The sequence below is a fragment of the Rhinolophus sinicus genome, chromosome 15 (assembly GCF_057876585.1).
Source record: "Rhinolophus sinicus isolate RSI-liver-muscle chromosome 15, RSI-T2T, whole genome shotgun sequence".
NCBI classification, from domain to species: Eukaryota; Metazoa; Chordata; class Mammalia; order Chiroptera; family Rhinolophidae; genus Rhinolophus; species Rhinolophus sinicus.
The window spans coordinates 98,587,341-98,875,698 of record NC_142515.1 but is presented as its reverse complement, the minus strand read 5'-3'; the positions used below and the strand labels follow the sequence as shown (position 1 = coordinate 98,875,698).

General features: G+C 35.7%; 3 protein-coding genes across 14 annotated transcripts; 2 read left to right on the top strand and 1 right to left on the bottom strand.

Moving 5' to 3' along the window:
- The first annotated feature begins 40,138 nt into the window (after window positions 1-40,138).
- HPF1 (histone PARylation factor 1) lies at window positions 40,139-63,246 on the top strand. Its single transcript, XM_019715181.3, has 8 exons — window positions 40,139-40,287; window positions 43,788-43,947; window positions 45,885-46,074; window positions 47,276-47,374; window positions 53,387-53,537; window positions 58,012-58,099; window positions 60,990-61,162; window positions 63,001-63,246. The coding sequence occupies exons 1-8, from the start codon at window positions 40,240-40,242 to the stop codon at window positions 63,130-63,132; spliced, it is 1,041 nt and encodes a 346-aa protein (XP_019570740.1). The 5' UTR covers window positions 40,139-40,239; the 3' UTR covers window positions 63,133-63,246.
- Window positions 63,247-66,460: 3,214 nt separating this feature from the next.
- CLCN3 (Cl-/H+ antiporter 3) lies at window positions 66,461-141,955 on the bottom strand. 6 transcript variants are annotated; one of them, XM_074338309.2, is made up of 14 exons: window positions 141,778-141,916; window positions 131,214-131,389; window positions 105,210-105,367; window positions 100,004-100,103; window positions 97,908-98,095; window positions 96,900-97,022; window positions 95,533-95,739; window positions 92,589-92,669; window positions 90,749-91,294; window positions 87,931-88,117; window positions 84,741-85,139; window positions 75,867-76,083; window positions 71,121-71,196; window positions 69,122-69,425 (listed from the first exon to the last, which is right to left on the bottom strand). In XM_074338309.2, the coding sequence occupies exons 2-14, from the start codon at window positions 131,371-131,373 to the stop codon at window positions 69,267-69,269; spliced, it is 2,601 nt and encodes an 866-aa protein (XP_074194410.1). In that variant the 5' UTR covers window positions 131,374-131,389; window positions 141,778-141,916; the 3' UTR covers window positions 69,122-69,266. The 6 variants fall into 6 exon arrangements, with proteins under 6 accessions (XP_074194412.1, XP_074194413.1, XP_074194414.1 ...); XM_074338308.2 differs by having other exon boundaries at window positions 141,403-141,895; XM_074338311.2 differs by lacking the exon at window positions 71,121-71,196 and having other exon boundaries at window positions 66,461-69,425; window positions 141,403-141,955.
- Window positions 141,956-150,380: 8,425 nt separating this feature from the next.
- On the top strand, window positions 150,381-279,849 carry NEK1 (NIMA related kinase 1). 7 transcript variants are annotated; one of them, XM_074338302.2, is made up of 35 exons: window positions 150,381-150,535; window positions 150,843-150,967; window positions 158,723-158,869; window positions 159,233-159,329; window positions 163,816-163,913; window positions 167,987-168,070; window positions 170,856-170,923; window positions 171,044-171,130; window positions 174,008-174,062; window positions 176,149-176,349; window positions 180,730-180,790; window positions 183,631-183,782; window positions 191,559-191,618; window positions 191,850-191,909; window positions 192,002-192,049; window positions 192,218-192,292; window positions 197,491-197,651; window positions 203,484-203,586; window positions 225,563-225,646; window positions 226,067-226,150; window positions 226,616-226,693; window positions 227,307-227,402; window positions 237,536-237,664; window positions 239,459-239,515; window positions 239,598-239,826; window positions 245,290-245,442; window positions 257,025-257,201; window positions 260,721-260,841; window positions 263,568-263,659; window positions 264,489-264,736; window positions 268,543-268,694; window positions 271,801-272,009; window positions 273,024-273,154; window positions 273,332-273,464; window positions 278,620-279,849. In XM_074338302.2, the coding sequence occupies exons 3-35, from the start codon at window positions 158,753-158,755 to the stop codon at window positions 278,631-278,633; spliced, it is 3,714 nt and encodes a 1,237-aa protein (XP_074194403.2). In that variant the 5' UTR covers window positions 150,381-150,535; window positions 150,843-150,967; window positions 158,723-158,752; the 3' UTR covers window positions 278,634-279,849. The 7 variants fall into 7 exon arrangements, with proteins under 7 accessions (XP_074194403.2, XP_019587011.3, XP_074194406.2 ...); XM_019731452.3 differs by having other exon boundaries at window positions 150,383-150,539; XM_019731454.3 differs by having other exon boundaries at window positions 150,392-150,619.
- Window positions 279,850-288,358: the final 8,509 nt, after the last annotated feature.

The window sequence follows — 288,358 nt, the reverse complement described above, 5'->3', positions numbered from 1 at the left end:
TCAGAAGCACTGAGGGGAAGGAAATGCATATTTGCATCCTGTGATAGGACAGTATTTAACAATGACTAATCTTATTTCTTGGTCTGAAAACTCTCCGTAGCCTGTTATTGGCTTCAAAAAGATGGGATGATTGATAGGCCTTTCATGTCACTTAGTGTGGTTATAGTCACATGGTCATCTTAATAAACAAGGTGAGAAGACCAGTACAGTGTGATCTAAAAGGCTCTTCTGAATTATTTCCTTCATCTGTGTACCATTTGGCTCCACTAAAAACTGAGTTAGAATGTTACCTTCTTTAGGTGTCCTCTTTTAAAATTTAGATCCCTGGAATAACTGCCACATGAAGCCTTAATCAGCAAGTGGTTTCAAGTCACACAGCTAGCTTGCAAAACACCAGAATCTAAACCTTGATTTCTGATTTGTTATTCATCCATTCACTCCCTATTGTCTGATTATAATCTCATAATGAAGCCTGAATAGGAAGATGTTTCAAGATTTGAAGTTATACAAAAATTCTCAAATGAGAAAATATGTATTGAGCACCTTGTTGAATGCTAAGCACTACTAGACACGGCCCCTACTCTCACAGACCTTAAAACACAACAATAAAATGTCAATGGCATGAATGTAAATCCTCATCTGAGCTCCACTGGAAATTATTCACCACTTCATGGATAACCTGGGAAACTCATGCACCTTACCAAACCTCAGTCTCCTTGTAAAACCAAACCAAACCAAAACAAAACAAAAAAAAGGAAAAAGAGAAAAGTGGAATATAAGCATTTTCATGTCAACTTTTCAGGATGATTGCACAGTTCAGACCAGGGGTTTGCCCACCTGACCTGGCCCCCAGGTCAAATCTGGCCCACCATCTGAATTTGTAAGTAAAAGTTCTATTGGAACACAGCCACACTCATTTGTTTATATATTGTCTATGGCTGCATTCAAGAAGAAGTAAGATCATATGGCCAGCAAAGCAGAAAATAATGACTATCTGGTCCTCTACCGAAAGTTTGCAAACATTTGGTTGGGATAATTGTTGTATACGGGCAGAAATTTGCAATATTGCACATATAGTTTATAGCTGGTACAGGAATAGACTTCAGGCTGGATAGAGGACCTGCCATACTAGAAGATGGGGCATAATCTTGGATTGATCTATTTGTGTGGTAAACACTAGGGAACGTGTTAGGGTCATCACCCTCCACTGGTGAGTCTCCAGAACAGCTGAGAAGGACCAAGAAGGCATCATAAATAAATAAATAAATAAATAAATAAATAAATAGTAAACTTGGAAACAGTAGATGTCATGCAGGGTCTCAGCTCCCCCTCCCCGCATAAGAACATAGGATATGATGAGGCCACAAAGGAACACCCACGGAGTCATGGATAGGGGAGTCATACCACTATATTCTCGCTGGCAGCTGGGTTGGAGACACAGGAAGCAGGAGCCACACGATCTGCATTCTGGTTCTCTGCCAACCAATCAACAATCCCCTTGCCAGCATAGCCATAGCAGTTATATTAGTGGCTAATGGCCAACGAGTTACAGCTGATGGCCATCTACTACCCAAGCCAGAAACTTCCCACATGAGGTCGAGAGCCTGGAAACTGCTTTCGGGGACTCCATCCCCACAGTAGGGTATTACAGAGTCTAACAAGACCTTTCCCCCAGTAAGCTGTGTATCCTTTGGTAATTAAGGGATCAAATGGGGTAAATACTTCAGACTGGGAACATGCTGCTAAGTTGCTTGCACTGAGAAGCCCTATGCATGCATCTGTGTCCACATAAATGCTTTCTTTTAAAATTAAGATATAATACACAACTTTTAAGTATGCACCACACTGCATTTTTATCTATGTATATAACTGAGCAATCAATACCTGGATCAAGGGGTAGAACATTTACAATACCCCAGAAACCTTCTCAGAAACCCATTCAGTGATAACCTCCAAAAGAAACCAAGTATTCTGATATGTATCATCATAAATTAGTTATGCCTGGTTTTTGAGCATCATATAAATGGAATCGGACAGTATATACTCTTTTTTGCCTGGCTTCTTTTGCTGTGGACAAGCCACATGAATTCAAGATGGGTCCTTCCCTGTCTTGCCTGGGAAAGCGGATAAAACAACCGAAGTACAAACCAGAAAGTGAGGCGGCCATCAGCTCCTACCTAGATCTGGTGTGTTGGTAAAAGGTGGGATATCACCAGGGCTCTTTAGCCCATGCAAAGACCAACTTGTCGCAGCTTTCAGAGGGTCAATATTGTTCTGCTCCCTAATAGCTAAAGGCCACAGGGGAAGACTCTCCCCTATAATCCCATGCTCGCTACACCCTCTAAGCAATCTGCCCTCTAGATCCCCACAGATTTGTCAAAGGTCCAGACCTCAGCTCAGACCCTGGCGCCTGCACCTCTTCCAGTAGAAAACCAGTATCACCTGTTTAAAAGCAGCCCCTTGACTGGGGAAAAATTGCTAAACCCTGCAGCGACTCACCATGGTGAAAACTGAGCATGTCTAGCATTTAGTACAGAATCGCCTGCATTACAGGCACCAGCCAAGGTGAGGAACCTCACTCCTCACTGTTACAAGCTGCACTTCTTGTGAACCACCTAAGCCTCAGCCCATTGGCGCAAAGATGTTTGAGTCTGTGAGGTCATCTGATAACGGGAACCTCTTCTCCACACTGAGTTCTGAGCCAACTGGGAAACACTAAGACACGAGAGCCAGCTGAAGGACAGCCAAAGTATCGCATGTTTTACTGATAAAGCCTAGGTTGATGGACATAGATCATATCTGCAGGCCGTTAGACTTCCTAATACCAAACCCTAGAATGAGACACTCACCAGTCCATTCAGGAACAAAACCACATCACCTGAACCCTGTCTGACAGCATGGAAAAGCTGAGGAGAATGCTGGCTCCCTGTGGGCAGCTTTCTCCCTTGAAGCAAGGGGAAGAGGAAGGAGTCGGGTTACAGGTACCCAACTTCTCCTTATAAACTCCCAAACCTATTTACTCATTCTTCCTCCCTGGGGATAAGGGAATAAGAGGGTGGAAAGAAGCTTGTTTTACAAGTGGACTTTCCTCCACGTAGAAGGAAACATCAGAAAAGAGAAATAAGCGTTCTTCAACAGAAATGTAAACTATCAAAAAACTATTAGCCAATACACTATTAGTGAGTGTTAGCAGTTAAAAATATTAAACCATACTTAAAACATGGAGTAAATATTAACCAGAATATTTTATTAACTAAGTGAAAACCCCTTTCACTGACCATAAGAGGTACGTTTTTAATTCTTGCAAATGGCTGTAGGTGTCAAAACAACATAGCTCACAAATAGGGCGTCTGTATTTTAAAGAGGATATACCCATCTTCCTGATCCACTTTAAAAACAAGAACTTTTTTTTTTAATATAACAAACTGCTATGGAATAGGAGGTAGAGGCCTCATAACAGGGACAATTCAAAGAGCCAGACTTTACTATTTTAATCTTTTCATCACCAACTATTATATTCTCTTTAGGTATTTTCTTCACCAAGTATTACAGGCCAGAAACAAAACAGCTGTATCTAATGAAAACGTCCTTTGAAGCAGAGTGCTATTTCCGCATGTCCCACACTCTTTATCACAGTCTAACCTAAGTGGATTTAAGACACCTGTGATTAATACAGTCCCTAGGATAAGACTTCGTATCTAGGATACTGGTCATTCAAATGACATCTGTAAGACATGGATCATCTTCTTTCAAGAGCAATCTCGAAAAGTGGGTTTTAAGAACAGAGCACGGGGGGAAAACGATAAAATACCTACAATGATGGACAAATATATATATATATTTTTTTTTTTTCAAAACTGAAAACTAGAAAATTGCTTTCTACATGCACGATACAACACAAAAATGATGGAATGATCACATTTTACATTTCACAGCTAAGTTACCAAAGTCAATTAAACCTGGCATGTTATAAACTGCATTTTCTAAACTAAGTACAAACACATAAATAGTAGTTTTGGTGACGTTTTGTTCCCCCACCACGCTCACAGAATCTTAAAACATATTATAACGCATTACCAATAAAGAAATTGGAAGTGGCCCTTCACCTCTCCACCAATAAACGGTTATAGACATCTTCAAGGCTCTTGTCTGTCTCGCCTGCCGTCAGTTTTGTGAACATGGAGCCTCTCTAGCTGGCTCCAAAATTTACAGCTGGATCCTAGGACGGTAATGCAATCATCACCGCACCTTTCTAGTGTGCTACCCACAGTTGTCTTGCAAATGCCCTTTGGTTTACTTCATCGAAGATTTCCTGGGAGGTGCATAGCCCAGTGTTTCAGAATCTAAAAACTAAAGCCAGTCTATCCTAGTTCAAACTTGGCTTTACTCACAGTAGGTCTCAGGAAAGTTTTCTGTTTTTTTTAAACTTATCGTTGCCTCAGTCTTTTTTTTTTTTTTAATCTATAATAGGCAGGTAATGCCAACTGCAGCAGTCCCCCACACACACCTTACCTGTGGTTTCGCTGTCTGCAGTTTTAGTGAACCACCATCAACTACAGCCCGGAAATAGTAAATGGAAATTACAGAAACAAACAGCTCAGGAATTTTAAATCGCGCGCCATCCTGAGTGGCAGTGATGAAATCTCGCGAGTCCTGCTCCTTCCCACTCCCAACGTTACTCTTCAATCGTCTCCACGCACTTATGCTCTTCCCCACCCCCTGCCCGTTAGTCACATACTAGTAGCCACCTTGGTTATCAGATCGAGTGTCATGGTACCTCAGTGCTCGTGTTCCAGTCACCCTTCTAGTACCTTAATGCTATGCCACGATGCCGACTTCACTCACCTCGTTTCATCTCATCAAGCGTTACATCATCTCACATCCTCACAAGAAGGGTGAGTACAGCACAATAAGATATTTTGAGAGATAGAAACCATATTCACGTAATTTTTATTACAGTACGTATATTGTTATAATTGTTCTATTTTATTATTAGTTATTGTTATATCTTACTCTACTTAATTTATAAATTGAACTTTATCATAGGTAACTATATACCAGGGGTGCCAAAAAAAACGTGTACAAGTGGACACTTGGGGCAACGTTGCTCAAGCAGTAGTTCACCGTCATCATAAGTGTCTGGATGCTGATGGTAACCACTCTGAGCACCTTTTGTAATTTCAGAAGTTATCGGTATATATTGAGTATTAGAATTTTAATACAGTTTTTTCCTTTCTTAAAATGTGTATACGTTTTTTGGGCACCCTCTATATATAGGAAAAAATATAGTATAAAGTTCCGTACCATGGCAGTTTCAGGCATCCACTGGGGGTCCTGGAACATATCCCCTGCAGACAACTGGGAACTATTATACGAAAAACATCTCATTAGTCCATCCCTTTTACCTTTGCCCTATGTCACCATCTCAGGACATCCCCTTACCATTTCTCACCTATTCACACCTGTCAAATTCATCCTTTACACCAGTGAGATTCCTAAAATGCAAATCTGCCTGCAACCCCTTTGTGGCTAATCCTTCAGTAAGTAAAGTGTGGAGTGCTTTCCCCACATCGTTTCTGGGCTCTGCACTCCCATTTCCTTAGTTCTGGACCCACTGAATTTTGTGAGGTAGTAATGTTCCATGGTCAGGAGAATGCTAACTCTGTCTCCAACACCAGGTATATGTGACTGAGAGCTCTGTCACAGTCTCCCTGGCCCCAGGGTCCTTCCTCATCAGTCACATCTTCAAATTCCTTTCAGCTCTTTGACTTGGCAGAACCAGTGAAGAATATTGGAGAGAGATTCAGGTCTGAGTCCTGGCTCTACTGATGAATAACTGTGTGGCTTTGTGCAAGTGATTAAACCTCTCTCTGTACCATTAGTTTCATCACAAATAATATGGTGGCATAGAAGCATATCATACAAAAAAATAGGGATATATAATGGAGTTCTGCAGGTATAGAATATGGAGATGTAACAATACTGAGTTCTTCCAAACTGAGTTCTTTAGAAGATGATATTAGTTGTGTGGCAATAATTATTTACACTCTGATTTCTCTTTTCAGTCAAACCTTGTGTGTTGTAAAATTGATTTTCTGCCTTGCAGATTGATTATCTGAGGAAATTCAGGGTTCTACATTCCTACCACACAATTAAGCATGAGTTACCAACAGAAATAATAAGTTAGTAACATAACGTGGGGAACATGAAGTGCTGTGAAAAAGTATATCCTTATTTTGATTCCCAAACCTGATAAAAATCATGTTTAATTTCCTCTTATTTTAGATTATGCATACCTTTATCTTTTTCTGTTGTTGTAAATAATTAAATGTTGTCCAGCTTGTCTAATCACCAAAGTTTCTATATTAGGAATCATTCATTGTTCAAGCATTTATTGTAGATGTCATGCCAGATTCTGGGCATATAAAATAAATAAGACACGCCCTGTCCTCAGAGAGCTCGCAGCAGGGGTGGCCAGTTAGTTCAGTTCGTTAGTGTGTGGTGCTAATAACACCAAAGTTGCCAGTTCGATCCCCACATGGGCCAGCGTGAGCTGCTCCCTCCTTAAAAAAAAAAAAAGTCAACAGAGAGCTCACAGCCAAGAATGTTAGTGGTGATGGCATGTAATTATGAAAAGCATATTTCTTTTCAAAGGCTTGAAAATAGTATTAAAAATTAACAGTCAATTTTCATATCTGAGAAAGATGCACAGGGCAGTTTAAACTACATGATATCAAGATCCCTTCGAACTTTAAATTCTCATTTTGTGATTCACCTAGCCTATCAAATACCAAAAAATAACCTCAAAATCTAGAGCAGAATAAACTGATCTTAAATGTCATTAACTGGCTGTGCTAAAAGCTGCTGCTGAAGAAATGCATTCGATTATCTCTTCTGAGAGAAAAATATATATGTACAACAAGCTTCTAAGCAGAAATGGCCTTCATTTGGAGTAATTCCATTGATTGACTGACATTTGAATGATTTAAGAGTATTTTGAAGGGTCCTTCAATACCTTTCTACTTGACCTCTTTTGTTAATCAGAAAATTCAGGGACTCCTTGAATGGCAAGCTGAATTATTCTTATCCCACAAGATTAAAACTCTAGAATGAGGCAGAGGTTTTTTTTTTTGGGGGGGGGAGGGGGAGGGGAGTCTGTAAATTTATCTTATTAATACCAATTAACAAAAACTAAATAAAGCTCATAAAGACTTATTCGTTTCATTATAGAATGTTATCCCTTAAGGAATTGAGGAATTAATTAGTCATTCTTCTAAGCAACAATATGCATGCACATGTATACATTCCTTGCTGTGATGATATGCTGTGATGATATCATAAGTTACTGATAAAAATTCTAATTTTATACATTCTGACTTGAATTTTATAAATGTTACTGAAAAATTCTAGCATCACTTGTAATTATCACCACTTTATAGATCGGAAAACTGAGGTCAGAAAGGGTAGAAAACTTGTCCAAAGTCACCATCATTTTTTTAAATATTTGTTTAAATTTTTCAATTACAGTTGACATACAATATTATATTAGTTTTAGGTGTACAATGTAGTGATTAGACATTTATACAACTTAGGAGGTAGTCACCCTGATAAACCTGATCCATACATAATTATTACAATATTATTGACTATATTTCTTATGCTGTACTTTACATCCCCATGACTATTCTGTAATTACAAATTTGTACTTCTTAATTCCTTCCCCCTTTTCACCCATACCTCCAAACTGCTCCCATCTGGCAATCCTCAAAATGTTCTCTGTATCTATGAGTTTGTTCTGTTTTGTTTGTTTGTTTATTTTGTTCTTCAGATTCCACATATAAGGGAAATCATATGACATTTGTTTTCTCTGATGGACTTACTCCCCTCAGCATAATACCCTCTACATTCACCCATGTTGTTGCAGATGGCAAGATTTCATTTCTTTTTGTGGCTGAGTCATATTCCATTGTATATATGTATCACCTTTTCTTTATTCATTCATGAACACCAGGATGCGTCCATATCGTCGCTGTTGTAAACGATGCTGCAATGAACCTATGGATGGATGCATATGTCACTTTGAAGTAATGTTTTGGGTTTCTTCAGGTAAATACCCAGAAGCGGTATTATTACTGGGTCCTCTTTGTCTCTTGTTATAGCCTTTGTTTTAAAGTCTATTTTTTTTGGTATAAGTATCCCTACCCCAGCCTTTTTTTTTTCTTCCATTTCCATTTTCATGAAATATTTTTTCCATCCTTTTACTTTCAATCTGTGTGTGTCTTTTGATCTGCAGTGGGTCTCTTGTAGGCAGCATATGTAAGGGTCTTGTTTTCTTATCTGTTCTGCCACCCTTTATCATTTGATTGGAGCATTTAATCCGTTTATATTTAAAGTAATTGTTCATAGATATATAGTTATTGCCCTTTTATTATTTATTTCTTTGATTTTTTTCTTTTTCTTTTTAAAGAAGTCCCTTTAACATTTCTTATAATACTGGTTTGATGGCTTTTTCTTGTCTGGGAAGCTCTTTATCTGTTCTTCGACTGTAAATAATAGCCTTGCTGGGTAATCTTCACTGTAGGTCCTTGCTTTTCATCATTTTGAATATATCCTGCCAATCCCTTCTGGCCTGCAAAGTTTGTGTTGAGAAATCAGCTGACAGTCACATAGGCGCTCCCTTGTAGGTAACTAACTGCTTTTCTCTTGCTGCGTTTAAGACTCTCTCTTTGTTATCCTGAACAGATTTGTAGTAGTCATTTTGCCTGTGATTTCCTCCTGTATTAGATAGGGTGGGCTAAACACTGTTTAAAAAAAGTTCTCATAGGCTTCACACAACAGAAGTTTATTTTTTAATTATACCAACTGTCTAAGGAGCTGGCTCTACTTGTGGCCTCCCACATGGGGTGTCAGGGACCAAGGGTCCCTTTGTTTTGTAGCTCTGCCTATTGTAGATGTACTGTCTCCAGAGTTGCTGCAGAAAGGGAGGGAGGGAGGGAGGGAGGGAGGGAGGGAGGGAGGGAGGGAGGGAGGGAGGGAGGGAGGGAGAGAGAGAGAGAGAAATATGGTGGTGTTTGTGGGCCTGGAAGTAAGTCATATTTTTGCATTTGCGTTCCTTTGGTCTGAATTCTGCCACATGGCTGCACCTAACTTCACAGGAGGCAGGGAAACGAAGTTCATCTGTGTGCTCAGGAATGAAAGGAGAACAGATGTTGGTGACCACTACCAATTTCTGCCTTCCCTCTTTTCTGATCTGTCCTGAACCCCACAGGCAGACAAATCTTCCCAAACCATGACTTTCATGTACAAGTGCTGTCTGACTTCCTCTTCCTTGAACACACTGGCACATTTTTGCCTCAAGGCCTTTGCTTTTTCTGTTCTCTCAGCCTGGAAAGTCCTTCCCCCAGAATCTACACAAGTTGCCCCCTCAACCTGCAAAGGAAGCTTCAGGTCTTTATTCAAACAATATCTTCTCAGCTGAGAATTTCCTGATTGCTGTATTTCACACTGTAAACCCTCCACCGTGAATCCTATCACCCTTCACTCCTTTGTCCTTTATCATAGCACCTTGCAACATACTACGTGTTCATTTTTATTATCGCTTCCCCTCTCTCCACTAGAATGCAAGCTCCACGAAGCAGGTGTTCTTGTCACTTTGTTTGCTGCTATTTTCCCAGAGCCTACAACAGATTGCGGCATATAATAGCCATGCTGTAAATATCTGTTGACTGAAGGAAGGAATTTCAATACACCAAGAGGTAGTTTTGCAATGGGTGATGTCACTGAAAAGCAGAAGTAGGGCTACGGAAAGAAGATGGACAAGAACCACTTGAGAAGGTCAGGATGTGAGGGAAGCCCAGTGAACTACTCCATGAATAAGGGAAGACTTCTGCAGAACCCTGGATAGAAGGAGAGCCAAGAGCTGGAACCAAGTCAAGCTTATATAGGGGCAGAACCTAGCTTTAACCAGAGGCTTACATCAAAACAACTGAACCTCACTAATAACCAAAGACAATTGAAATAATAATGTGATTTTTCACGGTAAAAACTGCTAGAAATTTATACTGACACTCTTCAGTGTAGTCAAGGTTATGGTGAAATTTTCATGCAACTTCATAAAATTTTGATAAAAGTAGGTACTATCTAGAGCCATGTTGACATTCATGTTCATTGTTCCAGTTAGTACACTGCTAGAAAGTTATGCCAAGCAAATCATCAGAGACATAGATAACAATTTATGACCATGGTCATTTATAATGTCGAAGTTTTGTAATATGCATAAACAACAACAAAAACAACTGTTTGGCAGAGCAATGCCGATTAAGTAAATTATGGGGTGGTATATCCATTCGGTAGGATAGCAAGCAGACATTAGTCACATTGTAATAGAAATATTTTCAGACATGGGAAAATGCTCACAACATAATAGTAAGTGAAAAAACAGGTTCATGATTCAGAATCTGGACTTTGGAACCAAACCGACATAGGTTTAAATCTCTATTCTACCACTCACACAGTCTCTAAGCCTCAGTTTCCCTCATCTGTAAACCTGGGATAATAATACTTGTTCTCAGGATTGTTTTAAACATAAAAATGATTATGATTGTAAAGCACTAAACACAGTGCTTGACACAAAGAAAGCACTTACTGAAGAGCACATATTATTATAAGAAAATATGACATTTTTCTGTACTACTTTGTACTTAATACTTTTAAGTGTTTCCCCAATTTTTTACATCTATGATCGTGTATTTTTTCATAATTATAAAAAACATTGTTTCAGAAGATAATAAATAGTTCAGAGCTATTATCAAGTTTATGGATGTAATAGAGACTTTGCTAAGACTCTGGGAGTGTCTTGCCAACTTTATTTTGCATGTTGTCTACCATCCTGGTCAAGTGGATTTCAGCTGTTTAACAGTCCTCGTCAAATCATAACCTAGAAAGAGTGACACTCCTCGGTTTGCTCCTATATGAAGCAAATTTTATATTATCAACAATCAATAAATAAGTGAGGCGAAATCACTGTCTTTAATATACCCAAGAAAGATTTACAAGAAATACTTGGATAACAAAAAAGACAAAAGTGAAGTTCAAAGCCCCTCACTTCATCTCATTCTTTTATAATCTCATGAGTCTTGAACAGAAGAAAAATGATGTAAATAGAAAATAATCACTTAATAGAAAATAACCCCTTAAACATATATCCTAAGAGGGGTGGAGGGCGGCGTCATAGCTGGATAATGATAAAATATTTTGTGATGATGACATCTGTGGTTGAGATAGAAAGAAAATTTCTCCCAGAGTTATCCCAGATTCTGTTATTCAGTCTTTCCAAGTTATGTGTGTAAGTATATTTAGAGCGAAAACTTTAACTCAGGTCAGAACAACTTTCTGCAGAGAATGGTAATAGATAGGCAATCCTCTCTTCCTTAACAGAAGCAGGTGTCCAGACATCCATAGGTATGTGCCAAGCAGTTGGAGGACCCAGCCGAGGTTGGAAACGAGGAAAGGCAAGTAGGACTCACAGCTCTGGAATCAGATGTGCCCAGTTAGAATGGACCTGAGGTAAAGAGCAATTGGACTTGACCAGCTTTAGCAAGGAGGTACACAGCTCTGAAAAATTCCAGCGGTAACTAGGAAATTGGATGTACCTTCACTGATGTGACAGCCGGTGACCGCCAGTCATGCTCCACCTGAGTTTAGAATGTGTATATTCCTTCAAGTTAGCTCCTTTACAACTATCATTCTTTGTTTGTACTTGAACAGAGGCCGGACACTGTCACAAGTACTTTGCATAGATGGTCAGAGAGCTTGATTTTCTCTTCACTTTAGAGATGGGTTGTTTCGGGTGATAGCACCAGGAGTTGTTTATCTAATACCTGTGAGGTGTTCCCGAACCATTCCAAAAGTTCATATGAGTTTTAAGGTAGGCTTAGTGGGGAAGGGGATCAAATTTAGTCAAGAATATGTGGACTTCCCTAGCCATTCCAAAGGGAAAGTTAGATCAGTTTCTTGAGCAGTTCTTGCTAAAATAGTTTATCATGTTACATTGACTTACAGGTTAAACACTCGTGGTTGGTAGTGAGCTTTACCCAGTGAGCTTTAGTTTCTGTTGCTAAAAGCTCTTTCAAAGCTCTTTTAATTCTAGCACTTAGGCTTGAATTAAATTTGTTTAAATAAAACCAAATAATATCAATGGATTTAAACCAATTTAATTTAAAGTGTGACCCAGAGAAATGAGTGCTCTCGTATTCCCTAAGTTCTGATACAAGATATGAATAGAAACCATTTCTAGAACATCCTTTCCTGTAAAGCAGCCACACTCAAAAACAGACACTACTAGCAGAAGTATTAAATATAATTCTTGTGGCATTCCTACAATATCTAAGGTAACTAGAGCCTAGTAAATATGTGGATCTACTTATCAATCAATTTATTCATTTGTACCTTGAACTGAATTGCCCCAAAATATAATGTCTCTTTTTAATTTTTTTTTATTGTGGAAAAAACATATAATGTAAAAATTACTATCTTAACCATTTTAAGTGTTCAGGAGTGTTCAATATATTCACATTGCTGTGCAATAGCTCTCTAGAACTTTTTCGTCTTGTATAACTAAAACTCTATTCACATTAAACAACTCCCCATTTCCCACCCCCTGGTAACCACCACTCTGCTTTGTGTTTCTTTGAGTTTGACTACATTAGATACCTCATATAATAAGTGGAATCATATAGTATTTGTCTTTTTGTAACTGGTTTATTTCAGTTAGCATAGCATCGTTAAGTTTCATCCATGGTGTAGCATGTCAGAATTTCCTTCTTTTTTAAGGCTGAGTAATAGTCAATTGTATGTATATACCACATTTTCTTTATCCATTCATTCTTTGATGGACATTTAGGTTGTTCTCCTATCTTGACTTGTGAATAGTGCTGCAATGAACAGGGGAAGTGCTTTCAATTCTTTTGGATAAATACTGACAGGTGGGATTGCTGGATTTTATGGTAGTTCTATTTTTAATCTTTTGAGAAAACTGTATATTGTCTTCCATAGGTTATAGGTTTTTTAATACACTTTTCTCCAATCATCCCTCTGAAAAACTTAGATCTATGATTTACTTTCCATTGCGTGAAAAAGAAAAACAACAGGAATTGGACCCAATGCTGAAAGGAAACATGGTAAGAGAACCAAAAAATTAGTATAAGACAGTGAACCTCAGATTCCTAGACCCACTTGCAGAGATTCTGATCATGATATTCATGACTTTGACTCAGACCCAGGTTTGGGAACCATATATCTAGGATATTACTAGGGCAGTTGCCACAGCAGACAATGTCACAACAGACATTGTCACAGCTACAACAGACACAGGTCACGTGAGGCAGTTTAGTCAAGGCCAGGTCAGGCATAGGTCAGACCAGCGGGACAGAATTTGGTTCTCACAGTAGGCATTGACTCCTTTTTGACACAATGGCAAGTGTTAGGGCAAACAGAGAAGCAAAACAATTACCTACCAGGGGTCAGATCTACATGGTCAAGCAAGTGCTGATAGAAGAGTCCAGCACCGTGGATAGCTCCCTGTTGGCAAAATTGATTCAAGCAAGCCTGACATCTTTTATTCTCAGAATAAAAGAGTTTATGAAATAGCCTCTACCTGGTAGAAGTGCCACACATATGCCAGATATAGTTCCTGTAGCATAAGAGAACTATGCGTATCCCAACACCATGTCTACTGCCCAAGCTTTTGATCTCTCACATAGGAAGGACTCGTAGGATTCCAGTGGGGAATCCTATGCCTCTGGGGATTTAATCCCCATGCCTCTGGGGATTAAACAGGTTGGATTGGGTGGCAGAGGACATGGGGAATTTATCGTCCCAGGGTTATATCTTTACTGGTTGGACTCTGGGTCCTGCCAGATTGTCACTCCAGTGACTTTTAACACTGTCAGTAATATTGAAAACAGCTGCTAACTGAAGAATCAATATAGATAAATTGATACCTGGACACTTTAACTGAGGATAATGACTGATCATGTCCAATAACACCTTCACTTCTAAGGCAGGCCTCCAACTAAATAAAAGAGACCATGGGATTGAAAAGACTCAATGAAATATAAAGACTATTTTCACTATCCTCTCACACACACACACACACACACACACACACACAGTTATTTTTAAAGGGGAATTGATACAGAAGTTCAAGAAGAAGTAATGGTTTTCTAAACAAATGTGTTACTTCAGAATACAAAGCTGTAAGTACAAGTGTATTAAAGAGCAGAGATATTCACAGTGACAATTCAAACATGACCTGGTATGTCATTTTTGTTCTTCTGATAGATTTTAACTCAACCTGCAACCAGCAGGCTGTGTGATACTAATTGGATGCTGAGTCTTGGAATAGGATTGTTAGTTCTAAGCACTGACAAACCTGGGAGCTTGGACGAAATCTCTCAAGCAATGATTGCTACATGGAGTATAGGTTAGAGACAGTGAATTGATCTCTTTAAGGGTGCTTAACTTAAATACTGTAGAGTGGTAGTTTTCCAGATAGTTACAAGGGGTAAAAAGACACAATAAAATGCATTTATGGCACCTCTAACAAAAAATGTAATGAAGAAACAGAGCAGTCAAAACCAGCTCATTCTCTTAAGTCGTACTCTTCATATTCTTCCCCTTCCACTGTCCCATGAAAACAAAAGCCCAAAAGATCCAATCTGCCTTGAGTTTTGCCCCAAGTTGAATACATTTAAATAAAGGGAGAAAAACATAATCTTTTGCCTCTGGATTTTTTCGTTTATATTGACTCAGAATAACCGTCACCCGGTGTGAAATTGAGTGATCATCCTGGAAGATGTATAAAACCATCCCCACCGTGTCTAAAACACACACTGACGTATCTGCCAAAAGTGACAGTTGAGACACTGAACTGATAGTTTTCAAGCAGAACTATGTATATGTCTACTGCCCATGCTGTTGAGAGGCAGGGGTGGAAAGGACTTGGGTTTTCTGTAAAGCAATAATTGGGGGAAATTAGTCTTTTGTCATCATAAGTGATTTATATATTCTATCATATAATATATATCAACACTCATTCCTTTACTAATTTGAAGAGCATCAGGCCCTTTAGTTTATTTACTGTTTTAGGTACAGCATTCAAACCCAATTTTATAAAATAACTTTTTCATTTATTTCCACATCTGAATTACTACTCAGTTATAAGAGGTCTATTTTTAAATTTTCTTTAGCGTTGCAAACCTGTTTCCAAGGTAGCTATGTTGAATTTGATCACCTTATCCAAACCGCTTCCATGGCTGCAGTTGTTAATATAGCGTTGGGCTGGTTCTATATAAAAACCATCATCTCACCAAAATGCTTCTCAAAGCATGGTCCTTGGACATCTGCATCAAAACAATCACTCAGGATGCTCGTTACACATGCAGATCTGGCCACCACTCCAAATATGAATTCAGTGTTTCTGAGAAAGGAACCTGGGAAGCTACATGTTTAGAAAGCTCCCCGGGTGATGGTATGTACAGTAATGTTTGAGAGATACAGACTGGAATCAACTGTGCCCCTGTTCATTTCACCACTTGACTCATTCAAAAGCGCTAACTAAAAAAAAGTCTTAGTTATGCTTGAAGTTATGGTTGCCTTGGCTCTTCCTTTATTTATTCAATAAATATTTCGTTGCAGAAACACTATGAACCAAGCACTTGTCTGGGCTTTGAAGAAACATCAGTGCATAAGACAGAAATATTCCCTAGAAATATGGAGCTAAGTCTAGCAGGGAAAACAACAAATAATTTCATAAGCAATTGCTCAATTACAATTTTGACAGGTGCTGTTAAGGAGAAATAAAAGATATTAATACAAAGGGGAGCTGACTCAATCTGAGGTCTCAGAGAGGTCGGCACTGGGAAGGGGTGCTCAAACAGAGATCTGAAACGGAGTGGGGAAGAGCATTCTAGAAAAAGCATTTCAAATGGAGGGAACCTGTGTCAAAGCTCCAAGGAAGAAAGTACTAAAGAAAAGAACTAAACCAGTAAGAAAGCAGCTGCAAGAGTAGGCAAGGGCCAGATCATTCCAGCCTTTTGAGTCCTGCTGAGGATTTTGGATTTTAATTTAAGAACAATGAGACTCCATTAGAGAATTGTAAATACTCCTACTTTCTCAGTGAGTTTCTGCAGCTGTGTAAATGAAGGAAGGAGAACAGGGGCAGGCAGAATATAGAGAAGGCTCAGGCAGGGTTTTGTCCAATGACCGCGAGGCAGAAATAGGAACTATGCCATAGAAATAAAGCTTACAAATGAAGATGTTCAAATTATGTCTGATGAGGGCAGGGCCCTGGAACATTTTAAGGACCTTAAAATCTTGACAACTTAACTTTACTAACTTTAAAATAGCTCTGGCAACATAAAATTGCTCTTTATAATCAGTGATAAGTCACTCATGAGAAAAAGGAACTAAAAACACCAATGAACAATCAAAATTGTTCATTCTGTCCCATGCCACCCAACTTACGCGGTTCATGGCTGCTGCCCTTTGCCTCTCAAAGAGAAGTTAGATTTGGTTGGGGCCCTCTCTCGGGCTGGGAGCGCAACCCCCGTTAACATGCAAACTGTAATCACAGGGAGTTGAGGAACACAGCGATCAAATCCTGGAGCCTATCATTCTACGAAGTTAAACACAGACTTAAGTTAAAAGGAATTGTGTTGTTTTAAAAGAATCATCAACCACCATTTTAGGAAAAACCCACGGTGAGATAGAGTAACTAGAAAGGAGCTTCAAAGGAAACACAGAAGGCAATCATTTTGGAACTTCTAATCTGTAATAAGTCAGTCTCTCTTTTTATCCTAGACTACAATAAACAACAAAGCCCTTTACTTCCTTTCTTCAGCACATTGATGTGATTTGAAACTTTGATATGGGTTATATGCTATAGGAGTTATATTTTGAAACCACAGCCAGCTATCATTGAGATTCTCTGCTGATAGAAACATATTCATAGCAACCAGACTTCAAAAACAAACTTCATTTATTTGAACACCACTAAGTCAAAATCTGTGCGATCCAAACCGATCTGAGGTTTACCTTTAATATGATTATAATCAAAAAGTGTACTAAGCAAATTTCTAACATGAACGAGATTGGAAGAAGAATGTATTAAAAATTCTAAAAATATAAAAGAGTTCAAGAGAAGTCACTGTAAAAACAATTACTATATTATTCATGAGTGTCATCTATTTAAGCACAACAGAGCCAGTGAGACCTGTAATAAAGTTCCTGAACACTTGAGAAAATATAGCAAATTTTTTCTTATACCCATAGTTAGATAACTATTCTGATTAATTAAATACATATTAGTTATATATTAAAATAGTAACATTACTATAAATGAATTAATTATATAAAATATGTTACTATATATTAATTATATATGACTATATAGGTTAATTATATATTACTATATAATTAATTTTATATTAATTAAACACGTCTATATAGACTTGCCATATAAACTACAAAAAAATTACCAGTTCTTAAAAAACTGGGCTAACCAAAAATATTATTTCCAGAAAACTATCTAAACACACTTGAACCTTCTTTGGTTTGTTTATTGACGTTTTAAATTTATACACAGTACAATTTTTTTCATACAGTACAATTTTTGATGTTCATTTTTATGAGCTATAACATATACAGATGTTTGTCACCATCACTACACACAGGATACAGAGCCACTCCAACACCCCAAAAAATTCCCTCATGTTGGCCCTTCATAGTCAGACACTCTCCCCACCCCTTAATTCTGGTGACCACCGATCTGTTCTATGCCTGTCGAATCTTGCTTTTTTTTCAGAATGTCATATAAATGTATTCATGCAGTATATAATCTTGTGAATCTGGCTTCTTTCACTTAGCACAATTCCTTCGTGATGCATCCGTGTTGGTGCATATGTCTTCTTTTGATGATTTCCTAAATAGTACTTTACAGCCCTCATGCCATTGACACAAACACCATTTATATACAAAGAAATAAACATATAGACAGTGTAGGAGATACGATATAGTTATGAGATACAACTTTAGTTGTTCTTTATGTGAATAAAGTTTCTATATCAGCTAGATTGTTTACCATTTGTTTATTTCTAAGAAAAGTGTCACATAGAATAACAATGACTGCATATCACTCCTCTGCTCAGTGATTTTCAAGGCTTCACCATTGCCTATCAACTTAAGTGCAAACTCCTCCACAACCAATGTTATCTCAGAGCATGTTTCAGCCTTATCTCCACCAACTCCCTCAAGTCATCTACTTTCCAGCCAATCTGGGCTATTCATTCATTCATCCCTAATACACTTCTCAGCTTTGCAACATTGGGCCTATTCATTCTTCAAGAACCAGTTCAAATGCCACCTTCTATATGCAGTCTTTCCTAATTCCTCCCTTTCTTTTCTCAAGGCTGCCTCAAAGAGGATTTAAACTCCAGTTCACATGGCATGTTTGAATACATCTCTATTTGCATCCTGCCTTGAGGTAAAGGCAGGATGTACCTGTTTTATCCCCTCCTGCTTCCTTCCCCTTCTCCTGCCCTCCCCACCCCCCACTGGATTGCAAGCTGCATGAGAGAAAGGTATGTCTTTCTCATCTTTGTAAAACAGAGCACCCAGCGTAATATCTTCGACTATTATTGAAGTGACACTAAAAGGTGATACTATAACAAATAAATGTCTGGCGCTGGAAGACATAAGAGAGAAAAGAGCAGACATCTGAAAATTGACTGAAAAAGAAAAATGCCTATAATGCCACTGGAAAAATACTTTAGAGTGTATTCCTGATATAATCATATGATGGCAATTTCTGGACAAAAAATTTAAACAGGTGAAAATTTGTCTGTAGACCACTGGTATTTTATCTTCTATTAAATAGGAGCCCTATATATTTAAGACTCCTAAATCTTCTTATAAGCCACATAAGCCATCTTAATGAGACAAAACAGTTTTCCTCATTGCAGTGACTCCTAGAAGCTGGTTCACCCGAGGATCAGAAAAAATGGGCTACACTTTAGTTTCAAAAGTATCACTTAAGAGTCGGTTACATCAAAAACTCATAGACACAGACAATAGTTTAGTGGTTACCAGAGGGTAAGGGGGGTGGGGGGTGGGAGATGAGGGTAAGAGGGATTAAATATATGGTGATGGAAGGAGAACTGACTCTGGGTGGTGAACACACAATGGGATTTATAGATGATGTGATACAGAATTGTACACCTGAAATCTATGTAATTTTAATAACAATTGTCACCCCAATAATTTTTTTAAAAAAATGTAAAATCACCTTTAAAAAAAAAAAAAAGAGTCGGTTACGTATAAGACAATGAGTCATCGCCCTCTCATGGTTACTCATGCTTGGTCTGCCTCCCTCAAGTGACTTATAAACACTGTATGTATAAGCAGGAATCAAATCTTGGGATATATATGTGTATTATTATACATATTGTATATATATATTATATAATATAACACATACTAGGGATGCCAATAAAATGTATACAAGTAGACACTTTGATCAACATTGCTCAAGCAGTAGTTCACTGTAATCAAAAGTGTCTGGACGCTGATGGTAACCACTTTGAACACCTCTTGTAATTGCAGAAGTCAGACGTGACTTGTATTCATCTTTTGTTATTGGTATATATTGAATATTACAATTTTAATAGTATTTTTTCCTTTCTTAAAATGTGTAGACATTTTTTTGGTTCTCTCTCTCTCTCTCTCTCTCCCACATATATAAAATGGCGTTCATTGAAACCTTCCCTGTCCCAACTTCCTCCTACCATGCCCATCATCCACACATACACATTTTCTAGGAGGGATAAACTGCATTTAAAAAGCACCCTGACTATTAAGACATCTGGGCATTTGAAGTACAACCCCAACCATTTCCCCATATCCTAAAGTTACATGCAGTCCTGCAAGGGTGCAGCATCCTTCCTTCAGCTTCTCTAACAGGTTTAAGTTCTTAGTGAATATCAAGTTGTCATCTGTGAAGGATGGCAACAGTCATCTCACAAAATCAACAATACCCAGAGAGACAAGGGAACAAGGTTCTGATTCCAGTTCTATCTCTACCTGTATATATGGCCTTATGGAATTCTCCAGACTGTCCTGGGCTTTGGTGATCTTGTCTGTAAACCAACAGGCGGTATTAAATGTATTAGATCTATGCTTCATTTTAGTTCTAATACCTTCTGGTCCTAACCTTGGGGCACTCTTATATGTCTAAGAGGCAGAGAGACGTCCATATTTGGCCTTGCTCTTCACCCCATCTAGTTTCCTCTCTAGACAAAGCTAAGTCCAAAGACTAGGCTCTGAACTCTCTTTTCCCTTCTCTGGCCTTTGCTTGAAATAGAATAGGAGCACTCTATTCTGATGGCCCCACAGAGCAATCTTTAAAGAATAAGATGAAAAAGTTATATTTCTTCTTCTACTATTTTTAATGATTTTCAAGTTGAAAATGATGATAGCATGAAATCTTCATCAATATTGCAAACACATAGCTTTTGGTAGCTTCAGATTTCAGCATTCACAGACCTTCAATATCTCAGCTGTTGATAGATAATAAAAATCACTAGATCTTGAATTTATTTTCAACAGTCCCTCTGATATATCTGGGCTCTACATAAATGATTATTCTCCCTGGTACTCAAGTCTTTCCCTGGAGGTGAATGAGCCTGTTGGAAAAGTTCATTAACTCCAGAAGGTGTCTCTGGGGAGCTGTTTAGCCAGTTGCTGTGCTCATGTCCCAGTGAGGAAGTCCAACATCCCTTTACTACCATCACTTTTGAGCAGGTAAGAGCTTCCAGCATCCTAGAAAGTGGTAGGGTCACAGGTATGTGACCCAGTCAAATGGCCATATATGACAAGATGCTTTTTACCTCACAAGTTCTCAAGCCCCACCCACCCAAAGAGTAGGCCTTACTTTTTTTCTTTTTTTGCATTTAATTTTTTTAATTAAAGTTTATTGGGGTGACAATTGTTAGTAAAATTGCATAGATTTCAGGTGTACAATTCTGTATTACATCATCTATAAATCCCACTGTGTGTTTACCACCCAGAGTCAGTTCTCCTTCCATCACCATATATTTGATCCCCCTTACCCTCATCTCCCACCCTCCACCCCCCTTCCTGAGCCCTTCTATTTCCCAAAGAACCCTCTCATATCTGCCGCCATATTTGAATACACATTTCTAAGTCGAAATCATGTCCCTTCCCAGTCCTAGTGCTGGACCTTGATCAACCACTGAAGTTGAAAGGCAAGCAAACTTGACCCTACATTAGTAACAGAAAGCATAGGGATCCGAAGGCACTATGATTTCCAGGCCTTAAAAACTCATATTCTGCACCTGGTTCATAAAAACTTGTGTAGGGACATGAGGAGACATTAGTAAAAATTAAGGGATGAGAAATGGGTCATTTATTTTTATACTCAGGAATGCCATTTCCTCATAAGTACTCTAATAAGAAAAATCAGCAGTATTTTCCAAGTACTTAAGGATCCCAGTTAGGAATAGGGTTGAGGATAGAGGTAAGGAGAAAATGCAGGTACAGAATAGACGATCATTAGCAAGAAGATTTTGACCTTCCTGTTTCCCCTGTAACTTATGGGCTACAGCCCCACCCTGAGCCAGAGAGATGATATTTAGATTTCTGCTTATAGGACAGGTTTGAATATGTACTCAAAACACACTCAGGCTTACTATAGTTATAGTAAGATGCAGGAATTTTTAAAAAATCATCAGCTTAGAACATTTTTGATGACTTCTTGTGGGGACAGACCAGGAGTGCAGTTTCCAGGCTCTCGGCCTCACGTGAAAAGGTGCTCACTAGGGTAGTAAATGGCTATCAACTGTGATTGGATGGCCATCAGCTGTGGTTAGCTGGCCGTCAGCTGTAACCAGTGAGCCATTGACCACTAATATAACTGCTGTGGCTACGCTAGCAGAAAATCAGGACTAGCAAGAAGATGGTGGACAGGGTAAGGGGTGGGGGGCAGGAGATGAGGGTAAGGGGGATCAAATATATGGTGATGGAAGGAGAACTGACTCTGGGTGGTAAACACACAGTGGGATTTATAGATGATGTATTACAGAATTGTACACCTGAAATCTATGTAATTTTACTAACAATTGTCACCCCAATAAATTAAAAAAAAAAAAAAAAAGAAGATGGTGGCTGAGCTAGCAAGAGTGGACTGCAGAGAGGTAGATGCCGCCAGCGAGAATATAGTGGCATGACTCCCCTATCTATGGCTCCGTGGGTGTTCCTTTTTGGCCTCACCATATCCTGCATTCTTATGTAGGGAGCGGGAGCAGAGACCCCCCGCAGGCCGCCCCGCATGACACTTCTCTTTAACATTCAATGATGCATGTTCTTTGTGATTCAGATAAATTTGTCTGTGTTCCCACATGGATTGACATCACATGGGTGAGTCAGCAGAAAACCAGCATCTTTACCACATTTCCTATTTACTGACAATCATCCATATTATAACTGCTCTTTTATAACCATAAAAGCTTTCCTCTCCCTTCTTAGGACAATACATTTCAGGGGAAGAAGAGAATCTTGGCACAATTCTGGTGCTCACAATACGGATAAGAATGTACAAGTGTGGCTCATTATAGGGAAAGAGGCATTTGCCCAGAGGCGCAATCACTTTACCCACAATCAGATTTGCCGATTGAGTAGGATTCCATTTAGACAGACTTACCCTAGAGAGGGATTCAAATCATGCTTCCCCTACTTAACAGCATACAAGTCACTCAACCTTTCTAAGCTTCAGTTTTCTCACGTCTATAATGAAAACAATAATAATTGCTACCTCGCAAGGTTGTGAGGAATTAATGAGCTAGTCTATGTGACATGTTTTGTACAGTGCCTGACCTATATTAGTACTCAATGAATGCCACTAGTGTTGTTATTGCTACTGGTCATTTGACTCCAAACAATGCACCTATGCGCCCTCTCACCAGCTTCTCAGTAGAAAAACATACATCTGCACTTGGATCAGGTCCCTTTCCACAATTCAACTGCCTTCTCAGGGTGACCAGGAGGATTAGCGGGGATAGCCACTGCATAACTGAATTCTTGGTATGTAAATAAGTCTATAATTAGATTTCAATATTCTTAAGAAACAAGTTCTCAAAAAAAGCCACAATTTGTACACTGCCTTAAAAAAAAATCTGATGATTTCCACAGATTTTTAAGTATTTAAAGTCTTATAATCATTGAAAGAAACAGTAAGTCTTAAAAGAAAAGCTATTTCCTTCCTGATGCTATTTATTAGGTGTCTAGAAAATAGATTGGTTTTGAAAGGGATTCTCATCTCTTGGTCACTTAGTTGCATACTTACAGTTTTTCACACTAGTTAAGTTAGATTTAAAGTTAGACTGTAAGGCAAAAACAATTCTCTGCCTTTAATAACACTGTTTAAAATGCAAATTACATTGTGGATAAAAAGAATCGGAATTTTTGTAGCTTAAAAATAAATGGAATTCCGGAGTCAATATCATATAAATAGGTGTCCATCTGGCCAACCTTAAGATTGCCAAATTTCTTCTCTTTCAATTGTTTCTTTATTATTTAACAGGAACTTAAACAGCTCCCTCTTGTGGCCCAAAGAGTCCTTGGCAATCCCGAGCTTGGTCAACTTCTTATCTGTCATTTTATTCACTGCACATTTACTTAATAAATTGTATATTGTGTATTTGCTGTGGTGGTAGAGAAGAAGGGCAGAAACAGGGGGCTGGGATGAATGCTGTTGCCTATAAATGTAGTTCGTATGGATGTAGTCAATTTTATCAAACGGGAACTTGGTGTAGTGTTTATGCTGCTTATAACTCAGGGGCTGTATTTCTCTAAAACGCAAGATCGAGCTCTGACCAGAGCAGCTTATTGACTGAATGGTTTCCTACATTGATTGCTTGAACTGCAAGGTGCTCAGAAATCCTGATATCCAATTCACCTATTTTCAGCTGAACAGCTTCAGATCCAAAACTTATATAAATCAAAAGTCCCTCAAATATATTTTCTGTGAAACTTCTCTAGAATCCCTGAAACTGCACTTTAACCAGTTGTTCATACCATAAATATTTTCGGGGCTGCCTTTATGTACCAGGCACTGGACTAGACACTGCAGATACAGCAGTGAATAACACAGACATGGCCCCTGAGTGCCCACAGCTTAGTGGGAAGACAAGCATTCAACAATCAAACTGTAACATGTTGGTTGTGGCACTCACTGTAAATGAAAATGACAGGGAGATTTAATGTAGATGGATATCTCAGAGAAGGCGGCCTCTCTGAGAAAGGACTGAGCAGAAATTTGCCAGATTAAGGGAGGGTGGGAAGCTAGTTCAAGCAGGAAAAATAACATATACCAAAGTTTAGAACAGGGTAGAACTTGGCTCTTCAGAGGAACTGGAAGCACTAACGGGCTGGAGGAGGTAGTAGGAGAGGTAGGGGAAGGTGTTAGGGAGAAGCCAGGTCATTCAAGGCCATTCCAACCACGTGTGGGCTTTGGGCATTATCCTGAATGCACTGGGAATCCAGGAAATGTTTCAAGTATGTGACTAACACAATAATGTGCTTTTGTTTAAAAGTCATGTTGGCTGCATGTGGAGACGGGATTGGAGGGAAGCAGGAATGGAAATGAGGACAGCCATCAAAAAACAATTGCACTCTGGGAAACAGAAGCCTAGTCTATGCTTTAACATTAAGGTGGACACAACTGACAGCCTGGAAATTTTGTGGAAGGTAAGGATTTGGAGGGTAGTTTTGAGTAGGGACAAAACAATAACTGGATAACACATATGGTTAGATTGGAAACCATGAACTTGTATTGACATCAACTACGTAACTTTTCTCAGTACCCTTATGCCTTATGAGAATAATGAATAATGTAGGTTGTTCAACTAAAGGAATAAAGTCTATTAAACGAAAAAAAAAAACTATTGCAGTATATAAATGTCTAATCACTATGTTATACACCTGAAATTACTATCATATTGTATATCAACTACGCTTTTAAAATAAATTTAAAAAACAAAAAGACTATTGCAGCATTCAAGCAAGAAGTACTGCTGGCTGGAACCTGGGTGGTGTTTGAGGAGATGGCAGGAAGGAGCAAGATTTTAGACAGATTTTAAGATTATATGGACAGGATTTGATGATGGATTAAAAGTAAGGTGTGAGGGAAAAGAGGGTTTAAAGATGACCCTCAACACAGCAAAGACACTGAATAATCTACAAATGTATGCAAAAACATATCTCTCACAAATACGAGCCTAACAAAAAAGCCAAGCACAGAATAGCTCCCTGCAGCTTCCACCACCTCCCCTCTCTGAAGCTGCTGGGTACCCATCAGGTCCTGTTCATGTCATCTACCTTCCAAAGTCATGCCAAAGAGAGCGGATATAGAAAAATCAAAGCTTAAAGTTGGAAATGTAGAAGACAACAAACCAATGAAGAAATTTACGTTAAACAACTTGGATGGTCAAGGAACTGCTTAAGCTCTGAGCAAGACCCAAATAGGACATGCCTTCTTAAGCTTTATGTTCAGTAATGGAACATAATCTGAACACTCTGGTCAACAAATTAAGGGAAGTAAAAAGCAAAGCATTCACATGCTATTCTGTAAAAATAAAAATGCTTAGTGTGACTACATGATGAAAGAACCCCTAGCCCACACCAAACTATATGCAATATCACTTTGAATTTTCTGCTTATTTTTATGCTAATTGTATCAAAAGTTGTCAACCACTGGTATGAAATCAAAAATAGATTTTTCTGGCCTCAAAGCAGAAAGCTGCTCCTAGTCAGGAAAAGAAACGCCAGCCTTTTCAATTGTCTGAGAGCTAGAATTAGTTTGAATAAGGAGCCCAATTCTTTCAGCTGAAGAATTTGAATTTGGGAGATTATCTGAGGACAGTATTTGAGAATTTCCAATAAAAGTATCAGACAAGAAGTGGAGAGAAAATAAAAATTTCCATTTTAAGCAGGAAACAAAGCATGATGACGAGAACAAGGAGTTGAATGTGTATTTTAGTGGCTTAATTCAGTGATGCCATTCAAAGGTGGATGAGAGGAAAGCATTTAAGCAAAATTGTTTTATTTGTGCTGACAGTTCCCACACTGTCAGAAATTTTCCCACCTCAGTCCCATGAAGGAGTAAAATTATCTTTATTAGGGCAGGAAAGAAACATTCTTTCATCTGCTTCAGATGGAATATCGAATTGAGTATTTTCAGACTTTGATACATTGGTCTCATTCTTCATATTGGTTTTCAGAAAAAAAATAAAATAAAAAGAAGGGCAGGACTATAAATCCTCGAAGAGAAGATAGGAAGATTTGACAAGTCAGAGAGGGAGTACCCATATCAGGACCCCGTTTTAGTTATCACGTTGAACATCACAAGCTTGGATCTGCAGTGCACTTGCTGGCTTTAGGCAGGAGGCCCGAAAAGCAGATTTGACACAGTGGACAGACACCACCATGAGCCACCAAAATCCCCCTTCAGACTCTGGCCCCCACTCCCCTGACTGCTGGGAGTGCTGGCCCCTTACAGCTCTCCTTTGAGCCCCTCTTGTAGAATCATTCTCAGCTGATAAAAGCCAGCTTACTCAAGGTCATGTTCTTTCTGGGATCAGCCTGCCTCCGTGACGGGTGAATGTGGGGTATAAATATCCAACCATCACCCCTGAAACTTGGGAAATTTCAAAAAGGCTTCAGTTTCAGTGTTCCCCCTGGGGTCAGCTGAGGCCTTTATCAAGATTTCGTTACAGCCCGATTTGTTCCTTTGCACACTTGCTTCCTTTCCTTTTCGTCCACAGAGGGAAATCCTGAGGCTACCCCGATGAACTCAGAGTCATCTTCCCAGGGAACATGACTGCGACACTGACATTACCAAACTGTTACTTTTCTTTCCTTGTTTTCCTGGATATAATGGTGAGGAATGGGGGGTTCTTAGGTCTGACTCCTAGTCATCTTTCATCTTTCTTTTCTTTGGGGAATTTGAAGGGATGGGATTACAAAAGATTCCATTTAGAAAAACATTCAGAATCAACTTCGTGTGATTACAAAGCAAGACAATACTCAGTCTATAATTAATCTCTATAAAAACAAGGAATCAAGGCATATAATACTGCCCTTCTTCCTGACATTCTCTCTTCCTCTGGTCACTTGGACATAAATATTCTGGTGCTCCTCCTATGTCTGTGACCAGTCGATCATGTGTGCCTTTTATTCTCATTTATTCATGAATAGCAAATTACTCAAAGATATGCAGAAATTGTGATGCAGAGCTATTAAAATGTCTCCTTCTTCAGCATTTCCACAGTGATAAAAAAAAGTAAAGCATTTCTCAGAATTAACAACTATACATTGAACACCTTCTATGTACCATCCTGTCCTTAAGAAGTTTAATATCTAGTGCAGATAGTTTCACCCTATCAAACCCAGCACCTCCTTTTAAAACAAATATTTTGTAATATCACCATTATGATCATGATATAAAATTCATAGGTAATTAATCTGTGAATTCAAAAAACCAATATAATGCCTAATTATAATGTAAATTGTAAAATATAATAAAATCGTGATATATTTTATAATTGTAAAGTCTAAACAAAAAGCAACCAAGTCGTAATTTTTAAAATGTTGTTTAATATGTAGCTGCTACAGAAATAATCATATGCTATGCCTTGCATAGTAGCACACTTCAGTCATTGTGACAACCAAAACCTTCCAGAAAATTTCTGAAATGCTACCAGGAGCTATTCTGCTTTCACTGAAAACCACTAATTTAATCATTTAAGACAAGAAAACTATTTGTGATATATTTGAAAGGTGGCATCTACTTCCAATATTTCACAATTATGCTTGGCACTTAATGTATCTTTCTTCTAATTAGAACAAGACAAGACAGAAACAACATTTTCAAATAACACCCTGTTGTGGGCTACATGTATCCCTTCAAAATGCATATGTTGAAGCTCTAACCCCTGTACTTCAGGATGGGACTGGATTTGGAGATAGTACCTTTAAAAAAGGAACTAAGTTAAAGTGAGGTCACAAAAGTGGGCCATAATCCAATATGGCTGGCGTCCTTATGCAAACAGATTAGGACACAGAAAACACAGGTAGAAGGGTGACCTTCTGAAGACACAGTGAGAAGGTGGCCATCTACAAGCCAAGGAGAGAAGCCACAGAAGAAAACAAACCTGTCGACAGCTTGATCTCAGACTTCTGTCCTCCAGAATTGAAAAAAGTGGAATTCTGTTGTTTAAGCGACTCAGCCTGTGATATTTTGTTATGGCAGCTTTGGAAAACTAATATACACTCCTAGATGGGAGTTTGGAGGTACCAACAGCCATAGATCTCCTGCCTAGGACTGATAAAAGCAAGAAAGAAAGAAAAAAAAAAAAGGACTAAGAAGAAGCCCTTGAGAGGAAGTAGCTGAGTAGGAGGGCTGAATGAATAGTTTTTGTGTTTAAGGAATTGCATTGCCTGCTCTTTAAATTTAACACTGTGTTCAATATTTTGGAAAAAGAAAGGCACAATCCTCATAGAGAAGTCTGTTAACAATTTCTGTGTCAAAGCAGTCAAAGAGAGCAACTGTGAGCAAAAATCCAATTCTCAATTGCATTTTCAAAATGCAATGTGTGTAAAAACACACAAGGGAAATTATGCAAGTAAATGTCTAATAATTGCATGGCTAGCAGAATTTTGCTCCAACAAAATGGGGACAAAATGAAATGCATTTATTGTATAAATTAATAAGGATTCATCTGTAGAGACTTGTTTTTCATTTCTGCATTCTGTTGTACCACACGTTCATTTCAATGCATTAGTCAAATGTTACACAGACCCACTCGATTGCCACTGCAGTTTGTGTATTTTCACCATCACTGCTGATTCACAATAGATCTGAGTTTAACAAATAAAAGATTAGCTTTCCTGTAAGTCCTCATTCCTTGTTTCAGTATTATTGACATGGAATCAGTATCTTCCCTAGTATGTCCATTCCAGCCACATTCCAAGGGAAGGTGTGGAGAAATAGGGCAGTAGATAGAACTAATCCCTTCTTACAGTTGAAATAGCATATGAGCAAGAAGAATGTAAATGCTACATGAACTGAAAGAAGAAAGTGTTTGCTCCATTGCACTAATTTTTTATAAGAGCAATTAAATATTCATTAAGCCTCTATTATGTTCTGGACTTTGATAAACACTGCAGAAATACCCATGAAGTGTAAAAGGACTCTCGACCCCAAGAAATGATCATCTATCTAGAAAGACAACACTAGCATGTATGAAGCAATTGTTTAGAGAGCAATTAAGTGCTAAACTGTAAAACACTGATCACAGGTCTACCCTGACGAGGCAGCAGAGGCGAAATCCATTCTCAAGTGCCAAGAGCCACCTCTTTCATTCGACAAGGAACACGTGACAGCAGCACACCAGGTCTCTTCGTGCTTACCTAGCATTGAGATTATACCTGCTAAATTACAGCAAGCACAGAGGCGTCAATCACTGTTCCATTTTTATCTTGGCTTTGCTAATGTTATCTGTATCAGCATTTCCAATAACTTTATCTTATTAATGAATAATATTGAATACGGAGGGCAAGGATGGAAGATTTGAGGCAACATCCACAAGAAAGAACCCCAAACCTTGCGGAAAGTCAATAAGGAAATATCTTCCCAGCCTGGTTTCTGGCTCCCATGGATGAGACCAATACTATGTTTAAAACTCAGACATTCAGGAAACAACCATGTGGTCTACGAAGGAGGTAAAGACAAGATAGCAAGAAGAGAAGTAAAAGAGTCTCCAAGAGACTCTTCCTGAGAGTCAGTTGATTTCACGACATCTTTGATTGGTGTAATGGGAGTTTCCCAAGGCCTTGCCAGCTTTTGCACACCTGGGTCATATCACATTATAGCTAGGGTTAAACTGATTCGTATCCCAGCACTTAGAATGCAGGTCTTTGGCTCTCTGAAAGGTCCCTTTTAAGTATTTCTAAGAGTTCTAGGGGATGGCTTCTATATGCACAAACAGGCCTCTCAAGTTCTTCCATTTCAGATGCTCTCGCCATCACTAGTTGCCAACAGCATTGGTGCTGGTCCCTCCAAGCAATCTGTACTGTTTTCTGATGTTCCCAAAAAGAGAAATCCTGGAGGTCTTGAAGCCAGGGGTTGTTGCTTCACCGAAGTCACGTCATGTTCCTCAAAATCGTAGGCAGATACTTCCTTTAACACTCTGTGGCTCACACTTTTCTCTTGGGAATAAACACAGTGCTGTCTGTGTTCCTGGGTCTCACAGAGTGTCTCCTGCATCCCCTCTCCTCACCTGGCTCAGAATGCAGTCTATCAAAAAGGGCTGGAAAGCAAAATAGTATTAATAGCTAGCACTTACAAAGCATCTACTACATGCCATGCACTGCTTGAAGTACTTTATACAAATTAACACAAAACACCCCTGCAAGGCATATTCCTACTAATATCCCTATTTTCAAATGGGATTAAACGCCTTGTCCAAGATTGTCACCAGCCATTAAGTAGTTGAACTGGGACCTGTCCCCAGGCCCTCTGGCTATAGAATCTGTACTCTGAAAGCCTACTGCTAGACAAACATTAAGCTGTCCTTGGCTTTTTTTTCCCTTCATGTTATAACATTTATTTTTTTTATTATTTTTTTATTTTTTTATTTTTAATTCATTTCAGGTGTACCAAAAAAACACAATAATTTGACATTTATACCCCTCACAAAGTGATAACCCCCCCAATCTACTACCCCTCTGACAGGGTATATAGCTGTTACAATACCATTGACTATATTCCCTATGCTGTACTTTACATCCCATGACTATTTAATTATAGTTGAAAATCAGTATTATTCTACTTCAGCTTCAGGTGTATAGCACAGTGGTCAGGCATCTACACAGTCTATGAGGTGATCCCCCTGATAAGTCCAGTGCTCATCTGGCACCTTACATAATCTTTACAACATTATTGATTATATTCCCCAGACTGTATTTCATGTCCCCATGACTATTTTGTGGCATTTTTATCTTCCCCCTCCAGGCACCACAGAAACCACTCTCCTGCAGCCAAATCCCCAACAAGAATAAATTCCTTAGTGTATTGGCTCAGGCTGGGACACATACACTAGCATCTTCCCAAATTCCTTTTTCCCATCACAATTTAAAAACAGTTCTCTCAAGCCCCAAATGCCCTACGTTCAGCAACTGACACTGATTGATAGCATGAGTTTGATTTGTATGTCATACTTTCTAGCTGTTTTCTTGGCATTGGTAAGCGATCTTAGAAGGACAGAAAAGGCTAGAATAGGGGCCACTACCCAGAAATTATAAACTCTGGCAGGGCTTTAAAGTGGGGCATAATGGGAAACGGGGGACTAGAGAGGCAATAATAAGGCACAGATGAAAAGAAGTTGGAGAGATGATAAAATAAACCCCTCAACTTAATTTCTACCTTTGGCCACGGAATCAGTGGTTGTATGATGCTATAGCCAAACCTGGCTTCATTATTACTCAAATCCCTGTGCATTAAAAGAAAAACAAATCTACCTAGTTCCTATTTTTGCCAGCTCTCAAAATGCATCTTTTCCTCAACAAGCTAATCCCAATGATTACTTAAGTAAGAGTTCACAATTTTGCACATAATAATTTGTGAGCGTTGGTCTCATATAGATCTCAGGTGCAGCTACTATAAATGATAATATCTCAAGGGCTTAACAGCTAGAGGTGCAACCTGTAAACAAACTGGTTATAATAGCAATTCATTCTGTGACAGACACTGCATGATAACAACTCTGAAAGCATCCCATAGAATAAAAGAGCTTCTGTTTGCACAGAATACCATGGCAACTGAGAATTACATCCCAATAGAAACATTAAAAAAAAAATCTAATAGAGATTTGGAAGGATCAGAACTTTCCTGAGATTTTAGTAAATTCAAATGCTTACTCCTGGCTCATACTGTGGGGCCCAAGAAGCAAAAGCTAGGCAGTAACTCAGAGTGGTAACTGCAGGAGAAGATGAGAGGGATCTCTTGACTTTAACCAAACAGACAGATGGATATTTCTCCAGTAAAATGGGTTTATTCAGGAACAAAAAAGAATTGTCGTTTGGGACATGTGACCTAATGGTCAACCCACATTAAGTCCAGAGAAACAAAGGCAAAGAATGCTCTTTTATAGACTTGGGAGGAGCTACTGTAAGTGAAGAGTCCATTGGCAGAAACTGAAACTTCCAAGTAAAGTGACTTTTCATTGGCTGAGCTGTTACTGGGCAAGAGGGTACCTCTTGAGGTAGTAAAGTAGTATCATTTCCTGTCTGAGATGCAAGGTTTATCATTTTCTGTTGGAGTCAGTAGTGTGAGAGTTTTCTCTTCTAGCCTCTTAACTCCATTTGAATGAGGCTTCTTGTATTAATTTTCACAAATCTAGCACTTGGTGGATAAAGGGGGGAGGGGCAGGAAGAAGTAAAAGATGAGGATTGATGTAACCCTCCCACAGCAACATTTCTTTCACTTTCTGAAAGGAGCAGGTCATCTTTTCTTGACCTCTGCTTCCCTTTGATGGCTTTTATTCGCCTCCCTGCAAACACTTCTTCCTTCAGTTGCTGTTCAACAGGCCAAGGTCAACAAGTCTCATGAAACCATTACATTAGCAGTGGGACTCCTGGGGTAAAATCAAAACACAACTTTGTTTTCCCACTTGTCCATTCAAATCCACTGTTTTGGGCAGGCTTACCTTGCATTTTGTTAAAAACTCTTCTAGTCATACTCAAATAACGAAAAGTCCTCCGGCAATGTCAAGTCATTAAAAATTAGTCTTGATTAAGTGATGTATATGTTCAGTCTGCAGCAATAAGTTAAAATTTCAATCTTCATTAAAAGTTAAAGTCTTTCCTCTCAGCTAAGGCCTGCCATTGGAAAGTAGAGCTGCTGCTTCTCTCTCCTTTCTGGCCTCCCATTCCCACACCTGGGTACCCACTCACTCAGGTGCCTCTGAGTTCCCAGGAGCTGAATGTTCCATAAATCCTCTTTACTCCTTCAGACACTTTTATGATTTCATGTGAGTAATAGATTAAGAGTTGCAGACTGGTTTTTGACCATTTAAATCATTGATTCACCCAACCTAATCATTAAACTATCCATTTGACTTTTTGATTTAATAATAATTTATGGGATGTCTGTTATATACAGAACACTGTGCTAGATACTGCATAAGACATACTCCCTGCCATCTATAAAATTTCACTCTAGTTCAGGTGAGAAAAGATGTACAGAAATAACTAGAACACAAGGCCGTGAATACTACGCCCTATGGTCATGAGAAGTAAGTACTACAAGAAATTAGCAAAGGAAATTATCCTTTTCAACACAGATTATCTGAGAAGACTTCATGAGGACGTGGGATGTGAGTTTGAAATTTGAAGGCTATGTAATGCTAATAGCTCAATATGGTATTTTATATGCATATTATTACTTAATCCCTTCAACAACCTTGTGAAGTGGGTACTATTATAATCTGCAATTACAGTCATTTGTCCAATTATATAGCTGGGAAGTGAAGGATCGGTATTTCAAATCAACATTATATATTCAGAACCTTGGGGATAAGTTTCCAAAATGGGAGGTGGAGGTGGAACATAACATGAAAAGGGGGAAAAGGGAAGGTAAAGGATCGTCAAAGTACAGGTTAAAAAGACATCCCATTTTGACTGAGGGAATAATCTCAGTAGGAGATACTGGAAGATTACATAAGACACATGGCAGTGAATTCCATTATCTCCATATCTGAATAGCCTTTAAGAAGAACCTCTAACAGAAGAGCATGTCTGGCAGTTACTTGTCCCACTGTGTTCTCCCACATCCCCTACTGCTAACCACACGGTTTTTCTCGTGCACAAGCCTGTGTTTATTTCACCTCTTTATTTCTTTATCATGGCAGCAGGATTTGATCTGACACCTCCTGCATGAGGAGGGTCTCTATCTGCACAGTCCTGTGCAGCCCTATCTGCACAGTCAAGTACTGTGGCTGCTCATCCTCACTACTCTTCTTTTCCACAACCCAGATAAATATACAAATGCCAATCAAAAGTCTCCAGTAGGGCAGACGGCTTTGGTTTAATCTTTTGGTGTGTTTAAAGGGTGTGAGGGGGTGAAGGGGGAGACATGTGAGAGAGGGAAAAGAATAGTCAATAGAATCATTCTAGGGATTAAAATGGTATGACCTGGAAGGGTCGATCTGTCAAAACTAAGAAAAAATGATTTATCTGCTCAGAGAAAGACAATCACTTATGATTTTCAGCGAGTTCTTAGGTAGTGTGATATAAACTGTCATTTAACCACAAAGATGCCATTTTTTTAAGTACCTACCATGTTTCCCCCAAAATAAGACTAGGTTTTATATTAATTTTTGCTCCAAAAGATGCATTAGGACTTGTGTTCAGGGGACATCATCCTGAAAAAAATCATGCTAGGACCTATTTTCCAGATAGGTCTTATTTTCGGGGAAACACAGCATTACCAATTGTTATGTTTGATAGTTTATAGAGCGATATCCTTGTAAAATGATGAGGACTTGGGAGTTTTCTTCAAAAATCAGCAGTTCAGGGCTGGCACGGTGGCTCAGGTGGTTAGAGCTCCATGCTCCTAACTCCGAAGGCTGCCGGTTCGATTCCCACATGGGCCAGTGGGCTCTCAACCACAAGGTTGCCAGTTCAATTTCTCGACTCCCACAAGGGATGGTGGGCTGTGCCCCCTGCAGCTAGCAATGGCAACTGGACCTGGAGCTGAGCTGCACCCTCCACAACTAAGATTGAAAGGACAACAACTTGACTTGGAAAAAAAAAAAAGTCCTGGAAGTACACACTGTTCCCCAATAAAGTCCTGTTCCCCTTCCCCCCGCCAAAAAAAAAAAAAAAAAATCAGCAGTTCAAAGTCCTGCTCCTTCATCTCTCCTACATGGCCATTGCTTGCCATTGAGCCAATGTCTAACCTCAGGGGTTTTTAAATCATTAAACATAGTCATATCCATCACGGAGATTTTGTATTTACTAGACTCCTGGCTATTACTTCCCCACTGCAACCCCAATTAAAAAGAAACAAATAAAATAGTAAGTGCAGTCATTGGCAGCTGCAGGAGAATGAGTTAGAACTTCAAACGTCTGGTGTCCAGATTGTTGCTGGGCCCGGCCCCATGTTGTAATTCCTATAGGAGTTACTGTGATTGTTCCTGTGAGTGAGGTACAAGAGGGCATTCCAAAAGCATCAGGCATAAAATAATTTCTAGTTTCCATGTGTTTTCCACCATTTCTCAGGATAGGTATGGCTTCAGATTTTAGATTCTCTTTTCAGGCACTTTTTTTTTTTTATAGTAACTTTTGCAAACTTGCTTTTCATCCCTTAAGAAGAGCCGCAAATGTGCATAAAATGACTCTCTAAGAGATTCGGAGAGAGGTGCTGACAGTAACTTCTGCAGTAAGGAATTGTGTTCAGTTTTGTTTCACTTGGAAGTCCTATACTTTTCTTCTTGTAATAGCTATTATCATCCTGTAGACACATGTTCAGAAGCACTGTTATACATGAAAATAAAGGCATGCAGCATCTGGCTCCTCAGACTGGATTATAATAAAAGTCTTTTTGCTTGACAGAGAGAAAAATAATGGATAATGCATAACTGCAAGTGTATTATTTCATGCGTTAGACACCCATAAATTGTATATCTTGAATATAAACTGTTGCTGTGAATTTTAAAATGCTTACAATAAAAATAAATCAGAGATTATCATTTCAAATCTCATTTTTATGCTATTTCCCACAGAAATATACTCTCGGTTTCTAGAAAATTCTGTGGAACTTTTTAATGAACATTCTAAATGTACCTGAGCTACATGCACTGGCTTGTGATGAGCCATTGAAAACTGCAGACATATAATTGCGTGCAAGGACAGAACTGCAGAATTTTTTTTTTCCAGAAACTGCAGTGGAGCCCTCCTGTGGCTAATTTAATCCAGCAAAATTTCCCTGATCTCAGCAGAAAAGCTTATAAAGAAACAGTTTTACTGCATCTGTAGCCATGACAATATGCTTTGAGTCTAAACAGCCCTATGAAAAAAACATGTTTCCTTAGAGAAAATAAAGCCTAAGGAGAGACAAAACAGAGTTTACCTCTTTGTTTTGCAGTCAGCATCTTAAAGCCATTCACATCAATACACGGTGGTGGTTTAGCAAAAAGAAAGGCCTGGAATTTAGAAGCTCTGTCAGTAATGAGAAAATATATATACCTAAAAAGAGGAAAACCACCTGTTTCCATGACTCAAATTTCCCAGATGTTAAATGAAAAAAGATTTCTCCATTTATCCAGAAATAATTTATCTGGCGGGCTCTATAGATTGGATATTTGTGCTTCCTTCTCCCCCCAACCAAGTCATACCTTGAAAACCTAATGCCCAGTAACATGGTATTAGTAGATGAAGTCTTTGGGAAGTAATTAGGAATTAATGTCCCTATAAAAGAGGCCCAAGAAAGTTCCCTGGCCTCTTGTGCCATGTGAGATTACAGTGAGAAGACACCACAATGACAAAGCAGAGCTGGAGCGACATGTCTAGAAGTTTGAAGCGTGATAATGACTTACATAATTTTTATACCTTTTTTGTGTGAATAACCGGAATACTGACTAGACTATATCTATGTGACTCTTCTGTAGACTGTGAGCCTCTGGAACATGGCAACTGCATCACCTTGGTCTCTCCAGTGCCTAACATAGTTCTCTTACAGAGCTGGCACTTGCTCATCAATCCATTTTTGACGAAAATTGCAAGGCAAACAAAAGCTTTCTTTGGGGGTCTTGTTAGGAATTACAAATCCAGGAGACACAGGTTGGTGTCCGTGTTCTGACGGAGAAAGAGACAGAGTTTATAAAGACAGAAAAAGGGGTTTTTCTAAAGGAGTTACACAAGGTGCTTTCAAAGAGCTGTGATTGGTGCTGGCAAGCAGACTTGCACTCTTGCTATACGTGAGTAATTGCTTATGTCTATTGCTAGGTGAAAATTTTATTTAATAGTGTTCAGTGATGCAGAACCAATCCAGGAACTGTATCAAGATGTAGCCGTTTGGTTTAGCCCAATTCAAAAGTTCAGTTTTGCATGGAAGCCATATATTAGTTCTGCTTCCTCCGGCTCCATTTTAGTGTGGCTCTCTTGACAATACCAACTCCATTTTGCTGTTTTTCTTTCACATAAAAATGTTTCTAATTATTAAATGACTGAGTGATGGAAGGAAGGGTGAGTATTTAATGATGGTGATTGCTATTCACTAATGAAGATCAGCCAATCAATTAATATTTATTATTTATTGCACACATTATGTGCCAGTTTGTATTTGGAGCTGGATTCCAAGAAATTGTAGTAGGAAAAAAGTGAATTAGTGAATCAACTGGAGTTTTCATCTGTGTAAATGTGAAGATGTGGGACCCTTCGAAGACTGTTTAAGATGTTTGTGAATCAGCCGTCTAGTGCTAACTGGAGGCTACATGGTCCCAGGGCTACTGATATGGATTAAGCATAGCTTGGTCACTGCTTAGTAGAGTAGTTTGCAAGGATCAAGTGGTCACAGACAGGATCGGCATGTGGGGTCAAAGGTTAATGCAATAGCTCATCTGCATCCCATCAGTATAACAAGCCCTGAGATCAGCTCTGCCTGAAGCTTCTGCTAACTTTTAATCTGACAATTTAGACAAAAATTGACCCTTCCTACCTTTCCATTTTCTCCAGATTTAACATAACCTCCTCATTAAATCCCTCATGAACAATAGTTCCTAAAAGGATAGACTGGGAATCTGAATGACCTAGTGGCTCTGGGTCTTTTCAATGCTGATGTCTTCTTCCAGGGGTGGGCAATGGTCTTAGCCAAGGAGACTCCTCTCATTCCTGATTGCTAGGATGAATAGTTTCCACCATTCAGATGCCCTTATGAACTGCCTTAGCTAAGGCTATAACTCCTTACTCATGTGCCACTTTATGTGGTTATCATGCCCTGAATACTGCTTCAATGCTAAGTCCGGCTGTACCCCAAGACCTGGAATCCTAAGTGGCATCCTGTTCTGTCTTTAATTTGCCACAACCCTCATAACAAATGCAGAAAGAAGTGTTTATTGAAGAAGTTAGATGTGACATCTCTGGTCTTGAAAGCATGCAAAAGATTAGAAATAAATACTCCTTTTAAAAATTTGTCTCTTTGATCAGTAGCTTCAAATTAGCTGACTACTGGAATCAGTCACTCTTTTAAAGAATACATAAGAATGCTTGCTTCCATTTTCTATGTCTTTTATTAATCTATTTTTCACTAACAGCCTACCACTTAATAGTAAAGCCAATAACCTTTAGCTCTAAAACATATCTACACACACACACACATATCTTTCAAAGATACAAATTTCAAGAGGATCATCTTATGTAAGACCAATTCATTAGATGAAAACAAAGGATTGGAAGGATAAGAAATTTGTAATTTCAAACCATTCCCTCTGAATTTTAAGAACTTCTTGGAAATCATGCGGTCGTGGGAAAAGCATCAACCAGCCCTAGCAGGCAAGAAGGTATTTTCCCAAAGTAATAACAAAGAAATCCCCAACCAACTTAAGGCAGCAGAAAATAATTAATTGTTGCATGTCATTTCCTCTTTTACTGATCTTTTGGAAAACAAGAAACCCAAAGCTCTGCCCACCGTCCTGATTAAAGGGAGCTTCAGAGGGTAAAATAAAAAAAAGATGCATCCTTTAGATTTGAATTTCCTAAGTTAATTCAAATAGTATTTAAAAAATGCAAGTGGCTCTCTGAACTATATACCTTATTCAGTGCAATTACATAGCTCTGTAAACTCCACTGATTGCTAGAAAGACAGTATCACATAGTGTTGAGAGTACTCTGGACTGTCAGACTATTTGGGGTTGAATCCCACCTCCTGTGCTTGCTGTGTGACCTTGAACAATTCAGTTAACTTCTCTGAGTCTTAGCCATCTTATCTGTAAAATGGGGATAAAAATAGTAATTCAACGATTGTTACAAGGATTAAACGTGTCAATACGTGTAAAGCACTAAGAACAGTACTGTTGCATAGTAAATACTATATTATTATATACAATACTGATATGCTAAATTTCACTAAATTGTCAAAAATTGCTATACCTGTGCCTATAACTAAAACACTTAATGATAAATGAAAACATTTATCAAGAATTGCTTTGTTTCAAGATGGTGGACCCTGATACCCTGAAGAAGTATAACAAATTTGGTGAAATTTATCAGTTTTTCCAAAATCACTGTGGAATATATAAACAGAATGTGACATTAAATGCCAAATGTTGAATTAAAATAGAAATTTCATTCACATTATCAAAAATGGTTAAAGTAAAGAAAAAAGAAGACACAGATTCATGAAATAGAGAATCCACTTCAGGAATGAGGGATAGGACAGTTCCAGGATGACAGTGAGGGAGATCCCAGGAAATCAGTTAAATGCAGTGTCTCTCAAACTTTGTTGTGAATAGGAATCCCTGGAGGATCTTGTTAAAATGCAGATTCTGATTCAGTAAGTCTGGTTAGGACCTAAGACTCAGGATTTTTAACAAACTTTCCACGGAATGCTGATGCTGCAGGTTCAGGGAATACACTTTATACAGCGGAAAAATTAGTATTAGGCAATAAAAGAGGAGGGAGAGGGGTGGAAGAGAGGGAAATATTCATCTTTTAAATAAATACAAATCAAGGAAACACACGGGCTGTGGTGAGGGCAGTGCCCCTAGTAAACACCTGGGGAGGAAGGCAGGACCACCTCAACAGAAACAAATTCTGGGGCCTGGGGTCTCAGGAGCATGCCTGGGAGATGCTTGGGTTGGGGGCATGGTTTGCCAGTGCAGACTAGGTAGAGAGAAGACGCCTGCTCCTCCCAGGCGGGAGTGGGCGGAGCCTCGGTCGCCCCTCCCCGCTCTGGGCCTAAAGGGGCGGGGCATGGGCGGAGCCTTTTTCCTAAATTGGCGCTCCGGCCTCGGCGCAAGGATTCGGATTGGTGGCTCTTGAACTCGGAAGCAGTCGGTGGCGCTCGGAAGCATCGGAGACGCGGGATTCTGCTGGCGCCGCAGCTGCAGAATGGTCGGCGGCGGTGGGAAACGCAGGCCCGGCGGGGAGGGGCAGCAGGTACTGCCGCAGATTGGGTCATAGCCAGGGTACCAAGGGGCAGCACGTCGCATTTATGCAGTAATCATAGAGGCTGCTGCGTGCCCGTGGGCGCGGGTTGCTCCGGGGACCCTGCCCAGGGCCGCTGTTTCCCAGAGCTCTGCTTTGGTTTGGACCCGAGAAGTTGCGCCTTTGCATCTAATGCCCTTCTCCCGGCGCGCTTCCTGGGGAAGCTGGTTTAGACAACCTACGGTTCATTCGTTCAACCAGCCAAATTGACTGGACACGAGTGCCAGCCAGGCGCTGTGCGGGACGCCGCGGATTCGGGATGAATCCTGCCGCCCCTGCCCCACTTAGGGCCCCCGTCCTAGGGAGGCGGCGCACAAGTGAACAAACGTTGCTGTAACTCTTTTGTTTGGCAGTGTAGCCAAACAGTGTAGTAAGTGCTTTGGAAACATTGGAGGATTGAACAAGTCCGTGGGGGCTGTTAAGTCTTTTAGGGCAACTCACGCTTGAAAGCGTTCTTGAAGGCAGAGAAGAGAAATAAGGGGGTAAGAAATGAGAGGTTAGTGTAGAGGACGTTTGGACACAGCGGAAAGTTGGGCCTGGCTGGAGTCTGGAAGATGGGAAAGTAAGGGGTACCTGATCTTAAAGGCAGTAATGACGGAGGGGGGCATGAAGTAGGTGCGTTTTCTCATACTTTTAAACGACCTCAGAAGTTCGGTAACTGCAGTAGCAGTAAGGAGCCAGGCAGGAAAGAAGTGTCCTTGTGATAAGTCAAGTTTTAGAAAACTCACTCTGGCTGCCTTACAACTGGATAGGGTGAGACAGTGTTAGAAGGTCTGATTAACTGTTAGAGGGCCATGGCTCTGGGCTTTCGTTGTATTGGGTCCTGCTTTCTAGGAACACAAGGATAAATGTAAGTGCAGCCTCTGAAGGGTACAGCTGCCCTAAATTCTAGTTATTGGGGATTTGGAGATGCTTAACCCCTGTGTGAGGTAAGGCAGAGCTGAAAACCTTTGGTGCAGTGAACTGCTTTGACAGAGGGATAGTCCTTAGAAACAAAAGATCAAAAATGAGATGAGTCTATAGAGACTATAGCTAACAATAGCCAGCATTTATATGTTATGTGCTAGGACTGTTCTGTGTATTTTTATAAATAATTTATTCCTTATAACTACACTATGATATGGAGTACTACATATGCCCTTTGTGTAGATGAGAAAACAAGGCACAGAGAGGTTAAATAACTTGCCCAAGGTAACACAGCTATGCAAAACTGGCTTTCAGCAAAGGTACATTAAGGCTTTTCTTTCTAACATCTTAAGTCTGAGCCAGTCTTTGAAAGCTTAGCCAAAGGCGGTTAGAAAAACAGAAGGGAGGACAGGTCAGAACTTAATATGGTCTAACTCAGGGGTGTCCAAACTGCGGCCCGCAATCCATTTTTAATTGGCCCGCAGCAAATTCCAAAAATATATTTAGTTTACTTAAATAAACCAGGTGAGGCAATACGTACTTCACCTTGAGTGAGTGGCCCGGCTGTTTGTGTATTTTACCGCATATGGCCCTTGGTGAAAAACGTTAAAAAAAGTTTGGACACCCCTGCTCTCACTGTTCCATACTTGTAGTTGGAGAAGCAGTGTAAAGTGGTTGAATCTGCTCAGGAGCCAGCCCACCTGGGTTTAAGTAAATCCCTGTTTTTTTCACTTTCTAAGTAGGACCCTAGGGGAAGTTCCTTTAGTTTCTCATCTAAAATGTGGATAATAGTATCCAGCTCATAAGATAGTTGTGAGGATAATCCATAGTTAAGGAGTTATTCCACAGAATGCTTAGAACAGTGACCTGGCACATAGTAAGTGCCTAATAAGTACTTTTTATTACATAGTGTTTTTACTATTATCTTTATTACTGTTATTGTATGCTATTATCAGAATCCATTTTTGGCTCCATATTTCAACAGCCTTTTTGTTAAATTTTTTATGATCTCAGACACATTATAATCCTTGGCATAATAAACTTACCATTGGCCAATGTGTGGTCCTCTTTTACCTTATTTATTAGTATAACAAACACCTGTGAACCTACTGCCCACCAGAGGACTGAAACACGATAACTCTACACATTCCTCACCTATCTATCTGCCTAACTTCCTGTCGCTTACATTCAATGTAGCTATCATCCTGAATTTTGTTTTCCCTTGCCTTCTTTCTGTAGCTTTGTCACCTATGAGTGTATGCCTAAACAAGAATTATTTGTTGTCTTAAACTTCATAAAAAGGCTATCAGGCTTCAAGTAATCTTCAAGGACTTTTTTCTTCATTCAACATTCTAGTATGAAGACTGGTCCATATTGTTGTGTATAACTGTATTTCCTTTTCGTTAAGTGTAATATTCCATTGTTTGAAAGTCCTGTAACTATCCGTTCTCTGTCACTCGGTATTTGTTTTCATTTATTCTGTTTTCTGCCCTTAGCAACAGTGCTATCAAGAACATTCTTGTATGTCATCTGATTAATAAATACATTTTATAGGCTTTGAGTACTACTTAAAATGACATCAATAAATTTGAGCCTAATGGGAAAAGGAACATGATGACTGAGAAACATCTAGGTTCGAATTTTTTAATCTCAGCACTGTGGACTTTTGGGGCCAGATTAGTGTGTCCTAAGGGGTCCTATCCTCTGCATTATAGGATATTTAGCAGCCTCTTCCCCACTAAATGCCCGTAGCACCCTCCCTCCCCAAACTCACGACAACCAAAAAGCTCTCCAGACATTACTAAATGTGTTCCCTGGGGGGCAGAATTGATCCTGGTTGAGAAGCACTAATTTAGGTGGAGAGGAAGAATAAGAAGGAACTCAATCCAAAGAAAAGAATCTAGGTTTCTAGAAAGAAAAGCAGATTGCTACTTAAAATAAAGGTAAGTAACCTCCAACCAAGCATTTTGTCTTTATAGACACTTATCAAATATCTAATATGCATGATAAAACCTGGCATACTTACATAATGAACCTATATTGCAGAGATGTTGGATAAGTGTTATAACTTAGTCCTGGCATTAAAGGGCCTTTTGTGAAATAATTGTTTTAACTGGTTAAGTCTCCTTGTAACCAGTTACTTCTGACAATTTGCATCTGGTGTATTCACTGAAACTAAACAAAAGGCATAATGACATCCTATTTACCAAAAAGCAAAACTGCCTTTTCCTTATTCCTCTCTTCCTGCTCTTCACCTTTTCTTTTTACTTTGTGTTTTTGTGTTTTTTGTGTTTCCATTATCGTAGAGAAAAATAAAGACTTGCTGTGTGGGTCCCTTTTGACCACTATATATTATAAACTGTCCTTTTTTTCTTTGCCCAAGAGAATCCACAGATTTTACTCAGAAATACTATCAAGTTTAAAAAAACAAAAACAAAACAACACATGTATCTCAGAGTTGGGTGAACAAAACGGAGCAATTTTGTTATGTAAGGAGAGTTACTGAAATTCCTTTTTGGAGAAATACTTTGTCTGCCAATTGTCAGGGTGAAAGAACAGTTGATGTGAAGAAGAGTAAATCCTGTGAAGCTGATGTCTCCAGTGACCTTCGGAAAGAAGTAGAAAATCATTACAAGCTTTCTCTGCCTGAAGACTTCTATCACTTCTGGAAGTTCTGTGAAGAACTTGATCCTGAAAAGCCAGCAGGTAAGTTGCTCCAGAATCACTCTCCTGCTTCTATGAGTGGAAAAGACGATAGGACACTGGACCAAAGATCTACACAGTTCATAGAAAGGGAACCTTTTCAGACATGTTTCTAATAAGAGAAATATAAAATAACTATAATAATGTCACTGTCACCTATTATCCTGGCAAAGGTAAATAATTTCACCATGTGCTTTGGTGAGGGTTTGAAGGAAAACGAGTCCTTTATGTTACAGGAGTGTTAGGTTGACTGATTAGTTCTACTTCTAGGAACTTGTCTTATGGATTCGGAGAACTGAAAATTATGTTCAACGATATTAACTGAAACTAAAAAGGAGAAATCGCTAACATGCCCGTCAGTAACACATCTATTCAGCGATTATTCATAGTTTTAAAAGCAGGAGTCAGATTTTTAGGCAATGATAAAGTATCATGCCTGAAAAGATTTTAACTAAAATAGAAAAGAGTATATAGGGTAAGCTCCCATTAGTATTAAAAAAAAAAAAAAAAAAATGTAAAGGATACACACACATCCCTATATACTTACTATGTGCTTATACTGTCTCTGAGAGAATACACAAAAAACTGATAATGGTTGTTACAGAGTTACTTTTCACTGTTAACCATTTTGTATGGTTTAAATGTTATAGCATGGGGGTGGGGGAGAGAAGCAATCTCTTATGCTATTTGATGGAAATGTACTTGTATATTTGTAGGTAACAAGTTTGGCAGTACATCAAAATACTTAAACTGTAGCAACTTCTCTAACAAATCTATGACTGTGTACCAACATTAAGGGTTAGCAAAGATGTTCACTAAAACATTGTTTAGAAGAGTAAAAAAAAAAAGCAGTAAATGTTTATCTATAGTAGAATATGTATCTATAATGGAATATTATGCAGGTATTAAAAATTATGTAAAAGAACACTTAATAGCATGGGAAAATATTGTGAAAATTTAAGTGAGAACAGTATGGAGAGCAAAAAAAATATTACAAAGCAGCATGGTCTCCCTTTAAAATATCTATGTTTGTATCTGTGCATAGAAGGGGAAAATGCTACTGTATACCTGACTATGAACCTTCTTTTCAGTGGCTAGTGAGATGGGAGGTTTTAGTTTTTATATTTAACAATTAGTGTGTGCTATCCTAAGCTCCAGCTAAGCTGAACAGTTTTCCCCCTCCAGAGAAACTGCTTTTATTCGTGTTGTTACTTCTTCCAAGAATTTGCTTCCTCTCTCGGTCCCCACCTCCTACATATCCAGATCCTGCCTGGAGCGCTAACCTCCCTCTCAGCGAAGCAGTGAGGACCCTCAGATGTAAACGTGTACATCTGAACAGACTTCATGACTGGTTTTATTTACTACTCTCCCTCTGTGATCTGTGAATGGAGAAAGAAGAAGGCATCATCCAGCATTAGGGTTGGCCAAATAGATTGTCAAGGAGGCAAAGGAACCCCACAGTGATAATTAGCAGAAGTAGAGGGAAGAGGAAAGAAATGTTTACATTAAATATATTTTTTAATTAAGTAATTTACTTTCCTTAGTGCATACTCATTTGTTATATATCTTTTCTCTCCCTTAATCCGGGTGTGCTACAAGTATTTTAGGCTCACAAAAACATAGTGATGAGACAAGGTAAGTGTAGCTCTAATGTGCCCATAGGAATACAAAACAGTCTTGCTTTGGCCAAAATAAGAAACAGCAGGAGAGTCTGAAATGTAATCAGTGGTCAATTTAATCCTAAATGTAAGTGCCCCATTTTCATTGCTCTGATTTCTTTTCCATTGAGTGTTTATAACATCTTATAACATGTAACTAAAGACTTTATTTTACTTTACAAAGTTTTTAACGACAAATCGCTTAGAAATAGTTTACTGATGGAAGGCATTATGTCCTGTCTCCAGAAAGTTATTGTCTAAATAAACTTATTTAATTTATAGATTCACTTTCCGCAAGCCTTGGACTTCGATTAGTGGGTCCTTATGATATCCTTGCCGGAAAACATAAAACGAAAAAAAAATCAGCAAGCCTGAATTTTAACCTTCACTGGAGATTTTACTATGATCCTCCTGAGTTCCAGACAATTATTATTGGAGATAATAAAACTCAATTCCACATGGGGTATTTCAGGTAAAAGATTTTTTTTCCTCTCCTCTAAAATACAGCTACCATGCTTCTAATGAGTATAAACAGACGTTCACTGGTCTCACCCAAGGTGAAGGGCGTATTTCCCCCATACTGCTCATACGTGGGCCATCTGTCGTTCTGTCGTTGACATTTTAACCTACTCTAGGATGGGTGAACTCTAGGTTTAATGAACCTCACTGGTTTTTCCTGTGTGGCTATAAACTTTTTTTTTTTTCTCTTTTGGGTTCAGGGGAGCTCTTTTAGCCCAAGGAAGATAATTTAGAATAGCTGCTGTGACTTAAAATAGCCATCTGCTTCCAGGGTCAATAGAGTCAGCCGGTAGCTAAGAATGTGCTCTGGATTCAGATAGACCAGCCCTACTGTTTATTACGCAGGTGATGCTGTGCCAGTCATTCGTGGCTGTGAATTTCTGTGACTCAAATTCACTCTCTTGTGAATAATTGTACATACTAATGGGAATATTAAGGGGATTGCATGGATTTGTGCAAAATGCGGAGAATGTTAAAGAAGTAGAAGTAGATTGAGGGGGGAAATACCTTGTGCGCTTGTACTGGCAGAAATGCTGTCATTTAAAGTCAAGATTAACTGAAAGATAACAGAATAGAGGAAGCAGAGGGAACGGGCCCAGGGAGAAGAGTTGTGATACAGTAGTGTGCACACAGAGCTGGGAATTGGGTGACATGGATTCCGCTTCTGGCTTTGCCATTAAACTACGGGGACCTTGGATGAGTCACACTTCATCTCTCTGTCAGTTCCTTCAATTGTAAAATAAAAGAATTGTAAAATTACAAAAAAGACATACTTTTTTACTTTAGATCCTTTAACCTCCAGTGTTTCATAATCCTATCTGTCCTGGTTCTTTGTCTTTTCCACCTTTTTAATTTTTTTCAGACTAAAACTGGGATTGAGAAGATGGTGTATAATCATCCCTATTTCTTTTGATAGGCCTAGTCCCCCTTTCTTTGTATTTAGGTATAAAAGGAACTAGGTCCTAAGAATCTTAATTTTAGGTTTTGTTATGTAAATAAGATTTGTAGATATTCCTAAGAAACTTAGAGCTTAAACCCAGCAGATTCCAATTAAAAAAAAAAAAGTAGACACAAATTATTCATAGACCTAAAATTCTGCTTGCCTAATAACAAATTATGAGTGGCTAAATTCTTAATGCCTTTTGGTTAAACAGGGATTCTCCTGATGAGCTTCCTGTATACGTTGGTACCAATGAAGCAAAGAAAAATTGTATCATTGTTCAAAATGGAGATAATGTGTTTGCTGCAGTCAGGTAAGAAAATATCTTATTTCAATCCCTCTCCTATTTATAATATTTGTTTATTAATTTTTATGCTTTAAGGGGAATTGAGGTAACCTAAAAATTCTGATTTCTAGAAATCATTTCTGACTTTTGCAAGTAGTCTTATCCATATTTCTATTCTTCTACTTTTAACCAAATATATATATGTATATAAAATTCTTATTTAACTATTTTATTGAATGAAAATATTACTTAATCTTAACCTCACTTGTCCCATGGCAAAATCATAAGATTTTTTTAGATATTTTAAACATTATTAAGAATTCATTGTAAGAATCCACTATAGGTCAAACAGAAAGCTTTTATACAGTACAGGAGGTGCTCATAGAATCCTTGGAAGGGCCATGGAGCGTCCCAAGCCTCTGAGAGCGACATTTGCGGCAGAACTGGCTCACCAGTGGAGTTACATCTGCCACCACCAGGCGACTGGAAAATCAAGAACTGCTGTTACAGCGAGTGGCTTCTGGACCACACTGTCTTTGACATAACCCATGCCAGTAAAATGGTGCCCTGCCCTTTTCCTCTCCACCTCCATGAAGCTAAGGACCAGATGCTGAGATCGCAGCTGCGGCGGCCACGGAACAGTCGGATGCCTCTACAGCTCACTGGGGGACACAGTAGAAGCTCAGCCTCTACTTGGTACCTCTCCGACCTTTCAGATTTCAAAGTTGCATCTGCCTGAGAGAAGGTATTCCCCATGTGAGTCTGAGCTGAAGAATAGTATGTAAAATAATTCCATTTTCATATTGCCTAAAGCGCATAGAAAAAAAATCTAGATATACTCAGTTTTAATTTATCTTTAGACAACAAAATTAGGAGTGAATTCCCCCCCCTTTTTTTCCCTCTCATAATTTTAGTAATACTTTTGACCTCACTGACCTAAAAAGATCTCAGGACACCCCAAGAGTCCACAGACTATTCTTAGATGACTGCTATTTAGTTACTGGTGTAAAACATGACTTCATGTTAGAACTTCCTGGGTTATTGGTTAAAAGTACTTAACCTTGAGTTCCACAATTCCTACTCCTGGAGATCCCACTTCAGTACATCTAGAACAGGACTCAGGAATATTTTTTTAAAATACACATTCCAGGTATGCCTAAATGTAGCAAAATTATACTTCTCTAATTTTGATACTTAAGTTTCAAAAATTCATTCACATTTAATGAATGCTTACTTTGTGCAGGGCCCAAGAACTATTTAAGCAGATCTGGTACTCCTTAAAAGAACTAATGTATTTTGTCCTATCTAACATAGCAGATCTTAGATGAACCCGTTAAGTAATCTTTTTCCTCTTGTCTGCTGCCCCAACTTTCTCTGCCACCCTAACTTGCTGTACTGGGAAATGTGCAATTATTGCCATAGGCAGTGATTTTTCAATCACTAGCCCAAGGTAACCTGGGAGTTTCTGATATGCAGTCAGATTTGAAACCACTAGCTAAGCACCACTTATAAGAATGGTGTGTGGACCCTTAGGGATCCCTGACACCTTTTAAGGTGGCCTGTGAGGTCAAAACTATTCCTTATAATGATGTCATTTTTGCACCAATGGCACAAAGGTAATGCATGGTGGGTAATACTGTTGGTACCTTGACAGGAATCAGGCATTGGCACCAAATGAGCATCCAGTGTATAATTCATGGCAGTAATACAATGCCAGCATCATTTAAGACTGGCAGCGATGAAGCAGTAAAAATGTATTAGAGCTCTACCACTGAGTACACTTCTTTTTAACATTCTATGTGATGAAATGGGACATACGTAGACAGTACTTCTGCATACTCAGGTGTCGGTTTGTCTCAAGGAAAAAGCTCCTGTGTGATAAGAGTTGTCAGCTAAATTTTTTCCCACTTTTACTTGAGTGATTAACAAACTAGTTATTCAGACATGGGTGGTATTTGGCAAACATTTTCTCAAATGAACCAAAAAAAAAATCAAACAAACTCCCCCCCCAAAAAAAACCCAAAAAAAAACACCTGACTGTATTTGTTGCCAGTGATTAAAATTCAAGGTTTCAGAAATAAAATTAGAATTGGGAAAACTTATAACCACCATTGTGAGCTTGACAGCTTCTCACTACCTGAAGACTTTTCTATTGAGACTTGTGGTAATATTAAGGTGATTTTTTTTCATATTGTGATATATTAGAGTGAATACGATGAAAAGTTTCAATATTTGGAAGATCTGCATAACTTAGAGAAGCAGTATTTTCCAAGTGACCATCACAGGAGTCATTCAAAGTTCAAGGTATTCCAATGGATTTTACTGTAAGAGTACAAAACGTTTATAGTATTATTTCAGTTTGTACTTGCCAATTTTAAGCATCAGAAAGCAAATTAGTAAGTTTGAGGCTGAGATACAAAAGCTTAGTACACTGGTATCAAGGTAGTCATAATGTGATAAGTGGAAGTCAGCTATTAAGTGCCTGAAATAGCCTTCATAGACATTTTATCTAGGCCTTGTGTCATGCGGGGTGTCTGGTCCTGCTCCCTGCACAAGAACGCAGGACATGGTGAGGCCAAACGGGAACACCCACGGAGCCATGGATGGGGGTTCATACCACTATATTCTCACTGGCCGCTGGTGGAGACACAGGAAGCAGGCTCCACACGATGCACAACCTGCCATCCGCTTCTCTGCTGACCAACCAACCCCGCTTGCAAACTGCAGTCCGCTCTTGCTAGCTCAGCCACAGCAGTTACATCAGTGGCCAATGGCTAACCGGTAACAGCTGATGGCCATCTCATAACCGAGCCAGCACCTTTCCACGTGAGGCCGAGAGCCTGGAAACTGCTCTCTGGGACTCTGTCCCCCACTCTCCACCCCTACAGGGTCTCGCCTCACAGGCCCTCCCTTCTGTGGTCTCTCATTCAGGATTCTCAAGATGTCCCACAGATGCGAGGCCCAGTCACGCATCGTGGGAGGGTGTTAAAGTCCGTTGTCACGTTCAGTGATGCCAGCTGCTTGTGGATTGTACAGTGTATGAAACAACCATTGCACGTCCATCCTGGCAGCCCAGCGCTGCACTTCTTGCCCCATAAAATTGGTACTCATCATTCAATGACTTGGGGGCACCCACAGAGGGCGCACAGTGTGTAAGGGCGACCACTGTATGCCGCTGATCCGCAGCCGGACAGGGCCAAGCAAACATGAACCCCGTAGCAGTGTCCACTGCTATGAACGCATACATAGCATTGCGGGCCTTAGGCAGGGGTCCAATGTAATCCACTTGCCAGCGAGTGAGGGGCACCCTCCCTCGCGTAATCTGCTGTGTCTCCCAGGGGAGCCTCCGCCTTTGGGGGCTGTCCTAGGCACAGATGGCACAGTCATAGTAGGCATTTGCTATCTTCTGCCATTTCAAAGGCAGACACCAGCGTCTGCTCACCTGCCACATGGTTCAGCTTCCAGCGTGCTGCAATTTCCTATGTAGCCAATGGGCCACATCAGTGGCAGGAGCCCGTTCTAGCCATCGTACCTGTGCTAGGGCATCTGTTTGCTTCATCATTACCTGGGGACACTAAGGGGGAGTGATCTGTGACATGCATTAGGGTCACCTCCTTTCTCTGCCCTAGGTCCCAGAGGTCCTGCCACATGGCTTGATCCCACAGTGGACGGTGTCCTACCAACCAGTTTTGGTTTTTCTAGGTAGGGAGCCACAACATTAGGCCCTGGAACGCCGCCCAGCTGTCAGTACAAATAACTAGGGGCCCGGGCTTGTGGCTCATTATCATCCACACAGCCCGTAGCTCAGCCCACTGGCTACTCTGTCCCGTCCCAGTATTAAACCAAATGGTATCTGTTTTGGGCTGCACACCAATGCCGTCCAAACGGCTGTAGCTCCCTGGCTAGAAACCTCAGTATACCAGGCATCTACAGGTCGTGGGAACCATGAAAGAATGGGAAGCTGGAGGCCCTCTCCGCGCTGGCCGGAGAGCCATCCATGTCCTCCCACCCCTCCTCGGGGGTCCAACTCCTGAGAACAGTGGCCACCAGGTACCACACACTGGGGGGGCCACATGTCCTCCTGCCCAGGGTCAGACACCATTCCTACCTGGCCGGAATCCTGCTCTCCATGCCAGGTGTCCAATTAGGTAGAGGCCTCTGTAAAATGTCCACAACTCAGGGAGCCCACGGCAGCAGCAGACCACCAAAAGGAAGATGACGCTTGCTTCGGCCAATAGGGTGGCATGGCATCCGGAGGCTTGAGAGGACCACCAATTCACCGAGGGGTCATGTTTCTCCCAGGAAGGTAGCGTTTCCTGCTCCCAGCGCCACTACCCACGGGCTTTCCAAGACTGAGTGTTCATATGCACAAACTGCTCCACCATCCTTCAGAGAGCTTTGGCCGACACTGTACCCTGTTCGCGAAACTGAGCTTTCATACGTATAAACTGCTCCATTACCCCTTTGGAGATTCTGTCCAGCACCACACTGCTCACTGCACCATGTGTCATGCGGGGTCTCAGCTCCTGCTCCCCACACAAGAACGCAGGATAAGGTGAGGCCAAAAAGGAACACCCACGGAGCCATGGATGGGGGGTTCATACCACTATAATCTCACTGGCGGCTGGGTTGGAGACACAGGAAGCAGGAGCCACACGATTCGCAATCCGCCGTCTGCTTCTCTGCCTCCCCACTTCCTAGCTGCAGCCCGCACTTGCTAGCTCAGCCACAGCAGTTATATCAGTAGCCAATGGCTAACCAGTAACAGCTGATGGCCATCTAATAACCGAGCCAGCACCTTTCCACATGAGGCCGAGAGCCTGGAAACTACTCTCTGGGACTCTGTCCCCACACCTTGATAAATGCATAAGAACTTCTAGAAGGAATGGGAAGGAGGGAGTTCTAGGCAATGGAACGGTATATGAAAACAAGTGGCACAGGGCACTTGGAGGCCTATATGCCATGTCTGAGAGGTTGAGGACTATCAAGATTGATTCACCTACACCTGACCTTAATTTGCTTTTTATGGTTCATGTAAATATATTCTTGATACACAGCTGGATCTGACTAAATGTAACATTTAGTGTAAGTATGTGTGCTGTAATCAGAAAACAATGATTTGCTGGTCTTGGTTTCTGTGGCACTTGAATCCACCCTTCCTTGCTCTATGATCTTGGGTAAATTGATTCTTCTCTGTTTCCTGATATGTAAAATGGGGATAAGACTGGCACCCACTGGAAATGTTCTAAGCTCTTTACAGTGCCCAGCTATAGCAAACTGTCAAACGTTAGCAGTGAGTGAAGTGCTTTTCCTCCTGGGAATCTGGTAGTGGCTCCAGAGGAGGGGGGCGTAGGGGGTTTACTGGTGTTCCCAACTGAGTGCGGTTTCCAGCTCTTCACTGTACTCTGGACCTTCTGCTCTGCTGGTGAAAATCTTAACCTGCTTATGATAAAATGATTATTTCTGTACCTGGCATTAGTATACTGTACTATTCATATGCCTTCAAAAATTGTTTTGGATTATGCTTTTGTATAAGTTTATAACGTAGCTTTGCTTTATTTTTCATTTTCTAAATTAAAACACATTTCAAGGTAACATTTTTAAAGATCTGCTGATCTAGGTATTATAACAGTGTCCCCTGTCTCTTTAAAAATAAAAAATCCTTTTTGGTGTCTACATACTGGTTTTTTTCTGTTATGCCAGGCTTCTCCAAAGCAGTATATCAAGTGATGCAATTTAAAACTCGGCTTAATCTCAGCTTTTTAAATATCCCTTCATATGTTTATTGTTGACATTAGAAATAATATAAATTCGAATCATGTTTGCTGTTTCTGTGGCTGAAAGCTTTTTTATTAATATTTCCTTTCCCTCTTTTGAAAAAACCTATTAGAGATTATGAGGAAACCGTTGGTAATTATTCTGCAGTCTTTCTCTTGTATGAAATTTGATGTTTCATAACTTAGCTCCCTTAACTTCCCAAGGCCTGTGTACTTAGTACAGTGGCCTGTAATGTAATGAGGGTTTTTACTTCTTTTTCAGATTATTTTTGCTGAAAAAACTCAAAGAAGTAACAGATAAAAAGAAAACTAGTCTCTTGAAAAGCATAGATGAAAAACTCACAGAAGCAGCCAGAGAACTGGGATACTCAGTGGAACAAAGAACCATGAAGATGAAACAGAGAGATAAGAAAGTATGATTTAAGTCTGGTAGTCACTATTTTCATATGTTTTTTTTCCCCTCTTGACTCTGTCCCATCTGCCCCATCCTAAGAAGAGTGGATGTCACCCCTCAAGCTCCCTTTAGGGCTGTCTGGTACCCGGGGTGCCAGAAGAATGGAACTGGCGCTGGGCTTGGGTGGCCTTGTAGGTTGTTAGACAGGCTGAGTCCTGTATCACCACTATGGTTGCATAACCCATGCCAATATTCCCCACTCTTTCATTAATCTTGTTTTCCTAGTTACTCTTTTCATAGAACTGAGGGAAAGCAGCTTTATACGTAATATTTACTTAAATTTCTTTTTTTAATGGATAAGGTCTGTTGATTTATCAAGGGGTTTTTCTGGGGGGTGGTTTTGTAAAGCTACACCTTACAATACTTTAGTTAATGGTCTCAATGGGGATTCCTTTTGAGAGACAATATGTATTATGGGTTAATTTCCTCCAGTAAATGTAGGTCTAAGCAGTCCTCTCTTCTTTTCCAACATTTCCTTTTGCATCTCTCCTAATGCCTGCAGTGTAGGGAGTGTTTTATAAATGTCAAATACTTTTGGGTTTTGGATCCTTTTGGTTTTTCACATATAAATTTCAGAGTAAGTTCACAGACTAGCTAGAACAATGCTTTGGGGTAAATGAGAATGCTGTAAGAGTTTGTTCTTATAACCTCTGGGGAGGAAGGACTATTTGTCACTGTGGGATGAGGGCACCCCAGTCTCCTCCAGCGTCTCACCATTGTCTGCTGTGGCTGATTCATCTCAACATTCTAGGCCAAATGAAGTACTAGTTATTCCTGGATAAACTAGTACTGGTAACTGAGTGCTTTAGGGCACTTATTGAAAATCCTACTTCAGTTCTTTTTCTGATCTTGACTCAACTGCAGGTAGATGTTCTGATAAATTACAGTCACGGAATTAGTGTTAGCAGTTAGTTTTCTTCAGTCCTAAAATCCAGAAAGTTTCGGTAAGTGCACATTTGAATGAACTCATTGCGATATGGCATTTTTAAATTACTTTAAGATTTTATGTTGCCATTTTACCTTCTGGTTTTCATAGGGAGCCTCTCCCACTGCATGAGTAGAAGGGAGGGTAGTATTTTTCACTTACTATGTATTCCCAATGTGTCTTGACTTAAGACTGAGCTTCTGTATACAAATGTTAGCAAATTCTTTCATCAGAGCCTTGTTTTATTTTTCTGCTGTCAACTATCATTTCAGATGAGAGTTCCTTAATTATCCCCCAAAACTATAAATAAGCCATGATTTGGGTTTAAACTTCATAGGTATGTTTGTCCTGGCCCCATCCCCTGTGAGTTTTGGGGAGGAGTTTTTTTGTTTTTTTTTTACTATTTTTTACAAAAACAGCTGGTAAAAACAAATACAAAGAAAAAACAGCTTATAAGACAACCATGATTTTATTCTCCATGCTGATTGTTATGCTTTTAGATCCTTTTATATGTATAAGTTTATCCTTTATTGTTATTGTGAGATCTTCATTTAATTCACGTTTCTAGTCCTGAAAAACTCAGTTCTACTAGTATAGGTGAGTCAGTGACTTGGTCCTTCTGTATGAGAGGAATATCCATTGTAGTATAATACAGCATTATATACTAGAAATCAACGTTTTTATACTGGCAGTATCTTGTAGTGCTTTGAAATGCAGAGTCCTTATATGTTACCTCATTTGACCCTTACAAAAAAACCTGCAAAGTAGGAAGTATCATCTTATTTTATAGATAAGTCAGTTGAGGTTTACAGAGGTGTTTGTTCCTTGTCCAAAATTGTGAGACAGATCTGAAACCTAAATTCACATCTTTAATATTGAGCATTCTTTCACCCCATCTTTTTACTAATTGGCTGTATGCCACTTTACTTTTTATATACCTAGATTTAATGATTAAAAATGAACTTTGATTTAATAGTATTGTAAAATGAGGGTATATCATTCCATCAACCCGATTCTAATGCCTTAGAATATCTCTACCCTTGTACAGAGTTTTCCTGAATTTGTAATCCTATTCTTCATAATAAAATTAGGATTCTGATGCTTTGCTAATAATTGTTACCTCTTTATAAACAACTAGTACAGTTAATCATCTGAAAATACATACCATGGTTTTTGTTGTGTGTCAGCCTAAGTGAAGCAAAATAAGTATATATATCACTGTTTTCTTTTTCTTTCATTATCAGTACTGATTTATCACCTGTTTTTTATACTTAATGCATTACGGTTATCACTTCACAGTGCTAAGTTTAACATCTACCTCATAATTTTGAGTGGCTGCAGAGTTTTGTGCTTATGCTCAAAGTTTAGGTTGCTTAACATTTTTCACTGACAACCCTGAGGTAAATATCCTTTTATACCTTTATTTGCATATTGATCTGCTTATTTCCTTAGAAGAAATTCCTAGACATAGTATTGCCAGGTCTGAAGTGGTTTAAGGTGATTGTGTGAGTGTATTTGTGTTTTGTTTTGCTTGTTTTTAATTTTGTGGGGGTTTTGTTTGCAAAACTACCCTTTACAAGAATTATATAGTCCTACCAGCAATGTGTGAGTGCCTGTTTTCCTCATATCTTTGCCAGTACTGGGTATTCTCAGTCCTTTTAATTAGCTTTAATTAGCTTAATTCTTTTATTATAAAGGGCATTAAATATTTTTCACTGATCTGTTGGTCACTTATATTTCTTTTGTGAACTGGCTGAACTTTGCCCATTTTTCTATCAGAGTTAGAATTAGTCTTTTTTTTTTTTTTTGGAAGGAGAGCAGGACTTTATTGGGGAACAGTGTGTACTTCCAGGACTTTTTTCCAAGTCAAGTTGTTGTCCTTTCAATCTTAGTTATGGAGGGTACTATTCAGCTTCAAGTTGTTGTCCTTTCAATCTTAGTTGTGGAGGGTGCAGCTCAGCTCCAGGTCCAGTTGCCATTGCTAGTTGCAGGGGGCGCAGCCCACCATCCCTTGCGGGAGTCGAACCGGCAACCTTGTGGTTGAGAGGATGCGCTTCAACCAACTGAGCCATCTGGGAGCTCAGTGGCAGCTCAGCTCAAGGTGCCATGTTCAATCTTTAGTTGCAGGGGGCGCTGCCCACCATCCCTTGCGGGATTCGAGGAATTGAACTGGCAGGCAACCTTGTGGTCGAGAGCCCACTGGGGAATCGAACCAGCAGCCTTCGGAGTTAGGAGCACGGAGCTCCAACCGCTTGAGCCACCGGGCCGGCCCAGAATTAGTCTTTTTTTTAACCTGTTTTAATTTGAGAGTTATTCTTTTCCTTTATTTTTAAGACTTCCTTATAGTTTGAAGACGTTAGTTTTATTAAGTTTATTGTGTATATATATATTTAGCATATATTTTTTATCAATTAATTTTTCTTTGTTCTTGATTTATTCTTGATAGATTTCTTGTGTAGTTGAACCCATAAGCCTTTTCTTTGTCTAATCCAAAATTATTTTTTAAATTTGCCTTTCTATTCTTGTAGTAATTTTAAGGTTTTATTTTTACATTTAATCCTGAAATCCAACAGCAAGTTTTTTTGGCATAGAGAGTAGGATATAACTATGACTTCATTTGTTTTTTTCCCAAATGATGAGTGAGCAATTGTCTGCAAACTTATTTTGAATAATGTCTCTTCTGGTGGCTTAATAAAAAATAATGAAAGCAAACAGTGGGGACATTATAGTACAATAAGATACAGAAACTTGGGTGGAGAGGACTTGAATCAAGTTGATTTTGGGGGTTGTGTCCTCTCTCAGGAATTTTCACTGGACCACACAAAGAAGGGGAATATTTGAAGCAGATGTTTTGTTAAGACCTAAGAATAAATGTCACTAGTGTGAATACAAAGAATACAGCCTGGAAAAAGGTTATGATGGTGGTTGTGGTTGGGTCTGTTTTGTCTTTGAAGATTACTACTTGAAAGCTCACTGGTTATGTTCTTTAACCCACAAAGGGCACCACAAAACTAGAAACTGCCCTGCTTTGGGGAAGTTTACACAGAAGCTTGCATTTTCCAGGTAAAAATAGTGGGCCTGACTTTGGCAAGATGGATGAAAGGAATTGTCCTACCACATCTCTCTGCTAACAAAAACTATTCCATCTAGGCCCAGTTCATTACGCTTTCTACCTAAAAGATATTTTGACCTTAGAGGAAACTGATATTCTGGCCTTCCTCCTGTAATAGGGTGCATTGGCATTCTGTTCTCAGTCACGATGCGGACTTGTAAATGACTGACACAATAAAAGCCAATTATTTCATTGTTTTATAGTTACTTGAAGAGCTTAACTTTTAGCTATTAAACTTTGCCCTGGCATCCCGATTTACTGAAATAAAATGTCATTGAATATTATATTTTGACAAATGTTGAGGGTTTGTATGTTTTCTTGTTTTGGTTTGGCTGTGTTGTGTGTGTGTGTGTGTCTATTTACCATGATTAAATTTTATAATTTTCTTTAACTTAGGTTGTGACAAAGACCTTTAATGGTGCAGGCTTGGTTGTCCCAGTAGATAAAAATGATGTTGGGTACAGAGAGCTCCCTGAAACAGATGGTAATGTATTTCTTATATAAACACGTACATATGTGAATGTCTATGTTAATACATGGTGTGGAGGAAGGTTTTCCATATATTGAAAAGTAGGTAAATGCATATGCTTTTCATGGGACAGTCACTAGACCTTCATGATGAAGAGCAAGCTCAGGTTTTTGTGTCAGCCGGGTCTGAATTAAAATTGGGTTTGTAGCTTTGTAACCTTAAGCAAATGATTTAACCTCACTAAACCATATCTGTTTTTATCTGTAGAACGGTTAATGATGGTGGATACCATTTATAGGGATATTTGGAGTATAAAAGAGTATGTCAGGTGCTTAGCACAGTGCTTGCCTTACAGTGCTTAAAATACGGTATTTATAAGAGTTTAAGGAATTTTAACCTATTGCCTAGGTACCTTTTCCGAACTATTTCAGAACCTTTGACATTAGGCAACAATATAAAATAGTAATTATTAAAATAGTATGTTTCTGTATCATCTGTATGTAAAACAACTTAGTCTTCAGAGGCCCAAGATCCTGAACTACTTCATCTGTAAGTATAAAAACACTTTGAAAATGGGCTATTCATACACAAAATCTAATTACCGTGATTCCCCAAAAAGAACACCTAACTGGAAAATAAGCCCTAGCATGATTTTTCAGGATGACACCCCCTGGACATAAGCCCTAATGCGACATTTGGAGCAAAAATTAATAGAAGACCCGGTCTTATTTTCGGGGGAACATAGTATTTCTATGTTTATGTTGCGAGAAGAAAATCACAACTCTTTCCCCTCCTGTTTCCCCCCTTCCTTTGAACATCCCTGTTGGCATTCCCTTATTTATCGTCCTGTTCAGGGAAGATAAAACTTAGAGGGAAATCAAATTTAGCACTTCCTTAAGGAAGAACCCAGTATCCCTGCGTATGTTCAAGCATGTGTAATATTTTGGCCATCCATTTTTTAGAACAGAACCAAACAACCTTGGGTATTAGCCTCTGGGATTGGAACCTGGAAATCTGCATTTTTAACCACTTCTCTAAAGCAACTGTTCTCAAACTTTTGTGCAGTCTCTAACCAGTACATTGAGATGTCTTATATCACATTTACTCATTTTTGCTGGATTCATGTTAGAGGAATTCCATGGGGAAAACGAATATAGCTGAGGTATATTATGGCTATTGAGCACTTCAAATGCAGCTAGTATAATTGAGATAAATTTGTAATTTTCATTTAAATTCAAAACGTGAAAGTATGTAAATTTTTTTTATATTACATGTTGAAATGATACTATTTCGGAAAGCTGGATTAAATATGTTAAAATTAGTTTTACATATCTTGTACTATGGCTATGAGAAAAAGTTGTTACCTGTAATGTGTTGCCTGAATATGTATAATATAATGTTGGCCTAATGTTGTCCCACATCTCCTCCCCGAAGCCAGAGGTAACCAGTCTGTGATGGGGGAGGCAGCAGGGAGGCCCGAGTAACTTACTGTTCCGTCTTCTGCTTCCACTCTTCTATCTCCCTCTGTGCACTAGTCTACTGGAAGCTTTAACACGCAGAATTACTGTCTTGTTTGGGGAAGGTTGAGAACACTGGTTGCAGAAACAGCCATCTCTAAAACTTCAGGGATGGGGGGGTTTTCAATTGTAGCGCCCTGGAATAGACCGTTACGCCATGCTGGTTGTGGTTCTGGGGTTTTATGTCCAAGATAATTTTTATTTATCTTTCCTTTTTTCTAATATCCTACATAGTAGATCCCTCTGCAGTTTAGTTATTTTTGAATGAGAAGTGCTAGCCACACAAAGGGCCTAACATCACCTTGCCCCTGCCTAGAGCTGTTTGCCAGGAGGCATAATTGGTGGTTTGTTTGGCAAATCACAACTAATATGATACTCGTATTCCGAAGTAAAAAGCCCTAGTATATCTTTACCACCCTTGATAATCCTCATACCTTATATTTGAAGTCACTATCAAGAGTATTGTACCTCATACATGTAAGTTAAAATCACGTATCATTCTTAGGTGTGATTATTAAGGTTAAACCAGTCCTTGTCCCCCCAGTATTGTAGCTACTTTGTTTAAAGATGTGTTTTGTTGGTTTGAGTAATATCCATTCTTTTCACTACTGGCATAGCCTCAAGGAGGGATGATTGTCAAAAAGGAAGCCTAGTTAGATACCTTCATTCTCATACACATCCTGAGATCTGACACACATGGGCATCTAGAAAGTAGTGAAATGTCTAAAGCCAATATAGAAACGTGAGACCACTGTTCTTTTCATTTAGATAAACGTTAGAATGTTTCTTTGTGTTCTTACTTCAAATTCATGGCCACACTTCCCCCACTTTGGTAAAGGTTTAATTTTGCAATGATTTCTTATGTTACATTGTTGTTGGTTTTTTTCAATAAGGTAGGACAGGACGAAAAAGTAAACTTTGTCTATTTGGATTGAAAAAAAAAATCTAACTCCTAATATGGACTTGGTTAGGGGTGGGCTACATATGATCTGTTGCCGTATTGTTTTGTTTTTTTCCAACTATTTACAATTGGAAAAATATTCTTAGCTTGAGAGCAGTTCAAAACAGGAGGTGGGCCAGGTTTGACCACTGTTTGCCAATCCCTGGACTAGCCCACAGGACATGGTTGAAAACTTAGTAAAATCATGACTGCAGCTAGAGCCATTTTGAAACAGTCACACTTCGCTAATACAAGAAATCACTTTGGTAAGCCATTTTTATGCTTGAATCTTAAGTAGAAAAATTGTAAAATTGCTAAATTACAGAGCCACCCAAGGTTACATCAGTTGTATTGAAAAGTCCTATGAGGAAACACCCCAGCTTTTAGTGTCTTTCAATCTTTGAAGACAGTTATAGATCATCTTTTAATGATCATTGATTTCTTTCAGCCAACCTCAAGAGAATTTGCAAGACAATTGTTGAGGCACCGAGTGACGAGGAGAGACTGAAAGCTTTTGCTCCCATCCAGGAAATGATGACTTTTGTGCAGTTCGCCAATGATGAATGTGATTATGGCATGGGGCTCGAGCTGGGAATGGACCTCTTCTGTTACGGCTCACATGTGAGTAACAAACCCACCAGACCTCACTCCTCTCCCCCATACTCACGCAGGCACGTGAGAGCCCCAGGTTCTAGCACGGGTGGGACATGGATTTCCAAAGGAACTTTTGAAGTGACTTTTAAGCAGATGTTCTAAAAATATTTATTTCAAATTTATCTTGTATTCTGGCAAAGGGGATTCAACCAAGCTATTTGCCTTCAGGTGTAAAGCGAATTTACTTACTAGTATTCCCGGGTTGTGCGTGCGTATGGGTACGCACACACCTTTCCTGAGGCTCCATTTCATTTTCTGTTGTGGTGCTAGGGGGTGGGTATTTGTTTGAATTCCTAGATGAAGAACAACTTCTATTTTAAAACAGGCTTTACACTATATTATTTAAAATATGAGATGCTATTATTTGCTATTTGCTCATTAAATAGGAAAACCTACCTTACAGTTAAATCAGTGCTTATTCAACTGTAGTTCCTGCAAAGTCAAAGAGGCAGTAAGGTGTAGTGGGTACAATGTGTTTTTAGGGCTAAACTGTTTGGTTTTACATCACGTTTTCCCCACAAAAAACATTGGGCACTTTTCCAACACCAGTGTAGTCTCCTTACCTACTAAGTGTCTGCATACTTGGCACACAGACCATTTAATTCTCCTTTAACCTACGGTGTCACCTGCGAAGCACAGAGAGGTAAAGCATCTTGCTCAGGTTCACACAGGCAGCCTGGTTCTACAGTCAGCGTCTAACTCAGTAACTCCCAAACTGTAAAGTGCATAGGACTCACTCGGAGATATTGTTAAAATGAACACTGTTTCAGAGGACCTGGAGTGAGGCCTGAGATGCTGCATTTCTATACAGGCTCCCAGGGGATGGTAGTGCTGCTCGCAAGACTAACCCAGCAGCTCTCTAACTTTAGCACACGTCAGAGGCACACAGAGAGCATTCAAACACAGATGGGTTCACCCATCCCAAGTCTGCCTGACTTCTCGGGTGCGTCCTAAGAATTTGCATTTCTGAAGAAACCCAGTCAGGCTGATAGCGCGGGTCAGGGGAGTCTAATTTGAGAACTGGGCTCTAAACCACATGACTGCCTTTCTCATGTGGTTATCAGTAAACATAAAAAATGTTTACCAGCCAGAATGATAGTCCTTGACCAACCAGAATAGTGCTTGGCTTGCCAGAAAATATGAACCAGCTTAATAGAAAACAGGATTGTTGTGAGAATTAAATGAGAGTATATGAAAAGGTTTATTAGCACAGTATTTAGCATATAGTAAGTGCTTATAAATGTTTATCATCATCAAAAGCATTGCGAGTTTTTCTTCTACTGTATGTGCAATAGCAGTAGTGTAAGTCACTGATAAACCTAAGGCAGTGACTTAAGGGATGGAAGGATGCAGGGTGGGGGGTGGGGAGAAGGAATTTTAAGATAAAGAGGAGTAAGTGTTTTGAAAACTCATTCAGAACCTATTACAGTATCGACTAAGGAAAATAACGATTAAAATCTTAACTGGTGGGGTATACACTGAAAAGAAAAAAGCATTTGGGTATTAGTTTGGAGCAAAAAAATGGTGGATAGACCTAATCTAAGGGAATGGGGAAGCCTACATTTTTAACTTGGTTTTCTTCTGAATTTTCTTCGAGACATGCTATCAGCCGTAGAGCTACCAGATTGCCTGCCCTTGGACAGAATGCCAGGTGTCTGTCTCAAAATTCACTGTCCTCATCAATTGAGAAAGTAGCTGAAATGATTTGGAGTACGCTTTGTTAAACAAGTCCTTTTTTTCATGTGTTCTGTTACTTACTAGTGCATCTGCTATATTCTCTGCTTAACATTATTTTTATTTTTCAGTATTTTCATAAAGTTGCTGGCCAGCTTTTACCTCTTGCATATAATCTGTTGAAGAGGAATCTCTTTGCAGAAATTATTGAAGATCATTTGGCAAACAGAAGTAAAGAGAACATAGACCAACTTGCAGCCTGAGGGAGAGTTGGCTTTCTTTGGTGTACAGTATTTTAAAGCATTAGTATTAAGCTTGTGATTTCTTTTCTTTTTTAATGAATACATAAAATAAATGGATGGAAACACTTACTAAAACTTTCCTCTCTTCTGGCCTGGTTTTTTCCTGTGCAAATAAGTGGCAGTCCAGTTATCTACATGGTGCAGCCCTGGTCACATCTGAAAGAAAGTCATCCTCTAATGTGTCGCAGGAAGTCTCTGCCTGATGCCTGGGGTAACTAGACTCGCCTCTCCTCCCCGGGAGTCCTCTTTCAGTATTTAACATGGGCAACTAAGAATTTATTTCTGAGATGTGAGTTAATAACAGCTGCAGCTCTAAGGATGAGATTTATGGGGGTGGGGAAGGCAACTCATGGCACTGTAACCTGCACTCTCCCAGAATGCCTCATCCCGGACCTAACAACTGCATTGTAACAATATCTCCAGCTGACTCATAGGTATTCTTCCCACAAGTAGTCCAGTTGTCCCATTAGGAATATTCTTTAACCAAACAGTTCTTTGACTCAGTATTTACTAATTAATATTGCATAGTATATTGATATATAGTATAACATAGGAATCAATATACCATTCATTTAAAGTTTCCATTGCAAATTACTTCATGGGATTTCCACTGTATCTGTGGATACGTGTGTTGTACCAGATTCAGATCCTCCTTACACATGACCAAATGTCCTTTACCTTAAAAACAGAGCAAGCCACGAAACGCAAAATAATAAACTTTGTAGATTATGCTAAAGAGCCTATAAGCTTTCCCCCTTTCATATGAAGTGCAAGGTAGCAAAACCCTCTGGTCATCGAGTTTAGCCCCCACATTTTGTAGAAGACTGACTTGACGTACCCAAGAACTTTTGTTGAATAGTCAGTCTCCAACGTTACTGTCAGCTGTGCCTTCAAGCAGATTTGAGATACTTAATCTTTTTGATAAAAGGTTCCTTTTAATAGATTATTAAAAGGAAACACTTCCGGTGAGAACTTGTGAGTGGCATGCCTCATCTCCACAGTTGCACTGTAAGCTTTTAAGAACCTATGTTTTATGAGTATATGTTGCCCTCAGTAACACAAACCATTGAATATATATAGGTGGTTGGAGAAAAATACAACCAAGGAAGACTGGTCTCATTTTAACCTCAAGTTGGTCGTGCTGCTGCCCATCAACCCTACTTTTACATTTTTCCTCAAACATGGCAATACTTCCCCCTGCATCCTCAGTTAATTTCAGTGAGAAGAGCAATCAAAATAACTTCCACAAGATCTCACCGCTCTACTACGTGCGCATTCCTGTTCCTACGAATGTTGCTTACTGTCCCACTCAGTGCCCGAGATGTGCCATCCTGATAGCTAGTCAAGGACCTCTCTGTCTCTCTCGGATCATCAGTCTTCCCTCTCAAACATTCCCATCAACAAAAGCTATCATATCCTGCACCGTAAAACAAAATACCCTTTATCACACATCCCTTTTCTGAAAAACAGGAAGAACTATAATAGCTGCCTCCATCTGAAACTCCCCAAGTTACCAGTTATCTCCACACTGGACCATTTTCAGTCCTTCGTCTGTCTATCAGCGACACCTGACAGTTGCTCCTTCAAACTATTCCTCACTTGGCTGAGGGCAATACTCCTCTCTTAATGGCACACCGCTCCCCACCCTGCCTCACTGGCTGCTCCCTCTTTTGCGTGCTCATCTCAAATCTAAGCATACTGAGCATCAATTTTCAGTCCTTTTCCGTCCACTTAATCTCTCGGTGCTCTCATCCTGTCCCAGCGTGATACCTCCCCCAGTTTTCACATCTCTCAGGCTGGGCTCTGCGAGTTTCTCCTGAATGCGAGTCTCATGTACAGCTGCCTCCTTGCCATCCCTCCTGACTGGGAAGTCTAAAAAGCATTTACAACGTCCTGTTTAAAAGCAAAATTCCTCTGTACACATCCCCAAATCTATTCTTCCTGAAGTCTTTTCCAATTCAATCTGTGGCCATTCCTTTGTTCTGTAGTCAGGCCAAAAACCTTGGAGGCATCCTTTTTCCTCTCTTATTCAATCCATGAGGAAATCCTGTCTGCTCCACCTTCAAAACGTCTCGAGTCCAACCACTTCAACCACCTCCACCAGTTACGTCAGATGCAAACTTCTATCATATCTTACCTTGATTGTTCCAAGAGCCTTCTAACTGGTCTTCCCGTTTCCACCCCTGCCCCCTTGTAGTCTATTCCCGACAAAGCTGCCCGAGAGATCATGCTAAGTCAGGTCGTCACTTTCTGCCTCACTGGCTTCCTCTTTTATTCGGAATACAAGCCAAATTCTTACATCCCCAACCTCTTTCCTCATTTTATGCCCTTTCCCCTGCAGCCACAGTGACCTAATTGGTGTTCCTGTACCTGTCAGGTGTATCCTACACCTGTATTATTATGTTTGCCTATATTATTTCCTCTTCCTGGAACATTCTGCTCTCAGGGAACTGCATGATTCCCTCACTTTCCTTAGGTTTCTGCTCCAATGTCACCTCGTCTCTGAAGCTTTCCTTGATCACCGTCTATAAAAATAGCATCCTCCCCAATACTTTTCTCGCTAAGAATTTTTGTATGATTTATGTATACCTCTAACAATGTGCGGCACATAGGAATCACTTTTTAAAATTTGCTGAACTAATTAATTTGTGATATTTATCACCATCTGACATATTATGTATCTGTCTCTTTCCCTACTGGCATGTAAGCTTCAAGAATATAGAATAATGCCCAGCATACAGTAAGTGCTCAATAAATACTTAGTAAATGATCAAATGAAATGAATGAGAAAAGATCTATCCTGGTATTTCTAGTAAAGTGTTTTCACTAAAAATTTAATATTAGAAGATTACTGAAAAATCTTTCAGCAATTCAAATGTTACCACCCACCTCCTTTTAGGCAGTTCTGTTAGCAAATTTCCAAGGTAAAATTAAAAAAAACAAAAAACAAAAAACGTGATTGTTCACGTGTTTTCTCTTCATGCAAATAACATGTTTCTTTAAAAAAAAAAAAAAGTTTTTGGAAGCAAACCTGCATTCTTCACTGACAAGTGGAGACTCTATACTATGGCTAGTTGTATGTATATCCTGCTGTTTAATCCAACATCAAGTCTTCTGTTGTTCCTTGCTTGCAAAGTACAGAAATGGCTTTGTCACCTGAGAGAAGCTTTATATATATATATATATTATCACCCTGAGGCTGCATGTACCGGGGGTATTGGCCTACCCTGCACAGAGCAGCAGTAAAAGTGGGAAGACTGTTACAGATATAATTAAAGGCCAAACCATGCATTGTCATATAGATTTTAATAGATATTCTGATTAACTCATCACAGTAATCATTTTTACTGTAATGATATGCAGCTTTACTACACTAGTATAAATAAAAACAGATAAATACAGCTCTAGGCAACATCACAGATTAACAAACTAAGCATTCTTCATGAATCAAAACTGAAAAAAACAATTATTGATAAGAGATGCTGACACCCTTGCCCATTCCCATCATGCCTTCTCAAAAAGAGTACTCAAGTAAGGTGCTCCACTTATTATATTGGTAAATTAATTTTCCAGTTCGCCAGGCACATATGTTTCATGGTCTCCACTATTTCACAGTTTGGTTAGGAAGCAGACACACCTCAACGTATCAAAAAGAAAAGTGGAACAGATAATAATACCAAAGAAAACCACTGAGTGCATAAAAATACGGCACTTTTCCTGTTATTTCAGCAGTAAGACACATCAGGGATAGAAATACACCAAGAAGAAAATTAATATCCACCTTGAATATCCACCCTGAAATGTCTGTCTCTGGGGCAGGATGGGCAATGAAAGGAGGACCTGAAATCGAAAAGGAAACATGAAAAATGAGATCAATGTGAAGTTTAATATTATGAATCTATCTGCAAAGAAACCCGTTTCTCTTTGAAGGCTTGTAACTGAGGACAAGCGATTTATTCATTAGCCAGTGCTGAGGAATTCATACTCTAGCAGTGTATTTGTACAACTGAAATATACTTAACACAAGCTGGAGATAAGATATACAGAACCATTATTTAGAAATGATTTCACTGAGTGGCCAAATAAACTTTGAAGGGGCCATTAAGAAAATGTGAAATCTGCAAAAGGGGGAAAGTAACTAGGACAAAATACTAATTTTAGGCAGATAGCAAAACTTAGGATGTTTCATCGTGAAATTCCTAAAATTTTGCTCAACTATCAATTGTCATTCTAATATGGCTTCATGATCTTATAAATCTTTAAGATCCTACAGATCTGTGTGATCTTACAGATCTTACAGACATATTAATAACTATGAAGTGAAGAAACACTTCCAAAACGTAAAAACGGCTCATTGCCAGCTGTGTTTCAGAAAATGTCTGCAAAAATTCATTTTTCTACCAAAAATACATAATCATTGAACACTGAGGCCAGTCCTTCAAGGTAACTGCCTTTGCTAGAATGAAGACCATGATTAAGACAGACATTTCCAAAAACAAAAATCCCAAACCAACCCCAGTACATTTTAAACTTATCCTAAAAAAATGTGTACTATGAAGAGTCAAAATATCATTGAGCACTTAAGGATATGACACACCCAAAGATTTCAAAGGTTAGGTTCAGATTAAAATTTTACCTGCTACCTTTGCAATTTTACTGTTTTCATTTGATTTTTAAAAAAAGGTTAACACTGTTTAACTTTTGTTTTTAATCTGCAAAGTGATTTGTAGTGTTTCAACTTTCCGGTTAATGAGTCAAAATGGACAGGTCAGAAGACATAATCCAGGGGATGGCAGTGAAAGATCAGAAACAGGTTTATGGACACATTGGATTAGAGAAATAACCACGACCTCCTTGTTCCTACTGTAAACTTTGTTCGTATCTCCATTATTTTTAAGTCTGAATTAGTCTATAAAAATCACATTAAAAAGGTAAAATTATTTAAGTGAGATATTAACTGATCTGTATTTTATAAACTTTAATCCATAAAAATATAAATAAGAATGGTAGATTTTTAAGAAAAGAAGTATACATTTAGTGCAAGTTATGAATTACATTTCTTCTTCAGTGTCAGCAGTAAAATATACTGGGGAAAAAAACAAAATGACTGATATAATTTCAGGGGAAAGAATTCCAGTGTTTAAACATGCAATTAATACCAGGTACAGCTAAACAGAATACTTCCTTCTCTTGACTGTCAAAGCATCAGCATTGTGTTTCCTTATGCTGAACAGTACTTGTATATCATAGTAGTTTTAGAAATAGAAAATATGCATAAGACAAGGTAACATTATCCATAAAGTCTGAGAGGAAAAAAAGAAACAAAAAGAAAACTCTGTTTATCCTTATGAGTCAAGTTTCATTGTTGAGTCTGATGCACAGAGCACACACACTTCATTCGAGACTTTACCTGTTTGCTCAGCCTGTGTGCTGCTCACAGCGTTTAGTGATGGTACAAACTACATGGTTAATGGCACAAGAAACACTCCCTTCTTGTAATGAAACCTCAGTAAAATCACAGTACATCTCAATATGAGAAAGGACTGCTTCAACAGGGTACACCAATTTAAAGAGGCTTTGTTACAGAGAGAGAGAGGGAGAGAGAAAAAAAAGCTCTTCTGGAATGTAGAAAGGTAATGTTTAACTATACAATTCATGAATTAAACAGAACAGTTTTGATTTAAAAAAGGGCAAGACTTGCAGTCTTAGAGATGGCTCAATTCAAAGTAATCCCTCCAGAAACAGGGACCGATAACGCGTCTTGGCGATGCTGGAGCCGCAGGCCAGGTGCTCCGGGCCCTCTCCTCTGAGGCTCAGGCCTGCACTATCACGCGCGTCCATCCATCCGTCTGTCCATCTGCATCTGTCTGTCGGCGGCTGAACACATCCAGTGCAGAACAGCAGGAGCTGACTGGCTGCTCTCAGTCAGAGGAGGAAAGAGCGCCCTCATCTTCTTCTCTCTCCGTTCCCCCCTCCAACAACTCCGTTCCACCAGCATTATTTGCAAACCATGTTGCAAAAACCTGGCTTTTGTATTTTTTTCTTTTTCTTTTTTTTTTTTTAAAGGAGAAAAATAAGTAGACGACTCCCTCGGGTTACAGAGTTGTGCTATTCAACAAACGAACTTCCTCTTCTGCCTCCTCTCTCTCCTCATCTACGGGACTCAGTTGAACATTACGGAAGCGGGGTCTTGGTTTGCCGTCTGGGCCATATGACGGAGGATATCTTTTTTTGTTATAATGCCAAGGAGGCGCCTAAAAGGCATAAACAGAAGACTGCTATTAAAATAAAAGGGAAAAGAAAAAGCAAAGCTAAATTTATAGCTAAATCCTTTTTGTTGACAGGAATAGAGCAAAGCAAGCTGCCTGATTTTGAATTTTCAAAAAATACTTTATTGGTAAAGATAATTAAATTATCCAGCAACCATCTTTTGATATAAAAAGTATTGTGGTCACTAATAGTACGATGCCCTTTCCACTGAGACTCTCACTGAAGTAGAGCTATTTTAATTAATGTATGCCAACAAAAAAGTAACACAAAAGTGGGAGCATGTATGAACAAGAAATGATACAGATCCCATTTGAGAACGAAAATTCATTCCCATCACATCAAGAAAGCAGTAAAAGGTCTGATGACGAAATCCCATAAATATTCCACTTTTTTTAAAACCAAAATTAAATTAAAAAAAAATAATTTAGGGATTGCCCAGTTGTATGCAGAATCTTCATGAAAGCACATACAATTGAGATAAAACGGTCAACACAGAGCTTCAATCCCCAACTACAGAACCCCAAGAATAAACTGTAAGACAGCCCAAGTTTCTAATATACTCATCAATGTTTTCCTTTTTTGATTTTAGCCAAAAAAGTTAAGATACAGTGCTTTTATGAAAGTCTTAGTTGTTAATGCTTACATTAAAAGACAGATGGAAAATCAAGCAGCAGTCCTAAAAGGACTATTACAGGTGAAGCACAAAGCAGAATGGATGAGTAGCTCCTTAGTATTCTGGTTAGTAGTTTGTTTGTTTTTTTTAAAAAGGATGCATGAAACACTTGTGAAATATTAGCATACAACAGGAATACATAATCAGTTGTGTACCAAACAAACGGGACATATTTTATATAGGTATGACAACTGCAGGGCAAAATGATTTCAGGCATTAATTGCTAGAGCCAGACGATTTTTAGGTTATAAGGTAAGATCATTCAAAATGTATCTTTAGTCATGAAACCGCTAGGACATAAAGCCAGTTAAAACAAATGCATCTGATCCTAAAAGCTGCTTACAGCATTCTACAAGCATCATACAAAAGGGGCAGACACATATTCTAGGTACAATTCACTAATGAAATGGCAGGACACACATTTATGGACTTTGAAAGTATGCAGGGTATAGCAGAAAAAGAACTAATGCTATGATCACATATATATGTACACATTATGCTCTAGTGTGCCCACAAAAAAAATCCATTGAACTGTTAGCAAGTCTAACATTGGTAAGCTCAGTTAAAATCATTGATGAGCTTAGATTTACCACATGATTAGGAAACATTAAAAAAAAGGGCGAGTTTGGGGTGACAGGGTAGACATTTTTTAACCAGCCAGATGTCTTCTGAGACCGGTGTAATCACTAAAGTAGACAGATTCATTGCGTTTACTTCAAAAATGTCCAATATTTACTCATTCAACTACCAAACCCTTCACAGTTCTTACACTGCAACTAATGATTCTGATGAGAAATGTTAACTTCTGCTTGCTTCCTATGAATGCTGATTTACACGCGTCTAAATTTCTCTTACAGGCATATTATGAGATATAAACGTTATTGGCAGCATGTAGGATTTTGTTGTTTAGCAGGTTATCTGGGAAAGTGAGAACTGAACAGTTCACAAGTTTCATGCTTCCTGACTGCTAAGATATCTAAGGAGGAGATCTGATATATCTAATCACCAAGGGTTCGACGTGCTGCTTTAGTTGCTCGAGATGCTCTAATATGTTCTTCTTTGTGATGATCCCCAAGACAATCCTGAAACAGATCATGTTATGCTAATAACTGTGAGAACTTAAATTAAAAGAGGTTCCAATAATAACAAAGAATGAGAGAAAAAAAATAAAGTAAAAACATGAACTGTAAGAATGCTTTCAACAAACTTCTGAAAAATCAAAACAAAAAAGATTCGAAATCCCAGGTCCCATTTGGATAAATTCTATTGACTTTCAAAAGTAATACTATTTTAAAACATTGGTGGGTTGTTTTCCTTTTTAAATTAAAAGTCAAAATTAAAAAAAGTTCGCAATGAAGATGACTACAAAAGAACCAAAAAAAATGTTAATACACAACTATACAATTCTGAAATTCAGTTTCATTTTCACTGTTCCTTCCTTTGAGAAAAATATTTTTCTACTATCTGAAGTGTCACAAACGCAGCAGCGATTATTTGGATCTGCCTCAGCAGTGAAAAGGTCGGAGAATGCTTAGCCTGCATTGCCTATGAAAAGATTTAAGAAATCCCTTGGATTTTACTATTATTTGGAATTAAAATTAAAGGCAACGTGCACTAAATAAAAATGCCAACCAACACAATCACCCCCTAATTTTCAGGACCTGCCGAATGCTACTTCTTCAAATAATCTAATGAGATGTAGTTATGATTAGGGATCGACATGACTTTCACTTTATGCATGTGTTTCTAAATAATGATTGCTTCTCAGTTAACATATTATTATAACATCAAGCAAAATAATGGACATAAATTCTCAGAAGGGTAACTGAAAATAATTAAACTTTTAATTATTAAAAGAAAATTATGGTTACTGGTTTTATAATGGAAGCCAATGAATTTAACTACAATATATGGCAACACAGACAGTGAATGTCAAAAACCTTAAAAAACTTGCATCTTTAGAAATGATGGAAGCCCATCCAGAATGCCCTTCTGGGTCAGAACATTTCCCTGGTGATCAAGTAAAGTCAGCTTTCCTGTTAAACTGCCTTTGAACATTTTGACTTCTTTGAAGAAGAATGTCACCGGGGACTTCACTTAGTCATAGTCTGGTCCTACAGATACCAGTATGTCAGTTATAAAACAGTTCCTTAGGGTGATGCCTGGGTGAGAGGTGGGTAAGCAGGGAGGGTAGGGAATGGGAAACACATAAACAAGTTCCCTGCTAATGTTTCTCATTCTTTTTTGAAAGTAATGTACTGATCATTAAGAACAAAGATAAACTGAAAAGTTCTCAGAGCATGGGAGCAAGTGCCCCCTCCAAAAGTCTCCAACACAGCACTATATACTGTTGTTTCCCCAAAAATAAGACCTAACCGGAAAATAAGCTCTAGCATGATTTTTCAGGATGACATCCCCTGAACATAAGCCCTAATAAGTCTTTTGGAGAAAACCTTAATATAAGACCTGGTCTTATTTTGGGGGAAACACGGTAAAATAAGCACTCGATCACTCAATAAGTGTTCTCTGACTAAATGTTTGAGGTCAGATCAACAGCAACAACAAACTCATCAATTCACACTTGAATTTATAGTTGGAGTCAGGAAATGTCAAAATCTTGGCAATTAAAATAATTCCAGTCTAATTCTTACTCATTCTCTTCTATCCAATTATACACAATGATTAATTTCAGTTAATATATTACTAAGCTCTGCCAAATCACAAGGTACACAATGAGAAGTTATAATTTTTTTAAGGACCAAAGGGCAAATATAGTGATTTGCAAGCTAATGTTTATATGTACAAAGTGATAGCCCTAAAAAAGAGGAAATAAATATATTTCCTCTCTTTAGTTAACAGAGAAGAATGATTTGAGAATAGTAAGGCCAGGTTCAGTGCTGCTTTGTTAATTTCAGGAAGTGCAAGGAAAATCAATACGAAATGTGACTGATGTAAATAATAATTTACTGTTTCCTTGTGGGCTAACAAACAATGATGTAAGAGTTAACAGAGCATAACCCAACATTTCCCCAAATCTATGTTCCAAGAAACACCAGTCCTAAGAATACTGACTGACCCTTTCTTCCATCAAAAAAAAAAGGCTCCTGAGAATCAAATAATATCAACATTTTATAAGTTCTGAGAAGTTCCACAGTAAAGAAACCTCAACTGCATTTAATCCCATACTTTCCTAATTTATATGATCACAAAACTCTTTTTGAGCAATGCCTATTAACATCCTGCTAGTCCCATCAAGACTAAAACATTCTGATAAATTCTGCTAATTAAAATAATGTGGGACATCTATAACTGACATCTTTAAAACTTCATCTAATAATTGTCACCCCAATAAACTTTAATTAAAAATAAAAACTTATAGACACACTTCCCCCTCATCTTTCTGTTCTCATTTTCTCCTTGCATCCAAGGTAATACTAAATTTGTTATATCTCTTCCCCCAAATAGTTATTTTCCACCTCCAAGGACCCAGCATAAACTAAAATATTAGCAATTGTCCAGAACTTCATACTCTACACTAAAAACTTGAAGATATGATTTCTTTTCTGGGCTTAAATCATTTAACTGTAAGTGACAATAAAACACTCTACTTCCTTACACAGTTCAAAGAAAATGTTGTAATAGCCACCACCCCAATTGATCTGTTCTCTTTCTATATCTACCTATTTTCCTTATAGGACAGAAATAAGGAAAATATAATCAAGGCAATCAAACATGTTGCTATAGAAAACACCACCCCCTACTCCAAGTTTTCTTATAAATAGGCAGCATCAGGTAAGATTTTAATTAACTATCCTCCCTCTCCTGCCCCACACTTCATTATTTTTAATTTCTCTTAAATGTTTTTCTTTCCACTATCTGTGCTGCAGAAAACCTGGGAATTAATCAGCAAAGTGAAATATGGTCATTAACCCATATAGCTTTGTGATCATAGTTAATTATGACTAGAATGACATTTATATTTGGTAGTACATGAAAGGATAAACCATGCCAGGCACAGAGAACAACTCAAAGCAAGTAAAAGTTTATAACAACTCAGCTGCTTAGCTTCCAGCTGGGCCATTTATAATTAAAAGGGCCCAAGAACCAGTATAAAGCTTTATGATAAGTTACTCCATTTAACATGGACTTACTAAGTTTTTAAATAGTGAAGTGTGGTACACCATTATTTTTTCAATTAAACAGTAAACTAAAGAAAATCGTTATTTCACTACATAATCTCCAATCAATATCTGTGATATTTAATAACTCCAAACTTTCTGACCTTAATTGAGAGCTTTATCACTTAAATTATTTATTTCATATTACCTAGAGTTATGTAACTGGTTAGCACAGTGAAAGCAGTAAACGTAGGTCTAATTCTCTAGCTTTATATGTCTATTCCTAACCCAATACAGTCTAAATATGTTGTCTAAGAAAACAGTAGTAGTTTAGGAAATCACAAAGAAAGACATACTTGTATTCTATTAGTCAATTACAGGTAAAACAGTAGCAAGATGTTGGGTTTTAAAGTTGGAAATGTATTTGATTCCCTGATCTGTGACTTGCTAACCTCGTTAACTAGGCAAATTACTAAACCTCTTTGAGCTCAATTACTACATCTGTAAAGTCTGGATACTGCCACCTACCCTGCAGGGCTGAGAAACTGAATGAGAAATGTGAAGGTGTTCAACAAACACATTTCCTGCCTTTTTGTTCTTTCTTCCTCCTTTCTCACGAGGGGGTCATGTGTTTTGTACAAAATGTTGTTTTTAAAAAACCTGCTGATGCTCTTAAGTATTTAGTGTTTCAACCAGCTTCACACTGTGCTTGCAGTTTATTCATAATCCAAGAACACCCTCTGTTTCTCATTTCTAGCCTTTCTGTGATCAGCCTTTAGGTAAAACAACATTCTTTAGTATTTCAACTAGGAACAGTAACATAATGGAAAAAAGGAGACGAGAGAGAGAAAACGGGTGAGGAGACAGATCCCAGGTCCAGGAACAGAGCGGAGCAGACAATGGAGGAGGATGTTTGCCAAAGCATACTGTGTATCGTGTCCCCACAGAACCTGTGACAGCCAAACAAAACTTCCCTATATTCCTATCCTGGGGAAACACTGGCGGTTTATGTGTAAAGGGCAGACTAATCAATTAATCAATTTATACATGTTAAATACAAGGGTATTCATTTGTCATTAGCAGTTTATGTAAAAGACTTGTGGCTGGAGAAAATAGAAAAGAGGAAACAAAGCATTTGCTAAAGGAGGTTTTTAGCTAATTTACCAATTTAATTATATGTTATTGCCCTCGTTACATGATAAATCGATTAATGGCTGAAATAGTAATAGCAAAATATCTGGATGTACGAGAAAGACATATTCTAAAAATGAATGACTTACAAAAAGAAAAGTTTTTGCAGTATCCGCACAGCTTACGTCTACTGCTCTTCTAAGAGAGGACGTACTCCAAGTGCTGAGTGGATGTGGGAGATGATGCAGCACTTCTTGCCAACTCTGAAGTGTTCCTGACAAATGTGTCTGAATTTTGGCAAAGATCTGGGAGGTGACACCTTTGTCCCTCTTTGGTAAGTGTGACGCCGAGGGCCGGAATGTGTATTTATTATAACCATATGAAAGGCTGACTTTCCCTCCTGAGAGCGGATTATTACACTCTCCCCTAATAACTGCCTACGAGTTCCACTAAATAGGATAAAACGTTCTGGTAAGTGAACTGTGTTCTTTGAGCAGACTTACCCATTGTGAGTGACGAGGCACTGCCTCAGGCCCAGCTTCCGGAAAATATCCACCACGATCTCCATCGGGGTGTGATCGGTCACTGTGAAAGGGCTCATGTCAAGAATACTCCGCAGCTTCAAGGGCCGAGGGCTTTCTGCGGGAAGAGACGGGGTGTGCTGTGCAAAACACACACGGGAACTGCCCACGATCCCTTCTTGCTTTTTTCTGGCACTTTCTGCAAAGAGAGAGAGGAGACCAAAAATTAAAAACGGATAGCTTTTGTTTTCAAGGCAACCTTCCTATTCGGAGACTAAAAAAATAAATAAATGTAGCCCATGACTTGCAGTCCATTCATTCCCCCCGCCTCATCTTCTTAATCAAGAAAGGAATCGACTGGAAAGTCATTTAATAAGTTCTTCTATTTGGCAGCATTAGAATCCACTGGCAACAAATGATTTCATGTAAATACATTATTTTTGGTCTAATTACATCACAGAACAATTTACTGAGGCTGACGTTGTTTTCTAACTTTGAGCGATAAGGAAGCATGTCTGGAAATGGGATTTTCAAACCTGCACACATGGAATCCATCATCGTATAACTCCTGCCTGTCCTGTGACTTATCCTGCTTTAGAGGAGGGACTAAGAAGAGTTTTACCCTCCGACTATGCTCTACGTTGTATACTCCACCCCTGTGAATCAGCTACCTCTTGCTCTGTTCTAATATTAAAGTTTAATTTTCTAGTTGAGTCATAAGCACTAATAGGTGGGTTGCAAGTACAATTACACCCAAAATGGACACAGACTGACTTTTGAGGTTTTCTTTGTAAATGCTGTGTGTGCTTTCCACTGAGCTCTGCCGCCCATGCTCTGCCCTGCCTCCTATCTCCACTCCCACAGTTGAAAGTGCTAGGTAAGAAGTGACAAAGATGCAGAAAACGGCAGGGGAAGAATAGAGACCACAGAAACAAGAAGGAAACCCATTAGATGGAGAAAATACAAAAACAAAATAAAATAGTCAGCTTTGTTTCTATTTTTAGTATGTATTCAAAACTGTGTGTACAAATATGGAATTTGTTATATTGAGCATATTTTGAACATGAATTTTGCTATCAAAATATTTAGGCCAAAATAATAAGCTTCAGTCCTAAGCTAAGAAGCAGATAAACATACAGCTCATAAACACATATTGCAATGCTTTTTAACTCCTGACCACTAAAGCCTTATTTAACTGTGTTGTAACACATTCAAGTAGGAAGGCACGAAGTGAAGTTCTAATGTTAGAACTTACTAAAACACCTTAAAAGCATGACAAAAGCACAGGAAAAAAGGAAGTCCACTAGCAAATAACATATATGATATTTGAAAAATGCTTGCTAGGTTGCTTTTAGCCCATAGAAGCATCTAGCTAATGAATGGTGGCGTGTAAGTACTGTTAGCATGTATAACAGATGTTCTGAGTTAAAACTAACTCCGATCATCAATCTTAAACACCTTAAAATACACGTCATAGCATCAATGAAAACATGCTGAGACTTTAAGCACTTACTAATAAAACAACTTCAGAAAAGTTCAGAAAAATGTTAATAAACCTAATTTATTATTTATTAGAACGTTCACTTGTTATACACCCAGCTTCTCTGACTTAAATTTGTCATTTTAAGACGATCACCTTTATATGAATACATAACTATTTTAACAAGCATCATTTATTAAGTGCAAGAAGGACATCTGGTAGGTTTTGTGTTTGTTTTTTTGTGAAAAAAATTTTTGAATGTCATTCAAAGGCCTTTGAAGCAGAAAACATCATCATAGTTTTCATTTTCTGATTAAGATTTTTTTTTTTTAAAGTGAACATGCAGACACAAGAGTTACACTTTCAGAGAATGGTTCTTTTCTAACATAAAATTTCCTAAAGTAAATATGAATTTTACCTCAGATCCTTAATATGATATCATCTGTCTTTTTTTCCCTCCTAAATTTTTATGTTTTATCTTTCCTGTTTGCGTTAATATACTCTCAAGGGCTTAACTTCTCAAAACTCATCACAAAAGGTACAAAAGGTGTCCTCTTCATTTTTGACTGTGTGGAAGAAACCTGGTGGTGACAGATTCCAAAAACATTCCCCAGGGATCTAGAACACTTTCACTTGTATTAATTTTACATTATTTTGTACACCTGAAACTAAAAAAAAATCCTAGTCTTCATGTACTTCTGATGATAGGTTAGTAAAACGGTACTTTACTCATATAATTAGACAAAATGGGTTTCATGAAATTCATACCTCTGTAAATATAAGTACATTTAATTTTTTGATCTTAAGCATGCTTCCAAAGACTTGTATAAATAAAATTTACATAAATTTAAAAGTCTCCCTGTAAAACTCACAGCTTCTATTACATAAATAGAAATGAACAGGTGTACTTTTACACCTTAAGGTGGAAAATAAAAAAGAAGATTCAATTCACACTATAAATATAATAGGAAATACGCCTGATTTTAAGCAAATCTATAAAACACTCAGCCTCACTTTTTTACATCCTGACACAAAAAATGCAGGATGAAATGTCTTTCCATTTAGACTACACCTTAACATAGTAAACTGTGATTCACTGCTGGTGGGAATATAAGGCACAACCACCACTTAGTGCAATTTGACGATATCTTACAAAATTATAAGTGTGCCTACTTTCCGATCCAACGATTCTACTTCTTGTAATTTTCGTACATTTTTCCATTAGCAAAACATCAAATATACAAGGTTATCAAATAAATGAGGCAACAGTTTTTATAATAGCAAAAGATTGGAAACATCTTAAATGTCCATTAATGGAAATTGATTTAAAAAAAATCATTATGTATCCCATAGTATATCTACTTGATGGGATACTATGTAGCTGTGAAAATATAGAATGAGGAAACTACACACTGATTTGGGAAGATACCCAAGTAGAAAACAAAAAAAGTGGAGAGCATGACACTATTTGTTTAAAAAGAGGCAACCACACACATACATACTATCAGCATAGAGTATCTATAAAATACATAAGAAACCAAGAAGACGGCTACCTACAGAGAGTTAAACTGCTGTCTATGGGGTTGGTCATAGGTGAGAGAGATTTTTCATTGTATACTTCTTAATCTTCTTGAATTTGAATTACGTGAATGCACTGCAGAATTTATAAATTAACTGGGGGGAAGCTGTTCGTTTAAAATCTTGAGTTTTTCCCATCCCTGGATACAGCATATAGCTCATCACTTATGCAAGCATTCTTTTGTCCTTTAATATTGTATATATTATACATATACAGAAAACCTAGTACACAGGTCTATTTTTCCCATTTAAAAACTTACACTTAACAAAAACACGTAGGTAAATATTTCAGGTATGTTCAAAAAGCCATCATGTGACTAACATTACTGATGACATAACTTGCTATCTCACACATCTAAAGTATCCCTGTTCCCTTATATCTGTATTGACATTATCTGCTGACCCAATATTTAATTCTTAACTTTACCATTTCCTTCATCTTTTAAAAACCTGGTCTTCTTCCTTTAAATTTCTCTGTAAATTCTAAAATTCTGATCGTTTTCTTTTCTTCACCTGGCTACCATTAAAACCTAAAGAATGGTATGGAAACAACAGCCTTAAATGACACATTGGACCACTTGGATTTAATCGGTATTTTCAGAGCATTTCACCCCAAAGCTGCAGAATACATGTTCTTCTCAAGCGCACATGGAACATTTTCCAAGATAGAGCATATGTTAGGCCACAAAACAAGTCTTCATAAATTTAAGAAAACTGAAATCATACCAATTGTCTTCTCTGACGACAGTGCTATGAAATTAGAAATGAACTACAGGAAAAAAACTGGAAGACACACCAATTCATGGAGGCTGAATAACATGTTACTAAATAATGAATGGGTCAACCAGGAGATCAAGGAAGAAATCAAAAGATATCTCAAGACAAACGAAAATGAAAACACGATGACCCAAAATCTATGGGATGCCGCGAAAGCATTCCTAAGAGGGAAATTCATAACATTGCAAGCCTGCCTAAAGAAACTAGAAACATCACTAATCAACAGTTTATCTTCACACTTAAGGGATGTGGAAAAAGAACAGCAAAATAAGCCCAAAGGGAGTACAGGGAAGGAGATAATAAAGATCAGAGCAGAAATAAATGAAATAGAAACCAGAAAAACAATACAAAAGATCAATGAATCCAAGAGTTAGTTCTTAGAGAAGACAAACAAAATTGACAAACCTTTAGCCAGACTCATTAAAAAAAAGAGAGGACCCAAATTAATAAAATCAGAAATGAAAGAGAAGTGACAACAGACACCGCAGAAATATAAAAAATTTTAAGACATTACTATGAGCATATGCCAACAAATTTGACAATCTGGAAGAAATGGACAATTTTCTAGAGGCGTGCAACCTTCCAACGCTAACTCAAGAAGAAACAGAAAACCTGAATAGACTGATCACCACCAGGGAAATTGAATCAGTAATCAACAATCTCCCAACAAACAAAAGCCCTGGACCAGATGGCTTTACAGGTGAATTTTACAAAACGTTCAAAAAAGAATTATCACCTATTATCCTCAAGCTCTTCCAAAAAAATCCAGAAAGATGAAGGCTCCCAAACACTCTTTACGAAGTCACTATCACCCTGATCCCAAAATCAGACAAAGACACCACAAAAAAAGAAAACTACAGGCCGATATCTCTAATGAATATAGATGCAAAAATCCTCAACAAAATATTAGCGAACAGAATTCAGCAATACATTAAAAAGATCATACACCATGATCAAGTGGGATTCATCACTGGTATGCAAGGTGGTTCAACATCCGCAAATCAATTAATGTGACACACCACATTAACAAAATGAAAAATAAAAATCACACAATCATATCAATAGATGCAGAAAAAGCATTTGATAAAATCCAGCAGCCATTTATGATAAAAACCCTTAAGAAAGTGGGAATAGAGGGATCATATCTCAACATAATAAAGGCCATATATGATAAACCCACAGCTAACATCATACTCAATGGGGAAAAGGTAAAACCATTCCCCTTAAGATCAGGAACAAGGCAAGGTTGCCCACTTTCTCCACTTCTATTCAACATAGTGCTGGAAGTTCTAGCCACAGCAATCAGACAAGAAAAAGAAATAAAAGGCATCCAGTAAGGAGGAAGTAAAACTGTCATTATATGCAGACGACATGATACTATATATGGAGAACCCTAAAGACTCCACCAAGAAACTATTAGAGCTGATAGATGAATTTAGTAAAGTAGCAGGATACAAAATTAATATTCAGAAATCAGTTGCATTTGTATATACCAATAATAAAACATCAGAAGGAGAAATTAAAAAACAATCCCATTTACAATTGCTCCAAAAACTATAAAATACCTGGGAATAAACTTAACCAAAGAAGTAAAAGATCTGTACTCAGAAAATTATAAGACACTGAAGAAGGAAATGAAAGAAGATACAAATAGATGGAAACACATACCATGTTCATGGATAGGGAGAATTAATATAGTTAAAATGTCCATACTGCCTAAGGCAATATAACATATTCAACGCAATTCCTATCAAACTACCAACGACGTTTTTCACAGAAATTGAACATATAATCATAAAATTTATATGGGACCATAAAAGACCCCGGATAGCCTCAGCAATCTTGAGAAATAAGAACAAAGTGGGAGGTATAACAATACCTGACATCAAATTATACTACAAGGCTACAGTAATCAAAACAGCATGGTACTGGCATAAAAACAGACACATCGATCAATGGAACAGAATAGAGAGTCCAGAAATAAATCCATGCCTATATGGCCATTTAATCTACGACAATGGAAGCAAGAATGTACGGTGGGGTAAAGACAGTCTACTCAATAAATGGGGCTGGAAAACCTGTACAGACACAGGAAAAAAAATGAAGCTGGACCACCGCCTTACACTATACAAAAATAAATTCAAAATGGCTTAAAGACTTAAATGTAAGATCTGAAACCATAAAATTCCTAGAAGAAAATATAGGAAGAAACTTCACAGACATTATGCAGAGTGAGATTTTTACTGATATATCCCCTCGCGCGAGGGAAGAGAAAAAATAAACGTGGGATTACATCAAACTACAAAGTGTTTTCACAGCAAAGGAAACCATCAATAAAACAAAAAGGGATCCTACTGAATGGAAAAAGATATTTGCCAATGATATATCTGATAAGGGGTTAATATCACAAATTTATAAAAAACTCACTCAACTCAACTCCAAAAAAAGAAACAACCCAATTAAAAAATGGGCAGAGGACATTAAGAGACATTTTTCTAAAAAGGACATACAGATGGCAAACAGACATATGAAGAAATGCTCAACTTCACCAACCATCAGAGAAATGCAAATAAAAACCACAATGAGATACCACCTCACCCCAGTCAAAATGGCTATCAATAAATCAACAAACAACAAGTGCTGGCGCGGATGTGGAGCAAAGGGAACACTTGTGCACTGTTGGTGGAATTGCAGATTGGTGCAGCCACTACGGAAAACAGTATGGAGGTATCTCAAAAATCTGAAAATGGAACTACCTTATGATCCAGCAATCCACTCCTAGGTATCTATCTGGAGAAATCCAAAACTCTAATTCAAAAATCTTTATGCACTCCTATGTTTATTGCAGCACTATACACAATAGCCAAGACATGGAAACAACCAAAATGTCCATTGGTAGATGACTAGATTAAGAAACTGTGGTACATTTATACAATGGAGTATTACGCAGCCATAAAGAAGAAAGAAATCTTACCATTTGCACAACTTGGATGGACCTAGAGAACATTATGTTAAGTGAAATAAGTCATATAGAGAAAGAAAAATACCGTATGATCCCACTTATATGTGGAATCTAAAGAAAAGAATAAGTGAATGAACTAATCAGAAACAGTTTTGGAGACATAGAGGAAAAACAGGGTTGTTAGATGGGCGGGGGGGTGGGGATAAGGGGGAAGGTGAAGGGATTAGAAAACAGTCAGTAACCACAAGATGGCCAAGGGGTTTTGAAAATTAATTTGGGGAATGTAATCAATAATGTTGTAAAGGTTTTGTAGGGTATCCGATGGACACGTGTCCCATTTGGGAGACCACCTCAGGGATGACGTAGATGCCTGATCACTGCACTGTACACCTGAAGCTGAACAACAATAAATGCCAACTATAATTTTATATGTATACGTATATATGTATGTATATACTTACAAGAAGCGGAGTACAGCATTAGGAATAGAGACAGTGGAAATGTAATGGCTCTGTGCGATGTCAGAGGGATAGTGGATGGGGGGGGGTTCATACAGTGTGAGGGATATAAATGATAAACGTCTAAGTATTACTTTGTCTTGTGTACCTGAAACTAATAAAAAAACAAAACAAAAAAACCCCTAAAGGATGGGAATCCAAACAATGAAATTCTTCTCTGACTATAGGTGCAGCTATGGTAATTTAGGCTTTGAAGCTACAACACCTGAACAGACCACATACTCTGCCCACTCTGGCAACTACTGTTCTGTTACCTAAAGCAAAACTTGGAATGGTGGGATTGCTAGTCTCTGAAAAAGTCTTCCAGAGCTGTGGCCTTTTCCTAAACGGAACAGGATATTCTCTGTAGGCACTTTTCTTCTTCTCTCTCTCACTGTCATTCTGTTGTTTTTTTGTTTTGTTTTTTCTGCTTTAATAGGTTTTGTAAACTGCGAGTTTCCGGTTTGATTTGGGAAATGCTCCCCATCTCTACTGTCTAATCTTCCCTCTTTAAATGGCACAAGAATTGAAATATTTTACAATCCTTTTGCAATGGCCACAGAGATAAGCAGAAAGGGAGATGACAGGTCACAGGAGTGACCTTTGGAGACAGGCCAAATGCTTGACGTTTTTCAGCTCAAAGAAATGGCTTGATAACAATATCCTCTATCACCTCTGGGGCTGGGGGGAGAGGAATCAGACTGAGCAGAAAAGGATTAGATGCCTCACTGGCATCTTCATCAATACTGGAGGACTATAACATAACGGGAAACATTAATTTTGTAGGAACATAATTGCTTCCTCCTCAGAAAAAGTTTATCTCCAAGAAATAACACAGTATGGCCAATGTCTTTAAACAGTATTTTCAGGAATGTCAGCACAAAATACAACAGGACTTACACACTTTTTCAACCTGACATTTGATCAAAATAAAATCTCAATGATTTTTTCACTTTAAACTAGACACTGCAAGTTAATATTGTAAACCTAAATCCAAAAACTAAAAAAGCAAAATCTTATGAATTTGATATGAAACAGACCGATAAAGATGGGATTTTTCAATCATTTACATTCAAATAAGCCAACTTTATTAAATACAAGAGTATATTTAGCTGGATGCCCCGGCAGTTGCTAAGGCCTTATGTTATATGTTATTAGGAATAGTACCAACTTAACAAGGCTGATCTGAGTGGGAAAAGAAGAATCTGACCCCAATCTCTGATAACAATGCCAAATGAAAAGATACAACTATATTTAGCAGAACAATCCACAGAAGCATAAACTCCTTTCCTAGAAAACATAAGACTTTAAGGGACATAAAATACATGCCTTGACCGCACGAACACAACCAATTAGATGTTATTGCTTTCCTTTCTTCCAGAAATCTATTATACGAAAAGTCGGACAATTAAGTTCGCAAACTTTCCATCGTACACTTACATGGTGCAAAGTCCACAAACTTAATCGTCCAACTGGTATATACCTGTGTCTGTCTCCCTAGATATATAGACACTGATAGATATAGAGATGTTTGCTTGTGTGTGTATTTTTTAAAAAGGTACCTATTGCAATTGTCAGGTCTCTTCTGAGAGCAAATCCCACCAATCTCTGAGATTCTTTTGACATTATAACAGGAAAGCCATTGTAGCTGGTTTCATTAATCATGTTTTCTATATCATCCACCGTCATATTGTCCTGTGTCAGGACAGCTAAGGGAGGATCATTCCTTCGAGGTCTCATGACATCAGCAGCCAGGGTGGTATGAGTGAATTCTTCTTTTGCATCCAAGAAAGGGTATCCATTTAACCGGATGTGCGCCTCATAAATGCCTTCCCTTCCAAAGGCATCTCCCACCCATTTACTGGTCATCACTGCAGCCATAAGGGGAACGATATATTCCAGGCCTCCAGTAAGCTCAAAAACAATAACCACCAGGGAGACAGTCATCCTTGTCACGCCACCTGAAAAAAGGAAGCATCACCAGTCAGGATCCTCAGCAATACATGCTAGTTGAATTTTTGCACTGGGCAGTTGAAAACAACTTGTAAATAGAACTTAGTGAAAACGATTGTCATCAAAAACTAATCTTTGGACAATTATCACTATTTTAATAAGATCTAGAAAAATACCAATCGCCTTTGTTTATGACATACCGTGTTTCCCTGAAAATAAGACCAACTCCTATATTAAGGTTTGCTCCAAAAGACGCATCAGGGCTTATGTTCAGGGGATGTCATCCTGAAAAATCACGCCAGGGCTTATTTTCCGGTTAGGTCTTATTTTCGGGGAAACATGGTGGAAGACCTGTTGCTTCATATAAAAAAAAAAAAAAATCACAGCTGACCAACTAAAACAAGTTTGCCATTTTGATTTACTGCAATAGCAGACATAATTTCACCCTTCTAAACGCTTACGATTAATTATTAGGGAATTTTGGTAAAGCACATCATAGCTATCTTGTTTACTACCAATTTACATATTAAATTCATATGTGGGTAGACTATTAATTTAATACACTTCTCTCTTCTAAATCTTCTCAAGATAAGTAAAATATTTTGCTGTCTTATGACTTAGGTTAGCGGTGTAATATTCCCCAACTTAGAAAACTCATCTACGCATTGACCCGAACCATCATTCTGAACTATCGTCTCTAGGCTGATGCCTCCCCCACATCGTTCCATCTATGGTTGCATTTGTCCCATGACTCCAACCATGCAAGCCTTATCTCATCGTTGTGCTTGTCTCACTGTCCTGTAGAAAGACGTCAGATGATCACTGTCACAGAAAACGCCACACACCTACAACCAAACTGCTCTTCTTCCCCAAAGAGCTCCCCATTCCAGCTTCCCTGACCCCAACACTGGGCACCTCATTCTTCCTGACAACCCAGTTTGTCATCATTCTCAGTTCACCCCTTTACTTTATTCTAACATCTAGACTCTCACCCCGTCCTACTTGATTTGCTCTACAAAATATCTATCCATGGGTCCCGTCCCATGGGGTCCCATGGGAATAGTGAGAGTAAGTGAACTTATTCTCACTATTATCAACTTAGTCCAGACCCTCAAGACTTTGTTCCTTAATTTTAATACCATTTTATCTCACCTCCTTGACTCCAGGCCCCATGACCTTTAATACGTTTTCTAAGCCTCACCACCAGGTTAATCTTTCCTAAGTTAATACTTTCACCATGTTGCTCCTTTGCTCAAAAACCTACCAGGACTCGCCAGTTCATACTATATTAAGCTTAAAACCAACCTCTTTGTTTTTTAACTTAAAAAAACCTACTATGTGTTCCTTGTATACACTATGCCAGACATGTTCTCGTCAGCTTACAAAGGCCTTTTTAAAATTACTTTTTAACTAAGCACTTCTTATTTTATCAGGCATGATGCTAACAGCTTATATACATGTTATTTTATATGATCCCAAAATAAGTGTAGGAGATAAGTAGTTATTATTTCCATTTCAAAGATCAAAAGAAAAAATAAATAAAAGTCAAGGAACTCTTCCAGTCATTTAGCTAAAAATTGTGAAGCCACAACTGTCACAGATCTGACCAATTCCAAATACAAATTCACCCTAACATCCTTCTCCTAATCTGGCTCTCTCACCAATCCAACTTTGTTTCTTAAATTATCCAAAATCCACTCTCTACTTCAACATGGTCAGTTTCTTCAACATCCCATGAATGCTAAACCTATTCATATCCTGATTTCTTTGTCTTGACTTCAGCGAAGTCCTCTCCTTTAAATTCTCTTAATCTTGTAAAGTAAAGCTCATGTTCTACCCTACCTGAACTGTTTCAGATTTTTTTCCCCTCTAGATTCCCACAATTTTCAGACTCTGTCAGTACTGTAGATAATCATTAGCTGTTGCTCACTACTGTTTTCTCAGCATAGCTCTTGTCTCCCCAATTTGATTGTCGGTCCACATTTTATACTTACTTTTATAATTATTTTTGTATCATTGACTGCACCTCGCACAGCGCTGAACGTAATATAAATACTTGCGACCTAAGTGAAAATGATCCTGTACTTCACTTTCATTGATATGACACTTGTACACAAGTGTACTGTACACAATTTTGCTGTACTGAACAAAAATGAGTCCAAATACCAAGTATTATTAAATATTATAAGCAAATTTTAGCTGACATTTTCAATATAAAAAGAAATAACTATTTTTTCATGCCCAAGAGGACAATAGAGTTGTAAGTATTTAATGCAGATACTTTGCTTTTCTTTACATTAAAACAGTAGTTACCTTTCTCATTTTGCTATAATTGCACCTTAGATGGAAGGACGGAGGCTGGTAAAGAATTCTTCTACTGAAGCTAAAAATAAATCACTGCAGAACCCCAAGTAAAGCTATTCTGCAGCTTTGCTAGAATACTAATCTTTGGGATCATGCTATAGTGGTATAGTTAAATCAAGTCCTTCACAATGAAAAAAACAAAACTCTCCTTGGGCAGGAATCAAATTAAGCCCATATTGTACTGAGATGTTTTCTGTCATAAAGTATTACATGATATTAAAAAGATGCTAACAATAAATTTTTGCATTAACAAATGTTCAGAGACAGGTACAATGAAAACCAGTACCATATAATAGTGGTTTTGTTTCATTTCTGTTCAAATGATCTCTTTCTGTGTCCTGTACCCTCCTCCTCCCCCTACCAATGAAGCATGAGCACTCTCTCACCCACTCTTTTTCTCCCAGGTTCTCCAGCATGCAGACACAGCGGCATTACCTAAGCATGCAGCAGCACCGACCATGGCATAGAGGCCGGGGGTAATGCAGTCAGCCCCAACCTCACACCACTCCTTAAAGATAAACCAGTCGTGGTGGTAATACGCAAGCTGCTCCACCGCAATCCCCACAATCCTTCCTGCAATCGCTCCAATGGCCATGCTGGGGATGAACAAGCCCGAGGGAACCTGTAACAAAAACAGAATGTCTAATGAGGCAGAGACCCTCGACTTACATGCTTTAAACCTACCTTCTATGGATTTCTTTCTAACGTTTTTCTTTTCACATTTACAAAGCAAAATCCTAGTACAAATAAAACGAGCAAAATCTTGTTATAACAGCATCCTAACAATTTCATTAATCCACTTACAAAGTAACAAACCACATTCTCTAGGCCAAAGAGAAAACAACCCAAGGGTTATTTATCCTTTAGCTCAGGGGTGCCTTAATGACAGTCCTTAACAAAATTTTCCTCAGTCCATGTGGAAATGTGGGGAGTAAAAGGACAGTGCAAAGCATTTCTCATAACTTTGAATCAATTCAGCTTGAAGTACTGTCTGGTATTCTAAGATTATCTCCTTCCTACATATTTGTTGTTTATCAAATGATAGAAATAGCACATACCATTCCTCTTCAAAGAGGAATGTAAAGTGGGCAATCTCAAAAGGTTCCCCCCGATGTTTTTTAGGTGGTTTTATTTATATATATATTAATTCATATGAATTAAATTTATATATATACATATTTAGTTTATATATATATTTATATATGTATTTATATATACATAATATAAATATGTGTATTATATAAATATGTGTATTTATATATATAAAACACTAAATATATATATATAAATTTAATTTATATGAATTAAAAGGAAAAAAATATTTATCAATCAAATTTAATGAGGGTGACAGGAATAGTAAGCACCTTATAGAAGATCATTTACAAACTATTAAAAGACCAACAGCTCTAAACTGTTCTGGAAATGAAACAAGCCAAGCACAGTGATGGCATACTGAAGAGTGTATCAGGATCATTAAATGGATATCCAAATAGAAGTGATCAAAGTATGTTTCATGCTCTCCTGCCTGTCAGGATCCTTCAGCCCGAGTGCAGGGTGATGGGGACTTAAAAAAGGCCTGCTAATTCTCTCCCGCTTCCTGTATCAACTGAGGGTGAGACAGTTGGGATTTATAGACAATCAGCTTACTCTAGAAATGGGAGCTTTAACAACTCCTTTAACTTCATTCTCTAAGGAAAAAAAAAAAAAGTAAAATTTCAAGGTTTTTCTATTATTTAACTCTGATACTCAGTGGACTAAACATGGAGGACAACAGAAGAGACCATATTTCAAAACCACTCCAATTTTGTTGAAATTGTTATTCCACATAATATATACATTCATGAATGCACACTATCACTAGGGAACGTTAAATATTATATGAACTATATGTGCAATATTTTAAAGAACAATGATTAGCTGACATCTGATTGCCCAGATACATCGCTGACAGTCATATAACAGAACTATATTTACTGGCAAATCGCCAATTAATGAATGTTATTGTTACTTTTGTAAGTTCAAAGGAAGCAACACAGCCTTAAATCCCTGATGGAAAAAGGCATCGTGTTCATGGGCCGAGCAATTTAATTCTTGAGTCTGCAGTGCTCTTTCAAGCTAACACCCTGTAGGGATACGGTAAGGCAGAATAATGGCTCCCCAAAGATATGGATATCCTATTCCTGTGAATTCGTAATGTTACATGGCAAGGGGGAATTAAGATTGTTAACCAACTGACCTTCAAACAGGAAATTATCCTGGGTTACATCTGGTTGGGCTGAAAGTAATTAATAATAAAAGTGTTTTAAATGTGGAAGAAGGATTTGGAAGAGTTACTGTCGGAATGATGAGATAAAAGAAAGACTTGACAAGCCATTGCTGGCTTTAAAGATGGAAGAAGGGTGCCCGTGAGCCAAGGCATGTGGGCAGCCTCTAGCAGGCTGGAAAAGGCCCAAAAGAAAGGACTTACCCTTAGAACCTCCATAGATCCTTGTGAAAACCTTCATGTCAGCTCAGTGAGACCCATTTTGGACTTCTGATGTCCACAATTATAATAAATTTGAGTGATTTTAAACCACTATGTTTGTGGCAATTTATTCTAGCCGCAATAGGAAACTAATATAAATGGTTTTGAAGCATGCACCCCACTAAGAGGTGAGTGTATGTCCCTCCCCCAGGCCTTAGTGACTGCGTAGCCAAAGAGAATGCGACAGAAGGCATACTGGCTGACTTCTGTGGCTAGATTACGAACAGGCCTCTTGGGACACTTGCAGTTGGAATCCTGAGCTACCATGGAAGAAATCTAACTATCCTGAGGCCATCATGCTGGGAAAAAAAAACATCTAGAGAGAGGCAGATGTTCCAAGAGCCCAGATATTCCAGCTCCAGTTGTCTGGATCTTCTCAGCCCAGGTGCCAGACAAATGTCATCATGTCTGATGACAACTGTGTGAAAGACCACAAACTAAACAAGCCCAGCTAAGTACTTCCCCAACCACTGACCAATATCAAGAGCAAAATCAGTTATGTTAAGATGTGACGTTTTGGAGTAATTTGCTACACAGTAACAGATACCACACTCAACAATATGCCCTAAGGAATTGTTTTTTTCATTACTGAAAATTAAACCCAAAACATAAAAACTTTTCAGCCTACGTTTACGAAACCACCTTTAGATAAAAACTTCACGTCTCATTCTACATACAAGTTTGAAACATGCCAAGATTACATAAATGTCATCCCACATTAGCACTTACCTTGATACCAAAAGTGAATACTGTCATTATGATTTTAAATATGAGTGCTAAGCATAACTGCCAGATAGCTGAATACACTCCAAGGCCTGCTGGACGATCAGGAATATCATCGACAATCTTACTGGCATTCATGTCATTTCTGTAGTCACAGAGAGAAGAGGATTCCAGGGGCCCACAGTCTGTAAAAAGCTCTTTAATCAGTTCACTGGTGTTGAGCCTAGTATAGGGATTAGGGAAGGCGATCACAGCGGTAATGGCTGCAACAATGATGACTTCCAGAACGGGATACTTTCCAAATTTGGTGGATTTGCGTCGACGACACCAGGCAATATTTGCCCTAATGAAAAAGGCTCCCCAAAGCCCTCCAAATACCCCGAGGAGAATAAAAGGGAATAGTTCGAAAAGGTACCATGGTGTATGATACTCCACGTAAAAAAGGACCAGACGGCTATTACCAAATGGATTAATGGATCTCAAAACAAACGCAGCCACTAACGCAGCAAAAAATGATCTCCATAAAGTTTTAAGAGGAAAATAATAGCTAACCTAAGAAAAAAAAGGAAAAGAAAGAAAATTAATGCTACAATTTTACAAGATGTTTCTGATATGTTATAATAGTTATAAGTTGAATGGTAAATAACATAGCTCTAAATTTTGCTGCAGCTAGAATTTACATATAACGGATTTTACTGTGGTAAGAAAAATAATTGATGCTTTATTAACTTTGATTATCACATCATTTTACATTCACAATATCAACTGGTCATAAATGTCTAATAATTATTTAAAATACCTAGCATTGTTTTATTTTCAAAATGATTTCCCCCTCCAATTCAATCATAGAATAAATGTACTGCCATCATCTCATGTTAGCTCATATTTAATTTACTTCTTCTATATTAGAAAATAGAAAAAACAAGCATAGAACACAAACAACAGGAAAAGAAAAGTTAATTTTAAAATATTCCTAGTCATATTTTTGTGTAAATGTATAAAAATTCTTAAGGACCAAAATGAAGACAAAAACAACATATTTCACTGAAGCAACTAAAATTATCTCCTTAAACATTAAGTGGAACAGAAATAATCAAATAAGAAAAACTTACAAAGACCATCTAGGAATGAAAAATTTTTAAATATTACATATATCAGTTCTGGATTTTTTTGAATGGTTACCATTAAGTTTATGATTTCACTGATATGTGGTATATAAAACTGAAAACAAATGAACAAGACAAACAAATGAAGAAACAAAAACTCATAGACACAGACAATAGTTTAGTGGTTACCAGCAGGTAAGGAGGGAGGGGGGTGGTAGATGAGGGTAAAGGGGATCAAATATATGGTGATGGAAGGAGAACTGACTCTGGGTGATGAACACACTGTGTGATATCTAGATCATGATTTACAGAATTGTTAACCTGAAACCTATGTAACTTTACTATCAATTGTCACCCCAATAAACTGTAATTAAAAAAAAAGCATAGGCTATATTTCAGTTAATAGGGATACATTGTTTTAAACATTTTCTATTAAGTCAAATTCCTATCTGCTTACTTTTAAATAACTCAAAGTTAAATTTTAAATAATCACTAATGTTTATACATGAATAATATTTTTAAAAATATTTTCTCAAGGTTAAGAACATATATAGTATACTATAGTATAGTACACTCTTATAGTATAAGAGTAAAAAATAACTATGAAAGTAAATTTGAAAATTTAAAGACAAAATCTACATATATTAATATTACAATAGCTATAAAACTGGAAAGTATGCCAAAATAGATTTGCAATTACACATTTTAATTACTGTACTTTTTTCCTTTTTTTAACCTACCTCTTCCAGGCTAAAAAGAACTCCTCCGATCGGTGCACCAAAAGCTACAGAAACACCTGCAGCCGAGGCAGCTGATAGTACCTAAAAAGAGGATATAGCTTATTTCGTATGTTCTTATAAATTCACAAATATACTAAATAAAAATTGCACACTACTCTAAATTTTCAAAATGCCTCTTCTGAATTTAACTCACATGTCCTTCTCCTCCCCAAGGGCAAATATTTATTTCTTCAAAAATTTTATTTTTCTCTTTTGCTTCAATTGAAAGGTCATTCATATATTCAGTATTTAGTCAAAAACATCCGTGCGAGATATACTAATGTAAATGGGATGTAAAGAAGGCGAGGAAATGAATACTGCCAATTTTCAAGCTGTTTATTTGTGAAGACCATTGGAGAGAGCACTGACTGGGATGTGAGGGGAGAGTTGTTTGCTTATTTTTAAATTAGATATTATTTCTTCAGATTTTAGAGCTAACTGCATCATCATTAATAACTACTCTATTCCAAATCCTAGTAAAATATCCAGGAAACTTAAAACCTATTGAGTTTCCCTGTATGTTCACCCTAAGTCCTCCAAAAATACTGGCACTGCCAATATGGGGAGCCTCAAGTGCCAAAAGGCTCCCCCTTATGATGCAGTCTCTCCAACCAGAATCCTGAACAATCAAGTTCAAGGAAGAGAACAATCCACCAACACATATAGTAACGGATCCTCTTTCCAACTCCCTAGTCTGTCACTGGGATATTGCCCACTTCCCGCCAGTGTGAAGCCAACTACACATATAAGTTCACTGGGCATTTATTTGTACTTTTCTAAGAGTCTTTATTCCTTTCACAATTTTACTCCAATAAATGTCTGAGGCTATGAAAACATTTCCTCAAATGTTCAATTTTTACATTTCTGAAAGAGAAATTAGAAATCAAAATTAAATTATAAGTGGTTAAGAGCACAAACTACATAGTAAGACTGCCATTTGGTAAACTAAAAATAAACAAATATTTATTTTAATTAAATAGTATCTGGCTTTCAGAATGCAGACTGCCTATTTGGGGGCAGTCTAACTTATTATTTTGTTTTGTTTTCCACTACTAGGATTGTAGACAACACGTTTAACAGAATTATCTGATTCTACATTTAACAGAATTTTACAATCAAGCTAACACCCATGTACCTATAACTCACACACATTTTAATCTGTTTTCTAAGTATCTAAGAATCAATTTTTAAAATGTCAAGGAAGTGGGCATAGGAAGAAAGCCAAACTATGACGCATTAATGCTTTCGACTAACAAGTAAAGTCTAGACATTTATATACTAAGGTGACAGAATAAAATTAATGTCATAAACCTTACTAATCATCATAGTGTGTTCATTAAAATTTAGGTAAATTTAATTTCAATAACATATTCTAATAATTTATATTTTTTCACTTACAATGAATAAATAAGAATCTTATCCCCAAAATGTCAAGGTACAATAGCAAGTAAAGAAATTGAACTAAGGAGACAATTGCTATTTTTCCATCTTAGCCACTAACTTGCCATTTTAGGTTTTGTTTTAACACACAAAAAGACAATCCACACAATCACAGTCATAATAGTATAGTAGTTCAGAGTATCGACCTTCGAGTTAAAGAAAAATTTTAATCCACACTCTGACAGTCTGCTATGCAATCTTAAGCAAGTCTGCCACTTTAAGCTCTACTTTCCTCTTTAAATGAGGATTATATTGCAAACTTAAAATAAGATTTTTGTGGAATTAAATTTTAAAATGCAAGTAAAGTTCTTGCCACAGAACCAGATACATATTAAGTTATCAATAAGGTTAGTTATTTTTGTTATATATAGGGTTGTACTGGCATCACAATTATCATTCAGAGATAAAACAATGATACTCTGGAGTGTTCCACTTTTGAAATGACAGTGCTTTGGTGCTAACATTAAGAAAAATTAGAATTATTTCAATCAAGGAATTAAATAGTTTGATAAAAAAAAAAATTCTACTTTTTCATTGTATTGTAAAAAAACAACAGGATGAAAGGTCCCATCTTAGGACCAGGGACCCCTGAATTCTCAATAGTTAATGTGATATAAAAATATACCTTAAAAATTCAAAGAGCTGTGTACCATCTAAGGCTGAAGATTAGATTGGGAAAACAGGAGGGGATTATTGGGCCTCCAAAGTCTAGAGCTAACACAGAAGATCTCAAGAGCTTACTTGCCTTCTAAAAAAAATATCCCAAGCAATCTAGAAACATCCGGGAAACTATAATATATAAAGTTAAAAGATCTCCTAGACGATCTTAGGCTGGACTGAAATAAATGGTAAAAGAAACTGCCCTAAAGAGCTGAATAAAGAGGAATTCCTAGATCCCCTTTAATGTGAATCTCTGATTTAAACCTCAGGCGGTCTTGGAGACCCTCAGAACTTCTCTGGGGTGCCCGATCCCTCTCTGCAGATGACACACCACTCCCACTGGCATTAGACATGGTGATGGAAGGAGAACTGACTCTGCATGGTTCCTTCCTCCAGAGGAAAACACAGCTGTTAAGATTTCCCAACCCTGGTGAAATATTGATGGTGAGAATAAAAGTAAAAATAATGTTGTATTTGGGAAACACTTTAGAGGAGGGGAGGTGTAAGGCAAAAACAAACGGAAAGACCTCTGTGGAATTCAACTGAAACCAATGATCACCAGGTAGTCTACCTAAAACTTCTCTGACATATACAAGTAACTGAGCAGCACTGAGGATGGATTCTAGAAAGGCATTAGTAATTATTCAGAAAAAGGAAAAGCAGCACAATTTTCACATTAAATTTTTCATCTGAATAAAGAATTTATCCAAAAAGTAGAGTAAAATGTTATCTTTACACTAGGAAATTCTTCACTGATACGTCTATGTAACAGATACGTATATGTCAAATTACAAAAGACACTTACCTCTCTTTTTTTAGCTTCGTTTGTGCTATACTTTGGAAAGAGGTAGGAAAAGATATTTCCACAGCAACAGGCAACATGTACCAGGGGACCTTCCTTTCCTAAACTCAAACCTGATGCCACAGCCAGTACTAATGTGATGGTTTTAATCATTAAAGTCCATTTTCCCAAGTAGCCTCTGATGATGAATCCACTCAAAATAGTTTTAATCTATAAAGGAAAGATTAAGGAAGTTTAAAATTTCCTTTAACAAATATGAGAACTTAACTAACTGAAATTATCCTCTTGTTTTACACAACAAAACTTGTAAATTTCGGTGGACTATGGAACAATTCACAATTAATTTTTCAAAAGCTTTAACTCATATGCTACGTATAACAAACCTATTAGCATATTCTAATTCTTGTCCCAAGCAAAGGATAGAAAGCAACCCTATCTCACAAACAAAACTAAAATATCTGGCCACGTTAAAGGGAATATAAACTTAATACAAGGGTTATAATTATACAATCACATAAAGGTGAATTTAAATATTTCTGTTGTAGAAATATAATATCGTTAGATACATTTCAGACATGCTGTATCAGAAACAGAGATATGCCTTCTCAGAATACTGCAATTATATGTAATATTTTCCTATGTATCAAGAAGGATGAGTGGCAACTGCTAAATACTGCATGATATTGCTCCTTATTAAAGTAGTCTTAATTAATACAGCTATAAAAATCACTACAATTTAGATTTGAAAAGAAATGCACTAGGAAAAGCTGGTAACTTACTTAAAACAAAAAGAAAAAGGGTCAAGCAACGAGTTAACATCACATTCAATTCTAAGTATATTCTCCTTTATTATTTGTAAACATTAAAACCCAAAAGTGCACACTATTGACCCACTCTGAATCAAATGTTTATCTTAAAGTATAAAACAGTTATACGTATTATCTTCCAAAGTCAAGATTTATTAACTTATCTAATTAAAAGATAGGTACAGAACGAGAATGAACGTATTCAAATCAGTCTCACAACTGTAAAACATCAACTAATCCATCAAAGAACTTTAGGTCTCAAGATATTTTGCCAGGTTCTTGAGGTTTAACTAACTCTTCTAATACTTGTTTAGTAATGTGCTAAATTAGTGGTGAGGAAAAAAAAACAAAAAAATCAATCTCCACAGCAGATAATGAAATGACTACAGGGAAGAATTTCTTTCAAGGATGTTTACAATAAGTTTACATATTTTAACTTTTCCTTTGCATCTTACAAATAAACCATTTCTCCAAAAAAACAACCACTTTCTTCCCCCAAGGCAAAACGATAAGCACCATAACAATTACTGAATGTTTAATGATACTAAATGTTGTAAGGCTTACCTCCGGAATTCCAGAGCCACAGGCGTATGGAGCAAACACCTTTACCAGGGAAACGGCAAGAAAGGCAAAACTCAACGCCCAGAAGATGTACAATATATAATTCATGATGTAAGAACCAGGACCCTAAAAGCAAATTGTTCAATAGTATGAATTTAACTTACCTCTAATGCAAGTGTTTGCCTCATAAGAAACTTTGGTAAAACTTGTTAAAGCTCTTGGTTTACTGCAATAATAAAAGCTTTACATGAACAAACTAAGTAGAATCCAAAGACACATTTGTATACATACCAAGGAGCCTTAATCTATTTAATGTTTTTTCTAATTTTTTCCTGATCCCTAAAGTCTTGTTTTCCAGAATCTCAGTTACATATACTTCAATCTCTAAAATTCAGCTATTACAAAATTTTGAACATGTATCCACAAATGATCAGGTAATTTATATAATATTCTGATATTGTATTATACATATTCTATATATTATATAATGTTCCATATATTATATAATAATTCTAATTTCTAAAATGTTCATTATAGATCAAGAATAGTAAAATAAACATTTCAATACCGTAATTCCATGAAGAAAAAAAAAATCTCTGGATAACTCCAGTAAGAAGGCTTATTTTACTCAATTTTTTGATTAATTCATACTTCCTGTTTATTCGCAATGTAGTACGTTAAACAGTTTTAATAACTTGACTTCATAATAACCTTCTGTGGTTTCACAGATCCTATTGTACTTCTTTTCTACAATAAGAATTACATTTTATGTCACCATCCATGAGACTTGGATGTGACTATCTAATTAATACAAAAGCATCTTGAAACAATACGTATATTTTACTTGCTGCAAGGGATTCTCACATTATCCATTCTATCCTATTACATTTATTTTTTCCTTTAATTAAGGTTGCAATTATCTAATATGCCATTAATTCTATCATTAAATAATCTGGAGACTCATTTCACCATATCAATCATTAATTCCTCTTGAGACAAAGCAAGACTTACCTCTGCTTGACCTATGATTAATTCTGCCCATGTTTTCCACTGTGGACATTTATCCCTCTCTTCAAATGTAGTTTCATCAGACCCCCAGCAGCACTGCTCATGGTTGTACCACAGAGCACTAAGGCAAATGCCTTCCTTCAGGTCAGTCATCCAATCGGCAGCGATGTCTATTAACCCAGCTAACGCCCCTATAAAAACATGGTGGAGGTGGTAAAAAATTAAGTCCATTTTGGGGAAGAACTATCAAGTTAAAAGAGCCAAGAAAAGCAGGGGACTTCCTATAAATAAAGGGTCACATAGGGAATACATAAGAATTTAAGATTTTCAAATCTTAGTTATCAATGAATTTATATTACTTTTTAAAAACTGTAAATAGAATTTTCTTTAAAATGAAACTGTCATTCTTTGTTTGAAATTAAAACTAGTTACATCGTTCAAATTAATTGTGAATTTAAAAAAAGGTGTCTAAAAGATACTAAAACATCTTCAAAAGACAGCTACTTGGCAGGAGGTTCACAAATCTGGTTATTGAAGTCAGAGTTTTTACTAGTGCACTTCAACCCAAGACTTAATTATCAAATTTACAAAGGATCTCCATCTCATTAAAATTTAATGCCATTAGAAATAATTAGTAAAACTCATAGCGTTAATGAATTACTGTGATAGATTTTCATTTTTTTCCTTAAGTAACAAAAAATCAAATATATCAAGATCATTTTACTGACAGAATACAAAAAATAACGAACTTTATGGTCAAAACCTAGGTCCTTCTCATCATATAAAAAGATCAATGAGTCACAAACACAGTGGCCACTAAGTTCTCGTACATGCCCATTAGAGTATTTCCCTCTATTCTCCATAAAAAATTTTAATTTTCCTCATGTTCTTCTGGACATAATATCCCATGGTGGAAGCTGAAAGTCATTAAAATAGTCCTTAATGTCTGTTTTCAGATCTTCAGTGTTATTTCTTAAAATCTCACACATAGGGACTTTGTGGGCACTCTCCATCACAGTGGTTAAAAGTGTAGGCTCTTGAGCTAAACTGCCTGAACTGACATGTTTGCTTGGCCACTTCCTAGCTGTGTGACATTAGCCAAGTGGCTTAACCTCTCTGTGCTCCAGTCCCCTCATCTGTAAAATGGTGATAACAGCACATATACTACAGGACCGCCATGTGGTTTATATACACGTAAAACTTTTAGAACAGTCCATGACACACAGGGAGCGCTCAATATATATTAGCTATTTATTATGATGTTAACATTAAAAGATACTTATTGATCATCTGGTCCAAACCATGTACTTTACAGATATAGAAACTGAGCCCAGAAAGTTTGTAGATGACTGGATTAAGAAACTGTGGTACATTTATACAATGGAGTATTACGCAGCCATAAAGAAGAAAGAAATCTTACCATTTGCAACAACATGGATGGACCTAGAGAACAATATGTTAAGTGAAATAAGTCAGAAAGAGAAAGACAAATACCATATGATCTCACTTATATGCGGAATCTAAAGAAAAGAATAAGTGAATGAACTAATCAGAGACAGTTTTGGAGACATAGAGGAAAAACTGAGGGTTGCTAGAGGGGCGGGGGGGTGGGGATAAGGGGAAGGTGAGAGGTTTTTGAAAAATAGTCGGTAACCACAAGATGGTCATGGGGGTTTGAAAATTAATTTGGGGAATGTACAGAGGGATAGTGGATTGGGGGAGGGGGGTTCACACAGTGTGAGGGATGTAAATGATAAACGTCTAAGTTTTGCTTTGTCTTGTGCACCTGAAACTAATTAAAAATAAATAAATTTATTTAAAAAATTTAAAAACAAGTAAGATGGAAATAATAAATCAAATACATCACTAATTACAGTAAAAAAAAAAAAAAATGGATAGACACTTAAAGTGACAGAGCCAAGACTACATTCGGAGGTCTCCTGCCTTCTAGTCTTATATTTAAAAAGTTTTTGAAGAAACAAGAAAAATGCTTTCAAAAATCAAACAGTACCTAAAAAGAAAACTGTGGGAAGGAGGGGAGAACTAGTTATTGTTCTATTAACCAGAAAATGATTGATTGCAGTAACATTTTTCTTTACCTGATGCCAATCCTGTCAGTGTTACTACTAGCCATCCTGACCACGCATCATACAAACTTTTGGTCATTTCCCATGCTGATTCTTTCTTTTTGCTGTTGATCTGAAATTAGAAATGTTTATGCTTCATTTTTCAAACTATAAATAGAAGCCACAATTCTAGAATCTAACAATTTTTCTCAGTTACTATACACCGGACAGTACTTTCTAAACTAAATAATGGGAAAGGTGAGTTTGGGGCAAAACCACTATCAGTTGCTATACCTGTAAACCAGAGGACAAACATTTACCCAGAGATCTGTATTATTAACAAAAATCTCAGAATTTGAAAGCAAGGGGTCCACAAACCATATAAAGTCTGACCTAGACTGGCCTAAATTGTATCAAATTTAGCTGGTATACATCTTTTATATTAACAGAAATAAGACATTATAGCTTGAAATGTCTATTGTTCCCCAGTTATTCTCTGGTCCGAGCAGTTAAATGGTTTATCTATTCTTTAAAAGGTAAGGTCAGTGAATAACAGCACCGTGCCCATAAATGCAGTATATAGAATAGTCATGTGAATAGAGGGACTATAAAATAAATTGACAAATAAATTTGTCGGCCTGTAAATATGCAGTCATAGAGAACTCCAATCCAAATGGTAGGGTCCAGAGGCTCTTTTCTAATTACTGTGCAAGTCAGAAATGTCCTCAACTGAATACAGTGGATGAGGGGGGATTAGCAGAACCTTAACAGAGTTGATTTCCAGATCTCACTCTCCTAAGACAGAAGCAGCCATTCCTCCCTCTCAGTAGGAATGCACTTCTAAACCTAAAACCCTAACCTTTCCTGTTTACTAGGATCGCTGCTTTTAAAAAGCCATATCCTAGGAACTACATTACTACCAGCACGTAAATAAAAGTTGAGGAAGAAAAAGAAGAAGAAAAAAAGTAATATTCTCAGCCTAGGATATCAATTGTCCCATAAGAGGGCTACAGTTGGAAGTCAGTGATCTGGTCTATTGCAAACATCTGGCCTATTTCAAGCCACAGGGTCCCATTAAAGAGACTCAGTAAGTTCCAAGTTGAATGAGGTAATTTTACTCTTTCCATATTATACGCAACCAATCACAGATATTAACCATTCTTTAGGATTGAAGGTAGGTCATTTCTTTCCAAAAACAATCACTAAACCTCATGTTGTCTTTTCTCAATAAAAATAACTGTAATGTTTAATAAAATATAATTAAAAACTGGAACTCATCTATATGTTCATCAATATGGCATTGGTCAAATAAACTGCAGTACATCTATGTAATAAAAAATTGCAGCCATTCAAAAGAAGAATAAGGTAGATACAGTGTGATGCAGGTGGGAAAAAGCAAGGTGGATAAAAATATGCACAGTATGCTCCTGTTTGTAAAAAAAAAAAAGATAAGTATATAAATATACCTGCTTATATTCTTAGAAATAAAGTGATAAACCATAAAATTTTTAATGCAAATCGCTACTTAGAAGAGGAAGAAAGCAATAGATTGGAAGGGACAGGGACTTGGAAACCAAATAATTAGTATGCATAACCCTAGTGGATAAACACTAAGGACAAAGAGTATTATAAAAAAAGAAAACAAACACTTTTCAGTAAGCATTCTATTTGGCGACAGTGTTGGTAATATTATTCTGAAATTGCTGTTTGGGTATTATGTCGTAAATCAAATGGTTATATATGTGACATTGAGATTTGGGGCATGGTTGGAATAAGATACAGATTTAAGACCTAGAGGTTAAATAAAAACCTTAAGTGTTGAATTTAAGTTGGAAGGTTGCTATAAACTTAAGAGGCTAGCCATGGCCAATGCAGAAGCCATTAGTATCTCTCGTGCCCAGACTGCCTACATGCCATTTTTCTCCAAAGGAACCAGAGCTCCTTGGAGGAATAGCCGACTCCCAGTTTGGTGCAGGAAACGTAACATGAGCTAAGTAAGGATCATCTTGTTTTTCCAGAATACATCGAAGTCTACTAAGGAAGTGTCTAAGGACACATGAACCAACCAAAATAAGCTGCCACTCGTCAAAATGGAATAACATGGACATCAGTCAGTATAAAAATCATGATGATGAAAACACATCGAATAAGTTTAAATCCATGAGTGCATGAATATATGAAACAAAAACCAAACAAGCAAACCAAAACCTCATCAGTGAACTCTGGGGATGTGAGAGAACCATATGATTTCAAATTTTCTCCCTTTTCTCTATAATCCGAACTTAAGGAAATTCGTAGAATTAATATGAGGTTCTCTTTATAAAAATATTCAAGCTATGACAATTAGATCACAACCATTTTGTAAAATACTGAAATAGTAGTATCTAAAATTATATAATAATGTTGATTTGCTTCAAAGGAATCTGGGGTAGGAGGGCTACAAGTATAATAAAAAATTAGGGGAAAAAGCATTAGGTAGGTACATGCACTGACATACTTTTTTTCTTTTTTAATTTAATATTTTAAGACCAGCAAGAACATCTATGTGTAGAATGTCCCAGCTTTAAAAAATTTTGTTATATATGAGCACAGATGACAGTATTGAAAATATTTGACTTATCTAGAAAGAGGTGATTGATATGATTAGCTAGGACACTTACTGACTACTTCATACATTATTTCATTATTTGAAATGTTTTCAAGGACTGTGGAATTTGTAAATTAGAGAAAAAAAGGAGTGTGCTGTGGTTTTAGTTTCAATTTTCTCTAAAATTTTATAAACATGGTGTCTATGGTATTTCACAATGCCTCACTTTAAACCACATTTAAACCCCAACCTGAATATGTTAATGACTCCGTAAATGTATACACTTCAAGTACAATTGTATCTACCTAACAATCAAACAAGATACAAGATTTACAACGTGTCCGGTTTAGGTGCATTGGATTCAAGTTGTGGTTATCATGGTGGGGACCCCAAACACCCTGAGACCTTCTCAAGCAAATCAAAACCTCATCAACTTTGGGGATGTGAAGGAACCATATGACTTCATATTTTCTCCCTTTTCTCTACAATCTGAACTTAAGGAAATCCATGTAACTGGATTTCAAGAGGTCGTCAAAGTCAAAACTATTTTCATAATAACACTAAACCATGACGTGCCTTTTTCACTGTGTTGACATTTTCACAGATAACACAAAAACAATAGCAAAACTGCTGTCTACTGGGCACAAATCAAGGCAGCGGCATTTAAATCTACTGGCAGTCATCACATTCTTCATGGCCACATAGCCCAGTAAAAAAATAAGTGCCAGTTTCACTTAAGAATGTCTTTGATGAAAAAAAAAAAAGAATGTCTTTGATGAAGCAGTAAAATTATTATGGCTCGACCATTGAGTCTTTTTAATATTATGCATGATGACGTGAGTGTATACAAAGCATTTATAATGCATAGTGAAGTATGAAGTTATGTATGAAGGAACAGCATATGTGGGATTTATTTGAGCTGCAAATAAACTAGACACTTACATGGAACACCATTTTTACTTGAAAGAAAGACAACAAACTATGGGTTTTCAGACTTGGGAATTTGACAGGTATTTTCTCAAAAAACAGACCAAGCCAGCCTGTTGTTTCAAGTAAAATAAATGTTTGTTTCCAATGATAGAATACGAGCTTTCAAGAAAAATTAGAATTTTGGAAAACTTGTATTCATCACTGTAAGGATGACAGATTCCCAACACTTAAAGACTTTTCTGAAGAGATGAATGTTGAAACTAACAAATGTGATTTTTTAAAAAAAGTATCATATAATGAAAAGTGTTAACACTTGAAAGAACTGTATAAATCAGCGAATCAGTATTTCCCAAGTGACTATTGTATGATGTTAAAAATCATCCAAAGTTCAAGGTGAACCAATGGATTTTAATGTAACAGGACACAAAAAGTGCACTGATATAGTTTCAGATTATTCATTGCAACTAACCTTTAAGAAACTACCACTTGTCACTTTGGTGCAGTATCAAAGAAGAATATCAGCAATGATCTAAGAGGTTATTAAAATACGCCTAGCTTTTCCAACTGTGAGGCTGGATTTTCTTCAATTTACTTCAATTAAAACAACATATCATAACAGACTGAACACAGAAGAAGATATTAGAACCCAGCAGTCTCTTATTAAACCATACAATAATGAGATTTATGAAAAAATAACACAATGTCACTCCCTCACCAAATATTTTTTATTTTGGAAAATAGTTATTTTTCATATAAATACGTTTTTATGTTAATATGAAATGGGTTTGTTGTTACTTTTAAATGAATTAATATTTTTTAAATTTCTCAGTTTTCATATATAATATGGTAAACATCAAATACTATAACTACATAAACTAAAGTTCCATAGTCATCCTCAAAAACTGTTTACAGTTTAAAAGGAATCAGAGACCAAAAAGTTTGAGAATCACTGGATTAGAATACTGATTTCATGAACTGGGTCTGATTTTCAGTTAAACTCTATTTATAATGTTTCCAGAAAAGCTAACTATTGACTGGTGAATCTCAGAGGCTGTGCTTTTCATAACAGATATAATCTGATTCCAATTTCAGACTTAAAATCCATGTGTACATTGAAAGATTATAACTAATTTGTACAAGTAGTTGTTTTAATTTATAAGTAAATTTCAGACCGCAAAGGTATAAAGGGGCTTTGGAATTTGGAATTTTATTGTCAAAGATACATTTTTTTTCTCTTTGTTAAATTTATTTTCGGATTACATTATACCAGTAAGTCACAATCAACAACAAAAAGATCCATAAGTTGTACTTTTTAGTAAAAGCCACTGTTTTTGATTAGTGATTCATTAAGACACTCAATATGTCCTACACAGGACTTATTTAGAAATATCTCAGAATTTAAAACCAAGTAAAACAAAACAGAAAAACCAAATAAAACTATCTCCCTGATAAGTTTCTTCTTTCTGAATAATAAGAATTATGCAAGAAGTTTCCTCTTTGCCATAGCTGCGGTGCTGACGAAGGCCGAAAATCATGCTGACTTCCAAATCCTGAAGGTGGCTTACTCTTCCCCCAAACGCGTGCCATTTTCTCTTGCCTTCCTATTTTATTTTATTATACACCTCTTTTTTTTTAAAAGCTATCTCAAATCCTTTCTGGAAACATATACTACTAAATGATCTAACTATGCACTATAATAAAATAATTACTGAAAACACTTACCCGTCTATGCCTTTCTCTGTCTTTACATTTCTCTCGCACCCAATCGATAGTATGGAAATCATCATATGTACCAACACCTGGAATTGGTTCATCCAAAAGATCCAGTAAGTGTGTAGAACTGTTAATGCTGCCTCCATTTGTCATTGTATAATGAGTTCCTACAAAGCAAAAGACACATGACTCATTAGTAATAGTATCACTTGAAATAATCATTACAGAGGAAATGAAGAAAATTATTCAAATGAAGAAAAATTATCCAAAATTTGGAAATAAGGCACAATGATTATGGCATGTCCTTTCAAACTCATACTAGAGCATCAAAAATAAGCCTGCTCACAGAGTCTAGTCCTAGACATCTAAGTAACTTTGGACAAGTAATCTTTGAATATTAAATATCTACATGACATACCCTGTACCTTATTATAAAGACATATTAGTAAAGAAGCATTTGAAATTTTTCTAAAGCCCTAAAATCTTAGAAAGGCTGATACACAATTTCAGATAGGTGATTTTAGCATTAGTGATTACACCTTACAACTTCAAATTATGTAATAGTAATATAGATACGTATTCCTAAAATAATCCAGCAGTGTGTCATTTTAATGGAAATGTAACTAGAATATAAAGAGTGGTGCTATACTAATGTTTATACAAACACTGTAAAAATAAAACACAAGAAGACTCTTGCAGTCTGATGGTTTAAAATGACTCATTCCCTTTTATTTACAGATAAAGAAACTATCATAAATGTTAAGTCAGTTCACAACGCTATCATCTGGCAAAGCCAGAATCTGCACTTTCCCCAATCACTATAAACACTGCCTAGATTAGAGCAAGAGATTATCATAAATCATTTGGGAGGTGAAAGGGAAGAGAGAGTTGCACGAAGGGCCACCATGTTGATACCAAGGACTAATTTTATTACTGTTAAGATATAAGCCAAATAAACTACATTGTAGGTTGCAAGCTCTGTTTCTTGATAATTTAAAGAGGCAGTAGGAAGTAGCATTAATATAGAAAGGGTTAAAATTTTAAATAATATAATAAATACTGAATATGGCACGAATAAACTTAATGTCTGTCTACTTCTACCAGATAAAACAGGGTCCTCTCTTTTTTTCCTATTCAATACATCTGAATGTTTGCCTTGGAAAAAAGGTGTAAAACTTCTAAAAGGAGAGTACTATATTGATTTCGGTGTTCTGGCAGAAGTACTCCAGGAATAAATAATTTATCATTCTTGGCTGAGGGTTCAAAGGCCCAACCCCTGCAGCGACCCATGTTCATTCACATAAAACATATGCTCTAAACCTTATACGTAAAAGCTTCAAGTACACTAGCTCTTTCTTCCTCCGTCTATCCTGAATTTATTCAGTAATTTCCACTTTGTAAAAGCTAACTGAAAGGCCACACATTTTCTTAAGAGAAAGCAACTGGAGAATAAATATCGTAAGATCATTTCTAATACCTTGACAAATTTGAGAATCTCTGACTCTGCTTTCCACATAATACTAGATTGGTGCAAAAGTAACTGCAGTTTAAAAGGTTGAAAATAATTGCAAAAGCTGCAATTACTTGTGCACTAACCTAACATAGAGTAAATGCTTGCATTCTTTAAAAGTGTTGAAGTCATGAAAGACAGAGATTGCTTGAGGGACTTTTCTAGATTAAAGGAGACGAAAGAGACATGACAACTAAATGTAACACGTGCTCCTAGATTATTAGATCCTGGACCAGGAAAACATTATAGAACACAGGGGGACAACTGGTAAATTTGAAAACGGTCTGTAGATCAGATAATAGCAATGATCAATATTAATTTTCTGATTTTGAAAATTGTACTGTGGCTATATATAAGCGACTGTCGTTTCATAAGGAAATACACACTGAAGTATTTAGGAGTAAAAGCTTATTCATTTATGTCTACATCTTACTTTTACATGCTTTAGGAAAAAAATAATGTGGCATATACATGTGTATATATTAGTACATACAGTGTTTCCCCGAAAATAAGACCTAGCCAGACCATCAGCTCTAATGCGTCTTTTGGAGCAAAAATTAATATAAGATCCAGTCTTATTTTAACATAAGACCAGGTATAATACAATATAACATAATATAATATAAAAGACTGGGTCTTATATAAGAGCAGGTCTTATATTAAGTAAAGCTAAACTTAGTATACTTACTATTTGGCATATACTCTGATATTTTACCTTTTTTTTTTTTAATGCTGGTCACAACCCAACTGATTTCATAACCAACATGTGACAACCTGGCATCTGACAAACACTCAAACTGGAGGATACAAACATTAATGAAATTATCTCCTTTCTCATAAATAAAAACCTTTATATTCCCACCCACTAGCCCTCAATATATAGTTGAACTGAGCTTTAAAAAAAGTGCTTAACCGTTACACCTTAAGCTGAGTTTATTAGTAAATTTCAAAGTCACACATCTTCAGCACTCCAAGTCTCTTCTCAAAGGGGAGTATCTAAATAATAGTCTTACATGAAAAAAAGTAGGTATATATTTATTTACTATTACTTATTACCTCTGGGGTCGATCTCAAAAGATGTGACAGCAGTGATTCTTGCCATAATGCAGATTACTGTCCTATCACACACATAAAACATATAATTTTTTTTTAATGATGGAAGAAGGCACAGAAATCCAAAACTCTATTCTCTGACTTCCCAGTTTCTTCTCTATATTAAGAGCAGGAAGTCTAATCCCCAATGTTATATTTTTTCTCTCCCTCTGTGACCTGATAAGAAATGGTCATCCTGGCGAGGCAGGGAAAAATTAATGTAAGTTGATAGTGGAAGCTCTAGAATGTTAGCAGACTCCCAAATGAAAGATTGAAAGGGTAAAGGCAAGCACAGTGCCTCGTTCTTAGTAGGTGGTCAATTAAATGTCTGCTGGAGAAATGAAGTACATGCTCTTTAAATTTGTTCCACCATCCACAGTTGTTTTTAACTGCCATCTATTTAAACTGCAAAGACTTGGAAATTAAAACCAAATCCCAAAGAAGTTGACCAAAAGCACAAAACTAGTCAGCAGCAATGTGAGCCCATTCCACAATTCACTGTTTTCGTCTCTATTGTATTGCCACCTAAAAAAGCAGATCCTTAGGTAGAGATGTGGATATTAAGACATCTTTATAACTGGAAACAAGCTCATGTTCATTTACTATCTCTGCATACAATATATATTACATAAATAAAAAAATGTTCATGAAATCTGTTCTCTTAAATAGCATGAGGAATAATTAACAGGTACTAAAGTAAACCCATTTTTCATCTAATTATGGTTGTAAAGGACTACAAAAAATTACAAATTAAACATGTTAACTAAAAAAATAAAAACAAAATTTTAAAATACAATTTAAGCCACCAGTCTCCTGTGGTTTTGTATATGCACAAAGAAGAGACTTCAATGCTGGAAAAATAGCCAAATATATAAACCTAATTTATGTGGCAGACCTGCTCACATTATGAAATCTTGCTACGCAAAGCATTTCTGACTAATGAGAAGCCATGAGATGATATTAAATGAATCATAGTAAAGTGTAGGTTATTTTTAGAAAACAGAGCTAGAGATAGTAATATGAACCAGATTTTATTGAAGATTTTAAATTCAGATACCGTAGGGAAATAAATTTAAAGACAGGCTTTGTTTTATACTATTGGTTTAGAATACAAAGAGTTTCTGATATCAAATGAAGAATCTTTATTTGGTCTTTTAATTTACAGACAATTAGATGAATTAATTTGCAAGAAGAGATTTAATTTTCTAGTTGGTTAAAAGATTAAAGGTAATAGAAGAACAGTAACAACCCGAATCCTAAAATCATTTTACAAAGAGCCTACAGAATGTCCCTATAGCAATAAGAATATCATCTAATGCCTGGAATTTCCAAATAATGTGCCAAAAATTTTAACTACTGTACCTTAGGAGGGAATAAAAATGAACAAATTCATCTATTATAATGGGAACGAAGAAAGCTTTACTTGAGTACATCTCTGAGCTAATGAATGTCAAGAAATGATTTCGGGTAGAAACATAAAAGAATAAGACCTCAAACTCTTATTTCAATAGGAAGGCCACACTTTTTGTGGTGTAAGACTGTTACTCATCTGGCATTCAAGTTTCCTTTTGGATCTGGCACTATTCTACCTTCTACGTTTCTATATTACTGACGCATTCATACAACAAAAGTAACCAGGAAACAACATGTGAGGCATTTACTCCTACCAGAGCATGTACTCATTCTATCTTCCCTCCTCCATCCCCCCCCCATTGGCCCCCAGGAACACGATATCAAATTCCCTTGTGTACTTCAAAACTTGGCCTACTTTGATGCCACTTGTCAAAAGGAGACTGATCTGTCCTCCTCTTAAAGTCCCAGAGAACATGTAGTCTATACCATTCACTAGAAATGTATTAACTTCCCTGGGGCTTTGTTTCTTTGTTTTTAAACTCGGGAAGCCTTCTTATATGCCCTCCAGACTCAAAATGCCAAGTTATGACAGAGATACATAGTAAGAAGCAGTCTGTCCCTAAGAATAGAGTATGAGCCCAATCATCTAGATCAAATCCTTACTTTTAACATTTCTTTACCTCCATTTCATTAACAGGAAAATGGGGATCACAACAGTACCTACTTCACAAGTCTAAGATGAAGATTAAAACGATTTGCCACTCATAAATGGACTGAGACACCTAAAGGACTTAAAACAGCACTTGGCAAAAAGTAAATTCTACACTAAGTATTAGCTATTATTAATATTATTATTACTACCACCATCTTTTTCCACAGCACCTAATAGTGCCATATATATATATATATATATATATATATATATATGCACAAAGCTCAATAAATTCATTGAATGAAACAATTCATATTCAAATAATTTTTAAAGGTCCCTCAGGGAATAATAAATGGAGGCTTAAAGCCCAAAAGATCACATCCATGATAGGGTCTGGTAGAAGAAAGACTTCAGACCCCAAGCTACATAAACTTCATAACAAATTAAGAAGAAAGTCAAAGTATAAAACTGACAACCCAACTAAAGCAAGATTTTTTTCACTGATAAGTATGTTAAAGATATTTTATGAAAGAACTTGATAGTTCCTGGATAGGAAATTTACCCCAAGAAATGGCTATTTCTAGAATGTCATCTTAATTTCTAATCTATCAACAATATATTAACTAATTATGTTTTTAATCTACCAACATTTCCAGTCTCAATATTATTCACGTAAGTAGGAAGCTACATCAGTTACCATCTCACCTAGAAAAGTAGTATTACATTTAATTTACTCCATAAAGGTAATCTCTAACTCTAGCACTCTGGGTTTCAGTAAACAGATTCATGTTTACTTTATTGATATCCTTTATAATTTCATATTTCAATTATAGGCCTCTTCACCTTTTATCGGCCTAAAGAGATACTTCTAGCCATTGCAATTTTGTTCTCACAGGGAAGCTGATACAGTTTTCTTGATTTATGTTAGCTGCTTATCTCCACATCTCTAGTTCCTTTGTGTTGATTCATGGCTACAATAGGTCACAAACGATGGAAAAGAATCTCTTATCCACAGATACTAGGAAACTACAGTACAGTCAAGTAAGCCTAATAACTGACTGATCAGTACTACAAAGACACAATTTACTTTCAAATGACATTGGCTTATATTAATTAATCTCATCAAGGGACAAGGAACCTATTTGGACTACTAAGAATAAGACTGATTTAGACCTTAAACAAGATTCCTAAAGGATTATTTATGAAAATATAGAAACAAAAAACTTGTATCTGAGTAATAACCTTATCAGTAACCATGCCTACTCTCACATAAGCACTGACTTATTTCTTACTATTTGCATATCTTATAAAGAGGAGTCCATAAGTAACTTCTTTCAAACACTGTCAAGCTTAACACTGAGAATTTAAATTTCCCAAGCCTAGGTCTTCTGGTTTATTATCGTCAACAAACAGATGTTGTAAATAGCTCAGGGAAAAAAAAAAAAGAATAAAACTGTTTGTCTTGTTTTACAGTTTAATTACTGATTAGCAAATACTGTGACATTTGAACAGTCACCATTGATCGCATTGCTTCCTGTTTAAAGAAATCGTTACTAGCAAAGGGATGATGGGAACACAGTAAAACGTAGAGTATAAAAACACATTAAGAACTAGGGGACAAAAAATACCAACTCTGGGTGGTAAGATTATGAGAAATTTTTATTTCCTTCTTCATGCTTTTAGGTATTTCCTCAAACATTCTAAAATTTTATATGTATTATACGTGTATAATATATATAATATATATAAAATTATGTATATAAATTTTATTAAGAGGGCAACTGTAAGAGAAGCACAATCCTGTATATGTAACATGATCTTCATGCAGTTTTCCTCAAAATCTGAAAAGCAGGCTTTTAGTAACAACAGAATATTACTGATATATAATGTAATTGTTCAGAGCCTAAAATACTGTCTAGTAGACACAATGCAACCAATAAATATTCGCTGACTATATTAGCTTTTTAATTGTAATGGAATTTAAAACTAAAAAAAAGTTATCAGAATACAAACTATACTTTAAATAAAACAGGCTAAATATGCTCAGGAAAATTATAACTTCCTTATTCACTTCATATAAAAGTTTGGGTAAACCATAAAAATGAGTTTGCAATGCCATGCAGTAATTCAAACTAATGTACCTCATAAATGAAGTCATCTAGCTAAGAGATTTTTCTTCAGGTTCAATTTTTTTTCTAGAACACTTACCAGCCTATTTTTGGAATAATGAGTTTAAGAAAAATGAAAAAACAAAACAAAACAAGAAAACAGTTTAATTAACATGTAATCAATTTTAAGGAGACCCTGACAGTATCTGCCAAAAGATTTATATGAATGCTGGATACTTTTCCAGTTTTTACAAACAATTGACTATTATATTTTCTGATGTGCAAAAATTACCCTAAATGTTTTTATCATATCAATTTTTACAAGATATCTGTGTAAGACAATGTAGCTAATCTTAATAAGTTGAAATGCATATTAAATGGAAAACATTAATATAAAAATGTGTTCATCTTTATTGCCATTTCAGAGCTCTAAAATGTAGGTAGAGCTTTTACTATAAATTTACTTTGTGGTGTGAAAGCTACATGGTAATTGGCAGCAGCTGAAATATAATGGTACGGCCACGCACTTGATTTCTCTGTGTAAATTAAAAGGTAAGTTTTCCGAACAAAAAACAGCATTACTTTTTAGATGCCAACAAACAAGACTTTAATTAGCTGTAAAGGCGGATTAATCCATTTTCGCAGTTAAATAGAAAGGGTATTTCACACAGAAGATGGAGTCGGAGTGCGATGTGATCTGAAGCAGTACTAATCTGCCAGGGAAAACAATCAGAGGTGACTACAGAACATTCAGAAGGTCGCATTTGCCCCTTACTAACAATCCAGGCAAACTAAACAACATACTGCAGTGTTTAAAGAACCTGTTTAAATTACAGAACCGCCCAGCCGCATGCAAAACATACCAAACAAGGATTCACAGCAAGGGGATGGCATTACCTCTTTTATGTAATTCCCTCAGGGGAATATAGTCTCCTCCCCCGTCATAAGGCAAATAGGGATCAGAAGCAGCATCCATGATTAGAATTTTTAAAAAGGAAAAGAAAAAGAAAAAGAAATGCCTGCTAGCTTAAAAAGACAGTGGCATTTCTCCCACCCCTGCTGCAGGAAGCAAGGGAGATGCCATATTTGAGGAGGGTTAGAACTGTAAGGAGTTCGACTCGCTGAAGCAACTGTGTTCTTCCACAGTGGATGATGTCATCAAAGGGAAATTATTGCAGCCCGGTTGCTAGTGGCTACAATCGAGCAAGGCAGGCTTAGAGGCGGAACAGCCTTCTTAATGAGGTCCTGCTACGTATGATGATGACTAAGCTCCAAGTGTAACAAACAAAACTGGTTTGAGAAGCTTAAAGCACCCACAGTATAGCGTCTACATTATCAGTGGCAACGACAGTGAGACAATGCAAACATTACTTCTTTTTTATTTTATGATAAATACACAGGGAACAAAGTGTTTATAGAGACATGAAAAGGAAATTCTGGATGTAGACAATGCCCCTTTTCATTTCTAATGTAGGAAAATGGGAGCAACACTCTAAGAAGGTCGTATGATTTTTATAAGATAAATGTACTAATTTTTATATAGTAATGTCATGTGAATCATAAAGAACTAGAACACATCAAAGGCTTCAAGAGACTTGGTTTCAAGTCTATTCTTAATTATCTAAAATGTATGTCAGACTTCTACAGTGGGTTCAAAAAATTCAGTAATTGAACAGTTGAGTAGTATTTTATCTCACTAATCCCCATCAGTAGCCTCTTGTTTCCTTCTTTCAAGTTACCAGCTAGTAAGACATTCTAGCTTTTGAGAAGAAAACTTATCAACATACTAAGTAACTTAGCAATTGTTTGTGAAACAATGAAAAAAGAGATTAACTAGGTAGGAGATTTTCCTATCTCTCCTATCTATCTTCCTACTCTTCCTACCTCACAAATATTTTGTGTTCTAAAAAAAAAAAAAAGGCTTTTAGTAAAACGTCTCAAAAGGTACTCCAATTGTCATTGTTAAAATTTTTATGAAATTCAGGAAAAAAGCAACTTTTTATTTCACACTGTCATTCAAAAAAAAAGCTGATGCTCATAATTTTTACAGCTACCCCTGAAGTTCTTCCTGTACACTAGGAGATTCTCCTTCTGAAATAGCAACAGTCTTGCAGTGCCACTAAATAAAAATGTGCTATCCATTAGAAGCAATTCCGTAAGACCCAGACGTTCTATAAAATTTGTTTTCCAAAGTATTGAATGAGCCAACATCTAAGACCTACTCCAATGTGAGGCATTTATTAGGAATTGGGGGTAATGAAAAATGAGAGAAATCAGATGGCAGTAAAAAGAAATGCTATTCAATTTATCCAGTATATTTTAGTTATTTTGGACTTTTTTTTAATTGGGTGTGGAATAAAATTTTTATATTTCGAAAAGTTTGAACCTCAGAAAGACAGGCCTTATAAAATCCCATGTGCGATTTGGGAAAAAAAGGTTTTAGGAAAGGAATATAGACTAGAATTACTGCCATAGGAATAGTCTAATTCTGATTCTGGCTATTAAAATTTATGAAAAGACTGAGGTTTTTTTTTTCTGTTTTCTGTATTTTTCAAATTTTCTTAGAAATAATTTTTTTAAACAAGGAAAGTTTGACCAAGAGCTAACTTTAACAAATTAAGTGTAAATTTGGTCCTTTGTGATCCTTTGGTATGTAAATTTTACTATTATAAGACTTTTTAAGAACATATGCTATATGGTATTCATAATTTCGCTTTTATGATACTATTTGTTAAGCCATATTTAGGCCAGGACGGCTTATCTTAGAAGCCATCTTGTCTTGATCCTGTCTTGCCTGCTTTATCTCCTAAGGGCCTGTCATCAGCACCTGGGCAGTCAGGACAGTGACCTGGGGCCAGGGTGTGGAGCTGGGGGGCTTGGTCAGGCCCTGAAACTTTCTGTCAAGGAAAAACCCCTGAAGCATTGAAGGGGAAAGAGACTCGTTTACCCTCGCCTATAAAACTCCATACTCCTCTTTGCTCGGGGTGGTTATGGTCGTTTCCTCGGCTCTGGCCTGACCTCCCACAGCGACTCATTCCTCCGGCCATGCCTAACACTATTTACACTCTTTCACGCCTTTGTATAAAATGCAAATCTATGTGAAAGTTTTCCTGGTATTTGCAGACACCCTCTTAACTTGTTTTTCCTGATTTATAACTTGGTCATAAAGGAAAAATGAAAAGGATAGCTAGCCAGCACTAACTGAGGGAGAAGAGTACCTTCCCTACGAAATATATTGAAAATGTTGCATAAGTACAAGTTTTGTATCATTAGTAAAAAGTTTTGAATTATTTTTAGTTAAAAATTTTGTATATATGTGCATGTATATACAATATATATAAGTTGTATATGTTTTTACAGTTTAGAATGAGACACACCAAACTCTCAACAATTGTTATCACTGAGAAAGGAATGAGGTAAAGTGGGGAGGACAATGATACACATTTAGTTTTTACTTTATATATTATAGTTCTACAATGTTTTTAATGTTTTAACGCACATATTACATATTTCATTTTTAAATAAATTATTACTTTTGTAATCATAAATCTGAAAACTTTTTAAATTTCTAAGATAAACAAATTTCTCATGCTTATGCCGTCTATGGCTGCCAGTTTCTCTTAAAAGAATTACTATTCTGGCTTTTCCAATTGCACGTGGAAGGTGGGGCAAAGAGGACTTTGACACAGATTAGGTATTACCCCATTAACAAACTGAACTGCGATCAGAGTGGGGCTGAAGTAAAAGGAGAACAGAAGACAAATTCAAGAAGTTTTAGGCACAGCTGATGGCGGGGAAGAGGGCTGCTCAGGACGGAACCTCTGAAGAACAAAAACACTACAGTGGCAGCACAAAAAAAGGATTTAAGATTCAGAAGGGAAAGATATTTCTGCTTTCAAATGCACCCTAAGAGATTCTAACCTCAACTCCATATGGGATTCTGGATAAATCACAACCTCTCTGAGGCATATTGCAGGAAGGCACAACAGATGACTATAGATGACTACAGTATTATAACTATATAACTATACATATATATAACTATAATATATATTATGACTGTAGTATTATAGTGTTCAAACTTTGAGCCCTTGCTAACACATACGATCCAAGAAATTTACATTAGAAGTACTTAAAAAATGTTTTTTGCTTTTAGCTGTAACTGTAACCACACATCCCCCAAGCCTTCGAGACCTAACTCTTGGCCATCCCAGAAACCAAATAGGTTTTAACATTCCTCCAGGCCAGTGTACTTGTTGATGTGCTTTCCAGCCCATCCAGGGCCCAGCTCCGGGGACAACTGATGCCACCTAAATGACTGGTTGAATGGCCACAGGTTCTGTAGAGCTAACAGATATATTAACTAAAATCTGTTTTCCTCATTTAGGGGCTTTGGGGATACAGAGGATACCAGAGCAAGGTTACCAGTCCCAACCAAAGAAGCCAATGCGGTCTTCCAGGCGGATCTCGGGACCCCTTCCTCTCATCTGAGATCAGACAGGGCGAGAGTTCCGCGAATCCCCCAATAGGTAGGGACAGCTCTATACTCTTGCCCAGCAGGAAGCAGATACAGAATAGACCTCCTGTCCCTCAACTTCCCATAGAGATTTTATGGGGCTCATGTCTCTCAAGGGGAAAACAAGGCAGGCAGTTAGAGACAGGCATCGGGTCTCTGCATTCCTGCACAACCCACAGTATCTAACCACCCAAAAGACCTCCCATCTTTGTCCAAAACTTCCCCTTTTCATTGTAATTATCAACCCCTCTGAGGAACAAATGGGTACAAGATACCCAACTAGATCAAACCAGCCATCATGCACAGTCTAAAAAGATGAAGTCATAGCTTCTTGTCAACCACAGATGTCCATCAAGTGGCCCCACGCCTGCAAAGGAACAGCCCATTATAGAGAAAAAGGGATAAAAACTCCAAGTCCTCCCCGGTCAGAGCCTTTTGAGCCTCTCCTGCTCAGCCCGCTCCACACTCTTTGGAGTGTACTTTTCTCCTCCTAATGCCACCTTCGGCCCTTGAGCCATTCTCTGCTGCTCGGGTCCTCTTCTATTTCTTTGAAGTGTACTATTTCTTCTAATAAACGACTCTTTCACCACTTTATTTCTGTATCTCGTTCAATTCTTTGCTCGAGACACCGAGAACCTGGACACCGCGCAGAAAAGGCCTCACTGTCTGGTAACCAAACTAGAATAAGGTTTTAGTCAAACAAAGATAACACCTTGGCCTCAGTTATGTTTTGGCTTCAGATTCATGAAAGCAGAATGGCCCCAGGGACCGCATCCCCTGAAACGAGACAGAAGGATGGCATGACTGCCATGAACAATGCTCCCTGCCTTTGCCCTGACCAGGCAGTAGGGCCCCCAGCCCCAGCTCCCTTAGTCACCACGGTTAATGATTTTTCCCTGATATAACCTGGTGATCGAAGCCACTAGGGAGCCAGGTTTTTGAGAGCACTGGCTCACCTGTATCTCCGGACTTAATGCCAACTCCTTAAATAAACCTTTCCTTTCTTTGCTGCAGACTCCTGTTTGAGTCTTTTTTAGCTTGGGCGCATGCAGGCAAGCGGACCTGTCCAGTCTACCATAACGTAACTACCAATTTACAGGAAATACAGAAAACAAAGACACATGTTAAATGACCGCTCAGGAACACAACCAGGAAAACCCAAACTCAGAAGCCAATGACCTGATGATTTATTCAACAAATAAATAGTAAGGGGGAAAAAAGGGAAGGTGGGGCTATAGAATTAAAACCAAAACAAAAAAGATTTAAGAGATATATCAATTTCAATGTACAATTTTTTTATGAAACAATTGGGTAAATGTGAAATAAACAAGATATTTGATTTTAAGAAATTATTCGTACTTTAGATGTGATAATGGCTTTAAAAGAATTCTTATCTTTCAGAGATCCAAAATGAGATCTATATATATAGTCCAAGAAAAACCAGAGGTGGATAGCAGTTAAAACAGTACAAACAGATTTTATTCAGGACTATTGCAATAGGGAAAAGAGAACTCAGTCTAGAACTGGGCTCAATTCCCAATACAACAAGGAAGTGGGAATTTATATAAGGAGGGGATTGGGGGGTGTTGTTCAATGAAAAATTACTAAGAGGTAAGGGGAGATTCTCGCTAAACAGCCCTAACAGGATTCTTGCTAAAGATACAAGGTGATGAGACATCACCTGCAGGATGGTAGAGGATGAGGAGGGGGAGGGGAGTTCAAGATAAACCAATTTGACAAGATTCTTGCCAAAATTGAGCAACATAAAAACAAACAAGTCCAAAGTTGAGACACCTACGGTTGGGAAGAGAATTCAGAGGAGCCCGGTTAAAGTCTCATTAAGTAGAGACTATCAGTATATCTATAATTAAAATGATACAGTATTTTAGATTTATTTCAAAATAATTGGGAGAAGGAAGTAGAGATGAAACAAAATTGACCATGAGTTGACAATTATTTCAGCTAAGTGATGACAGCAAAAAGGTACATAACTCTCTTCTCTACACTTTTGCATATGTTTCAAATTTTCTATAATAAGAATATTCTTTTTAAAGAAATGCTTATAAATAAAATCATTTGTACAAGATAAACATTAACAAAAATTACATCCTCCTTTACTCCTTAAACTAAATATACTACTAAAAGTGTAAGATCAACTGTAACTTACCCATTAAGTACAGCTACTTTAGATTTACATTTGGATACACTATAAGACATTAAACTTTACCTGGAGTTGTCAGTTCTCTTCCCTAAACAAAAGCATCAAAGCAAAAAAAGGGAAGAGAAATAGCAAAGCGTTCAAGGAGGGCAATCAATTCATGCTACAGTCATTGCCGCACAAGGTTAAAAAGGACCTGGGAATGCTCAGAAATGACAAACCATAAAATCAATTTAAAAAACAGAACGGTTTTGCAATATTCATACTTCACAACTGTAAGAAGTTTTAGCTCTCAGCACAGCTCTCTGGTTACCCAAGTAATACATCATTGGATTAAAATGAAAAAGTTTCTTTTATAAACATCACACAATGATCTCTTTTTAAAGATCAGAACCAAAAATCGCCAATACTTTTAATGCCTAAGCAATTCCTTGTGAAGGAATTTGTCAAATATATTCATGCATGAACAAAAGCTGGTACAAGCCGGCAGTTTGTTATCATGCAGTTTTTGAGGAGTCTCTTTGTACTAGGAAAGTTTGATGTATATGATTTTTGTAATTTGGGTATATTATGCTGTGGTATCATCATCTCCTGAAATTGTGTTAATGTTGGTTATTTTATTTTGGGAACATTGATATTTACCAGAAAATATTGGTACTTGATACTTGAAAAATCTTGGTATCTACTTGTCACTAATCATTTATAAAATGTTCTATATTGACACACTGGTAATAAATATGATATGAAAAGCTTTATAAAAAAACAACTAAGCTCACTTATTTTTAATAACCTTTTCGATGATATCCATCTAGTATTTTATAGGCTTTCCATTGGTATTTTAGGCTAATTTTATCAAGACACCACTTTATAATACCAAGTTCTTTTTCCTAGTTCTTCAGTAACATTGAATTACAATACTGCATAAACTTAGTATCTGTTAGATTTCCCCAAATGCATTACCTTATCTTATACAAATGCACAAATTTGGGAAGAACTCTACCCTACAAATATTAAGTAGGTTAAGCAGGTTGCTCAGACTGAAGTGATCTGAAGATTCAGAGACAGAAAATATTTACAAAGTAGTTGGCAACAAAATGTGCAGGGTGTCAAATTTATTAAAAATGTGACACTGCTTAGAGTAAGTATCAGATAAACAACAATATTATTTATTTCTAAAAATAATTCAGAGTAGACCTTTTGAAAGTTTTTAGTTCTCCCCAACAGACAGCCATTAAATGGTAGTGATAGTGTTTTATTTAACTTAATTTTAAGAATTTCGAAAAATCCCTTTACTGAAGATTCACAATGTAACCACTTCATGCTTTTGTAAAAGTTGAAGAGTTTATGTTTCCAAATTCAACTTTAGAGCCAAATGCCTCACTCATTAGAATAATGCCACCAATGTTATCAGTAGATGCCAGATAAAACAGTAACACTAAAATCAACTTGTCATCTACTAAAGACAACATACATAATCTATGAAATACTGTAGCAAAGTCAGATTATTCCAACTCAGCATACATTTCTTGGATTTCTGAGTTATACCACAACCTCACACTATCAGTAATTTTTTTTTGTTTATAAATCCACCTACAAGTTTACAAAAAAACTGTTCTTAGATCATTTCTACCTGCAGTTGACATCAAAGAACTTCACTATTCTTATTCACAGAAAGCAAACAACTCCAATTGTTTTAACTGCATTTAGACTGTTTATCCTTAGCAACAATTCTACCATCAATTTTCCAAGCATTGCATTCACTACACATTAACAGATATTACTAAAGACCTTCCTCCCGTAATATTTTTCTAGGAATTTAGAATACATTCATTTATTCAAATATGATACAACCATAAAAATCATTCAAAGAAGGTCCAAGATGGTGGCGTGGGAAGACTCTGAGCTCACCTCCTGCCACTGAACACATTGAATCTACACCTACAGACTGAAAAATTTGCCCCAGAGAAGAACTGAGGCCTGCCTGACTGTACAGCCTCTGCACAACAAAATGAAAAGAGAGACCACACAGAAACCTGTAGGAGAAAGGAAGACAGTCTCAGGGGAACTCCACGCCAGCCTGCACAGGCCTGCAGTTAGGGCGGGATCACTGAAAGGCCTTTCAGACTTGCCTGCCCTGGGGCACAGTGAGAAAAAACAACACAAAAAAAGTTTTTCAAAGGCCATTGAGACTACAGGGAAAGGAAATCCACACTAACCCTAGCGGAGGGAAGTGTGGGAACTCTCTCTGGTGTCGGAGATACCACAGAGTGCCCTCCCCACCACCCTGACCGCAGGGGCAGGAGCAAGACCCAGGAGCTCTAGCCAGTTGGCTGAGGTCACCCTCGTGCCCCTCAGTCCCCATACCCACGCCAGACTCCCCGGTGGCCTGTGCCCTCTCTGGCAACAGCTCCAGGCCCCAAAGCAGCTTGTCCCTGGGGCTCCCTTCAGCCGGCTCCAGCTGCAACTCCAGATTCTAGCACGTCCACCAAGATGACCCAGATGCAGCTTTCCCCTGGGACTCACCACAGCTTAAACTCACTCTAGCTGCCACTCCCACCCTGGTGCAACTTGTCCCTGGGACTCCGCACGGCCTAAGCCCATTCCAGCTACAATTCCAACCAGCCTGCCAAGGTGGTCTCCGGCAAGGCTGGCCCCTAGAACTCCCCACGGCTCACTGCTGCTCCAACTACACCTTCAGCCCGGCTCAGCTTGTCCCCAGAACTTCCGCAGCCTAAGCCGTCTCCACCTACAGCTCCAGCCAGCCTGCCAAGGCAGCCCTAGCACGGCCTGCCCTGAGTGTTCTCTCAGTCTCTGTCTGCTTCAGCTATAGTTCAGCGCAGTTTGCTCCTGGGACACCCCATGGCCCAAGCCTGCTCCCACTACAGCTCCAGCCAGCCTGCCAAGGCCATCCTGGGTAGGCTTCCCCCAGGGACTCCCCAGACCTGTGTCCACCTGAACTCCAGCACCAACTGGCCTGCCAAGGTGGCCCCAGTGCAGCTTGCCCTGGCTCTGCCTGTAGCTCATGCCAACTCTACCTCCAGCTCTATCTGGCCTGCCCAAGACACCTAGCACACGTAGTCTACCAGGGGGAAGCTCCTATATGTATATTGCTGTTTTGCCTAATTCATGGAAACAAACACAAAGAGACAGCCAAAATGAGGAGACAAATACGTTCCAAATTAAAGGACAGCACAAAACCCCAGAAAAAGAATTAAATGAAATGAAGACAAGCAATCTGGCGGATAAAGAGATCAAAACAATAGTTATAAAGATGCTCAACAAACTCAGGAGAAATATACGAGATGAACTTAGTGAGAATGTCATTAAGAACAACATCAACAAGTTTACGTCTATGTTTTCACCACTGTGAGCATGAAAGCTTCCCAAAAGTTAAATACTTCTTATGGGACTGTAGATTGGTGGCAACATAAAAAAAAAAAATGTGGCTTGATTTTGTGCAATGAAACGTGTGAACATGAGCAAGATCTGTATAAATCTGTTAGGTGCTGAAGTGCCCCACCAAAATTCCTATGATAAAAGCCTTAACCCCAAGTACCTCAGAATGTGAGTGTATTTGGAAATGGGGCCTTTAAAAAGGTTAAACGACGTCACAGTGTGGGCCGAGTCCAATAGAACTAACACCCTTATAAGAAGACATTAGGACACAGGTAGACACAGACCATGTGAGGACACAGGGAGAAGACAGCCATCTCCAGGCTGAAGCCTCAGAAGAAATCAACCCTGCCAAAACCTTGATATTGGACTTTCAGTCTCCAGAACTGTAAGAAAATAAACCTCTGTTGTTTAAGCCACCCAGTCAATAGGTGGTACTTTGTTATCGCAGACCTAGAAAACGAATACATCAGTGAATCAATTTCCAAATGACTAATGCATATTATAAAATCATGCATGGAGAAGAGATCCACTCAAAGCACAAGACAGGCCGTTGGATTTTAATTTCACACAAGATGAAATGTTCATTAATATGGTTTCATTGCAATTAATCTTTAAGAAATTATGTGTCAAGTTTTGATGCAGTATCAAGGAAGAATACCCACAATGATACGTGAAAGGCCATTTAAATTATTCTTCTGTTTTAAACTATATATTTGTATAAGGCCAAATTTTCTTAGATATAAAAATATATACTGTTATACAGTTGACTCTTGAACAACACGGAGGGTTAGGGGTAGGGGCACCAACAACTCCCCACCCCAGCAGTTGAAAATCGGTGTATAACTTCTAACTTCCCCAAAATTTAACTACTAATAGCCTACTGTTAACCAGAAGCCTTATGGATAACAGTCAATTAACACATATTTTGTATTTCGTATGTATTATATATTGTATTCTCACAATAAAGCTAAAGAAAATATTAAGAAAATCATAAGGAAAAGAAAATATGTCCATATTTTTATGCATTCATGACATACCTAACCTTTTCTTTTTCTTTTTTTTTTTATATTTATAGGCTACACAGTTTATCTGTGAGTTTTTTCAAATCTCCAAAAAATTTTCCAATATGTTTATTGAAAAAAAATCTATGTATAGTCAAAGGAACCACACAGTTCAAACTCATGTTGTTCAAGAGTCAACCGTGTATATATAAACATATATTTCTTATGTTACCACCAAACAACACATCACAATAGATTGACTGGAGAAGGAGCAGAGACTCTAGCTGTTTTAAATTAAGCCAGATGTTAGAGATATTTACAAAAATGTAGAACAATGCCATTCTTCCTATTAAATTTATTTTGTTTTGGATAATACAGTTATTCATTAAAAAGTTATTAATGACACAATGTACGAGTTATTGTTATCTTTAAATAAATTAAGAACTGAAAATTTTGTTTTAATTTTTAATATAGCAAATATGAACAGCTATAACCTACATTAAAAAAAAAAAGCTTGTTAGAGCGTTAATAATCTTACAAGAATAGAAAGGGATCTTATGAACAAAAGGTCTGAGAATCACTTCCTTAAAAGATATACCTAAATATTACTCAAAGCCAGGTATCTTATGGACATGAGGGAGAATGCTTTGGTTTTTTTTTACTGTTTTAAATGTCTGTGGTAGCCACTCCCTTTTAAAATTCATCATAGGTGAAATTATCATGACTTTGTCACATGGAATATAAATTTTAGACCTTCTGTTAATCATTTATGTCTTTAGCAGTTACAAAATTATTCTCAAAAAGTCTTTGGACTGTGTCCATAGGTTCAGCCACCACTTTTCAGTAAGAAGCCTTACTGGTCAGTCTTAGTTTTTGTTAGGCTCTTCATTTTCTTAAGGAAAACCAGCTGAATGTACATAAATAGTTCTGTTACAGTTCCAAAATATAACCCTAAAATCACTATAATCTAATACATGTTAAACCTTCAGCAAAAAAAACCAACATAATATACATTGGTGACTTTGGAAACTCTCTACATAGTCCATCTACTCTAAAATATATCTATGGATCCTGCCAGGACATCAGAAATAATCAATGCCTATACCATATAATAAGGGTGTCCTTGTCAAATTAGGTCTTGTGATTCAATTAGGCAATACTGATGGATGTTATAATAAAAGCCCTGTGAAAATCACTGCTGTTTACTTCAAGCATGGTCTTGAAAAATGGTTTAGTACATTAGATAGTACCCATTTTATAGTGTCACTCGGAAACTCAATATAAGTAATAGGGTGTTCACTGACAAACTGGTTGGGTTTATCTCTTAAAAACACTGTGACTCATTTAACTAAACAGGCTCTATCATGTCACTTGCTGCTACAAAGCTTCGAGCCAAATCTGTAGTCTCCCCTTAGAAAGTATATTGCTAGTATTTTTTTATTGGCCTCACTCATCTCTACATTCTATGTCACTTTAAGGTGTTTTCTCTTTGCTTCACCCTTCTCAAATAATTGAATTTTGTGTGTCTTTACAAGCTCCTTTATATTCTTTAAGTGAAGCAGAACATGAGCATATTTCTCACTGTAAATATATCTGTATGTTTTTACCTAACAACATCTAAAATCCCGGTTAATACCCAGTATGAACCCACTTACAAGAGACAGCTGAGTTTCACAATGACGCCACACTTCTGTGTCTGCAAAACTAAGGACCCTGGACTGTGAGGTTTGGCCTCATCCTAAGACGCACTCTGAGTGCCTGTAGTGGTGCGGTCGTGGCTGCCTCGATGTCCTGAATTGATTCAAAACTTTTTTCCTTTCATGGTCATTTTGACTTTGGGGAAGAGCCAGAAGTTAGTTGCATGGTGCTGGATTCAGTGAGTAAGGTGGATGAGGACACATCATAATGTTTTTATTTGACAGAAGTTGCCGTATAGCAGAAGCGATGTGTGACACGGAGCATTGTCATGATGGACGATGAAGTAAAAGACACTCACGAAAGAGGACTTCCAGAACTGCTTCACAAAGTGGCAAGAATGATGTTCGAAGCGAGGGGGAGTATTTTGAGGGGGATTAATGGCAATGTGTCTTTTACTGTAATAATTTTTTTTTTATTTAAACATTCACCGTATCTTTTGATCACAGTCGTATATCCTTTTCTAATACTACTGGAAACGTTCCTGACATCTCACTTGAATACTAAAAGAAAATTGCTAAGTTGAAGGGGCAGAGTGTAATATATCCAAGGGGGAAGGAACGTAGAAGAAAACAGAAACAGCTACTATACAAATAGTCCTTACCATGAGCCAATTACTGTGGTAAGGATTCTATCTACATTATTTATGTGTTAAGGTCTCTCCATGCACTTAATTCTCAAAGCAACAATTTAAAGAGTATTACTACTCTTCTTTAAATAGGAGAAAACTAAGGCATAGAGAAGCTAAGTGACTTGCAGAGATTACAGAGCTAGTAATTGGCAGGGCCAGGCTGTAAATTGGGGTCTACAACTTGAAAGCTACTGAACACAACAGTCTTTCATTCAACACATGCCAGAAACACTATCAGTACTTTCCAGTGATTAATTCCTTTTTTTTTAAATTTTTTTATACTAAAACGATATTCAGTTATGAAAGAATATCTAATACCCGGCTGCCTGTCCTACTGTCCACCTCCACAGAAGACACAGAAATGAGCTCTCCTGTCTGACATCTGTCCTAGCCCATGAGGGTAGATCTAATCTGAGGTCCCCACTTCTTCTAGGACATTCCTCTGCCAGCTCATGTTAACAGGACAACATAGGCTTTGCTGAAAGTAACGATATCACTATCTTACAAAAGGACGTTCATTGTCTCACAACATAATATCTTTTCCTACTGCTGGGCCTTCATGCACTATCTCCCTTTCTAGAACACGCTCAGCAATTCTAACAGGATATCAAATTAATATACTTTTTTTCAAGATGTAACGTTTAGAATATGCACCACCCTATTTAACTGTTAACATAGTTATTGCCAACTGCTGTTTCACATCTTATACCTTCAAGTAGACTAACTTTGAGGAGACAATCTATACGGAAAACACCAATGGTTGCTTTACCCTAGAGTTATCCCAACTTCTCCTTTGCTAATAGAACCTTAATTTTGTTTGGTGTGGTAATGTGCCTACTTCCAGGGAATGAATCGTGATGGTTATAATCAGTCAGTAATCCCATTGCTCTTTGTCAGTGATCGGTCTAGGTGTGGGCATGTAACCAGTTCTCGCCAGTGGAAGTCTAGGGATAGGAGGAAGCCTAGGGATAGGGTTCTAGGAAAATTATCCTCCCTGATAAGAGAAAGAGCAACAAAAGCAGATCCTTTCTTGTACCCTCGCTCCCTCCTTCCCACTTGGCACTCTATCCTACTAAAAGGCTATGAATGATGACAACACCAATACTTCATGGCAGTACGGAAAGAGTGAGTTCCTCCTATGTCTTTCTACTGCTCTGAGTTATTTCTCTGCCTCACATAAAGGGCCAAGGAGTTACCTGAATACTTGGTATACTATTAAATATGGGTATACTAAAATTTCACCTGATTTTTCAAATTATGAACACATGTGTTTATCTGGTTTATAATTCTATGATTAAAATCATGGGGGAAAACCTATCAGTAATGAAGAGAACAAATTACTAATAACAGCAAAATACTATATTTCTTTTTTTTAAATCAAAGAACATTCAAAAGAGCCAGAGAACATACAAGGCAGAAGAACCTGAAATGTCAAGATTCCAAAAAGAAGTGAAACAGAGGTAAACAGTCTCAACCACTTTTTGCCCTTGAGCCATTTCCTAATCCATTAAGTATAGTGACTGAAAGGCAAAAAAGAGAGTGAAGGTTGAGAGCTTTTGGCAGTCTCATGGGACGAAGGAGACAAAATTTGAAGCTCAAGACCACCGAGGCAATGAAGACTTGAATGGGCCAATATCCTGGAGAAAAGAGACAAAACAGTTCATTCTATGGTACTTTTCCCCTAAAAATATTATGATCCCTAAACTTCATAAGAGGCTGAGAAACTAAGGGAGAAACAGTGGTTAAGAGACTAAAATGATAAGCAGAGCTGTCAGCAGTCTCAAAACACCAAGGAGACAAACACTGGATTTCAGTGCCCACCGAAGAAAAGGAGTCTTGGTAAACACAGGAGGCTTTCTACTAAAATTCTCAAGGGCCATGCCCCAAAAATAAAGTGAGCCAAAAATAGACTAACTCTCAGAACGTCTGAAACCATGCCGCAAATTCTCTCAATCTTTGATGACACTGATGTCATTTGCTTGTACACAACCTGTCTGCCAAGGAAAAGAAAAATAAATACACCATAGTAAAGATAACATCATCCAGAACATCTATAACTTTTTGTATACAATAACCACCAATCAAAAATTACAAAGCCTACCTGGAGTCAGGACCGAAACACTCTAAACCAAAAGAAAAACAGGCAATATACAACGATCCCAGATGGTCCTGATATTAGAATACTCAGACATGAACTTTAAACAAGTAATTAATATGCTCAAAAAAAAAAAAAAAAAAAAAAAGGCAGATAGAGAATTTCTTCCAGAGTACAGAAATCTATAAAAAAATAAAATAAAATGGAAATTCTTTAGCTGGAAAATAACTGATCAAAACTTGAGAGCAAACAGTGAGATCCCACTATACAGCTATTGCAAGAGCTAAAATCCAAGATACTGACAACACCAAGTGCTGACATATATATGTCAACAGGATCAACAGGAAGTCTCATTCACTGCTGGATGCATGCAAAATGGCACAGCCACGTTGAAAGACAGTTTGGTAGTTTCTTACAAAACTAAATGTACTCTTAACACATGATCCAGCTATTGTGGTTCATGTTATTGATACAAATGATTTGAAATATCCAAATGAAAAAAGATTTTAAAAATACAGAAAACAGCACAGGAAACACATGTAACTGGAGTCCTAAAATTGGAAGGGGGAGAGAGTGGCAGGAAAAATATTTGAGGATACACTGTTAACATTATCCAAAGATGAAAAAAAAAAAAAAATCAAGTCACAATTCAGGAAGCTCTAATAACCTCAGCCAGGATAAATACAAGGAAAATCACACTTAGGCAAACGCTGGTAAAGTTTATGAAAACCAAAGACAAAGAAAAGATTCTTTATCAGAGGGGAAAAAAGCAGTCAGAGGGGGAAAAAATTAAGATAGATAGCTGACTTTTCAACAGAAATAACAGAAGTCAAAGGACACCAAAATTACATCTTTAAAGTGTTCAAAGAAGATAATTAAAAATCTGGAATATAACTGCAAAAATATTCAAACATAAAGGTGAAACAGAGCTTTACAAAAGCTGAGTGAACTTATTGCTAGCAGACGGTAATTTAAAAATATACGAATGAGAGTTCTTCAGGCAAAAAGATAACAATCCCAGACAGAAACAGGAAAATGCCGTATAAAAAGAAGAGCGACAGAAAAAGTAGAGGTGTAGCTAAATCTAAATGGATAGTGATATAAAACGACAATAATGTCTTGCGAAGTTTAACATACAAAGAATTAAAATAGAGGAAAAGAATGGCACAAAAAGCAGAAGGATTAAAAAATGGCAGTCTCATGGGACTGCCATTTTCTTACATATTCCATGACGTGGTAAAAGTACTAATTTATAATATAATTAATAAGACAAGAGTGCATGTAATAATCTCTAGAGTAACCCATCAAACAAAATATAAAAGAATGCATAACTAACAAGGTATTGGGGAAACAGAAAAAAAGGGAGAAAAAAGAACAGCAGTGACAAATATAATAGAAAGACAGTAGATTTGAACACAAATATATCAGTGATTACATTAAATGTAAATGGACTATATGTCAATAAAAGACCAATGTGAAAAACAAAACGCATATATATGCTGGCATAAGACAAATAAGACAAATATTTCAAGGTAGTATAGTAGAAAGTCCAGAAATGGACATACAGAATTACATGCACTTGGCAGATGACAAAGATGAACACTGGAGAAGGGAAAGTTTCTTCCATAAATGCTGCTGGGTAAACTAGTTATCCATAGAGAAAAAATGAATCTGAAGGCTTAACTGAGATCACATATAAAAATTAATTGCAAGTAGATTATAAATCTAACTGTGAAAAACACTAAAAAAGAAAACTTCTAAAAGAAAACGAGAAAATATCTTCATGACCCTGCATTATGGGAAAATATCTTTACCAAAACCAACCAACCAAAATAACCCAAAGAATAAAGGAAAAGATTAACAAGATTTCGTTAAAATTGATGACATTTTCATCAAAAGATGCCAGGAAGAGAGAGAAAACAGTTATCGCAGAGAGAAGAAATTTGTAATACATATATCTGACAAAGGACTCATAATCAGAATGCATAAGGAACTCTTACAAAATAGGCAAAAAGACTCAACAAGCACTTCAAAAGAGGTAATCTAAAAAGCCAATAAGCATACAAAAAGGCATTTAAACTTATAAGCCATCAGGCAACTGTAAATTAAAACCAAAATTCAAGACCACTGCATGCATCCACATTAGAATAGCCAAAATTCTAAAAACTGATAATATCAAGTATTGGTGCAGACGTGGGGCAATTAGAACTCCCAGACATGGTAGAATGTATATGCTACAACCACTTTGGAACCATCTTTGACAATGTCTGGTAGCATTGGGATCCATATATCTTGTCTAAAAATTCCATTTCAAGATGTAAAAGCCACCAAATTGTGTACATAATGTGCACTAAAACACATGCCCATGACAATTCACAGCAGCACTGTTAATAGCCAAAATATAAATGAAAAAATACAACACCTAAATATTAACAATATATCATGGATAGAATAGATAAATTACAGCATATTTACACAACTGGATACTACATGGCAATGAAAATAAGTTAACTACTGCTATATTCAACAACATAGATGAATCTCAAAACATAAGTAAATGACACCAGACACAAAAGATATACATCGTGTAATTCCATTTATATAAGGTTTAAATACCTGCAAAACTAATCTATAGCAATAGAAATCAAAACAATAGTTATCTTTGAAACTGGACGGGGGAACAAGGAAGGATTCTGGGTGAAAATGATGATAATGTTTTATTTTTTGATTGAGGGGTAGTTCATGAGTGTGTTCACTTTGTAGAAATTCACCAGCTTCCACACTTATGATTTGATGATTGTTGTGATGGTTAATTTTATGTGTCAACCTGACTGGGCTAAGGGATGCCCAGATAGCTGGTGAAACATTTCTGTGTCTGTGTTTGGGAGGATCTTTCAGGAAGAGGTTACATTTGAATCGGTCGACTGAAAAACGATGCCCTCACCAATGAAAATGGTCATCATCCAACTACCTGAGGATCTGACTAGAACAAAAAGGCAGAGAGGAAAGTAAATCTGCTCTCTGCTTGAGCTGGCGGGGGCATCTGTCTTCTCCTGCCCTCGGATACAGGTGCTCCTGGATCTGGGGCCTTCAGACTCAGACTGGGACTTATGCCATTGGTTCCCCCGATTCTCAGACCTTTGGGTTTGGACTAGAACTACACCACCAACAGTCCTGGCCCTCCAGTTTGCAAATGCTACGCTGTGGGACTTCTCAGCCTCCACAATCATGAACGCCAATCCTTCATTAAAAAAACTCTTCCTATGTTTCAATATATCTCCTATTAGTTCTGTTTCTCTGAGAACTTCAATTACTGTTGTACAACTCTGTATTATGTCATATTTAAATTTTAAAAGTTTATCTAGATACTCTGTATAAGGTTTTCTTTAGGGGCAATGAAAATGTTTGGAATTAGATACTGTGTTTCCCCGAAAATAAGACCTAACCAAACAATCAGCTCTAATGCGTCTTTTGGAGCAAAAATTAACATAAGACCCGGTATTATTTTAATATAAGACCCGGTCTTATGTTATAATAAGTTTTGCTCCAAAAGATGCATTAATGTTGAGTGTCTGGCTAGGTCTTATTTTCGGGAAACACGGCAGAAGCAGTACTTGCACAACATTGTGAGTGTGCTAAATGCCACTGACTTGTGTACACTCTAAATATGGTTACGTTAATGTCCGTGAATCACCTCAATTAAGAAAGTTACCCAAAAATGCAACCTCAATAAAACAAAGTATATACTGATTATTAGTAGATATCCATGATTACCAATATTAAAAGAGTTGCAATGCCAAACTTACCAACTACTGTGTCACCGTCTAACAAATTGTCGTCTTCAGAAGTTTGAAAGTCCATAATAACGCCTGCTCCATCTAAAAGTTCCTCATCACTACTCGCACTTGTTATACTGTTGTAGCTGTTTCTATAGTAACCTCTATGGAACAGCTGCTCAGACTCCATTGAGCTGTCTGGTTATCTGGAATAAAGGGGGGAAAATGGTGTTAAAAATTTCCACACATAATAAAAATCATCTACTTTAACAGGACAAAAGGAAACTTCTGATCTCAGTATTTACAAAAAAAAAAAAACTGAATTCATTCACTGTAACAATAGCTAAACATTTATTATGTTAAATCTTGGGGATGATTTAATAATTCTAATCTCACTACGTAGCTATAAAAAAAGGAAGAATTTCTTCAAGATCAATTATTAAGTTAAAAAACTTAATAATTGTACTTAAAACACTTAATAATAAAGTACAGAGACGTGTTTAGAGTATACTATAATATATGTGGGTTTTCTTCCCAAAAAGAGCGGGGGATACAGTGTATAATTCCTCGCACATGTATAGACTATCTCTGGAGGGATTTCTAAGAAAATTGTCCACAGGAGAATGTAACAAGATGGCTGAAGTACCAGGTTTGAAAGTGAGACCATTTGTCCCTCCCGAATATTTTAGCAGATGCAAGTACTAATTTTAAATACTGTAATTTAAATTTCAATATTAATTTTATTCTATCATCATTTTAAAATTAAAATTTTCAGAGCCCATGGTCAAATATCAGCCATAGAAAATAATATTATAAGCAACAGTTTTTGTTTTTTTTCAAAGCTGATAATACCAAATAAGCATAGGTTGTCAATGCTCTTTTTCTCTAACTTTAAAAACTGTATTACTCCAAAATAGTTTGATTTTTTAAAATATATCTACCTACTTGCTCAAATTCAAAATGAGGATTCAACATAAATGTGGCAGACATTAGCAAAAGACTCGAAAGATTTGTGTGTGGTATTTGAAAGATAGCCATAAAAGTAGTGAAACCTGTGAGCCTTGTACAACAAGACAATCGCTTCAATAAATTTTCCTCTACACATGGAAAAATAACCTCAAAGAGCTATAATAATTTAAAATTTGTAAAGTTCTTACACTTTTTAGAAAAATAAAATATTACAGATTTATTACATAAATTTCCTAACTCAAAGACCACTTTAGAGAAGTTTTGAGAGCTCCTTGAGGACATGTCTCTATTCTCAGCATCTGGCATGGTGACTGGTATGTAAGATACAGGTAATAAATGTCAAATCGTTTTTCCAATGAGGTGAAAAATAAAAATGTATTCAGTTTTCAATAACAAATACTGTCTATAACAGTATTAATCTTGTCTTAGGAGAATAACCAAAAACAAGCACATAAATTACAAAGAAAAATTTAAATTCGTACTGCATTGCAACTTAATGTTTTATGGTTACTCCTACAAAGATGCTCAACTATAACATACTGAGATTTGTTAGAAGGTACTAAGGTAAGAGTTTTATATAATATTTAAGGTGAATTTTAAAGTAGAATAGTCTGAAAATAACTAAGTTCATGCTAAAAACTTGGCAGTGTCCATGGAGGCATTCAAGTTAAATATTGTGGCTCTTAAGTAAATACCCAAAAGCTTTTTTAAAAAAATAAGCATTAATAGTTCAAGAATCATTATAATTTTGATATATCAAAGCATGTATGCTAAGATTTTTGCAAAGAACACACACATTCTTTTCTTGACTTCTTTACACGATAATCAGACTAGAAGGGCTCAGTACATATGATAACAGACATCATTGAACAGCTACACATCACTGAGAAATCTCTCAAATAATTAAAACTTTCTGTTTACTAGGACCTCAGTCAGCAAGTTTCAACATATCTCCTCTATCCCCAAAAGTCCCTCAAAAACCATAAGTGTTACATAACTAGTAACTTAGCTCTTTTAAATATGTAAAAAAACTTAATTTCACTAACACCTCTGAGACATCTAGACTTTACATCATTCGTTATAACACAAGCAACCAATCCTGTTCCAAAGGTTTATTAAACTCAGGTGTGCATGGGTTACTACTTCTATAAATTCTATAACTTAAAAAAAACACTATTTTTTTTCTTATTAACCCAGAAACCTTAATAACCACTGACCTTGAAACATGACTAGTCCAAATTGAGATGTGCTCTAAGGTAAAACACCTACTGGATTTCTAAGACTTATAAGAAAAAAATACCAAACATTAATAATTTTATATTGACTCTATGTTGAAATAATACTGTAGATATATTATATTAAATAAAATATAGTATTAAAATGAATCTTACCATTTTCTTTTTATGTTTTTAATATGGCTACTAAGAAATTTAAAATTACCTATGTGGCTTGTATTTTTCAACACAAAGTTTTTATTGAGCATAAAGGTAGCACAAAGAAATCTGGATACCAGTGTTAAATCTTTTTAGGTTCTAAATTCTATTCCCAGGCTTGCCCACAAAAGGCTAATTAAACCATAACACAACACCTGAAATTTTGCATATTAAAAAAAAATGAAAACAATATCGTAAAGTCACCTTTTCCTTTTTTATTGCCAAAAAATATATTTAAAGCCATCTCAAAATACTGTAACAGACACACAGTAGCTTCTGAAAATCTTCCCGCAGAGTTATGAAGATTAGTGATAACCTATAAAATCTCCAGGGATAAAGCCTGGTTTATTGTGGTAAGTTCCTAAATGAGCTATATAGAATCACCTTGACGCCCTGTAATCTGATCTCCACACCGCAGCCAGCATGGTCTTTTCTACAAGCAAGTCTGATCAGACATCTCCTCCCCACTTCATGGATTAAAGTCTTAGTCATTTCTCACCACTCTTAGAAGACTAACATAGCAGACAAAGCCCCGTGCAGCCTGGGCCTCTGCCTTGTTCTCCAGCTTCATTCTGTAGTGTGTACTTCTTGCAGGAGTACTCCTGACTCACTTATCTTCCTCTCAGCACTTCCAGGCTCTTTCCTGTCTCCAGCCCCAGTACCTTTATTGCTCCCTCAGCCCAGAAAATACCCTCTCCTCTTCAACTAATCCTCTCTCTTACTCATGCTTCAGATCTCACATCAAGTATATATGCACGCGTGTATGCATATATGTATTTATTTAACAAATTCTTAAACAGAGTTTACGATATGTTAGGCACTATCCTAAGCATGTCACAAATTAACTCATTTAATATTTGTATTAAATACAAACACAATCCTAAAGCTTAGGTGCTATTATCCCCATTTAACAGATGAGAAACTGAGACACAGAGAGTTTAAATTACTTGTCCCAAGTCATGCAGCTACCAGTAGGAAGGAAAGCCTCCCTTGACCTACTTACTACCTGGGCAAATCTTTCCTGACTAGGTCAAATTTTCATTGTTAATTCTTATATCTCTGCTTTTCTCCTTTTTAGCACTTACCACAGTTGTAATAGTATACTTATTTATGTGATTATTAATGTCCACCTTCCCTTCTAGAATGTACCATGAGGTTTGGTACTTGGTAAACTTTTGCTCAACATTACATATTCAATGGTTAGCACAGTACCTGGCACATAATACTCATATGTATTCACGTATTTTCTCATTGAACTTTTTGAGACAATTTTGATTTCGAACGCAGTTGTACTAAATAATACAGAGAACCTGTACCCTTTACTCAGAAACCAATGGTAACTTGTAAACTCTATAGTACAATAGCACAATCAGGATACTAACACTAATACAGTCAAGACACAGGACATTCCCATTACCACGAGGATCCCTCCTGCTGCCCTTTCATAGCCACAACCACCTTCTTCCTGCCCCCTCCAGCCCCATTTCCTTAACAACCCCCCCCAACGCATAATCTGTTTTCTATTTCTATAAATATGCCAGTTGAAGAATGTCACATAAATGGAATCATAAAGCATATGACTTTATGGGATTAGCTCTTTGCACTCAGCATAATTCTCTAGAGATATTTATCCAGGTTTTTTGTGTGTATCAATAGTTGTTTCTATTCTGATACTGCTGAGTAGTATTCCATGATATGGATGTAGCAGAGTTCATTTAACCATTCACCCAGTGAAGAATATCTACCTCTTTTCTAGGCTTTGGCTATCATGAAAAAAACTGCTATAAATATCCATTTACAGGTCTTTGGGGTTTTTTGTGAACTTAAGTCTACATTTCTCTAAGATAAAAGTCAAGGAGTGCAATACATGGGTCCTCTGGTAATTGCATTTAGGTTTTTAAGAAACTGCCAGTTTCACATTCCCATTTACATTCCAACCAACAATGTAAGGGTGATCCAGTCTCTCCATATCCTTACCAGCACTCAGTATTGTCATTAGTTTTTATTGTAGCCATTCTGATAGGTGTGTAGTGATGTCTCATTGTTCTAATTTGCATTTCCCTAACAGTTAATGATGTTGAACATCTTTTCATTTGCTTATTGGCTATCTTTGTACTCTCTTCAGTGAAATGACTGTATCTCTTCTGCCCATTTTCTAACTGGACTGCTTTTTTACTTCTATTTCATATTTTAGGACATATAGTCTAGATACTAGTCCTTTATCAGATATGTGGTTTGTAAATATTTTCTCCCATTCTGTAGCTTCCTTTTAACAGGGTCTACCACAAAGCAAAAGTATTTAATTTTGATGAAGTTCAATTGATCAATTATTCTTTTATGGACTATACTTTTGGGGTCAAATCTAACAAACCCACCTCCCAAAGATTTTTCTCTAAATTTTTTTCCAAAAGTTTTATAGTTTTACATTTTACATTTAAGTCTGTGATCCATTTTGAGTGAATTTTTGTATAAGGTGTAAAACATAGGCTGAGGTTCTTTTCTAGGGGAGAGAACTCTGTCAAAAATTAGTTGGGCATATTTGCCTGGGTCTATTTCAGAATTCTATTCTGTTCTGTTTATCCATGTGTCTGTAGCTACTATACCTACAGCAATACCACACTCTTGATTACTGTAGCTCTATACTAAGTTTTGAAATGGAATAGATTGATTTCTCACACTTTATTCCTATTTTTTCAAAACTGTTTTAGCTATTCTAGTTCCTTTGCTTTTCTGGGTCCTTTAATATTTATAATAAGAATGAATAAGAAATGCATGGTTCATCTCTACTTGGATGTTGTACGGGAATTCAAATTCTAAACTGAATAAACATTTGCCCCAAACTCACTTGTGCTCCTGTTCTCGTTATGTGAATTTCCAGGATCACCATCTACCAAGTAGCCCAAGTTAGTTTTCAGAATCACTTATTAATTTATTCAACAAGCATTTATGGAGCACCTAGCATATACCAGGCACAAAGCCAGGTGCTGAGGTGGTGAATAACATGGTCCCTATTCCCAAGGCAGGGAAGGTGAAAGACACATATATAACTACAGTATGGTGTATGTAAGTCCCACAAGAGAGGTATACACACAGACAAGGTATTTGATGACACTGAAAAAAAAATAAGCATACTGCCTTACTGCCTGGGAGTCTGTGAACATTTAGTAACAGAGGAAGGTTTTTGCTGAGTAACAAATAATTAGAATGAGTTAATCAGGCAAACTGAGGTGAAAAGTCAATAAAGGGAAAAAAAATGTGCAAAAACACAGCAGCATAGTAACAGGACCTGCTTTGGTAGCTTATGGAAGAGGTAGGGGACTAGAGATTAGTGGAGAGGTGAACAAAGGCAAGATCAAGAAAGGAGGGGCTCGTATGTCATGCTAAGAAACTTATTTATACGCATGGGAAGCCATTAAGAGTTTTATTAGAGAAACCACAAGATCAGATACGAATTTTCGCAGGCCCATGCAGCAGTGTGGAATACAGATTAGAAAGGCAAAAGACTGAAAGACTTACAGACAGGGAGAGGAGTTAGGTGACCCTTATCCTAATAGACCCTTGAACAGTCATAAATATCAGATAGTGAAGGCATCCTGAGCTAAGACATAGCAATACGGAAGAGTAGTAGGAGTTTTGAGAAATATTTAAGAGGATGTAGTAACTCAGAAAATGTGGGGAAGAGTGAAGAAGAAATCTAAAATAATCTGCTAAATTTCTGACTTGACTAATTAGATCAGAACAGTTGGAGGAAACACATTTTAGTCTCCTACAGCATATAGCACTCAAGACCAGAGTGGCTTTCCAACTGTACAATTATACATCCAGGCTTTCGTCCTACTCAAGGCCAGACTACAACGAAAGGAATGTACCTCCCTTCGGCACACCAATGTAGCCACCAAACGGCATGGAGACTGAACAGCAGAAACAGGAAAACCCTGGAAATGGCCTGAGGTAGTGCACTAATTTTTCACAGCTCCCAACAAAGTTTTGCCTCTCTCATAAAGAAGACTGTTTAGAGCTGAGGACCATGGCTAAGTGTCAAAGATGAGTCTGTCAGCTATCTGGTTGGCCAATAAGCTGACAGAAAAGTAGGAACAATCTAAGTAAAAGAAGCAGAAAATCCCAAATGTTAGCAACTCCAGAAATGCACAAAAGTCTCAAAGGCAATGATCGCAGGGAAGTGAAACTGACTCATCTAGCCCTTTGACTGTAAGGAGAATTTTCATATAAATATATTAAGAACTGTATGAGTATGTGCTAAGCACTGGTCCAAGATTAAAATGTGACAATAAATTTCAACATGATCATTTATTCATTTACTAATATTTATAGAGTAGTTACTAATGTGCAAAAAATTGGAAAAAATATAAATATGATTTTTATTGATTAATGGCATCGTACTGGTATAGGACTAACAGCTTTCAGTACACTTCAGTATAAATCACTTTATATACACTGTCGTTAAGAGATGTAATATTTTTCTATAAATTACTAAATATTCATATAATAAAAGGCAATACATGACAGATGTCACAGAAGATACAAGAACTGTTATAAGAGCTCTGAGAAAAGACCACATCCCACTCTAATTGATTATGAGAAACCTTCTTTGGAGAAAGACACACTTGAGCTGAATCTTCAAAATTAAATGGGATTTTCTGGGGCAGAGATGAGAAAAGAGGTTAACTGAAGCAAAAGTATTGTCATAAATCAAGCTATGGAGCCAAGAAGGCAACAAATACATCTGGAGATGAATGAATATGTGCACAGAACCCAAGTCCAGAGGAAAGGTCCATGGTCAAACTAGCATGAGTAATAAAGCATACCTCTGTCTAGAACTATAATGGAAAATAAATAGCATAAGAAAGGTTCTTGAAAAATCCTGTAGTAAACATTAACTAAACAAAATTTATGAAAAGCTTCTCAAATTTGTTTCACCAGGGAATGACCCATCCTATATAACACCGTGAAACATAGACTGGCACATGACAGCAGTAAAAAAGAATTTATTCTGATACAAATTGTCAACTCATATAAGATATGACAATAATGAAACTGATTTCTCCCAAAAGTAATATCACTTGATATTTTATCCATTCTGTTCATTAAGTTAGCTGCCATGTCCAAGTTACTACGCCTTACATATTTTTCTTCAAGAAAGTATGAAATGGATAACCTGATAAAGGAAATAGCTGTCTACTCTGAAGAAAATTTCCAGATTCATAAAAACTTTTAGAGCTATTCAAGGGTTAAATGGTAGATGATTGTAACACACACACACACACACACAGGCTCAGATTGCAACAATGGAGAAAGGTAAACAAAATCCATCAAAAAGATGCTGTGGAAAACTTAAACTTTGAAAATCAAATAATTTTCATGATTTTACAAAACAAACTGTTCAACTACTTCCCATAAGGACACGAAATATATTTATTTAACTTGGTTCCAGTCAAAGTTGCAGATCAAATCTCTTTATATTTCAGTAATGCAAATGGACAGTTTCCCCACATGGGTTCATCTTCCATTTTATATTTAACTAAGGAATATTCATCTTCAAGAACCAAAATAAATCATAACTATAATGCTTATATACATATGTGAATATGACTATGAAAAAAACACCCCCAAAAAAGCTTATTAGAGTAGTAAGATAAAAGTTTTAAAGAAAAAAAAGACATTCCCGGGTTTCTGTAATTTTATGTTACTTTTAAAATCTAAAAATATATGAATCTATAGTGCCATCTCTCTCATCTTATCTTTTCTTTTAGCATTCTGACTATTTCTACTTGCAATATAGTGCAGCCGCTAAGAGCAAGAGCTCAGAAATCATACTGCCAGGTTTTAGTCCCAGTTCTAACACTTACTGAGACCTCCAGCAAGTTAATTAAATCTTCTATGCTTCAGTTTCCACATGTATAATGGGAAAACTGGAAAGTACCGAATTCATGAAGTTGGTGTGAGAATTGAGATAATCCACAAAGTCCCACAGAAAAGATTATGAATCATAGCATTCACTTAATAAATATTAACACTTATTATGTCATATATACTGGGGATGCCAATGTATACAAGTGGACACTTTGGTCAACGTTGCTCAAGCAGTAGTTCGCCGTAATCTGGACGCTGATGGTAACCACTTTGAGCACCTCTTGTAATTGCAGAAGTCCAATGTGACTTGTATTCATCTTTTGTTATCAGTATATATTAAGTATTATAATTTTAATACTGTTTTCCTTTCTTAAAATGTGCATACATTTTTTTTGGCACCCTCTGTATTTTAGATCCCTGCTGACAAGTTTGACTAGAAACTTAGCTGAAAGTTCTACAAAGCAGTGATAGTGGCTAAACCCCACAGGATATTGCTTTGATATCTGACCTACCACAGAGATCAAACCTGGCGTACTGAGCGGTCCAAAGATTATTACCAATATGTCACAACAGGAAATGGAAAGCTTATCACCAACATGACGTGGAAAATAGCCAATTTACTAACATAAAATCATAACCTCAGCAAATCTGTTTCTCTGAACTGTATAAATGCAAAACCTGGTTAAATATTTACTTTCCTAATGAGCTACGTATGATTGAAAACACATGCTGACTCACAATTTCCAAGTAAAGATGAGGGTACCAAACATTCATATTCACCTCTTAAACAAAATAAGTTGACCCATTTTTCAAGTAAAGAACCAAAAAGTCTTTAAGTTACTAGACATGTGCTGCTCACATCATAAGGTAGATAAATGTAATCACTATCCTGTACACCTGAAACTAATATAACATTGTACATCACCTATAAAAAATAAAAGTCTTTGAAGAGTATGGGAGGTAGAGTGTGGAATGAGATGAAATTTGTCATGTATTCTGCCAAAAGTGGCAGTTCTTATTAACCAGAGGTCATAAAAGCATATTCAATTTGAGAAATTATCTGTAGGTCACAAATCTGGTTTTTCAGCCATTCTATGCAATCAGCAGCAGCACCTTTTAAGATGAAAATCAACAGTATATAGATTAGCATTTTAACTCCTATATGTACTCAAGCCACACGTGTAGGTAGTATTTTGTAGTTACTCACAAAGGCACTCAAAATTGACATCAGTTAAATTATTTCCATACCGAAATAAGAAAAAAACAATCTTCTAAATTAACTATTTCGGGATGAAGACAAAAGCACTTCTGGAAAGAGTCAACAATCAACGCCACAAGCCACAATGATGCTGCAGTAACGGAATTGCAAAGTTCCAAAAAGTTTATAGTTTGCAGAACTGAACTTTTGAATCACGAAAAAAAAATTGGTATGGTCACTATTATCATAATTATGCATAATGTATATGTAATTATCTTCTATGTGCTCCAGCTTTAAAATGCTATACAAATAAAGGATATTATAGATCAAGTTAATTTCCGAGGTTCTAAGGAAGTTTCTGGTCCAAGTTTAAGGTCAAAACACACACGTAATGCATACATATAAATTGTCCTGATATACACATAAGTCTAAATTAAAGAGAGACTCAACATTTACTTTAAAGTTGAGCAAATTTAGCGAAAGTAAAACCCACTCTCTAGGTTGAATTTTAATCATTTTCTGAAACCTACTTCCATTCTACTCAAAGGTCCTTCGACGGTTCCTGAAGCAAATAGGTGAAAACTTAAAGAATGTTCGAGGGTATATACCTCATCGGGGTGAATCTGACATCATGTAGGTAAATCTGTAGTAAGATAAATGAAGGTGACTGCCCTGGCCTGGCGTCACTGCTGACCCGAAACCGTGACCATGACAGCTAACGAATCTTCGCTCATAGAAGGCAACTCACCTTGCAGCTCAGAGGCATAGCAAAATCGGTGGCTGTTTTCTGCGCTGCCTTTGGATTCTGCATCTGTTTCAAACCTAAAACCTAGCTACCCCGGGAGCTCTACCAGCAGAAGCTTGACACACAACGGAAACGATCGCAATTTAAAAGACACCTGGGGTTTTCTACTGAAGAGGTTACGGAATTTTGCCAGGTGGCACTTTTTTGGTCCTCCTTCAAACACAGGAGCAGCATTAAATCCGCTTGTGTTGGGCCCTAGAGTCAATCTGCTTCTACTCAAAACTGAAAATAAAAATCTCCAACCTCACTTCCTTCTTAAAAGACTAAAATTGATCCATGCTCTAACTAGGGAATGAAGTAGAATGGCTTTCAACCCACCACACCCTTCTTCCTCATCACGCAGCCCAATTCCGGCAGCGGGCGAACTTGGACTACGAAAAAGAAGCTGTAGGTTCCGGACCAGACCCACCCGGACCCACGGAAGGGGAAGAAAAGCAGCTGGAAACCGGAGTCCGACAGGTGCACCGACGCGTGACGTCACCGCGTAGACGTGAACGGCCGTTCAGCGTCCGGGCGCCCCGACCCCGCCTCCCCGGGCCGCGTCGGCTCCTATTGGGCAATGTGCAAGCAGTGGGCGGGCCGGGACTGAAGCACCGGGAGGAGGGGCCGGGCGTGCTGGCCAGCCCGAGGCGCCGCGCTGGGTGTGAAACCCTTCCTACGGATGGGCTAGCGTCACTCTCTGCCGCTTGCCGTTCTGCTGACCTCGCGAAAGGACAGGAGGCGGCCGCTTCGGGGTCAGCCGTCTCAGAAGGCCGCAGGTGCGCGCCGCCCCTGGCGTCATCGCGAAGCTCCACTTCCACGTTGGCAAAACAAGACAGCGTCGGGGAGCAGCGCGTGAAACGCCGGCGACCATCAGTTCCGAATATGAAAAGCAAAAGCAACCGTCGAGGAGCGCTAGTAACTAAAACTTAGATCCAGAAAATTTGTGGGCCTTTGAATTTAGCCCAGCACCCAGTTCTACCTGTGCTCATAGGTCACCGGCAGAGAACGCAATGGGGTCACTGCGCCTTTTATGTGCTTAACACACATAAAGAAAACCGATGACCCTATTTTAGCCATTACTCATTTTAAAAAATTAATGCTTGGAAACTATTTTGGAGAAGATATATAATATAAAAATTTATGTTTTTAAAATCTAAATTCAATTTACTCATAACAGCTGAAGGGTTTTAATCGTGGGCATGACAGGATCAGTCACCTACATTCAAAATTCTGCTACATTTGCTGCATCTATATTTGGGTGTATGATTTTTTTTCCCTGCAGCATGTGAAAGTAGGATGCAGACACACTTTACCCCTAGATACTTTAACATGTTTCCCTGAAAATAAGACCTAGCCAGACAATCAGCTCTAGTGCATCTTTTGGAGCAAAAATATAAGACATTAATTTTTGCTCCAAAAGACGTATTAGAGCTGATTGGCTAGGTCTTATTTTCCGGGAAACATGGTATCTACAAAGAATAACAACCTCTCCAACACAATCAGAATACCATTATCACCTGTGAGATTAAAGAACCAAGCTACCTGCTCACAACACTACCAAAATACAGTGATTGGACAGGCATAAGGTAACAACGGTAGGTATTCCAGTTCAAAAAGTGGAAGAAAGGGAGATAGTCACTTTTCAAATGCCCAGCCACCTACCACAGGTGACGAGAGTGCCCCTTACTTCCCCATTGCAGGTTTTTTTATTTCTTTGTTTTTAGAAAAGGAAATCCCCTTTGTAATACCCTCACCCAGGAGTGTTTTATGCCTTAAGAGGCTTGAGCACCAGCTTTTTCAGCTCATTTATCTCCAACAGCTGACAACCTCTCAGACTCAAGTCACCCATTCACTTGTACTTCCTGATTCAGTGCCAGCATGAGCAGATGAATCAGGAGGTTTCTCTCAGTGTTAACTATTTCAGAACCCCCTTTACCCTTCCCTGTCACTAGGCCTTGCATCAAGTTACAGGTTTCCGCAGTAGATTTCCTTAATTCTGAATCTCAGGTTAGGCCACTTAAACAAGCAGGCAAAAAAAATCAAAAGTTCTAGCTATTTAATCCTGAAGCAATGAACTCTAATCACCCAACATGTGCAATAATCAGAGGGGCCATTCAAATGACCTTTGCAGGATTAAGAAATTCAGCTTCTTGCAATAAAATAAACTATGCCCCACTATAATGAGTGTTCTAGAAATTGTTAATCTGGTTTATTTGGAAAGCCTAAAGATTAAAAAGTCTAAGGACATATTTTAGAACCTGCCAAAATTAGAGATTCTCAGTGTCAGGAAAGTTTACACTCAAGGAGAGACATTCTTTTGAGTGCAAAGAGTTGGAAAGTATAGGATATCAGGCAAAAGAGTTTCACTGTTAATTCTTTATAACATGCAGTGCCACATAATACCCAGATACCACCTGCTTTGTGTTGTGGGAGAAATTACCTCGATGCAATGATACCCTCCAAATATACTACCAGGCGAACTATCCCAGAGATCATAGGAAAAAGGGCTAACACACCTTGAGAAGCAAGAGGGGATGAAAATTAACACACTTATGATAGGGTACAAATGAGATGGGAAAGACCCATGAATGGAAACCTGTGGTTATGAAATGTTCATATGCTCTATCACTCTTTTTGGCATATTAGCCTTCCTGTTGATGGTATGGTAATTAGACCACAATTGAGGTTTGAACAAGGGTCCAAAGATGGAAGGTGCCTAAGCCAGTGACACACTATGGCTCTCTTGGAGAGGTGCAGGGGCAAGAATGTCTGTCCACATCAGTAGCTTGCCAGTTAACCTGATGAACAGATACAGGTTTTGTACTTCTTGTGTAGGACATGTTAAATACAATATGAGTGTCACCACTGGGTGGCAGAATTAAGACCTGAGACCATTGACTCATATATATATATAGTGTTTAATGAATATTAGGGCCTGTGTGTTTACTGCCTCATGAATATTAGGTATCTCTTGGTCTTTCCACCCTTTTCTATGTTCACAAATACGTGCCCTGCTAACTTTATCTGTCCACCATGTCTCACAGGCTAATAACTTACTTATCTGTGCTTAAAAAATGAGTTTTGCCCATTCTTTTTCTTTATTTTCTTCCAGGGCAGAATATTCTCAAATGATACAGTGCTGGGCTTCAGAGCTAGTATCGTGTGATAGTGATGATGCAGTCAAACTTCTTATGACTCCTTCATTACTTTGATCAAGGTATATTTTGTGGAGCCATGGTAATACCCAAGCTACCCAAAATATTCTTTTATTTTACTTGGGAAACTGTTGGACAAGATTGGGTCTTATCTAACATAATATAAGACCAGGTCTTATATTAATTTTTGCTCCAAAAGACGCATTAGAACTGATTGTCCAACTAGGTCTTATTTTCAGGGAAACACGGTAGTGAGTCGAGGTGATGTAACCCATTTCCTTCTGCCAGCAATTCCACCACTCTGGGAGTGGCAGGTTATAATATGCTATTTTACAGAATTGGCAAAATAAGTTAAAACAAAACAAAGAAGCACTGGGAATCACATTCAGTTTCTGCTAGATTCTTACTCCCTGGCTCCAGTCAAGTAGTTATGTTTCCTTTGAAGTGAAATCCCTGGAGATAGGACTATTACCCGTAACAACTTAAAAATATATTAAAAAAACAGTTCTAGGGGGCCGGCCCAGTAGCTCAGGCCATTGGAGCTCCATGCTCCTAACTCTGAAGGCTGCCGGTTCGATTCCCATATGGGCCAGTGGGCTCTCAACCACAAGGTTGCTGGTTCAATTCCTTGAGTCCCGCAAGGGATGGTGGGCTGCGCCCCCTGCAACTAGCAACGGCAACTGGACCTGGAGCTGAGCTGCGCCCCCCACAACTAAGACTGAAAGGACAACAACTTGACTTGGAAAAAAGTCCTGGAAGTAGTACACACTGTTCTACAATAAAGTCCTGTTCCCTTTCCCCAATAAAATAATAATAATAATAATAAATCTTTAAAAAAAGTAATTAAAAAAAACACCAATTCTACAGAAAGGGAAATGAACAAGGCTATATAGGTCTGTTTCATGTTTTGGTGAGTTGTTTCAGATAAAGAACTTTGATTTTATTGTTGCGTTTCCTACACAGTGTCAAGAGAGAGTGAAAGGGATTAAGATGTTATATTAGGAAAATAGTGATATGGTTCTAGTCTGGAATTTCCTCCTGATTCTGCAAGCATCAGAGAAGTAGTTGAAAATGAACTTTTCTTGTCCTTTACCTTTTTCTTTTTTTTTCCCCTTTCTTCTGCCGCCACCCCTCATTCCGGTTCAAGCCGTTGTTTCTCAGTCTAGTTGTATAGGACACAGTTCCCTGGCCCATGCTGGTATTATGAGCCTTACGCTTCCCCAGGGTCATCGGTGCAGCACACAGCAGCCCGCTGCAGCACACAGCGGCACACAGCAGCTCACGCCAACCTCTGGCTGCTCACAGCAGTCCAACACCAGGGACAGCTGTTCACAATCTTAGCTATAGAGGGTGCAGCTCACTGGCCCATGTGGGAATCAAACCAGCGACCTCGGTGTTAGGAGCATGGTGCTACAACCACCTGGACCACCAGGCTGGCCCTACCTTTTTCTCTAAGAAAGAATATGAAATTATTGTAAGTAGATTTGCACCCCTGATTACGTCTGAAGCCTTTGACATTGCAAACAATCTTCCAGTTTCATGTGATTCTGTACAACTAAACTTTTATCTAAGTAAGTCTCCTTGGAACTTGATACATTCTGAGCTATTTCAAAAGTACATCCTCAGTTCAATCTCATGATGTGATTCCTTTCTCAGGCTCTGCACAGCTAAGGGCTCAATGTTTGTTTTATTCTTCCTACAAGTAGATTACGATCTTCAGATAGCTGATAATTCTGTGAGCTCTTGCAGGTGACCCAACCCAGAAAGCTGGAAACTCAAGAACTGATTAGATAACTTTTGTCTTTGCATATTGAGCTAGGCCTACCTGATTAAGATCCAGAAATTCAGCAGGCTGCTACTGAAAGTCCAAGCTATATATAGCTAGCTAATGGTTAGCTCAAACTATGTGAGGCTTCATAGAATAGGCTTTCAGGAAATGGCTTAAAAAGAAAAATTCCTCTTTTAGAATATAGAAAGAGCCCTAAATTCAAAGACACTTTTTTTTTTCTCTCTTGGATATGAATATTACATGTCTGTGAGAGATCTAGATTTTAAAGAATACATTTCCTCATACTTAAGGATTTGAGGCCTTCTTTTCTTCAATCACAAAAGATTGCTTATATGTCAAGATAATTTGATCAAAAGCATACACTGACACAAACATGTAGTCTTTTAATAACTTCACAAAGGAAAAATGTTCAGTGTAAGTCTACTACCGTTTGCTCTAATTTGTTGTCTTCTAATTTGTTTTAGCTTGTTGCCTGCTTTCTGGAAAGAATGAATAACAATACCCATACCTTAAATATGTCTGTCTCCATCATCTAGCATAGTGCTCAATCCATTGTGAATAAATGACAATATTCCTGAAACATCTCTAGTAGAAGACCACTTTAGTAACATAGCTAGTCCCTTTTCACTTGCCTTATTATCACTATTAATAAAGATTTAAGTAATCTTTATTTTTTCTACCATAAAATAAGCCCACAAGTACAACTTTATAACCATCTTTAGTATACAAGTATACAAATTGTTATAATTTTAAAAATTAATTTAGCATTGGTGTTTCTTTTTCAAAATGGAATATTGTTATGGTGTTTCTTGATTATTAAAACAAACTTTATTTTTAATTGTCAAATGAGCAAAAGACCAATAGGTAAATGGAAGAGAAATCCATAAATAGATACAAATATAAGTAGTAAACTTAGTACGTAATAAAGTTTACATTTAAAATCAATGGAAAAGGAAATCACATTTAATAAACGATTCTGGTGTAACTAGCTTTCCTCCAAAATAATACAAAGCTTGTCTCTCTGTGTTAATCATATACAAAAATAAATATAAAATAAGAAATTTGTAAAAAATATAAAAATAAATTTCAAATGCATTAAACTTACTAAATTAAAACACAAGACCATTGAGATTATTTGGGTAACTTTGGGGGTGAAGGAATATTTGCTTGGCAAAATGAGAAGTCTAAATGACAAAGAAAAAGACTGCCAGATTTGACCACATACAAATTTACAAATTTCCACATGGCCAAAGATACCATAAAAAGTATCAAACTACTAGTGTGTGACAGCCAGAAAACATTTGTTCCACAATATGACAAAGGGTTCATTTCCATATGTTACAAACAGCACCTACAAATTGATAAAAAGACAGTCAAATAGAAAAGGTGCAAGGGATATAAAAGGACACCGAGGAGGAAATTAAAACATTTTGCAAAATTAAAAAAGAAACATCTAGTGGTGGTGGAAAGAGACACTTTTTGTAAAAGCTATTGGGAGTGTGTATTTCTTAAACTTCTGAAAAGTAATCCAGGGTGTAGTAGATCATCTACAAATATGGCCACTATTGATTCCTCACCTCCTGGTGAATCTTGCCTGGCCTTGAGCCTTATTTTCACCAAGAATGTGGCAGAAGTGACACCATACCTATTCCTGGACTAACCTTTAAAAAGACTGGCACCTTACTTGAAGCCAGCTTTTATGAAAGGTGTCTGAAAAATCTGAGCCCATAATGTTGTGAGCAAACTAAGCTACCCAAGTGGAGGAGTACTGAGGCATCAGACATGTGAGTGAAGCTTCTTGGACCATCCAGTCTAGCACAGTTGCCAGCTGAATGAAGCTAAGTGAGGGAGCCCAGCCAAAGCCATGTAGGACAGAAGAACCACCCAGCAGAACCCTTCCTGGTTTCCTGGGCACAACATTGTGAGAAATAATAAATCATTGTTTTAAGCCACTAAGTTTTAGGGTGGTTTGTCACACAGTAATGTATAACCAAAGCACAGGCGTATCTATTAAAGTAAAACAAACAAAACTGTACGTTTTGACCCGGCATACCCACTTAAGAGATTTTGTTACATCCATATCATGGAATATTGATATCATTAAAACAATTATTTGATCTCTAGAGAGAGGTTCATGATATACCATTAAATAAGATGCAAATTGCTTAATAATATGTATACTATAATCTCATTTTAAAAGATTAAAGCAAATATATATGAATAAATGCTCACTTATGTTTTTATGAGCTTAGAGAAAAATGTACATGATATTTGTGAAACTGTTAATATTGGCCTCCTGGAGGAGAAAGCATGGGGTGAGTTCTGGAGACAGAGACTGTGGGCCTTATTTTTGCATACTTGCGTTATTGGGTTGTTGCAAGGAGCAGAGATTCCTTGTTGTTTGAAAGAAAAGTCCAATAGAATATTTAAAAAGAATCAAAGAACCAAAAACACATTCATTGTAAAAAGAAAAAAAATACTAAACTATACAGAGGTTTATAAACAAGAAAGGGAAATCATCAAGTAATCCTCTTAACCCATGTTAAAGTCACTTGCTTTATTTACTCAACAATATATCAAGGGTATCTTTCTATGTCAGTAAAAATAGATTTAGATGACCCTTTTAAATGGCTTCAGAATATTCTATTGTTTGGATATATTATAATTTACTCCATTCCTTATTATTAGAATACATTGTTTCTATTTTTTCTGGTTATAAAAATAATGGTTATCTTTGTATATACAACTTCACCTGCTTGTCTTAGAAGTGAAATTGTTGATAGGCATATTGCTAGTATGCTTTCTACAAAGACTGTAGCAGTTTATATTCCCACTAACAGTTTATGACAGGAACCTAAAGAATTGTCTAAGGAGGTATCTGACTAATCATTCTTCATAAAAGCTGCAAAAAATAATTTGCTAGATTAGCAATTGGCAAGGTTTTCATATTGCTTTGCTATACAAAGGGACGTGGGTAGAACTAGAGTTATTGTGCATTTTGACACCAAAATTCCTCCTGACAACTGGAGTGGAAGAAGGGTCACCGGAGGTTAGCCTACAAGTGAGAAAATGAGGAAAACAAATCCTAGAGATTGAAGAGTGAAAAAACGGAAGCAGATTTTCTCCAGTTTTCCAGGTTGGATGACTTGCAGTGCCATCTTCTGGCAAAGAAAGCAGAACTTTTAATTTCCATAGTAGAAATAAAGTTTGTCTTATAAGTAGGACTAAACCAAAGACTGGCAGGAGAACCCAGTGAAGGTCTTGGTGTTGGTATGCTGGAGGGGGGTTGAGGGAGAAGGAAGCAGGTTTCTCTGAAGCAAAAATCTGAATCATTTGACCTCTGAGGACTCTGGCAAAATCTAGCACCTCTCCACCAAGCTACATACAACATACATACTACAGGTACAATTTGGAGTTATATCATCCTTCTCCAGCTTCAAGTTTGGATTCTCCGGTATCTCGGGGTAAGGCAATTTAGTCCTAGGGCTATCCAGGACGACACCAGATGTGATTCCTTATTACAGGAAAATCTGTTTCTATCTTTGAAAGTCTGCAATGAAGAAAGGTACTTATACTACTAAACTTTGAAATATGCCAGCAAGTAATTCATACACAAGTTAGATGTAAAGGTGTAGAAAACCACATTATACCTTACAATTTCTTTTTCAAGACTTAAAAATACTTTTTTGCTTTAATTCTTTAAAATATACTAGAAAAAGTCTTGCTTTATAAAGCAAAATTACTTTTAAAAAGGTGGCATCCCTAAGTAAAAGCCCTCATGTAAAAAAAAGTGCTTTTCTCTGTGTAGTATGTGTGGGACAAAGTTATAATATGCTTTATTCCAAATCAACTTACAGTACTCCTTTCATCTTTCCTCCTGTCAACCGCTTTCTCCCGCAGTGCTCTGGCCCCGCCCACGCCCCGCCCACGCCCCGCCCCCCCGCTCCTTCCGTCCCACCTCCAGTGCACACCGCCTTCCACGCGCTGACATCATACGCCAGCGCCAGTGACGCGCTGTTCGCTCCCTTTCGTCTGCGGTTCCTCCAGGGTTTAGAGCGCAAAAGTGCCGCGTCCTCTGCCTTGATCTCAAGCACTTCTTGGCATATCCCGGAATCTAGAACGGGCGTTGCGAGGCAGAAGGACGTGGCAGGCAGGTAGCATCCCAGTGCCAAATGCCGCCCGTTCCCCGACCCTGCTGAAACCACTAGCAACCACCTCTGAAGTTAGATAGGCGGTAATCGAGGCACTCCCCCTGCTGTCGCCCGCGGTTTCCAAGACACTCAGAAACCAGTTTGTTTCCTCCTGTTAGTTGTGTACCTGTTTTGCGGGGCGTTGCCCAAGGCGGGACCGAGGCTAGCCTGAGCGATCAGCCGCAGGCTGTTGTCAGATGTGTCTCACTGCCCCCTTTCATATTGGGCTGTGAGCTGCGGGTGAGGCAGACTTGGTTTCTCTTTCAGGATGTCATTTTCGAAATGCGGAATGATGCCTCTGCCTCATTCAGTTCCTTAGGACGACTGCCACACCTAGACTGTTGCTTATCGATGTTCACCGTTATTCCCTACTACCGTCCTGTGTCATAGAGGTGAGTTGCAGTTGGGGAAAGCAATGATACGCAAAATAGTGAAATCTTTGGAAATGAGACCTTGCTTAGACTTGTTTATGCAGAGATTGCATGGGTACTCACCCTAAGTGCACGGAAAAAGAATATCCTTATCTTATTAGAATATTCTCTAAGGAACAGTATGTATTACAAAGTAATCCTTGGACATTATTTTTAAAAAACTATAGTGATAAGGGAGTTAAAATAATAATAATAGAAATCTCGGTATGGGTAAGCAATCATTTACACACTTATATGTTGTCTCTGTTCTTAAATTACCCATACATTTTAATTACAAAATGAATAGCAACTGGTAACCTATAATCTTATATTTCAATTTCCATAATTTGAAACAATTTTCATATGTAAGGCTTTAAAAGCTCTACTTTCAGAGTTCATCATAAGTCTTTTTATACAGGCCTAATTTTTCTGTAATGTAAGATCCACCCACAGGAAGCAGAAAATGTTTTATTGCCATTCTAAGTTACATCAGAAATATTTATGAAGGATTAAAAGTGATACCTAATATATGCTAATAGCCTTTTCTTATGATGCAGCAGTATTGTAGAGATGATGGAGGGGAGCCAAGTATGGAGAGAAGTACTCCTTTGTTTCTAGTTTAGATTTGTCTGGTGGTAGAGGATCCACAAATGTTCCTCATTTAAAATTGACTATTGTTGTAGGTGAAAGGTAAGGAGCCTGTTTTGTAGGAAAACAGGTTTTAGCACATTAAAAGTCACCATTAGCACTTTAATAAGGGTTATGGAACTTTGCCACAGGAGTTCTTTTGAGGTCATTTTAATAATACATTGACATTGAATTCCAAGTAATTTTACTGTGTCTAATCTTCTACCTTCTAAATCCTGGTCATGACACCATTTCATGAATATAAATTGTTTACACGTTGGTAGTTTCCACTGGGGAAGCCGATAATTGTTGCATGGATAGACAACAGGGAAGAAAAAACAAATATTTGAAAAAACATCTAATAGGAATACCATTTTTGTTTTCTGCTTTTTTGAGTAATGAGAAATAAGGCAGGGACTTTTCTTACTGAGAAGATAAACTGACCATCTCTCACAATCCCGAATGGTACTTAATATTTTTGGAGAACTGTATGTATGAGTTACAGCTGCAGACAGTACCATGAAGGCTTCTTGAAATCTGTTTACCTTCATTTTGGTAAATTCCTTTACTAATGCTTCCCTTTGGGACAACTTGTCCATCAAATAACTGAAACAGCTGAAGAGACTTAATGTTCCAGATTGGTGGGGATAAAGTTTTTCATTCATATACTCTGATATTTTTCATATCTGGTGCACAAAATTTCATTATGTTAAACATTGCTTATTTGTGGCTTAAAGAAATTGTTAGTAAAATTCAAGGAAAGATATCTAATTTGACTAGAGGCAAGATTTTTTTTTTTCTGGAGCATAGTTGACATATTTAAGAAGAGTGATGCCATATAGAAAAGCTTTGAATGTCAGGGTTAGACGTTTGGAAATGGGGAACTGTTCTAGGATTTAACCAGAGAAATTGATTTAGGTAGCATTCTTCCTACTTCTATCAGTATTTATTATTGCTTTTAAATTTAAATTTAATTTTTTGTTTAGATAATACAATTATATAGTTTAAAATTCAGAAGGTATTAAAGATTGAAAAGTCATCCTCTCAACTACTCAGTTCTCTTTCCTGAAAGCAGTCAATATTACCAGTTTATTGTGTTATCTTCCAAGATGCTACATATATAAGCAATTAAGTGTGTGTATACATGTAAGAGTTCTACACACACACAGACACACACACACACAAATACAAGTAAATGTAAGTACAAATATACACACATATGTACTTTTTAATACACAAATGGGAGTATTACATATTTGTTATTCTGGTACTTAGAAATCAGTCCATATCAATAAATGTTGCTTCTTTGACTTGTTTATGGATATTTAAGTTTTGCCATTTCAAACAGTGCTGCAGAGGATAACTTTATACATGTTTCATTTTCATACATTTGGAAATATGTATAGGGTAAATTCCTAGAAATGGAATAGCTGGGTCTAAGTGTTTGAACATTTGTAATTTTAGTAGATATTTCCAAATTATTTTCCTTAGTATTTGTTATCAATTTGTATTCTCACCATATTCTATTTCCTTATATTCCCCTCCAACACAGAACGATAACAAACTTTCTGAATTTTGCCACTCTGATGGGTAAAAAATGCTATCTCTTAAACTTTTTTTTTGTGTTAAAATATACATAAAACTTATCTTGTACTTTTAGATTATATGTTTGTTTATGGGAGATTGAATACCTTTGTACAGTGTAACATCAGTTATATTCCTTTTTGTTGTTAACTTTAATTTCATATCCTTTATCCATTTTACTGTTGGATTTTTTCTCTATGAATACGTAGGAGCTTTTTATTTATTAGAAAAATGAGTCGGTGAGATATATATTCTTTTTGTCATTCAAATTTGGACTTAAATTTTTTTTTGCTATGCAAGATTTTTATGTAGTCATATTAATCCCTTAAGTCGTATGCTAAGCTATTCTGCTCTAAGATTATTAAAATTATCCTTTCATGTTTTATTACTATTATGTGTTTATTTTTTACATTTAACTATTTTATCATTTAAAATTTGTATTGGTATAAAGTGAAAAAATGGGTTTAACTTTATTTTTTTTCCCCACATTGCTACCTATTGTCCAAGTACTATGTATTTCAAATCCATCTTTTCCCTTCTGATTTGATACGTCACCATGGTCATCCATCAAGTTAAAACTTTAAAAAAATATATATTTCTGGACTTTCTATGGTTTTGCAATTTCATAGTTATTATAGTTTTATAATGTGACTTGATAGCAAGTAGAACGAATCTTCCTTCATTTTTAAAAAATATTTCTTGAGCTATTCTTGCTCCTTTTCTCATATTAACTTTAAAGTCAGCTTGTCTAATAATTCATCCCCAAAGCTTTTGTTTTTATCAGGACAGCATTAAATTTGGAGATTAAGAATTAAACTCTTCCTATTTTGAATCTTTTTGTCTTCCTTCCTTTCTTCTTTCTTTTTGTGTGTGTTTTTGTTTTTTCTTTACTTTTCCTTTCTGTTCTTTCAGCGAATCTTTTTTGTTGGTGCATTTTTCAGTTTACTAATCCTGTCTTTTGTATCCTGTTTGCTGTAACACTTATGCAATGTGTTCTTAATTTCACATATTTTAGTTTGAGAATGTTCATTTACATTTTAAAAATGAATTTCAGTTCTTTGTTGAAATTCTCAATCTTTAAAAAAAAAAATCATCTTTTCCATCTTTTTCTTATTTTCTTGAACATCTTAATAATGGTTAAAGTCCCCTACTGATAACTGAGTCTATTTTGTTTTTTTTCTTTTGATTTTGGTTGTTTGAGTCTCCTCCCCTTCCTCCTCCTTCTCCTTCTTGTTTTAGTCTTGCCCTGTGTATACACAATTTAGGAATGAGCTAACTGACAGGTGAAGAATTTATATGAAGATGTTTGGACTCCTTGTGTTCTTTTTCTTCCTCTCCAGGATTGTGGCAGCCCTAAACTCTGACCTCGGTCTCTTTAGCCCAGTAAGATTGCTGCTTTCTACTTAAGCTCCATTCTGCTATGCCACAGTTTGGAAAAGACCTTCAAGGAAAAGTCTGGGGTGAATGTGGAACTCACTAGTATGGTCCTACTGTTCAGTGATTATAGCCCCTCAATTCCTGTCTGTTTGGTTTATATATTTGACTCAGCGTTTGTGATTGTTTTTGAAGGTGGATGGTCTGATAGAAGCTACACACCATCATGGTCAGAACAGAGTGTCACCAATTATTATGTAGACTTTCGCTTATTCTCCCAGATTGTACAGGCATGCCTCGGAGATATTGTGGGTTCGGTTCCAGACCTCTGCGATAAAGCGAATTGTAATCTTTTTATTGGTAGAGGGTCTTGCCTTCAATTTGTTAAAAATGCAATATCTCTGAAGTGTAATAAAGTAAAGCACAATAAAATGAGGTATGCCTGTCTATGGTATTTCCATTCTCAGCTGTGTCAGGGATCCCCAATCTAGAGATCTCTCTAGTCTTCTGCCAAGCTGGGAGAGGGGTAGTCACCTGACTGGGAAGGGTGGCTGAGACAAACTGTGTCTAACTGCTTCTTACACAGTCCTTCAACCAATCTTGTTGTAGTCCTAGTATTACCCTCACTCTCAGAGGCAGCTGGTGTTTCCAGTTATTGAGCTAGTCTGTAGTGGAAATTGACCTATTTCCCACTACTGGCTTAGGATACAGCTTTCTCTAGTATCCCAAGTCAATTGCTGCTTGTTTTTGTGTTTGTCAGCTTCTAGAATTTTATTGCTGTTGTTTTTCTCTCCTGTTCTGCCTTTTGATCTCTTTAAAGTTGTGTTAGGTTTGAGGAAGAAGTATAGGTAAATGTGTATCTTCAGTTTGGTATATTTAACTGTAAGTTCTGGTTATTTTTTGACTTCTTAAAGATTTAGGATAAAGAAGTTACTCTTGTAGCTTCTTTTCTTTTTTTCGGAAGGAGAGGCTTTGGCTATATTTTTTGTGGCTAATAGTACATTCTAAACAGTGTTGAAGTTTACTGTTTTCTGACCCACCTCACTCTTTTATTTTCTTGTCCTTGAGTAATAGACTATTAGAGTTGGTAGGGCCCTTAAGGTAGGATTATGTTTAAATCTCTTGTGTTTTTAGATGAGGTATTTAAGGCTCAGAAAAATCAAGTGGTTTGCTTTGGTCACGTAGCTTTTCCGAATCCATTGCTTTATTATATCACATAACTGTTTGGGAAGCTCAAATATCAAAAACGTCTTTGATTTTATGCTTTGAATATCTTGAATATCAGATATGTATTATAGAGATTACATTGATACAATTGTTAGAGACCTTAAGAATACTGTCAAGGTGATATTGTGATTTTCACTTGATGTTGGATGCTGAAGCATGTAAAGGGCAAACATTTATTTGTAATTTGAGTTTATTACAGTAATGAAATTAGAACAGAATTTTTGTGTTCCTTCACTTGCATGTTATGATGATTTTGGATACGTAAGCCTGTAGTACATTTTGTTATCTTTTATTTCATTTGGTTTGAAAGTCTTCTAGGATTGTAATTCAGCAGAGAAGTCTCACAACTAGGAAATCCGTTGATTGGTTAAATATGTTGTGAGACGCTGAAAGTAATCTATCTTGCATGTTTTCCCTTTCACTTCCTCTGGTGTACATTAGTCTAGCATGGACTCTACCGAAAAACGGGTTGTCAGTTGCTCTGAAACTCATCTACCAGCAGTCTGTCTTTGTTCATAAAGGTGTCAGCACTTATTTGATGGCAATTAGAGTCATGATTCTTCTCTGCTTTACTGAGTTGTCAGAACCACAATGCTCAGTAATGTGGTAGGCAGCAGAATGCAATACTAGAAACTCTTGGAGCTTCCATCTTGTTAGTGTAGTCCCTGGAAAGGGACTGCCAAGTAAATTTTGAGGCAAGGCCAAGTTGACTAATTTTGTTTTTCCTTCTTGGCAAAAGTTACAGAATAATGATGGTTATGAAATATTCCCATTAGGTGGTTATTAGTTCATGTAATTTGATTTATGAAATTTACTTTTCTAAGATGAGTTTATCTTGATATTTTTATCCTAATAACATAGTGATGTAACATGCTTTCATGTCCTGGCGAAATCATTAAATTCTGGCTAGTGTCCAGATAGCCATTATATTATGCCAGTTGACCAAAATTGGACTTGAAAGTATATTCAGAATGACTTTTCTACTTTAACTCACTGATATAATGCTGTAATGCTATTGTAATAGTTAATTTCTTGTTTCTTTCAAAGTTGCTAAAAGCCTGTCATTTCTTACAGAAATTTTGAATTGGAAAATGGCTATATAATGTTTTCTAAGGTAGAAGAAGGTTCTTTCCCACAAAATTTTATAAGGCATAATTATTCCATTTATTTTTATCAAGGCTATGTTCTGGCCTTTAGTCTTACAAGCCCAGAATATGGATTTTGTCATTTAAGGAAATTGGATCATTATTTTATAGACAAAATAAAATTAAACAAATTATAGTATTGATAGATGAAATGAGAAAAAGGATTTGTTAATTTACAATGAGAAATATGGTTAACTGTTATAGTAATTTTAATATAGCTCCATGAGAAGCCCATTTTCTCCTAGGAGGCCATCATACATAGAAATCCTGCTTGTTATGAATGAAAATAGAAAAGAGTAAGTTAGGTGAATTAAATATTTATTGCTTTTAGATTAGTATAACGAATACATGTGTCTTCACAGTAATGGTGATATTGCCAATAGGCAGTGCTAATGATTGCTTTTGGGACTCTTTCCTTCTCCTTCCATCTCCCCTCCCTTTCACTTTTTAAAATTTTCACTACCTAGCCTTTGTACTCTGGCTTCTGTCCCCACCAGTCTCCTGAAATTACTATTGCTAAAGCTACTAATAACAATCAAATATCTTGATATGGTCTAAGAGTCTAATTATACCAAAGGCAGAAATATAAAGAAAAAGTTGATAAATCTGTTCACATCAAAATGAACTTTTATATGTACATAAAATTAAAAAGCAAGTAGTATATAAGGAAAAAGGAATTTATGACAGAGAAGGGCTAATATCTTTATTAAAGGAGCCTTTATAAATTAATTTAAAAAAAGAGACTATGCCAGTAGAAAATGGACAAAGAATATGAATGACTAGTTCTAAAGATCAAAAATACAAATGCTCAATAAACATGGAAGAATTTTTCAAATTCCCTGGTAAGTAAAGGAAATTCAAATACAAATGACACACCATTTCCCCCATCAAACAGAATGAGTAACAGTAACAACTAATAGTGCCGCAGTGCTCACTGTGCGCCAGGCCCTGTTCTCTGCGCTTTGCTGAGATGAACTGATCCTCCCAACAGTTCTGTACGTACATACTGTTTTCACCCACATTTTACACATGAACAAACTGAGGTACCCAAAGATGAGTAACTTGTACAAGGTCACATACATAAGTGAAAAAGCCAGGATGCACTTCCAGGCTCTCCGACTCCAAGGTTTCAGTGCTCTTTATGGCCTATCGAACACTTTAATAAATAGCAGCCAGTGTTATAAGAGTAGCTAGGAGCATGCACTTTTACACACTGCTGGTTAGAATATAAGTGAGGAGACGTTTCTGTAAGACAGTTAAAGCAATGTTTGATAGCTTTAACATGTGCATATTCTTTGAACTCGGAGTGTATCCTCAGGAAATTTTTATGAGTATGTAAAAATATATATGGAAATTTTATCTGAAGTTCTTTTAGAATAGCAAACACTAAACTATTTAAATGTCTAAGAGGGGATTGGGTAAATAACTTGGGAAATAGTCTTATAAAGCTTGCATTCTTATGGGAGATAATAAAGTAATGCTGCTAATTCACTCCAAAAAAGTTTGCTTCTCTCTCCCTATACATTAAGTATATACAGTATTTGACTTTACAAAGCATTCTTATAAAATTGAAATATCACTGTTTTTCTTTTTAGCTGTAACTAGGTTGCACGAGTAAAATTGAGATAAAGTTTATTTAACTTTCAGTAAAGATTTTAAATATCCTTTTTTTAAAGTAAGCAAATCACTAAGGAATTAGAATTTTAATTAAATGTTATAATTGTTATAAAGACATGCTTATGTCTGTTAACTGTTACTTTTCTTATGTCTACTATATCAGTTAAGATGCCTTAGACTTAGAAAAAGAACCATGGAGAAGTATGTTAGACTACAGAAGATTGGAGAAGGTTCATTTGGAAAAGCCATTCTTGTTAAATCAACAGAAGATGGGAAACAATATGTTATCAAGGAAATTAATATTTCAAAAGTAAGTATATTTTTCATTTGGTTATAAAAGGTCTCATTGTTAGAGAATAAAAAGAATATGGTAACACATAACCTAAAGTAAAAGACTGCCATAATACCAGAGAGAACAACTAATTTCAGAATAGTCTGCATATCCTTTCAGATTTTTTTCTATGATACATGCTTTTGTTTATATGTCTACTGTTCTATAACCTAATCTAGTTTGAACATCTTTAAATGTTTTTATTTGTAAATTGAACTCTTTTTAACTTCCGACTGTTATTTCCACTGTACTTATTGTTACCATTATTTTTAACCACTCTCTTATTGATGGCATGGGTTGTTTATTGATGTTTTATTATTTTCTTTTTCCTTCCCATTTAAGATGTCCAATAAAGAAAGGGAAGAATCGAGGAGAGAAGTTGCAGTGTTGGCAAACATGAAGCATCCAAACATTGTCCAATATAGAGAATCATTTGAAGGTCAGATAAATTTTTCAAGGGAGTTCCAAAAACTCCTAAACCATATAATAACTTTTGGATACTTTCCTTATGAGGAATCTTTTTGTGAATGTATTCTGAGGAAGAAAAGTACATAAAATCAATTAAAGGTCATTCAGGTAACACAGAAACAGGGACTGTGATCAAATACACAGAATCACCAGATAAAGTTACACTATAAAATTTTAGAAGGAACTTGTAAGCCAGGGTTGAAAAGCTTGCAAGACACAGGAACTCTCATCCCCCGTAGTCTAACAATTCCATTCCTATAGAAATACTACTATAGCACACGGACACCTGTACAAGAATGTTCAGTGTAACATTATCTGTAATATTTAGTTTTTTAGTAAAAAACTAAAAACAACGTAAGTATCCACAACAGACAACTGGCTAAACAAATTATGATAGAGCCATAAAATGCCTACAGTGAGATACACTACAGTTGTTAACATGAAAGCTGTAAAGAATGAGATGCATCAATACATAATGACATTGAAAGATATCCATGAAGTGAAAAAAAAACAAGGTGCAGAAGCACATACATATGATCCCACTTGTTTCTAAACAATAAAAGTTATATGTATATTTGTTCCATGTAGGCACAGAAAATACAGTAAAGAATAAATACTAATTTATTGACAATGCTTGCTAGTAGGGAATGGGAATGAGGGTGGAATGAAACAGAGTACTTAGGTTCATGAATGCAAGTCTTTTAACTTGAAATATTAAAATCTTGATGAAAGAAAGAAGAAACTAATCAATAGATACTAGGGGAAAGATAAAGAAAATTTGAAGTCCTGGGAAGGAAGAGATGATTAACGTTGCATTCTTTTACACAGGTATAAATCCTCGTTTCATTGCCATAATAAAACTAATGAATAATATGAGTACCTTATGACATAACGTGTTAATCGATCCATATTTTTAAAAATATGTTCTATTATACTGGATACCAAGTTTATCTCAGAGCAAGGATTCTTTAGCTCTGATTCAAACTCTGACACTGATATGTGATGTGATCCTGAAACAGTCATTTAAACTATCTTCTACTAGATTCAACAATCTAGATTAGCTTTTTGTTTTGTAATTTATAGAGATTTATGATAATAATGGGAATAAATTCAATAGAACTTCAATAAACCCCCCGATCTACCTGTAGAGAAGCTTTGCCTTATCTTAGTTCCTGCATTAACAGACAGTATATATTTCCAGAATAGCAATATAGCTATGACGTTTTAAGACCCTGAGAACACTTTCAACATACCTTAATATTATACTGGTAAGGTATACAGGAGAACACTAACGAGTAGGGTTACTTTCTAAAGATCACAACATTTTCTCTGTTTAGTCTAAAAGGATGTAAATTACTGTTCTTGCTCTGCCTAAATTCTTAAACGTACCACATTGCTTCTTCTTAAGTAATTATAGTAATAGTGACCCAGTATTACACTACACGGGGACAGTGGGTGTATTATCCTTGAATCAAGCCGATACTCGTGTGCATCTATGTATTGAAGCAAAAGTCTTTCTACTCTACCATCTTTAGTATGTAAGTTTTTCAGCCTAATGTTAGCTTTTCCCTTTGTCCCAAGATGGCTCTTACAACTCTAGACACATGTCTGCCTCCAAGGCGAAAAAAAGAGGGTATGGCAGCACCAGCAGCTCTTTTCTGGACTCATTCCTTTAATCAGATAAGCAAGTGCTTTCTCAGAAGCCACTGTTTAGATTTCCTCTTAGGTCTTATTGGCCAAAACTGGGTCAATGACCACCTCTAACTGTAGAGGAGACTGGAATTAGAAAATCGTGGATTTTTTTTCAGCTTCTAAAGTGAGAGGTGATGAAGGAAGAGTGTTAGAATTGGCTTTTGGGTTAGCTATCCCACAGTGCTTTGCTGAGTGATCGGAGCTTATACCCTCATTACTGTTTTCCTGTGAAACTCTTGGTCATTTTCTTACATGCACTGAGGCTTTGTCACTTGCTTTACAGTCTTTTTGCCCAGACTTCAAGCAGTGTCTTGTGGTTGTTTTGTGTATGGTGCTGTATGTGAATTACCTAGACATTTTGTTTAAATGCAGGTGGTGGTTGTTTGGGGGATTTTTTTTTTTTGTAGGCTATTTATTTCTCCATTGGTGTGTGAGCACATTGGTGATGAGGGTGGTGACTTATATTTCTGTATCTCTAGCATCTTGTGTGAAGTGCTTGGCACATAGTAGCTGATGCTCAGACATTTGAATGTTTCGAGTGGGTACAAAACAGATCAGTACTCCCGTCATTCTGTTAACCTTACATTTTAAGTAGTATTTATCCCAAAAATAAATAATAGATCTTTAAGCAGCAGAAAACATTACAGAGTCCATGTACTAAAGCTCAAGCACGTTATTTCAGGATTGCTTGTCCATCCCTTTCTCATGTCCTGTTTAACCTTCTCTGTCTCCCTGCCTCTGTTTCTCTCTCTCTTTCTCTCTCTCTCTCTCTTTCTCAGGCACACACACTCTTTAAAATCTTTTGATAGTTTTATTTATTTTTTGATACATGCATGTGGTACCAAATTCAAATGTTACATAACAGTAAAATGTTTGCCTTCTATTCCTACCTTTAGGTCACCTATTGTCCTTTCCTGGGGCTAACCACTGTCTTGTGTTTCCTTTATACTACATAAATATTAACATCCTATACTTTTTTTAAACTTTTTTTTATTAGTTTCAGGTGCACAAAACAATGTAATAGTTAGACCTTTATCATTTATATCCCTCACACAGTGACAACCTCCCTCCCCCCATCCACTACTCTGACCTTACACACAGCCATTACATTTCCACTGTCTCTATTCCTAATGCTGTACTCCACTTCTTGTAACTATATATATATATGTATATATGTGTATATATATATATATATATATATATATATATATATATATAAATATATATATAAAATTATAGTTGACATTCATTATTGTTCAGCTTCAGCTTCAGGTGTACAGTGCAGTGATCAGGCATCTACATCATCCCTGAGGTGGTCTTCCTAATGAGACAAGTGTCCATCGGAATCTTTACCGCATTATTGATTACATTCCCCAAATTGACTTTCGTAACCCCATGGCAATCTTGTGGTTACTGACTGCTTTCTAATCCTCTCACCTTCTCCCTCATCCCCAACTAACACCCCATCTAGAAACCCTCAGTTTTTCCTCTAGATATCTGAGACTTTCTGATTAGTTCATTCATCTATTCTTTTCTTTAGATTCCACATATAAGTGAGATCATATGGTATTTGTCTTTCTCTGTCTGACTTATTTCACTTACCATAATGTTCTCTAGATCCATCTGTATTGTTGCAAATGGTAAGATTTCATGCTTCTTTGTGGCTTTCTAATACTCCATCTATACTTTTTTTTGAGGAGGACACAGCTCACAGTGGTCCATGTGGGGATCGAACCGGCAACCTTGGTGTTATCAGCACCATGCTCTAACCAACTGAGCTAACCGGCAACCAGCCACCCCAACATATTTTTATAAGTAGTGGCTTGTACGGTCTCTTTTTTTTGTTAACATTGTGATTTCTCACATGTACATTTGGGTGGTCTTTTCATATTAATCATAAAGAGTTATAACAGATTCTTAGTTAGCTCGATCATGTAGGTTCCCAATCCATGGCACATTAGAAGCAGCGTAATCAGAAGGAGGTATGAGTCCTGCAAGTAATAACATCACCACAAGGTGTAAGAAATAAGTAGTGCTAGAAATAAGGCCAGAAGCACAGGATAGTAAGAGAAGTGAAATCTGTTCTTTGCGTTGCAGTACTTTTACTAGTATGTAGTGATTTAGTAAATGTTAGAAGTAGTATCAGCCACTCTTCCTTACTGGTAAGAATAAGCATAGTCTTATTCTTATTTAAGAATAAAGGGAAAGAGAAGAGTTAAGAAGTGTTCTAGTCCTGTCCACCCACAGGGCAAGTCATAAAAGTATTATTAATAATAATTATTAAGATACGCATTTTCAATATTATTGATTATATTACTTATGCTATACTTCAAAAATACCATTGAAATAATACATATAAAAAGAGTTAAAAAATACATGTTTTTAACTTAAGATATTTTCAACTTATGATGGGTTTTTTGGGACGTAAATCCCTTGTAAGTCAAGAAGTATCTGTATATCCGTCTGCATTTTGTCTGTATTCCAGAAATGTTTGGGTCAATGTGGACACTGCTATCTAATAGGATGGTGTATTGGTAGAAAAATCATTAATGACGGAGTTGCCTGTTAACCCAAGTTATTGTACAATCTGTGTAACCAGTATACCTTAACTTTGCACTCTGATTCTTTTAAGTGTGGTTCTATTTTTTGTTTAACGGGGCACAATTAATTAATTGCTGCTTTTTAGTAAACCTTTAAGTACTTTTAATTAATCTATGCTTTTGATACACATTTTAAAAATGGAATTTAATGTTTATATTTTGTAGAAAATGGCTCTCTCTACATAGTGATGGATTACTGTGAAGGAGGGGATCTGTTTAAACGAATAAATGCTCAGAAAGGCATTTTGTTTCAAGAGGATCAGGTGAGTTAACATGTAGGAGATTGACTCTTCCTTCATAATATTATTGAGAAGTAATTTATTTAAAACTGCAAGTGCTATTTGTAATTATTAGGGCCGTTTGATATAGTATTCTAGTATCTTAGTCACATTCCTGTTCTAATTAACTCCCATCGTAGTTCAGTTCTCCATCTCATTTCTTGTCTGTAATATTGTATGTGTAATAAATGTTATACTCTGTGTATATATTTACATAAAAATACACAAATTTATGTATATAGCTTAATTACTCATTGTAACAGATGAATCATTCTGCATCCTGTCAATCTGGCTTACTGCTACCAGACCATTCTTCCTAAAATGTGGCTTTGCCAGGTAACTTCAGCTCTTGAAGCCTTGCATTGGCAACTGCATTAAATCTAATCTCTGTTTTAATGTCAAGGATCTCTAAAATATGACCCTATCCTACCTAAGAAGTCTCATTTTTTTCTATTATTTCCTAATGTGCATATGTTTTCATTTAACATTTTTATTAAGCATGCATTTTGTGTTAGGTAGTGGGACACATGTTTATGCATTTCATTCTTCTCATGCGCTTATACTGATTATTTATTTATTTTGGTAATACCTTTCCCCCAACTCTCTCTTTTTAACCATTTTTTTTAAAAAGGTCAGCTCAAGTCTAATCATCTGTGATCTTTTCCGTCTCTAAATTACATTTCTCATCACCCATTCTTAATTTTCATTGTATGCTTTTACAAAGGGGAATCGAGGGAGCACAGTGTTTTATTTGTTATCTCTTTTAATTCTCATAACCCCCCATGAATTAGTGTAGTTTTTCTATTTGGTAAATAAGAAATCCAAGAGAGGTTAAGTAGCTTTCCCCAAATCACATAGTCAGTGTCTGAACTTGCTTCTAATTCCAAAGCTTATAGAATTTTCTTTTTACAAACAAAATAAATTGTAAAATTACTAAGAGGTTCAGCAATGGAAAGTCTTTCACTAGTGCTCCATTCCTGAGATGACCACTGTTTTTAGTTTGGTGTATCTTTCCAGCCTTTCTTTTTCATATTTGTACATGTACACGTAAACATCAAGACACACACATATTCAGAAATGGGATAGTATATGAGTATATACCATGCTCTCTCTTGCTTTTGTCACTTAAAAATTATTTGGATTATCTTTACATGTTAGTCCATAACAGATTAATTATATTAGTTTTAATAGCTGCATTATTCCATTCCAGCAAAACCTGTGCTTTTTATTTCTTTTTACTCTTTTTCTCTTCATACTCCATTTCCCATCACCTCCCCTCTATAGGCAGCTATTCCAGAGCTAATTTTTTTTTTTTTTAAGATTTTATTGGGGGAAGGGGAACAGGACTTTATTGGGGAACAGTGTGTACTTCCAGGCCTTTTTTTCCAAGTCAAGTTGTTGTCCTTTCAATCTTAGTTGTGGAGGGTGCCGTTCAGCTTCAAGTTGTTGTCCTTTCAGTCTTAGTTGTGAAGGGCGCAGCTCAGCTCCAGGTCCAGTTGCCGTTGCTAGTTGTAGGGGGCACAGCCCACCATCCCTTGCGGGAGTCGAACCAGCAACCCTGTGGTTGAGAACCCAGTGGCCCATGTGGGGATCGAACCGGCAGCCTTTGGAGTTAGGGGCACGGAGCTCCAAACGCCTGAGCCATAGGGTTGGCCCTCCAGAGCTAAATTTTGATGGAAGGTATAAACAAAGCCAAGGAAGGCACAGATTTAGCTCTGGAGTCACATCTGTCCAACTTTATCACCTCCAGGCTGAGATGGCTCTCCTTCACTGTGCTTCTTCAATACTCTGGTTTACTTTCTCATCTCCCTCAATAGTCTTTGTTAGGGTTTGGCAAACAGTGACCTATAGGCCAAAGTCGGTCCACTGTCTGTGTTGGTGAACAAAGTTTTATTAAAATACAGTTATGCTTATTTGCATATAATCTATGGCTGCTTTTACACTACAGTGGCAGAGTAGAGACAGAGGCCATATTGCCTTCAAAGCCCAAAATATTTACTGTCTGGCCCTTTACAGAATAAATTTGCTGACCTCCGGTCTGAGTTCTTTTCTTTTTTTGTTGATTCCTGTACCTATCTATCCAGGTACATCATTGCTGCCGAATACTTTTTTGTCAAATTGTAAAGGAGTATAGGTATGGGAAATATGGTAATGAAAAGCGCTATCTGTAAAATGAGGCATAGGTGATGTGTAGATGTGTTCCAGTTCTATAGGTAGAGCACATACCAATAAGACTCAACTGGCCTTAATTTTTGTCTTATTTTTGTACCTATTGCTGATCCCTCCCTGGATGAATTAATTGCTCTCTTAGTGTATATAACACAGTTATAAAACCTGTGCATTTTATTGTAGGTATTTGTTTATAAACATATTTCTACCACCATATGAACTCCTTAAAGTCAAGAAAACTATTTCATTTTTGTACTCATAGTGCCTTATGTGAATATTGTTAAGAAAATAAATTTTTAAATATTAATTTTAGCTTATTTTAATGTAATATTTGTTCTTTAAAAAAATACTGAAGAGCTAAGAGTAAAAAGTAAAGCTTGTTACTTTCATTCTGTTTTCTGAAAAAAATTTTTCCCTAAGGTAAACACTGTTAACTGATGGGTAACTATCTTATGCTTCCTTCCTTTATTCTGCCTTTCCTTCTTATACCACTCAGGTATGTAATATACACAATCATAGACTTAAAAAAATTAGGAGTATGCTATGCATACTATTTTGCAACTTTATTTTTTTCACTTAACAGTGTACATAGAAGTACTTCATTCTTTTTGGTGACACACAGTATTTGTAGTACATTAATATCACAATATATTTAACCAGGCCCCTTGATGGACATTTAGGTTGTTTATAATGTTTTGCTCTAACAGTGCTGGGGAAAGCATCCATGTACACATCTTTTTGTATTTGTGATACTATATCTGTAGGATAAATTTGAAATTGCAGTTCTTTCAAATGGTGTGTCAATTTAAAACTTTTACATACTTTGCAAAATGACTATAATTAACTTTCCCATAAGTAGGGTATGCAAAGACTTATTTCCCCACATTCTGACCAACATTATGTATTGTTTTATTTTTGACACGTTAAAATGGTATCTTGTTTTAATTATTATTATTTTTTAAATTTGGAGGTAGATTAGTATTTTGTATATGTGTTTATTGGCTTTTTCCCCCCAATGTCATTTGCCTTTCCAGTCATTTGTCCACTTATTTTGGCTGGTAGTATTTTTCTCAGTGATTTGGAAGAACTTTGACAAAGTAATCAATCAATTATGTTGCAGATACGTTCTCAAATTATTTTTAAACTTGATTATATATGTTTTGCCATGCAGATGCTTTAATTTTATAGTCTCAACTTTGTTAGTGTTGTTTCTTGTGACTTGTGGGTTTTGTGTCATGTTTTGAAAGTCCTGCATTAATCAAAGATTATAGAAAATTAACCTATGTTTTCTTTTATCATTGTATAGTTTAATTTTTATGTTTCAAAATACCATCTACATGGAATTCTTTTGGTATTAGGTCTGAGGAAGAAATTAAGACTTTTTACTTTCAGGTGGCCAATTCCAGAGTGTGTTTATGTGTGGTAAATGTGGGGAGAGAAAAAGACTCAGATGTCATTTACATTTCCTGCGTGATTTTCTTTTTCTCTCATGATTTTTATTTATGTTAAAAAAAAAGCATTATTGAAAAAAGATGCATTAATAAACAAAGTCACCCCCCATAATACGATCATAAAATATAAATTATTTCCATTTTCACTCTTCTCTGGAAATTTCTTTTCATATTTATTCTGATTTATAATAAATGCTTCAATAGCAGTCTCTTACATTTTAAAGTTAGTATGTGCCCTGCACGTAGTATGTCACTTGGCTTGAATATCTATGTGATGTTGGTGACTACAAATTAAAAATAAATTGTAGCCTAAATTTTTTTAAAGGATTGAGTTCCCCTCAACCCCAAATATTTCTGAATCCTTTTAGTGCTCAGGGAAAGAGTGCTATGAAATGTAAATTTAAAAAAAAATGACAGATCTGATTTTTCCCTCCCTAGATTTTGGACTGGTTTGTACAGATATGTTTGGCCTTGAAACATGTACATGATAGAAAAATTCTTCATCGAGACATAAAATCACAGGTATGTTTGTTCTGTTACTGACAACTTCTAAATGGATATGGACATGGAACTAGCATTGTCTTGGGCCAGAATGTTTGAACACGGTCCAATCTGCATCACATTGTTTTCTCGCTTCACTGCTCCCCATTCACTCTAATCCCAGAAGTCTTCATCAGCATCTCTCATTCCATCTCCTGCCTACGTCTTATGTCTTTTTCTTTTTTGGTTTACTTTCTCATTATAACAGAAAAATATCAAAAAACTGCAGTGTGGAAAGTGTACTTTTTGAGATTTTGCCTGTCTGAAGATGACTTTATTCCATTCTCTTACTTTATGAAAATTTGGATTATAAATTTCTAGGTTGGAAGTAGTTTCCCTACAGAATTTTGAAGATATTGCTCATTTGTCTCTTCTTGGCTTCTAGTGTTGCTGTTTAGGAATTTAAAGCCATTATTATTTCTTAGCCTTGTTTCTTCTCTCTGGTGGAAGATTTTCGGATATTCTCTCTATCTTCATTGTTCTGAAATTGCGGTGTTATGCATTGGTGAGGTTCAGTTTTTACTCATTATGCTGTGTACTTTTGATCTGAGAATGTGTATTTACTCAGGAAATGTTTTGAAAAATGTTTGGCTATATTTTTTTTCATACATTATTTTTTTATCACTGTCTTCATGGTTGTCTTCTGGATTTTTTCTAGACATAACGATGGAACTTCTTCATCTATCCCCTCAAGTATTGTATTTGTTTCATATTTTATTTATTTGTCTGTTACATTCTAGGTGAATTCTTCAGTCTGCCTTCCAGTTAACTGAATCCCTTTTTAATTTTGTGTAAATTAGTGCTTATGTCATCTATTTTTTATTATAATGATTTGTTTTTTCCCTTCAAGGTTTTTAAATGGATTTTCACGTTTATTCTTATTTCTTATTAATATGTTACATTTTAGGCTAATTAAATTTTAGGCACTTTTTTTAGGAAACTTCTTGTTTCATAATGTCTTGTTCTTTTTAAATGGATATTTATTACCTTAATTTATTCTGCAATTTCTAAACGTCTGTACTTTAAACTTTTTATTGAACAGTTTTATAAAATTAATTCTACCTGGAATGAATTTTTGTTTTGATGATTTTTTGGACTAGTTTTCTTTGCTTTATATTTCTTTGTTGTTTGATTTATCCCTACAGCTCAGTCATATTTGCATAGAGGTTTCATAGTTGCCTCACTTAGGAGCTCTCAATTCCCAGAGTGGGGAACACAGAGGAAGTTCGCTTTCTTGTGTCAAGGCAGAGGGTGTCTTCTCACCTCAGGCCTGCAGCTTCTTACATAGCCTTAGTCCCAGGATGAGTAGTGGGAAGAAGAGGAACTGTGGTGGGAGTTCCACACCCATTTTCCTGTCCCTGAACCCCTGTCAGCTAATCCCATTTCACCCCCTTTTACTACATCCCCGTCAACCCCACTTTGTGTCATCTTCTGCTGTGAGCATGTGCCTGATTTAAGTGTCCTGACTCATATGGAGTTTAATTCATGTTATTCCACAAACTCCTGGCTTCACTGTTTGATAGTATTGGATGTGTGTATTTATAAATGCAAAATAATTGGTTTTGGAAATTAAATACATTTTTAAACTATCATGCTGTTTCAATTTTTATTTCTTTTTATTTTTTGGATGGCACCCAGAAATCTTCACTTTTTAAAAAAATTATTACTGAAGTGTAATTGTCATACAACATTCTGTTAGTGTCAGGTGATTTGGTTATACATTATGAAATCACCACAATAAGTCTAGTTATCATCTGTCACCATACAAAGTTATTACAATATTACTATGTGCCCTATGCTGTATGTTAAATCCCATGTCTTACTTATTTTGAAACACTAAGTTTGTACTTCTTAATCTCTTTCACCTACTTTACCTGCCCCTCAACCCCCCCCCCCTCATTATTGGAAAACTTTAAGATTAATATGTTACATTTTAGGCTAATTAAATTTTTAAGCATTTTTTTTTTTTGACGTAGGGGGAGGTCTGCATTCATTTTTTTAAAGCTTTATTGAGATATATTTTACATACCATAAAGTCCATCCTTTTAAAGTATAAGGTTCAGTCACTTTTATTATATTCACAGACTTGTGAAACCTTCATCCTCTCTAATTCTGAATATCTTTTCACTCTAGAAACAAACCTTGTACCTATTAGCGGTCATTCCCCATTCCCCCTTCACCTAGTTCTTGGAAACCACTAATCTACTTTTTGTCTCTATGGATTTGCCTATTCTGAACATGTTATATAAATGGAATCATATAATATGTGTCTTTGCCTGTTTTAAAATTGATTTGTCTTTGTTGTTGTTGAGTTGAAAGAATTCTTTATTCTGGATACAGATTCTTTATCAGATATAGGATTTGCAAATATTTTCTCCTGTTCAGTGCATTGTCTATTCACTTTCTTGATTGTGTCCTTTGATGCTCAGTAGTTTTTAATTTTGATGAAATCCAATTTATCTGTTTTTTCTGCTTTGCTTACGCTTTTGGTATCATATCTAAGAAATCGACGCCTAACCAATGACATGAAGATTTACTTCTGTATTTTCCTCTAGGAATTTTATAGTTTTAGTTCTTAATATTTAGGTCTACAATCCATTTTGAGTTAATTTTTGTGTAAGATGTGAGATAGAGGTTTACATTCATTCTTTTGCATGTGGATATCCAGTTATTCCCAGCAATTTTTAAGACTGGATTTATTTTTATGAAAAAAGTTGTTGACTCAGAACTGAACTGTAATATTCTGATTTTTTTTTCTCTTTTACAGAACATATTTTTAACCAAAAATGGGACAGTACAACTTGGAGATTTTGGAATTGCTAGAGTTCTTAATAGGTAACGTAGCAGTTTGAAACTGTTTTGATATGTTTCAGTGAAATTTTAATTCTTGATATGTATGTGATAATTTATATCTCTAAGTATCTTAAGCTTATCCAGTAATTCTTTTTTTTCTAGTACTGTAGAACTGGCTCGGACTTGCATAGGGACCCCATACTACTTGTCACCTGAAATTTGTGAAAACAAACCCTACAATAATAAGAGGTATTTAAAATGATATTTGTTACATATATATTTCCTTTAAATCTTTCTATTATACTACATTTATTAGCAGTCAGAATATTATTCTAAAATTGGTAATATAAATATGTAAACATATATATATACACACACACACACATTTTTTAAATATATGATGAGAAGAATTGTAAAGAAACTATTTCACTATCTTGCTAAAGGAACTATAAAATGAATCACTATTATTAAATTATATTTGGAAATAGACTGCTTTCTTTGGTCTTTCTCTTTGTAATAGTAACTTCCATTGAATTACAGTAGTTAATAGTTATTGAACATTATCTCTATGCATCACACTGTTAACTCTTAATCTTCACAGTAACCTTGTGCATTGTATGTATTAATCATGTGCATTAATCATTGCTCCTTTCTTTGTAAGAAAATCAAATGCGTAGAAGTAAAGTTACTTCTCTGGAACAAAGAAATTGTTACAGGCATCTGGCTTCCAATCCCAAATTTCTAATTACTGAGCTGTATTGTGGTTACCAAATTGTATGTACGTGGGAAGAGGAATTCTGCCACTGAATTCCAATTACCCTTTATTTTCTCCCATTCTTTCTAATAGAAAAATCTCAACCAGAAAACATTGGTCTTAATTTTGCCAAGTGCTCATAGAAGGTAAAGAAAGAAATTGGTAGCTGGCAGTAATGCATGTATTAGGGATTGCTATCTGTCTCTTTGCCTCCACCCCACTCCCTTTTTCTTTTTTTCTTGAGGATGAGGAGGAAGCTGTATTTCAAACTTCAGCGATAGAGGCTGAGAACATCATTCTAGCAATGTATTTGTAAAATCAATTTCTATTACAATGATCAGTCTAGTCTATGGAATGTATTATTAGTGCATATTCTAAAAGATAACAGCATTTTCTTTGAGCTAAAGTCATTTTACATTTTAATGTTACTTCTGTGTCTTGTGACTAAGTCAACTGTAAAAAAAAATCAGTCTTTAGGTTAGGGATGAGTTTAATCATCCTTTAAAGAATTTTATATTAAATCAGTTTTGTGGGAAAAATGCTTTAAAATGTAATGGCTGAACATCAACAATTAGACTTCGAAATTCATGTTTTTCTAAGTGTATTTCTAAGTGTATTTAAAAAAAAAATAATAGGATCATTAGCTTGATGTTTTTGTTTATACTGTTTGATGTGTAACATGTACAAATTACTAAAAAGCTTAATTATGTTTACATTCTTTTCCAGCTGAATCTTGAAATTGAATAGAGTTTTGGGATTACAAATTTTTTCTTTTTTTAGCAATTTTTAATTTTTCAATTTTAGTTAACATACAATATTATATTAGTTTCAGGTGTACAATATAATGATTAGATTATTTATGTAACTTATATGACGTGACTTCCCCCATAAATCTAGTACCCACCTGACAGTATATGTAGTTTTTACAATATTATTGATTTTGTTGCCTGTGCTATACTTCACATACCCATAACTATTTTTTAACTACCAATTTGTACTTCTCAATCCCTTCCTCTTTTTAACCACTTCCACAATCCGCCTCCTATTTGCCAGCCATCAAATTGTTCTCTGTATCTATGAGTTTGTTTTGTTTGTTTATTTTGTTTTTCAGATTCCACATATAAGTGAAATCATACAGTATTTGTCTTTCTCTGTCTGACTTATTTTACTTAGCAAAATACCTTTTAGGTCCAAAGAAACCCAAAACACTAATTCGAAAAGACATATGCATCGTATGTTCATTGAAGCATTATTTATAATAGTCAAGATAGGGAAGCAACCTAAGTGCCCATCAATGAATGAATGAATGGGTAGAGAAGAAGTGATACTGTACTAGTATATATGTGTGTGTATATATATAGACATACTCATACACACACATACACACAGAAGGTGCCAAAAAATGTATACGCATTTTAAGAAAGGGAAAAAAAATGTATTAAAATTGTAATCATATATACCAGTAACAAAAGATGACTACAAGTCATGTTTGACTTCTGCAATTATAGGAGGTGATCAAAGTGGTTACCATCAGTGTCCAGACACTTCTGATGTCGGCGAACTACTGCTTGAGCAACATTGACCAAAGTGTCCATTTGTATGCATTTTTTTGGTACCCCCGGTATATATACAGTGGAATATTACTCAGCCATAAAACAGAATGAAATCTTGCCATCTGCAACAACATGGATAACATTAGGATTTCAATAATTCGTTTTATTCTTTTCCAATTAGTTCAACTTTCAGGAGCAATGGTTTTTGCTTTTGCTGACTTCTAAGGACCACTATAACTATGAACTACGAGCTTTTATTTCCTTTTAAAAATTGAGGTAGTTTTTTTATTATAAAAAAATCTATCTACTTTAAAATAAAAGAGCTATATAAAGAAGGTAGGTTAACTAAGTCTTTAAATTGGAATAAGATAAATTGTATTTATTCTTACGTAATGTTTCAGTTGACCATCACAAGTTTATTTGAGATATAATTTTAGTAAATTAATATTTTCTTCATGTTTATTAAAGCAGTATTTAGTACTGATATTTTTTAAAAATGTGATGTTTTGCAAATAATTGAATAAAGCAGTTTGACTTTTGTGAAATAAAACAACTTAATGGAATAACCATGAAATTTACTGATTTTGTTTTTTAAATATTACATTTCTTTAACGAGATTAAAATAATTGCTTGGGCAACCATTATTTTTCTAACCTGAGATAACTGCTTTTGTTATTTGGTTATGGTTGAAATTTTAAGTTTTAAAGGACATGTTTTTAGAACATTTTTGTAAAGAATTTTCATGCTAATATTGTTTCCTTTAAATGAAAAAAAAAATCTGATACTTACAAAACTTTTTTTTATTTTTCTCTTTTCTAGTGACATTTGGGCTCTAGGATGTGTCCTTTATGAGATGTGCACACTTAAACATGCAGTAAGTAGAAGTTTCTGAAATATTTTTAAAATTACGTCAAAAAGTGACTATAATTTTCTGTTTTTAAAAAACCACCTGCCATCTTTCAGATGACCTCTTGTACTAGAAATCTTCTCTGTCAGTTTGTAAATTTCTCATCTTCTGAGAAGTATAAATTTAAATTGATTTTCCCTTAATATATATGCATGTTATATATTTTTTATAATACATGTATCATCCTTTTTTTCAGAAAATTATTTCTAAAGACAAATAAACTTGCTATCTTTTAAATGTTAAATTATATATGAATTTGATATTTTGGCTTAACAAATTTTATTAGTTTCATTTTAGCAATTTTTCTCAAATTATTTGAGTTTGGAATTAAAATTATCTAAGGAATTTTTTCCAACATATTTAGCAAGGGATTTTCTCAATTTAAATACTCTTTAATTCAGGGTTTTTAAAATTTTCACTTTTGAGAGTCTTTTGAGATGACACATAACAAACACACCCAAAGGGGAAGTTCTTGTCCTACATAGGTTGAATGTTATTCACTTTTCATTTCAGAATTTGCTTTTAAAAAATTCTTCCTCCATTGATTAAACAGTAGTGTATTTTCATTACAGAAAACTTAAGAAAATACATAAAAATGTAAAGAAATGAATAAATATCAAAAGCAGTTCTTTCAACCAGTAATGACTACTTGTAATATTTTGTCATTTCCTTCTAGGCTTTCTTCTAGAATAATTTATAAAATGAGATTTGTTTTTGTTTTTTCCCCTCAAAAGTTTAATTATGTTACAAGCAGTTTTATAGCTGGTTTTTCAATTGCCTGATATTATTTGTGGAGTATTTTTCTTTGTTGTGTTTTTTTCATGTTTGCATAGTCTCCTACTATATTGCCTTAGATTTTATTTTCCTTTCTTCAGGAGAAAAAGTATAAACTGCCAAAGTAAGGTGGAATAGTTGTTATCAGATCTGTATTTGAAGGAATTGGTCAATTTTTCTGTGACACACAGTCATTTTAGGTCTAAATCAGTGTATTTTTAAAAAACTCTTTTCATCTACATTTAACTGTCAATATCACTTCTGTATTTTGGAAGTGGACATGAAATTAAGTAATTCACTTAACGTTTATTTATGAAGAGTTTGTCAGTTGAGAGAGAAATGAAAATTCTTTGTAATAGAGGAATAGAGTAACGTGTTTTTCTGCATTTAGAATTCCTTCTTAGGTACATAGATATTTCTAGACAATTGAATTATATTCAAATTTTAATGAACTGAATGACATACTTTAAATGTGCTAGGATAAGTCAACATTTAACAGAAGTCTTTTTTAATTGGTATAAACACCAATGCCTAATGTATACCAAAACTTAATGTGCATATTAAGAACATATTGATAATGTACAACTGTTCTATACTATGTTAGCTGAGATGTCAAAGCTTAATTTTACTCTCAAAATGAAATCTTTAGATTTTAAACCGCCCATGTCTGGTTTTTGTTGTTTTTATTTCAGTTAGAGTTTATATTGTATTTAATCCTAAAATATATAGTATTCCCATTGATATGACTTACATTCCCATTTGGAGTGCTTGCCACATTGATTCCATGGCTTTTGGGAGCATCACACACTTAAAAATAATAATAATGAGCAATGTTTAAAAGGAAAGTAATTAGTACATGTATTTATTATATTTTCCCCCAACACTTTTAGTTCTGTAATTTCCTGTTCTAGTTACTACAATGGGCACAGGAAGGCAGGTCTTAAATGAAGATCACCAGGTTGGTTGGTTCTACCATCTTGATTATGGTTATGTTTTTATAAAATCTTTAATTAATACCTATATCTCATCTTTTACTCTTAAATAAGTAAAAGTTTTATAGCAAGTTAAAACATACTAGTAGGACTAATATTCTCTTTTAAATAGGTTTGTAAATAACCAAGTGAATGCTGCTCTAGAGAACATATGCTGATTAAAATATTTGGAAGAGGGTTATAGTTCTGTTCTATATTGATAGGTAAAGAACTGTTTCTCATTGTTGATATTCCCATTTTCAGTTAACGTATGTTTTATGTATGTTGATTTATTTTCTGGATTTTAGTTTGAAGCTGGCAATATGAAAAACCTGGTACTGAAGATAATATCGGGATCTTTTCCACCCGTGTCTTTGCATTATTCTTATGATCTCCGCAGTTTGCTCTCTCAGTTATTTAAAAGAAATCCTAGGGATAGACCATCAGTCAACTCCATATTGGAGAAAGGTTTTATAGCCAAACGCATTGAAAAGTTTCTCTCACCTCAGGTATGATTTTTTTTCTTTAGAATTAAAATTGAACAATAGGGTTATGGTGCTTAAGTAGGACATGGCCTTATCTGTTTTGAAGAGACTTAGTGTTTTCAAACTACCCTGGAATCACCTTCCTTTCCATTCTTGTATAACTCTTCCCCTTCCTATTTGCTTTCCAGTTGTGAATCTGTAGTCGGGAAAACATTCCTTTCATGTCTCCTCTTAACACATAATCCTTAACTTCTGAAATTCTGATCACCAAATGTATGGTAGTTTTTCCTCACAGCAGGCAGTTCTGTGATACCAGCAGTGTGTCCTCCAGTCCCATTGAGTTTTGACACTGTATCTGGAGGTAGCATCAGATCCTTCAGTCGTACAAGACTGCCCCCACTATAGAAGCCATCACAAGTCCAGGTTGTCACTTGTGCTTCGGACCAACCAGCTGTAAATCGGAGGTTCCCACAACCTCCTTGGATTCAATGAATTTCCTACAGCAGCTCACAGAACTCAGAGAAACATTCACTCACATGTGCCAGTTTGTTATAAGGGATACAGATGAAGAGGTGCACAGGGCAAGGGTTGGAAGGGTCCTGCGTGCAGGAGCTTCTGTCCCTGTGGAACCAGGGTGCACCACCCTCCTGGCATGTTTACCAACCGGGTAGCACTCCAAACCCAGTCTTTTTGGGTTTTTCTTGGAGGTTTCATTACGGAGACACAGTTTATTAAATTTTTGGTCCTTAGTGATTGATTCAGCCTCCAACCCCTTTCCTCCCCAGAGAGGAGGGAAGTGGGACTAAAAGTTCCAACCCTCTAATCACTTGGGTGGTTTCTATGGCAACCAGCCTCCATCATAGGGGCACTCCAAAAGTCACTTCACTGATAGAAATTCAGGTGTGGTTGAAAGGAGATTGTTATAAATAACAGAAGACACCTTTATCCTCTTAACAGTTAGGAAATTCCAAGGTTTTGGGAACTGTGTGCCAGGAATTTGATGATCAAAGATAAATTTCTTATTATAAATCACAATAGCACGGAATCATTCCTCTGTCTCTTGGGTTTCTTTTGTAATTTTTTATTGTGGTAAAATAAATGTAACATAAAATCTATTATCAGAACTATTTTTAAGTGGACAGTTCAGTGGTAATAAATAGGTTCATAATGCTATGCAACCATTATTACCATCCAGCTCCATAACCTTTCATCTTGTGGAGCAGACTCTCTACTCATTAACTAATAGCTACCCATTCTCCACACACACCCCCAGTCCCTGCCAACCACCTTCTACTTTCTGTCTTCTTAGGTTTCCAACTGTAAAATTATTAAACATTTCTGTGAACAATGGGATTATGAATATTTCTCTATCATGAAGTTGTTAAGAGAGTTAAAAGTGATAAGGGATGTAAAATACTTATTAATATCTAGCACATAAGTGTTCAGTATATTCAATATATGTTAAATATTATCAGCATTACTATATTCTAATATAATTTATATTTAGATTATATTCTATTTGATAGAAAATGATTAGAAACCATTGTTGTGTGGGCATTGATTTATATGTATGTGTAATAAATGGTTGACTCAGTGTTTTTTCCTGTAGTACTTGCATGTAGGTGCATAATAAGTTTAAAGTTGAATTGAATTTTAATTTGACAGAACTTGTAAAATATCTATATCGAAACAGTTAGCATAAGTTATTGACTAAATAACGATCACCTGAAACTGGAATTACTTTACATTACGTACATTACATGTTTTGTGTGGTCTCTGTTAATTTAACTGATCACTATTAAACTCTTCTGTAATCAGCTATCTAGAAAAATCATGGTGTTATTACTTCTATATGCTTATGAGAGGAGAGGGACCTGTCGTTTGTCTTCTGGCTTAACAGAGCCTCTGTGTGAACAAATACTCTTCAAAAAACAGAGATGTGGATTTAGCTATTAATACCATGAGACCACATTAGTAAGCAAAAAAGCCAATTAAAAGTTAGAGGTTAAAATTTACTTGTATAGGACATAGCAACAATCTCTGAAATGTCGGTGTCTTATAAGACTCCTTTGTTGTAAATAACATTTTCGAGGACAGTTTTGTGGTGCAATCTCTATTGTATTGGGGCAGCTACTAAAGAAGAAAGAATGACTTCATTTAATCTTGCTGAGATTTCTTTTCCCCCATACTAGCAGTTAGAACATACAGTCTCAAGACTGAAGCACTGGAATTTGACTAGCCAGCAGTGAAGAAAATAGTCAAGCCTGATATATTCAGAACATATAATATGGAAAGAAAAAAGGGCCGACTCTCATTATTAACACATGAAGTATTTGACCTTACATGTTGAGTCCACACATAGCCCCTCGTTGCTATCTAGGCACCACTTAGATTTCATTCTTCACGAAAACCTTTATCTTTTCTTCTTAAGATGTATTTATACAGTCATGTGCCGCTTAACAATGGGAGTATGTTCTGAGAAATTCATTGTTAGGTGATTTGGTCATTGTGTGCACCATAGCCTGTGCTCTTACACCAACCTGGTTGGTACAGCCTGCTACACACCCAGGCTACGGGGTAGATCACTGTCATGTGTGGATATGCGTATGACATACACCAAAACAGAAACATAATGTGACTCATGACTGTATCATTTGTTCAGTATTCTAGTGAGAAAGTTTGTGATACATTTTTTAAGCCTTTAACTTTGAAACAATTTATGAGTTTTACTGCAACATACAGACTATTTTCAGTATCACTATAATATTCTGTACAGTTGATTTTTTTTTTATTCCCTTAATTCACAATGTAATGCTGTCAGCCAAGGTTAATAGGGCCTAGTTCTCAATCTTGCACACTCTGAAACTTTCTGGATGTGGATTGAATATCACGAATAAGCTCTGATTCATTAAGAATATAGGTGCTGTCCAATAGCACTTTCCATGATGGTGAAGTGTTGTATAGCTGTATTGCCCAGCATTGTAGCCACTAGCCACATGTGGTTATTTATAATACCACTTAAAATGTGGCTGGTGTGACTGAGGAGTTGAATTTTAAATTACATTTATTTAAAAATTTAATCCAAATAGCTACATATGGGTGGCAACTGTATGGGACAGCACCGCATAGGGATTCCAGAATTTTCTTGGATTCTCTATACCCCACCTCTCAATTCATATTTGTATTCACACAGGGGAAAAAGAAAGACTCACATTCAAACAGTGTAAGAAATTCCCTAATATGAAACAAGCTGGAGATCATAAAGTACCCATTTTCTCCTATGAAAAAGAAAGGGAAAAAAATGCAAATGTTCAGAAGAGAAAACATTCACACAGTTACTCTGAATTGCCTGTGAACCTGACTTTCACTTACATCTGTCTTCAGATGCAGTACTTCTCAAACTTTAGCATATGCAAAACTCACTTAGAGGATATTACTGGTTCCCACCACTATAATATGTGTTTGAGTGATTCTGAGGGTGGGCCTGAGAATTTGCACATCTAATGCATTCCTGGTGATGCTGATTCTGCTGGTCTGAGACTTTGAGACCTACTCTAGGAGGATCCTTCATGGGAAAGATGACCCTCTGAGTCATGGTTTTGTGCCTGTTGGAGGTTCTGGTCCACTACCACTGTGGGAGTGTTCTCTCCACCAGGCCTCATTTCTCTTGGAAAAAGAGAAAATTCACTTGCCTTCCCCGCCCAGTAGGGAAAAAAGCAGGCTTACATTGAGTTAAATCTTTGTTGGTATCGTTGTGTTGTACTTAAAGAAGGGAAAAAATGTGAGTAGGAAGAGAAAATTACTTGCAGGAAATACTAATGTTTTTGGCTCCTCAAAATATGTTCATAAATGCTAGGGAGTAAGTCATAGAGTTTTTTTAGTAATAGTAAAAAGAGTTACCTGTCAAGTTATGTGGGAATATGCAAATATTTATCCAAAATATGTTTACAGTTGCATGTTGATAAGCGTGAACACTCATTGGAGATGCTGAGAAGATTCAGAGTTAAGTTGAAATAACTGAGAAGTTAATCTGAGAAAGGGATAATGAAGTGGTTCCTGTCAGTGTTGAAGTAAAAAAGGGATATGGATGCACTTAGACTATTGAGGTGATTCCAGATAGGAGGTAGTTGTGTTAAATTCCCGAGATACGCAGAACAGGCTGCCTTTTGGTGCACTAGGTTAATTTGAGAAGAAAGCTTGTTTGGAGAAGCAATATAAATAAATTGGTAAGATTGGGAGGGAGTTAACATGAGAAGAATTTAGTTAATGGATTATTTGGGTTTAATTAGTATTTATTTGGCAGCATAATTGTGACTAAAAAAGGGGAAAAATGTATTCTGATTAATGGGTGTTTTATTTTGGAAATTTAATCTTTTCTAACTTTTTCCCCCATTTCAATCTAAGCTTATTGCAGAAGAATTTTGTCTAAAAACATTTTCCAAGTTTGGAGCACAGCTTATACCAGGTAAATTAAATTTAATGAATCCTTTCATCTGTTTGCAATAATCATATACTAATTATACAAATTAATGATATCTACGAATTATACTAGAGATATATGTAGTATATAATAAATTGGGGTAATTGTAGATAAATTTAATTCAGAGGAAATGCATATATAAATTATATATGACAACATAAAAAGCTTTCTGATAATAGCAGAATGTCCATTTCTTGTCTGCCTTGTTTAAATGAAATCTGTCTTGAAATCTTCTGTCTTTATCAAATGCTTAGGTGAAATTCTGAGAACATTATCATAGAATGTTATAAAACGTCTTAGTTAATTATACATCTTTATGTACAATATTTTTCTTTGAGACATACTTCATATTCTATAATTAAAAAAAAAATTAATGTGAAGTTAAGTGCCTTACCAAGGATAATTTTCTTTTAAATGTGGCTATCAGCAGTAGAATATTTATAGGATTGTACATGTATGTGCATATATTTGTGTGAGAGGGAAATTACATTCTACATCAAATGATTTCGGAATGAATTTCTAAAATCAGTGGGAGTTATTTAAGATTTCAAGAGTATATTGTTTTTCAAACATAGTGTTTTGCACGTTCTATTTTGAGTTTGACTAAATTAATAAAAATAAATGCCGTATCATTAAACTGAGTCCATATAAGCTGGAAGTAGTGTGGTAGTACATTCTCAGGAAGGCCAGCTATACTTAGCTATGTTAAAGACGCTTAGACTCTCCTCTCAGTGTGCATAGACTATCAGTCCCTGGGAAATCAGTTCACTCTATAAACAAAATTCACAAGAGACAGACACAGGGCAGAAGCCGTATGTCTCTGTTGGCAGTCAAAGTTAAGCCTCATGAAAAGTCAAATGCTTGAAAGCTTCATTGTCACATAGGCCAGAAATACGCCTTGTCAGCACATTCCTTCTACATGGGCAAGCTTGCGTAGGAATTAGAAAGTTATTTTGTTGTAAGAGGAGTGGGACAGATGAAATGTTTAATAGCGTGGAGTTAAAATAGGAGTTGTATTGGTGATGGACCTATAAATATTTTGTGGGCTCCAGCTTCCTATATTAAGCTTCATCCTAATGGTATGGTGATAGCCTTGTCTCTGAGGTAAGGAATGGTCAAAATCAGGTAACTAATTCTCCTTCTCTGGAAAGTGAATGTGAACTAGTCTTATCTGTCTTTTGGGACCATTCGTTTTTATGCTTTTGAGCCTCTTGTCTCTTTTCTGACATACAGTGTTTCTTTGGTTATATTAATACATGTAGCCAGGTTCCAATGTTGTGACTGTTTATATCTGCATTCTGGATTGATCTTACAGTCAAACTCTCAAAGAGAAATTTATTTTTCACATTTCCTAGTTCCTGTCAGTTTACAGTTGGAGTTTGTGTTTGGAAAACCTTACCCTAATGTGCTGTATCTGATATCTTCAACCCAAATTACATATGAATCTAAACTGCCGATCAAATGGATATATTTATTATTATAAGTTTACTAGATTATGTTTATAATATGTGTTCATCATAAAAATTAAAAAGAAAGTACAAATTATCTCAAATCTTAGCATATACTGTTATGTTTGGTATTTTTTTCCTATGATAACACATGTATAATGATTGAAAATTGGGGTTGTATTATAAACAAAGGTTTGGTTTTTTTTCATTCACAGTATTATATGATGATCATTTTCTAATACAACGAAATATTCTTTGAAGAACTGGGTTTAGTGGTAGTACTTCATTATGAACTACCAGTTAATTTTTTTTCTCCTTTCCCCTCAAAACTAAGAATACTGGTTGGAAGAGATTGATTTAAGTTGGTTTAACACATGATAAAATGTTGAGATAGCAGGCTGGAAGAAGCAGAAAGAAAGCTGCTACTTAGATGGTGGGGCAGTTTGAGCAGGGAGATACCTTAGTAGGTGTGAAAAATAGAGGAAAGGGGATTTTGGTAAGGGTTAATATAGACTATACTCTTTGACCTTTATTATATTTGAGAGGTGTAAATAGCAGACTTTCCCTTTAATTGCTTTACTTTAACTGTTTTTCTTGAATTTATCATTGTGTTAAGACTGAACCTTGTCTAGGCCTCGGTAAGAGTTTAATACAAAATGCTGCAGGGTGTATCCTTGTTTATAAATTTGTGTTTCTCTGATTATTTCTTTAAAATCAGTTCAGAAACATTTTTTTGATATGATTGCTCTTCAGAAAGTTTGACCAATTTATATTCCCACCAGGAGTATATGAAGGTACTCATGTCATGGGATCCTTAGATATAATGATTGTTTTAAAGTGTTTGTTCTTCAATAGGTCTGTAAGTATAGAAATTCAGACTAGATATGAAGAAAATATTAAGTTCATCAGTGATGGAATTAATGTTTAACAGTTCCTGAAGTTTATGTTCTGATTTTGCAAGTAATTTCTAAAACAGTGAATGGTTTGTTTAAAATTTATTTTTAATAGCCGTATTGAAATGTTATTCACATACCATTAAATTCACCCATTTAAAGTCTACAATTCCATGCTTTCAAGTATAGTTACAGATATGTGCAATCATCACCCACAGTCAGTTTTAGGGATATGCTTTTTTATTATGAGAAATTTCAACAGCTTACAGGAGTGTGGCTTTTGCTTCTTTCAAGAAGTGGCTTTAGTGTAAAATAGTTATAATGAAAGCATTGACATGTGCTAAGGAGTAAATAATATGTTTAACAAAAGGTTTCAATGCTGTCAACAATTATGAAAATGAAAAAGTGCTATCATGAAGAATTTGTAAATTAAAGCTTTACCATAAAGAACTCTGGAAAAAATCCTCTGTATCTTTTCATGTAGCTAAAAGACCAGCCTCAGGACAAAGCTTGGCTTCTGTTGCGTCTGCTCAGAAAATCACCAAGCCTGCTGCTAAATACGGAGTGCCTTTAACATATAAGAAATACGGAGATAAAAAATTACATGAAAAGAAACCACACCAAAAACATAAACAGGTATGATTATGTTACAAACTGTGTTATTAGTAACAAATTCAGTTTGACCTTATTTTGTTGCAACTTAGTTCAGTTATCTTGGTATTCATGGGGTTGTTTTTATTTAGTTACTAAAGAACAGGGCTGTTCTGTGCTTCATCAGCCTTTTAAAACTAAGAAGCCTTAACAGAAGTCATAAAGAAACATTAAATAGCTTTATTAGGTAACGTAGTTAGTGCAGTAAAAAGAAAGTGATGTTATAAGTGAAATCATTTTTTAACAACATAAGCAGAGCCATTTGTTTTTGTACATAAAACAAGTAAATATCTGATACACTAGATAAAATATGGAAAAATTTTGTATTTGAGAATTCACAATCAGATAAATATATATACAAAGCCATTTTATAGTATATTATCAACAAAATCCCTTGTATTCTAAACTTCTAAAGATTGTCCTCACCTTATTTGTTCTAAAACTTGGCTTGTCCCTGAACACACTCGTACAGCTCTCTTACTTGGTGACTATTTCTTTCTAATCTCTTAATACCACTGAGTCTCAGGTAGGATGAGGGAGTGTTTTCCTTACTTCTTGTTGCCAGACTTTTCCCTGCTCCCTAACGCACCCCTCAAGCTTTGACACAAATGCCACCTGCTACCCCTCCATGTTAAGGTAATCTGCAGACCTTCATTTTTTGAAGACTTTAACACCTGACTGACTCACTGTCACTTTTCTCAATGCTGTCATAATTTTTAGTGATTTTAGTATTCGAGAAGATGACCTTTTCGGTAGCACATGGCCTCTTATATTTTTTGGTCATTCTCTTTCAATTATCTTGTCTCCCTCCATAAAACTGCCATCACCTTTGGTATTTTCAACACTGGTAACTATTGTAGTCGCTGTTATGAACATCCCACTCCCTGACCACTATTTCCTGTTTCTGCTCATTCCTCAAAGGCTCTGCCTCCAACACTTCTTTGGACCATGGATCTTGCTAGTTTTTCATTGTTTGTCTCCTCCTCGTTTTTGTTTTTTCCTTTTCCAGCTTTAAATTCCATATTCTCCTCACATTATAATAATTTTCAAAACCTCAACTCTCTTGTCCCGATCTTCCACTATTATAAATCAACTGGCAAAAACTTACTTTGGTGAAATCCTACTCTCTACCTCTTCTGTGCCTGCACCAGGGCATGGACTGGGGTTGAAAAAACATGCAACTATTCTAACTGTTCTCACTTTAAACTTATAGCCAACAACCTCTGGCCACCCCGTTATATTTCTCAGTCCATTCACTCTCCCATTTCCGAGATGATTATTTTTTACCTTCTCCTTGCTTTTTACTTCAGGCTGATGACCTTGCTTCCTATTTCACTGAGAAAGTAGAAACAATTAGAAGATTTTCCCATACTCTCAACGCCATTTCTGCTAGTCAGTCATATCTGTTTATAAATATACTGCCTTTCTTCTTAATACTTTGGATGATCTGTTCTCATCTAGAGTCAACCATGCCATTTATGTATTATTATTATTATTATTATTGCTTCCTAAAGTACTTTGTGCTCTTGTCTGCATCATTATATTTCTCCTGTCTCCTCAGTTATTCCTGTTAGCACACAAGTATGTTGTATTATAGTATCTTTAGTATTTAAGAAAAAAAGAAAGAAAGAAACCTTATCTCCCGTATCTCCTTCCAGATACTTCTCTATGTCTTTGCTTTCTTTGACAGCAAACCTTTCCCAAAACATTGCCTGTGCTCCCTCCAGTTCCTCTCTTCTCACTTCTTCCTGGCCCCGTTCCAGTTAGGGCTTGCTTTGTTGCAGCTGTCAGAAAACAGCTCTTGGCAGGGACATCAGTGCCCTCCATGTTGTTAAGTGCAGGGTTTGGTTGTCTTTTTCCTTTACCTTATTTTTTGACTCACCTGGTTACCCCCTCCATTAAACATTTCATTGACTAGAGTCCAAAGTCTTGCATTCTTCTGATTTCTTCTCCTACCTGATTGCTTTTCTCAGCCTGCTTTGCGAGTTCCTCCTCACGTCCCTGACCTCTAAATGCTGACGTGCTGAAGGTCTCAGTCCTTGGATGGCTTCCGTCTTGTACGAGACTCCCTCTCTGATTGACAGCGTCTGTAAACTGACACCCAAATGGACATCTCCAGCCTGGACTTCTTTCCTGAACTCCAGACTCTGTCTCAGCATCTCTAATTAGGTTTCTAACAGGCATCTCAAAATGAACGTGTGTAAATCTGAGATTCCACATCCTCCCCACTGTTCTTCCTTATTTTAGTAAATGGCACCATCGTCCTTCATTTCGCATCAAAACCTTTTGGAGTCCTCATGACTACTCTTTCAACACCACATCACAACAACCCTGCCTTCAAAATGTATTCATGGTCTGACTTTTTCTCATTATTTCTATCATCACGTTACGCCTACCCACCCTCCTCTTTCACCTGGGTTATACGAGGAATCGCCTGATGATTTCACTGCTTTCAAACTTTTTGCAGTCTGTTTGCACTTGAGCAGCCTAAATTTCTTTTACAATGAAGGTCAGGTCATTGCAGTTTCCTGCAGGAAACGTTCCAGTGGCTTTCATCTCAGAGTAAAAGCCAAGGTCCTTACAATGGCCGACAAAGCCCTCTGATGCCCTTATTACCTCTCTAAGCCTCAATTTCTGCTCGCCCTCCGCTATTCCCAGTCCAGCCATGCAAACTAAACCTTGTTGCCCTCAAACATGCCGAGCATTCATCTGCAGAAATGAATTTGTGCTTGCTATTCCCTTTTCCTAGAAGACTTTCCCTTGAAAAAACTGTGTGGTTTCTCCCTTCTTTCAGGTCTGTGCTCAAAACCTAGTTTAGGAATAGAGCCTTCATCCTGATCACCGGGATAGCAAATAACTGGTGATCATCCCTCGCCCCACCCTGGTGTTCCTGTCCGCTTTGTTCTGCTTTTTCTCCGCATTAGCGCTGCCAGAAGTACTGTGTGTTTTTCGTTCGTTTATAAAGGAATTAATGAATGGATTAGTGAGTCGGAGCTTAGACTTTGTCAGGTCTCTCAAATGTTAATTATTTGAAAAACGGAATAACAACCACAAATTTTAGTAAAACTCCCTACAAAAGCCTTTTTGTTATTCTTTTCAGCAAATGGGTAACTATTAAAAAACAAAGTCTGGAGATAAAAAGTGATGATGGACAAATCTCTTGAAAACGCTGGAATGTGTGTTTATTTCATAAGGTCAACAGTAGGAGAAAATAGTTTTAGTAACTATTTTGTTTAGTTAGAAAGACCAGTGTCTGCTAAGATTATTATCCATGGTAGTACTGACGATGCTAAACATTAATAAATTCCTTTAACTTCCTGTTGTAACCCAGAATTTCAAATTCAAAGATCCTTAGAGACAGGCTTATTAGCATTAAAAAAGGTGTGGTCATATAGAAACATTTGATGGCACAGTAGTACCCTATCAAATTACTCATGCTTGTATATTGAAGACTTTCCAAGATTCTGTATTCGATACACCTTTCTCCCATAATGCTCCTAAATTCTGAGTCTTAGCTAAATTGGGCTTAGCACTAGTTACTTGTTACACCTTGTATGTACTTTTTCTTCCTTGTCTTTGCTCATTATGTACCCCCTCCTTCTTTTTAAATGTTCTTCTTTTCTTTGCCTCTCTCTTCTGTGTAGGTACATGTCACACTGATGCTGGATTATTCTGTAAGTCCTTAGAGAGTACAGAGTACAGGTTTTTAGTGTGTTCACAGAGTTGTACAACCATCACTGCAATCAATTTTAGAACATTTCTTCTGTCTGCAAATGTCATAGTCCAAATAAAGAGACGGGCTTGAAAAAAGGGCAAATAGAGTAAGTTGTGTGGTGACTGATCACATTGTTAGCTCTAGATTAAATAATATAATGCTGGCTTTATCGCCTGGGGGATGGCCACAGTGGCTGTGTGGCTTCGATGCTCAGAGTTCTCCAAGGACCTAAGGGAGGTAGGAAACACTTCAAATACCTTTTTTCTTCTTTCCAGTCCTTTCTTGTTTTTTCCCTAATTGTCCCTCTTCCTCCCAAAAAAGCAAGAAAATAGTTTCTTCCTTATCTGAACTGCTTTATCACCTCATATATATCTTCTTAATGTTATTTTTATTAGACTGTCAGCTCTCTGAAGTTAGGAACCATATTTTACACATTTTGCACAAAGCTAGTGTCTAGTAAGTTTTTTTTTTTAAAAGAATGAATAAATGATTAAATAAAGTGAATTCCAAATCAGTAAAGCAATATCCTTTAATATTTTAACAGTGGTTAATAGAGTTAAAGGCCAAATAAAAACCCTGCTTTTAGGCACAGTCAGAAGGCCAGTGTTTTTAAGCTTTTTCATTTTTATTTTTATTGGGGAATATTGGGGAACAGTGTGTTTTTCCAGGACCCATCAGCTCCATGTGAAGTTGTTTTCAATCTAGTTGTGGGGGGCGCAGCTCAGCTTCAAGTCAAGTTGTCTTCAGTCTATTTGTGGAGGAGGGTGCAGCTCACTGGCCCATGTGGGAATCAAACGGGCGTTTTTGGTGTTATGAGCACTGCACTCTAACCACTGAGCCAACTGTTTTTGAGCTTTTATTCCTGATACTTAAAGGCAAGTACTACTTCAGTGAGGTAATGAAGAGAGAGCTTTAGAGAATTGCAATTGATCCTTTACATACATGTCTAATTCTTGAGATGGAAACCTGATTTCTATTAAATTTATTGATTCTTTATAGTAATTTATGATAACTTTGATTTGGAATTTTTTCCCATAAAGTATGTATTTTAATAAATTTGCTATAGTCTTTTAGTATAGTTTTGACAATTTTATGTAATGAAAGAGGAAACAAACATATTCCCAGTATTCAAACATTGCATTTAATTTTGTTGTTGGCCCTTCCAGTTTTTATTCAGATATATATTGCCTGTATTTTTAATGAAGCTCTGATAGTTTATGGATGATTTTGTATTCTCATGTTTTTATTTAATGTTATGTACACTTTTTGTAAATTTTCATTATCATCAGTGATTGTATTATAGTTCACTAATATGAATTCAGTCAGATTGACTACATTCTTCTAAATGTCTTTTTTTTTTTTTTTTAAACAATTATGCCCTGGATCAAAATTGTTTTGGAAATGTTTTTTTTCTTTTAATGGAGTTCAGTGAAAGATTCGAAGTAAAGATATTTCATAGATAGTTTTTGAGGTGTTTATTCCAAAATGGTGGTTATATAACAACTACAATCCATTTTAATATTTGGCTCTTCACATGCAGAATCTCTATCCTACCAGGGAATAAAACTGTCATTTGGGGAGTAGGTATCTTTATGTCATTAGCTCACCAAGGAATACACACTTGGGTAGACATACAGAAACGCAGTTGTCTTAACTCTCAACCACGTTTTAGCCTGACTAAATGCAGAGATCGCATTCTCAGAGAGACTGGACTAATGATACTAACAGAAGGCCCTTCACCTTTGGGCAGGGTTGTAGCCGAGTGTATAACCTATTCGTTCATATGGCTGATAGAATCAAATAACATGTTGGTGTTCTTAATGTTTCTCTTATTTTCAATTAATATTATTCAGTATGCAAGAGCAGCATGCTGTGGAATTAAGATTCTAATTAATAATATTCTGAATAATAGATATTCTATGCAATATTCTGAATGACAGATAAATGATTCAGATAATAGTTATGTGTTCTGGATTTCAGGCAAGGTTGTGATTTTCTAAATCAGAACAATGAGAACTAAATAATAATTAGCTCTTGCAGTACCATATAGCTTATTTAAAAAATGTTTCACTTAAAACTGTATTTGTATGCACAGTGTAGTTGTACTTAATGCTACACAACTGTACACTTAAAAGTGGCTAAAATGGTAAATTGAATGACAAAAATAGGAAATATTTAAGAGGAAAATGAATATAGAAAAAAAGAATTGTCAAATGTCTTAAGTTTTGCAAATCTAACAATGGAATTAAAGAAAAGAAATGAAATAACTAAATTGTTTTAAATAAGATTTTTAAAATCAGTTTTTTTCTTTTGCTTTCTATATGACTCTTTTTTGAAAAGATTTAATTTTTCCCAGAAAATCTAAAGCGTCTTTTAGATTCAAATTCATAATTGCTTTTTGGAATTTTTTACTTAACTTCATATCAAGTTTATAAATGAGAAGTTTATAAGGAAAACCATACTGCTTAATGATATTATCTTTCATTTTTTAATTGCTAAAATTTAAGCTAATATGTATTGTTATTATTACTCTGCATACCATAAAATACTTGCATATCATAAAAACTTTGCTCCAGTTCTGTCATTTTTTAAAGGCTTCTGTTAAAACAAAGAAGTGGTTAGTAAGCCACCAGAGGGCGCTCCATGAACATGTTTAAATATTTTGGCTCTGATTTTAAAAAACAAAAACATTTTTTTTAGTATGGATGCTTTATGTTACTATGTTTTTCTCTTCTGTGTAGAAATAGTGTTCTGAAAATACATGTGTGATCTCATAGGAACAGTTTAGTATTTTTATTTTACAAATATTTGAATATCTTATATGTAAGGCTATATAAAAACATAAAAAGATGGATATAATTTACACCTTCATATAACTTACCTAAGAGTATGCAGGTGTCTTATTTAAATGTTCTCTTCTTGTTCCACGTTATTGTGGAATCTATTTAAAAGCTGGTCGTTTATAATAAGATACTGTATTACTAGCATTAATATTTTTAAATTGTTTGGTGTTGTGCTTCACAAATTTGAGAGTGGTGCCAGACCTGCTACATAAGAGTTAATCTGTGGAACTTGTTGAAATATAGAATGCAGGGCTCCAGGTCCAGAAATTATGAGAAAGCAACTTTTGGGGATATATATTTTTTAAAAACAGCTTTATTGAGATATGCACATACTATACAATTCATCCATTTGAAGTTTGGAGTTAAATGGTTTTTAGTGTTTTCGCAAAGTTGTGCAACTATCACCGCAATCAATTTTAGAACATTTTCATCACACACACACCCACCCCCGCCATGCACACACACACACACACACACACACACACACACAAATCCTTTTCCCATTAGTATTCACTCCCCATTCTTCCCCCACCCCTATACCCCTAGGGAACCACTAATCGACTCTGTCTCTATATAGATTTGTTTATTCTGGACATTTCATATAATTGGAATCATACAATATGTGGTCTTTTGTGACTGACTTCTTTTACTTAGCATTATGTTTACAAGGTTGTAGCATGTGTCAGTATTTCATTCCTTTTTATTGCTAAATAATAATACTTTTTATGGAAGGAATATGTATTTTTACAAAGCTCCTGGGTAACATTCCCCATTAGTTTCAATTCTCTATATATAGAACATACTTTGAAATGTGAACTGTGTGTTTGTGATACTATGAAAAGCATTACCTACAAATGTATTTATTTTCTTGTACTTCAATAATAGTGCCCCCAGAGCTCTCTCTTACCTAATTAGTAGTGGCAAAATTATTTTAGTGGGTGAAGAACCAGGACTTTTTTTTTAAGTAATTGAATGAAAAGTGACAGAATCCACTACACATAGTAAGGTATTTTATGAAACTTAGGGAGCATGTGGTATGTATCTTTACTGGGACTGGATGTGAAATATATTTCTTACTGTGGGTTACTTTTAGGAAAAGCTTGAAAGCTACTGTTCTTTAAGTATATCAATGTAGAAAACAAATGTCGGTACCAATGTAGATAACAAATCCTTATCTAATTTGTAGTTTTACTTTTTGTCCAGGCCCATCAAACTCCATTGAAGAAAGTGAATCCTGGAGAAGAAAGGAGGAAAATGTTTGAGGTATAAAGACAACTGTCTGCTTATTTTAAAGCTTTGTAAAAATAATTGTAAGAAAAGAAAATCTATAGAAAACCTCCAAACCTTTCCTCCTTATTTCTTTCAAATAAATGCCTTTTTAAATTTTTTTTTAACATCCCTGGTCATACCTCTACCATTGGTGTACTAACTTTCCTAATGAAAGTAGAAAAAACAGAAATTATTATTGATGAAAATGTTCTTTTTTTATTTAAGGAAGCACCAAGAAAGAGAAAGTTGGAATGTACTGAAAAAGAAAAGAAACAAAAAGATCAGGTAGTTTTTTTGCTCTTTTTTTTCTTCCCTTGCCAAGCTGTAGATGAATAGTTTCAAGAGTTCTAAGAAGTTTGTCTTTAAAATTGTTACAGATTAGGTTAATGAAGGCTGAACAGATGAAAAGGCAAGAAAAGGAAAGGGTAAGAGGATCATCCATTTTTCCATGGTATATTCCACGCTCTCCCTGCACACATACTTTTTTTTAAAAGGAAGACACTGATTTCCATTTCATTACTAAATGTATGTCATGTATTTTATATTAAACACTTGAAACGGTGTTTTGTTTGTTTGTTTCTTTTCCCCAAAAGTTGGAGAGAATAAATAGGGCCAGGGAACAAGGATGGAGGAACGTGCTAAATGCTGGTGGAAGTGGTGAAGTAAAGGTAGGCATTTGATACCAATATAGTTACACAGCTGCTATTTTTTCTCTAGTTTCACCTTGCTCTTTAAAATTTATACGATTGGCTTTTTTTTTTTTTTTTTTTTTTTGGTATATTGTACGTTTACTTCTTACCTAGACTTCTCCAGCATCTTTTATGAATTCTTAGTTTTCCTGTATATATTTGATACGTAACTTGTATGGATAACTAATAGGTGACGCTGTTAAAAATACTTCAGACGTTTGACGTCAGTGCTGTGACACCATTTCTGCTAGAGGAATCTATTTAAGATCAAATACAGTTTGTCACACCTCTGCCTTAAACCCTCCTGCTGTTTCGTGTAGCCTTAAAGATTACGTTTTCGGGAGACCTGTGTTAACCTGGCCCCTGCCAGTCTCTCCAAGCTCATCGCCCTCCATTCCCTACCATGCACTGTGTGCTCTAGTCCTGCTGAATGAAAGACCATGCTTGTAGTTTCCTCACTGTGTGTAGTCCACTGGATCTGTTTGTCTTTGCACTTGTGTTTCTCTTCATTTCATTGTACCCTTTCCTCTCTCCTCACTCTCACTCTCACTCCCATCGCCAGCCTTAGATAACCAACTACCTAACTAACCATTCATTGGTTATTAAGTAACCAATTACCTAGCTGTCCATTTACCTAGATACGGTAATTCAAACATTTGTGTGGATCCAGACTATATAACCTTAGGCAAATTGCTTAACATTTCTGAGCCTTAACTTCTTCATTAAAAAAAAAAAGAAAGAAAGAAAGACAAATTTCAAGAACAGTTCCTGGAGCTTGGCTAGCAAGGTGTCATATGTTAACTTCCTGTTCCTTCCTTTGTTCTGTCAGTCTTTACCTTGCATTTGCTCTTTTGCTATTGTAGCATCCTTTACATACCTGTGGTAGGGTGAATTCTAAGGTCGTCCCCCAAATTCCTGATCCCTGGTGTATACACATTGTATGATTCCCTACCCTTGCGTATTGGCAGAACCTGAGTATGGTGGTATCGCAGCTCCTTGATTACATTATGTTGTCTGGCAAATGGTGATGGGCTAGTATTCCTGCAATGACAGTAACATTTTATAAGACTCCCGCATGGCCGACTAGAAGGGGGGAAGAAAGTCAGAGAGATGCTTCTGCTGGCCTGGAAAAAGCAAACGTTGCCATGGCGAGCAAGCATAGGCCTCTAGGCGTTGATAGTTGTCTCTGGCCAACAACTAGCAAGAAAATGGTGACCGTGGCCATTACAGCCACACAGAAATGAATTCTGCCAAAAACCAGGAACTTGGAAGAGGATCTGAGCTTCCGATAAGAATTGCAGCCCAGGCTGACACCTTGATTTCTGCCTGGTAAGATCCTGAGCAGGGTACCTACCTGACTGTTGCCAGCCTCCTCAGCCAGGGCAACTGGGAGCATTTTAATAAGTGGATATTGTCTTAAGCAATGTTTGTGGTAATTTGTTACACAGCAATAAAAATGAACACACTAATATTTCTCTATTATAATTTTAATTTGTATCATCCAATCAACTGTTAGTCAACATGTTTTATTACCGTGAATTCCCCTGACCTGTGCTCATTAAACTTGGTTTTTAGGTATCCAATGGATATTTGTCAAGTTGAATTGATTGCCAGTCTTACTTGTTATGATTTGAATAAAAGTTTGCTTCATCTGCTTTATTTAGACATGTATGTTCTGTCCTGGCTTTCTTGATTTGTTTTATCAGTCTCTCGAGATGCACAAGTTTTTTTATATCACGTATCAGTAATTCAGTAAGAATCACTTTTTCTAATTCTCTACTAATATAGACTTACACTGTTTTTAGTAATTGTACTGTCTTATTTTTGTACAGTACTACCTACTTTACTGTGAAGTAGAACTTATTACCTCCTGAATGATAAAGAATGACTGAGACAGAATTTTGCCCATTTTAAAATACCTAACCTCGTATCTTACCTGACTGGAAAGTAAAAATTTACCAAAGTGTAGGCCCTCAGATCTTGTCATGCATTTTTTTTTAAATTAACATTTATTTATTTTAAGTGTGTTTTTCCAGGACCCATCAGCTCCAAGTCAAGCAGTTGTTTCAATCTAGTTGTGGAGGGTGCAGCTCACAGTGGCCTGGGGCTCTAACTGGCAACCCTGGTGTTAGGAGCATCGTGCTCTAACCAACTTAACCAGTCACCCCTTGTGATGCATTTTATATCAAGTACATGATTAGTGTTGAGAATTTGATTGTTTTTATTCTCCCTTTGCATGTACCTTCTTCCATGCAATAAAATCTTTTTTTCCTATAATTTTGAAAGCTGTATTTAATTAAGCCCAGTTTTATCAATATTGTTTGATAACTAATTGAGACAGTTTAACAGTGTTCTATAATATGTATTTAGCATATTTCTGCTTTACCTTATAAATCCTATATTGTCTTTGAGCATAATAAAACAGCTTATTTCCCATGACTTAAATCTAGTTCTGTGTTAGTTTCTGTATTTATTCCATATGGGGTTTGAAATATTTAACTTCTTAGGCTGTTTGATTTCTGCACAGTTGAGAAGGACCTGGAGGCTTAGTATAATGTGACTCAAATTAAGGAGATCCTCAAAATAAAGATGGAAGAAAAACTAAACATTAAAGGAAATATTTCAAAACTAATACCATGACTATATACCTCTAAATAATAAGACATTATTCACAGTATAAATAATGAACTGTCTTTGATTAGTATCTGCAAAATTTGGGAATTTTTTGCTTTATCCATTTTTGATGTATCTCTTATGAATGTGTTTTTCTAAAAATTATGAAATATTCCACATATGTAGTTTGATCCTGTGGTAATCATAATATGTAAGAGACGTACCTGTTGTTGGAAAATATATTGGGGTACTCTTCAGCAATAAAAAGGGATAGGCTATTAATACATACAGTGACATGGAACAATCAAAACATATGGAGTAAAAGAAGCCAGACACAAGAGTACATATTGTATGATTCCACATATTTGAAATAGAAATGGCAGATCCAATCTATTAATATATGACAGAGCAGTTCAATAGGTGCTGGAGTGAAGGGGCATTGTCTGCAGAGGATCCCAAAGGGACTTTCTGGGGTGATGGACATGCTTTTGATTGTGATAATGAATACATGAGTGTATATATTTGTCAAAATTCATCAACCTATGCTTATGATTGGTGAATACGGTGATTTTTAAAAGATCATATTGCTTCAGTGTTCTACTATATTATTTTCAACATTGAGTATAGGAATCTTCAGAGATGTTTACGTACTTTTGTTTTTGTTAAAGAGAAACATTAGAACACTCAAATTCAAGTTAAGATGGTATTAGCACCAGATTAAATTCAAAGAGTAAATACTCATAGGACACATGACGACCTTTTACCAGAATTCTGATTCTTATTCTTTCCTTGAGATGTGCATTTTGAACATGTGTGTAAGGATCTCCTTGATGGAGTTTCCTGCCTAATGATCTTACCTATTTCTAGCAACTTCCATCTCTTGCTCTTCATACATCCTTAATCAGTTGATCTGTATTTATCTTGAGCTGATTTCTTTTAAAGTCATGCTTTCTAATAATATTGTATGCAATTTACTATGTCAAGTTGTTAGCAAAAATTTGATCTCATGGGGTATACTGAAATTTATTTTATTGATTCTAATATTTTTCTTTGTATCTTTTCTTAGCCATACTTCTTCCTTAAGAGGTTATCACTTGAAAGCTCTTTTTCTTTTACTGTCAGTATTTTGGCTTCTGTTACCATCACTTCACAAAAAACAGGTTTTTTAAGTGCTGCCACTCAACTTTAATCATATTAGTTTGTATTGTTTTCAGTGCTTTGACCTCTGCATTTGAGATCAGTGATTTCCTCATCTCAGTAAAATTCTTCCACCAGGATTTACGGAACGTTGTACACTTATTTCTTTTTAACTTTTACCCTTCTCTGACATTTCTAGTTTCTAACTATGAATTTTCTGTGTGCTTGAGTTCTTATGTCTCTGAAGTTGCAGCCTTATTTCTTTGCCCTTATACTGTATCATTCCCTCAGAGAATCCACAACTCCCTTCAGCATTTGCTTTTTTGGTGTTTGCCTTTCTTCTAGGCTTCTTGGTTTGGAGTCAAGGCAGCGATCCTTCTAATTAGTTCTTCTACCTTAGTCTCTCTCTTGTTCCTGCTAATCATGCATAATTTGACTTACTGACCTTCACAAAACTGTTTTGGTATGTTACTCCTACTAGAAAGTTTATAAATGCTTTCTTTTGTTGTTTATTATATGAACTCAAACACCCAGACTTGATAGCAGTTAGCTACACAAACCTTTTATGGCCAAGCTTAGTGTTCCCTGTATGCCTTCCTTCCCATTATATTTGTCTTCTTCCCCTTCTGCCAACACCTGCATTGCTTATTTTTGCTTTAATACTCTGGCTCGTATTTAATCATTTAATCTCTGTTTTTTATATTGCTTTCAAGGCTGGATTGAGCTATCTTCTCTAGTGCTAGCTAGTTATTTATTTTATTTTACTTTTAGGGATTTTTACTTATGACAATTTTTTCCTATTTTGTACATTAACTCAGTACTTACTACTTTAGAGTGTACCTATTACCATTCACTTGCCATGGGTATGAAATGTTTTTCTACTTTTGTGCTTTGTTTGCCGACTTGTTTGTAAACTGCTTAAGGATGGATATGTGTTTTACTTCTTATATTTACAACCTACAGTATGTTTCAGTGATGTTTATATCTTCATTGCTAATTGACTTGAAAGGTTTGGGGTGTATTAAATACTGTATGCAAATGTATTCATTAAATATAATTTTGAGTGTTACAAAAGCAAACTCTGCTCTGCTTTACTTGTAAGCTATACATATTTAAACTTAATAGAATGGGATCACCTAAAATGTATACTAAAAACTTGTTTCAAAACCTGTTAAGACCAGATTTCTCTATATTTGCATGAGTTTTGTTTAAATTATGCTTTATTGTAACTGTACACTACTTTTTAATTGTTAATGGGTATAATGTAGTAGGAAGACATTTTGCTTTAGGCTATATGTTTATTAATATGTTCATAATCACTAATTGCTTTTTAAAAGTCAAGTGTTGAAATTTTTTCTTTTGAGAATAGTATAGGCCTTTTAGGCATTATGGGATAAACATGTGAGAGCTCTTTGTTTAATTCCTAGGCTACCTTTTTTGGCAGTGGAGGGGCTGTGGTTCCATCATCTTTCTGTTCTCGAAGACAATATGAACATTATCATGCTATTTTTGATCAAATGCAACGACAAAGAGAAGATAATGAAGCCAAGTGGAAAGATGCAATACATGGCCGAAGGCTCCCAGAAAGGTATGACAGTGTTCTGCAGAAGTTGCTTATACTTTGCTTCAGAGAAAGTAATAAAAGTCGTTGTGCATATTTATCTACAGAGGAATTTCACCTGGAGTACATTCAGGATTTCCTAACAGGGCTGCAGTTCATCACCATTTCCGGGATGCTGCTGATTTTACTAGAAAAATTTGGAAAAGATTGAGGGCTGTGTCTAAACAGGCCAGTGCACATAGGTTGGACTGTGATCCATAAATTCATCCTTGTGTGTCATTTTGTCTTATGTCATGTCTAGCTCAGTATTTATACTTTGTGGATGTTTTTTCCATGAATTCCATAGAATATTTTTTGCCTTCTGGATGACATAGTTTTCTTAGGTGCAGATTTGGCCCTTGATTGCATGTGGCAAACGTAGCTCTTCAATTCAGCCTAATTTTTGTAGCTTACGAGTATTTGTTATAGGCTCAGTGTGCCATTTAAAGGAACATGTGATAACTTTGTGCTAACATGTGATTATAATAACTTCATCCACTTGTTTTAAATAAATCAGAATATACTTAAATGGAATCACACTTTATACAAAACTACAAAGCATGCTTTTTTTCGTCTTTTCGTTGTCACTTAGAACTCCACTTTTCTCTGTTATTTTGACTTGTTTTCTGTTCACATTCATCTCTGATTTATGGCTCTCTGTGACATTGTTCATCAGATTTTTCCTTTTATCTATTGAATTGATTTTATATGGTAGCCATCAATAATTTTAATTACGTAGTTCCTTTTTTTCTTAAGTATACATATGTGTTTTCTTAGACATTCTCATCTGTAAGACATTTTGGTTATCAGAATCTATCATTTTGTGAAAATTTAGTTACATTGCTTTTTCCTTGTCAATTTAAGGAGAATACTTTTGAGTATAATAGAAATCTTTATGATTCCCTTCAATTATAAAAGGAATTTGAGCAGAGGTCAGTAATTGAGTTGACTGTAAATTAGCATTATGAATTATGTACTGTAGCCTGAAGTGTTAAGCTAATTGTAGATTCTCTCCATTTTTGAGAGAAGAAGCCTATACGGACTCACACATAAGGATATTTTTTATGACACGGCAAAGCAAATTTTATGTGTGGCTATTATCCTCTGGTATTACTGATCTTTGTAGTGTATAGTTGGTTTGGCTTTATTTTGTTTTATTTTAATCAAATCTAAAATGTGTATAGTATAAAGAAAATAGGGCAAACTGTGTTATGCTTCTTCACACTGTTCATCTTCCAGAATGTTTCTTGGATCTTCACAGTTGGAGTGACAAATAATGGACTGCTTGGGGCTATTTGCATCCGTCTCCTATTATAACCTTGAAATGTTTGCATATATTTCAACTTGAGTTTCAAATTGTCTTAAATGGTTGTGTATCTCAGTTACCTTTTCCACTGTACCACACCTTCCATTCAGTCTTTGAGTATTAGATGTAGTTTCACTATTTTAATTTTCAGTTTTTAAACCATTTGTGTATGTGAGATCATTTATCATTTCATTCATATCAACTTTGGTGGGCTTAGCAGTACTAACATATATAGTATACATTATCTTATGTAGCACTGAAGTTATTGTTCTTATTGTTATTGATGATAGATATTATTTATTGATACTTATTATATACCAAATCGTATGCATTCATCACAGCACCCTTGAATTAGATATTAGTTTTTAAATACAGATGAATAAATTAGGATTTACAGAGACTTAGAACCTGTGCGTGGTTATAAGTGGTAGAGCTCAGTTTAAACTAAAACCATCTAACTGTAGAGTTCAGCTCCTTAAATACTCTGTTATGAAGATTTCTCAGCTTCTTGAGATACTACTAGTGGACAGGCTAAAAAGTTATTGAGTTTGTTGGTTATAAAATTATAAAATAGTTGGTACTTTAAGAATTAAACATGATACCAAGTGCTGAGTGAACTTTCATATACAACTGACCCTTGAACAACATGAGTTTGAACTGCGTGGGTCCACTTATATGTGTATTTTTTTCAATAAATGCACTGTTGGCCATCTCTGTCTCCAGGTTTTGCATCTGTGGATTCAACCAACCTCCTATGAAAAACAATTATTTCGAGTCTGTAGTTGGGAATCCACAAATGCAGAGGGCTGACTGTACGCATCGTTCCGCGCCACTTGATATAAGGGACTTGAGCATCCAGGGATTTTGATGTCCTTGGGGAGGGAGAGGTCTGGTGGTCCTGGAACCAGTCTCCCATGGATACCAAGTGAGGACTGTATTTTGTATGTCATTGTTGTTCCTGTTCTGGTCAGTTCTTTTCCCTGATTCTAATTGAATCAGCAAAGTAATCTACAGTCATCCAAGACTTTCAAATTCTTCCTCATATTTACCTGTTTCTTCTTTATGATGTTATTTTTCCTTTCTTATCAGTAACTCTGGCCAGTTCAACTTTGTTTATATCCATGTCTTAACACATCTCTTCAATTAGCCTTTTTTTTTTTTTTTTAAGAAGAGTTTTAGGTTCACAGCAGGGAGAAGGTACAGAAGGAAAAAGTACAGAGATTTTCCTATATTCTTTCTTTTTTTTTTTTTTTTTTTGTGCTTTGATGCTTTTATTAACCATGTATTATTTCTATTCACACACATACATACCCTTCCCCATTATCCTCACCAGGGTGGTACATTTGTTACAACTGGTGAACTTGCATTCAGTTAGCATTTTAATGTTAGAACCTCAGCCATGTAAGACCATTTTATAAAACTATTGAGCACCTCATAACATGTGTGTTTTACAGTGCATTTACTTTTCTAAATATCTTCCTCTATATTGCTTCATTTAAATTGGGTAAAGCTGACAATAATTCCATTCCATCAGATAGACATTGTGCCACTTAAACAGATGAGGAAGCTTAATGAATAACTTTTCTGTGCTTTTTTTCATCCCATTAACTTTATACCTCCCCAACTCTTCTACCTGAAACCATCCTAACTCATTTTTCATTTCTCATATTATTTCTACCTAGATCTCTGCCTATTTTTATGTTGTTTTCACCTTTTAAAATTATTTATAGTCATCCTTCAACAATTTTGAATTTCCCTCATTGGTAAAGGATTCGAGCCATGGATATGAGGTACTCGGATCTTGCCACTTACTCACGCACTTGTAATAACAAAATAACTTACTCCTTTTTCTTCTCTTGTCAAGATGAAAAGAGGTGTTTGTCTTAGAATAATTATTTATTGTTACCCATTTTAATGTCTCTGTATTTTACTTTCCAAATTCTTAATCTCTTACTATATATTTGTGGCTTATATAGGGTTTATATTATTCATTTCTTATTAATATAGATTAACGTTTTACTCACTTTAAGTGGTATAATTGTAGAACTCAAAAGATATGGCCTATTTGTATAATATACAGTATGCACATATGAATCTTAATGTTTAATGAAAAGAATGACTCTTATGAAATAAATTGACTATGTCCTCTTATTCCCATGAACCTAGCACAAATACATAGTTTGTACCCACAGTTTAGCAGAGTTTTACTATAGAGTAGAATAGGAATATGAGTGTGGGTTCTTCTTTTAGGTATTTATGAAATAGTAAACAAACATCATGAGAAAAATACAGTTTATAGGTTTTTAAACGTGAGGAGTCATAGAGTCAATTAAATTGATTTTTAATTGAGATATATTACTCTGTTTGATTGAAGTATGTTGAACCAAATTTTCATTCCCAGAATTCTGTTTTATACATGTTTGTATATTCAGACAAGCACATATTGGCAAATAGTTGACACACAATAAGTATTTGTTTAATAAATGAGAAGAAAAAAGAAATAATGTTAAACAAAAACCACTACAGGTTTTAAGTTTGTGATTGAAAGCAATCAGTTTTGTAAACCTGCTTATTTAAGCCAGCTTAGGAAAAAGCTATTTAGTGAAGCAAAACTTACAAATCATATAAATAAATAGAGCAGGGAGTAGTATAGTCGTATATACATAAATGGTGTGAAAAATCTGTAAATCAATGCTGTTATACATATGACCAGGTTTTCAGTAAAATAATTCTGTGCAACTGTTGTATTAACATGTATCAATTGGAGGTTCAGGCTGACAGACATTGGACATAGTATCTTAGGGTGGAAAATCAAACACATTTGCTTCCTACAAAGGTTAGAGAGGGAAGTTGATGCAGTTGACATATAGCAGAGAGATCAACAATTTTATCTAATTATACTTGGTAGTATAAGCTTCCAGGACTCCCTAAAATAACCTTATCAGTAGACATACAGTTGTAGATGACATGTCTGAGCATCATACCCACTGAAAGTCTGTCCTTTTCAGACCCAGCCTTAATTAAATAAACGGGGCTATACCAGCCCGGGATATAACCTTGCCTCGGTATACGAAGGACATATGTCGCATCAAGACCAGATGTACCTTATTAATCTCAGTTATGCAGTGTTTAATATGACTGGTTGAGGCTAGCACATGTGCACTACAGAGTCTGGTCAAATTTCTCATTCATTATTCCTGGTCTACTCAAGCTACCATGGCTTGGGTGGAAGGCATTTCTGAATTTGGTGACGTGGAAGTCGATTGAGATTTAGCTTCTTAGACATACCTGACAGTCATAATAAAAGACTTCACTAGCTGTAGGGATTATCTAATCCTAGAAAATTCCAATGATGGAAATTTTACAAGAATCTCTTTTAAGTACCACATAAGATAAAGGTAAATGATCCTTAGGCCACAATCATTCATAGCTTTGTGGTGAAACAGATTTTAAGTTTTTAGAGCTTAATTTCATTTCTAAAAGATTTTTATGTTTCAGTTAGTGGTTACCAAAACATGTAAAAGAAATGATTATTTGGGACATAAAAACCAGATGTGGTTAAACCTACTGGAAGACAGAAAAGGCATTATTTCATGCATTTTTCAGAGCATAACTTAGCTATGGTCTTAAAGAAAGGCTGTAGGAAGTTTGTGTGCCTTAGCAGCCAAAATCCAAGTCGAAGCATAGACAATAACTTGCTCATTTTTGTTCCTCGCCTCCAAAATTAACTGCAGTTAATACTAAGCTATGAGTTCTATGATTACTAGGGCTGGGTTATATTTACTTTTGTGTCCCCTGTACTTAGCATGGTATTAGGCACAATATATATTAGATGTTCCATAAATGTTTGTTACTGAATTTTAAAAAAATTTTAGTCTAGATTCAACATGTTTGCATTCTTTCATAATTGTCAGAGAAAAATACAGAAATATAATTGGAAAAGATTAAAACAAATAATTGCTATTTTTTCCCCTAACCTATCTATTTTACTTTTTAATAGTTTTAATATTCAGGGAATTCAAACATTGCTTTTTACTGTATTTTTGAAATTTCACACAAACTTTTGATTCTTTGTGTTCATTTTTAAAATTGCTACTATACTGCTTTAATTTTTCTTCAATACTGATTACAGAAGGATCTTATATATTTTATACAGAGTTCTGAAATAAGCTTAACTCCTTGGAAGCTATTGAAATTCTTCTATAATTAAGTATAGTCTAAAATAATTTTATGTGTCTGTAAGTAGAATAGATTAAATACATGTAAGCGTAACCTTCTTGTTAGAATGTGGAGTAGTAGTGTAGATTTTACTTCTATTTAAAATAGTGAAGAATTGATTTAGGTAGTAGATACTAATATATATGTAGGCATTTATTGTGGGGGAAGGCTTTATTTCATATCAGCCTTTCTTCACCCTGCAACAAAGAAAATATTTAGAAAAAGGATAATTTTTAACTTTTTGGAATATTTCATGTTCAGAATTTCTGACTTTGCTCTTTGTCCACATTACTCAGGCAAAAGGGGCAGCTAACTGTGGAAAGAGCTAAACAAGTGGAAGAGTTCCTACAGCGAAAGTGGGAAGCAAGGCAGAATAAGGCACGAGCCGAAGGACATATGGTATGATTTTGTTTGAGGTTTTTAAATATATTAGTATTCAAAGTGAAGGTCTGGAATAAGGTAGGTATGAAGAGCTGTCATCTTCTACAAACATTTACTCTGAAACATTTGACGAGTATAAAGTTGTGACATAGACTTATTTAACCCCTCTTCTGCTATATCTTTTATACTGAGAGTAAAATTTTATTGTTGGTTTGGTTAATCGGGAGTAAGTTCATAGCTGTAGCTTTCCTTTAAAAAGAGTTACAGTGGGTCCAGCAATCCAGATATTTATATTGAGTAAATAAATGCTTGCATTGCTCATTATTTTTCTTCCCCATATGCTTTTGGTTTTAAATACTTTTAAGTAGCAGAGAATTTAAAGAAAAATAAGAAATAATCGTTTGGATAAATATATGTATATTTATGCATTTACTCAAAAGCGAATTAGAAACAAAGGTATATGAAAGCCTCTAATTATGCCAGTTAACTAAACTAGGTCATATATCCAAGAAAATACTAAATTTTTAGATAATCATTTCATTAGTTCAAACTCTTCATAGTTTTGACTTGTAGAAGTACACAAACACTTTTTGACCTTTTGTCCACAGAATGACTGATAAATTGTTTCTATCAGCTCAGCACTCCATGAAGCATACATAGGAAGTAGGTCATTTATATGGTAATACTATATTTTGATTAGATATATCTGCACAAGTTGTATCTTTGTAGATTAATATAATTATTCCAATTTAGGATATTTTTTCTTTGAAATAATATCATAGAAAGATAACTACATTTTTTAGTGGTTACCCTTTATATTTTTGACACTCATCAGTTTATGTTTTTCTAATATCTGTAATTAATCTGTATTTGTATCCTGTCTGTAGATTGTAGAAGAGAACCTCTGGCATCTTCTTTTGATCCAAAGTTCCCATGTTAATAGCATCTAAAATTTTAGTCACAGATTTTAATTGAAAATATTTTAAAACAATTGTTAGAATTACCAAGATTTGCAGATTTCTTTCCTCAGCACTGTGCCTTGTATCCTACTATTCTCCCCTCAGTTTATTTTTCTTCATGCTGGAGAATATCTTCTGGTAATCCGTTTGGAGAGAAACTTTCCAACATTTGTTGAGAAACGTCTTTATTTTGTCCTCACTATTAAATGATAATTTGTAGTGGTGGTCTGCTGGTGAGTTTGCTTAGCATTTGTATATCTGAAAAATATGTCAGCATGGTATCTTGCTGCCTCTTTTGAAATGTTTTTGCTGGATATAGTATTATAGGTTGAAAGTCCGTTCTCCCCAACCCCTCCGTACTTTAAAGAGATCACTCCACTTAACTCCTGGCATGTCCGTTTCTGACAGGAAGTCTGCTGTCATTCTTACCTGTTTTGTCAATATGTAATGTGTTTCTTTTCTGTTGGTTTTTAACATTCTGTCTTTATCCCTGGAAGCAATTTGATTACCCTTGGTAGCTTGGTAGTCTTCATATGTATTTTGTTGGGGTTCATTGAACTTCTTGGATCTGTGAGTTTATGATTTTTATCAAATTTGGAAAAATTTCAGCCATTATTTCTTTAAAAAATGTTTTCTGTTATCTCTCTTTCCTTCTAGGGTGCTCACTATGCATAGATTACACCATGTGATGCTCTCAACAGCTGACTGATGTTCTTTTCGTTTGTTTTCAGTTTTTATGTTTCATTTTAGATAGCTTCTGTTATATCGTCAAATACAGTGATTTTTTTTCTTCCGCTGTGTATTATCTGCTGTTAATCACATCCAGATACTGTATGTTTTTCATCTCAGATACTATATTTTTATCTCTTAAAGTTTATTTAGGTCATTTTTATACTTTTCACGTCTCCTTTTATTATACTTATGCTTTTCTCTACCTTCTTGAACATATGGACTATAATTATAATAACATTGTGTACTAATTCTCTTATCATTGTCATTTCTGAGTCTGTTTGTTGACTGACTTTTTTTCCTCATTTGATCATCTTTTCCTGCTTCTTTACATACCTGGTAGTTTGTGATGGGACACCAGGCATTGCACATATTATTTTAGATTCTTTGTGTGTGTGTGTGTGTGTGTGTGTGTGTGTGTGTGTGTGTGTATATTTAAATATGTTAGTGTTTTATTCCTGTATGCAGTTAAGTTACTTAAAACAGTTTGAATCTTTCAAGGCCTGCTTGTAAGCTTTTCTAGGCAGGTCCAGAACAGACTTCAGTCTAGGACTAATTTGGCCCATTGTTGAGGCAGTACTCTTGAGAACCCAATGCCCTGTTGATGTGGAGGTCTTTCTACTCTGGCTGTTGGAAGAATGAAATATTCCCAGCCCTAAGTGAGTCTGAGGTATTATTGACATTGTGCTAATTGTCACTGAACAGGAGACTGAGAGGAAACCCTCTACAAATCTCCAGTACTCCTCTCTGTGCAGCTCTCTCTTCTTTGGTACTCCATCTGGCAAATTTTATTGATCTTCAACTTCCCAAGCTCTTACTGCTGTTTCCTTAACTCAGGGAGACTGCTAAGCTCTGTTTGGGGACCTATGCTTGGAAACTCTTGCTAGGCAGTAAGTTGGGCAGTTATTGGGCTCACCTCACTTTTTACCTTCTCTCATAGATCTCTGTCCTGTGCTGCCTGTTGTCTAGTATTTGATAGACCATGTTTCATATATTTTCTCCAGACTTTTAGTTCTTCAAGGTGGGAGAGTAGATCTGGTTCCTGTTACTCCATCATGGCTGTAGTTACATCATGAATGATGATTTGGCTGGATAAAGAAATGTAAGTTTGAAAATCTTTTCCATACCATTTTGAAGATACTGCCTTACCTTCTTCTTTTCATTGTTACTAATGGGACATGTGATGATATTCTGGTTCTTATTCCTTTTTAAGGATTTTTTTTTCTCTTTGGTAGCTTTTAGGACTATTTTTTTTACCTTGATTTCTGAAATTTCACTTGAATATTTCTCTCTCTCTTTTTTTTTTTTTTCCCATTGTCCTAATTCAGGCTCTAACTGGGTGCCTTCGATCTGAGTGCTTATCTTTGGTTCTGGAACATTCTCAATATTTCTTTAAAATATTGCTTCTCCTTTTTCTCCTTAAGAGAACTTATACTAAACAGACAGTTTGGAACGTCTGCATCCAATGTCCTTCTTTCTGTACTCCTTTTAGCCTTCATTTTTTTAAATTCCTTTCTCTCTTGTTGCTATGTTTTAGAAGGATTCCTAGGCCTGAATTTCAGTTCACTAATATATTCTTTAGTTTTGTCTACTCTGCTGTTCAGCCCATGTAATGAGTTTCTCTTAATTTTAGAAACTTGTATTTTCATGTCCATCAATTCTAGTTGCGTGTTCCCTGAACTCTTGATCCTGTTCTCATTGCTCTGGTAATACCAAAGTTATTGTAACATCTTGTTCTTAGTGCACTATTGGCACGGTTTCTTCAGTTTTTAACTTTGTTTCGTAGTGTTGGTGTTCCTCAAATGTTTGATGTTCTTGATGGTGCATTTATATTCGGGATTGTGTATTTTATTGTGCATTGCCTTTGAGTGGTCACCTAGCAAGATAGGACACAGATCTCTACTGACCTGTCCTCTGCAGTTTTCAGTGTAAGAAGAGGATGGAAGGGATACATTGACATTCTGCCAAGCAAATACCTTGACATCTTATTTTCTGGGCATAGAAGTCTCCCATTCTTTCTTGGTATTACCAGTCACCCAGAGCATTGGCCTGTCTTTTCACTCTAAGCTCTCTCTCTCATCACTCCTATCTGAGGGAACTGACTCTGCGTCCTGCCTTGTAAAGATGGATCATGGGCTGGAGGTGACCCTCTTACTGTAACCACTGTTGTTTGCTATTAGAACCTCTTATACTTCTAGCTTCAAACACACCTCAGGGCTTGCTTTGTGTTGCTCACACCTTCTGTGGAGTTGTTTCTGACATGCATTTGCTTGTGAAGTTTCTTACTTTAAACTGATTTTGTATACTCATCTCTGGATTCCTTCTATTCTCTACTACCAAGAGTTTTGCTTGTTTTGGGGTGCTTTTCCCTGTAATTCCAGAGACTACATCTGGATACAGTAGATGAGGCTTGGTGAATGAACGACTTTTCAGTGTTGTCTGTATTCACATAAACCAACAACTTCTCTGTTCTAGGATTTTGCAAGAAGGTAGGCTATAGTGTCACTGCCGTCTTGCAATCAGACATTAGTGTTTTCATTTTGTTATGTTATCATTCTGAAAAATATGCCTTAGGATCAGTGCATTTTGACAGTGATTTTTTTTATGACTCTCCAAGTTTCATTTTGGTAAATTATGTAGAACTTCTTTATTCCCTAGATGACTAAACATATACATAAAACTTTGCCTTAGAAAGTTCTGGCTAAAAGTGAAGAATTTGTGTTTTTCAGTATATTTGGGTATGTGCATCATATACTATTTGTTCACTACTTTAACAACAAGGCAGTTTTTTAAACACTTTGGTGGCAGTAGGTTAATTAATTAATTAAAGGTCACCTAATTAAAGCTTCATGAGGCAGTTTGTCACTAGAGTAATTTATAATTTAATGCTGAATATATACACTAGTAATGTGAGATAGTGAATAGAAGCAAGGGCTAAGGTTAACTGTGGAAAGTGTAAGAGACCTCACCAATTTTAAGTTCTCAATTGTAGAGGTACTATGTAAAATTTGTCTTCATTGGTTTTCCATTGCTGTGTAACAACTTACCATAAACATAGTGGTTTAAAGCAGTACAAATTTGTTGCTTACAGTTTTGTGGGTCAAGAATCGGGCATGTTTTCACTGGGTCCTCTGTTCATGAAGCTGAAATCTCATAAAGCTGAAATCCAGGTGTCCTCATCCAGAGGCTCAACTAGGCAAGATCATCTTTATGTGCCCTCAGTGTGTTGGGAGGATTCACTGACTTGCTGCTGTAGGACTGAGGTCTCCATGATGTAGCTTTTGACCGGGGACAACTCTCAATTCTGAGAGACCACTCTTAGGTCTTTGCCATGTGGCCCCCTTCATATCAGCAACAAAGAACTTCCCGTGCATCAAACACCTCTCAGGTTTCGGACTCCGACTGCTACTGCTACAACAAGCAACAGAAAACTCTGCTTTTAAAGTGTTTATGAAGTGATTTGGTCAGGCCAACTGGATAATCTCTCTTTTTTAACGTCACTCATCCCATTTAACAAAACCTAATTATGGGGGTAAAATCCACCATATATACAGTCATGGGGATTATGTAGGATTTGTAAACCTGGTGGAGTCGGGAGGGATAGCAAGAAACCTTGGGTGTCTTCATAAGATTCTGCCTACCACACTCCCTTTTCCCTGTAATTCCAGAGACTACATCTGGATACAGTAGATGAGGCTTGGTGAATGAACTACTTTTCAGTGTTGTCTGTAGCAACATGATTTATAGTAGAATATACCCAGGTCTCTTTAAAAAAAACAAGAACTTTTTTTAAAAAATTGATTTTATTAAGATATAATGTAATGCAATAAAATTCATCAATGTTGAGTGTGTATCGCAATGAGTATTGACAAATATATGTACTTATGTAACTACTACCGCCATTATAGTATATAGCACTATTCCATCATCTCATAAAAGTTTCTTCATCTCACCACAAGAAAAAAACATTTGTAACTATATGAGACGATGGGTATTAACTAACCTACTGTGTTAGTAATTTCTCAATATATCCCTCAAATCATTATATTGTACACTTTAAATTAATGCAATGTTATATGTCAGAATTGGGGAATGTCCTCTATCCCATTACAATCAGTCTATCACCAGCTGTAGGCAACCACTGATCTGCTTCCTGTGATAAAGTTTTGTCTTTTCTAGAATTTCATATACAATTACCAATCATACAGTATATAGGTTTTCTTTTTTTTAGTCTTATGTGTATCAAGTAGTCTCTTTTTTATTTTTTATTCTTGAGTCATATTCCACTGTGTATGGATGTACCACAATTTGTTTATTTATTTCTCAGCTGATGGACATTTGTATAGTTTACAAAAGAGATGCCTTTAAACTCATCTGAGTAACATGAAAGTTAAATTCACTCACTTATATGAATACCTGTATATTCAGGACGACCCTCTCCTCCCTGGGGAGCCCTTCTTAGTGCGTAGCTATATCCCTTCTTATTATGTATAACTTAGCTAATGACTACTTTTGCACTCAAGCTTCTGAACACTGCCAGGGAAAATTAAAGCTTTGACAATTAATGTCAGATCAGTTATGGTCTCTGATTCTGCCAAGCTTTTAGTCCTACTCAGCAATCTTTTTGTATTTTCATGATCAACAACTCCCATTGCCCACATTTGGAATTTCTGCAATGATTTTGTCCTTCATCCCTCTCTATGAAGATAATCCTTACTTTACAGAGAAAATTAAGCTTAAGAATCTCACATTTCCTCAGATTTTCTGCCTTCATACCTATCAATTTATCCATCATAGTACCCAATCTTTTTTGTTTTCTCCCATCTCAGAGAATATAACTTCCTCTGTTCAAAAGTAGCCTTTCTCATTCTATTCAATCCGATAATTATAATACTAATAATTGTTAGTATTTATCATTTATTGGGTGCTTACTATGTGTCAGTCATAGTTCTAAGTCCTTACCTATATTAACTCAGTTCGCACACCAGTGCTCTCAGGTACATTCTGTTACATTCCCATCTTATATCTTACTGAGGCATAGAGAAATTAAAGTCACTACCTCAAGTTTTACAAGCTACTAAATGATAAGTATTTAAATTCCCGTAGTCTTACTTTAGAGCCCACATTTTCATTTCCCTATATTCTTTGCCTTACTGTTTGTTTACTTAAGGGCTTTCCATTATTTCCTCTGTTTTCTGAACTTTCCTTCTTTGCTGGTACCCTCTGATAGCCTATAAACATATTCATGTTTCTCACATTCCTCTGTAGTCACCATCCTGTCTCCTTTCTGTTCATCAAATCAGACGTCTCAAATGAATGAAGCACTTGCTGTCTCTAGTTGTTTACCTACTATTCAGTTTTCCATTCATGTACATAGCTTATCATTACATAATCATATTTAAACAGATGTCACCAGTATCCACTTTGCCCAATATTATAGAGTATTTTAAATCTTTAGCTTACTCAACCTTCCTCTGGCAGTTAGTCTCATGAGCTACTTCAAATTTCTTACTTGCCTTCTTTGATAACATATTCTTCTTGTTTATCCTTTCTCTGATTACTATTTCTTAATATCTTCTCTAATAGGATTCTTGTCTTCTCAATCTTTACATGCTGATGTCCTCTGGGGTTCTGTTCTTGATTATTTTCTCTCTCTAAATAATATCCTGAGGGTGATTTCACATATTATCCTATTAGGGACCGGTGACTTATTTTAGTTACTCATACTACTCTCCTAACTTGTATCTAGCAGCCCTTTAGACACATTTTTCCCAGATGTTGCATTGGCTCCTCATTTTTGTAAAAATTTATTTTTAAATTGTACAGTAAGATTAACTTTATTTTTGTTTTCCAGTTCTGTGCATTTTGACACATATAAATCCATGTAACCACTGCCACAATCAGGATACAAAACAATTCCATCATCCCCAAAACTCTCTTACATTCTCTCTCTGTATCATCACACTCTCCCCCAACCCCTAACACCCTGGCAACTGCTGATCTATTCTCCATTGCTATAGTTTTCTCTTTTCAAGAATGCCTTATATTGTATGTATGTGTACATATACATAATGACATGTAACCTTTTGCAGTTGGCTTCTTTCATTCACCTTAATGGTATTCAGTTGGAGTTGTTTGCATATATCAGTAGTTTTTTTGTTGGTGAGTAGTAATCCATTAGTTCAAGTCACAGAGACTGAGTCTGTCAAAATCCTAAGAAGAATATATCAACAAATACAGAAAACAATGGCCTACAGACTGGAAATGTTCAATATACATCCCAATTTTTGAGAAAGAAGATGTCAAGGAGTGTAGTAGCTAAAGGATCATTGCTCTATTTCCCATGCAAATAAAGTGATGCTCAAGGTGACGCAACAAAGGCTTCTCCTACCTTAAATGGAGCGAGAAATACCAGATATTCAAGCTGGACTTGGAAAAGGAAGAGGCACTTGAGGTCTAATTGCAGATGCTCGTTGCATACTGGAGTGCTCCAAAGAATTTCAGACGGTTAGTCTGTGTTTTATAGAGTATAGTAAAGCCCTTGACTGCATGAATCCTGAAAAGCTATCAGTTGCTCTGAAAGGAGTGGACGTCCCTCAGCACTTGATGGCCCTAATGTCTAACCTGTATTGTGGACAGGAAACCAACATCAAGACAGAATATGGTTTCCTATGGGCAAAAGTGATACACAAGGGTGCATTTTATCTCCCTATTTGTTTAATCTGTATGCAGAACAGATATGATAAACTGGGCTAGATTCAGAGGAAGGAAGAATGAAAACTGGTGGAAGAAATATCCACAACGTAAGATCTCCAGGTGACACTATCTTCCTGGAAGAAAGCAGTAGTGATTTCAAACAACTTAAAGTGAAAGAAGTGCCAAAGCAGGACTCCATTTCAACATCAAGAAGACAAAAGTCATGACTACAGAAGAAATACACAACACACGTTTCACATAGACGGTGGAAATACCAAAAAAGGTTAAATATTTTGCTTCATTCGTTAATTCAAATGGAGATTGCAGCCAACAAATCAAGAAAATGCTAAGACGCAGAAGGGCAGCAATGGAAGCATTAGGGAAGATCATCAAGAGCAAAGATTATCTTTTGAGACCAACATAACAGCATACATTTAAACAGCATACATTTAAGATCATCTACAGCCTCGTGTTCCCACTTAAACTACATATGGATGTGATAGACAGTGAAGGAGGCTGAGAGGAAAAAAATTGATTCATTTGACTTACCGTGTTAGGGGCAAGCGCTGCAGATTCCCTGGACCACCAGAAAAAGGAACGAAGTGGGTCCAAGAACAGATTAAACCTGAAACAAAGCTGAAGCTGTCCTATATGGAGCACATCATGAGAAGGCAGGGTTCTTTGGAAAAGACAGTAATGCTGGGGAAAATAGAAGGCAACAGGGAAAGGAGAAAATCAAATATGAGATGGATTGCCTCCACAAGAGAGGTCAAAGGCATGAGTCCGCAGTAGCTGTGGAGGGGGCTGTAGAGGACAGGACATCGTGGACATCTCTCATTCATAGGGTCTCCAGAGTCAGAGCCAACTCAGTGACTTGTAACACTCATAGTATTCCATTGTATGGATGTGCTACAGTTTGTTTATTCATTCATCCATTGAGGGACTTGGGTTTTTTCCAGTTTTTGATAATTATGAGTAGTGCTGCTTTGATGATTTGTTAACAAGTTTTTGTATGAGTGTTTTATTTTTCTAGGGTCAATAGCCAGGAGAGGGTTGGCTGGATTGTATGATAACGGTATATTTCACTGATAAAAAAATATATCAAACCACTTTTCAAAGTACTTACAATTCTTATCAGCAGTATATGAGAGTTCCAATTGCTCCACAGTTTCATCAGCATTTGGTATTGTCGGTATGTTTTATTTTAGCCATCTAATCCCTGTATAGAGGTATCTCGTTGTGGTATAATTTATATTTCTCTAAATATTAATGATGTTGATATTTCATGTACTTAATTGTCATCTTATAACCTCTTTAAAGAAGTGTCTGTTTCAGTACTTTGTTCATTTTAATCGTGTTTATTGTTTAACTTGGAGAGTTCTTTATATTCTGGATACAAGTCTTTTATTGGATAAGTGATTTGCCAGTATATATTTTTTAAGTTTTTAGCTTAGATTATCATTCTTTTAATGTTTTTTGGAGAGAAGAAGGTGTTAACTTCAATGAAGTCTAATTCGACAGGTTGTTTTTTTTCTTTATGGATTATGCTTTTGATGTCATGTCTAGGAATTCTTTGCCTATCCAACAGTCACTAAGATTTTCTCCTGTTTTTTTTCTTTAAAGGTTTTTATGTTTTTACTTTTTACCTTTAAATCTATGATCCATGAAAAAAAAAGTTTTATTAGGGTAAAGTATACATAATGTAAAATGTACCATCTTAACATTTAAAATATCCGAATTAAGTGGTAGTACATTTTCAGTATTATCTTCTTTTTGTTTGATTTTTGTTTATTTTGCTCTTTTCTAAATATTTTAAGGTCGAAGCTTAGATAGTTGAGTTGAGACCTTTCTTCTTTTCTAATATTAGCATTGCATTCTATAAGTTTCCCTCTAAGCTCTGCTTTTTAGTTGCTGTGTTGTGTTTTCATTTTCATTCAGTTCAAAATGTATTCTTGTTTCGTTTGAAATATCTGCTTTGACCCATAGATTACTTAGATGTTATGTTGTTTAATTTTCAAGTGTTTGGACATTTTCCTATTATTTTCTGTTATTATTTTCTAGTTTTATTTTAGTATGGTCAAAGCACATACTTTGTAGAATTCCATTCAGTCCTTTTACATTTGTTAGGTTTTTCACTTTGATCGAAGATATGATCTATCTTCATGAATGTTCCACATGCATTTGAAAAGAATATGTATTTGGCTCTTGTTAGATGGAGTACTGTATAGATTTCAGTTACATGCAGTTAGTTGATGGTGTTTTTCAGTACTTCTTGATCCTTGCTGAAATTCTGTCTACATTCTATTTGATACTGAAGTAGGAGTGTCAAAGTCAGCAAGTACAATGGTGAATTTGTTGTCAAAGTCAGCAAGTACAATGGTGAATTTGTCTGTTTCTCCTTTCAGTTGTCAGTTTTTCCTTTTTTTCTTTTTTAAACAGCATACATTTAGGATTTGGGGTTATTTTGGTGAATTGACATTTCTTATCAAAATGTAGTAGTCTCTTTTTATTTCTTATATTTTCTTTTACAGTGTAACAAATGCCCACAACTTACTGGCTTTTAACAACATACATTTATTTCATAGTTTCTCTGAGTTAGAAGTCTGGGCACAGCTTAGCTACCGTGTTTCCCCGAAAATAAGAACTAGCCGGACCATCAGCTCTAATGCTTCTTTTGGAGCAAAAATTAATATAAGACCCGGTCTTATTTTAATATTAATATAAGACCCGGGCTTATTTTAATATTAAAATAAGCCCGGGTCTTATATAATGTAATGTAAGACCAGGTATAATGTAATATAAAATAATATAATATAATACAATACCGGGTCTTATATAAGACCGAGTATAATATAATATAATATAATATAACATAATATAATATAATACTGGGTTTTATATAAGACTGGATCTTATATTCATTTTTTGCTCCAAATTATGCATTAGAGCTGATGGTCTGGCTAGGTCTTATTTTTTGGAGAAACACCGTAAGTCCTCTGCTTAGGGGTCTTAACTTGGCTGCAGTCAAGGTCAGTTGAACTACATTCTTATCTGGAGGCCCAATTGGGGAAGGATTTACTTACAAACTCATTCATATTGGTAGGACATTTCATTTCCTTGTGGCTCAGTGAATGAGGGCCCCAACTACTTACTGGCTGTTGGCTGGAGGTCTCCCTCCATTTCTAGAAACCACCTGAAGTTCCTTGCTATGTGGACTTCACTAACACGTCGGCTTGCTTCACTGAGCAAAGATAGTCTGGAGGGAATGTGCTAGCAGGACAGAATGTTACAGAATGTCACATTTACAGGAGTGACATCCTATTACCTTTGCCATATTCTGTTAGTTAATGGCAAGTTACACACATGCAAGAGGAGGGGATTACGCAAGGGTGTAAATATCAGGATTGTGGATGCCACCTTAGAGTCTCAGTGTCACATTCTTGTTAACTTTTTTGTTGTTGTTCTGAAGTCCACTTTCTTTGATATTATATAACCATTCCAGCTTTCTTTTGATTAGTGTTTGCATGGTATGTCATTCCATCCTTTTACTTTCAATCTACCTGTAACGATTGATTGAGTTTTTTATAGTGAATCTATGTTGGTTTGTGTGGATTTTTTTAATCCTTTCTAATAATTCCTGTCTTTTAGTGTGTTTAATGTAATTGCATTATGTTATTACATTAAGTGTAATTATTGACATGTTTAGATTTAGGTGTAATGTTTTATTTGTTTTCTACTTGTTCCCTCTGTTTCTGTTTCTTTCCCTTTTCTTGCTGACATTAGCTTATTTGAACACTTTTTATTATTCAGTTCCATTTAATCTGTTGTGATTTTGGCTATATCTTTCTTTCATGTCTTTTTCATATATCTGTTTAGTGGTTACTAAAGGGATTAAAAATATACTTTACTTTTCACAATAAACGATATTTTACTACTTCAATTGGAATGCAGCAATCTTTCCACTATATAGATCCCTTTACTCTCTTTCCTTTGTATTCTTTATGCTATATATTGTCTTATATATTACATTTACATACAATTTAAATCCCCATTAGGCGATGTTATAATTTTTGCTTATAACTTCAAACATATTTAAGAACTCCAGAGGACAGAAAAACTTTGTTACATTTACCATTTTTCTTGTTCTTCCTTCATTCCTAATGTTCCAAGTTTTCTTTTTATAGTACTTTCCTCTGTCTAAAGAATTTCTGTTATTTTAGATCAGGTCTGCTGGCTGTAAATCCTCATAGTTTTATTGCGTTTTTATTTCTAAACAATATTTTCGCTGAATGTAGTAGTATTATGGGTTTTCAGTTAATATCTTTTATCATTTAAAAAAATTGACTGCTTTCTGTCTTTCATAGTTTTTGATGATAAAACTATTCACATTATTTTTCTCTTATAAGTAATGTCTTATTTTTCTCTGGATGCTTCAAGATTTTTTCTATGTCTTTAGTTTTCAGCAGTGTGATTAAGTTGTCTCTGGGCATGGATTTTTCAGATTCATTCTGTTGGTGGTTTGTTAAGTTTCTTGAATCTGTAGGTTTCTGCCTTATGCCTTTTTTTATTATTTTAAAGTTAATTTATTCAAGAAGAAAAGCACCGGCTGAGAAGCCTGAGGGCAGAGTCTACAAAGAGCAGACAACTGCCTTCTGCCATTTTTGAGCCATTATTTCTTCAAATAGTTTTTCAGCACTGCGCTCTTTCTCCTCTGGTTATCTGGTGACATGACTGTTGGACCTTTTGTTCTTATTCCACAGGTTCATGAAGCTCTGTTCATTTATTTTTTATTTTATTTTTATTTTTTTTATAATTTCTTTTCTCTCTGTTATCCAGATTGGATCATTTCTGTTCTGTTTTCTGGTTCATTGCCCTTTCCCCATTCACCCTCATTCCACTTTATTTGGTCCCTTTTACTTTGGTTTTTACTTTGGTTTTACTTTGGTAATTGTATTTTGTATTTCTTGCGTGCACTGCTCATTGTGGTCTGTCTTGTATCTGGGTAGAAGTCAAAGACTTTAGCATGCAGAATAGGATTATATCTGCACATACATAGGTTATGGATGAGCCCAGGATGTTACAAACAACTTATGGGGTCCTTCAAGTCTGCCATAGAATTGGTGCTTTCTGTTCTCTGGAGCTCTGCTTTTCATTCCTCTAGGAATAAGCCTCAGATATCTAGGATTTCACCACTTCTGGAGCCAAGATGAGGGAGCGGGGAGAGAGAGAGAAAAGGAGAGAGGGAGGGGCAACTGGTTTTGGCTCTGCTTTCTTGGAGCTTCAGTGTCCCAGGAGACAAAGCTTCCTCTCCCTGAGTTTTAGTTCCTATAAACTCCTGTTGGTGTATCAGCTGTCACCATAGCAGTGAGCTTTTCTGGGAGCTGAGGCACAAGAGAAAGTTAAAAAAAAAGGGAGATTTCTTTCTTTCTTTCACAGTTTTCCCTAAGAGTTCCCTCCCCACACCTTAAACCAGAACTAGAAGTTTTCTCTTATCTCTTCGTCATTACTAAAGAACTCAGTTTTAGAACTTCTGCCAAGCTAGGTTTAGGCCAAAAGATACCATAGTTTTAAAAATGGTACATTCACCACGTGTTTGCTAGTACTTTGAGTTCTTTAATTTTCCCTGTGCTATTTATTTTCAGAGTCCTCAAAACTCTGTAGATTTGATGGTTGCATTCAGTGGGAAAGGAAGGATGGCATGTCCTTGTTCCATCTTACCACCCACCAAACCATCTTACCTGGTACCTCATTCTTAATATTTCCAAAACTAAATGCATGTCATTGTCTTCAAACCCACTGCACTTCCTGTATTACCTATATTACTATAGAAAATCACCATCAATGATGGCTTGACTTTGAGGTTTCTGGTTTGAGTTACTGGGCATTCAAGCCATCTTTTAATATCTTCTCTTTGTCACTGTCACACCCAAGTCATATCCAGTCAGTGACCAAATCCCCATGTTTTCTACTTCCTGGATATCCTCTATCTATCTCCTTTGTATTTTTATTTTTTCTGCCCTAGTTAAGATCTTTGTCTCTTGCTAGTCTTTTCATCTCTTTACTTCTAATCTTGGATTATTCTAATACATCTTTTACTTGAGCTGCCAGAGTGATCCTTCTAAAGTAAAATTGAACACATTGCTCATCTGTTTAATTATTTGGTGGTTCTTTATTGCTTGAAGGGTAAATTAAAACCTCTTTAGCTTAGCAGAAAGCTTCCTTCCATTCTTTGGTTTTCTTGCTTTTCTTGATTTTCCTCTCTGTTACCTTCTTTATTCCTGAAAGATCAGCAATACCAGACTATTTGCATTCCCTGAAAGTGCTGTTTTCTAGTTTTTACCTGGATCCTGTCTCATCTTCTCGGAGAGATAGTTCATGGTACCTTTCTGTTGCCTTGTGAGCTTGGGCCGTGCTGCAGAGGATGTGGGAGAGATTCAAGGGGGAAGAGGAAACACGTTTTTAGTACCACTGAATTGGTTTCCTGCTATAGAAGGGATGATGATTACCTGTAGAATTAGAATAACTACTATTAATATGTACAGCATGTTATATAGTTTACCAAAAACCTTCTGACTTTTTTGGCTTTCATTCATCTTCACAACAACTTCATGGAATACATGTTCTATTATCACCATAAGGAAACAGTTGATTCTATGCAACAAGTACGTATTGCACATCTGTGTTGTGCGAGGCTTATTAGGTGCTAAGGACAGTGCAGGGAGTCATGACCCTTCCCAAGAGTTTTTCAGATCGAATTAATTAATTGCAGAGGCTTAGGGAGGAGAGGGTGAGAGGAGTATGGAAGACAGCTCATAGAGTACATCAGAGTCGTCTTTGAAAACATAATCTATGGGGACAGTTACTCAGAGTGATGTGCCTGAGTCATTCAACCCTCTGTCATAAGACCTCCTTAGCCCAGCATTGTTGATATTGGAAAAAAAAAAAAACACTTAAAGTAAATCCAGCTAAAATAGAGATCCACATTTTGTAGTAAAGAGTGAAAAAAAGGTTTGATTGGGTTTTTACCTTGAAAAATGCAATTTAAAAATTGCTTTGTCTTATATTTATCAGAATTTTGGTTATATTTGCAAGTCTATTAATTCTGAAGGTGATTAATTTGGGGAGGATTATAATTTTCCTGATATGATTGTATAATGAAGACTATATTTTATCAAATTCAAGGTATGACTGTAAGGCGTGTTGTTATTTTACACATGACTAAAACAAAGAAAATGTTGCCAATTTAACTTGATACAGTGCTTTTTAATTTTTCATTTTATACTTGTTGAAATAACTCTTTTAGATTTATTTTTTATTATATCATTCTTGTGCATCCATAAAAAGGAAAATATGTATGAAATAAATCGGTACAAGTATTGATTCCTAAATCTACTTCATATTCATAATTTGACCTTCCAGTCATTTCTTTTTTAAATTAGGGTCATTGACGTTCATGTTTTCTCAAATAATATTATCCTGCGTGCCACCAAGTGCATTGAGATTTAAACATTTCTTAAAAGAGTACTGCAGCTTCGTTGCTGGGATTTTTGTCTCAAAGAGTTAACACCAGTCTGCATGTTTTAATTCTAGCACTTTCTTGCTGTTATTAGAAGGAATCAGTCAGTGGAAGCTTTTCAACAGCGGCCATGGCTTATATTTCCTTTTGAACAAGCCCATAAGTAATTTTTTTAAATTGAAATTTTGAGGGGTTGTGGTTCTCCAGTTATGATACCAAGAAAGAAAAAGCTAACAAAATTTACACATTACTCAGGCACTAACGTCTATGTTGTAACTGCTGCCTGGCCAACAGTTTATAAGATTATAACTGATTATAAGATGCCATTATTTATAAGATGCACCCATTTCAGAGATGTTAAAATGTGGAAAATATTCATATTGATAAAAGATGGTACATCGTTCAATTCTTGTTTTTAGTGTTTATATTTACAACTATATTACTGTAGAAAAGCCATTTTTGTAAAATTAGTTGAGACTTTGGCAGTTTTCCAAGGATCTTTAATTAATTTTTTAGTACCCAGAATATTTTGAAAGACCAAAATCATAATTCTTTGTAGTTTTCTTTTATTCATTTATCTAATTCTATTGTATTTGTAGATGATTTTGCCTGTGATCTGAGCAATTTTCCAATATCACTGTGATCATCTTCATGAAATGCTTCCTCTTTGGCAAGATTTGCAATTTCCTTTGTCAGTCAGTGTGTATTAGATGTGCTTTATACTGACAGATACTTACAACATCCAACAAGCAGGGAGAGACCTGGATGTGATGAATGTGAATAGAAACTGGTGTTAAGTAGGGATAGAGTAACATGTGGGGACTAATTTTATAGTGGTCATTAATGCATATTTTTGGGCTGTGGCAACTTTTGCTCTCAATTCAACAGCGTAACTGCTGAGGTCTTTATATAATATATAAACTGTACTTACAGCACAATATAATGATGAATATTTACGCGTATAATAACTCTGATTCTTCAAGAAAAATATATCAACATCAGTGATTTAAGGCAGCACATTGTGTTTTCCCATTGGTAAATATTAATATTCATGATTTGTTTGTACAGTTTGAAAATGTATTTACATTGCAGTTTAATTATAACCACTCACAAAATATCTATTTTGCTGATGAAGAGAAGCAATCTTAGAGATTGTGACAGATGTATGTCTTAAAACTAATACGTGTTTTCTTATACTTTAAAAAATCACATTATAAACAAACCTAAATTAAGCTCTGAATCTTAAAGATTAATCTTCTGAAATTGAAAAACTGTTGTAGTTAAATTATTTCATCAATCCATTTTATTAAGTGCTTTGGGAAATCCTAATGAATCATAACAGGGTTTCTATGGCAAACAAAATCTCAGTCCATGACCTGTGAATAAGTATTTGGAACTTAAATAATTTTTGTGTTGAATCATAATTTAAACAAACCATGGAATTCAAAATAATGCCATATACTTGTGTAGGAATTCAAAATTTTCTGTTTGGGTAACTGAAATTTTAAAAAAAAGTTAGGGAAACTCAAACAAGAAAAACTTCAAGCCAGTGATTTGTTTTTGTCTGAATAGTATTAATAAAAATTAACTAAAGTTACTGAGAATCTAAACCTGACAATAATTCTCTGTTATTCCAAAGTTACAGGTTTGAAACTAGCTCAGTCATTAGCACTTTACCAAAGATCACACTGTGTGCAGAGGCAGGATACAAGCCACGCCTGTGTGTCTGACATTTGAGATTCTGCTTTCAACTATAAAATACTATGCTATTTCTTCCTTTTTAAGTCCCCTATTTGCTTTAATTTAGGTAAAACTTGTAGACATGATAATTGTGTAGAGAAAGAATCGGCAAGTCTTTTCCATAGAAGGGCATATAGTGAATATTTTCATCTTTGCAGCCCATATGGTGTTCTAACATAACTAACTACTCAACTCTGCCATGGTAGAGAAAGCCTACACAAGTGGGTGTGGCTGTGTTTTAATAAAACTTTATTTACAAAATCAGGCAGCAGACTAGATTTGACCTGAAAATTATAGTTTACTGACTTTGATTATATAGTCTCCTAATAGTAAATTAGTTCTTCAACACTAAATTGTTTATTTAGGAAAGATTTGTTTTCAATTCTTTAAAAATTCCCTTAATATCCCTTTAAAATATAATGTTTGGTACATAGGAAGAACATAACATAATATATGTATAAATTACGAAGCAAAATAATATACCCAGGAGATAGAACACTTAAGAATAAGTTCAGTCTAGAAACTTCTAGAAAAAGACAGCTGAAAACGTCAGGACCTAGAACTAGACAGAGTTCTTAGACTTGACACCAAAATCATGATTCATAAAAGGAAAACTTGATAGACTTTATCAAGACTTTGGACTTTATCAGAATTAAAAGCTTTTGCTCTGGAAAAGATCTTGTTAAGAGGAGGAAAATACAAATTACAGATTGGGAGGAAATATTTGTAAACCCTATATTCAGCAAAGGACTTGTATCAAGAATATATAAAAAACCACCAAAACTCAAAATCACAAAGAATTCAGTTAGAAAATGAGCAAAAGACATGCTAAACATTTTGTTAAAAATGAGAATATGCAAATGGCAAATAAACACATGAAAAGATATTCAACATCATGAGTCATTTGGAAAAATTCAAATTTATACCATAATAATTTATCACTACACACCTATCAGAATGGCTAAAAAAAAAAAACAGTCATAAAACCAAATGCTGATGAGGATATGGAGACCTGGATCACCTATACATTGCTGTTAGAAATATAAAACGATACAGCTATTCTCTGAAATAGTTTGGCAGTCTCTTTTAAAACTAAAAATGTATTTACCATACTAACAGCAGGTAATTCCACTCTTGGGGCATGTGTCCTACAGAAAATAAAATTCGTGTTCTCTTAGAAATTTGTATGTGAACGTTCTTAGCAACTTTTGATAGCGAAAAGCTTGAAATCCAGATGTATCAAAGTGGATGAATGAGCAAATTATGCTACATAATACCATGGTATAATATTCAGCAGTAAAATGGAATGAACCATTGATTCATGCATCCATTACCTTGGCTTGGATGGACTGCAAGGACATAATACTGAGTAAAAACATACTGTATGATTCTATATATATAAAATTTGTGAGATACAGAGATGGACAGTAGATTAATAGCTGCCAGGTGTTAGGGATGGGATTAGTGAATATGGCTTTGAAGTGTGATAGTAAATGGTGTCATTAAGTATCTTCATTATGGTGGTGGTTGCATAAAGTTACATTTGTGATAAATTTCATTGATACAGATATACAAACGTGTGCGTGCATGCATCACTGGTGAAATCAATCTTTATGGTTTGTACCAGTGCCAGTTTTCTGGGTTTGATAGTGTACTGTAGTTATGCGAGATGATAAAATTGGGAGAGACTGGATAAAAGGTGCACAGAACTCCCTGTACATTACTTTTCACCCTTCTGTTAATCTATAATATTTCAAACTAAAATGATAAAAAGATTACTTCAAAGTAACTGAGATTTTTTTTTTTTACTTGTATTTCTCAAATACCATGAAGGGAAGATATAATCTACAGCAATACTCAGTTTGCCACCTACCCTCCAGTAACTCTGTAGATATTCCCATACACTTTTTCAGAGTTCACCTCATATCTTTGCCAGGCCCTGCCTATTTCTTGTTTTCCCTCACCTCCACCACTTTCTGACCTATATCCCAAAAGCTCAAGTAACTGATAAGCTAATGCCAAGATCTCCTCGAAGAGGGTAAAACCAAAGTGGGCAGAAGCCTTTTGTCAGGCTGGAAGAGGAGAAAGGCAGAGCATGCTAGTACAATACTTTTCGTTCTGGCACACCCATGTAGTAGGTGGCATTATTATGCCCAGACTTAACAGCAAATTTAAGTAATTTTACTGAAGAGTAGCTGTGGTTAGGTATCATCGAAAAATACGTGGACTGAAAGACTGGTATACTACCCTTCTGATGAGTGCTACTGCGGGAGGTGTATATAACACATGGCGTGGTAGGTCACACTTAACTCACTAGAGGAGGCGTAGATGAGGTTTCCAGGGGCGAGATATTTCATTTGCATTTGGGAAGATGAGTAGTTAGCCATTTTAAGATGAGTTAAGGTCATGGCATAGTCCACAAACCACAAATAGTTGTCATGGCTAGAATGTAGATTTTATGAATGAGCAGTGTCAGAAGTGAGACCTGCCATTCAACAGAATGGCAGACTATATCCTGAAGATAGTTGGAACCATTGAAGGATTTGTGTAGGGCTAGATGTGAAGGAGAATGTTGAAAAGTTTATTCTGACTGCATTATAGAGAATAGACGGGGGGGGGGGGGGGGGGGGGGATGTGAGACCAGAGCTAACACTGACAGATTAGGAAGCTCTTTTGGAAATCCAGAAGTTGAAAGAGAGCCTGAGCTAAGGCAGAAACTGAAGGGATAAATTATGGAGTTATCAGGAGGTAGAATTAGTAATTTGGCAGGTAAGAGAGAAAGACAAAGATAACTCCCAATTTGCTGACCTGGACCAGCGATTGTGATCAATAACTGAGGTCGGAATAAGACCATGTAGTAAAAAGAATGATGAAGTCAGGTTTACAAATGGCGGAGGCTTTGCTACATAAGAGTGGAGTTGTCCAGATGTCAGTTGCATAAACAGAGAAGTTCAAGCAAAAAAGGACTGCAAGGTTGGATTAGATTTGGAAATTGGCAACATATGTTAAAGCCTGGGAATGAGAAGAGAAGAAGGACTGGAGAATGAATCTCTAGAAAATATTGACATTAGCAATGAGCAAGGGAAGACAAAGCCTGTGAAAAATAGTGAAGGTTGGAAGGTCCCAGGACAGAGTGCTGTTTTAAATACTGAAAGAGAAGAGAGGTTTTGTTTTTTTGTTTGTTAATGTGTGAATTATAATTCACTGTTTAGTGGAATATTATGAATATTATGTAGTCAGTTAAGAATAACGCTTTTAAGATATTGGATGTGGAAAGAGGCAGACTATTAATGTTAATATTAAGTGAAAAAATGAGAATATAATAAAATTCCAATTTTTTAAAAATGTGTATATATTCATACATATATGCATAGAAGGAAATATGGAAGGCGACATTCTTAAATTTTGTTTCTCAGATAGTAGAATTATGAGTGACATATATTTTCATTTTATAAATTTTCTACATTGACTATATATGATTTTTAAGAGAGAAAAAAAACTTATGTAAATTAAGTGAATAAATTTCCAGTGGAAATATTAATTACAAAATTTGCTCAAAAGGGTCCATTTTAATTGTGAATTAAAGGTCATTGGTAACCTAAGAAAATTTTGAGAGTCATAGTGGGATCAGAAATCAGATTGTAATGGGTTAAAAAAAAATAAATGAAAACAGGAAAGTGGAGTTGATGAACATAAAAAGAATGCTTTTAACAAGTTGATAAAAAGACATTAAATAGGGAGGTGGGACTGAGGATGTTTTTTAATTGGGAGGAACATGAAGCATAGTTGTGTGCTGAGGAAGAAAAAATGGAGAATTTGACAATTTGATACTTTTAGTGAAGGATATTAGTAATTTCTAATAAGATAATTATCATCTTTATGATAAAGTATGTTTAAAAATCAATATGTTTGAGATTGGGTATGATCGTTTGTAGTATAGTAACAGAACGTGCCCAAGTAAAAAGAGTTTAAGTTCAAATATTTTATATTTTGTTTGTGTATTTTTTGTATGTAAACATATGTTGAAATGATTGGCCCTTTGTAGAGGAAAATTCTTTTTTGGGGCTTAGCTAACCTCCAAAGCAGTTTTGAAAACCTGTTTACTTATATGGCTAATGAAAGCATAGGTGGTCTGTTTTGACTAATTACATTTGGGGTTTAATGGCTTCCTTCTGTTGCCACTGAATCTGTTGGTTAAATTGATGCAAGAAAATGCCAGGGTTTGTTACCAGTTTATCAGGTAGAAATGATCAGTATTAGCCAAAAGAAATAAAGTGGCACCTGGAGATTCCTACATAAGATGCTGATGTAGCCTTAGTCATTCTTTAAACTTAGTACATTAAATGATGAACAGGGAATCCTGCAAAACCTGGCAGCTATGTATGGAGGCAGGCCCAGCTCTTCAAGAGGAGGGAAGCCAAGAAACAAAGAGGAAGAGGTATGCTTCCCGCATGTTCGCCACCTCCGTCACATAGCCATTTTTGAGTTTATTGCCTTCTTTTCTTGCATGGTTTAAATTCTTAACTATTATTTGAGGATTTTGTAGTTTTATAGGGACCTGTTAATATATTTTGACTGACATACTGTGTCATAATTTTGCCCCATAACTGTTATTCAGTATTCTGAGTTCCATTTCTTTTATTTTGAAAAAATTAATTTGTAATTATAATGTATTTCTTTTCAGAAATAAGTTGATCTAAATTAAACACTTGAAAGCTAATATTAACCAGATTTCAAAACTTTCATTTCTTGTATTCAGATTAACATTTTTCTTTAATAATAAAAAAATAAAAAATAACAGTGAAAATGTTGGTAGTTTTTCTTTTAAATTAAAATGTTGTGTTTTTTCTCTTTGTAGGTTTATCTTGCAAGGCTGAGACAAATAAGATTGCAGAATTTTAATGAACGCCAACAGATTAGAGCCAAACTTCGTGGTGAAAAGGCAGGTTGAAAATAAATTTTTTTAAAAAAAGTAATTGAATGACATTATAATAGATTAAGATTAAAAATACTGTGCCACTAACACAAAATGAAATCTGATGAAGACAATGGCAGTCAAAGATCAGAAAAGTACACATAGGGATAAAGGAAACCTTACTTATATGATTTTAAGTTATCACGATCTGTTGTTCCAGAGGAATTCTAAGAGGAAAATATAAATAGTAACCATGGACAAACAAAATGGTACATTTTCTATCATTCTCTTTTTATCTTTTTTCCCATTTTCCTTAAGACTTGATAGGTGTGAAGAGTTCACATGCAGCTGTGAAAGAAAATTAATAATATTGAACAGTTTATCATTTTTACATATTTAGATACTATTTAGGTACTGTTTATTCATATTCTTTTCCACAGAGCTCTACACTGAATTTGAGGTTCTATCCTAAGTGATGTGCTTATTTTGCAGAAAGAAACGGACAATTCTGAAGGACAAGAAGGAAGTGAGGAGACTGACATGAGGCGTAAAAAAGTTGAAACACTTAAGGTATAGACTAGAAATGGTTTCTTAGAGAAAATGGAAACTGGTGAGGGAGAATTGTGTTCTTAAGTCTTTTATAGTTAAATCGCTTTACTCTCTTGCCTGAATTTTTCTTTCTCCTTTATCCCTCACTGTTTGGTTTCTGAAATAATAGCACTTTTCTTTCTTTGTATCATATCTATGGAGAGCAGTTTGATGAAACCATGGCATAAATACATGATCTATCACATGGGTAACCTTAAAAAGAAAAAACGATAACCTTAAAGATTAAAAATATGATTGTTCATTTCTGCGAAGATGAAAGAAGTTCGTGTATAATAATCATAGTTTAAAATTTTTACACTTGTACTTCCATTAAATGTACCTGCATTTATTTTCATTCAACAAACATTTATGGATCAGCCACTGTGTGGTGAACCCTGGTTTAGGTGCTGGGGATATAAAGCGAGCTTACATTTTTATTCCAGACCACCACATGCATGCGTGCACACACACACTTCTTTTTTTGGCTACTAAGTAAATATCTTCATAGACCTGAAAAACAAAACAAAACTAAAAAAAAAACAACTTTATGCCCTTCTTTCTGGTAATTAATTTTGTTGATTGTTTTTATTATCAGATCCAAGCAAGTGCACGTGCTGCTGTACTAAAAGATCAATTGGAACGAAAGAGAAAGGAAGCATATGAGAGAGAAAAGAAAGTATGGGAAGAACATGTAAGATTTAGCTCACATTCTCACTTCTGGCCATGTTAATATCCTTGTATGTCTTACTGGGTAGTATATCAGCTTTATAATTTTGTCACTCTATTTTTTTCTGTTTTTCAGTTCTCATTTATTCTCCTCCCTTTCTCTCCTCTGCTTTCCTCTGTATTGCTGTGTCTCGCTTTCATATTTAAGGATGAGCTATATGGGAGTTATTTGGGGGTTTAATTTGAGGTGAGAACCTAATTTATTTTATATTATTTTTTATTATTCCCAAGTAGCTAATCAAAGTCCCAACATCATTTAATGGCTACATCTTCCCTCTCCAACTGATGTATAGTGCTACCTTTAAGATATATTAAATTCTGGACTATATCAAACTAAAAAGCTTCTGCGTAGGAAAAAAACAATCAACAAAACAAAGAGGCAACCAACTGAATGGGAGAAAATATTTGCAAATAACGCCTCCAATAAGGGGTTGATATACAAAGTATACAAGGAACTCATACAACTCAACAACAAAAAGACAAACAATCCAGTTAAAAAATTGGCAGAGGACAGGAACAGAAACTTCAACCAAGAAGACAAACAGCCAACAGATATATGAAAAAATGCTCAACTTCACTAGCTACTTATTAGGGAAATGTAAATCAAAACCACAATGAGATACCACCTCACACCTGTTAAATTAGCTGTTATCAATAAGACAAGTAATAACAAGTGTAGGAGAGGCTGTGGAGAAAAAGGAACTCTCATACACTATTGGTAGGAATGTAAATTGGTATAGCCGCTATGAAAAACAGTGTAGGGGTTCTTCCAAAAATTAAGAATAGAATTACCATATGACCTAGCAATCCCTCTCCTAGGTATCTACCCCAAAAAATCTGAAAACATGTATCCATAAAGATATACTCGTACATCATAACAATTCCTACAGCTTATTTATTGTTTATTTTATGCCAGGCGCATTGTAACCACTGCACAAGCATTGCTTTGTTTAATCTTTATACCTTTACAAAGAGGTACAGAAAGGGTAAAGCAATTGGATGAGGTCACATTTCCAGTAACTGCAGAGCAGGGGTTTGAACCCGGGTCTGCCCAGTGTTGAAGTCTTTATTCTTGTGCACTGCACCTTAATTTCCCCTGCTTTCTTTAAATTGTGCCTTTTAGTACCATTTTATTCTTACTACATTGACCAGAACTTCTAGGACAGTGTTAAATAATAATACAGATAATATTTTGTTCCTGTCCTTAATAGAAGTACTCCAGTCATTTCTCTGTATGGTAAAATAGTAAGGAATATAGTTTTATCTCTAGATTTTACAGTGTTTATCAGAAATATGCTTTGGAGTTTTATAAACTGTCTTTAGTGTATCTGTTCACATGATTTCTTTTTTTTAAAATTCAAGCATTGATGTAATATATAGGGAGATTCTCTTCATACAAAATTCCTAATGAAAAAGAAACATTTAGGTATGCAAGAATGGGTGAAAGAGAACTCCAGAATTCAGGCAGCATATCTGTGGAAATCTGTCCCATGGTTAAGTCAGAGACTATATTTTAAATACGATGAGTTCCTCCTTTATTGCATTTTCCTCTTTGTTGTGTATTTCATTTCTTTGTCCCATTCTTTGGACGTGCCATACAGGCCTCTAAGGCTTCTGGTGGACACACTCCCTGTCTCTGGCTAGCTCCAAATGTTCTTATCCTTAGTGCCGTCTTACCCATTTAAATAGACACATCAAGAGCTCTATCATGCTCCTTGTTCCACGTGTCACTGGACATTAACAGAGTTTCTGAGATCTCTGCAAGATCTGTTTATGTGGCATAAAAAGATCGTGAAAGAGAATTAGGATTCCACTTACGTTGACAGCCTCTATTTCAAAGCTGCCCCTCTATGGTCTTCATAATATGAAGTTAACTTTCCCTACGCTTTAGGAGCAGAAGATTCACAGGTGCTGGAGGAGGTGGAGGGAGAGGAGGGGGGAGCCCCTGTAGAAGCACTGTTAGGTTTTATATTTCAATGAGTGCGTTTTACAAACGATGTCCGACAATGATTCAGTTCTGAGCAGGTGCTTTACATTTTTATTATTTAATACTTTTATGACTGGGCACCTGTACACTTGCATAGTAGCATAGTTCTGTTTCCTCAGATGACTGCTTGGAATCAAGGCCTCTCTGTTACCAGAGGCTGCACTAGACCTCATCATACCCACCCAGCATACTTTCAAGAGCATTCATATACTTACAGTAGTCTAAGAAAAGCTCCCTTAAAAGTCTTTGCTCTCTGAGCTATGTAAAACCAGTGTAAAACTTTTTTCTTTATATATATTTTCTCCCTTTTAATGGTAGCTTTTTCTTAGATAGTTCTAAAGTGCACACAAATGACAGGATCTATGACTGTATTATTGATAGATAATACTACTTGCCAGTTTGGTACGATTTTATATTTCCTCACAATCTTTCAGAAATATTTTTATGATGACAGCACTGAACTGCGGTAGTGAGCCTGGCTCTTGAGGTCCAGCCGGCAAGCAACCCATTTTCACTTGGGGGAATTATTTATTGTGTGCACTTTTGTTAAAACTGTCAAACAAGCTGTTTTAGCTTCTTCTAGCTGCTGGTTAGGCAGGTCACCTAAGTAGACCAATTGAATTCTCTCCCAGGGCTTAAAGCTGGAGCAGAGTATAACAGGATTTGGAGTTTGTTTAATGCAGTAAGAGGACCTCATGAAAACCATGAATTAGTTTTTGCTACCTAGATCCATAAAGCTACCCAGATTTTTTGGAGGGCTTCCTTTTGTTTTGTGATGCTGCTTACTGCTTTTTTCCCCTCTCCCCCTTCCCTCCCTCTCCTCCCTTCCTTCAGAGTTAGTTTCTATTGCTTTCAACCAAAGGACTTTAACTAATTTGCTATGTAAAGTGCTTAGCATGGTACCTAATGAATAGTAACACAAATAAAGAAATTCATCAGGAATTCTGTGGCTCATGATATTTCAGAGTTATGCATAGAGAAGTGTTCAGTAAATATTTGTATAGTGAGGAAAAAAGTGAGGCTAGAAACTCATAGAAAAAGAGATCAGATTTGTGGTTACCAGAGGTGGGACTTGTGGGGAGGAGGAATTGGAAGAAGGTAAGGTGGTCAGTAGGTACAAACTCCAAGTTTTAAGGTAAATAAGTACTGAAGATGTAATGTCCAGCGTGATGACTATAGCAAACACTGCTGAAAGGTATGTATGAAAGGTGTTAAGAGTAGATCCTGAGTTCTCCTTACAAGGAGACAGTTTTTTCTTTCTTTTTCCATTTCTTTTTATTGTATCTCTATGAGATGATGGATGTTAACTAAACTTACTGTGGTAATCATTTCATAACATGTGTAAGTCAAGCCTTTATGCTGTATACCTGGAACACATACAGTGATCTATGGCAATTATATCTCAGTAAAACTGGGGGGAAATGAGTCTAGGAATCTGCATACTTGGTTTTTTAATTTCGGCTCTGCAAGTTAATTAGCCTGTTTGGGAAACTGTCTGAATGCTTGCAGGCCTTTATTTCCTCATCTCCTAAATGAAAGGCTTGATCTGTAATGTTGCTCTGTCTAAATTACCTAGAAAAATAGTCTTTATGATGTAAGTACTTAAGTCCAGGTTAATTTACAGAAAATGGATTAAAGTTATTTTACCTAGTAATTATTTCAACAGAAAGTCTAGCATAATCTAGATGTAATACTTACTTACTGACCATTAATCTTAACTCAGGAGTGGTTAACAAAGTATTCAGAATTGGAGTTAACATTATTAAACTTTCTGAAATGTTAAAAGTTTGATTTTATATATCGTGTTGCATTTTTCTTGAATAAGACCACGTATCTTTCATTGTATTCTCAAAAGTGTCCTTGACTTAACAAATGGTAAAAATCACTGCCTTAATTATTCTGATTCTTTGGCATGTATTCCCAGTTTTATAAATTTTTCTCTTTGACATATTTAATGGTAAAAACTGTAGTACTAAATAGGACTTTACTATGAAAAATAATTTTCATGTATGATGATCGGGTCCCCCCACCCCCGATAATATAGTGTTGCCTTTCTCAGCCAGTATATATGTTCATATTGTGAGTCAAACATATTAAGAAAGATACTCAGTTTTTAAAAAGGGTAGCAATGCATTTAATAACTAAAATTCAGTGAAAAATAGAATTAGATAAATTCTTTCTAATTTATCTAGACTGTATTTTGAATATGACAAGTTTCTATTTAATTGTGTTTAGCTGTTTCTTGTTATTTCATTTCTATTTCTATCTTTGTCCTATTTTTGGATCCTCCCCCCCCAATACAGGTCTATAGTCCTCCTCAAGGATAGGAATACCCGCCCCTCTTTCTGGCTACCTTGGGATATTCTTATCTTAGACATTTTAGAAAATGCATTATAGCAATCAATATTAGCTCAGAAAATTATTCATACAAATACTTTTATATTTTTAGCTCTCTAGAGAGAGAATTCTGAGAAGTTAAATATGAATTTGATAAAATTTGGCCTTGCTTTATCTTTAAGGTATGTAAAATTACGTGTGGACTTGCTCTATATTCAAAATATGAAACCAGGCCGTTTAATAATCTTTTTCTAACATATTAGGTTGGTGCAAAAGTAATTGTGTTTTTTTGCAATTAACCTTTTAAACCACAATTACTTTTGCACCAGCCTAATACATTAAATCTTTATTAATCGTTCAACATAGACAGATAAAATAGTATTTGTATTTATCTGTGCTTCAAGAGTAGGTCAACTGATAGTTTCATGTGTTATAAACCTGGCCTCACTATTTGGTGAAATTTTTAGCTTTGTCATTTGGTGGCACTGCTGGTTAATTTTTAGCAAATAGTATAATTAACAGGTATAATAGAAGCAGTTTTGCAGTGATAATTAAAGGTTTTTTGTAGAAAGTTTTGAATTTATGAACCTGATAAGACAACAGCTTGGAAAAAAAGGCTCCTAAAGCAATTTGGTGGTGTTGGTTTTTTTTAACCTGACTTATGAAACTTTCAGGTCAATGTTTTATTCCTGTTGCAATTTTTTTTTTAAATTAAAAATTAAAAAAAAAAACTGTGAAAATGAAATGAAATATGTATTCTATTATACACAAATGAAATATGTATTCTAGACTTAACTGGGTGACCAATTTTGTAACAAAATTGGGTTTTTTTGTTTGTTTTGAGGTTTTGCTTTTGTCTTCTGTGAAACTTTGTTTTCTTAGTTTAGTTTATTTAATTTTTGTGTTGTCATATTGGATCAACTTTCCGAATAAAGGACTCAGTCTGACGTTTTTTCTTATAACAATTTAAAAATATGTTATTATGTTCTATCTCAAGATCTGGTTAACATTGAATAATAGCTTTACCATTCACGTTATAAGTAATATATCCATGATGTTTATACAGAAAGCCCAAGTTCTACTGTCCTAATCAATAGGTTAGTGATATGTATAACTTTGGTTTATAATGATGTTTCCATGTCTCAGTAGTTACCCCAATTACCTTTAAATTTTAAAAACAACTGAGGTAGTTTTGTTATTAAGAGTTAGTAGGGTGTTCTGTTGGTCTTTGTTCTTTACTTTAGAATTCAAATGTCTGAGTTTCTTTGCTTGTTCATTGTTTCAGCTTCTTCTGATCTGTTAAGCTTAGTTGACCCAGGGGAGAAACTAGTATATGCTTGATTATAGAACAGAAGCATTTTCTGAAGGCTGCTAGAGGTCATTATTACAAAGGTGTCCGTAACTTTGTCTTATGCATTAGATCAGATCTATGGATTCTATACCAGTCATTAGCCGTATATTTGTCAGCCAGACAGATTTTGGTATAATACAAAGTAAATTTTTAATAGTATTGTGTGAAACATTTTCTTCATTAAAGTAGCTTCTTTTAATTCTAAGAAAATATTTGTTTCTGTAGGTACAAAGATGATAGTGAAGAGAATTTCATGGAGATTTTCTGTATCTGAGCATAATCTCCACATTGTTCTGAATTTGATTATCTTTGGTCTCATACCCTGTTTAATTCAATAAACAGATTTTTGTCTCTGTTACTTTAGGTTTCTTTTAAGGTTAAGATTAAAATAGAAATATCTCTATTCAATATAATTTACATCATAAGACTGGAAGGTCAAGATAAAGGATTTTCAATCCCTTTATGTGACTTTCACCATTTTGTAAGGACATATGTGCTAAATATTCCAAAAAGATTTTTAAGTTTTCCTTAGACCATATGTCTACAATTTCAGAGAGTTATGCCAGTGCCTTAAATTGTTTAAATTGTATAAGAATTGTGTGTATATGTGGATAATCATTTTAAAAGGTTATAGATGGATGAAGTATATACTTAGTCAGAAGAGTGGCTATCTGGGTGACTTCTTTTATTGAGAGTCTCCTTAACTTTCCTCTCATAGGCATCTGCCAAATAATTTTGGAAATTACTTTAGAGATAGTCTTTATAAGCATAAATGCAAATTGTATCATAGGTTGAGAAGGGAAGTTGGTGCTATTTAGTGAAATTGGTTAAAGTCATATTATCTCTCCTATTTAATTATTCATACAATTAAATTACTCCTGATCATTTTTTTAAATCTTAGTTTTTTTAAGTTTTATAATATGAAGTATTTTCTTTCCGGTTTCTGCTGCTTATTGACTTCCATGTCATAAAACCTTGTGCAGTGCAAAAACTTTTAAATTCCCATTATGGGAGGTTTTTGTTTTTATTTTGCTTTGGGCAAGTTTCTTCATCGGATATTAAAACTAGATATTTAGGTTTGAAGCCAAGTAACCTTATTTACTAAAAAGTAAATAAGTTTTTGCTGAACTATAATAGTTGCTACCATTTATTAGGACCACAGCTGTACACCTTACGTAAATGATCACATTTAATCCATACAGCAAGGAGACAATGCATACAGCATTCCCATTTTAGAGAGAAAATATTTGAAGTTTAGAGAAGATAAGAAACAATGAAAAATCACAGGACTAGTAAAGGAGAGTGGGAATTTGAGTGTAGAACTTTGCTACTTCAACTGTATTTTATATGACCTCCTTAAACAATGAATGGCCATTCAAACTGGCTACTCTAGGAAGGCTGCTCCCACTTTCTTCCATCTGGCCTTTACCCTGTTCTTTCTCTGGTTTTTATTTTGTTTGTTTTTCCCCAGATCACTTAGCACACGTCTATCTACTTTTATTTCTCTGTAACATACTAATTGATTTATGTGTTCCCCTTTATCTTCTAGCTGATAATCCTTTGAAACAAAGCATTGTGTCACTCATTTTGCTTTGTTTTTCTTTTATTTTTTTGGTTTGAGATTATTTATTGCCATTACTTCTGGTCTAGAATATATTGGGTTTTTCCCCAAGCTTTACTGAGATATAATTGCCAGATAACATTGTATAACATGTGCAGCATAATGATTTGATGTATATATATTGTGAAATGATTACCACAATAAGGTTAGTTAACACATCTGTTACCTCACATGTACCATTCATTTTATTTATTTATTTTTATTTATTTTTATTTTTTTAAATTTATTTTTAAAATTTATTGGGGTGACAATTGTTAGTAAAATTACATAGATTTCAGGTGTACCATTCATTTTAGATATCCATTATCTGGCACTGCTTGGCACTCAATACATCTTTGACTATGTTGATTAATTAATCAGATACTGTATATTGTCTCACAAAAATCACCTCAGATTATTGAAATAGAAGAAATCATTTTTAAGCGAAGTAGTATAATGCAATCAATAAATATGATAAGTGGTAGAGAAATGATTGCTGATTTAAATAATAATGGCAGAATTTGTACCTCTAAATTAATTTATTTCCTTCAAAATAATCATCTAGGGAAATAACATACTTCTTCCAAAAATGTAGCTGTTTGTTCAGATCTAATTGGAGCTTGTTTTTATTTCCTCAGTTTATGGTACCTGTTTTGAATATACTCTGTGGTAATAAGATAATCATAAAGTTCTAAAATATTCCTATTTTAAAATATTTCAAGGAGATAAAATTCAGTTGTGTGAGCTCTAGAATTTGAAAGTTATTTATAATATAAAGCATCAGTGTACTTTCTTCACAGTGCTGAACTATGGGATTAAAAAGCAGTATTTACATCTTCTTTTTTGTTTCTTAATAAATACTTCATTTTTTTAGGGCAGTTTTAGATTCATAGCAAAATTGAGTGAAAGGTTGAGATTTCCTGCCTACCCTCCCCCCCACCACCACATACACAGCCTCCCCCACTGTCAACATCCCCACCAGAGTGGTACATGTGTTACAGTTGATGACCCTACACTGACACATCATCACCCAAAATCCATAGTTTACATTACAGTTCACACTTGGTGTTTTACATTCTGTGGTTTTGAACAAATGTCTAATAATATGTATTCATCATTATAATATCATACAGAGTATTTTCACTACCCTAAAAATCCTTTGTGCTCTGCCTATTCATCCCTCCCTCCAACTCCACTCCCCCATCAGCCCCTGTTTCCACTGATCTTTTTATTGTCTTCATAGTTTTGACTTTCCAGAATGTCATATGGTTGAAATCATACAGTATGTAGCATTTTCATACTGACTTCTTTCACTGAGTAATATGCACTTAAGTTTCCTCCATGTCTTTGCATGACTTGATAGCTCATTTCTTTTTAGTACTGAATAATATCCCATGTTTGTACCACTTTTTTTTTTTTTTTGTCCATTTACCTACTGAAGGACATCTTGGTTGCTTCCAAATTTTGGCAATTACAAACAAAGCTGCTATAAACATCTGTGTGCAGGTTTTATTGTGGACATAGGATTTCAAGTCATTTGAGTGGGATTGCTAGATCGTGTGGTAAGCGTATGTTCAGTGTTATAAGAAACAGCCAAACTGTCTAACAAAGTCTCTGTATCATTTTGCATTTCTATCAGAAGTAAGTTCTTATTGCTCCACATCCTCTGTGATAGACTTTGAGTTAATTTTTGTGAAGTGTGTAGGGTCTTTGTCGTGGTACATTTTTTTATTTTTGCTTGTGGATGTCCAGTTCCAGCACCATTTATTGCAAGGACTACCTTTTCTCCATTGAATTGCCTTTGCTCCTCTGTTAAAGATTAGTTGACCAAATTCAGGTGGTCTGTTTCTGAGTTCTATTATGTTTCATTGATCTACTCGTCTGTTCTTTCACCAATACCACACTGTAGCTTTAGAGTAAGGCTTGAAGTCAGGTCATGTCATTCCTTGAACTTTGTTCTTCTCCTTCAATATTGTGTTCGATTCTTCCACCTTCTTTTGAACAACACATATTGGTGTAATATGAAAGTCCAGAAGACTAAATATTAGAATTACATTACTACATTATGCTTAGAAGATGCTCAATAAATATTTGAAATGTATACCCATCAGAAATTCTTATTTACTGGTTTGAAGAAGAGTTAGAAGTAGGGAGCAGACTTGCTGCCACGTGACTATGATCATACCTGTAAATGCCATTTCCTTATATTTAGTAAAGGTTTAGAATCTTATTTCACATTGTTTAGAGTCTAAATGGCAAGGTGAAATAAGCACATATAACTACAACAAACATGTTTTTAGTGGCATAAATCTTACTATTTGTACATAGCAGTTCTTCCATTCTCATTTATGTTGACATATTTATAATGAGGGTTCTTATGTTGTGTGATGGATGTTCAAACTTTAAGAAGATTGTACTAAACTTGCAGAAATTGCAGAAGCATTTCTTGAAGTATAAGATTCATAAATAAACCATTTTTTTCTTCTTACCAAATGTTGTTATGTATTTAAAACTAAAGTGAGAGGACTAATATATAATCTTTTAAAAGACAGTTTGTTTTTTAAGATCATTTTATGAAACAGTGGAAAGGAATTATTTAGTACTGCATGAAATGTAATTATGTTTATATCTGAGGCCAGAAATGTTTGTCTTCATTCACAGATCTTTCAGCACCTGGCCGTTGCCTTGCATTATGAAAATTGAGGAATGAAAAAAACTAATTGTGGATAGAGTATATAAACAAACAATGATTTTATATGTATACCTTTTACCTCTCCATACAAACATGAATTTCCACATGTGTATTTAAATTCTTTATTACAGATGGTTGCTAAAGGAGGAAAGGGTTCTGATATGTTTCCTTCGGGACAGCATGAAACAGGTGGCTCTCCATCAAAGCAACAGCTGAGATCTGTTATTTCTGTGACTTCAGCTTTGAAAGAAGTGGGTATGGTAAGTTTCCTAAAACTTACAAACCCTCAAAGTCAAAGATTATTAAAAGGATTACATTTAGTGAAACTATGTTAATTTCGAATGTCCTATTAAGTTTTCCTAGAGAAAAAAAATACTTCTTAAGATTTTTGCATATGGTTTACTCTGAATATTAGAGCCTCGGTGATCTTAAGTTTTATATCTAGGACCTGGTAGATAAAAATGCCCCATCTTTCACAATTAACAAAGGTTCACTTTTTAAGAAATAATGTTGCCTTGGTACTTAAAGTAATTACCTCTAGGAATAAAGTCTAAGATATGTTTACATTTATTTTAAATTTTTTGGCATAACATGTTAGAGGACTCAGTATAATCACACTTAATTCGTTAGTTATTTCTTTTACCTTCTAGTTCTGAATCTCTACCATGCCAAGTGGATAGTAAAACATAGACAGGTGGACAAGTAGATAGTTTAACCTCGGAAGTGTTATATGTGTCAGGTATCCATCTAAAATGTGAAAACTGTTTTAGGGTTAAGGGAAGTGGGCACATGATGTGGAATTTCAACCTCGAATTCAACAGACAAAAGGGAAAATGTCTACTGAATCATATAACATATTAACATGATTTTTCTCCTTTCCTGATAATTAATGTCTGTGCCTTTTAATTGTTGAGTTTCATTAAGTTTTTGCAGACAATCGTGATGTTATTATACCAATTTTTTACAGCCTTTGTGTTTGTAGTGAAAATAAGACTGAGTAGGAAAATACAAGTTTCTTGGTCACTGTCAAGAACTTCATATAAGAAACTATTGTTTTTCAAGTCGGTTTAGTCTCTTTTTCTTTCTGATAACAGCTTTGCATGTACTACATTGTTCACTTCACCTTTAGATACCACTGTGTGGTTCCTTTCCTGGTACCCAGTGTCACATCTCAAGTAGCTGTTCATCTTTCTGATTGTAGCAACTGCTAAACTCCTGACTACTTTACTGGGTAAAATGCTCTTTGTCTCATTACATGTATTACTTTAAAACTGACCATTACATTCTTTTGCATTTTTCTCAAATAGTACAAAACTGAGGTAAACCATGTAACTAAATAGTTTTTCTGTATGTGTTTTCTTGATAAATATTACTTAAAACTTTGAGAATTGTTCTTTAATACTCTGAGTCTTCTAGATACCTTTGCTTTCATAACTACTAATTTCTTCTTTTCATATATTTAAAAATCCTAGGTGGTCTAAGCTTGCTTTGATTTTACTAATCAAAAGACAAAATTTATATTATCATTAGTACATGGGACTCAGAACTTGTTGCTACTCTCTTTGCTTAGGGAGAAAAGCCAATTCTCAATTATGTTTAGTTGTATGGCTTAATAAGAATTTATGTGTACATGAGCAATGACAGCTTCAAAGTAACACAGCTGATATTGAATTACTTACTCATCAAAGCTTACCCTGGCTCTAATTAAGAAAGTATATTAATTCATGAATTAGTTTTTTTTTTTATTTCCGTAATTGACTTAAAATTATCAAAAAATCAAGTGCCCAAGAGGAAGAGGATATAGTTAAAAATGAAACCAGTAATCCAAAAATATGACAAATCATTGAGAATTGGCCCTTCTGTTATGTATTAAGGCTATTACTTGATTATATTTAACTGTTTGTCACTGCTGATAATGAAAGAAGCTGAGTTATTTACAGGAATACATTAACTCACAAGGAGCAATTTAATGACAAAAATTAACAAAAGTATCAAAACTTTTAAGGAAGACTTTAAAAATAACATTTCTACTCTGTGTTTATCTGTGTTTAAAGGACAGTTTAACCCAGGAAACCTCAGAAGAAGTGCAAAAGGCTAACAATGCTATTTCAGTAGGTACAATTTTCAGTTTTTTTCCTCAATCACTTTACTTAATTGTATACATATTAAAATGTAGCATTTTAACTGTTTCAGAGTAAACGAGAAATACTACGTAGATTAAATCAAAATCTTAAAGCTCAAGAAGATGAAAAAGGGAAGCAGTGCCGCTCTGATACGCGGGAGATAATTGCTCAGGAGGATACCAAAGAGCCGGAGAAAGAAAAGTCGGTTTCATCTGATCGCAAGAAATGGGAGGCGGGAGGTCAGCTTGTGATTGCTCTGGATGACTTTACATCGGACACATCCTCCTTTGCAACTGACAGTACGTATAAAAGGGTTCAGATTCTGTCTTGGTCTAGCACACATGTAAACTTGCATTCCTGACACTCTGAAGGAAAACACTTAGAGGGATTGGAAGAGACTGGCAGAATTTCCCATAATACCGGTAGGTGGAAAATGAAAAACTAATCAGCCTTAAAAACAGCAAGAATTTTAATACAAAAATGTGAAGTGTGAGAGAGGGAACTAATACGTATTTAATTTGTGTTACTTTCTGATTGGTTACCCGGAACCATTCTTGATGAGATCCACAGTAGTAAACTTTGACAAAATCTCAGCAAGGTCTCTAAGGCGTTTAGCAGGAATATTGAGAATATCTCACTTGATGATTCATTTATTCAGCAATAACTACTGAGCATGTACTATTTTCCTAGGCGCTAAAGATACAACAATGAATGAACACAAACATGTGCTCTTGTGGAGCTTACATTCTAAAAGAGCGAGTCTAACCATCAACTAGCTAAATATAGTTTTAAGTAATATTTTGATGCAGTATTTTCTTAGAATTCCTTTTTGCATCAGAGAAAAGTCTAAAGACTCCATAGCGTTTATTTGTTTACTTATTTAACAGTTCTTTATTGAGTCCCATTATATGCCACATACTCCTAAGCAGTGAGGATGCAACAATGATTAGACATAGTCTACCCTTCGGGTGCTTAGGATCTAATGGAAAGGGAGGCAAGTAAAGAGGCAGTTAGTTGTAGTTGATAAGTAATATGCTAGGAATAATCATATCATAGCTACTATAAAAATATGTATCAGGACATAAATCATTGTTGGAGAGCCAAGACAATGATTTCTGGAAAAAGTGATATGCTGAGGAATGAGAAGTTAGCTAAACCAAAGCACAGTGTTTCAGACAGAGAATTGCTAGGACCCCAAAATGAGACATGTGACAGTAAGGGAACTCAATATAACTCAGCATGGATAACTAAAATTCAGAACTCAAGACAAAGACTGGCAAGCAAGAAGCCTTGGAAGAAGTAAACTGGACTAGATTATGAAGGGTCCTGTGCGTTGGCTCTGCCAAACAGTATGAACTTACTCTGAATGCAAAGGGGAATCTTTAAAACAAAGCGCCCACTTCTGGGTTTCTGGCATGTTGAATCCTGACTGGGCAATATTGGGGGGTTGGGGGAATGGCATCTTACCACTGCTTTGGTGGTACTTTGAGTTTTTGTCTTCTTCTCTATCCTGACTGCTACTGTTTGCTTGTCAGAGTTCTCAAATAGTTGCTTCATGCATTTTGTTATGGCTTTTATAACTGTATTCAGTGGTAAGTTATCAACACAGGTTGATATGTGCTTACTCCATCTTCCTTGGAATTGGAACTCTAATTATCCTTAAAGAGATTTAAATACTCAGAAAAATAATCTTTTTGTATTATCTCTGTAATCACCATTTCTGGTGATCCTAATTTCTTTGTTTAGATTCACATATCCATGTAATATTGTTTTCCTTCTGACGAAAGGACTTCTTTTAACATTTCTTGCAATGCAGGTGATAGATTCTTGTAACTTTTATGTAATGAAAACTATTTCACTTTAATTTTTAAAAGATATTTTCTCTGAGTATGGAGTTCTAGGTTGGCAATTTTGTTTTCAATGCTTTAAAGATGTTGCTCCATTGTCATTTGAATCGTTTCTGATAAGAAATATGACCCTTATCTTTGTTCCTCTCTTCATAACATGCCATTTTTCTCTGACTGCTTTCAAGGTTTGTCTTTATCATTGGTTTTCAGCAATTTTGGATGTACCTTATTGTAGTTTCTTTCATGTTTCTTTTCGTTGGGATTTGTTGAGCATCTTGGATCTGTGGGTTTACAAGTTTCATCAAATTGGAAATTTTTTTGCTAATATTTCTTCAAATATTTTTTCTGTGCCTTGCACCCCTTCTCTTCTTCAGAGACTGCAATTTCGTGTACATTAAGCAGATTGAAGTTGTCCCATAACTGCATGATACTCTTTTCATTTTTCAGATTCTTTTTTTTTCCTGTGTTTTTCTATTGCTCGAGTTTCAAATTCACTTATTTTTTTTCTGCATTGCTAAATCTAATCTATTCATCTCATTCAGTGAATTTTTCATCTCAGATATTGGAGTTTCGTCTCTAGAAGTTTGATTTGTGCATACACACATATATATATATATATATATGTGTCTCTACTTAATTTTTGATCATACAGAATACAGTTATAAAAACTTTATTGATGTCCTTGCCTGCTAATTTTAACAGGCTCTCTCCTGTAGTTTTCCTTGTCTCAGTTCTTGGTCCATTTTTGATTGAGTGATTCTTCTCCTCATTCTTTTCCTGCTTCTTTGTATGATTGGCAACTTTCCATTGGATGCCAGACATTGTGAATTTTACCTTGTTGGGTGCTTAGGTATTTTTGTGTTTCTGTAGTTATTCTGCAGCTTTGTTCTGGAATGCAGTTAAGTAAGTTGGACTCAGTTTGATCCATTCATGTCTTGTTTTTAATATTTGTTAGGTGAAATCAGAGCCATGTCTAGTGATAATTGTTCCCCACTATAGAGATGAAACCCTTCTGAATACCCAATATACCATGAATTATGACTTTCTCCATTCTGGCTGGTCGGAACACCCAATATTTTATGCCTTGTGTTCCCTGTAATCTTTTTGGGTAGTTCTTTTCCTTCCATGGGTAGTTTTCTCATACATTTGCTCGGATCACTACTGTACTGAATATTCAAGGGCCACACTCTGCAAATCTCTGTAATTCTCTGAAATTCTACTTGCCGTGGTCTCCCAAGAATCCCAGCTCCATCTCCTGAACTTGGGAAGTATACTGGACTCTTCCTGGGTTCCCTCTTCTGAGTTGCAGCCTGGAAACTCTCTCAAGACAGCAAGTTGGGGCAATCATAGGGATCATCTTATTTGTTTCTTTTCTCTAAGAGATCCATGTTCTTCATTACCTCTTACCAGTGTACTGAAGCTGTTGTTTTACACAGTTTGTCCATTTGTTTTTGTTATTTAGGCAATAGTATAACCCTAGGTATCCTATTCCATCTTACTCATAATTAGGAATCCTTGAGACCAGTTTTTACAAACTCTTGCACTAATCTAGACAAAAATTATTAATGACCTTAATTGGAATATGATAAAGAAAAGACATCATAGTTAAGATTCAAGTACACTCAGGGGCAGACCTCTAAGGGCTTTATGTGAAACTCTTCTAAGAGTTTGTCAGAGAAAGAAGAACTTTGGAAGGAAAATGAGGAACAGTCAGAGTTAGGAGGATTGGGAGTGTGGCATAGATTTAAAAGGAAGAAGAGAGTACTTCAGGTTGAGGGCTAAAAAATTTACACTGGTTTTGTTCAGGAAGAGGCATTGTGACCTTGATAAAAGCCATTTCATTGGAGTGCTAGGGGCAGATAGGGAATCGGGAATTAAGAAGTGAGTGGAAGGTGAGGAAGTGAAAAAGAGAGAGAGCGACAGAGAGACAGAGAGAGAGAGAGTTTAGAAGCTTTTAAGGTAGCTGATCTGTGAAAGGGAAGAGAAATGCAGGGTGGTGTTACTTGGTAGCGATGTAGAGTCAGTATAACCTTATAAAAAAGAGACTTGAAAATATTTTATGATAATTAGAAGGGCAAAGTATATCACATCACTCTCTTATTTAAATTCTAATTGATTTCCATTGTTATTAGAGTAAAAATCCTAAGTCCCTTTAATAGTCTACGAGACTCCTGTGCTTTTCCCTTGCTTATTGACACTATCCATTTCATTCTACCTATTCTCACTTCTCCCATCTTAAAACCTGCCAAGCTCTCTCTTTTTCATAGTCCTCTTCCCCTTTCTTCTTTCCTGTCAGTTCTTTGCATGGCTGCTTTTTTTTTTTTCTTTTCTGTCCCTATTCTTCAACTTTTATCCCATTTCCGAAGTCCTCTTTATAGCAGAGCTCTTCAAAGTGCCATCTATTTATAATTCCAATTCCTCTCCTTTCATTCTCCCTTAATCTACTTCAATCAAGTGTTTTTTCCCTCAACTACTCCATGAAAACTGTTCTTTTCAGAATTATCGACGACCTTTATGTTATAGTTAGCTATCCTAATTTTATGAATCCGCAGCATTTGCCATACAGGATTATTATCTACACTCACCATCCAATTTCTTGAAACCCTTTCTTCACTTTTATACAGTCTATTGAAAGTAAACCTCTTCTATTATTTTTTATATAACAGAATATTATTTATTATTTTTAAGGAACTAATCACATACTGTAATTATTTTCTTCATTTAAGTATCTTTTGCCTGTGTTCCCTTTTAGAACATAAACTTTTAAAATAAGCTCATCTGACTTGTACTGCGTGTTTTGTATTCCTTAACAGTAGCACTGATTTTATTCATAAAAAATGGTCATTAAATAGATAGATGAATCTGAGGGCAGACACAACTAATGTGAGATCTTTCAGATGGTGGGACTGGAGATAATTTAGAGCAGCACCTCTGAGGTAAAGATTATCGCCAGTGTGACGGGGATAGAGGTAGAGAGATGTAAATTTTATAGAAGATGGAAGAAAATCCCTGCCATATTATCTTAAATGGGAGGAAAAGTTATATGCAGACAAGAAACACAAGAATTGGCTAATCTTGTCTTTGAAAAATCAGTTCCCTATTGATAGTCGTTTTGGCTGCACAAACTGAACATTACCTGCTGATTTGCAAGGACTTGCTTTCCTGGCACTGGTACACAACAATTTCTATCAATGAGTATTTAGTTAACACTGAAAGTTTATATGACTTATACCCCATACTATTTGAGATTGTATACTGTCTATTACTACTAGGTACGTATATGCTAAAGGAATTATTAACGAACATTCTAAAGACTCAGACTTCAATAGATAATATTCTATTTTTTGCTTTCCTATATTTTATTTTTAAGGTTTACCACAAATTATTGTTTTCAAAAAGAAAGTGTCAGTTGCCTACTTAATATACATATGATAAATTCAAACAAAATTTCTTAGAAATACTTTCTCTGCTTTTAATCCATAAGTGCTATTTATCTTAGGATGTGTTTTCTATTTTCTTCAATTAAATTTATAGAAAAAAAATTTCATTTATATTTTATCTATTTTTGGTACTCTCCCAAATTATTGCTCAATTTTTAGGTTTCCTTTTTTTTTTCATTTTTCTCAAATAAAAATTTTATATAAATATAATTTATGTTTTTTCTATTTTTATATTCCCTAAAACTATAGTTTAATTCCTATTTAAAAAGGCAATTAAAGATATTTTTATTACTAATATTAATTGCCTCTTCATTTATTCCCTGGAAGTCTTTTTTTAAGCATCATCATCATCATCTCTTTGTTATGTAACCTTTTTTTTTCCTCATGAAGCGCTCTCAATTGGATAGCATACCTTAAATCTGCCTTACAATGCAATATTATTATGCCACTGAAAATTATTTTTTATATCTTATAGGACATACATTGGGGGAGGTTATTAAATTAGATCCTGGAGGATCTCCAAGAAGAGTTTGGGGAAAAAGCCCTACAGATTCTGTTCTAAAGATACTTGGAGAAGCTGAAATACAACTTCAGACTGAACTATTGGAAAACACAACCTTTAAAAGTGGTAAGCAGAAGCTATACTTTTTTTTACCCTATTCTGGAAGTAATATTAAAAATTAAATTGTACTTTTAAGATGTTTCTACATAAATGAATTATTTATAACATTATTTTTTGTTATAATAATTTTCTAATTAGATGGAGATTAGTTTTATTTTTAGGGTAACTGTCTCAAATGGCAGTCTTGAGTTTTGATCTGATATAACCTGGATGGGAACTAAAACTAAAAGGAAATGTGTTTGGGAGAGGCAGAAATGTAGAATAGTCAGAATGATGTTTTACATGAATAAAGATAGAGGAGCATTACATTGAGATGAATGGTGTATGTTTTAAGTGGATTCAGTAATTAGGTTGATGAAAAGACTCAAAGATAACTGTAGTAACTATGACAAATTATCCTAGGACTGGGGAGGATGAATTCTTGTGAGGAAAACATTTATGACCCATGAGTGTCGTGTGTCTTGGTATTACAGATATGCATAAAAAAGTGTCTGTGTATAAAACGAGTGTTTTCAGATTTAACAGCTTATTCAAATGAAGAGGAAGTTAAATATAGTATTTTTTATGTTGTGTCTAGGCACAAATATGTGTATTGTGTAGTCTGAAGGTCCCACATATATTCATTCCCATTAGAACTATGACTTTAAAAACATCAGATTCTGATTCCTCTTAAGTAAAAATTGTATTGCTTATATGTGTCATTTGGTGTATGGTAATACTTAGGCGATGTGAAAGCGGGGCTTTCCTTCTCCATATTAATATAATCCTTCTGCATAGAATTGGAACTGAGAAGTATTTTATTTTATGATTTGTCTTTTCTTTTTAATTGTTTGCCAGCTATTTATCAAACACTTACTAGCTGTGTAAACTGTTACATGTTAGGTGGTAAAACTACAAAGAGTTAAAGATCATCCTTCCTCTCAGAGGACAGACAAATGGAAACAAATAAGTGATAATATCGCATGAAAAGGGAAAGAATGAAATTATGCACAGAGCTACAAGGTAGTGCACAGATATTTAAGTAGTAAACTTTATTTTGGATAGTTAAAGGCTTCCCAGAGTTGTCATCTGCTCTCTTTTAATATTTCCCTTAAATATGTTTACTTAGAAGAATATGCTCTGTGCTGGGATTTTACAACAAACGAGTCACAGTTCCTACCATCAAGGATATCACATGTGTCAGAGTCTGTGATAGAAGTGGTGCATGTGAAATACCGTGGAGCCACAGTTGGGGAGGCTTTATGTTGTCAATACTGTACAGTTTCGTTAATGATAATGTGGCCCTTTGGGGTCAGGGAAAGTCACAGAAAGCAAGTGATTTGGGGGAGGTAAGGTTGAGAATGAAATTCCACGCAATATGCAATTCCCCATATGAAAAGGCACAAAGGTTATGTAATGTGTATGTGGGAGTAGCTACATGTTGTGGAAAGGGAATGGGCTTTGGTTCCAATTCTGGTTCCATCACTTTCCCAGAAACCATGTGCAAGTTCCTCTGACTTGGACATTCAGTTTCTACATGTATAGAATGGAAATAGTATCATCAGGGATTATTTTGTGGATTAAATGACAAACATAAAGGAATTGCAGTGTTCTTTAGTCTTCCAATCCTTATACCATGTCTCTTTCATCATTTTGATTGTCTTAAGCTCTTTTTATAATAGATGCCTTAGGAAGGGCTCATGTGAACAGTATGACCAGAGATTTTGCATATTCATAACAGTTTGTCTGAAGACTTTATTCTTGAAGGTCAATTTGACTGAATATAAATTTGCTTACATTTCCTTTCCTTGAATGTGTTTATAACTCCATTGTATTCTGACGTAAAGCATAACTGTGAGAAAGTCTGATGACAAACTTACTATCTTTTTCTTATAAATGACTTGATTTTTTTATTTGGATGCTCAAAGAATATCTTTCTTTATCCTTAAAGTCCAACAGTTTTCTTAAAATGTATTTTGGTGTTCAGTTTATTTTTCTAGTACATGTTGTATTTTTTTAAATTCTTTTAATAGAGTTTTGTTATAAAGTAGTTTTGGGTTCATGGCAAAATTGAGCAGAAAGTACAGTTTCCATGTACTCCTTCCTTTCGTGTAAGCACAGCTGCCCAACCATCGGCATCCCCCCACCCCAAGAGCGGTGCGTTTGTTACAATCGATGAACCAACATTGGCACATTATTATCACCCAAAATTCATAGTTTACGTTAGGATCCATTCTTGGTGTTGCACTTTCTATGGATTTATATAATGACATGTATCCACCCATGTATCGTACAGAATAGCTTACCACCCCCAAAACCCCTATGTTCTACCTATTTATCCCTCACTCCCACCAAACTCCTAGCAACCACTGATCTTTATACTGTTTCCGTGGTTTTGGTTTTTGCAGAATATCATATAGTTGGAATTAAACAGTACATAGCCTTCTCAGACTGGCTTCTTTTACGTAGCAATATGCATTTAAGATTCCTCCGTGTCTTTTCTCACTGCATAATAGCTCATTTGTTTTTAGTACTGAATAAGAACACATGGTATGGATGCACCATAGTTTGTTTATACAAGTTACACGCCTATTGAAGGACATCTTGGTTGTTTCCAAATTTTGGCAATTACAAATAAAACTGCTATAAACATCTGTGTAAAGGTGTTTTTCTGGACATAGGATTTCAGCTCATTTGACTGAGTATTAAGGAGTGGGCTTGCCAGATCGTGTGGTAAGAGTATGTTTTGTTTTATAAGAAACTGCAAAACTGTCTAACAAAGTAGCTGTACCATTTTGCATTCCCATCAGAAATGAAAGAGTTCCTGATGCTCCACATCCGCAAAAGCATTTGTTGTCAACGTTTTGGATTTTAGCCATTGTAATAGATGTGTGATGGTATCTCATGCTTTTAATTTGCAATTCCTTAAAGCACATGATGTGGAGCATCTTTTCATATGCTTATTTGCCATCTGCATATCTTCTTTGGTGAGGTGTCTGTTCAGATATTTTGACCAATTTTTAATTGGGTTGTTTTCTTACTATTGAGTTTTAAGAATTCTTTGTGTACTTCGGTTAACAGTCCTTCATGTGTTTGTCTTTTGCAAATAATTTCTCCCAGCCTGTGGCTTATCTTCTCATTTTCTCGACAGTGTCTTTCACAGAGCAAACGTTTTTAATTTTAATTTATTCTCTTTTTAACAGATCGTGCCTTTGGTGTTCTAGCTAAAAAGTCCTTGCCAAATCCAAGGCCATCTGGATTTTCTCCTGTAGTATCTTCTAGGAGTTTTATAGTTTTGAGTTTAACATTTAGGTCTGTGATCTATTTTGAGGGTTTTTTTGGTGAAGTGTATAGGGTCTGTTTCTCGATTTATATATATATATATTATATATTTATATATATATATATATATATATATATATATATATATATATATAATATATATATATTTTGTTTGTTTGTTTGTTTGTTTGTTCATAAATGTCCAGTTGTTCCAGCACCACATTTTGTAAAGGCTATTTTTTCTCCATTGAATTGCCTTTGCTTCTTTGTTAAAGGTCAGTTGACTGTACTTATGTGGTGTATTTCTGAGCTCTATCCTGTTCCATTGATCTATTTATTTATTCCAGTACCACACTGTCTTGATTACTGTAGCTTTTAGTAATCTTGAAGTTGGGTAGTATCAGTCCTCCAACTTTGTTCTTCTCCTTTAATACTGTGTTGGCATTTTTGGGTCTCTTGCCGCTTCACATAAACTTTAGAATCAGTGTGTCAATATCCACAAAATAGCTTGCTTGGATTTTGATTGGATTGTGTTGAATCCATAGATCAAATTGGGAAGAACTAGCATCTTGACAATAGTGACTCTTCCTAGCCATGAACATGGAAAATCTCTCCATTTACTTAGTTGTTCTTTGATATTTTTCATCCGAGTTTTGTAGTTTTCCTCATTGTGGTGTATTTTTTTAATGTGGTTTCCAGATACTTCCCCAGCCCCCAATTTTAGGAGAGTGTTCTTGAGTTATAGTTTTCTGTTTTTTTCCTTTAAGTCTACTTCAGGGGCTTCTATGAGTATTTTGGATCTTTTTTGCCTTTTCTTTCTGCCCTTTCTCTTGAATCCTTTCTGTCGCTTATTTTTTTAATTAATTTTTTTCTCCTGTTCACCTTCCATGTCTCTTAAGACGTTGTGTGTTTTGTTTATATGATGTGTGTTTGTTCTATAACCTTTATTTCTAAGATTTTTTTCTAGTCTTTCCTGAGCTCTGTCAACTGCCTCATCCTGATTATTTTCTCGTTGTCACTTGCATTGTTCTATTATATCATGTTCTTCTTTTTTCTAGTTGATTTTTAAATTGTAGGTTACTAACTTTAATTTGTTTTGTGGTTTTCTTAATCTATTGCAGTGGTTCTCAAACAAGGGTGATTTTGCCAAGAGAGGACACTTGGTATAGTCTAAAGACATTTTTGGTTGTCACCTAGAAGGGGTACTAGAAGTATCTAGTGGATAGAGGCCAGAGAATCTGGTATGTCTTCTACAATGCATACTGTAACAAGTACTTCCCAAAACAAATTACCTGACCCAAAAGGGCCAAAGTTGGGAAATCCCAGTCTGGGGGGACACATCATTCCACTTCTATTTTTTCTTATAGTGACTTTGTACAGAATTCAGTAATAACCCTATTATGTTACTTATTTGCATGTGAAATTAGATTTGCTAAATGTTCAGGAGGGAAAAGTGAGTCAAAACAGCTTTTCTAACTTCAGAGCTTAGAGCTTCCTCTTCTATTACTTACACGACATTTTTTAGAATTATGGCCCTGTAGTTTCTGACCTCTTCTGGCCCTGTTGCTTTCCCCCATTTTTCTCTTTCCTTTGTTTCTATTATCTCTGCACAGATCAATTTGGATTCTCCTTCCAGCAGTTTCTCCTCAATGTGGTCTTTTGTTCTAGAAGGAAACATCAGTTAGTTTTGAGACTTCTTAGGGCCCGGAGTACCATAACCCTTTGCTATTAACCCCTTCAGTTTACTTACAAATTGGAATTTGTAAAAACGATTCCCATTTCCGCTGCTCTTCTGAAATTGACCCATCATGTTTGCTTGTGAATACCTACAGGCCGTTGCGGAATTCTCCTGATCTGGAGCCTGTCAGGTGCCCTCTTGTTTCTCCCTGCTTTTCTTGTGCACAGATGCTATTATTACCTGAGTCTGGAGATTGTCAGTGATTTTTTTCCCTATTCACATGTACTTCAGGGTTTGTGAGGATACTTTTCACCTAGATTTGGTTTAGATGTTAGTCATGGGTATTTGGTTTTGCTATCCTGATTTTGCCTGTGTCTGTAGAGGGACTCAGGAAGAATTTTTAAAAAACCAAAACTATTTCCTTTGCTGTCTTCCTAGAATTTCTCTATTTGTCCTTAAATATTTGATCCATTGATGTGCTGTAAAATTTTTTTCTCACATTTGACTGTTTTCTTCCTTTCTAACTGTATAGAAACCCCTCCACCCACCCACTGCCAGGGAAAATAATTTATGAGATGTGTTTGTCTATAATTTTCCTTTTTTGTAAGGTGCTTATGGTGTTTTGGTATCAAGGATTTGCTGGCCTTATAAAACAAGTTGGGAAGTACTATCTTTTTTCCTGTTTTCTGGAAAAGTTGTGAAAGATTAATATTATTTTTTCCTTGAGTATTTGGAAGAATTCGCCTGTGAAGCCATCTGCACTTTGAGTTTTCTCTGGGAAGATTTAAATTATGGATTCAATTATGTTGTAATTCCTTTTCGATGTTTAGATTATTTGCAAGTATTTTGCATTTAATTTTGTAACATTTTGGTGTTTTTCTAGTTATCTTTCAAATTTTGTTGTAGTCATAGAACATCATACTGTGCATGATCTCAGTCCTTCGAAATTTTTGAGACTTGCTTTATTGCCCGATTTATGGTCTGGTAAATGTTTCATATTCACTTGAAAAGAAGGCGTATTTCGTAGTTACTGAGTGTAGTTGTATGTATGTATCTTCTGTGTCATTTTGTGTAATCATAATGTTTAAATCTTCTATAATTTTACTGATTATTTTTTCTGCTTGTTCTATCAGCTACTGAAAGAAGAGTGTTAAAATCTCCACTTGTTTATGGATTTGTCATTTTGTTATTTTAATTCTATCACTTTTTGCTGTTTATTTTTTAAAGCTAAATTATTTAGTGCATGGCAATTCGGATTGTTGCGTTGATTGTTTAGATTGTTGCATTGACCCTTTTATTATTATATGTCTGTGTTTATCTCTAGTATCATTACATCCTTTAAAGTCTACTTTATTTCATATAGCTATACCATTGAACATTCTTTTGGTTAATGTTTTCTTGGTATATTTTCTTCTGTATTTTTTCCTCTCAGTTTTTCTGACCCCTTATGTTTCAGTGTGTCTCTTATCTCAAATCCCGTCCAACAATCTTTGTCTTTAAATCTGAATGTTTATTTATCTATAATATAATTATGATATGGTTTGATTTTTAGTCTATGTACAATCTTGCTATACGTTTTTTGTTTGTCCCATACGTTCTTTGTTTCTTTATTCTTTTATTCCTTTCAGTGTTTTAATTTTTCCGTTTGTTTTAATCAAACATTTCATTTTTTTCTTGTTATTTGTTTGTAGCTATACATTTTTCATTTACCCTTTTGTTGTGGTCCTATAGATTACAATTTGTGTCCTTGTTTAATTCTACCATAATGCTCATTTAAGTCGACCTTAATTTAGTATTTATAGTCCTTAAACTATACCTGTTTTTTTAACAATATTACTCCTTTATCCCCCTCCATCCCTTTATACTACTGTTATTATATATTTTATTTTCATATATTTATACAGCTCATGAGCCATTATTATGCTAAGCAATTAATATTAATTTATACTTACATTTGATTCTTTACAGTGCTCCTTATTCCTGAAGTTGCATACTTCCATTTGGTATATTTTTCCTTTAGTTTGAAGAACTTTCTTTAATATTTCCTATAGTGAAGATCTGCTGTTTATAAATTCTCTCAGGTTTTGTTTGTCTAAAAAGGTCTTTATTTCACCCTCCAGCTTTATTGAATTATGATTGAAAGATAAAAAAATTTATATATTTAAGGTGTACAACGTGGTGTTTTGATGTAAGTATACCTTGTGTAATGATTACCATAATCAAGCCGATTAACACGTGCATGACCTCACATACTGTGTTTTGCCATGTATAATGCACACTTTTTTGCCCAAATTTGTGAGGGAAAAATAAGGATGCGCATTATACATGGGTAGTACTAATTCCATATCCATATAAATGTTTTTAATTCTTTCATTTATGCTTATGAGTTAAAAGTGTAACTCTAGAAATCAAGAACAATATCCATATGCAAAATAATACCCTGAAATACAGTAATCGGTTTTGTTGAACTTACGACAAACTTGCAACAACGAAGAGTTCTTGGCCTTCTGTGATATGTAAATATGGTAAATTTGTTACCAGTACATGAAATTTCTTGTACCATAATATGTTTAAAAAAATGAATGCTAAAATTCCTTTACAATATCAAAAACAAGTACCTACGTTTAAAATAAAAATTTGAGTTAAAAATTAAAACAAAGGGTTTTTTCCCTGAAAGTTTGGGCCAAAACCGTGGGTGCACATTATACATGGTAAAATATGGTACTTTCAGGTTTTGTGTGTGTGTGTGTGTGTGTGTGTGTGTGTGTGTGTGTGTGTGTGTATTGTGCGTTGAGAACACTTAAGATTTACTCTTACGGAATCTCAAGTATACTGTACGTTATTAACTATAGTTAACCATGCTGTACGTTAGATCTCTAGAACTTACTCATAACTGAAAGTTTATTCCCTTTACCAACATCTCCCCATTTGCCCTACTTCCCAGCCCCTGGCAACCACGATTCTGCTCTGTTTTTCTGCGTTCTACTTTTTTAGATTCCACATACACATGATGTCATGCAAAGTTTTTCTTTCTGTATCTGGCTTACTCACTTAGCATAATGCCCTCTAAGAATGTCCTTCTTTCTTGAGGTTGAATAATATTTTATTATATATATATCACGTTTTCTTTATCCATTCATCTGTGATGACACTTTGTTTCCATGTCTTGGCGACTGTGAATAATGCTACAGAGAACATGGGGGTGCAGATATCTCTTCAAGCTGCTGATTTCATTTCCTTTAGATATGTACCCAGAATGGGGTTGCTGGATCATTTGCTAATTTTATTTTTAGTATTTTGAGAAACCTCCATACTGTTTTCCATTGTGTCTATACCAATTTACATTCCTACCAACAATGCACAACTTTTCTCCATATCCTCACCAGTATTTGTTATTACTTGTCTTTTTGATAATAGCTATATTAATAGAACTGAGATGATCTTATTGTGGCTTTTTTTTTTTTTTTTTTTTTTTTTTTTGCATTTCCCTAAATAATAGTGATGTTCACCACCTTTTCATATACCTGTTGGCCATTTGTACGTCTTCTTTTTAGAAATGTCTATTCAGTTCCTTTGCCCTTTTTCAGTTGCTATAATTAATTATAGCAAATTAATTCTAATTTGCCCATTTTTTGGGCTATTGAGTTGCATGAGTTCCTTTTATATTTTGGATATTTAACCTCTTGTCAGATACATGCTTTGCAAATATTTTCTTCCATTCCATCGATGTCCTTTTCATTTTGTTTATTGTTTGATTTGCTGTGGAGAACTTTTTAGTTTGTTGTAGTCTCACTTTATTTTTTCTTTTGTTGCTTGTATTTTTGGTATCACATCCAAAAATTCCTTGCCAAGATATAGTATATCCTGTTTTTTGACTTGTCTATTCAAGTGTCTTGCCTGTTCCACTGTGTTGTTTTTCTTTTGGTTTCTAGGAGTTTTTTTGTATATTCTGGATAGAAGCCCTTTTTTAATTGTATGTGTTGTAAATATATTTTGTCTTTCAGTGGCTTGTCCTCTTAAACTTGTCCTTAAAAATGCCAATGATAAAAGACTAAATAAATTGGGCTATAATAAAATTAACAATTTCTGTTCTTCAAAGAACTGTCATTCAGTGGAATGTTGAATAGGAGTGTCATGTTCTTGATTCAAAGAAGTAAATGTATTATATTAACTCAAATCTCTTTCAAAAATGCCCATTATCAGATTAAGGAATTCCCTTCTGGTCTTGTGCTTTTGAAGAGTTGAATTTTATCAGATCCTTTTCCTGAATCAATTGAGATGAGTGTATGATTTTTCTGCTTTATTAATCTGGCAAATAGCTTTGATTGATTTTCAAATATTAAAGGAGCCTTGTCAGTATTTTCAGTATTTTTTTTCATTGTTACCAGTCTTATAAGTCAAGTATTTCATTGATTTTATTTGTGATTCTCTGATTGTGAATTTCATCATGTCATATTCTTTTGGCCATTTTGATTTGCTTCTCTGTAATTTTTTTTTTATATTCTTTGTCCTTTCTGTATTGCATTGCCTATCTTTTTCCTGTGAATTTTTAATCTGATGTAGATAACCTTTATTTGGTACGTCATCACAGGTTTTTCCACACTCTGCTTCACTTATTTTTATGCTGTTTTTGGACATGCAATTTTTTTAAAATTTTCTTACTATTATGTTTTTTCTTTACATCTTCTGAATTTCCCTTATTAGATGGAAAATTTCCCCAAATCTTTAAGTTAAATAGGTAACAGACACATTTATGCACGCGTGTGCCCCCCCCACACACACACATAAGATCATTAATCTAATTGGAATTCTAAAATATTTTTCTTGGTTATTTTTAGGCAATTATTATTTCAAATGAATTTTAAGTTCATTTTATCTAACTGGGTGTTATAATTAGAATTGTTTTAATTTATATATTGGTTTCTGGAGTATTATTTTTATGCTATTAAATTCGAGAATTTAAGTATATTCTTTTTATTTGTACCCATCTTTTGTGTTTGTCGGTAACATTTTGTTTTCTTCATTTAAGTTCTAAAACATTTTTTGGTAAATTCATTGTAATACAATGTGGATTTTTATCTTTAAAATGGGTGATATATTATTTACATTTCCTTTTCTAAGTTGCTATGTCTAGTTAAAATGAAGCTATTTTTTCTATCTATGTAAAATTTTATATGCAGACTCCTTATACTGAATTATTTTATTAAATCTTTTAGGTTTTTTTCCTTGACATCTTAGATCTTCCAGATGTTCAGGTTATATCATCAGTAAGAAGAAATCGTTTTTTGTCTAATATATATTTAGATTTCTTTTTCTTCTTACGACATTTGGTAGACCCTGGAAAGCAATCTTTAATAGTAAGGATGCTATCTGGCATCCTTGTGCCTGATTTCAGTAGACATGATTTTTATAGCATAAAAGTAAGGCCGAAGGAACAAAAACACAGATGTGACCTCTACCGTAATCAGTTTGTTGATAGGCTTGGTGAAGGGAAGATATTCCAAAACATGAGCATCATTACAGTTTTGTTCTCTGTTGACTAGGAAGAAGTAAGGTAAAACAACTAACAAATACCTATACACAACTTTTTTTCCTAAGGAAATTAACTGAACCAGGGGCAGTTCCTGCTAATCCAGTGTTTTATAGTGGTAGACCACAGGCAACACAAAGGACTGCTTGAAATGAAATCGAGACCAATGAGCAAGGTTCTCTGGTTTTCTCCAATCTTTCAGCCATGTGTATATAGACGTAGTAGGCAGAAAATTGAATTTATGAAGGGTTGGGATTTTGCCACAGGAGTACAGTGAGGTGAGGAAGTATGCAAGAGAATGATTATCATGATGAACTTCAGTTGAATTTTAATTGGGGTGGTAGGGAAAGAACACATGGTAGGATCAGTGCATTGTAGGTTCTGCTAGAGTAACATTTTTTAGAGTTGGGGTAGTAGAGGGAGATAACTGGAAAAATAGGATGTTAAATATTGGAAGGTGGAATATTTAACATTGAACATTTTGAGGAGCTGTAATTAATGACAAGGTCTCTAAGGTATGATCATTGGAGTGACTGAGGTATGGTGAATGTCAGGTCATTGGAGAGGAACCGGAAGTCCGTATATTGGAAGGGTTCTTGGTGCAGATATAGAAATCAACCTAACTAGGGAAGGCAGTTTTAGGGAAGGAACATCTGACGGTGACCTAGGAAGTTAACATCTTCAAGGAATAAATGGGAGTGACCTCTTGGGATCTTGTAGATAACTTCAGTAAGTTGTTCTGAGGTAAATCCATTCTTCCTGGTATCAGTTAAAGTATGGAGAGTTTGTGATAATGAGAAGTAACTAGCAATTACCAGAAATAAACAAAAACGGTTAATAATTTTAAAATTACCACCCTGACACATATGTATTAGTTTCAAAAAAAAGGGAAAAAATAGCAAACCATAGGTTAACTACCCTAGAAATCATTATGTATAATTAAAATGAAATTTGGCTATCATATACCTTAATCATTTATTAATTTCTAATATATCATAGCTTAACCAATAATTACCTGTTTTAAGAATGCACTTTTTGTACTTTGTTCTAAATGCTGTTACAGGTAAAATTCAAGTCTCTGTGAAAACATAACATGATTTCTCATTTTTGTTTTTTCAGATATTTCTCCTGAAGGGGAGAACTACAAACCCTTAATTAGTGGAGAAGAAAAAGTAAAATGTATTTCAGTTGAAATGAACCCATCAGCTACTGTTGTTTCTTCTGTTGATAGAAACAGTCCAAAGTTTAGTGAGGCATCTCCACAGATGTCATTGAAACCGGAAGAAAATTTGGATGGTATGTTTCAGTGGGTCAAAAGGAGTTATATTTAATTTAATGATACTTTTAATTGTTTCTTTATAAACAAATCATCAAAATACGTATATATGTTTGGGTGATTCACCTCAAATTAGGTTCACTACTTTTTATACTTTTAGTAACTAGTCTGTGTGTGTGTGTGTGTGTGTATATATATATATATATATATATATATATATATATATATATATATATATATAAAATGCAATACAATAAATCACCCCAAACTTGGTGTTAAAACAACTATTATGTGTCATGGTTTTGTGTGTCAGGAATTGAGTCAAGACTTGGCTCAATATGATTTTTTTTTTTTAATTATGTGCTTTTGTGTCTGGGATAGCTGGGTGGGATTCAGCTTGCAGCCAGGCTAGTCTGATGGGTCCAAGATGACTTAAATACCTGGAAGGCTGGGCTAAGCTGGGCCTCTCTCCCTTTTCATGTAGTCTCTAGGCCTTTCTGTGTACTCTTTCCAGCAAGTAGTCTGACTTCTTATGTGGTGGTCCAGGGCTCACAGATACCTAAGTAAGGGCTGATTATACTCTTAAAAGTTAATCTCAGAATTGGCACTGTATCACTTCTGCCATACTTCATTGGTCAAAGCAGTCACATACCAGCTTGGATTCATAGGGAGGCAAAACAGACCCCACCTTTCAAAGATAAGAGTGCTAAAGAATTTGTAGTCATCTGTAATCTGCCATAGTCTGCCATTGGACGAAAAATTATTCATGTTCCCCCCACATGCAAAATATGTCCATTCTCAAAGCCTCATTGTATTATGACATTGGCTCAAAGTCTCAAGACGTTGTTATAAAAGTCAGGCCTTGGATACAGTTCTTTGAATACAATTATTCTCAATTTGAAGACGTAGAAGTACAAGAGAAAGTTACTTCTCTTTCATATCACTAAAATGTAATGATGAAACAGGAATAGAGAGTCCTTTTCAAAAACAAGGAAAATGGGAAATACATAGCAATCATTGGTCCATAAAAATTCTGAAGTCCACCCAGGACTAGCATTGTCAGTGTGCTTCCTTTAGACCAAAAGTTGGCGTCCTCAAGGGTTCTTGTCTTCTGAACTATGTGTTTTCCTGGTGGTGCTTCTGCAAGTAGCATAATTTTGTAGATTTTATATTGAATGTTAATTAACATTCACTATTTTTTTTTTTTTTTTTTGAGACTGGCCCTTCTCTACCTTGAGGTGTCTTTGAGGATTCTGTGAGACAGTGCTCTTGAGATTTCATAGAAATCCTTTCGTCTAGCAGAGAGAGTCTGTGAGACATCTTTCTATGCCATAACAAATGGTTTTCTGGCCGCACCTTAGACTTCATCTTTCCCGTGAGACCACATTTTACTGTCCTAACTTTCACGTTTGTCTTGAAGCCTTGTCTTCCCTTTAGAAGCTTTTGTTGTCTAGAAGGAATTATCTTGGACTTTCTTTTCTAAATTCTCTGTATAAACTAAACAGTTCTTTCTCTCTCTCTTGCACTTTCTCAGAGGCTCTTAGAAGCTAGCTGGCACTTCGAACGTTCTGCTTAGATGGCTCCTTAGCTAGATCATTGGCTCTATTAAGTATGTTTTCTGTAGTCCTGGTTTTCATAGGTACCAATTTTCTGCCACTACATAACAAGAATCCCCTTTTCTGCGGTCTCCAGTAACTTTTTCCCACTGGCCAGCCTCTCATCAACAGTCTCCCTGAAGCCCTTTCAACTTCTGCCTCCTACTCAGTCCCAAAACCAGTGCATATGTTTTAGGCTTTTGTTATGTCAGCCCCCCATTTTCAGATACGAAATTCAGTTATCTATTGATGCAAAACAAATTACTCCCATAACTTAGTGACTTAAAAATCACTTATTTTATCTCATACCTCTGTGGGTTAGGAATTGGGAAGGTTCTTCTCTGTGTGGCATCAGCTGGCCTCACTCAGTGGGATTCAGCTGTCAGCTGCTTATCTGGAGGGTTCAAGACAATGCCTGTCCCATCTATGGAGTCTTGGCAGGGCTTGGCTGGGTCTGGTCAGCTGGGTTACTTTCTCTCATTTTAATCTCATGACCTTGTCATGTGGTCTTTCCAGGATAGTTCACCTTCTTTATAGTTCACCTTCTTTCATGGTGGCTTAGGCTTCCAGATTCCAAGGTGGATGCTGCCATTTCTCTTCAAGACTAGACCTGGATTTGGCATAGCAACAGTTCAGCTGGACTCACTTGGTCAGCGCACTCAACAATGTCAGCCTATATTCAAGGGGAGGGACACAGAGCCCTCCTCTAGATGAGAGGAATGTCAGAGACCTTGCTATATGTGTGGACCATCTTTAATTCACCACAGTAACTTGCATAGTCTTATTTGTTAGAATCATAGTTGGTATCTTAAGACTTTTCTTAAACAAACAAAACCCTGTTAGAAGGGTTTGTTTGTTCTTAAAAAACAAACAAAACCCTGTTAGGCATATAATAGAGGCCAGATAGCCTAGTGCGAGAGCCACCACACTTTTTCTGCAAAGAGCCACGTGGTAAAAATTTTAAACTTTGCAGGTAATAAAGCCAAAAGTCTTGTTTGTAGAAGGTATCACATTAATAAGGCTAAGGTGCTAGAGAACAAGTACCCATTAAAAAGTAACGAGAAAAGGATTTCCCTCCTGAGTGCTTGCCTATGAGTGACCCAAAAAATCATATGAATAAAAGATAAAAAGTTTAAGGATTTGTACAATATCAGTTACCTTTCTAAATAGGGCAGCTAATTGGAAACTGTTAAACTATAGAAGGAAAGGTTATCTGGATTTCAGGAAAAAAATGGGTAATGGCTTAAACAAGATAGTACTGATACCTGAATTAGAAAGGAAAAAGAGAAGTTAACAAATGAAGAAAAACTCTTCTTGTCACTGTTTTCATTCAGAAAATATCAACCAGATAACAAATGAGCCACTGCCAGAAAATAGAGGTACTACTCTGGTTATTAATTATTTGAGGGTCTAGGAAAATAGATTTAGTGTACTTCAATTATGTTCTCAATATCATTGTAAAAGTCTAGGTGATAGGATTCTTTTTTCTTTTTTGAATGTTGAAAGATAGATTTTCATGACTGAACTTTCCTGTAAGTTACTAATCAATGATATTACAGTCTAGTCTCCTTCCATATTCCTAACCACGGATATTGTTATTTTTAAAACTAGTTTTTATACATTCATTAAAGCAATTTACATTCTACTGAAATTTTAAGGGAAGTTTTATATACTAATGAAAAATACGGAGTATACGGTATTTCTTTTGAGTATTTTTATTGCAGTGAAAGTGTAAAAGGAAAAGTCTATCATTTCAGAAACAACTGAAATAGAGAGTTAACACAATAACAAGATTAAAAATCTATGGATAAAACGCTTAATTTTTTTCTGTTATAATTAACACATTGGCCTGAAACTAGGTAATGATAATTTATGGAAAATTTATTCTATTTTTTCTAGATGAATTTTCCTTGGAGACATGTTTTATATGTTTTTGCTTTTCAGAACCTGATGATTTGGAAACAGAAGTTCTCCAAGAGTCAAGTGAAGCAAGCAAAGATGGTAGCTTGCCTTGCACTGCTATGGACGTGTGGATTAGTGAGATAAAAGTAACAAAAGAATCTAAGTATGTTATCTCTTTTTCCTTACATATCAAAACCTGGGTCCCTTTTTGTAATATCTTTTTAAGAAATACTGTAATGACTTAATATTGTGCTATATCCTATTACTATAAAACCTTATAAAAATATTTTAATTTTTAAGTAGAAATTACATGCATGTGATTCAGCAATCAGCAAGTATATGAAGACATACAGTAAAACGTCTCTTTCCCGCCTCTGTCCCCATCCAGCAAATTTGCACTCTCTCCTCCTTCCAGATATTTTTAATATGTACATAAACAAAAAATATACAGTCCACCTCCCTTTTAAATACAATTGTTAGTATAATGTACATGGTGTTTTCCACCTTTTTTATTGTTAGTCAGTAATCTTGGAATTCTTTTATATTAATACATAGAGAACTTCCTCTTTTTTAAGTTTTATGGCTACTTAATATTCCATTTTATGTGTGTACCACAACTCACTTCATAAGTCTCTTAATATTACAAATGATGCTGCAATGAATAACCCTTTAATAAGGTCATTTTTAATGTATGTAAGTGTGTCTGTAGGATAGATACACTGAAGTGTAATTGCTGGGTCAGTTGCATTTTTATAAATTGCAACTGTAATTCAATTATTGTTTTTCCCTGGGGTTGTACTAATGTATGCTCTCAGAAAGAACATATGAAAGCATATGTATGAGGGAAAAGAACCTATTTTCCCCTTAGTCTTGCCAACCTTTCATTATTAAAGTTTTTGAGTTTTGCCCATCTGATAGGTAAAATATAGTCTCTATTTAGGGTTTTAGTTTATCTCTTATTATTGGTAAAGTTGAGCACATCTTTTCAAATGTTTAAGTTTAATTTCTATTGCCTTTTCTTTGAGTTCTCTGTTTATATGGAAAGATATCCAAAATATTGAATGATTAATGAAACTATTATATTGAATATAAAAGCATTTTCTTATGTTAGAATAATACTATGATAATTCCATGTAAAAATTATTACATATGTACTCAGGTATATACTGTATATATGTATGCAATTTAAAGGAAAAGTATGATCAGATGTACACCAAGCCGATAACAGTGAAGGCAACTGGGATTGAGTGGTTAGGGGAGTCCTAAAAGAAACATGAATTTTTCTTTAATTGAGGTAAAATTTATGTAATATAAAATTTATCATTTTAACCATTTTAAGATGTGCTTCAGTAGTATTTAGTATATTCACAGTGTTGGCCAATCATTATCACTGATTCCAGAATATTTTCATCACCCCAGGAGGTAGCCCTGTACCTGTTAAGCAGCCACTCCCCATTTTTCCATCCCCCCCAGTGCCTGGCAACCACTAATTTGCTTTCTGTTTTTATGGATTTGCCTATTCTGGATGTTTCATATGGAATCATGCAGTATGTGGCTTTCTGTACTGGGTTCTTTCAGTTAGCATACTGTTTTCAAAGTACATCCGTGTTGTAGGATGTATCCATTCTTCATTCCTTTCTTGGCTGAGTAATACTCCATGATACGAATATATCATATATTTTTATTCATTCAGCAGTTGATATACATTCAGCAGATGATGATAGGTCAATTTCCAGGGCTGTTTCTACCTTTTGGCAATTGTGAATAGTACTTCTATGAACATTTGTGGACAAGTTTTCGTAACAGCTGCGTTCAGTTCTGTTGGGTGTAAACCTAAGAGTGGAATTGCTGAGGCATATGGTAATTCTATGTTTAACTTTTTGAGGAACCAAGGAACATTACATTTTGAATGAAGAGTTGTATTACTTGTATGATTACAAATAAAAAGTTTTAAAAATAAAAATAGAAAATTGTTCAAAACTTAAAACTGAAAAAGTAAAAAGCTACTTAAATTCTAGAGGGATTAAAAGTATTAAGAAAATTAAAACTGCCTATAAAGCAAACCCCCAGAGTTAAATTACTGGTACCTTTTGTCCAGTATTTAAATTTTTGTTAAAATATATAATGCATGAATTTAATTCCAAGCTTTATTGAAATAACAATTGCCACTTCTTTTTTATCTTTTGTCCTCAGTTAATTCACTCTCTTTGAGGGTTAAAACATTTTTGGGCATATCATTCTATTCCTTTTACTTTGCTACACACTGTTTTCCAAAAACCTAACACCATTTAATATAAATTGACCTACAAATTACTTTACTTTCTTAATATATCTCAACTATCATTCCATATCAGTTCATATAGATTTCTGCTTCCTTTTTTAACAGCTTCATGGTATTTCATAGTATTATTATATCATAAATTCTTTATATTCTTCGCTGTTAAGGGGCATTATGATTGCTTAAAGTAGTGGTTCTCAAACAATAGCAAGCAGTAGAATTGCTTTGGGATTTATTAAAATAAATTGGTTGGCCTTATCCCGCAAAGTTTCTGATTGATTAATGGTCTAGGGTGGGGCCTGAGAATTTGCATTTCTCACAAGTGTGTGTTGCTAATGTCTAGGGGCCATATTTTTGGGGGAACTGCTGTTATAAGAAATGATGGGGCTTGTTGTGCATTATTATGATTGGTGAAGGTTTGAACGGGGTGAAAATACATTGTACTTATGAGAATGTGTATATATATATGTATATATGAAAAATATTTGGAAAGAAGGATCATGGGATGCTATTGAACTTGTGTTCCATTTTTTGTATTTGAGAGTGCTTTTATTTCTAGTAAACCGTTTTTTTCTTTGTTTGTTTGTTTTTAACTGGTGTACCTGTGGCAGGATGGAAGATAAGATCACCACCATTCAGCAAAATGAAGTTTCTGAGGATGGAATCCCGAGGAATGAGGATGAACTTAGTGAAGTTCATATAGGTAAGCATCATTGTATTGTTCTAATTACTTTCTGGAAGGTTGTTAACACTGACCTTTTTTATTTGGACAATATATTAATAGACAGCATCCCTTATCAGCCTCCTCAATCATTTTTAAAATGTAACAGGCATAGAGCCCTGGACTCTGCTTTTATAATCCTGCATCGTTTAACAACGTGAGCAATGAAACTTTTAGGTCAGTTATACTATCGAATGTTCAAAATGAGAATTGCTTGCCAAAAAATAAGCCAATACACTAGTGACATTAAGTTGTCCTCTTGTTTTTAATAGTATTAATTAGAATATAAGAAGTATGCTTTTCTCTATCTAACCTACAGGAACCAAGATAAACTGAAACTAAATATGAATATCTAAACAATATTTTTTCATAATTCCTTGCATTTTTGTGTACATTTTAGAACTACCAGAGTAATGGAAGTATATAACAAATTAAAATTTCTTTCTGACAATAAAACAGTATGTCCTGTTAAAGATTATTTATAAGGTAATACAATTACATACAGCAGGTCCTCTAATAACATCACTTCATCCAATGTTGTTTCATTTATAACACTGATGAGAAGTGGTAGGAACTTAACTCTTGTTTATATCAATTTAGCCTGTGGTAAACTGGGTTTTGTTACGTTATTATGCTTAAAGTCACAGAACCTATTGACAACTTACTGTATAAAGTTTGATTTTGGTTTTCTGAGAGCCATGAAGTTTTTGCTAGAATTCATGTTAAAAAACACTGTGCTTTATCAGTATAACTTAGAACTTTCTTTAAGTACTGTGTAAACTTACCACATAATCTTTGCTTTATACCACAGAACCTGGAATAGATGATTCTCAGCTCTCTAAATGTGATGTAGATAAATCTGTGCAACCAGAACCATTTTTCCATAAAGTGGTTCATTCTGAACACTTGAATGTAGTCTCCCAAATTCAGTCAATTGTGTGTTCACCAGAGGAATCCTTTCCCCTTCGATCTCGCTCTGATTCACCACCAAGAAATAAAAACAAGAATTCCTTGCTGATTGGACTTTCAACTGGTCTATTTGATGCAAACAACCCAAAGGCAAGTATGCTCCTCACATGGAAAACGTTACTTAAAAAAATGTTTAGCTGTCATTCTCAGTTTCTAAGATACATCTTTAGCTTATCACAGTCTCTCTTCAAATATACTAATTCACATATAAGAATCTTACAGTAGTATAATTTGATTTCTACTCTCTTGCCTATCCTTTGTGATGTTGTCACATACTTTACTTCTGCATGTTATAAACGCCACAAAACATTTTTATTGTTTTTGCTTTAAACATTCATTTATCTTTTACAGAAAGTAAAAATTGAGAAAGGCTTTTGTATTTACATACCAGGGGTGCCAAAAAAATGTACACATTTTTAAGAGATGTTATCTATGTATTACCCTGTTTCCCCGAAAATAAGACCTAGCCGGACAATCAGCTCTAATGTGTCTTTTGGAGCAAAAATTAATATACGACCCAGTATTATGTTATATTATGTATTATATTATACATTATATTATATTATATTGTATTGTATTATATTTTATATTATATAAGACCCAGTCTTATATTACTATAATATATATTATAGTAATATAAGACTGGGTCTTATGTTAATTTTTGCTCCCAAAGACACATTAGAGCTGATTGTCTAGCTAGGTCTTATTTTCAGGGAAACACAGTACTTTTCAAAGTTGAATTAAATTACAGTAGCAATGTGTAGTATGATGTTCACTCAAAAGATGATGTTAATCAAATGAATGCTAATGTCATTCATTGTGTTACCATTTTAATAAAGTTTTTTTCTTTCTTAAAATGTGTATACATTGTTTTGGCACCCTCTGTAGTTACCTTTTCTGACATTCTTCATTCCTTTGTGCAGATTTCAAGTTTCTGTCTAATATTATTTTTCTTCCACTTTAAGAACTTCCTTTATCACTTCATGTCCAGCCCTGTTGGTAATACATTTTTTTCAGCTTTCATTTATTTAAAAATATTTTTATTTCATTTTCATTTGGAAGGGATATTTCCATTAGATCTAGAAATATATTGTATTCTGGTTTGCGTTGTTTCTGACAAGAAACACTATAAATACAGTAGCCACTTTTACAAGGTATTTGTAATAGAGTCACTTGATAAAATTGAAAATATAACGAAGATCACTGAATGTGAATTTGTAATAGTTCAAAATAAAATAATCTAAAGATGCGATCTTTCATGATCTGACTAAGAGCAGAATGTAGGTTGCTAAATGAAACTGTTCGTCCCTTATTTTGGACCCTCCTCGCTTTAGGGGATAAATAAATAATGGGTGGAGAGAGACCACATGAGTTCCAGTGAGACTTTTCTCATCTGAGGAGTGGAGTGGAAACTGACCTTTATGAAAACTTGAGAATTTTTTTTCTTGTTATATCAAATGCAAGGTGGGGGGAAAATATTAATATGTAATTCAAATAGCACATGTGCCTAAAATGTCTTCTTTTTATTTACTAAAATATCAATTCTTAGATAATGTCTCTAATTTTTACCTTTGGTAAATGCTCACAATTTTTTAAATTAATGTTTTAAATCCAGTTTTTTTTAACCCAGGTTATGGGTTGAACTTAGCAAGTATTTATTTGTAGAAGCTCTTTTGAGGGTACAGTGTTATAGTTTAATTGCAGTAAGCAGAGTCTAAACAAATGTGCTCATCATAAACTATTTCATAATATAACCAGATTATTACTAATTCATAGTATTATATGAAAAATACTAGAGATGAAAAAGTGAGGTGACAATTTTTTCAAGTAGTAAGTATTTCATGTGAAGTTCTGTAGTGCAACTAGTACTTAATTCATTCACTATCTTACATGGCTCTCGTATTTTTTGGAAAAAAAAATAGAACTTAACCAACAACGAAAAATCTAAAGGAAGAATATATTTTTTTAAAATGTTTTAAGGTTTCCTAAAACATTGCTCTCCTGTTTGATTTATAATTGCACCAAATGTCGACTGTAAAATCATACTACAAAGAATCTAGGGAAAAAAAATTAGTTTGACTATAAATGAAGTAAGATTTCAGGCAACATATTATGGATGAACAACTATTTTGAGGAATATTCCTTTCTATGAATGTTTAAACTATAGAATATTATTTAAACAACATGAAAAAATTAGAAATAGAATTATAGAACTGAAAGTGTTCTTATGTAAATTTTTCTGACTGAAGATGAATATCCTATTTAAAACTTTAACAGTCTATCAATGGAAACTGAACATAAAGAGTTTTTAATATAGAACAGATAGCTGTTGGATTGCTAGGTGTGTAGACCCATTCTGAGAGGAATGTTGTCAACCTACATAGCACTTGTTCTATGTTGTACTATAAAAGTTATTTTTTCTAGTGAAAGGAATAAATTAGAAGTGAGATGATTTTCCAGGGCTAAAATTTATTTCAACCTAAAAACTATTGCATCCTTTTGTATAGTTCCCTTGTATTTAGGTATGTTATGCATATATACTATTTATTTTTATTGATTAGTGTGTATCTGGAGAAACTGTTACTGGGTACATATTTTGCATACTGCTGATTTATGATATACATGTTTCAAGCCATTAAAATAATAAATAAGTCAAGCATAAATTCTGCTGACAGTGGGAGATATAGCAAAAGAAATAGTTTCAGTACCATTATTAAGTGCTTTAACAACCAGTGTATCTTCACCATCTTGTAGTTCATTACCATTTTTGTCCTCTTGAGTGCTATAATATGTAAATTATGTTCAAATAATGGAAATCTATCTTTTTTTATTCTCGAAAACAAGTTGTACCAATAAAATTGGCCAACTATATAAATGTTCATTAATATGCTAAACATTGTGTTTTCTTCACAGTCTCCCATCTGGTGTAGGGTTCTTATCAGGGCTTTAGGAGTCATGTTTCAAACCTCACAGATTCCGTCAGGGTTAACCCGACCTCAAGACTTCTGTAATAGATATTTGTTTCATAGCCCTGTCTATCCATCACATTCTAATAGTTGAATGTGACAGAAGCTATTCCTATTATCCCTGGTCATATCCAACACAAATTCAAGTTTTTAACACCTCAACTGTACATTGTTTTTTTTTTTCTCAGTTCAGTTTGCTGAGTTCCTTCTCATCCTGCTGCTACAAGTGATTCCCAGTGTGAACATCAAATTGCCTGTCTTTTTAGCTTCCCATAGTGGTAAAAGCTCCACTCACGGTTTATTGCTCAGGAAAGCAAAATTAGGGTTTTGTTGTTGTTGTTGGGTCTCCCTCCCCACCCCACCCCACACTAATTTAAGGCCTCTGATTTAATCAGTGTTGGGTAGTCAGCAACTCCTAGTGCTAAAGTGACACAAAGGATCACCAATTGTGTGTGATGGTACCTAGCCAAGCTTCAGACTAACTCACTCCAGGCTTTGGGCAAAAATATATGGGGAGGGTTGGCCATAGGAAAGTTAGAGGGAGACTTAGCAGAGACACCATTAAAGAGGGACAATATGGACCATGAGTGAGAAGGAGCAAACTGGCAGTTTCCTGCTCTGCCTAGTTCCTGACAGATTTCCGATTCCATTCCATGTGCGTGCCCCAAATAAACCTCTCTCCCTCCTTTTAAAGGTGACTTCCTTTAATCTTGCACATTAAACCCAAGCGTAACTCACAAGTTTAGATTCTCGCTGAAATTCCAGAGAATTAGGTTGTACACACACACATATATACACACACACACGTGTGTATGTTTGTGTGTGTATATATATATATATATGATGAAATTATTAGCTCTAATTTTTGTTGTTGTTGTTTTTATTTTCTAATTATCTTACTCCTGTAAGGAATCGTTGACTTTTTTGTAGATGTTGAGGACATGTTCACTTCCCGATCTCTCAAAGCTGTTCAGAACACTGATGGATGTGCCTACTGTAGCAGATGTACGTCAAGACAATCTTGAAATAGATGACATTGAAGATGAGCACATTAAAGAAGGACCTTCTGATTGTGAAGACATGTGAGTGTGATCGTGTCATAGATAGTGACATGGATTTCTGAATTTATATGCGTGTATGCTCTAGAGATGATAACTTACCCAGACATTTTTTGAAATGATCTGTAACTAACTTGTCACTACTCCTTTAACTTTTTACAACATATTTAAAGTACAGGCATGCAAATTTTAATCTGACTATCTGCTTCTAAATAATATAACTTAATCTAACTTGACTATGAGAAAATAGTTTCTATTGGTATTCTCTGTCTTATTCACCACTTAGCATCCTACACAATGATTTGCATATGGTAGGTGCTTAATAAATGTTAAATAAATGTACATTAGCAGGATAATGACTCTTTAATAGTGTAACACCACATGATCTAGGGATTGCAATGGGAATTCGTGAAGCAGTTACTATTCTGCAGTCCCCCAGGAATATGACTAGAAAGCTTCATTCACATCTGTCTCCTGCTGGGAATGACTTCAAAGCCATGGCAGTGGGGTGTTAGCAGGTGGAATAGTTGTTTATTTTTCCTGTGTGTATGTGTTTACATGTGAGTTCTACATGTAACTTAATTGCTTTCACAAAATTCCTGTCTTCCTGATTCATGAGGAATCTAAAATGTAGAAGGGTAATTTAACCAACACTTCTGAGAGCGGGGGGAAGTGATGGCCTTTTATGTCATAATTCTGCTTCACCTTTCATATCAGCCTTCTCAGCTCCTCAGACAAAAGTTACAAACTTTTCGGGGAAATACAACCAGAGTTCCCTGGAATGAAGTGTTTTGAGAAGGTACAGTGTATTCAAGTCACCAGGAAACTACATGACAAAATATTAGAATTTGTATGATTTATTTTCTGATTTTTTTAAATTTAACTTTCTCCTTTTTGCCTCTGCCATTCAATAAAAAGAACTTGTTTGGTTTTATTAAAAGCATTATATCAGTCTAACAATTTTAACCCCCTATAGTACTAGAACCAGGGTTACTGCATCTGGTACATTTTATTTTTTGTTTCTGTTTTTCTTAAGTCTTGCCCTTTTTTAAATTTCTAACCAAACTTTTAAAGGTTGCCTTTTCTTCTCATTTTTAATAGAGTTCTGTAGAATTTTGCTGGTGCGCTCAAAATTTGGAGCAAAAGTTACCTTTTCATCCTTGTTTTCTTCTACTTGGCTGTGGTCATTAAGCACTTTAACTTTCTGTTTCTATTAATCCTGAAGAGAATCCAACATTTCAGTACCTTTATGGTTGACAAAGAGCGAGGTAACAGTTTTTTCCGCAAAGTTTTTATAAAGTCATCAGTTTTTATCTGGGTGTACTACAGCTCATTTGTGGCTTTCATTCTTTTAATTACTAGTTGCTGACAGAATTTTATTTTAAAATTTAAATTAGAAGCCTTTAATATTATTTTTAGAATTTGAAAACTACATTATTTTTAAAGTAAGTTATTCCATGTCTAAATAGGGAAATTTCAGTTGAAGTTTTCTTTGTGGAAAAAAAAATTGATCCAAATTTTACTCAAGGTCATATATTAAGAAAGCATACTAAAAAGTGAATTTGGGACAGGTTTAAAAGTACCTGAGGCAAATTGTTGAGTGCTCATTTCATAAAAGATCTTCATGTTATGTTTTTCTTACAAAGGTAGACTTAGCAGCCCTGCTTAGTGTGTGTGTGTGTGTGTGAAGACCCCTGTGGAGGACACTAATTCCTCTAGGCTGGCCACTAAGAGATTTTATCAACAGGCTAATGTTCAGTCACTGTAGCGATGGTACATAGCAAATGTGCACGGTATGTTAGTCTTGTGATTAAATAGTAAGTTAAATGCTGCTACTAGGAGGATGACCCAAGAAATTAGACACTCTCTCTTTCTCATTCTAATTAGATGCTTTGCTTTTCTACAACTGCTACAAATTCAGAGTAAGAGACTGTACACATTAGTGTAAAATAAAGATATTTCTACATTTAAAGATTATTTTCTTTTTCCATTAATGGAAATTTTATTCAAGGTCTCACATAATATTGTTTATATTTTAATTGGTCAGTAAATGTTTGTCTATTTGTTTAGAGTGTAAACTTTAAGAAAGGCCTTAATCAGCCCTTGTGTTCAGTTTAGCAAATTTTTCCATTTCATGCCACTTTAGGAGAAAGAAGCGAACAATATGAAAGATAACATTGATGAGCACATTTCTTTGGTATTGTAGAAGTGGTTGGAAGACCTAGATTTCAATCCTGTATTTGTCATTTATTGAGTGTGTGGCTGTGAATAAGTCATTTACACACTTTGAGTCACAGTTTCCATGTCTCTAAAGGGAGTTTTATGTGAATGAAATTTAAATAAAACTGCGTAGCAAACTAAAGTACTATATAAATATATAATATTTTTGCATTAATTAGTTCACTGTAGCATCTATAATCCCCTGAAAATAGAATTAATATCCTGAGCAAGGTCTTGGAAACAAGATTCCCCACTGAAGATTATTATGGGTAGTATATTCTCATTACACAGTAAAGTCTCCTTATTATGTACTTTAGAAATATTTTCAAGAATAAGCATCTAGAGATAAGACTTCTGGGGACCATTTTATTTACTAGCTTATCCTATTAACCTGAACATATAATTCCCTAAGTATTTTAATTTCTAAGAGTTCAAATGCCCAGTAAGAGTTTATATGGAAAGTTTCTTGTATAGTTTACTATTCTTATACATCCACACCAAGATTTTGCTGAACTTTCAAAATAACATGAAAGAAAAATATTTGAACATTAAGTATTTGTTTTGGAAAGCAAGTGAAAAATCTCTTTAGTCTGGCCTCTTAAAATATTGAAACTGTCTTTCAAAATATAAGCAACTATTAGTATTGATGGTTAGATGATTCTCTTTGGCAAATCAAAACCATTTTAAATAAGTCATCTTTTGGCTCATGTATTCCAGAATATGTGTTATGTGCTTTATTTGTCAATTGTATTAATCCTTATTTCCTTTGCTAAAAACTGTAGGTTTTTTTTCACGTTTCTTTTTATCCACTGTTAGTAATTTTAAGTAGAAAGGCATCCATGCATTTGAGTTGAAGTAAAATTTCAGAATAAAGTTTGGTAATGTTTTGTTTAATTTTTTTAAATTTCAGTGTGTTTGAAGAAACTGACACAGATTTACAAGAGCTTCAGGCCTCAATGGAGCAGTTACTCAGTGAACCACCTGGGGAAGAATACAGTGACGAGGAAGAATCAGTCTTAAAAAACTCTGACATAGAGCAGACTGAAATTGGGACAGATCTGGCAGATGAGGATGACAATCCCAGCAGTGAAAGTGCCCTAAATGAAGAATGGCACTCGGGTACGTGATCATAATTGTGGGCCTTTTTCTTTTTTCAGTATGTACAGATATTTCAAGTATATTTTTCTGATATCTAATATGAACCATTTCCAACTTGAAATAAAACTGAAGCATGCTTTTGTGTCTGACTTTCATTTTCTTTTCTTTCCATATAAATGTGCATACACAGTTTTTCCATTTCTTACCCACTAAATTAAGGAAATGGTTTTTGAAGCATTTTTATTTTTCTTGACAGGGTAATATCCATTTCTTGACTTATTTTTCTAGTAATAAAGATAATAACTTAGCACTTTATGTTTTGCAGACAGTTTCCACATACAGTTGGGTAACCAGAAGAGTTAATACCAAAAGCAGATTTTAAAACTTTGACACTTTCTTTTTGTTTAGAAACCATTCTTTGCTCATCGCATTACCCCTAAGGTGCAGAGAAAATTTGTTTATTTCAATAACTGTGTTTATTTGGGGATAAGAGCTAATGTGAAAAGGAATGATTCTTTAGTAATTTTGTCTGTTACAAGATTTTTTCAGTTATCCTTAGCATGTACATGACATAAAACATGTAGAGCATTTATAATACTTTTTACGTGCTTTACTAAAGTTTCGTGGTATGTATCTTAGGTTGCCTGCCTTCTGCATTCTTTTTCATGTTTTGGCCCATGTTTAATATCAACTTTTTAAAAATAGCAATTAGGGTTGGTTGCTTTGATGTAGAACATATGGGTGTGCTTTTTTCACTTTTTACTATGTTAGATGACATCTCTAGGAAAGTTTTTAATATACCCTGATTTACTGTTTGTGCTGATAAAAGATTTCCAAAGTAACATTCTTGTTAAAACAGATTTATATATACATTGATTACCTATATAAATAACAAATATTATAATAAAAACTTTATAAAGTACAAGGTAATCTATTTCAATGAAATTATTCACTTATAGAATTTTAGTCTATTAGAGTAAGAATTATTCAGTCTTTTTAATCATAAAATACCTTCTTTTTATTTATGTTTTTTAGATAACAGTGATGGTGAGATAACTAGTGAATGTGAATATGATAGTGTCTTTAATCATTTAGAGGAACTGAGACTTCACCTGGAACAGGAAATAGGTTTTGAAAAGTTTTTTGAGGTTTATGAGAAAATAAAGGTAAGTAAAATGTCAGTTAAAACATTTAATTTTGAAACATGCTCTGTTTGAATTGCTAGCAAAATGTGAGTGATTTTGTATTGGTCAATAGATTTATTATAAATAATAAATAATTATTTAAAAGATAAATCTTAGAGAAAGAATATTGAAATATTCACATTTGGAAATTGTGTTTAGGCTGTTCATGAAGATGAAGATGAAAACATTGAGACTTGTTCAACAATAGCTCAGAATATTTTGGGAAATGAACATCAGCATCTTTATGCCAAGATTCTTCATTTAGTCATGGCAGATGGAGTCTATCAAGAAGGTAAGGTTGCCTCCCTTTTTAATATTTTAAACGTGCAAAAAACAAAATGACAAATTTAAATTGATGAGCTTATAACACAAGCATTTTGGAAAAATCTATATTGGAACCATATCTAGTACTTTTAAGGAATTATAAAATTAATTGTGTTATATACTTTTACTGATTCTGGCATATACTTTTATTGACTTAAGTCCTTTAAGTCAGTATTTTTATTTAATTTATAAGTAATAGCTGAGTGAGTTTTTTTTAAAGCCTCCTTATTGGACAGTTCTAGAAATTAGAATATTTTGTTATCAAGGAGGTAGTATTAAACTTCTAGACCAGGGATGTCCAAACTTTTTTCATCGTTTTTCACCCAGGGCCATATGCGGTAAAATACACAGCCGGGCCACTGACTCAAGGTGAAGTACGTATTGCCTCACCTGGTTTATTTAAGTAAACTAAATATATTTTTGGAATTTGCTGTGGGCCAATTAAAAATGGATTGTGGGCCACAGTTTTGACACCCCTGTTCTAGACACATGGTTCACCAATATGTAAAGTTTCTCCTAAATAATACCAAATGTAATCTCTCCCACGGTAAGTAGAGTTCACCTGTAGTGATTTGAATGTAGACCATTTTTATATTTGGAAAATATTTACTTATAGAATCACTCAAAATTTGTTAGGACTTTATTAGAAGTTATTAAAATGAAAAATGGTTTCTCCCCTTAAATGTAGTCAAGAGCACTAAACGTGGAACCAAGAGATGGGTGTTATATAGTCCTGACTCTGCGGGAGGCTAGTAACGTGACGCTGAGTGATTTATTTCATCTTAATTTTCAGTTTCCTTTGCTATAAAATAAAGAGGTGATCTGCAATCTAATGTAGTATAATTGGTTTTCAAAGTATTTTTTGTGTGCTTCTTGTATGCCTACCCCTTCATTACTATGGAGATTAAAAGACAATCTTTGCTTACATGTTGCTTACAGTTTCCTTGGGAAATGAGACATAAATCTATGAAGGAAAGTGTAAAACTATGTATAAAACTGCTCATCCTAAAATACTTTTCAGTGCAGTAGGAATTAGAGATGGGAAGGTTAGACTGTGAAAAATGGAAAGAAATGTAGAGGACATAACATGTAGAGAAAACAGAATGAACCAACAATTAATGTGTATTAGGATTAACTGGACTATTAGAAGCTTCTTGTTGAGAATCAATCTTTGTGATTAGACACTGTGAGTGTTTAAAATACATAGTGGAAATCAGTGAAGATTTTTGAACTGAAAGAACGGACAGAATGAAAGAGATGTTTTATAAAGTTCAATTGGCAGCAGTGTTCTGGATGGTTCGGAGAATACCAAGACTGGAAATGAGAAGATCTGTTGTATAAGTAGGTACATTTGGGCGTGAGATGATAAATACTTATGTTCAGTGTTCACAGGAACAGAGTGGTTAATATTCAGTTCAAGTGTTTCAGAGCAAGGCTTTTGATAAAAATATTTGATATTTTGACTCATGAAAAATCGTTTGCTAAAATCAAATTCAAGAAATTTTTTTGGGGGGGAGCAATGTAGACTTATCTACATTGACTGTTTTTTCCTCAAGTTTTATGATACATGTTTATGAAGCTCAGCCAAAAAAAAAACAACATATATACATATATACACACACACACACACACACACACATCTTTAAATTGCTTTAATGGAACTAAAGGTCTTGTAAAACTCTAATAGTGTTAAATCAAGACTAGAAAATCTTCAGGGACTGTAAGTACTATTATTTTAAAGCTTCAGAAACCAGTATGTTTTCATTACTATGGTGCTGATCTTTCTAGCAAAGCAGGAAAGCTAATTAAGTACATGAGTCACAGCATTCATGAGACAAAACATGTCAGTTATTCAGAGAACAGCTATTTTTGGTATTGCAAGAAAGGAAAACTTTTTCCCATGATTCTTAAGAAAGGATTGTGATACAGTGTTCCTCAAACTTGGATAACATCTTGATTCCTTTAAAGGGGACAATTTTTTTCAGAGTCCAAGAATCTAAGTCCATAGACCTCAATGAAAAACTCAAGTCTTACTCTTTGGAAATGTCTGTCAGTTGTGAATTATTACTGTAAAACGTGTTTTTCCCCTAAATATGAAAAGATTATTTTTATTATCATCAAATTGAGAATAGGAAATTTAAACATTTTCTGGAACTTGTGGATTCCTAATTTTATTGCGATCTTGAACCCCATTTTATAAAACAGTACTATAATGTTCTGAAAAATATCCTCAATAATTTTTACAATACTTAGATTTCATGGGGCTCTTTCTTATTATATGACGCGGTATAAGGTTCTGGCGTAAGGCCAGAAAATGATTCCATTTAAGTAAATATGTGGACAGTATCAAACAAGTTCAATTCTTATTCAGACTATTCATCCTTCAGGCAGTTCTCCTAAGTAGTAGTTCAGTACAGCTTTTCATAAATAATCAACAACAATGTGCTTGGGGATTCAGCTTTGCCTGACAACTATCTGGGGAACTTTTCTTTTGTATTGCCTCTTAAGTGGAGAACTATTAACAGTCAGGTGAACCACAAGGTAGAATTGACACCCTCTTTTGACAGCTGAGTGGCTTCAAAAGCATAAATGCCTGCACAGGCCATTTTCCCGTCAAAGCACCAAGAATCAGGTGAGGCTATCACACTCCTCAAAAAGCAATATCAAATTTTCTGTACCATAAAAATGAAAAGGGGATGAGGACCCTTAAGTGTATCATAAAGCCTGGCAGTAATTCCTTTAGCCTAGAAAAAATGTAAAGTAATTAAAGCCAAATGCCTACCCTGGAAACCTTTTTAAAAATCTTCCTAAAGCCCCTAACGCATTACAACTTATTAATACATCAACTCAGTAAACTGGCTGTAAAATGTATATTGAATTGTCTGAATAAATTAACTTGCTGTTTTATAATGTAATCATAAGACGGTTGAATGTTAGACAATGATTGGATTTAGAATAGCTATTTTAGAGCCCTTCTAATTGGAAATACTTAGACCACCACCACCACCACCCCTGCCCCAGATCTAGCTGTCTGATAGACTGTTGTTGTCTTTTAAGTCACATCTAGGAGGTAATAATAAAACCATGTCATCTGCATATGGTGCCTACATACTTTTATTTTCTGTGTTGGGAGAGGGGACGGGTAATGAAGGGAGGAGATGGGTAAATTATATCTAGGTCACCCAAAAGTGGTGTCAGAGTCATTAAGGTCCTAGTTCCAAAGATTGCTTAAAACACATTTTTGTTACATTTCACTGGAAATTATCTGAATCCTCAAAAGACAGCTTCGACTTTTCAAGTCCCCCATAACTATTACAGTGCAGGTTTGGTAATCATGTACAACTATAGCTATTGGTAAAAATCAATGCCAGTTAGCCCATAAGTAGGTACTATCCAGGGTCAGAAGTTAAATAGAGCTAATAAAACGTATAAACTATTTTATATCATTCTGAAGCTTTTCCTCCACAAAAAAAGGAGTATAACTGTGGCCAATGGTAGAATGGCACAGGCCCCCATGTCCTCATGTAGAGCATTGATCTTAGCTGTCCAAGCTTATAGATTCTTAAAAAGGAAATACATACCGTCCGTCCACATTAATTTTAGGTAGAGTATTGTACTGTTTATGTAATGAAATTCTATACAGCAGTTAAAAGAAGTGAATTAAAATTTCATCTGTCAATATGGTTATATAAACCCCACAGATATGACCAATTGAATAAGTAGTACATGGTACCATTCATATAACGTTTAAAAGCAATTTTATTTAGGTGTGCATTTATGTAATAAAAGAGGGGGAAAGAACAGGAGAGAAGGATATACATCAGTTTCAGGATACTGATAATGCCCCTGGCGAACAAGAGAGGGCGATAAGACTGGAAAAGGATTCTCTCTCTCTGTAATATGTTTTTCCTTAACAAATAATCCAAACCAATATGGCCACAAGTTAACTTTTATTAATTCTAGGTGTTAGGCACATGTATGTTCATTAGTTTGTTCTCTGTACTTCCCCATTTGAAACATGTTGTAATTGTACAAATTAAGTAAATTACAGTGGAGTGATGAGAGGAACATTGGAAGCAGTAAAATGCATGTTGCATAAAGTAATGATCCAGCCATATGGAAAAAATAAAGGTGTCAGGGGAATTCTTCCTAGGGTAGATAACATCAGAGATGGATTTTAAAAGATGAATTTACCCGCAAATCAATATGTGTACTTATACACAGAGGGATACAAAATACTTTATTAGGGGAACTATAAACAAGTCACTGTTAGTAAAGCATAAATTATGAGGACATTTAGGGAATATAGGCAATGAAAGTAGGTAAGGCTAGAAATGGTTAAAAGGCCAGATAATGAAGGACTTTATAATCCATATAAGGGCACAGTTTCTATCCTAAGGCAGTGGGGAGCTAGTGAAAGGTTTTAAGCAGGGCCATGATTTGAGATGACTTGGATTTTAATGAATTTTGCTAGAGTGCCAAGATTAAATTAAGCACTCTAATTCATTGAACAGTCTTTTTCTAGAATAAAGAAAAATTGGAAATAACCGTAATGCCTATGAATATAAATACTTAATTATGACATACCCATAAAATATGATGCAGCCATTGAAATTGACATGGAATATATCTATGATTTATTCTTTTACAACATTTTGTAAAATTTTCATCATGGAAAAATTGAAAGAACTTCCCAGTTATTACCCATATATACCCACCATCTACATTCTGCCATTCGCATTTTATAATCTTGCTTTATTACTTATTTATGTATCTTTCTGTCTGTTACGTGTTTGAAGGGGAAAAACTCATGTCTCAGAACTGCATTTTGTTGTAAATTTTAAAAAGATATTTATATATGCATAGGAAAAGATCTGGGAAGATTTGTATAAAATTATTAGCATTGATTGACTTTCCTTATGGGTGATTTTTGCTTCCCACCTTATTCTTCTTTATATTGTCTGACTATTTTATACTAAACATGTGCTAATATAATAAAAACTACATTTAAAACTATATTAAAGCTCTTTTACTTTAGCATGAAATAGAATGAGTTTTTTACAAGTAGATACATATAGTTTGATTTGCAATGGAATGAATTAAGTTTTTTCTTTTTTCTACAGATAATGATGAATAATCCTCAGAACATTCTTTAATACTCAACTGTATGCAAGTGTTTAAATTTGGTGCGTCACAATAACAAGCTTCAGTGGAATGTAGCAATTTTTTAATAAATGATACATCAGATTTAAGATGCCTATGCTGATTGCATGAAAAAGATGGACAAACATACCATTTTTCATTAAAGATTATAGTATTTTATGTATTTTATTTTGTTTGTTGAGTTCTATAGTTACCTCCTACAGAATATGTACTTTATTAAATCATCCAGCCAAAGCTTAACAGACATTGATCCAGAACTGAACTTAATGGTTTTGAAGAAGATTTACCATGCAGTAAAGTAACTTTTAGTTTCAGCAAATGTCTTTAGATTGAAAGAATTACTTCTGTTGTGAAAGACATGCCTGTGGTTTTTCATTTCAGTATTTAAATATGACCTTTTTTTCTGTTTGTTTTCTTGGCCAGCAATTAGGTATTAACCTTCTCAAGGGCTCTATTTAAATCATTACATTTTGAAGATGGAATATTTAGCCTTAAAGTCTTTATTCTCAGTCCTTTTTCAACCAGTGCGTCTCTTGAACTAGCACTGTGGAAACCGGCTATAAAAACTGTGTTAGAAACTGTTGAAAAATTTGATTATGCAAGAATAGCAAAATTATATTTCCTGATATTCTAAAAGGGTGGTTAATGACCAGAACCAGGAATATTACACCTAGCAATTAGTCTGTGAATTTCAATATTGCCTAGCATATAGCATAAAGTTGCCCTTTTTGTTTTTAACTTTCTCTCATTCATGTGCTTTAAGGTTATATGAGATTCAAAAGGAGAAAGGAATCATTTTTATTTTGACACTGTGACAGTTTTGGTAACTATTATTCCAAAGCAGGGGAATGACTGCCTCTTTTATTTCAATTATAAGAGGATTTTTTTAGATCATTTAGATGATAGTCACACAGCTTCAGTTGCAATATGCCAGGTATTACATGGTTTCATTAGAGATGTCTAAAGTCCAGATGCTTTTAGTAATAAAAGCAGAAGTTTTGATATTTGAGTGCAAAGCAGCCTGATTTGCATAATCTATAATTTGAACAATAAAATCTTATCTTGCAGCACTATCAGTACTATGATGAATTTATTATGTACATTATTTCTAACACCAAAACTAAGTACTTGATTTTTATACTTTTGTTTATTTTGTGATACTACTATTAAATTTTTATTATTTACCTGAAGTACACTGTTGGTTGCCATATATTCATTAGCACTGTTCTCAATAGAATGCTTTTACACAGAGCTGAGAACACTTTCGTTTCTTTTACCTGATTATTTCCTTTTTTTTTTTTCTGTTTGTTAGTGGAAGAATATTTGAATTTTGTACTTTAATTCTCTATAATCCTGGAAGATGAATGATTAGGAGTGGGGGTTCTTTTTAAATTCTTCACTTATTACAACTATTAGAAAAGCAAGTAAAGGTATAACACAGCAGAAAAAGTTATATAGCCATATTTTAAAAGATGTTAAGGATAAAGATGACAAATAGGATGGCGCTGTCTCCAGTAAATTGGTACTGAGTGGCTCTGGAGTGTTCTTATGGAAGGATGGTCTGTGCTAGTGGGAAAGAGGGCTGTTATTGTTCTGGAAGGTCTGTTGCAGGTTTTGGAGGTGAACTGTGGAAACATTTATAGATTCATGGAATGTTAGAGCTAGAATGGACTACATGGTAATTTAGTATGCTCTCCATTTAACAGGAAAGGACACTGAATTTTACCATGAATGAAGTCACTTGTGTAATTGGCCAAATCAGACTAGTTCCAAGTCTTACACTGGACTATTAGTTACACATTCTTTTAAAATTTATCTCCTCTAGAGAGTGAAAAGAAAAAGAGTCAATAGGAAAAAGTACAGTTAGCATTAATACATTAAGAATTCAACAGAGATTTTTGCTTCTGGGAATAGCACACTATTCTAATTAACATCCCTGCGGAAAACAATTTTTAAATGCTAAATAAAATTGTTTTTATCCCCTTAAAGTAACACATACTCTACCCTTTATCACTTTATTGATGATGGGTCTTTTAAGATTTTCTTTTGTGTGTGTGTGTGTGTGTGTGTGTGTGTGTGTGTATGTATACGTGTGTGTAATGTACACCTAAAAACACAGAAGAGGTGAGAAGCTGAGTTGCAAGGCCAAAGCTTTGGAGAAAGCCTCAACCTGGATATTAGTGGAATACTGGAGGTCGGGGAGACATTTTTGACCTGAGATTATATCCAGTACCTCACACTTTGGTATAGTGGGCTCATGGAGTAAAGAGGTTAAAAGGCAAGGCCAAGTGTCCATCCAAGTTGGAGAATCCTATAGGAAACCCTACATTAAGGGAAGACTCCAAAAGGTTCCATCCTCACAATTAGGGAGAACTAGAACTAAACCCAACCTCCAGCTCAGGGACTGTAAGGAGAGAAAGAAAAGTACAAAAAAAAATCCCTGAAAAATTGTGGACACACATCAACCTTCAAGTGGTTTATATCTTGAGCACTGAAATCTGGGTGTGCTGAGGAACTTGAGCCACAAACATGATTTGAGGTGCTTCATGAAACTGGCAGAAGCCATTCCAGTGCCTCTCTGAAGGAAAGCACATTTATTTTGTGTCTTGAAAAGTACCATAGATAAAATTTCAAGGACCATGATGGACAGAGTCAAAGATAAAATAGTACACGAGAAATCAAGACAGTGTAAGTGGGAAATAGCAGGAATAGGATCTGCACCGACTTTAGATTTAGAATTGGAGATTTATTATAAAAAACAACTATACTTACTGTGTTTTAAAAATTATCAACAAACTTGAAAATATCTGTAGGGAAAGAAAAACTAGAAAGTGATGCAGATTTGAAGAACCAAATAGAATTAATTTATATGAAAAATACAACTAACAATTTAAACTCAATGAACATGCTTGGCAGCAAACTATACATAGCACAAAAGAGTTAAAAAAAACTGGAGGAAATTATTCAAAATATAGCACACAGAAAAAGATGGAAAGTACAAAAGAGAAGGTGAGAAACAGAGATTCAGTTAATATGTCTAATGTATGTTTGCTTGGAGTCCTGCAGATAAAGAATGGAGTAAAGTTACTTGGAGAGATAAAGGATGAGAATTTTTACAAAGTTGTGGAAGACACCAATCCACAGATTGAAGAAGCCCCGTAAATTTCAAGGATAAAGTAAAAGAAATCATGCCTAGTAGCTTCAGCGTGAATCTGGAAAATCAAAGACAAAAAATTTTAAAAGAAGTTGAAGGTAAAAAGCTATACTACTTTCAAAGAAATGTTAAAGACTTAACAGTTAATTGGCTTTTCAACAGTAGTAATGGAACAGTGGAATGGTATCTTCAGTAGGCCAAAAGAAAATAATAGTCAATCCAGAATTATATACAAAGGAAAATGTGTTTCATGAATTAATAAAAATGAATTCCAATTTTCAGTACTGGCCACGCTGAAGTAAAAGAGAGGGCATTTAACTTTCCCACCTTTAACAAGTCAAACAATGGACAAAATACACGAACCAATGCTTTTCAGACAGTGGGCAACAGACAACAAAGGGCAGTGATCTGTGAAAGAAAGGAAACAAACGAGGTAAGCCCTGTGATTGCCCAAGTTTACTGCATGGAAAGTAACATGGAGACCCATACAAAATCCAGAATTTTGAGGAGTTAGAATTTAGAGAGGTGAAAGCAGCCATAATTTGCAGGGCAGAGTACCAGAAAGGAGAGAGCCACACAAAAGAGCTAGAAAAACCCCAAATATTTGGAAACAACACATTTCTAAATGCCTTATCACAACCAAAATTAGAAAATACTTTGAACTGAATGAAAATTAAAATGTGACGTATCTAAATTTGTGGGATGCACCTAAAGCAAAGCTTAGAGTAAAATTTATAGTGTTAAACACTGATATTGTAAAAGAAGTAATTTAGTCACTTAAACTTCTACCTTACAAATCCAGAAGAGAAAAAGAGTAAATTAAAAACCAAAGCAGCAGAGAGAAGGAAGTGATTTTTTTTGAAAAGCTACAGAAATCAATGAAATGTGAGCAAAATCAGAGAAGCCAAAAGCTAGTTCTTTAAGAACATCAATAAAATTGATAAATCTCTAGAATATCAGGAGCAAGAGAGGGTGCATCGCTACAGATTTGATGAGAGTCAGTTTATGGACAATAAGGGAATATTATGGGCAATTTATGCCAATATATTTGACAACTTAGTAAAAATGTACACATTTCTTAAAAGACCAAAACTACCTGTAATAGATTGAGCTGCCATAATAAAATACCATAGACTGGGTGGCTTAAATAACAGACATGTATTTTCTCACAGTTCTGGAGCTAGAAGTTCAAGATTAAGGTTCCAGCTGATTTGGTTTCTGGTGAGGGCTCCCTTCCTGTCTTGCAGAGGACCACCTCTTCTCTCTGTCCTCGCATGGCCTTTCCTTGGTGTTGGACAATGAGAAAGAGACAAGCTCTCTGGTGTCTCTTCTTATATGGACACTATTCATAGGGGATAGGGACCTTTTCTTATGACTTCATTTCACCTTAATTAGTTCCTTAAACCCCCATTTCCAAATACAGGCACACTGAACATTAGGGCTTCAACTTACCATTTGTGGGGGACACAGACATTCAGTCCAAACCATTAACAAAACTCATCCAAGAATACATAGAAAATCTGAATCTCTCTACATCTAATTATGAAATTTAATTTTAGTTTGAAACCTTTCCACATAGAAAACTTTGGGCCCAGATGGCTTCAATGATGAATTCTATCAAATATTTCTGGAAGAAATAGTACCAATTCTATACAAGCTGTTTCAAAGTATAGGTGTAGAGGGAACATTTTCCCACTTAGTTTGAAAGTACATTATCTTGTTCTCAAAAACAACACAACAACAAAAAGGAATTATAAGACAAGAGAACTACAGACTCATAAACCTCATGAACACTGATAAATTTTTTTTTTTTAATTTTATCAAGTCAAACCCAACAATATACAAAAAGAACATTGTGTCATAACCAGGTGGAATATATGCCAGAAATGCAAAACTGATTTAACATTAAAAACTCAATGTTTTTCATCACATTAATAGACTAAAAAAGAAAAACCATGTGATCAACTCAATAGATACAGAAAAAAATTGACAAAATCAAGCATCTATTTCTTATAAAAGTTCTCAGCAAATGAAGAATAGAAGGGAAATGCCTCAGTCTGATAAAGATCATCTTTAAAAAAAAACTAACATATTTATACTGAAAAAAAAGTTTTTTCCCTAAATGGAAAAATGGCAAAGATTTCTGTTCTTATCACTTATGTTTGACTTTGTACTGGAGTTTCTAGCCATTGCACTGAGTGCATGCGTGTGTGTGTGTGTGTGTGTGTGTGTGTGTGTGTGTGTACAGGGAGATAAATAAATGCCTACAGATTAGAAACAAAGTAAAAACTGTCTTCACAAATGATGTGATTGTCTATGTAGAAAATCATAGGAAAGCTAAACAAATGCTACAAGGACTGAAAACAGTTAAAAGCAACATTGCAAGATACAAGGTTAATATTAAAATCAATTTTTATATACTAATAAGGAGCAATCAGAAATAGATTTTAACATACCATTTATAATAGCATCAAAAATTATGACTTAGGGATGAATTTGACAAAAGATGTGCAAGATCTATGCAATGCAAACCACAAAACATTGCTGAGAGAAATTAATGACCTAAGTGGGGCATTTATACCGTGTTCATGGATCAGAGGTTCAATAATGAGTAGAAGAAAACAGGAGAAATCTTGGTTACCTTAGGCTTGGCAAAAATTCTTTAAACAGACCTAAAAAATACAAACTGTAAAAGAAAAAAAATTGACTTCATCAAATTTATAAAGTTTTAAAAGGACATTATTAATAAAATGAAAAAGGCTAGCTACAAATTGGGAGATGTTTGCAAAACATATATCTGATAAAAATATATTATCTACAATACATAAAGAACACATATAACTCAACAATAAGGCAGACAACCCAGTTTGACAATGGGCACATGTTTGAATACATATTCAAAGAAGATAAATAGATGACACTCATGAAAAGATACTATCATTTGTTGGGCAAATGCAAATGAAAACCATAATGAGATACCACTGTACTCTAAAATGATTAAAGACTGTTGAGAATGTGATGCAGCAGAACTCACACTGGTATGTAAAATGATATAATCACTTTGGAAAAACAAAATGAATATTCATATAAAACTTATTCATATTAGCCAATAACTGCAAACAGCCTAAATGTCTGTCAATAGTTAAATGGATAAGTTATGGCATATCTGTAAAAGGGAATACTACTCAGCAATAAATGTGAACGAGCTGTTGATTTGCTGTGTGAAGGAATAGAAACAAAAGAAAACATACTGTATGATTCAGTTCACTGGAAACTAGAAAAGATTAGTCTGCAGTGATAGGAAGCAAACCAATGGTTGCCTGGTACTAGGTAGGGCAGGTCATGAGTAACTAAAAAGGGACAACAAAGAACTTCTTTGGGTAGTGGAAATGTTCTATATTTTTATTGTGAATTTGGTTATTCAAGTGTTTACATTTGTCAAAATTTATTATACTGTATACTTAAATGGATTCATTTCTTTGTATGTAAATGTCAATCAAATTGATTTTGAAAATATATTAGACATGCTAAGAAACATTAAACGCCAACTCAGGCCTAGGAGAAAAGCCTACAGTAATCAACCCCAAGTCTTTCAGATAATGCGATTAGGAAAGAAACACTCTAAAACAGTTGTTGTAAATATAGTCAAGGGTTTAAAGGAAAAATACAATTGGGATTAATGAACATAGTATTTTTCCAGAGACCAATTTCCAACTCATTTTGTAACTCCGTTTTACCCTGATAGCAAAACCAAATACAGTTGGGGTTGGAGTAAAGGAGAGGAGGGAAGGAAAGGAAGAAAAGAGACAGAAGGGGAGGAAAAGCTTGGGGAAGAAGGGAGGGAAAACGGAAAAGAAAATAAAACTACAGACCAGTGTCTCTCATGAATTTAGGTGCAAAAATCCTTAACAAAGATTCAGCTAATCCAGTTCAACAATGTATAAAAATTATACACCATGACCAAATAGGATTTATTTGCAAAACAAATATTCAAAGCGAACTGGTTCAATATTCAAAAATTGAACAATATAATCTATGCCAACAGGCCAAGAAAACTATTAATTCATGATAAAAAAAATGAACTCTTAGAAAATTAGAAATAGATACTACTTCATCTTGATAAACAGTATCTACAAAAACCCAGTAACATAGGTAGAGTTTCCATTCCTGTCCAATCAACTATGATGAGGAAATGCTGTATCGTATAGACTATAACATGGCCATGATTGGCAATGGGTGGGGGAAGTTTCAGTCCTGGTGGGGCAGGGAAGAGATAAAGCAAGCTCAAGAAGACATATTGAGTATAGGCAGGTTTTCAAGGAAGGCACCAAGTTCAATTTTTGGCTTCCTGAATTTGAGGGAAGCCAGGTAAAATTGTTCTCTTGGTAGTTAGATAAATCAGACTCTGCCTTAAATGTGAGCCACAGTCTTGGATTTGGCGGAAGGGTTACAAAGGCATTCATTCACATGTGAGTGTATGACCACATGTACTGACTAGGGAAACAAATTCCAGAAATTACTAAGACCAACAACTTGCTCTAATCAGTGTTAATCGCGTTCAGGCCACCAGCTTGCCTTTGGTTTGTGTTAGCACGTTGTGCTATTTGTGCATCCTTTTACTTTATTTGTATCTCTATATGTAAAGGTCAACTAGGAAGGTCAACTAGAGATGAATTCTTATAATTTATGTATATCTGAAAATATTTTTACTTTGCCTGTTTTGTTTTTAGTCTTTTTTTAAAAATTATGGTATGAACCCTTAATATGAGATCTACCCTCTTAACTAATTTTCAGTGAGACTGTAATTGTTACAATAGGCACTATGTTATATAGCAGACCTCTGGAACTTAATTCATCGTGCGTAACTGAAGCTTTATACTTGCCAAACAACAACTTCCCGTTTCCTCCTTCTTCGCCCATGGAAACCACCAGTTTGTTCACTGCTCCTATGAGTTTAACTATTTTAGATATATCAGTGCAATCATACAGTATCTTTTTCTTTCTGTGACTGCCTTATTTCACATAGCATAAGGTCTTCTGTCATCCCTCTTGTTGCATATGGCAGGATTTCCTTCTTTTTTTTTTTTTTTTTAAAGATTTTATTGGGGAACAGTGTGTATTTCTAGGACATTTTTCCAAGTCAAGTTGTTGTCCTTTCAATCTTAGTTGTGGAGGGTGCTGTTCAGCTTCAAGTTGTTGTCCTTTCAGTCTTAGTTGTGGAGGGCACAGCTCAGCTCCAGGTCCAGTTGCCATTGCTAGTTGCAGGGGGCGCAGCCCACCATCCCTTGCGTGAGTCAAACTGGCAATCTTGTGGTTGAGAGGACGTGCTCCAACCAACTGAGCCATCTGGGAGCTCAGCGACAGCTCAGCTCAAGGTGCCGTGTTCAATCTTAGTTGCAGGGGGCGCTGCCCACCATCCCTTGTGGGACTCGAGGAGTTGAACTGGCAGCCTTGTGGTTGAGAGCCCACTGGCCCATGTGGGACTCGAACCGGCAGCCTTCAGAGTTAGGAGCATGGAGCTCTAACCTCCTGAGCCACCGGGCCTGCCCTCCTTCTTTTTTAATGCCTTTATTTTTAAAAAGTATTCATTATAGAATTCTAGTTGGTAGTTTTTTCTTCTTGTAAGATAAGATGCTGTTTGGCTGTCTCTGGGTTGCCATTGTTTCTGACAAGAAGTCTGCCAACAGACTGCCTGTAATGTGTCTTTTCCTCTGGTTGCTTTTAACAATTTTAAGAATATCACTGATTTTTTATTTTTTAAATTGTCATTTGCCTTTTTTCTTCATGTTTCTTATATTTGGAGTTTGTTGAGCTTCTTGAATCTGAAGGTTCACAGTTTTCATCAATTTGTTTAAAGTTTTTGGCCATTATTTTTTATTGTAAGAAATATATATAACATAAAAGTTACTGCTTTAACCATTTTGTTTGTTTTTTAAAATTCTTTTTTTAAACTTTCGTTCATTTAAGTGTGTTTTTCCAGGACCCATCAGCTCCAAATTAAGTAGTTGTTTCAATCTAGCTGTGGAGGGTATAGCTCACACTGGCCCATGTGGGGATCAAACTGGCAACCTTGGTGTTACCAATTCTGTGCTCTAACTAAATGGGCTGACTGGCTGCCCCTAACCATTTTAAAATGTACAGTTTAGTGGTACATTAGGTATGTAAATTAGGTACATTCACACTGTTGTGCAACTATCACCACTATCCATCTGCAGAACTTTTTTATCTTCTCAAAGTGTAACTCCATACCCATTTAACATTGACTCCATATACTGCCCTATCCCTAGGCTCTGGCAACCACCATTCTACTTTCTGTCTCTGTGAGTTGGCCATTGTTTCAAAATATACTTTTCATTCTCACCCACCTCCTCTTTTTTTGGGATTCCTAATATATGTTAGACCACTTTCTCTCTGTAAAGCTCTCTCCTCTCTGATACTTTGCCCGGTGACATCTAGCCTCTTTGGCCTTCTTATACTCCCAGATCCGTCTCTTCAACTCAAGGCTACAGGTCGTCTCTCCCTGTGCTGCAGCCTGAAAAGTCTCT

Excerpts from the sequence above, each read along its gene's own strand:
- HPF1 (XM_019715181.3), top strand. The coding sequence starts at position 40,240 with ATGGTCGGCGGCGGTGGGAAACGCAGGCCCGGCGGGGAGGGGCAGCAG. Across the intron at positions 43,948-45,884 it reads TGATCCTGAAAAGCCAGCAG|ATTCACTTTCCGCAAGCCTT; the intron begins GTAAGTTGCTCC and ends TTTAATTTATAG. Across the intron at positions 61,163-63,000 it reads TCTTCTGTTACGGCTCACAT|TATTTTCATAAAGTTGCTGG; the intron begins GTGAGTAACAAA and ends TTTATTTTTCAG.
- CLCN3 (XM_074338309.2), bottom strand. The coding sequence starts at position 131,373 with ATGGAGTCTGAGCAGCTGTTCCATAGAGGTTACTATAGAAACAGCTAC. Across the intron at positions 91,295-92,588 it reads TTCTTTTTAGCCTGGAAGAG|GTTAGCTATTATTTTCCTCT; the intron begins GTAGGTTAAAAA and ends TTTTTTTCTTAG. Across the intron at positions 76,084-84,740 it reads AGACCTGACAATTGCAATAG|AAAGTGCCAGAAAAAAGCAA; the intron begins GTACCTTTTTAA and ends CTCTCTTTGCAG.
- NEK1 (XM_074338302.2), top strand. The coding sequence starts at position 158,753 with ATGGAGAAGTATGTTAGACTACAGAAGATTGGAGAAGGTTCATTTGGA. Across the intron at positions 227,403-237,535 it reads AGAAAGTATGGGAAGAACAT|ATGGTTGCTAAAGGAGGAAA; the intron begins GTAAGATTTAGC and ends TCTTTATTACAG. Across the intron at positions 272,010-273,023 it reads AAATGAAGAATGGCACTCGG|ATAACAGTGATGGTGAGATA; the intron begins GTACGTGATCAT and ends TATGTTTTTTAG.